This window comes from Callithrix jacchus, chromosome 3 (genome assembly GCF_049354715.1).
Source record: "Callithrix jacchus isolate 240 chromosome 3, calJac240_pri, whole genome shotgun sequence".
Lineage (NCBI taxonomy): Eukaryota > Metazoa > Chordata > Mammalia > Primates > Cebidae > Callithrix > Callithrix jacchus.
Genome location: NC_133504.1, coordinates 190,908,349 through 191,136,684, shown reverse-complemented (window position 1 = coordinate 191,136,684; position 228,336 = coordinate 190,908,349). Strand labels below are relative to the sequence as shown.

Sequence of the window (228,336 nt, the reverse complement as noted above, 5' to 3'; positions counted from 1 at the left end):
ATAGCACATAAAATTTAAGAGCATATTTCCTACATTATTTAAAAGTATCTGATTCAGCAAAGACAAGTCATAGACTAATGGGTGAAGTTGTGACATAAGTGGGGCTGCTGCTGAAAGAACTTTGTTTTTTTGTTTGTTTGTTTTGAGAGAGTCTCACTCTGTTGCCAGGCTGGAGTGCAGTGGCTCAATCTTAGCTCACGGCAACCTCTGCCTCCCGGGTTCAAGCAATTCTACTGCCTCAGCCTCCTGAGTAGCTGGGATTATAGGCACATGCCATCACGCCTGGCTAATTTTTTTGCAATTTTAGTAGAGACGGGGTTTCACCGTGTTGGCCAAGATGGTCTCGATCTCTTGACCTCGTGATCCGCCCGCCTCGGCCTCCCAAAGTGCTGGGATTACAGGCTTGAGCCACCGCACCCGGCCAGAAGTTTAATAATTGTAATTTGGCCAGGCGCAGTGGCTCAAGCCTGTAATCCCAGCACTTTGGGAGGCCGAGGCAGGTGGATCACTAGGTCAAGAGATCAAGACCATCCTGGTCAACATGGTGAAACCCCATCGCTACTAAAAATACAAAAATTAGCTGGGCGTGGTGGCGCATGCCTGTAATCCCAGCTACTCAGGAGGCTGAGGCAGGAGAATTGCCTGAACCCAGGAGGCGGCGGTTGCGGTGAGCCGAGATTGCGCCATTGCACTCCAGCCTGGGTAATGAGTGAAACTCCATCTCAGAAAAAAAAGTTGAACAGTGGATGATGTATCGAATTTAATATGAGAAGAGTGGAAGGTACTTCAAGTTATGAACTCATGATTGAACCCTAAACATTAGTTGGCTGAAATGAAAATGTTCGTTCACCCCAGAAACCTGTGTCTAAACTTATAGCAGCTTTATTCATAATAGCCCAAAACTTGAAACAACCCAAACGTTTCTGACCCGACCTGTCCGTAGCTTTCTGTCGGATTATGCGGCACTTTTCTGTATACAGTACTTGATGCATCTTGAGTCTTCAGTTTTATACAGGAAAACTCCAACTTAACATCGGGCTTAACCAAGATGACAAACCACTAGGAGGACTTACTTACAACATCAGAAAACAATGGATTCATATTCAGAAAGAAGAAAGGAATGCTTGTCAATTGATAAGAAAAAGACATGATAGACTAATGTGCAAAAGATTAGAATAGGCAACTCCCGGCCTGGCCGACATAGTAAAACCCCGTCTCTATTAAAAATACAAAAGTAGCTGGGCGTTGTGGCACATGCCTGTAGTCCCAGCTACTCAGGAGGCTGATGCAAGAGAATTGCTTGAACCCAGGAGGCCAAAATCACACCACTTCACTCCAGCCTGGGCAATTTTTAGAAGGAGGAATAGGCGGTTTTTAGGAGAAACCCCAAATATTAAGAGAAGTATGTGCAGAGATGCTTAAATTCATTAGTAACCTGAAAAATCCAAACTAAAGTAATAAGATGCCTCATTACAGCTATCAGATTCCAAAATTAGAAAGCCAAAGGTTTTTTTTCCTTTCTTTTTTTTGAGACGGAGTTTCTCTGTTGTTACCCAGGCTGGAGTGCAATGGTGCGATCTCGGCTCACTGCAATCTCTGCCTCCTGCGTTCAGGCAATTCTCCTGCCTCAGCCTCCTGAGTAGCTGGGATTACAGGCACGCGCCACCATGCCCAGCTAATTTTTTGTATTTTTAGTAGAGATGGGGTTTCACCATGTTGACCAGGATGGTCTCGATCTCTTGACCTCGTGATCCACCCGCCTCGGCCTCCCAAAGTGCTGGGATTACAGGTGTGAGCCACCGTGCCTGGCAGGTTTTTTCATTTTAAAATATGTTATCCAATTGTTCCTACATTATTTGTGGAAATTATTGTCCTTTCTAGACTTTTCTATCCTGACTTACCCATCTATCTTTATGCTAATACCAGACTGTCTTGGTTACTGTAGCTTTCTAAAATAGGTCTTGAAATCATGTAGTGTTAATTCTCTGACTTTGTTTTTTTGGAAAGTTATTTGGGCCAGGCGCGGTGGCTCACACCTGTAATCCCAGAGCTTTGGGAGGCCGAGGCAGGTGGATCATGAGATCAGGAGATCGAGATCATCCTGGCCATGGTGAAACCCTGTCTCTACTAAAATACAAAAAATTAGCTGGGTGTGGTGGCACGCACCTGTAGTCCCAGCTACTCAGGAGGCTGAGGCAGGAGAGTGGCTTGAATCTGGGAGACTGAGGTTACAGTGAGCCGAGATTGTGCCACTGCACTCCAGCCGGGTGACAGAGCAAGACTCTGTCTAAAAAAAAAAAAAAAAAATTATTAAGTTATTTGGGCTATTTTAGGTCCTTTGTATTTCCATAATTTTTTTTTTTGAGACAGGGTCTTGCTCTGTCATTCAGACTGGAGTGCAGTGGTACAATCTCAGCTCACTGCAACCTCCCGGGTTCAAGTGATTCTCCTGCCTCAGCCTCCCGAGTAGCTAGGATTACAGTCACGTGCCACCATGCCCAGCTAATTTTTTGTATTTTTAGTAGAGACAGGGTTTCACCTTGTTGACCAGGATGGTCTCGATCTCTTGACCTCGTGATCCACCCGCCTTGGCCTCCCAAAGTGCTGGGATTACAGGCGTGAGCCACCGCGCCCGGCCAGTTTTATCGTTTTTTCTAATTCATTTGCCTGACTCTGCAACATAAACAGTCCTTATTTAGGCTGGGCGTGGTGGCTCACGCCTGTAATCCCAGCACTTTGGGAGGCTGAGGTGGGCAGATCACGAGGTCAAGAGATCACCATCCTGGCCAACATGGTGAAAAAAAACAGTCATGGTGGCTCACGCCTGTAATCCCAGCACTTTGGGAGGCTGAGGTGGGTAGATCACGAGGTCAAGAGATCACCATCCTGGCCAACATGGTGAAAAAAAAAAGGCATGGTGGCTCACGCCGATAATCCCAACACTTTGTGAGGCTGAGGTGGGCAGATCACTTGAGGTCAGGAGTTTGAGACCAGCCTGGCCAACATGGTGAAAACCCATCTTTACTAGAAATACAAAAAATAAGCTGGGCATGGTGGCAGTCACGTTTAATCCCAGCTACCCAGGAGGCTGAGACAGGAGAATCGCTTGAACCCCGGAGGTGGAGGTTGCAGCAAGCAGAGATCGTGCCATTGCACTCCACCCTGGGAAACGGGCATTTCAGAATCGAGATCAGCCTGACCAACATGGTGAAACACTATCTCTACTGAAAAATACAACAATTAGCTGGGCATGGTGGTGGGTGCTTGGAATCCCAGCTACTTGGGAAACTGAGGCAGGGGAATCACTTGAACTGGGGAGGCAAAGGTTGGAGTGAGTTGAGATCGCTCCATTGCACTCCAGCCTAGGTGACCAAAAAGAAAAAAAGTCCTTATTTTTACGTTAAAGCAATAAATTTTACAACTTTACTGAATTTTTAAAAAAATTCCTAGGGGTATTTTGATTGGATTTCCATTGGGTTTGTAGATTAATTTAGAGAGAACTGTCATCTTTATATAGTACATGATATATAGACAGGCTTTCATTTGTTTTTCGTTATGATCTTTGGTGACTACTGTTTTTCTCCATACAGTTTATGTTTTGAGACAAGATCTCACTCTATCGTTTAGGCTGGAGTGCAGTGGCCCAATCTTGGCTCACTGCAGCCTCTGCCGCCCGGTTCAAGCAATTCTCATGCCTCAGCCTCTCAAGTAGCTGGGACTGCAGGCATATGCCACCATGCCTAGTTAATTTTTGTGTGTTTCTGTTTTTTTTTTGGGGGGGGTGGGGGGGACGGAGTCTCGCTCTGTCACCGAGGCAATGTTGGGTACCAGCCCCAACCCCGTATGTGGGTGCCCTTAGTCCCGGCAGTGACAAGGGATTGAGAAAAGGAAATAGAGACACAAAAGTAGAATTTACAGCATGGGTCCATGGGTGTGGAAGGGGAGGGCGGAGGGGTGGGCAAGATGGGGAGGGGAGAGCACTTGAGGTCCTAAGACATGCTAAACTAGTACTCTGATTGGGCGTGGAAGGGGAGGGTGGAGGGGTGGGCAAGATGGGGAGGGGAGAGCACTTGAGGTCCTAAGACATGCTAAACTAGTACTCTGATTGGGCATGGAAGGGGAGGGCGGAGGGGTGGGCAAGATGGGGAGGGGAGAGCACTTGAGGTCCTAAGACATGCTAAACTAGTACTCTGAGTTTATCACCGACGTTATCAGAGTGTGGCTGCATCAGAAGTATAGCAGATGAGGAGCCACCTGGTCTGCCTACACCCAGTGCATCAAGGGGCTTTTATCTCCAGAGCATTGAGGACACAGAGCAGTTAAAATCACTCCATATCGGAGAACCTAGGCACAGCCTGAGGTGTTCCTGATCTCTGCCCTGCAAAGCTTTTCTCCTCCTTGCCAGCTCCCAACTGCAAAGACCCTCCCGGATCTTGTGAGCAGAGGTTGCCTCCCTTCTCAGAGATCTTTGCATAAGCCCTCCTTACGAGGCCCGTAACAGTCTCCGTGTTGAGAAGCATTAGCAGTATCCCCTCTCTGCAACCACCCCGCAGTGTTCCCCAGTGTTACTGCGCTCTCGAGTGGTCTTTACCTTAAGCCTCCTGTTGCCACTTGATTTCTAATTAACTGCACCAATAATGTAGTTTAGTTTGGTGTTTAAACTTCAGTGTACTCTGAGCCAAGTAAGCTTATAATTATTTACTGAGAATTAACATAGGTCTCCCCGTGGCCATCTCTACCCACAAGGCTGGAGTGCTGTTGCGCACTCTCGGTTCACTGCAAACTCTGCCTGCCGGGCTCAAGCAGTTCTCTTGCCTCAGCCACCCTAATAGCTGGGATTACAGGCATCGCCACCACGCCTGGCTAATTTTTGTATTTTTAGTAGAGATGGGGTTTTACCATGTTGGTCAGGCTGGTCTTGAACTCCTGGCCTCAGATGATCCACCCACCTCGGCCTCCCAAAGTGCTGGGATTACAGGCATGAGCCACTGCGCTCGGCCTACTTTTTTTTTTTTTGAGACGGAGTTTCGCTGTTGTCACCCAGACTAAAGTACAATGGCACGATCTTGGCTCACCGCAACCTCTGCCTTCTGGGTTCAAGCAATTCTCCTGCCTCACCCTCCTGAGTAGCTGGGACTACAGGCGCGCACCACCATGCCCAGCTAATTTTTGTATTTTTAGAAGAGACGGGGTTTCACCTCGTTGACCAGGATGGTCTCGATCTCTTGACCTCGTGACCCACCCACCTCGGCCTCCCAAAGTGCTGGGATTATAGGCGTGAGCCACCGCGCCCGGCCCTTATTTTGTTTTTTCACTGTGTTGCCTAGGCTGGAGTGCAGTGGTGCAGTCATGGCTCACTGCAGCCTCACAGCTGAGACTGGGATGTGCCACCATGCCCAGCTAGCTTTTTAAATTTTTGTAGAGATGAAGTCTCAAACTCCTGGCCTCAAGCCATCCTCCCACCTTGGCCTGCCAAGGAGCTGGGCTAACAGGTGTGCACCACCACACCAGGCCTCATACAGTTCTTATTCATTTTCATTAGCTTAGCTCTCAGATGCCTTGTGTACTTCATGCTTTTATGAATGAGATCCTATATTCCATTATATTTTCTAGTTGGTTATTATGAGTACGAGGAACACTTTTTTAAGTTGGCCTTATATCTAGCAACTTTATGGACTCCTATATTTATTCTAATAGTGGGTTGATTTAGTTGGTTATTCTAAATATTTCATTTACAAACAATGGCAGTTCCGTGTCTTCCATGTATATTTATACTTTTTAAAAATACTATTTTTTGGTATTGGCGAAACATTCCAGTCCTGTTGAACATCAGCAGGGCAGTAAGAATCCTGCTATCTTGCTTCCAGTCGTAAAGGTATATGTCCAGTTTTATTTTATTTTATTTATTTATTTATTTTTTGAGACGGAGTTTCGCTGTTGTTACCCAGACTGGAGTGCAATGGTACGATCTCGGCTCACCGCAACCTCCGCCTCCTGGGTTCAAGCAATTTTCCTGCCTCAGCCTCCCAAGTAGCTGGGACTACAGGCGTGCGCCACCACGCCCAGCTAATTTTTTTTGTATTTTTAGTAGAGACGGGGTTTCACCATGTTGACCAGGATGGTCTCGATCTCTTGACCTCGTGATCCACCCGCCTCGGCCTCCCAAAGTGCTGGGATTATAGGCGTGAGCCATCGCGCCCAGCCCAGTTTCTTTTTATAAGACAGGGTCTTGCTATATTGCTCAGGCTCAAATTCTTGGGCTCAAGGATCCTCCCGCCTCTGCCTCCCAAAATGCTGAGCCACCCACCTGGCCCTTGTTTAAATTTTATCCGTGAAATAATATAGGTTGTTGGCGGATCACCTTTGTCCGCTTAAGGAATTTTCTTGTTTCCTTGATGTTCCAGAGTTTTCATCCTAACAGTGTTTCTCTTTAAGGAAAATGAGCTCTTTCATATCTGTTGAGAAAATCTCACACTGCCCTTCCTAGAGGCCATGAATGTGGTGCCCAAGGTCGCGATAGGATCTCTGATGTTCAACGGCCTGTGCCCCTCAGAGGAGCCTTACTTGTCAACACAAATTCTCTTTCAGGGCTGGGGCCAGAGCAAGGGGAGAGAGCTGAGGGAAGGTTAACGGGGTCAAAATGCTCAGCCATCGCAGGAAATTATATTTGAATGCAATATTTTAAAAACGCAAAATTAATGCCAAGAAAAATCAATGATAAAATACTGAAATTCTAGGCTGGACGCGGTGGCTCACGCCTATAATCCCAGCACTTTGGGAGGCCGAGGCGGGTGGATCACGAGGTCAAGAGATCGAGACCATCCTGGCCAACATGGTGAAACCCCGTCTCTACTAAAAATACAAAAAAATTAGCCGGGCATGGTGGCGCGTGCCTGTAATCCCAGCTACTTGGGAGGCTGAGACAGGAGAATCACTTGAACCCAGGGGGCAGAGGTTGCGGTGACACAAGATGCGCCATTGCACTCCAGCCTGGGCACAAGAGTGAAACTGTCTCAAAAAGAAGAAAAAAAATCATAGAAAGAAAATGACAGGACAATTCCCTCATAAAGAGGTGCATATTTTAAAGAAATTCTCAGTGAATTGAAAGAAACAGCTGTGACTGGGATGAAGGATGTGAGGCACTTGCTTTGGGCAAAAGAATTCAGGAGATTCCAAACAGTCAGTTATTAAGATAAATATATTTCAATGAAAGGGTAGCGCCTATAAATTTCAAAGTAAAATCATTTAAAAGAAAAAATACTTTAAAAGGTAAATATTTTAACACACTACCTCAAAGAGTCAAAACTCATGCAAAATAACTATGATATGCCTGCTTCCCTCTTCCGCAGAGAAGCTTCAGCAGCCTGTCAAGTCTCAGCGCAGCCTGGACAGCCAGCTGCCCAACCCTCCCTTCTTCGGCATCATCAGCCAGGGACTTCCTCTGGCTCTCTCCTTCCTACAAGTCCCTCCTTAATTTCTGGAAGTTGTGTTGGTCCAGACTCTGTTCTCTGGTTCCTAAGTCCAGAAAGACAGTGAGTTTTCTGTTAGGGTTTCATCTGCTTGCACCATGCCAGGACTCCCTAGCTGTCCTCAGACTTAAGCCTCGAAAATGACCTTAAAACTCACCAGACTCGACTGGGCCCTGTGGCTCACGCCTACAATCCCAGCACTTTGGGAAGCCAAGGTGGGTGGATCATCTGAGGTCAGGAGTTCGAAACCAGCCTGGCCAACATGGTGAAAACCTGTTTCTACTAAAAATACAAAAATTAGCTGGGCATGGTGGTGGACGCCTGTAATCCCAGCCACTTGGGAGGCTGAGGCAGGAGAATCGCTTCCCCAGGAGGGGGAGGTTGCTGAGATCGCACCATTGCACTCCAGCCTGGGCGACAGAGCAACACTGTCTCAAAAACAAACAAACTAAACAAAACTAAACATAACTCACAGGGCTGGGTCCTTTCCTCCAAGATCCACCTGCTTTTGCTTACTGTTTTTAAGCCTTTAATGAGTGGGAGCGTTGGGCCCTTAGCTGTTCGGCCACACTTCTGTGCCCATCAAGTGTTTGCTTATTCTATTTAAGGTGCCTTGGATCAAATTAAAGAAGTTCCCTTCCTTTCCTAATTTGTTACAGGTTTTTAAAAATCATGACCAAACATTTAACTTTATCAAATGCTCTTAAAATGTTTTGTTGTGGGGGGAGGAAAAAGTACGTTTTGTTGTGCATATATTGAGATGATTGTATAATTTTGCCACCTTCATTTTGTAAATGTGATGAATTATATTATCTTTCTTTCTTTTTTTTTTTTTTTTTTTGACAGTCTCACTCTGTCGCCCAGGCCAGAGTGCAGTGGCGTGATCTTGGCTCACTGCAACCTCCGCCTCCCAGGTTCAAGAGATTCTCCTGCCTCAGCCTCCGAGTAGCTGGGATTACAGGCGTGCACCATGCGCCAGGTTAATTTTTTGTATTTTTAGTAGAGACAGGGTTTCACCATGTTGTCTGGTCTGGTCTCGAACTCCCAACCTCGGGTGATCTACCCACCTCGGCCTCCGAAAGTGCTGAAATTACAGGCGTGAGTCACCACACCTGGCCTGATTGCCTTTCAAATGACATAAACCTTACTTTTCCGGAATAAGCCCAACCTGGACATAAGTAATTCTGGTTTCCATGTTGCTAGATTGCTCTTGTTAGTATTGCATCGACTTCTCACCGCTTTGTTCCTGAGTGAGAAGAGCCTCTACCGTGTCGGGTTAAGTTGATGCCGCCTCATGCAGTGAATGGGTCCTTCTTCTTCTTTGGGAGAAGCCCTTTAGGTCAGCAGCCCATCCTAATTGGCTGCCAGGACGGCTCCTTGAAGCTGGGGAAAAAATGATGACATACAAAATGAGGTGGCAGCTGGGCATGGTGACTCACACCTGTAATCCCAGCACTTTGGGAGGCCAAGGCGAGTGGATCACGAGGTCAAGAGATCAAGACCATCCTGGCCAACATGGTGAAACCCCGCCTCTACTAAAAAATGCAAACAATAGCTGGGCATGGTGACACGCACCTGTAGTCCCAGCTACTTGGCAGGCTGAGGCAGGAGCATTGCTTGAACCAGGGAGGTGGAGGTTGCCGTGAGCCGAGCTCACGCCACTGCACTCCAGCCTGGTGCCTGGTGACTGAGCAAGACTCGGTCTCAAAAAGGAAAAAAGAAAATGAGGTGGAAAAGACAGCAGGGGCCTTCACAGAATATTGAGGACGGGATAAGAATTGAGACCGCCTGTGTCTGCTTAACTCAACTCTTGGGATCAAGAGCTCAGATCACCTGCGTCAACCTGATTTAATGATTATTTCTAGAAAATTCTTCCCAGGAAGATGAGACTAAATCAGCCAATCACTGTTCGCTTCAGGAAAATCTTGTAGAACAATGTATTCTGGCAAATAGTTGACCAGTCCGGGAATCAGCTCACTCATCAGAACCTTCATCTTGCCGTTTCTCTGTCCTGTACTGTTGGGCCATGAGTTTGTCCTATCCCAGTGAGTCCTTGCATCGAAAGACAGACCATCAACCATCTGAGCCCAGATTCCAAAATCCTATGAGGCCAGGTGCACTTTGGGAGGCTGAGGTGGGAGGATTGCTTAAGCCCAGGAGTTCGAGACCAGCCTGGGCAACACGGCAAGACTCCATCTCTACAAAACACTAAGAAGTTAGCTGGATGTGGTGGAGCACAGCTGTAGTCTCAGCTACTTGGGAGGCTGACAGGGGAGGATTGCTTGAGCCCAGGAGGTGGAGGCTGCAGTGAGCTGTGACTGCAGTCTAGCCTGGGCAACAGAGCAAGACCATGTCTCTAAAAATAAACACGTTTTCTGGGAGGCGCTGTTGAGTTGTTGGCAGTGAATGGTCCTGAATGTTCCCATGGGATTCCGCTGAGACGGCCTCCCTGGGACGGCCTGAGACCTGCGGCTGAGCCAGCACTCTCCCCATGACACCCTGGCTTCCGTTTGTGAAATCACCTGGGTTCTGGGATTGAGAGAGCCTTCCTGTGTGTGCTTTGATGATCTGATGAGATGAAGATTTTGATCCTGTGGAAACTGCTTTGCTCCTAACAGTTCTGTTTGTCCGTCTGTCCTTGTCACCGTCTGTTGTGAGGAGCTCCTTGGGAAGAGGATGAGCAAACACAGCTCTGAACGTCTCTCTCTCAAGGGGCACCGAGGGCCAGTGAGTTCAGATCTTGTGAACATGCTGTTCTTACCCAACGAACTAAATCCTCACCAGCACTTTCTTCAGTTTTGCCTTGTTTTGAGAAAGATTCTCTGCTCAAGCCTGTCCTCTGGGGAGACCCTCAGGTCAGCACTGCCTTCAGTGGAGGGCTTGTGGCCCAAGGCGCAGGAGCTCTCACCAGGGCCGAGGCGGCTGAGGTCCTGCCCTGCGGGAGGGCATGCTCCAGCTGTGATCTGAGCTCCAGTGCTCGCCTTCCCTTCCGCAGTGAAGAGCACTTTGGGTCACAGTGGCCACTGTGAAGAACTTTTTTTTTTTTTTTGTAGAGACAGAGTTTCACCATGTTGGCCAGTCTGGTCTTGAACTCCTGACCTCGTGATCCACAGCCTCAGCTCCCAAAGTGCTGGGATTACAGGTGTGAGCCACCGCGCCCAACCTGTGAAGAACTTTTGTACATCATTCTCAAATTGTTGATTTGACAAGGGCTTAGAGTGAAAAAGAGGGAAATTCCCAAACACCAAGTAATCTGCATTTTGTCATTGGTAGGAGGAAGCTTCCAAAAGAAAGATTGAAACATTAATTTCTTTTTTTTTTTTTCTTTTGAGACGGAGTTTCGCTCTTGTTACCCAGGCTGGAGTGCAATGGCGAGATCTTGGCTCACTGCAACCTCCGCCTCCTGGGTTCAGGCAATTCTCCTGCCTCAGCCTCCTGAGTAGCTGGGATTACAGGCACGCACCGCCATGCCCAGCTAATTTTTTGCATTTTTAGTAGAGACAGGGCTTCACCAAATTGACCAGGATGGTCTTGATCTCTTGACCTCGTGATCCACCCGCCTCGGCCTCCCAAACTGCTGGGATTACAGGCTTGAGCCACCGCGCCTGGCCTATTTTAATTTTTTTTTATTTTTAAGGTGTGCACTTTATTCAGCTGGTCTCAAGTCATTGTACAGGTAAACCCTGGCTGCCTCCACCCACTCCTAGGGAGACCAAAAGCCTTCATACATCTCAAGTTGAGGGACAAAAAAACAGGTAGCCACAGAGGTTAAAATCTTTCAAAATAAAACAAAATTTAAAAAGTATTAAGGCGAAATTAAAAAAATTTTTCATTACATAATTTACAACAAAAGCAATGCTGTTACCTCCCCTGTGGACTCGGGAGAGGACTGGGCCATTCTCCTCAGAGAGAAGGGGGGTGGCTTTTAGGGGGGCAAGGGACTTCCTGTAACAATGCAGCTCACGATATTTGGAATAACAGTCAAGTCCTCGGCCACACTGTAGAACTTCGGGGGCTGCTCGCTCCAACCGACTGCTGTCACCTTCACCGCTCCAGTTTTTAAATCCTGACTCAAGCCAAAAAGCAAAACAAAGCCATGCCAATCTCATCTTGTTTTCTGCGCAGGTTACGTTTTGTCAAGAAGGGGTGTAATGCACTAAGTCGCAGTCCGCCTAGACGCGTTTGCGGTGGACGATGGCGGGGCTGGACCCGGCGTACTCCTGCTTGCTGATCCACATCTGCTGGAAGGCGGACAGCGAGGCCAGGATGGAGCCGCCGATCACACGGAGCACTTGCGCTCGGGGGGAGCAATGATCTTGATCTTCATCGTGCTGGGTGCCAGGGTGGCGATCTCCTGCATCCTGTCAGCGATGCCAGGGTCCATGGTGGTACCGCCAGACAGCACTGTGTTGGCCTACAGGTCTTTGCGGATGTCCACGTCACATTTCATGATGGAATTAAAGGTAGTTTCGTGGATGCCACAAGATTCCATGCCCAGGAAGGAAGGCTGGAAGAGTGCCTCAGGGCAGCGGAGCCGCTTGTTGCCGATGGTGATGGCCTGACCATCGGGCAGCTCATAGCTCTTCTCCAGGGAGGAGCTGGAGGCCGCCGTGGCCATCTCCTGCCCGAAGTCCAGGGCAGCGTAGCACAGCTTCTCCTTGATGTCATGCACGATTTCCCGCTCAGCTGTGGGGGTGAAGCTGCAGTTGCGCTCGGTGAGGATCTTCATGAGGTAGTCAGTTCCCAGCCAGCCAGGTCCAGACACAGGATGGCGTGGGAGACAGCATACCCCCTCATAGATGGGCACAGTGTGGGTGACCCCGTCACCGGAGTCCATCACGATGCCAACGGTACGGCCAGAGGCGTACAAGGACGGCATGACCTGGCCACGTACATAGCTGGGGTGTTGAAGGTCTCAAACATGATCTGAGTCACCTTCTCACGGTTGGCCTTGGGGTTCAGGGGGGCCTCAGTCAGCAGCACGGGGTGCTTCTCAGGAGCCACACGCAGCTCGTTGTAGAAAGTGTGGTGCCAGATCTTCTCCATGTTGTCCCGGTTGGTGACAATGCCATGCTCGATGGGGTACCTCAGGGTCAGGATGCCTCTCTTGCTCTGGGCCTCATCACCCACGTAGGAGTCCTTCTGACCCATGCCCACCATCATGCCCTGGTGCCTGGGGCGCCCCACGATGGAGGGGAAGACGGCCCGGGGGGCATCGTCGCCCGCGAAGCCGGCCTTGCACATGTTGGAGCCGTTGTCCGCAACAAGTGCAGCGATATCATCTGTGGTGAGCTGACGGCAGGCGTGGACGGGCGACGGAACGGCAAGGGCGAGGCTCTGTGCTCGCGGGAGATGCGGCCTCGGCCCTCTCTCTTTCTTTTCTTCCCTCCCTCCCTTCCTTCCTTCTTCTCTCTCCCTTTCATTCTCTCTCCCTTCCTTTCTCTTTTTCTTTCTTTCCTTTTTCTCTCTTTCTTTCTTATTTCTTTTTTTCTCTTTCTTGTCTTGCCCTTCCTTCTTTCTTTCCTTCCTTCCTTTTTTTTCCCTTTCTTTATTTTTCTTGAGATGGAGTTTGGCTCTGTTGCCCAGGCTGGAGTTCAGTGGCACAATCTCAGCTCACTGCAACCTCCTGCTCCCAGATTCAAATGATTCTCTGCCTCAGCCTCCCAAGTAGCCGGGATTACAGGCGAGCATCACTGCACCTGGCTAATTTTTGTGTTTTTAGTAGAGATGGGGTTTCACCATGTTGGCCAGGCTGGTCTTGCACTCGGGACTGAAGTGACCCACCTGCCTTGGCCTCCCAAAGTGCTGGCCTTACGGGCATGAGCCACCGTGACCAGCCTGGCTTGTTTGTTAAATAACAGCTTTATTGAGGAAAAATTCCTACATTAAAACTTTACCCCTTTGGAAGTCCAAGCCTGGCTATCAGGCAAGAGAGAAATAAAAGGCATGCAAATAGGAAAAAAGGCAAACTATCTCCCTTTGCTGATGCTATGATTCCATACCTAGAAGACCCGAAAACCCCACCAAAAGGCTCCTGAGCTGATACATGACTGCAGTGCAGTTTCAGGACACGAAACCAACATTCACAAGTCAGCGGCATTTCTATAAACTAGGAGTGTCCAAACTGAAAGCCAAGTCAAGAACAGCCACACACAAAAATGAAACGCCTGGGAATCCATCTAACCCAGGAGGTGGAAGGGATCTGCAAAGCAAGTCACAAACATAAAAGAAATCACAGATGACACAAACAAATGGAAAGAGATCTCATGTTCAGGGATGGGAAGAATGGGTATCGTCACAGTGGCTCACGCCTATAGTCCCAGCACTTTGGGAGGCCAAGGAAGGCCTGATGTTGTACAGAGTCCACAAAAATAAGCAATGGGGTAAGGGCTACCTATTCAATAAATTGTGCTGGGACAGCTGTGTAACTCTATGCAGAAGAATAAAACTGGACCCCCACATTTCACCTTATACAAAAACAACTAAAGATGGATTCAAGGTTTGAATGTGAGACCACAGACTATAAGAATCCTAGAAGAAAACCTAGGAAACACCATTCCGGACATCAGTTTTGGGAAAGAATTTATGACTAAGTCCTCAACAGCAATTGCAACAAAAACAAAAATTGACAAGAGGATCCTAGTTAAACTGAGGAATTTATGCACAGCAAAAAAAAAAAAAAAAAACTATCAACAGAGTAAACACACAGCTTACAGAGTGGGAGAAAATATTCTCAAATATTCTGATGAAGATCTAATATCCAGAATCTATAAGGAACTAAAGCAATTCAGTTAGCGAAAAACAGCCCCATTAAAAAGTGGGCAAAAACCATGAACAGACACTTCTCTCTTTTTTTTTTCCTATTAAAAATTTTTTTTTTTTTTTTTAATTTTTAAAGACAGGGTCTCACCATGTTGGTCAGGCTGGTGTTGATCTCCCGACCTCAGGTGATCCGCCCACCTTGGCCTCCAAAGTGCTTGGATTACAGGTGTGAGCCACCACACCCAGCCAAACAGACACTTCTCAAAAGAAGACACATAAGCAGCTGATAAACATGAAAACATGCTCAACGTCACTAATCTTCAGAGAAATGCAATTCAAAATCACAGTGAGACGCCATCTTGCACCAGTTAGGATGGCTGTGATTAAAAAGTCAAGCAACAACAAGTGCTGGTGAGGTTGTGGAGAAAGGGAAAGCTTACACACTGTTGGTGGGAATGTAGATTAGTTCAGCCACTCTGGAAGGCAATTCGGAGATTTCTCAAAGAGCTTAGAACTATCATTCGACCCAGCAATCCCACTGCTGGGTATATACCCAAAAGAAAATAAGTCTACGAAAAAGACACATGCAGGACTATTCACAATAGCTAAGACATGGAGTCAACCTGGATGCCCATCAATGGTAGACCAGGTAAAGAAGATGTAGTGTGTGTGTGTGTGTGTGTGTGTGTGTGTGTGTGTGTGTATATATACACCATAGAATACCATGCAGCCATAAAGAGGAACAAAATCATGTCCTTCACAGCAACATGGATACAGCTGGAGGCCACTATCCTAAGTGAATTCATGCAGGAACAGAAAACCAAATACCACATGTTCTTACTTATCAGTGGGAGCTAAACATTGGGTACTCATGGACATAAAGATGGGAACAGGCTAGGCACAGTGGCTCACACCTGTAATCCCAGCAGTTTGGGAGGCCAGGGCTGGCCGAACACTTATGGTCAGGAGTTCGAGACCAGCCGGGCCAGCATGGTGAAACCCCCACCTCTACTAAAAATACAAAAATTATCTGGGCATGATAGCACATGCCTGTAATCCCAGCTGCCCAAGAGGCTGAGGCAGGAGAATCACTTGAACCCGGGAGGCAGAGGCTGCAGTGAGCTGAGATCATGCCACTCAGTAAGCTGAGATCCAGCCTGCACCACAGAGCAAGACTCTCTTAAAAAAAAAAAGGATGGCAGGCGTGGTGCTCAAGCCTGTAATCCCAGCACTTTGGGAGGCCGAGGCGGGTGGATCATGAGGTCAAGATATCGAGACCATCCTGGTCAACATGGTGAAACCCTGTCTCTACTAAAGATACAAAAAATTAGCTGGGCACGGTGGCACGTGCCTGTAATCCCAGCTACTCGGGAGGCTGAGGCAGGAGAAGTGCCTGAACCCAGGAGGCCAAGGTTGCGGTGAGCCGAGATCGCGCCATTGCACTCCAGCCTGGGTAACGAGCGAAACTCCATCTCAAAAACAAACAAAAAAAAGGAACACTAGACAATGGGGACTAGCAGAGTGGGGAAGAAGGGAGGGCAGCAAGAGTTGAAAAGCTGACAGTTGGGTATTGTGCTTACTACCTGGGTGACGGGGTCATTTGTGCGCTAAACCGTGGCAGCATCATGCAATTATACCCATGTGACAAACCTGCACATATACCCCATGAATCTAAAATGAAAGTTGTAATTATTTTTTAAAATTTGCCCTATTGGGCCAGGCACGGCAGTTCATGCCTGCAGTCCCAGCACTTTGGTAGGCCAAGGGGGCCAGATCACGAGGTTAGGAGATGCTGGCTAACAAGGTGAAACCCTGTCTCTACTAAAAATACAAAACATTAGCCAGGCATGGTGGCGGGCAGCTGTAGTCCCAGCTACTCAGTAGTCTGAGGCAGGAGAATAAATGTTTTCCAGGAGAGGGTGGTATTCCCACCTTCCCAAATTAGACTGTTGTTTTTCCTTTGTATGTTTTGATCTGGACGAAGGCACCATAAAGGGTCCTGGGCTTTTTTTTTTGGCTGGTAGGCTATTTTATTAATTAATTAATTAATTTATTTATTTATATGGATTTTCACTCTTGTCACCCAGGCTGGAGTGCAGTGGCGTGATCTCTACTCACTGCAACCTCCACCTCCCGGGTTCAACTGATTCTCCTGCCTCAGCCTCCTAAGTAGCTGGGATTACAGGCACCCACCACCACGCCCAGCTAATTTTTGTGTTTTTAGTAGAGATGGAGCCCAACCACACTGGCCAGGCTGGTCTCAAAGTCCTGACCTCAGGTGATCTACCCACCTCAGCCTCCCAAAATGCTGGGATTACAAGTGTGAGCCACTGTCCCCGGCCAGAAGGCTGTGTATAACTGCCTTAATTTCAGAACTTGTTTTTGTTCTATTCAGGGATTCAACTTCCTGGTTCTGTCTTGGAAGGGTGCATGTGTTCAGGAATTTGTCCATTTCTTCTAGATTTTCTAGTTTACTTTGTCTATAGTATCCTCTGGTGGTGGTTTGTATTTCCGGGGGGTCAGTAGTGGTAGCTCCCACATTTCTGATTGTGTTTATTAGAATCTTCTTTCTTTTCTTCTTTATTAGTCTAGCTAGCAGTCTATTTGATTGATTAAAAACTGGATTCATGATTTGTTTAAGGGTTTTTCGTGTCTCTCTCTTTCCTTCAGTTTCATTCTGAGGCTGGTTACTTCCTGTCTTCTGCTAGCTCTGGGTTTTGTTTGCTCTTGGTTCTTTAGTTCTTCTAGTTGTGATCTTACAGTGTCGATTCAAAATCTTTCCAGCTTTTCGACGTGGTAATTTAGAGCTACCACTCTCCATCTTAACACTACTCAGCTGCGCCCCAGAGATCCTGCTAAGTTGTCTCTTTGTTCTCCTTAATTTCAAAGAGCTTCTTGATTTCTGCCTTAATTTCATTATTTTCCCAGAAGTCATTCAGGAGCAGGTTGTTCAATTTCCATGTAGTTGTGTGGTTCTGAGTGAATTTCTTTCCTTTTCTTTGAGATGGAGTTTTGCTCTTGTTACCCAGGCTGGAGTGCAATGGCACGATCTTGGCTCACCGCAACCTCCACCTCCTGGGTTCAAGCAATTCTCCTGCCTCAGCCTCCTGAGTAGCTGGGACTACAGGCACGCGCCACCATGCCCAGCTAATTTTTTTGTATTTTTAGTAGAGACAGGTTTTACCTGGTTGACCAGGATGGTCTCGATCTCTTGACCTCGTGATCCACCTGCCTCGGCCTCCCAAAGTGCTGGGATTATAGGCGTGAGCCACCACTCCCAGCTGTGATCAATTTTAGAGTAAGTTCCATGTGGCACTGAGAAAAATGCATATTCTGGTGGGTAGAGAAAGGAACAAAATGCATATTCCTTGAGTGAATTTCTTAATCTTGAGCTCTAATTTGATTGCACTGTGGTCTGAGAGACTGTTATGATTTCCGTTCTTTTGCATTTGCTGAGGGGTGTGTTTTACTTCCAATTATGTGAACAATTAAAAAAAATTTTTTTATAATAAAGATGGGGTTTCACCATGTTGGTCAGGCTAGTCTTGAACTCCCGACCTCAGGTGATCCGCCCACCTTGGCCTCCAAAGTGCTTGGATTATAGGCGTGAGCCACCACGCCCAGCTGTGATCAATTTTAGAGTAAGTTCCACGTGGCACTGAGAAAAATGCATATTCTGGTGGGTAGAGAAGGGAACAAAATGCATATTTTGTTTTCGTGGGGTGGAGCGTTCTGTAGATATCTACCAGGTCCACTTGATTCAGAGTTCAGTTCAAGTCCTGAACATCTTTGTTAAGTTTCTGTCTCAGTGATTTGTCTAATACTGACAATGGAGCATTAAAATACCCCAGTTATTCTGTGGGTGTCTGAGTCTCTTCGAAGGTCTTTATGAATGTGTTTTATGAATCTGGGGGCTCCTGTACTGGTGCATGTATATTCAGAATGGTTAGCTCTTCTTGGTGTATATTTAGAATGGTTAGCTCTTCTTGGTGTATATTTAGAATGGTTAGCTCTTCCTGGCGCATATTTAGAATGGTTAGCTCTTCTTGGCGCATATTTAGAATGGTTAGCTCTTCTTGGTGTATATTTAGAATGGTTAGCTCTTCTTGGTGTATATTTAGAATGGTTAGCTCTTCTTGGTGTATGTTTAGAATGGTTAGCTCTTCCTGGCGCATGTTTAGAATGGTTAGCTCTTCTTGGCATATTTAGAATGGTTAGCTCTTCTTGGCGCATGTTTAGAATGGTTAGCTCTTCTTGGTGTATATTTAGAATGGTTAGCTCTTCTTGGCGTATATTTAGAATGGTTAGCTCTTCTTGGCGCATATTTAGAATGGTTAGCTCTTCTTGGCGCATATTTAGAATGGTTAGCTCTTCTTGGCGCATATTTAGAATGGTTAGCTCTTCCTGGCGCATATTTAGAATGGTTAGCTCTTCTTGGTGTATATTTAGAATGGTTAGCTCTTCTTGGTGTATATTTAGAATGGTTAGCTCTTCTTGGCGCATATTTAGAATGGTTAGCTCTTCTTGGTGCATGTTTAGAATGGTTAGCTCTTCTTGGTGTATATTTAGAATGGTTAGCTCTTCCTGGCGCATATTTAGAATGGTTAGCTCTTCCTGGCGCATATTTAGAATGGTTAGCTCTTCTTGGTGTATATTTAGAATGGTTAGCTCTTCTTGGCGCATATTTAGAATGGTTAGCTCTTCCTGGCGCATGTTTAGAATGGTTAGCTCTTCTTGGCGTATATTTAGAATGGTTAGCTCTTCTTGGCGCATATTTAGAATGGTTAGCTCTTCTTGGTGTATATTTAGAATGGTTAGCTCTTCCTGGCGCATATTTAGAATGGTTAGCTCTTCTTGGCGCATATTTAGAATGGTTAGCTCTTCTTGGTGTATATTTAGAATGGTTAGCTCTTCTTGGTGTATATTTAGAATGGTTAGCTCTTCTTGGCGCATATTTAGAATGGTTAGCTCTTCTTGGTGTATATTTAGAATGGTTAGCTCTTCTTGGCGCATGTTTAGAATGGTTAGCTCTTCTTGGCGCATGTTTAGAATGATTAGCTCTTCTTGGTGTATATTCAGAATGGTTAGCTCTTCTTGGCGCATGTTTAGAATGGTTAGCTCTTCTTGGTGTATATTTAGAATGGTTAGCTCTTCTTGGTGTATATTTAGAATGGTTAGCTCTTCTTGGCGCATATTTAGAATGGTTAGCTCTTCTTGGTGCATATTTAGAATGGTTAGCTCTTCCTGGCGCATATTTAGAATGGTTAGCTCTTCTTGGTGTATATTTAGAATGGTTAGCTCTTCTTGGCGCATATTTAGAATGGTTAGCTCTTCTTGGTGTATATTTAGAATGGTTAGCTCTTCCTGGCGCATATTTAGAATGGTTAGCTCTTCTTGGTGTATATTTAGAATGGTTAGCTCTTCTTGGCGCATATTTAGAATGGTTAGCTCTTCTTGGTGTATATTTAGAATGGTTAGCTCTTCTTGGTGTATATTTAGAATGGTTAGCTCTTCTTGGCGCATGTTTAGAATGGTTAGCTCTTCTTGGCATGTTTAGAATGGTTAGCTCTTCTTGGCATATTTAGAATGGTTAGCTCTTCTTGGCGTATGTTTAGAATGGTTAGCTCTTCTTGGCGCATATTTAGAATGGTTAGCTCTTCTTGGTGTATATTTAGAATGGTTAGCTCTTCTTGGTGCATGTTTAGAATGGTTAGCTCTTCTTGGTGTATGTTTAGAATGGTTAGCTCTTCTTGGTGTATATTTAGAATGGTTAGCTCTTCTTGGTGTATATTTAGAATGGTTAGCTCTTCTTGGCGCATGTTTAGAATGGTTAGCTCTTCTTGGTGTATATTTAGAATGGTTAGCTCTTCCTGGCGCATATTTAGAATGGTTAGCTCTTCTTGGTGTATATTTAGAATGGTTAGCTCTTCTTGGCGCATATTTAGAATGGTTAGCTCTTCTTGGTGTATATTTAGAATGGTTAGCTCTTCTTGGCGCATGTTTAGAATGGTTAGCTCTTCTTGGCGCATGTTTAGAATGGTTAGCTCTTCTTGGCATATTTAGAATGGTTAGCTCTTCTTGGTGCATATTTAGAATGGTTAGCTCTTCTTGGTGTATATTTAGAATGGTTAGCTCTTCTTGGTGCATATTTAGAATGGTTAGCTCTTCTTGGTGTATATTTAGAATGGTTAGCTCTTCTTGGCGGATATTTAGAATGGTTAGCTCTTCTTGGTGTATGTTTAGAATGGTTAGCTCTTCCTGGCGCATATTTAGAATGGTTAGCTCTTCTTGGTGTATATTTAGAATGGTTAGCTCTTCTTGGCGCATGTTTAGAATGGTTAGCTCTTCTTGGCGCATATTTAGAATGGTTAGCTCTTCTTGGTGTATGTTTAGAATGGTTAGCTCTTCTTGGCATGTTTAGAATGGTAGCTCTTCTTGGCATGTTTAGAATGGTTAGCTCTTCTTGGTGTATATTTAGAATGGTTAGCTCTTCTTGGCATGTTTAGAATGGTTAGCTCTTCTTGGTGTATGTTTAGAATGGTTAGCTCTTCTTGGCATGTTTAGAATGGTTAGCTCTTCTTGGCATATTTAGAATGGTTAGCTCTTCTTGGTGTATGTTTAGAATGGTTAGCTCTTCCTGGCGCATATTTAGAATGGTTAGCTCTTCTTGGTGTATATTTAGAATGGTTAGCTCTTCTTGGCATATTTAGAATGGTTAGCTCTTGTTGGCATATTTAGAATGGTTAGCTCTTCTTGGTGTATGTTTAGAATGGTTAGCTCTTCTTGGCATGTTTAGAATGGTTAGCTCTTCTTGGCGTATGTTTAGAATGGTAGCTCTTCTTGGCGCATATTTAGAATGGTTAGCTCTTCTTGGTGTATATTTAGAATGGTTAGCTCTTCTTGGTGTATATTTAGAATGGTTAGCTCTTCTTGGCGCATATTTAGAATGGTTAGCTCTTCTTGGTGTATATTTAGAATGGTTAGCTCTTCTTGGCATATTTAGAATGGTTAGCTCTTCTTGGTGTATGTTTAGAATGGTTAGCTCTTCTTGGCATATTTAGAATGGTTAGCTCTTCTTGGCATGTTTAGAATGGTAGCTCTTCTTGGCATGTTTAGAATGGTTAGCTCTTCTTGGCGCATATTTAGAATGGTTAGCTCTTCCTGGCGCATATTTAGAATGGTTAGCTCTTCTTGGTGTATATTTAGAATGGTTAGCTCTTCTTGGCATATTTAGAATGGTTAGCTCTTCTTGGTGTATGTTTAGAATGGTTAGCTATTCTTGGCATATTTAGAATGGTTAGCTCTTCTTGGTGTATATTTAGAATGGTTAGCTCTTCTTGGCGCATATTTAGAATGGTTAGCTCTTCTTGGTGTATGTTTAGAATGGTTAGCTCTTCTTGGTGTATATTTAGAATGGTTAGCTCTTCTTGGCATATTTAGAATGGTTAGCTCTTCTTGGCATATTTAGAATGGTTAGCTCTTCTTGGCATATTTAGAATGGTTAGCTCTTCTTGGTGTATGTTTAGAATGGTTAGCTCTTCTTGGCGCATGTTTAGAATGGTTAGCTCTTCTTGGCATATTTAGAATGGTTAGCTCTTCTTGGTGTATGTTTAGAATGGTTAGCTCTTCTTGGCGCATGTTTAGAATGGTTAGCTCTTCTTGGCGCATGTTTAGAATGGTTAGCTCTTCTTGGTGCATGTTTAGAATGGTTAGCTCTTCTTGGCGCATGTTTAGAATGGTTAGCTCTTCTTGGTGCATGTTTAGAATGGTTAGCTCTTCTTGTTGAATTGAACCCTTTGCCCTTCTTTGTTCTTTTTGACCTCCGTTGGTTTAAAGCTTATTTTGTCCGAAACTAGGATTGCAACTCCTGCTTCTTTCTTATTTTTTCTTTTGAGACAGGGTGTCTCTCTTTTTGCCCCAGGTTGGAGTGCAGTGCATAATCTCGGCTCGCCGCAACCTTCGCCTCCTGGGGTCAAGCGATTCTCCTGCCTCAGCCTCCTGAGTGGCTGGGATTACAGGCACGCGCCACCATGCCTAGCTAATTTTGCATTTTTAGTAGAGATACAGTTTCTCCATATTGGTCAGGCTGGTTTAAACTCCTGACCTCAGGGGATCCGCCTGCCTTGGCCTCCCAAAGTGCTGGGATTACAGGCATGTGCCACCGCACCCGGCCTAACCCCTGCTTCTTTCTACTTTCCATTTGCTTGGTAAATATTCCTCCATCCCTTTATTTCAAGCCTATGTGTGTCTTTGCATATGAGTCTTGTCTCTTGAATACAGCACACTGATGGATCTTGTCTTTTTATCTAGTTTGCTATTCTGTGTCTTTTAATTAGGGCATTTAGCCATTTGCATTTAAGGCTAACGTTGTTATGTGTGAATTTGATCCTGTCCTCATGGGCTGGTTTATTTTGCAGACTTGTTGATGTACTTGCTTCGTAGCGTCATTGCTCTCTGTACTGCAGTGTGTTTTTGTGGTGCCCTGGAGTAGGTTTTCCTTTCCATGTTTAGTGCTTCCTTCAGGTGCTCTTGCAAGGCAGGCCTGGTGCTGATGAAATCCCTCAGCATTTGATTGTCTGAAGAGGATTTTATTTCTCTTTCACCTATGAAGCTTAGTTTGGCTGGATTTGAAATTCTGGGTTAGAAAGTCTTTTTTTTTTTTTTTAGATGGAGTCTTGCTCTGTAGCCCAGGCTGCAGTGCAGTGGCATGATCTTGTCTCATTGCAACCTTGGCCTCCCAGGTCCTGGTTCAAGCAATTCTCCTGCCTCAGCCTCCCAAGCAGCTGGGATTACAGGCACATGCCACCATGTCTGGCTAATTTTTGTATTTTTAATAGAGACGGAGTTTCACCATGTTGGCCAGGCTGGTCTTGAACTCCTGACCTTGTGATCCTCGGCCTCCAAAGTGCTGGGATTACAGGGGTGAGCCACTACACCTGGATGTTTTTAACAGTCAGGCCCCTCTTCTGCAGGTCTGCTGCAATTTGCCGGGGGCCCAGTCCAGACCCTGTTCACCTGGGTATCACCAGTGCAGGCTGCAGAACAGCAGAGATTGCTGCCTGCTCCTTCCCCTGGCAGCTTTGTCTCAGGGGGCACCGGCCTGATGCCAGCCAGAACGCTCCTGTAAGAGGTGTCTGGTGACCCCTGTTGGGAGGTCTCACCCAGTCAGGAGGCGGGGGATCAGGGACCTGCTTAAGGAAGCAGTCTGGCTGCCCCTTTGCAGTGTGGGCACACTGCGCTGGGGGTTCCCCCTCATCCAGATCACCGGGACTCTTCAGAGACAGCAGGCAGGAAAGATTAAGTCTGCGAAATCTGAGACTGCGGCCACCACTCCCCCAGGTGCTCTGACCCAGGGAGATGAAAGTCCCGTCTGTAAGTAACCCCTGGCTGGAGTTGCTGGAATTCCTGCAGGGAGGCACCGCCCGTGAGAAGCGATGGGTCTGGTTCCCTCCTAAAGTCTGGCCACGATCTGCCATGGCTGCTGTGCTGTGCTGTGGGGATTTCTGCCCGGTGCAAACCTCACAATCTCCCTAGCACTGGCTGGGGAAAACTGCCCACTACAGCCGCAATAATGGTGGTGGACCCTCCACCTCCCACCCAAACCCGGTCATCTTAGGCAGACTCCAGGCTGCTGTGCTGGCCGGCAGGGATTCCAAGCCAATGGGTCTTAGCTTGCAGGGTTCCGTGGGAGTGGGACCTGCTGAGTGAGGCTTGCTCCCTGGCTTCAGCCCCCTTCCCATGGGACTGGATGGGTCTCCGGCCTCACTGGAGTTCTGAGAGCTGCTGAAATACACAGAAACTCCTGCAGCTCAGTGCCTTACAGCTGCCGCGGGCCTGCCCAGCGTTGTGGTTGATTCCTAAGGCCCTGGTGGTGTGGGAACAGGAGGGGATCTCCTGATATGCCGATTACAAAAATCCCTGGGGAAAGCGTAGTTCTCTGGGCCGGTAGCACCATCTCTCCCTGCCTCCCTTGGTTGGGGGAGGGAGATCCTTTGCCCCATGCAGCTCCTGGGTGAATGGTCACCCTACCCTCCTTTTCCTTGCTCTCTGGGTCACATCAACTGCCTAGTCAGTTTCAATGAGAGAATCTGGGTACGTCAGCCGGAAATGCAGAATTCACGTTTGTCTTTGTGGAGCTGTTTCTACTCGGCCGTCTTGGCCCCTCCCCTGCTCGGCTTCTCTTTTGAATATGAGTTCCAGTTTCAGATAATCCCTTTGTTAATGCATATGAGCATACACTGCCAGAAGCAGCCAGGCTATGTCCTGAATGTTTTGCTGCTTAGAAATTTCTTCTGCCAGATACAGTCATCTCTCTCAAGTCCAAAGCTTCCCAGATGTCTGGAGCAAGGGCAGAATGCCACCAGTTTCCTTGCTCAAGAATAGTTCCCAGGAAGTTCCTGGTCTCCATCTGAGACATCCTTAGTCTGGACTTTACTGTCTGTATCACTATCAGCATTTTGGTTGCAACAAGTTAACAAGTCTCCGTGAAGTTCCAAACTTTCCCACACGTTCCTGTCTTCGGAGCCCTCCAAACTGTTCCAGCCTCTGCCCGTTACCCAGTTCCAAAGCTGCTTCCACATTTTCAGGGATCTTTATAGCAACACCCCACTTCTCTGGTTCCAATTTTCTGTATTATTCCATTCTCACACTGCTACAAAGAATTACCCGAGACTGGTAATTTATAAAGAAAAGAGGCTTAATTGGCTCATGGTTCTGTGGGATGTACAGGCTTCTGTTTCTGGGGAGGCCTCAGGAAACTCACCATCGTGGTGGAAGGGGAGGGGGAAGCAGGCAAATCTTCACATGGCCGGCAGGAGAGAGAGAGTGAAGCGGGAAGGGCTACACACTTCTTCAAACAGCCAGATCTTGCGAGAACTCTCACAATGAGAATGGGAAGGGGGATGTCTGCCCTCATGATTCAATCACTTCCCACCAGGCCCCTCCTCCAATAGTGGAGACCACAACTCAACATGAGATTTGGGTGGGGACACAGAACCAAACCATACCAACGGATGAGCACTCTATGCATCTCCTCATCAAATAGGTCTGAAGGGAAAGGGGCCTCCCCAAGGCTCGGTGTTAGGGTTCCCTGTAGGGCTATCCTCCTGTTACAAGAAGTATGGGTAGGAGAGAAACGCTGACCTCTGAGGTCTCCTGATGGAGTTTTGCTAATGTACTTTGAAAACATGATTGGCTTTTTCCACCTCACCTGAGGACTGAGGCTTCAGGAGGAGTGAATGCTGAGGACCCTGCTGGGCCTTAGCTGTGAAGGACAGTCCATTAGCACTCTGCAGACTTTGTGGTGATCCAAACTTTGGGATGATCCCTTTAAATAAGAATTTGGACACTTCTTTTTTTTTTTTTTTTGAGACAAAGTCTCGCTCTGTCACCCAGGCTGGAGTGCAGTGGTGCAATCTCAGCTCACTGCAACCTCCGCCTCCCAGGTTCAAACAATTCTTCTGCCTCAGCCTCTCAAGTAGCTGGGATTACAGGTGTGCACCACCATGCCTGGCTAATGTTTTTTTTCTATTTTTAGTAGAGATGGGGTTTTACATTAGCTAAGCTGGTCTGGAACTCCTGACCTCAGGTGATCTGCCTGCCTCAGCCTCCCAACGTGCTGGGATTACAAGCATGAGCCACTGTGCCCAGCCCTGTACGCCTTCCTGTTCTGCCCGTTTCCTTTCCTCGAGTCCACAGGGCGCTCCCGGTGCAGGTGCAGCCCCCGGCTGAGACCGTGGTCTGGGATACTGCTGCTCGTTTCCTGCGGCCGCGGCTGCTCTGTCCGCCAGGACGTTTCCTTTGGGATGTTGTATGGGGATTCCTTCGCTGTTAGCAGTCCCTCTTCTTTCCATGTGGCGTCCTGAGCCTGGAGCACCAGGCACCCGTATTTGGAATCGGTAAATATGTTGCCTCTGTAGTCTTTTCCCCGTCGGAGGGCTGATTAGACCCATTAATTCTATTTTTTGAGAAGACGCCCGCGGAGGTCAAGCTTGGGCCTCCATGACTTCTTGCTGGTTCACTGCTGCAAAACCCATGCTCCTTCCTCCTCATGACAGGACTACTTCCATCTCTAAGCTGCTCCCCGTCGCGGCTACGCAGGGCTCATCTTCGAGGTCAGGCCTGCTAGGGTAGGTCTGTTCTAGGGCGTCCACACAGAAGGGGATGAGTTGGGGATCTGTTTCCTGGGACATGAAGTCCAGCAACAAGGGAGCAGTGTTTAAAGCTCAACACACTTGAAGGGGAACATCTGCGGTAGCAAACAGAAGGGCCTGATCTTCAAGTAGCCAGCCCCCCGCTAGCCATCGGTGTCCCTTTGCCTCTAGGACCCCCTATACTTGGTGGCGGGGATCACGACATCTAATTGTTGTCCCAGGGTAAACTTACTGGCTTCCATCAGTAGAGCGGTGGTGGCTACACTTGCAAGTATCCTGGCCACGCAGCCTGGTCTATCTAGTTGTTTGGAAAAGCAAGCCACTGGCATAGGCTCACTCCTGAGACTCTGCTTAAGGCTGCCCAAGGCTACCCTTTGTTCTTCGACCAAGGTGAAAGGGTGGAGCTGGACCACATGTAAAGGGTGAAAAGTCCCAAAGCAGGAGCTGTTCCCAAGTTTTCTGAAATTAGGAATACCGGTTGGCAGGTTCCATCCCAACGTCATCACTCCCTTTCAGAGCTTCATAAAGTGGTTTTGCTATGAGCGCAAAGCTCGCAGACTCTGGCCATTCCCCAAAAGGCCCGTTTCTTAGTCCGAGGAGGCTGGAGTGCCAGGATGGTCTCTTTTCACTCCTGCGTCAAAGTCCCTGTCCCTGAATACTTAGACTTCTGCACAGAGACCTGGGCCTTGTGGGCGACACCTGATGCCCTTGTTTTTCCGGAAAATTGAGGGGCTGGATTGAGTTCCATCAGAGACTCCCCTAGAGGGGCCGTGAACTAATAAGTCATCACATATTGCAAAGGGGACCCATTAGTTAGCTGTAGTTCCTTTAACTCTTCTGCCAGTGCCTTGCCAAAGAGACGGGGACTGTCACTAAAACCTTGAGAAAGGACTGCTCAGCTAAGGGGCAGCACGAGTGCCTGCCTCAGTCCATTCAAGAGCAAAGCTATACGGGGAGTGCATGTGTAAAGGTATACGAAAGAAAACATCTGGGCTGGGCTCGGTGGCTTCTGCCTGTAATCCCAGCACTTTGGGAGGCTAAGAGGGGCGGATCACCTGAGGTCAGGAGTTCAGGACCAGCCTGGCCAACACGGCAAAACCCTGCCTCTACCAAAAATACAAACATTAGCCAGATGTAGTGGTGCACACCTGTAGTCCCAGCTACTTGGGACGCTGAGGCAGGAGAATTGCTTGAACCCAGGAGACAGGCTGCAGTGAGCCGAGGTCACGCCACCGCACTCCAGCCTGGGTGACAGGGCAAGACTCTGTCCCCCAAAAATTTTTTTTGGATTAAAAATTATGTGCTATTTACACGAAGCCCACTTTATATATGAACACACACAAGATAAAGGGGAAATGATGCAGGAGGCCAACAATAGTTAGGTGAGACCTGGAGACTTCAGAGTAAGACGTATCACGAGGGGTGGGGAACATCATTCTCTAGCGGTGAAGGAGCCATTCATTAGAGGAATAGAACAATTACAGGAATAACAGAACCTCGAAGTGCATGAAGCAAAATCTGGTAGCAGAGAAAGGAGAAATAGAGAGACATGCAATTATAGTTGGAGATTTCGACACCCTTCTTTAAGACTTGAACGGGAGCCGGGCACGGTGGTTCAAGCCTGTAATCCCAGCACTTTGGGAGGCCGAGGCGGGTGGATCACGAGGTCAAGAGATCGAGACCATCCTGGTCAACATGGTGAAACCCCGTCTCTACTAAAAATACAAAAAATTAGCCGGGCACGGTGGCGCGTGCCTGTAATCCCAGCTACTCAGGAGGCTGAGGCGGGAGAATTGCTTGAACCCAGGAGGCGGAGGTTGCGGTGAGCCGAGATCGCGCCATTGCACTCCAGCCTGGGTAATGAGCGAAACTCCATCTCAAAAAAAAAAAAAGACTTGAACAGGTAAACAGAAAATCAGTGAAGATACCATTACAAGACACTCCAGCAACACCAGTAGGGTACGTGTTGTTCTGAAGCACATTCTGTTTACCAAGATAGATTGTACTTTTTGTCAAAAGCAAGTGTAAGTAGGTCAGGTGCAGTGGCTCACACCTGTAGTCCTGGCACTTTGGGAGGCTGAGTGGGGAGGAGCATTTGAGCCCAGGAGTTGGAGACCAGTCTGGGCAACATGTGAGACTTGGCCTACACAAAAAAATCTTAAAACTAGCTGAACATGGTGGTGCATACCTGTGGTCCCAGCTACTTAGGAGGCTGAGGAGGGAGGATCATTGAACCCAGGAGGTCGAGGCTGTAGTGAGTCATGATGGCGCCACTGCACTCCAGCCTGGGCAACAGGGTGAGACTCTGCCTCAAGAAAAGTATAAATATAGGGAGAGACAGCATGGGGAGAAACGCCAGATATGGTGAGGAGGAGGAAGGCAGCAAATCACGCTGCCACGTGTGTACCTGTGTACCTGTGCAACAGTCTTGCGTGTTCTTCACATGTACCCCCAAACCTAAAATGCAATTTAAAAAAATCACTTCTATAAGGAAAATGACACACAAAGAAAGACATGCGCTTTCATTTCTTTTGGGTAAATACGTAGCAGTGGCATATGGGAGGCGTATTGTGTAGCCTTGAGAACTGCCAGACGGCTTTCCAAAGCAGTCGTACATTGTGAGAGCTCCAGGGCTTCCACATTTTCATTAGCACTTGATACGGTCACGGGTTTTAAGTTTAGACATTGTTTTGGTTGGAAGTGGCATCTTACTGTGGTTTTAATGTGTATTCCGCTGATAAATAATAACGATGAACATCTTTTCATGTGCTTTTTTTCGGTCTGTGTATATTCTTTGGAGAATTATCTGCCCAAATCTTTTGCCCACAGTTTCCCCAAATGGTTTGTTTTCTTCCTGCTGAGTTGAGAGTTCGTTATATGCTCTAGATACAAGTCTTTCATCAGTATGTGATTTGCATATATTTTCTCCCACCCTCTAGTTTGTCCTTTTGTCCTCCTAACAGTGCCAAGCTCAGAGGGGCATGTAAAGGTGAAGGGGGACTCCGTAGAGAAAGTGTGTAACAGTGACTGCTTGCCATGTACTGAGTGCTCACTAAATGTTAGTTTTGGTCCATTTTACTGAAGGAAAACATGGCTTAACTACTTCGGGCTAGTCATCGGCTTAAATCCTCATTTTCTTACCGTATGATGGGGAGCCTTGTGTGCAGGAACTGAGGATCGAGGCAGTTACTCGGTTTTCACGCGTGAGCATTCATAGCCGTGGGTGATTCTCTTTCACTGACTGATAAAATTCTGTTTGGTAGACAAAAGCAAATACGAAAGAATTTCAAAGCATTAAAACAAAGGAAAATTAAATTTAAAAGGACTCAAATAGTTAAAAATATGTCCTTTGATTACATGAAATTAAATCAGAAATCAAAAAGGAAAAATATCTGAAAAATATTTCACATTTTTGGCAACTAACCAACACTTTTTTTTTTTTAAGATGGAGTCTCGCTCGTGGCCTAGGCTGGAGTGCAGTGGCGCGACCTCAGCTCACCGCAACCTTCGCCTCTGGTTCAGGTGATTCTCCTGCCTCAGCCTCGCACATCACCACACCTGGCTAATTTTTTAAAAAAAAATATATATATTTTTTTGAGACGGAGTTTCGCTCTTGTTACCCAGGCTGGAGTGCAATGGCGCGATCTCGGCTCACCGCAACCTCCGCCTCCTGGGTTCAGGCAATTCTCCTGCCTCAGCCTCCTGAGTAGCTGGGATTACAGGCACGCGCCACCATGCCCAGCTAATTTTTTGTATTTTTAGTAGAGACGGGGTTTCGCCATGTTGGTCAGCTGGTCTTGAACTCCTGACCTCAGGTGATCCACCTGCCTTGGCCTCCCAAAGTGCTGGGATTACAGGCAGGAACCACTGTGCCCAGCCAATACACTTCTAAATAACTTTTCAATCAAGGAAGAATCACAATAAAATTAGAAAGCATTTTGAACTAAAGATGAGAACTCTTATCAATATTTGTGTGACGTACTGAAAACATTAAATACTTATATTAGAATATAAGAAAGGTATCTTCCGGAAGTTTGTTCATGTGAAAAAAATAAAAATATTAATCAGGAAACAACTCGATGACTTCTAACATCTCAGTTTTCATAACTCACGTGGGTGAAGTGTTAAAAATAAATTAGGTAAATGTAAACAGGACACACATTTTACAATTAATTTTTCATGTAGTTAAGTCTGAAAGTTATGTTATGATAAATTAAAAGATAGATGCTCATAAATGTCTGAGCCTTTTCCAAACAAGATAAAAAATGAAGCAAACTGATGAACATAAGTGTGTTTGTTCCTGGATTCCTAAATTTCACAAGACTACAGATACTTAGGTCTATTAATACACATAAGAATTATGCATTATTTTGATACATAAGTTTTCAGCATTTTTACATTTATATTACTCTATAAATTCTACTACATATGCTATTTTACCCTTATATTGCAAGGTTTATAGGGTGTTATTTTTGTTATTATTCTAATTATAAATATTTTATAATTTCCCTTGTGATTTATTTGATCTATGTGTTAATTTGTGCATTTAGCTGGGCGCGCTGGCTCACGCCTGTAATCCCAGCACTTTGGGAGGCTGAGGTGGGCGGATCACCTGAGGTTGGGAGTTCAAGACCAGCCTGGCCAACATGGTGAAACTCCGTCTCTACTAAAAATACAATAATTAGCATGGTGGCGCATGCCTGTAATTCCAGCTATGTTGTGAACTGAACGCGAGCCCGGAAATCTCGTCCGGCGAGAGGGTCCCAAACCTGGAAGAGAGCGTGCGCCGGAAAAAAAGGAGATAGAAAAGGCGAGGTCTGGAAGGCTACATGCACTATGCTCATGCAGCAGTTTTATTTCTGCAATGTGTTTCATTATATACTTTTCTGAAGTTAAAGTTGTTTATGCCACCATACTTAAGTTACAGTAAGCAAGTTACACCCAGTAAGTAGGTTACGCCCAGTAAGTAGGCTACGCCCAATAGGTCAAGGTAAGTAAGTTACAGTCACCCCCTGTAAGCCATGGTAAGTAAGTTACAGTCACCCCCTGTAAGCCATGGTAAGTAAGTTACAGTCACCCCCTGTAAGCCATGGTAAGTAAGTTATAGTCACCCCCTGTAAGCCATGGTAAGTAAGTTACAGTCACCCCCTGTAAGCCATGGTAAGTAAGTTACAGTCACGCCCTGTAAGCCATGGTAAGTAAGTTACAGTCACCCCCTGTAAGCCATGGTAAGTAAGTTACAGTCACCCCCTGTAAGCCATGGTAAGTAAGTTACAGTCACCCCCTGTAAGCCATGGTAAGTAAGTTACAGTCACCCCCTGTAAGCCATGGTAAGTAAGTTACAGTCACCCCCTGTAAGCCATGGTAAGTAAGTTACAGTCACCCCCTGTAAGCCATGGTAAGTAAGTTACAGTCACCCCCTGTAAGCCATGGTAAGTAAGTTACAGTCACCCCCTGTAAGCCATGGTAAGTAAGTTACAGTCACCCCCTGTAAGCCATGGTAAGTTACAGTCACCCCCTGTAAGCCATGGTAAGTAAGTTACAGTCACCCCCTGTAAGCCATGGTAAGTAAGTTACAGTCACCCCCTGTAAGCCATGGTAAGTAAGTTACAGTCACCCCCTGTAAGCCATGGTAAGTAAGTTACAGTCACCCCCTGTAAGCCATGGTAAGTAAGTTACAGTCACCCCCTGTAAGCCATGGTAAGTAAGTTACAGTCACCCCCTGTAAGCCATGGTAAGTAAGTTACAGTCACCCCCTGTAAGCCATGGTAAGTAAGTTACAGTCACCCCCTGTAAGCCATGGTAAGTAAGTTACAGTCACCCCCTGTAAGCCATGGTAAGTAAGTTACAGTCACCCCCTGTAAGCCATGGTAAGTAAGTTACAGTCACCCCCTGTAAGCCATGGTAAGTAAGTTACAGTCACGCCCTGTAAGCCATGGTAAGTAAGTTACAGTCACCCCCTGTAAGCCATGGTAAGTAAGTTACAGTCACCCCCTGTAAGCCATGGTAAGTAAGTTACAGTCACGCCCTGTAAGCCATGGTAAGTAAGTTACAGTCACCCCCTGTAAGCCATGGTAAGTAAGTTACAGTCACCCCCTGTAAGCCATGGTAAGTAAGTTACAGTCACCCCCTGTAAGCCATGGTAAGTAAGTTACAGTCACCCCCTGTAAGCCATGGTAAGTAAGTTACAGTCACCCCCTGTAAGCCATGGTAAGTAAGTTACAGTCACCCCCTGTAAGCCATGGTAAGTAAGTTACAGTCACCCCCTGTAAGCCATGGTAAGTAAGTTACAGTCACCCCCTGTAAGCCATGGTAAGTAAGTTACAGTCACCCCCTGTAAGCCATGGTAAGTAAGTTACAGTCACCCCCTGTAAGCCATGGTAAGTAAGTTACAGTCACCCCCTGTAAGCCATGGTAAGTAAGTTACAGTCACCCCCTGTAAGCCATGGTAAGTAAGTTACAGTCACCCCCTGTAAGCCATGGTAAGTAAGTTACAGTCACCCCCTGTAAGCCATGGTAAGTAAGTTACAGTCACCCCCTGTAAGCCATGGTAAGTAAGTTACAGTCACCCCCTGTAAGCCATGGTAAGTAAGTTACAGTCACCCCCTGTAAGCCATGGTAAGTAAGTTACAGTCACGCCCTGTAAGCCATGGTAAGTAAGTTACAGTCACCCCCTGTAAGCCATGGTAAGTAAGTTACAGTCACCCCCTGTAAGCCATGGTAAGTTACAGTCACCCCCTGTAAGCCATGGTAAGTTACAGTCACCCCCTGTAAGCCATGGTAAGTAAGTTACAGTCACCCCCTGTAAGCCATGGTAAGTAAGTTACAGTCACCCCCTGTAAGCCATGGTAAGTTACAGTCACCCCCTGTAAGCCATGGTAAGTAAGTTACAGTCACCCCCTGTAAGCCATGGTAAGTAAGTTACAGTCACCCCCTGTAAGCCATGGTAAGTAAGTTACAGTCACGCCCTGTAAGCCATGGTAAGTAAGTTACAGTCACCCCCTGTAAGCCATGGTAAGTAAGTTACAGTCACCCCCTGTAAGCCATGGTAAGTAAGTTACAGTCACGCCCTGTAAGCCATGGTAAGTAAGTTACAGTCACCCCCTGTAAGCCATGGTAAGTAAGTTACAGTCACGCCCTGTAAGCCATGGTAAGTAAGTTACAGTCACCCCCTGTAAGCCATGGTAAGTTACAGTCACCCCCTGTAAGCCATGGTAAGTAAGTTACAGTCACCCCCTGTAAGCCATGGTAAGTAAGTTACAGTCACCCCCTGTAAGCCATGGTAAGTAAGTTACAGTCACCCCCTGTAAGCCATGGTAAGTAAGTTACAGTCACCCCCTGTAAGCCATGGTAAGTAAGTTACAGTCACCCCCTGTAAGCCATGGTAAGTAAGTTACAGTCACCCCCTGTAAGCTATGGTAAGTAAGTTACAGTCACCCCCTGTAAGCCATGGTAAGTAAGTTACAGTCACCCCCTGTAAGCCATGGTAAGTAAGTTACAGTCACCCCCTGTAAGCCATGGTAAGTAAGTTACAGTCACGCCCTGTAAGCCATGGTAAGTAAGTTACAGTCACCCCCTGTAAGCCATGGTAAGTTACAGTCACCCCCTGTAAGCCATGGTAAGTAAGTTACAGTCACGCCCTGTAAGCCATGGTAAGTAAGTTACAGTCACCCCCTGTAAGCCATGGTAAGTAAGTTACAGTCATGCCCTGTAAGCCATGGTAAGTAAGTTACAGTCACCCCCTGTAAGCCATGGTAAGTAAGTTACAGTCACCCCCTGTAAGCCATGGTAAGTAAGTTACAGTCACCCCCTGTAAGCCATGGTAAGTAAGTTACAGTCACGCCCTGTAAGCCATGGTAAGTAAGTTACAGTCACCCCCTGTAAGCCATGGTAAGTAAGTTACAGTCACGCCCTGTAAGCCATGGTAAGTAAGTTACAGTCACCCCCTGTAAGCCATGGTAAGTAAGTTACAGTCACCCCCTGTAAGCCATGGTAAGTTACAGTCACCCCCTGTAAGCCATGGTAAGTAAGTTACAGTCACCCCCTGTAAGCCATGGTAAGTAAGTTACAGTCACCCCCTGTAAGCCATGGTAAGTAAGTTACAGTCACCCCCTGTAAGCCATGGTAAGTAAGTTACAGTCACCCCCTGTAAGCCATGGTAAGTAAGTTACAGTCACCCCCTGTAAGCCATGGTAAGTAAGTTACAGTTACCCCCTGTAAGCCATGGTAAGTAAGTTACAGTCACCCCCTGTAAGCCATGGTAAGTAAGTTACAGTCACGCCCTGTAAGCCATGGTAAGTAAGTTACAGTCACCCCCTGTAAGCCATGGTAAGTAAGTTACAGTCACGCCCTGTAAGCCATGGTAAGTAAGTTACAGTCACCCCCTGTAAGCCATGGTAAGTAAGTTACAGTCACCCCCTGTAAGCCATGGTAAGTAAGTTACAGTTACCCCCTGTAAGCCATGGTAAGTAAGTTACAGTTACCCCCTGTAAGCCATGGTAAGTTACAGTCACCCCCTGTAAGCCATGGTAAGTAAGTTACAGTCACCCCCTGTAAGCCATGGTAAGTAAGTTACAGTCACCCCCTGTAAGCCATGGTAAGTAAGTTACAGTCACCCCCTGTAAGCCATGGTAAGTAAGTTACAGTTACCCCCTGTAAGCCATGGTAAGTAAGTTACAATTACACCCAGTAAGTTACGGTAAGTAAGTTACAGTCACCCCCTGTAAGCCATGGTAAGTAAGTTACAGTTACCCCCTGTAAGCCATGGTAAGTAAGTTACAGTTACACCCAGTAAGTTACGGTAAGTAAGTTACCAAGTGTAAATACTTAAGTTAATATTTTACAATGAAGGTAACAAGGGTCCAAAATGAACACAATCAAGCAATAAACCATAAGGAGCCAAAAGTAGACACAATGCCTCCCAAGTCCTCATATCCATAAAGTAATGTCTGTTAATTATTTAGAATAACATAGTCCCTCTCTCGGTTCCTGCTTTCCCTCAGCTGGACTCCCCCAACCAGGGATCTGTGTCCGGGCTCAAGCTCACCGTATGGCGAGGCCCATTTCCCAGGGGCCTCACGCGGGAGCGATCCCCACAGATCCCTCACAGCTACTGGGGAGGCTGAGGCAGGAGAATTGCTTGAACTAGGGAGGTGGAGGTTGCAGTGAGCCAAGATCACACCACTGCACTCCAGCCTGGGTAACAAGAGTGAAACTCCATCTCAAAAACCAACCAACGAAAACTGGACCCCAGGTAGATGTATCTGGAGGGCCACTCCCTCCACACCTCCCTTGTCGCTCAAATGTGGGTAAAAGGGTTTGGACGCTGAGTCTGCTTGCCCTTCACTTCCTCCAGGTGGAACTAGAGCGGCCACGTGGAATCCACCCCGCACCCTGCGACAGTCAAAACCTACCTATCAATCAGTGATGACTGCAGAAAAATCAACATCAGGAGGGGGAAGTGTGAAAGTTGTCAGAATAAAAAGGGAGTCACTTCTGTTAAAACAAATACCAACCAAAGAAACCCTGGCAAATGGCAAATAGAGGCAGGAAAGGACAAGAAGGGAGGGTTCTCGGCCTGATGCCTAATAGAAGACTGTCACAAAAGACCGCACGAAGGCCACCCAGCCTCACACAAAAACACGTCTGTGAGGACGTCTGCCCAGCGACTGCCTGCCCACCTCGAACCGGTTCACCCTTGGTTATCGATCCCTGTCACCAAGGATAGTTGTCTCCAAACAATGATGTGATCCTCACTTTTTATTTAAAAATCTGCTTTTGCTTACCTCCCTGAATCTGCACGGAGCTTTCCGTGGCCGGGGTGTTCCCACCGAGATGCTCTCTTCCTGAATAAACACTGTTTGCTTCCAGAGCGCATGCACTGCTCTTGGGGGTGACAGTGCCCTCTCTGCCTCCTCCCTCCCTCATATCCCGGACGAAATCCATCAGCGACTCCTGCATGCTCCATCTCCCCAGATGAGTCCCCCATGCAGGGGAAGTGAATCCGGGGTGAGGGCTGGTGGGGGTCCCGACTGATAAGAGTCAGTAGTAGAGGGTCTGTGGGTACATCTGCTCCCGAAGGAGACGGTCCCTCAGACGTTGTCACAGATGGAACCCAAGGCAGGCATGAGGCAATGGATCTGGCCTCTCTGGGATCCCTGAGGGGAGCGTCCAGATGCCCCAACCCAAATGTTGCCCTACAGGGCCCAGAACCCGAGTGAGTGTGGAGGGCACGGGTTGTGCATGCTGGGTGATGGATTCATTTCCGGAGCCTCCTGCTATCACTACTGGTACCAGATTTACGCTGACCACTCCTGTACACCCAGCTAGACTTCGGCTCTGAGCTCCGAGTCCAGGACTGGAGGGCTGACATCTCAAACTTACAGTTACCAAGAGGGACCCACAGCTGGCGAGCCACTCTCCCTGCACCCCTTCACTTTCTCATGCCTGAAGGTGGCCCCTGTGGGCACCCAGCTCCTCCTTTCCAATTCTTTCTTGTTTTTTTTGAGAGGAAGTCTTCCTCTGTTGCCAGGATGGAGTGCAGTGGCATGATCTGGCTTACTGCAACCTCCGCCTGCCAGGTTCAAGCGATTTCCTGCCTCAGCCTCAATCTCTTGACCTTGTGATCCGCCCGCCTTGGCCTCCCAGGGTGCTGGGATTACAGGCATGAGCCACTGTGTTCCGCCTTCAGTTCCTCCTTTCCATGCAGCCCACCCCCAACGGCCAACCACCCCACCTCCCGCTGGCCGGCTGCAGAAGCCTTCCCGCAGTGTGCCCCCTTTGCTGCTTCTACCCAGTGCCTGGGCTACCTGAAGCCCCGGGGAAGCAGCTGTTCCCTGGGCCCCGGCTGTGTGGCTGCCCCTCTTGTCTGGCATTCCCCACCGGCTGTGGTTTCAGCTGCACTGGCCTCTCTCTTTGCCTGCCCCGCTGTGCGTCCTGTGCCCCTAGGCCCCTGGCAGTCATGTTTCCACACTTATGTGTGCTGTCGAGACATCTGGTGCCATCCTAGATGCTGAAGATTTGGCAGGGGGGGCAAGAGAGACACAGACTCCTGTCCCCAGGGCCTCACTCATCAGTAAGAAGACACAGTCCCGAGGCTCTCACCCACAGCACGCAACAACCGCATGGTCAGATGCTTCTCCGTGGACCTGTCCTGCATATGGCAGGAGTTTTAGCGGCACCCCTGGCCTCTACCCACTAGAGCAGACTGCCCCAACAGTCGGGACAACCCAAAATGTCTCCAGATACTGCCCGGTCTCCTCAAGGGCAAAACTGCCTCCCCTCCCCGCACTGCCCCCGAACACGACTGGACACAATAAACAAGCCACAACTTCAAGAAAGTGCATAGTTGAGAAGGTGAGAAAAATGAAGACAGGGTGGGTGCTGGTGTGGCTGAATGCCTGTGTCCCCCAACACTCCCACGTCGACGGCCTGGCCTGGAGCACGCTGTGTTTGAAGATGGGGCCTCTAAGGTAGTAACTCAGGTTAAATGAGTCACAAAGGTGGGGCCCTTATCCATGGGATGAGTGTCCTCCCAAGAGTGAAGGAGCTCGGGCTCTCTCTGAGCACATGCGCTTAGGAAGAGTAAGACGTGGCCCCCGCAGGCCCAGAACAAGGTTCTCACCCCAAGTGGGAGGGGTTGGCCCGTGGGTCTTGGACTTCTGGTCTCCGGAACTGAGAAAGTAAATTTCCGTTGTCTCAGCCCCCAGGTCTGCGGTGATTTGTTATGGCTACTCATGCAGACTCAGACAGGTGGGCTGGCATGGTGGCTTGGGACAGGGTGGGGGGAAGACACCAGCGAGCCTGGAGGTGGGAGAAGCCCTGGCCATCTGCAGGACCGGCGGGTCTCAGCTGAGGGAGGCTTGCAGTCCAGGCCCAGCAGGAGGCCCAGCAACTGGGCAGGGGAACGGGTGGGGCAGGTTGGGAGAGGACAGGGGACCTTGAGGGCCCTGAGCCGTGTCAGGGCTTACACTTCCATTGGCGGTGAGATGGGAGCTGTGGAGCCTCGTGCCCGGGGGGCAGCACTGGATGTGGTCCCAAAGGCCCCTCTGCACTCACAGCAGCCAGGGGGCTTTGAACGTACTCAACGCCGCTGAGCCGCACGCTCAAAACTGGTTAACATGGGAAGTTTTACGTACACTTTACCAACACTTTAAAATAAAGGTCTCCTGACTGCCTTGTGGAGACTGGACCGCAGGGGCCTGGAGGCAGTGAGACAGTGAGGTGGCGACTCTGCAAGCGCAGGTAAGGGGCTGGGACCAGGGCCAGAGAGGCGCGGGGCGGAGAGAAGGACTCCCGTGGCTGCGGGGTTGGCGCTGACAGGGTTTCTGGAAGGGTGGCTGTGGGCTCAGGGAAGGGGACGTGGAAAGGTGGGGGACAGGTACCGCCCAGCGACATGGGGCAGGAGCAGGGACAAATGGGAGGGAGGAGACCCTGACCCGACAGGAGCGGGCTGGACACGGAAACCGGCAGGCGCTGAACGGCTGGAGAGGTGCGGGCCACCGAGGGGCGCCAGGTGCGTTTTCCTCGGGTGCGGGGGAATGTCGGCCTGTTTGCTGGAGAGAACCCTGGGGTAGCGACTGTGCCTTGGGAGGACGCGGCTGGGCGGGAGCAAAGGTGCGCGTGCGGCCCGAGGGTGCAGCGAGGTGCCCAGGAGAGGAGCGGGGAGGGAGTGCGCGGCGGGCGGTGGCCAGACTGGATCGTGGGACGCAACAGGCCCGCAGGCCCCGGGTGCCGGGGACGGGGAGAAGGCGCGCGAGGCGTGTACGGGGCGGGGCAGTGAGGCCGAAGGCAGCCGGGTGCCATCCAGACCCTGGGGCAGCAGCGAACTCGAGACTCCTGGCGACCCCAGGGCACCGCTGTCCGCAACGCCGCCGCTCGAGGCCCAGTCCGCCCCGCTTCTGGGGAGGCGTTTCCCTTCCCCGCGTGGACGCGGCCGTCTGTGGGCGGTGAGGGCAGGGGGTGGCGGGAGCAGGTCACCAGCGGGCGCGGCGTGGGACGGATGGGGAGAAGGACACCTGCGGCCCGGCGCGTCCTCGGAGCGCACGTCTCACCCAAGGCTCCGCGGCCGGCGACCGCGCTGGACAAGCCGTCTGCGACCCTCGCCCCACCAGGGGACCGCGGCCGCCTGCTCCGGGCTCGGGGCTCGGGATGAAGAAGAGCGCGGAGATGCGCACTTGCCCAACGCTCGGCCCCGCCTGCGTGTCTGCGCGCTGGGGGTGGAACGCACCCCTGAGGCTGCACCAGGTCCCGAAGCCCGGCGTCAGCTCCACATGGAGCAGGCAGTGGCGGTCACGGGCACGCTCCCCCACCTCACCCCGCCGTCCCACCCCCGCTCAGGGTCGCGCAGGGGCGGCTGTGACAGCGCGAGAGGCAGGAGCTTCAGCGGCCCCAGCTTGTGCGGGGAAGACCACCCCCCAGAGGCTCGCGCGGACTGGACGCCAGAGGCTGGGGGTGCTGCGTGGCTAGCGGGGCGCCTCCCGGGAGGGGGCCTGGCGGGGGTGTGGCTCGTCCCGGAGCTCCCAGCCGCAGCGCAGGTGGGGGCGCCTTCTGCGGAGGCCACGGGCTCGGTCGGCGTGGGGCTGGGACCATCCGTCCCAGGGGGCCCGGGGCCCAGACAAGCACTTGCGGGCGCCCTCGGGGGCCACTGGCGGCACGTGGCTCTAAGGCGAACAGCCCTGAGTTCACGGGGCTGAAACCGGCACAGAAAGGCCGAGGACCTGTGCTCGGGGCTCCCGGCAAGCGGTTCTCCGGGCTCGGAGGACACCGGGAGGGGGCAACCGGGAGGGAAGGAGCAGGCTGGTGACCCCCTGACGCCCGAGGATCGCGGCGAGGCTGGGCCAAGGAAAGGCCGGCCGGGAGGGGGCAGATCCCTGGAGCGGATTCCCCGGGCCAGCTTCCTCCTCTGGGCGCTGCGAGGCCACCAGCCCGCGGTCGGAGGCCACGCGTTTCCGTGCACCGCTGCCGCCCCTCGCGAGCACCGATCGGCTCCCTCGGATCGTCCGCCACCCGCCGAGCTCCAGCCACAGATTTCCCACTTCCTCAGCTTTGTTCCCGCCGGTCTCGCTCCGGCGCCGCCTCCTCCAGGCAGCCCCTCTAGACTGCATTGGCCGTGGGCCCGGACGCTGCTCCCGGATGCGGCCCCGGGCCAGGGCTGGGCGCACCGGGGTCCCGGAGCATCCCAGGTGCCTTTAAACCGGCCGCTCGCGCAGTCTCGGGTTTCCATGACGACGACGTCGGAGGGGAACCCGGGCGGGGTTGGGTCGGAGCGCATGCGCGGTGCGCGCGGGACGCGGAACGTCTCCCCGAGTGGCCCGCGTTGCTGGTCCCGGGGAACCTGTACCGCGGTAAGGGCGGGGGTGCGGGCGTCCGAATGGGGGGTTTCGAGATCCGGGGCGCGGGCTGGAGGCTCGCTGGACCTGGGGACAGGCGTACTGGGGTCGGGGAGCCGGGGCTGGGGTGGGAGGGTCCAGGGCTCCGGGGCCTGGGGCGTGGACGAGGGTAGTGGGGCCCGCGGGAGGGACCGGGCTCACGGGCCTGGGGTGGGCGCCGCCGACCCCCGACTGGCTTCAGGGCGGCCCCGTTCCCTCCGCTGGCCATGGCCCCCCCGCCCGCGTGCCGGTCCCCGATGTCGCCGCCGCCGTTGCTGCTGCTGCTGCTGAGTCTGGCGCTGCTGGGCGCCCGGGTCGGTGCCGAGACCGCCGGGAGCGCCGTCCCCGCGCAGAGTAGGTGCGGGGTCCCGGGGTCCGGGGAGCGGGGCGGGGCTGTGCTAGGGGCGTGCGGGCCGGGGCTCCTCGGGGAGGACCGCGCCTCGCCTTTGTTCCCGGGAGCGGGTCCTCCCCTTCTCCGGAGATGGTGGCGTGGGGAGTGGGGACGTGCGCTCTGCGGCTCTGGGTGGACCGGCCTAGGGTGCGAGGGGGCCTTGCGGGTGACCCCCTCTGCACCCTCTCCACCCTGGCCCGCACCCCCCCAGGCCGCCCATGCGTGGACTGCCACGCCTTCGAGTTCATGCAGCGCGCCCTGCAGGACCTGCGGAAGACAGCCTGCAGCCTGGACGCCCGGGTGAGTGCCCGCGGCGCGACGGTCCTCGCGGGCTTCCCGGGGCTAGGGAGGGCAGGGAGGATGCGGAGGAGGCACCCTTGGGGAGTGGAGGGTCCCTCAGGCTTCACCCCTGATTTAAGACCCCGCACCTTCCCCTGGCTGGCCCCAGTCATCTTAGGGACATTCTAGACACCCGTCTCGCCTATGAGACCCCCCCATCTCCAGCATGCTCTATTTCTAGCCCCTCCCCCAGAAGGCCCTCACCGGGCGTTTTGTCCTGTGAGCGCCACTCCTGAGGGCTGTGACAGACCTGGACCCTGGGAAAGGACTATCAGTCCAATCCAGGATCTTCTTCTAGGTGGGGAGAGGCCCTGGGACAGAGGAGAAACTGAGGCCAGGAAAGAGGATGTGGCCAAAATCTCAGGAATGGGGGTCAGGCTGGGAAGGGCGGCCTGAATCTTGTGTGGGTGCACAGGTTGGCCAAGGCCCCCTCCAAGCCTGGATAAACAGGACCCTCAGGCCGTGGGTGCAGCTAAAGAGTTCTTGTCCGTGCCAGCGCTTGTGCTTTTTCCTGGAAAGGGAGAATTCCAGGAGAGAGAAAGCAGGGAAGACCCTGCCTGGTTCCACCCCCACCAGCCCTACTGACCTTCTTCGGAACATTCCAAGGGGCTCAGACTGAGACCTGGAGCCCTCTCCCCCTCATGGAGCCTGGAGCTGGGCTTTTGGGAGGAGCCCTTGGGCATGAGGGTGGGAGGGAGTGGGAGACAGCGGACCCCTGCGAGTGGTGTGGGAGCTGGAAGAAGGCAGGCGGGCACTTGGGTGTGGTGTGGGCACCTGCAGACCCCAGGCAGGCCCTGTCAGTGGGAGCCACCGCAGAGGGAAGGGAAGGCCAAGAGAAGGCTGGGAGGCTCTGGGTGTGGGGGTTAGAGCCAGGACCTCACCTTGTCTGTCTCAGGAGCAGGTGGAGATGGGGCTGCCTTGGCTGGGCGGGGGCCCGGGCAGTGCCCATGGGCAGCTGGGCTGCCCCTCACACCTCTTGTTGCTTTGCAGACGGAGGCCCTTGTGCTGCAAGCCGAGCGCCGTGCTCTGTGTGCCTGCTGGCCGGCCGGGCGCTGAGGACCGTGCCCTGTGTGCCTGCTGGCCAGCCAGGTGCTGAGGACCGTGCTCTGTGTGCCTGCTGGCCGGCCGGGCGCTGAGGACCATGCTGCTCCCTGTCAATAAACGCCCAGCAGCATGCATGTGTCCTTTCTACCTGCTCTGGCCACCATAGCCCCTGCGTCGTTGCCTCCAGCAGTCCTGGGTGGGGCCCCTCTCTGGGCATGGGTTTCCCCAGCTGTTCCACCTGGGCAAGCCCTCTTGGTTGTCCCACATCGGCGCCCATGCGGAGAGGTGGACACACGTGTCCGTCCATAGGGCCCTGTGCTTCCTCAGACCTGCTCCCCTGCCTGCCTGCCCTTGTTTTGAGGCTGGAGAAGTGTAGAAGTTGGCCTGAGCCCCCTGAGTCCCCAGAGCAGCTGCCCCAGGGCTGAGCCCCTCCAGGGTCCTGCACCGCTGAGCTGGTGGACCAGGCTGCCTGAGGCTCCTGGGGAGAGAGGACAGGGCCACCCCCCACAGCCTCAGCTCCCACCCACTGCCCTGAGCCTGGTTCCTGGTCACTGGGGAGCCCTGGATGGGAAGTTGATGTAGCCACACTCCCATCCACACACCTGTGTACACAGGGCCCAAGTGGCCTTCAGGTGAAGCAGACACCTCCCTCTTTCCATTCATTCTGTAAATGCTTTTTCAGTAAAAGTAGAGCCTTTTATTGAAGTCATGCAGGCACATGGTTAGAAACAAAATCATGGCAACAGCAGGCTGGAGGTGACTGCCATGTGCCCTCAAGATGAGGCCACTGGGGCTTTGGTTCCCTGGCCCTGGTGCTTCAGCCTGGCACTGGAGGAGCTGGATGTGCCTGGTATCTGCAGTGAACAGAGTCCCCCCTTGGAGCTGGCACACGTGGAGCGACTGAGTCAGGTGTCCAGCTAGGAGGATATCTCTCCCTCTGCTGCAGGCCAGGGAGAGCAGGGCTCTGGGGTCACTGCAGGCCCCAGGCAGGGTGGCGAGTAGGGCAGGAACCAGCACCTGCTCAGAGGTGGGGAGGCTGAGCCTTCACTTTAGGGGTGTGGCCTGGGCAGTGCTCACATCCCATTGGCCGGTCTTCCTCATGTGGCCTTACTATCTGCAAGGGAGGTCAGGAACGTAGCCTTATTTCTCGGCTTGGATTGCTCGATTTAGTCAAGTCCAGGAACACCCAAATTCTTGTCTGTCGCTGCAGTGTTAGGGATTCCTCCCACTACATATTGTTTATCCAAAATCCAAATATAACTGTGTCCTATGTTATGGGCAGCTGTGAGCCCTGGCATGAGGTGAGGTCTCCAGTACCAGAAAAGACGGTTTCTGGAGCACACGTGTCATGGAGCCCTGGGGAGGTACCCTCTGGGATACAGTGGGGGCATGAGCCAGGCTCGGGTATGGGGTGCTGGGTGAAGAGGCCTCCCCCTAGCCCTTGTGGGGCTGGGGTAAGGACAAGAGTTTGGAGACAGGAGCTTCTGGCTTCGGGTTTGGAAGGGACTTGGAGGCTTAGGAGGGAGTGATGACAGCTGCCAGACTGAGGAGGAGTGGCCGCACGGCAGCAGAGGCCACTGGATTCCAGGTGTGTTTGCAAGTAGAGCCTGTGGGATTTGGGTGGGGGGTGGGAGTGGTCACTGGGGTCCGGGAGGCCACTGGGCAGGTATACCTGGAAAAGGAGCTGGAGAGGGAAGGCTGGGATCCCCGTGGCCTGTTAGGGGCTAGAGGAGAGAAGGGGGCCCTGAGGGGCAGTGAGCAGCTGTGAGGCAGGAAGAGAACTGAGCTGTGTCCGGGCAGCCACAGGTGTGTCTCAATCCCCTGAGGCCCAGCAAGGCCCAAGAAGACCACAGGGTCCATGAGGGGCGGGAAAGGCCTGAGAGGAGGGAGCTTGGCCTTAAGTGTGGGCAGGGCCAGTGCCATTCACACTCAGTCCTGGAGCCACAACGCTGCTTTCCAGCCAGGGCTCAGCAGCTCAGGGATGAGTCAACCCTGGCATGGCCGAGCAGTGACCGGCACTGCAGTCTCTTTCTGGTACACCTTTTCTTTTCCTGCACCTGATGCTTGCCTGGTCTTCCCGCATTCCACCCTCTCCAGCGTCAGGGCGTCCCCTTGGTCCAGGGCCTCTCCCTGTGTTCCCTGCCAGGCCCTGCCCTCTTCCCAGCCAGCTGGGCAGGGGAGCCACCTTTCCCTACATCCTATGCCCTCTTCTTCCTGCTGCCGTGTGGAAAAGCATGTGGGAAGGATGCTGTGTCCACCTGTCTAGAAGGCAGCTGCTGCCACAGTCCATCTGCAGGTCCCCCTCCCACCACACGGCCTATCATGCGCCTCAGCACTGACGCATCCCTTGCCCCCTGACCAGACTCACTCTGCAGCCCTGTGTCCCTCTTTAATTGATTAATTTTTGAGAGAGGATCTTGCTCTGTTGCCCAGGCCGGAATGCAGTGGCCCAATCACAGCTTCCTGCAGCCTCAACCCCACGGGCTCAAGCAATCTTCACCCTGGCCTCCTGAGTAGTGGGGCCCACAGCACAGGTGCCCTGGCCCACAGGGTCCCCGGCGCCCGCCACTGCACCAGCCATGCCTTTTCTTCGAAGCATTTATTCCTAAGGGGTCCTAAGTGTTTGTTTCTTTCCTGTCAGCCCACCACCCCACACTGGCTTGTGCAGCCCAGGAGGGTGAGAGCTGCACTCCAGCCTGGGCTACAGAGCGAGACTCCATCTAAAAAAATGAAAAAAAAAAAAAAAAAAAAAGAGCAAAGAAAAAAATATATTGATATAAGAGTTCAAAATTATTTCCTAGGCTTTTCACGAAAACTGAGGCTACGGACTTAAATTTGTAGTTAATGCATTCTGGGAGGCTGAGGCAGGCAGATCACTTGAGTCCTGGAGTTTGAGACCAGCTTGGGCAATGTGACAAAACCCCGTCTCTAAAGAAAATACAAAAATTAGCCAGGCATGGTGGTGCGTGCCTGTAGTCCCATCTATTTGGGAGGTGGAGGCTGTAGTCAGCCAGGATCACATCATTGCACTCCAGCCTGAGCAACAAAAGACCCTGTCTCAAAAAAAAGTGTAGTAGTGGCCGGGCACCGTGGCTCAAGCCTGTAATCCCAGCACTTTGGGAGGCCGAGGCGGGTGGATCACGAGGTCAAGAGATCGAGACCATCCTGGTCAACATGGTGAAACCCGTCTCTACTAAAAATACAAAAAATTAGCTGGGCATGGTGGCGCGTGCCTGTAATCCCAGCTACTCAGGAGGCTGAGGCAGGAGAATTGCCTGAACCCAGGGGGCAGAGGTTGCGGTGAGCCGAGATCGCGCCATTGCACTCCAGCCTGGGTAACAAGAGTGAAACTTTGTCTCAAAAAAAAAAAAAAAAATTGTAGTTAATATATGCAAGTAAAACTACTATAAAGGCCTGTGCTGTGGCTCATGCCTGTAACCCCAGCACTTTGGGAGGCTGAGGCGGGTGGATCACAAACTCAGGAGTTGAAGACCAGCCTGGCCAACATGGCGAAACCCTGTCTCTACTAAAAATACAAAATATTAGCGAGGCATGATGGTGGGCACCTGTAATGCCAGCTACTCGGGAGGCTGAGGCAGAATTGCTTGAACCCAGGAAGGGGAGGTTGCAGTGAGTTGAGATGGCGCCACTGCACTCCAGCCTGGGCAACGGTGTGAGACTCCATCTCAAAACAAAGAAACTGAGGGAAAACAAGAACAACGACTAGATATGGAAGAATTTTGGACACAGGGCAGATAAGAAGAATAGGTTATGTTTTTGGCAAGGATGATAAAGAAGGCATGAGAATGTGATTTTCATTTTGGGAAGAATAAATTTGTCCAGAGGTTTTTAAAGATTAAGTTGAAGGGATAAAAAAGAATGACAGATAAAAGCGAATGGGTGTAGAAAGTCGTGGGAAGAGAGAATGGGGGAAAATCGTGAGAGGTCATAACAGATGTATTGGCTGGGCATGGTGCCTCATGCCTGTAATCCCAGGACTTCTGGAGGTCGAGGTGGAGGGTCACTTGAGACCAGGAGTTCCAGACCAGCCTGGACAACATGGAGAAACGCCGTGTCTCTCTGGAAAAGAAAGAAAAAAGAGCCTTTTCACAAGATGGCACCGAAGTGAAGAAAGGAGCTCCTAGAGCCAGAGCAAAGGCTTCAGAGGCAAAGAAGGCAGTGCTGAGATGTGTCCACGGCCACAAAAAAGAGAGGATGCACACATCACGTCACCCACCTTCCGGTGGCCCAAGACACTGCGACTCCGGAGGCAGCCCAAACATCCCCGGAAGAGCGCCCCGGGAGAAACAAGCTGGGCACTGTGCTGTCATCAAGTTTCTGCTGACCACCGAGCCCGCCATGAAGAAGACAGAAGACAACAGCACACTTATATTCACTGTGGACGTGGAAGCAACAAGCGCCACATCAAACAGGCCGTGAAGAAGCTCAGTGACACTGATGTGGCCCAGGTCAGCACCCTGATTCCGCCTGATGGAGAGGAGAAGGCGTGTGTTCCACTGGCTCCTGATGACGATGTTTTGGACGTTGCCAACAAAATTGGGATCATCTGAACTGAGTCCAGCTGGCTAATTCTAAATATATGTGTATCTTTTCACCAAAAAAAAAAAAAGAAAAAAAGAAAAGAAAGAGGAAGAGAGAGAGAGAGAGAGGAAGGAAGGCAGGGAGAAAGAGAAAGAGGCAGGAAGGAAGACTGATGGACATCTTACCTCACCTATGTAAAGCTGGTTGGGATGGAGGGATTGGTGTCCCCCTGTGCCTGCAGCCCTCCTCTGTCTTCTGGACTGTGGAACGCTCAGGTGGGATAAAAGAAAACCCATCTGCAAAGCTAACACTAACTTCGAACCCTCCCTGGCCGAAGGTGCTGCCGCTGTGGGATCTACCCTGTCTGGAAAATATCAGCTTTCCCTCTTTGAAAGAACAGCAGGAGGGCGCTGTGCCTAGAGGAAGGAGCCTCCAAAGCAGCTCCCCTTAAAGGTGACATTCTTCATTACTGCCAAGACCCCACAGAGCTTCTCCATGCACATTCTACATTCACGAAGGATTCTTTAACAGCAAACTCCCAGGAGGCGAGGCCATCAAAGATCAAGGTCTCCGACCTGGAGATTTTATGAGAAAAGCATCTAATATAGGACTTCCTCCAGCTGCAATAGATGGGGCCACACCGGGCAGCCTTTCGGGAGAGGATTCATCCCTGGAGGACCTCAACACCTCGTTCTTCAGGCCAGGACCAGAAGGAGACAAAACAGGTCTGGTCACCTTCAGAAATAGCACTCTTCAGTTCTGGACTTCAAATTGTTAAAAGTTGCCCTTATTTGTGCCACATTTTCATTCTTTTTTTCTTTTTTTGAGGCGGAGTCTTGCTCTGTTGCTCAGGCTGGAGTGCAGTGGCATGATCTCGGTTGACCACAACCTCTGCCACCCAGGTTCAAGCGATTATCTTGCTTCAGCCTCCCAAGTCGCTGGGAGTACGGTGCCCGCCGCCACGTGGGTCCGGCTACTTTTTGTATTTTTAGTAGAGGCGCAGTTTCACCATGTTGTCCAGGCTGATCTCAAACTCCTGACCTCAAGTGATCTGCCTGCCTCGGCCTCCCAAAGTGCTGGGATTACAGGCCTGAGGCACTGTGCCCACCGCAGGATGCTAGCTAGCTGCTCAGAAGCCGCCCAGCACGTGTGGCTGGCTCCTCGGGAGCAGATGGCCTGGCAGACCCCGTGCCAATCCACTTGGCCTTTAGGCCTCATGATGTCCAAAGCAGCCACCACACCTCTCCTCTTCCCCACCCTCGCGGGGTGAGATGGCCCGGGAATGAGCCTTCCCAGCAGAAAAACATACATCAGAAGAGAAAGATTTTTATCAAAGATGAGAAATGAGAAAAGAAAAACAGCCTAGAGCACCCGGAGCTACGTAGAGCACCCAACGATGGTCTGGTCCACAGAGACCCGAGTGTGGGACTCCAGTCCGCCTCCCCCCATGCCCGGGCAAGTGTTTGAAGGCATTTCCTTCTTCCCTGCAGTGTCCGCCTGGCCGCCTCAGTGTCATCTTCATGTTCCTGGAATTTGTGACACAATAACAATGAATGCCAATCAATATTGCTTATGTTATTTCAATGCAAATTCTCGGTGAACTTCGGAGCTGCGTCTTCATTTTTCCTTTAAAAACGCACTTCTAACTGCGGTGGGTGAGTGCGAGCGCATTCGGAGCAGCTGGAGTCTGTGCTTCCAGGCTGCAGTCCCCAGAGTTGGCCCCAACACTCCACTTCTATTAGTTTTGCCTGTTTTCCCCTTTAGATTGAAAAGCTGACAGCGGGCCCCAGACATGGAGGGGCCGCCTTCCTAGCTCGTCTTCCCTCCGCCCCCCCCACCCCACCAGGGCGCTGCGGCCCCACTCCCACGTCCACTGGCAGGCCCGGCCCCTCCTGGCCGCCAGGTGACCTCAGCCGCCCCACTGGCCCCAAGTCCACCGCACACCGCAGGCTGCGCGTCCCCAGGCCTGGACGCCTGGACCCCGGGCCCCGTCCCTCCCGCGCAGCTCCGACATCCTTCGGGGTGGTGCTGGGAGGCGGCGCAGAACTGCGGGGGGCTGGGTTCGCGAAGCGGCGAGGACCGGGTCGGCGGCCGCCATCCGCACCTGAGCTCCTCCGCCCCAGCCTGCGGCGTCTGCAGGTCCCTCTCGGCGCTGAGCCCCCGCTGCACCTGCACCAAGGCCACGGGGCGCATGCGCGGCCGCGGGGGGCTGGGGCCTGACCGGGAGGGGTCCTGCGGGCCCCGCATCCCCGCGCCCACTGCGGGACTCGCATTGGGGGGCGCCGCGCCAGGCTGCAGACCCCGCCCTTCCGCGTCCCCACCCCGGCGGCCCGTGCGGCTCCCGACAAGGCTTCCCGGCGGCTCTGGGCCGGGGCAGCCTCGGGGCCCCCTCTCCAGGTCCACTGCGGGCGCCGCGCTCAGACAAAGGCGGGAGACGGAGGGGGCGCCGCTGCCGTGACTGCTCCCGGCGGCCGCGGAGGAGGAGGACGACTTGGCGCTGCGGCCGGGCCAGGGTCGGGGAGCTCCCAGGCGCGCGGCGTGGGAGCAAGGGGCGGGGCGGGCGGCGCCCATCACGCGCTCCGCGGCCCAGTCCCGAGCCCCGCCGGGCGCCCCTCGGGCCGGGCGCCCCCGCCCCCGCCCTCCGCTCCCCTCGCGCTCCCCTCGCGCTGCCCGGCCGCCCTGTCGCGCCCGGCGAACCCCCCGGCGGGTGGGGCGGGGGCGGCGTCTGCCCCCACCCCCGCGATCACATGGTGACCCCCGGCAGCCAATGCAGTGGACGCTAGGACCCTGCGGGCCGCGGGCGCCGCGACTGCACCGGCGCCGCCGCATTATAAATACTTCTCCAAAATGCGGCGCAGCTCCCTGCGCGCGCCCCGGCCGCCCGCCGCCTCCGCCCCGCGCCCCTGAGCCGCCGCCACCGCCGCCGCCGCCGCCGCCGCCGCCGCCGCCGCCGCCGGTCCGAGGGCGCCGCGCCCTTGCCCTGGGCCCGGCCGTGCCCGCCTTCGCCCGGCCGCGTCCCCGCGCCGCTCCGCCCGGCCGGGTGCATGCATTGTGGGCCTCCCGACATGGTCTGCGAGACGAAGATCGTGGCCGCCGAGGACCATGAGGCGCTGCCGGGGGCCAAGAAGGACGCGCTGCTCGCCGCCGCCGGCGCCATGTGGCCCCCGCTGCCCGCCGCGCCCGGGCCGGCCGCCGCGCCCCCCGCGCCCCCACCCGCCCCGGCAGCTCAGCCTCGCGGCGGGGCGGGGGGCGCGGGGCCGCCCGGGGGGCGCGGCGTGTGCATCCGCGAGTTCCGCGCGGCCGAGCAGGAGGCGGCGCGCCGCATCTTCTACGACGGCATCATGGAGCGCATCCCCAACACGGCCTTCCGCGGCCTGCGGCAGCACCCGCGTGCGCAGCTGCTCTACGCCCTGCTGGCGGGTCAGTGCGCCGGGCCCCCGCCTGCCGCAGTCCCTCGGGCCGGCGCAGAGCCGCCTCGCCCCGGCGTCCTCCCGGGGACCGGCCTGGGGAAGCCCCCATGTTCTGCCGCGCCGGGCTCCGCTCAGGGGGCTGGCCAGGGGCTTGGGGACGGGCGCGGGGCCTCGAGCGGGCGGGAGCCGGGGAGGGTCCGGGGTCCCCACCTGTGTCCCCGCCGCGCAGCCCCCCTCCCCTGTCCCCTCCTGACATCCTGGGTGGGGGCGGGTGCCCTGGCAGGTAGCGCCCGCCGCGGCTGGGGCCCGGCGAGTGCCTAAATATAATCCGCGGGCGGGGGAGGCCGCCTCCCGCTCCGTGCTAATTTATGAGGGGAAGACAGCCGGCGCCTCGGGGGGTGCGCGCGCCTGGCACAGCCGGGGCGGTCGCGGGGGGCGGCTCCCGAAGAGTTTTTCGGTCCCTTCCCATTGAAGCTTCCCGTCGGGGTTGGGGGGGGTTTGCTCCCATTTTGCAGATGAGGAGCCTGAGGCCGCGTGGGGACGGTACGACTCCCCCAAGGTCACAGCAGCGAAATGCGGCTGGAAGCAGTGTGGGTCTCCCTGCTCTGTCCCTGCCCTCGCAGCGCCCGGAAGCTGCCTAGGAAGGGCTCTGGCTGGGGTCCTGGGACAAGGGGGCCCGGGAGCCCGGTGCTGGAACTGGGATCCCCTCCCGCCTGCCCCGCGCGGGGCCAGGATCTGCCCATCTTGGCTTCACCAGGGCAGAGTGGGCAGGGCCCCTCCCGGCACCCCGAGGGTGGAGGGCGCGCGCGCCGGGAGCGGGGCTTGGGGCCGCTTTCCCGCCGTTCCGGGCAGGCTGCCGGGGGCAGGAAGCTCAGAGACTCGCCGAGGCTGTTTCCAGGCGGTGGGGACGGGGACGGGGGCGGGGTTGATTTTACCACAGGAAGCTTGGAAATGGGGAGCAGTAGCCAGCACCCGGGATGACCCCCGCTCCTCCATCCAGAGCGTGGCCGGCCGCGGCATCCCCAGTGGGCTTCCCGAACAGCGTCTCCCGGGGCCTGGGGACCCCGCGCCGCGCCGCTGACCCGCGCCCTCTGCCCGCAGCGCTGTGCTTCGCCCTGAGCCGCTCGCTGCTGCTGACGTGCCTGGTGCCCGCCGCGCTGCTGGGCCTGCGGTACTACTACAGCCGCAAGGTGATCCGCGCCTACCTGGAGTGCGCGCTGCACACGGACATGGCGGACATCGAGCAGTACTACATGAAGCCGCCCGGTGAGTCCCCTGCTGCCCCTCCCCGCCCTCCGCCCCAGACCGCCCTCGGGGGCACCCACTCCAGCAACCTTAGGGCAGGCCAGCGCCAGCGTGGGTGGGCCTGGCCCGGGGCCCCTGTGGTCTGAGCCTTCTGGGTGACCGAGGCCTCCGGAGTCAGCAGGGCTGGGGGAGGCAGAGCCAGCTCCTCCCTGAGTGGCCTGAGCTGGCCCCGCGACGCAGTGGCTCCACCGTTCCCTGCTCTGGATGCGTCTCCCTGGCGCCGGCTGCGGTGGGGCAAGGGCCACTAGGCCCTGTGGGTCCCCTCTGGCGTGCCTTGTGGGGCTGGGGTTGTCCGCAGTGCCAGAGCCCTGGGGGGAGGGGTTCTGTGGCAGGGTCTGGGGACCCTCTTGGGGCACAAAGAATGGGGTGGGGGCAGGGGTCCTGACCTTGAGCTGTGGCCCTCACTTCTGGCCTGGTCTCAGGGTCACTTAGCTGGAGGTCTTGTCGCAGCTCCTGTGGCCTTCTGTAGCTGGAGGGGCTGGGGCCAGGCTCAGGGGAGCTGGGGATTGCTCTCCACCTCCTGGCTGGCCCCCAGCTGCCCGGTCCTGGGAAGCAGAGCCATGTGGTTTCCCCCGTGCTGGCAGCCCTAGGGGTGAGGCGTCTGCTCTGTGGGTAGGAGGCTTCCTCCTATGCTGGAGGGCCTGTGGGCCAATGAGAGGGTCAAAGTGGGCCTGGAGGATCGGGCAGGGGCTGGCAGGAGTCCCGCCAGTGTCGGGAGGAGTAGTGGCTCTGGCACCACCCTCTCCCACGGCCTTGGCACCTGCCGCTCTCCTTGACCCTTCCCAAACCCAAACAGCGCATCTGAGCAGCCCCTGAGCCCTGGCCTCCCTGGGGGAAATGGGCCATGAGGAAGCACAGGCCAAAGCAGCAAAGAGGGCTCTGGCGGGCACGTAGGGCATGGCCCTGCCCTCTGTGGGCTGTGGCCTACCTGGTGTGGGGGGTACAGGGGCAACTGGGGGGGCTGCAGAAACAACCCATGAGGGCAGAGGCCGGATGCTGACGGTCCATGCTGGATTCTTGGGAGCTGCTTGTGCACCTGGGGAAATAGGCCTGGGAGGAGCGAGGTGAGCCAGGGCTACACAGTGCTGGATTTGCCGCTCCCAGGATAGTCCTCATCTCTGGTCTTGCCTGGGTAGGGAGAGGCCAGAACCCCTGAGTTATGGGCAGGCCGGCTGGTGGGAGGGGGACTGGTCCAGGACCCCCTCCCTGGAGGTGGAGATGCTGTGTAGGTGGAGAGATGGGGGCTAGCTGTGGGAGACCCCAGAGGCTCCAGGACGGGTTGAGGACCCTGCAGCTGCACAGAGCTTGGAGAGCCAAGCTGCTTGAGGCTGTGGCGCTGGCAGCGGTGCCCGGTGACTCCCCCTGGCTGCTTCTCCTGAGGGGCCCTCAGCCCCTCCTTAGCCACCTTCCAGGCCTCAGTGTCCTGCACTGAAGCAGACAGAGGTCCCCCTCATGGAGTCAGTGGGCCGGTGGTTGCACAGAGGGGTGGCGGGGAGGGGTGGGAGTGCTTCCCGTGGCTCGGGGCCCGTGCAGAGCCTCCTCGAGGAGGAGGCAGGAGGGGCTGCAGGCAGGCTGTGTGGCCCTCGCTGGCCAGCCCCCCGGCCTTCAGAGAGGTCTCTGGGTGCCACCTCTGACTTTGGCTCTTGGAGGTGACCAGGCTTCCCCTGTGGCCGATACCTGTGGGTTTCCCCCACAACCGCCCTCACCTTGCCTGCACCCCTTCTCCTCTTCTGCTGGTTTCCCTCCCCGCAGACTCCACCTCCTGGCTTCACGCCTGACTTGAGGGGGGAATTGGGCTGTGCCGTGGATGGGGTGGTGGCCTAACTACGTGGCTCACTGCCGGGAGAGGCCAGGGCCAGAGGGGCCGTCCCCTGTCCCCCACTTGGATTTATAGGAAGCGCCTTCTGGGCTGCAGGGAACCTCCTGGCCCCACTTTCCTAGCCCCTGCCCCTCGCAGGCCTCTGCTGTGGGTGCTGGAGTTTGCTGTGATGGCCCGGTGACCCTGGGTGGCCAGGAGCCACAGCACTTTGGTTGGACCATGGCCTGGTCAGGGCTGCCTGGGCCAACTAGGCTTTCAGTCTGGGAGTAGCTGGGCAAGGCAGGGGCCTGACTGGCCAAAGCTTGCCTAGCCGTTGGTCTCAGAGGAGGGACTCGGGCCTTCAGCAGCCTCAGGCTGGAGTCCTGGCTGTTGGGCTGTAGGTAACAGGTGTTGGTCGGGCTTTCTCTGCTTAAGGGGCTCTGGAGTGTGGTGGGGGAGGGGCTCTACTGGCTTGTCCTGAATAGTGGCTGCCCCTTCCCTTAAGTCCAGCAGAGCTGGTAGCTAGGCCCCTGGGGCAGCCGGGATTGGGTGTCCCAGTGCCCTGGCTTGGTGTCTGGCTGGAGTGGGCAGCCCCAAGGGGACCCCTCCCACACCCTGGCCCTGTCTCGTGCCAGAGGTGCAGGGGCCTCCCCAGCCTTCCTCACCAGGTGTCCCCGGCCACCTGTCCTTTGCAGGCTCCTGCTTCTGGGTGGCTGTGCTGGATGGCAACGTGGTGGGCATTGTGGCCGCACGGGCCCACGAGGAGGACAACACACTGGAGCTGCTGCGGATGTCTGTGGACTCGCGCTTCCGTGGCAAGGGCATTGCCAAGGCGCTGGGCCGGAAGGTGCTGGAGTTCGCCGTGGTGCACAACTACTCGGCGGTGGTGCTGGGCACGACGGCTGTCAAGGTGGCTGCCCACAAGCTCTACGAGTCTCTGGGCTTCAGACACATGGGCGCCAGTGACCACTACGTGCTGCCCGGCATGACCCTCTCGCTGGCCGAGCGCCTCTTCTTCCAGGTCCGCTACCACCGCTACCGCCTGCAACTGCGCGAGGAGTGACCGCCGCCGCTCACCTGCCCGCCACCCCGGCCACCCTACCCGCCTGCCCGCCTGCCCGCCGCCCGCCGCCCGGCGCGGCTGCTTTCAGACGCTCACCTTGGCGTTTGTGTTGGGTTTTCCCTCTTCAACATCCTGCGGTTCTCTGGCTGGTTCTGAGGGGTGCGGGGCTGCTGCTCTTCCGCGATACTTCGGTGGGGGGGGTTTGTTCGTCGCCACCGCCCCTCGCCCTTCCCCGCCCACCCGGGCAACTTGCCACGCCTTGAAGAGTGGCATCTTGGACCATCGCGGCTGTCCTGGAAGCTGCCCTGCCCGCTGCCACTGGGGGAGGCCCAGCCTTGCTCACCAAGCACAGAACCTCTGCGACAGAGCCCCGGGCTAGGCTCCGGCCCTGCCAGCGGCCCGGCGCCACTGCCCGTGGAGGCCCGAGCTGGCCACGGCACTGCTTTGCTCCGCGCATGCCGAGGGTGTGGCCCGGACCAGCATGCCGCATGCACACAGCCCTGCCCTGCCGCCCTGCTCAGACTGGACCCGGAGACCCGGGCCGGTGAGCACCTCTGTCCCCAGCCCGGAGCTGGCCATGGGAGGGCCTGCCCCTGCCCCAACCCCGTGGAGGGCCTGGTCTGCCCCATGCTGCCCGGCTCTGTCCTCGTCTGCTTTGCTCTGACATCTCAATGCCTTCCTTTCCTCTGGCTCCGGCCCCTCCCTTGCCTGGGTTTGGCTGGCTGGCGTCATCACCCAGGTGGCTCCCATGGCATCCGTGGCACAGCCAGGGTGGGGGTCCAAGGGACCCGTCTCCCCACTGCCCACTGGATCGCGGTGGCCTCTCCCCGATGTCCCCAGGGACCTCGTGCCTCTGGCTGATGGTCCACCCTGTGAATCTTACCAGCCCAGGCCGCTGCCTACAGCGCCCAGCCCACAGCTTCTCCCAGCCTGAAACCAACCCGTTTTCTAATAAGTTATTTAGACAGAATAGCACTCTGCATGACTTTAATTCTTGGGACAAAACGGTAGTTTGTACCCTAAGACAGTTTCTGGCCCAGTGTGATGGGGGTGGGTGGCCGGGTGGGTGGAGTGTTTTGCAGTTGGAAATCTGGAGGGAGACCCTGATTTGGTGTCATTTTCCTCCACGGAGCATGCCTCCCAGCCCTGGCCTGCAGGGTGGGCAGGGCAGGGGGCTAGGGAGCCCACAGCCTCCAGGAGGAGGGGCAGGGTGCTGTCGGGCTGGGTGGGAAGAGGGGTGGCCGCCTCAGCTCCCACTGGTTGTGCTCCTGGTCTCTCCTTCCTGAGGTCACAGGCAGGGGCTTCCCTGGGCGGGGGACGGCCTGGAAAGGGAGACAGAGGCAGAGGGTGCTGCACATCCAGCCTAGAGGTGGCAGGAGGAGAATAAAGCCTTGCCCGGACCCTTCTGTGGGGAATTGGGGAGGGGTGCTGCAGGCAGGGTGGGCCACAGAGCTGGGTCCCAGGCACCAAGGCCACGTGCAGGGCCACGGAGGGACCGTCTTCACGAGGCGCTTCAGAAGTAAGCAAAGGGATGGAGAATCCCGTGTCCAAGGGCCTTTTGTCCTGTTCGCAGTTGAGGTGTGCAGAGCCCTGTACAGACCCTCCCCGTGCACTCCTCCCTGGAGGGCCTGGCTCCCGCTCGGGGTTGGGAGTTTTGTAGACTGTACAGAAATCGGCGCCCTATTTTCTTGCAGCTCAGATTTTGTTAATCTGGAATATACAGACAGACGTAAAGTGTTTTAGCAAAATGGAAACAAACAGTTGTGCCTTTTTCCTCTTTTGGTTTGGGTTTGGCCTTGGGCTGGTCCCGGTTGGTGCGGGGCATGCTGGGGGCAGGAAGGGCAGGGTGGACCAGGTGGAGTCAGGTCATAGGGGTGTCCTGTCGGGGTGCCGCCAGCTTCCCTGGGTCCTGTGCCTTTGGAGCCTCAGGCTCCTGGGATGCAGGGCACATGGGGGTGGCTGTCGGAGCCCACTGATGCCAGGGCAGGGCCTGGAGGCCCAGAGACTGCCAGTGTCCCCTTGACATTGACCTGAGCTGGGTTCACTGCAGATCTTCCTCCTGGGGGTTGGTTATGAGAGCCCTGGGCGGTGTGGCCCTCTCCCATACTGGTGGCACCTGTGACCTGGCTGCACTGCCCTGTGGGTGGTGGGATGCTTGGCCTTTCTTTGCTGCCAGGATTTGGTAGAGGTGCCAGGAAGGGTGTATGGGGTGCTCTGAGGTGAGCAGAGGCACCGGTGTGCCTGTCAGGCTGGGGTGGAGCTGCCTGGAGCCCTCACCAGGCCAGTGTGCAGCTCAGTGGGGCCCTTGAAGGCCAGTGGGGGGCACATCTGTCCTCCCCCAGGCTGGAGGCCAGGTGCCCTCATGGGTGGGCCTGCCCTGGCCCGCCTCATCCCTCCAGCCAGGGATTTCACTGCTCTGCACATGTGCACTGATGTGAATTTTATACGTTTGTAGAAATTCTGATGTAACTTCTTCTACCTCTGAAGTGCCCTCCTGGGCCTTGCTGTCACATGGTTAGTGCGGCTTCCCTGAGTGTCTGCCCCTGCCCACTTGGCGTGGGTGCCCACCACTCAGACTCTGTGTGGCAAAGCCCGGGGAAAGCCAGCCTGGGGCTGGGCACTGCTCCAGGGGCTCCTGGGGTTTCTGTGTGTTTGGAAGCCTGTTTTTGTTGTGGAGAGGATGGAAGGCAGGAGAGGCTGGCGGTGCCCAAGGCCAGAGCTGGGTCAAGAACATCCTCGATGGATGAGCAGCACAGGCCTAACGAAGCTCTGGGCAGCTGAGGGCCATGGCACCTGGGGATGCCCTGCACTGCCCAGTGCCAGGGGGTCTTGCTCAGCAGGGTGGGCTGGCCCTGGGCAGCTCACACCGCTCAGGTGCGAGTGGCTGCAGACCTGGCCCCTGAGAGTGGGAGGCCTGCATGTGCCAAAGCTGCCATGCGGTTTGGCCCCCAGAAGGGCTCCTGAGCATAGGGAGTTGAGCCCCACAGGCCTGGCGATGTCTCCCCCTCCTTCCTCTGCCGAGCCTTGCTTCCTGCTGGTGTCGCACTCTGGGGCTGGGCAGCAGCTGAGAAGCTGCCCCTAGAGGGAGGGGCCGAGGGCTGGGTCAGTCTGTCCCAACTGGTGGACAGTGGGGAAGGGTTGGCCTGGTAGGCCCTGTGGACAGCAGACCTGAGGACACTCCCTTCCTGCTCTGGGTGTCCTCTGAGAAGGTGGCAGAAGGCTGCAGGCACCAGAGGAGAGGGCATGGGGATGCCTTGAGCTCCCTGGCTGTATGGCAGGTGGAGGAAGCTCTCTGGGCCGTAAGAGTCTGGCCCACCTGCCCCGGGGCACTAGGGCTGTGCCTGTGGTGTGAGGACAGGAACTGGGGTTCCTGGGCTCTGCTGGTGCCTGGGCTTTGTGGGGGCCAAAGGTGGCTGCCCCACTGGGCAGGGGACTGTGTGGGCCCTTGTGGGGTCACCTTCCTGTCAGAGCCCGAGGGACGGTGGGACAGAGTTGCCCCCATGCTGAGGGAGCCCGCCGCCGTCCCCCGTGGGCTGGTGCTGCAGCTGTGCATCCTGTCTGTTGCCTGCTGACCTGCTTGTGTCTGTTTGGAAGCTGCTTCTGTTTGGCCACAGGCCTGTGTTCCTGGGCTGGTGGCCACAGAGCTGATACTGGGGTTTGAGTTCCAGACGGGGTGGACCCTGGAGTCCACTTAATCTTCGGTGCCACAGCCCCTGTGCTCCCAGAGGTGGCGCGATGCTGCCCGGGGCCACAGCTGGGTGAAGGAGGGCGAGCCGACATACCATTGTTGGATGTATTTTTTTAAACAGCAATAATTAGCCATTTTAAAGAAGGGGTATACCAGTGTGTGTGCACGTGTTTGAGCATGTGTGCATATGTGTGAGCATGTGTGCAAGTGTGTTCTTGCATGTGTGGTGTGAGCATGTGCATGTGCATGAGTGTGAGCGTGTATACATGTTTAAGCATGGACATGTGAGCATGCATGTGAATGCACGTGTATGGGCATACATGCTCATGTGTACACGTGTGAACATGCACGTGTGGATGTACGTGTGTGGGTGTGTATGCATGAGTATATGTGTGTTCTTGGGTATGAATGAGCATGTATGTGTGTGAATGCACATGTGTATGTGTGTACAAATTGTGTGTGAATGTTCATCTGTATGTGTACATGTGTATGAATGTACATGTGTATGGATGTACATGTGTACACATGAGCATGCACGTGTGTATGAATGTACATGTATATGTGTGTATGGACATATATGTGCACACATGTGTATAAATGTACATGTATGAAAGTACCTGTATGTACATGTGTATACATGAGCACGCACATGTGTACATGTATGAATGTACATCTATGAATGCACGTGTGTATGAATGTACTATGTGTATGAATGCACGTGTGTATGAATGTACACGTGTGAATGGATGTATGTACACATGAGCATGCACGTGTGTACATGTGTACGCATGAGCATGGATGCCTGTGTGATGCAGGTGTGTATTCTGAGGGGCACATGTGTGTGAATGTACGCATGCATAGGGTGTACGTGTGTGTACTCGTGTGTGGGCATGTATGTACTCGTGTATGTGTTCTGGTGTGTGGGTGAGCATGCACATGTGCATGGATGTAGGTGTGAGCTGTACAGAGTATGTGTGTTCCATGAGCATGTGGTGTGTATGAGTGTCTGTGTGTGTACTTCCATATATGTGGCTGTGCAGGTATCGGTGGTGGGGGGCTGGCAGTGCCTGGGGAAGCAGGTTCCTCCCCACCGCTTCCCTGCTGGGCCCCCAGCCCCAGGCCAAGCCTCCCTGGCCCCTCTTGCCCCTCAGTGGGGCAGGGCCTCAGTGGGGGGCCTGAGCAGCTCCAGGGAGGCCAGGCTGGGGGAGCACAGGGGTGGGGTTCACCTGCTGCTGTTTGTTCCCGAAACTGTACTGTGAGCCCACGGCGGGGGCAGACTGTCCTGAGGCCCCAGATGTGCCAAAACAGCCCCTAGGGTGGGGGCGAGCGAGTTCTGAGGAGAGGGGCTGTGGGGGCCTGGGGTGGGTGTGCACCCCTCCCCTGAATGGCTCCCAATGCTGCTGTTTTTCAATAAAACCAGAGTTGAAGGCACCTGGCTCCGTGCTCTCTTGGGGCGCTTACTGCCCACTTGTGGCAGGACTGGCTTTTGGGGAGGTGGGTCCCCACCCTTGGTTGCCCCATTTGGCCCCCACCACCTTTCCCTTCTTCCCTGGCCACCCACTTTGCTCACTTTGGCTCCCCTACACCTGGCCAGGCTGCCCTACAGCCAGCACTGCAGCCTGGAGGGAGTGTGATCTGGGAGGTGGGGTGGTGGTGGTGGTGACCCCATTGCTGAGGCTCCACCCTAGCAGGCATCCAGCAGGAACCCAGCTGGGTGGGCTCTGCCCATTCACTCTCACACCCAGGATCCCCTGAGCAGCTCACGGGCCCTGCTCACCCAGCTCTGTGCTGGGACCCTAGGCACCCTAACTCCTGGCAGACAGCTTGGCACTCAGCCCCCACCCCATTCTTGCCACCCTAGTGGGACCCCTGGCCAGGTCCACCAGGCCCTGCTGCTCTGTCCTCCTGGCCCTGGAGTCTGGGTGCCAATAGGGTGTCGGACCCCTCCTGCATCTGGGGTTCCCAGTTCCCGTGGTTATCTCCATCCTTGCCCTGGCAGCCCCAGCAGCTGCCTGCCAGCCTGGCCCCCTCCCTTGGAGGAACAGCGGTGCCAAGGGGGAGGGTGTGAGGTGATTGGACATCAGAGCCCACCAGGATGGGGGTGACTCCCAGTGTTTGTGAGGGAGGACGCCAGGTCTGGGGTCCAGGCTGAGTGCTGCAGTCCAGGGCCTTGGTGGGGAGCAGGGTGTGGGGGGTCTCACAGCCAGTGAGGCATGGGGTGGACACAGATCCCTGCCCTGGCAGGTGCCTGTCAGGATGCCAGTCTTGTTGGCAGAGGGAGTCTCCCAACTGTACTGCCCAGTCCCCTGGGCCACTTTCCTGGTAGGGTTTCTGTGGCCACCCTCCCACCTTCTCCACCCTCTGCACCCCCGCTGCCAGGCGGCAAGCTTCTTCCCAAGGGCAGGACTGCCCCTCAGCCTGGAGGGCTATGCAGCCTTGGCCTGGGCTCAGCAAAGCCCATCTGGGGCATCCCGCTGAAACTGCAGCAGGATGGAAGGCTTGCGTGCAGCGGCTGCATCAGGCCTGGTGGGGCTCAGAGTGCTGCCACAGAATGCAGGCAGGGGCAGCACCGCCCTAGCAGGAGGCCCCAGCAGAGGCTCTGAGCAGCCTGTTTGCAGCCACTGGTCACCAGCCTGCAGGAGGCTCATGGGAGAGACCTCATGGCCTGAGAACATGTGGCCCCAGGCCGCTTCCCTGGCAGAGGCCTGCAACGGGTGGGCAGGCCTTCTCACAGAGTGGCCCTCTGGTCCTCCTGAGGCATCAGTCAGGAACATGAGCCCCAGGAGCCCCAGTGCCTGCTGGCAGGCTGTGTTCTCTTGGTCTCAGTACAGGGCTGCACGCTGGGCCGGCCTGGGAGGACGGTGTGTGCCCTGGGCCGTGGCTTCCTGAAGCGAAGGGAACCAGTGGGGGCACACCACAGGCATCAGAGCTGGTTGCTCCTAGGGCACCTGCCAGGGGTGAGCAGCTGATGAGCTGTGAGGGAGCCCCTCCCCTGAAATCCATGGGAGAGGGAGCCGGGACTCCCTACCCTCTCTGGAGTGTCTGGCCAGACCCAGCCTTGGTCACTCCCAATTTGGGGCACTCAGCCCTGCCCTGACCAAGTGGCTGGGGGTTGTGGATGCGGCACTTCCCACTTACAGGAAGAATTCACTCAGACAGGGATGAGGAAGGCTTTGCACAGGCATTTACTCCAGGGGACAAAGGGCCACCCCAGCCCCAAAGGGTTAATGCATCCTGGAGTGTCCTGGCACGCAGAGCTGGTGACCTTGGGGGAGGCCACACAATGGGCTGCTGGAAACCAGTTCTTTCCTCCCCCGTTGCCTGGGGCTACAGACAAAATGAAGGCGAAAAATGCGGGGGCAGGGGTGGGTGTTGGTGGGGGAGGAGGGGACCCGGAGGTAGCCAGGCTGTTGCTGGGAGACTCAGTGCGACTTGGTCCTAGTGAGGGCCCCAGGCCTCCTGCAGTGGCACCAGGTGTCCCCACGAACGGCCGGCACTCAGGCTCACCTTGAGGGGTACCTGCGGGTGGCAGCCAGAGGTGAGCCCCAGGCCTGGGCCAGCCATCCCCAGCCAGCTCCCAGACCCCATGCAGGGGGAGCCCACCTGCAGCCCACAGGTGCACATGATCAGCCACATGCACGCTCGCCACACTTGCCAGTAACAGGCTTAGGCCACATCCACCTCCCAGTCATGACACCTTGATCTTGGTGGAGGTTCCCCACCTGCCAGGGCCTCTGTGCCAGTGGGCAGGCTTCGGCCGGCAGACAAGCTGCCCTTGGGCAGCTGGGTGTGTTCTGGGGCATCCCATGCTTGCCCCTCAGGGTCCTTCCCCGGGAGGATCGGTGGCTCCCAGAGGCCAAGACAGCCAGCCCTCCCCGGGGTCCCGGACCCTGAGCGGACCAAGCCTCCACCACTCCCTCTTGACAGAGCTGGAGGGGTCCAGCCTGGCTGCAGTCCCTGTTAGCTGAAGTGAGCAGAGGTGGGTGGGGCTTACTGGGTTTCAGGGATTGCCCAGCCCCCACTGCTGGGCCTGCTGCGGAGCAGCCATCTCACTGCTGTAGGGGCCATCTTGGGCTGGGGCTGCACCCTGCGGCCTGGCTCTTCTGCCCTGGGGGTACGGGCCTCCCTCACCTTGGGCTCTGCTAGACCCGGTAGGGCTGGGTGTCCCTCACCTGAAGCTGCAGCTCCAACACCTGCACCTGCTCCAAGGACTCCATGGTCCTCCTGACGAGAGCTAGAACATGGGAGAAAAAGGTGGCCCCACTGGTCTCTTGACCTTGGGGAACTTCCAGGCCTGAGTCCTGCCCCGGCCCCTGAGCACCCTTGTTTCCTGTGTCCACTCGGTCACCCGAACCAGCTGTGGGGTCTCGATGCCCACAGGTAGCCCCTGCGTGCCCCACCCCTGAGGCTGGGTCCAGCTTCCCCGGCCCCATCCACAGTCCAGGATGCCTCTCACAGACCCCCTGGCCTTCGCTGCAGCGCCCCCTCCTGGCCTGGCCTGCCACACTGCACTGGTCCTCATGCCTACCCCTTGGAGTCAGCTTGCCTCAGCTGGGGGTCATGGGGTGGGACAGGTGTCATGCCAGCTCTGTTTCAGAAGCTCTGGGGCTGGGAGGAGGGAGAGGCACAGGTAGCCCCCACCAGCCAGACACACCAGGACTGCAGGAAGCCCCATCCCCACTACTGGGTGAAGTTTGATGCAATTGTGACTTTGTGCCACGAGTGGGCTGGCCCCGTTGTGGGGACCTGGGTCATCGTGCAGCAGTGGGACTCAGAGCCCTGAGAAGGAAAGCCTGGGCAGGGGTGGGGGGCAGGACTCGCAAGCTCAGGCTTTCTCCGGGCTGACTTTGGATAAACATTCGTCTCATCCTTTTGGGCTTTGTGACACTGCAATGCAAAGGTGGTAGCAGGAGCCGAGAGTCGTGGTGGGTGCTGCCTTACTTTCCAGCCCTCCTGGCCCCAGCAGAGCCAGAGCTTCCCTGAGGACTTGTCCCTGGTGTGTCGTGAGCAGGGCGGGTGGCCGCCTGCGCTCTGTGACCCTTAGTGTCCTCTGTGAAGGAGCAGGTCACTGTCTGCAGGGAGCTGTCAGCCAGCAGGTGGGCACACGGTCTGTGTGCATGGTGGGGAGCCCTGCAGAGGGACCCCAGCCATCCTGGGGAGCTTCTTATGGGGGCAAGACTGGAGAGATGGCCTAGCCTAAGCTGGATGGTTGGCTCCCCATGCTGGCTGGAGCTACCCTGGGTGTGCAGAGAACAGGTCTCTCCTCTGTACCTGGTGGGGTGGTGCCAGTGACAGAGTGTGTGATCACCAGCAACTGCTCCTCAGAGAGGGGCAGCAAGTGTGGGGCTGGGCTGGCACTCAGCTGGGGTGCTCCCTGTGGGGCCCTTGGGAGGGCAGGCAGGGCAGAGACGCCAGGCACTAGACACCGCCTGGGAGGCAGGATCTAACCCCACCCTTCAGGGCTAGTGCAGGCCCCACCTGACCCCTGATTCCCCAGGCCCTGCAGTCCCTGGCCCCAAGTGCTCTTGACAGAGCAGGGCTCGGGCTGCTGCCTGCCTCAGGAGCTGCCAGGCCAGCTGGAGGAAGCTGCTCCCGGGAACAAGGCCTTTTGGGAATGTTTTCTTTCCTTTTTTAACCTACAGCTGAGCACACGTTATACTTGTTAAATGGTCACGTAAGATGGGTGTGTTTTCAAATGAGTTGCTGGACATAGTTTTCAAGTGGCAGAGCCCTGCTTTAGGATGGAGCAGGATGGGTGGGCACCAGGGATGGGAGCCTCACACCCCTAAGGGTAAGAACTGGTGGGTGTGGGGCTAGGAGGGCATGGTGACTGCCCCTTGGGAATTGGTGCCGGAAGCTTCCAGCCCTGATGCCCCCTGTACCTCTTCTCCCAACCCGTGAAGCTGCCCCAGCCGGTTACAGCTCTGGCCTGGAGAGTCGGGGGCCCAGCTCCACGTGGGCACCTGCTCTCCCATCTCACCCATGAGGCCACAATGGGATCCTCCATGGGACCAGTGGCTGGGTGTTGTGGGGAGGTCCTGGCCCTCCCTAGGGAGAGAGAGATCCTTGGCTTCAAAGAACCCCTTGGACTGATGGCTGGGGTGACTCTGCCTGAGCTCACTCACCTGTGGGCCATGTAGCTCAGCAGAGAGGGGTGGCCTGTGGGGCAGGATGGGACCCAGGCCTGAAGTCTGTGCTGAGCCTGAGGAGCCTCAGAGACTCCAACACCCCAACAAGAACAGCTGCTGCCAGCTCTGCAGCCTGGTCCCCAGTCAGCCTGGGTGGTACCAGTGCCTACTCCCCATCTTTCCAGACCCCCAAGACATGGAGGCCTTGGGCCTCAGACAAAGCGGCCTTGGGTGTCTGCAGCTGCTCTCCGGAGCTCCAGTCAGCTAGAGCACCCGGTGCTCTCTGGGAGGCTGGTGGCCCAGGCTGGACCCCACTTAAGCCTTTCAAGGGTCCCCACACCCAGGCTGGCCCCTCTGCCTGCCAGGACCCAGGTGACACAGCAGCATGAGGCGGAGCAGGTGCTGTGAAAGGGCCGACAGCCGGGAGGGCTTTCCTGGGCTGTGCCATGGGCCATCGAGCTTCCCCTCAGCCCTTTGTGAAGTCCAGGCAACCCTGTGCTACCTGCACACTCCGGGATCTGCGAGTCTTCCACTTCAAACAGCAGCTCGTCATGGATCTGGGCCACCAGCCTGGCAAGGAGGGAGGGAGTCACCCTGGGAGGCCAGGACTCTGGGGCGGGGGACCATCCCCACGGTTTCTGAAATGGGATTCTGGCACTGGGGCCCAAGAGAATGTGGCGCTGTGAGGCATAGCGGGGGGGACCCAGCCCAGGGGCACCACTGCCCGAGGCCACCCACTGTCACCAGGACAGCTCTGGGAAGCTGGGGGAAGGGGCGATAGGGAGACAGGCTGGTTGGAAGTGACTCTGGTCATTGTCGAGGAAGCAGGTGGCATGCCCAGCAGGAGAGGCTGAGCGCCCCATGTCCGCCACACCCAGGTAGGTCCCATGGGGGTGAGCAATTCATGTTCTGAACAGTCTGGGCAGGGATGGAGAAATAGCCCCTTGAGAACTGCTGTGGGGCCCTGACTCGGCGAGCCTCATGGACATCCTGGCTTCCTGCACCCTCAGGGCCTCTCGGAAAGGCTGGGCGCTCATTCCCGGCTCCTGCACTGGAGGCCTTGCTCTAGTGTACATCCCGCTGCCCCAGCCAGGCCCACCCTTCCCCAGCCTCCTTCCTGGAGCCCCTCAGGTGCCCCTCCCAGGGTGTCAGGGAGATAAGTGGGACCCGAGTGGGAGGAGATTCAGGTGAAATGCAGGGTGGGTCCCTGGGGTGGGACAGATTCAAACTCAAGTGCAAGTGCGTACAAGGCAGATGGATCATGGGCTCAGGGGCTGCGCTCTGCGGCTCCACACACTCCTTGCAAACCGGTGACACACACCTTGGGCAGATGATGCCTCAAATCTTGGTGATGTGCCAGACCCAGTATCAGCCCCTCCAGAGGGGTGGACTCAGGCAGTTCGCCTTGTGCCCTCAGGAGGGGATGTGCAGTGTGGGTGACTCACAGGATGAGCTGCTGGGAAGGATGGGGTGTCAAGGGGTCCCATGCTCTCTGTCCTCTGTGGGACCTTGGCTCTGTCGTCTGGATCGAGCCTTCAGGGGCAGGGTCACATCCTATCCTTGCCCTTGCTGCCCATCCTTGGCAGGCACAGATGGGGGCACAGCAGGCCCAGGGCCCTAAGGAGCTGGGCTACACGGGAGCCCTCGCCCAGCAGTGGTCACGGGCACGTGACGGAGATGAGCTGGGATTAGGGGCAGCCTTCAAGCCCCAGGGTAGAGGTTGGCCGTGCTTTCACTTTCCGCAGGAGACGTGGGCTTTGCAGCAGAGATTTCAGGTGACCTGCCCCAATCCGCCCTTCCTCTCTTCCTTCATGTTGGCCCCTTTGTTGCTGGGTGGGTGGGGTGGAGGTGGGGCTGTGTCCTCAGCTACAAAGGACATTTCCCAGGCTCTGTCTCAGGCAGGGTGGCCCAGGACTATTCCCTTCAACTTTCAAGGAGGCTATTATTATTATTTTTCCCTTAGCAGGGAGGGAGGAAAGGAGTGGGATGGAAAAGGAGACTCCAGCAAAGCTCTTGAAAGGAAGGCTCTTTAAAAGGCTGACTTCGAAGGGCTGCCAGGGACAGATGCTCTTCTGACCATTACCACTTTCTCCGTTTGCCTGGAAGGTGTGATGGCTGGAGCAGCAACCTCCATCATAGCACCAGGAGGGAACGGCAAGGAGCCAGAGGAACTTCGGGCCTGCTGCTCTGAGCCTCTGAAACAAAGTCAGCGACCACTGTTCTCTGGAGTTCTCATGGTGGGAGAAAAAGCTGCCTTCTGGAGTCTCAGCTGCTGTAGCTTGGGCCTGTGTCCCTGATCACCAAGTGCACGTCCTCGTGGTGTACATCCACAGGACACTAGTACGGTGGTGCTCACGCCCTCGTGCAGGCTGCCGCAGGGAGGGAAGGTGGGCGTGCGCTTTATGTGAAGCCTCTGGCCAGGGAACATGGGCACTGCCCTTCCAGAAGTCAGAGGGGCAAGAGAGCCCAGGCTGTCAGCACTAGCAAGCTTTTCTTACAGTAACTTCAAAGTCTGGGGCAGAAGTCTTGGGCTCCCAAGAGGACTTACTTTTCAAATGGGCAGAAGCCTCAGAAAAGGCACTTGTAACTTTTTCCAGATTTAGCAGAAGCGTTTTTCACACTTCTTGAAATTACATTGTGAAATTCCGAACTGCTGGTGTGGCAGGAACCTAAGAATAGGTGTAGTTGTCAGTCACACATCATTCTCGCAGCCACTGAGACATGACTGTGCTTCTAGCTGGGAAATGGGGCGCAGGAAGAAGAAGGAGGACACCCGTCGTCTCTGTGTGGGGCAGGTGAATGCAGGGCCTTGGATCTGCTGGGTTCCGGAAGGGTGCGGACCTCTGCTGCAACTTCTCATCCCTGCTCCTGAGGGTTGGCCCACAGAGCTGCCATGTCCTGCATCTGGACAGCCTGACTGAGATCACTGCACCAGTAGGAGAACGTTCCAGAAGAGCCTCACCATATTGCCCTGTCTGGGGCCTGCAGCTCCCTTGCGAGGGACGCCCCCAGCCCCGCTGAGCTGCTTTGAGGACTCATCCTGAGAGTACTGAGGCCTGATGTCTCCATGCCGACCCGCCTTGAGGAGGCCCAGGGGAGGGAGCACAGGAGCACCGACACTTTCTGAAACCCAGGAAGGCCTTTGCATAAAGGGCCTGCGTCAGAACAGACTGGAGACCAAGCTGCTGGTGCAGGCCTGTGAACACTGGCCGCCAGCCTCCTGTTCTGGGTCCCACCTCTCCAGTCCTTGCAGGATGTGGACTGAGAGGCGTGAACGAACGCCATTTCCCTGTCACAGGGACTGTGGGTGTGAATGGGGACTGTCCTGTGGCCCCAGCCCACCTGGGTAGACCCCTGGGGTGGCCAGATGAGGCTCTAGGGTCACCGTGTGCTTCCCAGTGATCGAGTTTCACGTCTGCCACTTCAGGCAGATGCCAGGCCACCCTGAGCCTTCACTGTCCCTTCCAGATACCATCCACAGTCTTTCACATTGGTCCTGGAAGAAGAAATCACATACACAAAATGTAGACAGTGGCGTGTCCAATATTCCATACAAGTCTGCTTTGCATTTTGCTATGAGAAGCGTTTCTTCAAGACAGCTGAGGGCTGACAGAAAGGTGACTAGTTCCTGAGTAAGAAGTTCTGTTCAGCTTTCAGAAGGACTCAGCCAGCAACAGAGAGACCCCAACTCCTCACATGCCAACTTCCTGTACCAATTCCACAAGGGCTGAAAGGGAACCGACTTGTTCTGTTTTTGAGGCAGGGTCTTGCTCTGTTGCCCAGGTTGGAGTGCAGTGGTGTGATTATGGCTCACTGCAGCCTCGACCTCCCAGGCTCAGGTGATCCTCTCACTTCAGCCTCCTGAATAGCTGGGACTACAGGTGTGCACCACTATGGCCAGCTTTTTTTTTTTTTTTTTTTTTTTTTTTTAAGAGTTGGGTTTCACTATGTTGCCCAGGCAACAAATATGTTGGTCACAAACTCCTGAGCTGAAGTGATCCACCTGCCTCGGCCTCCCAAAGTCCTGGGATTACAGGCTTGAGCCACCATGCCTAGCTGAGAGTGGATCTTCTCATGCCCCACTCCTGATCACTTCAGTTACTGCAGTGAGCAGCACTGACAGCCACAGTGAGGCTGTGAGCAGAGCCTGGGGCAGTGCTCAGAGCCTGTGGGGCCTCAGGTATTCTCCCTCCCTGGGATGACAGCCTGGGCTGCGGCCTCCTTCTGGGCTTCTTTTCCCTGGAGCTTTAGGGTGACTGTGGGCCAGAGGAAGTACCGAGAGAGGCTGCAAGGGGAGGAGCCATCTAGGCTTCAGTGGGCTTAGGGACCACCCCCTGCTCTCCGTTGCTGGGTATCACACCTCAGCCTGGGCAGGGCCAGTGATGGGGACACACTTCTGAACAAAGTCGCTGAAATCCCCGGAAGAGCACAGGCTTGAAAGCCAGTGACAGGAGGGAGTTCGTGAAGACATAGGAGGCTGCTTTTAAACAGAGATGAGAGATCTCTGATAAGGCAAAAAAATCATGCCTCGAGAATGTAAAATAGTATCAAAAGTCAAGAGAAAGTTGTAAGCTCAGATGGAAAAGAGCGGCCACAGGTAGGCAGGACCTGTAACCCAAAGGCAGGGTTGGGCACACCAGGGAGGCCTGGGCCACATCTTATACTCCAGAAGCCGCTGCCTCAGCCCTCCCTGGGCTCCCCTCCCGGATGCATCTGCAGTGGCAGGTGTACCTGGTCTGCAGAGGCTGTCCCCGAGGGACTGGCGCCAAGAGCTTGAGGGCCCTTAGGGTGGGGTAGGAAAACATCCATGGGTGGGACAGAGGGCAACAGGCCCTCTGGGAGCTGACATTGTGGGGGCTGAGGCAGGTTAGCTCCCGGGAGGGGCTTGGAGATTCCTGAAGCGATCCCCCCACAAGGAGAACGAGGAAAGGAGGTGTCTGGGTGGCTTTGGCTGGCGGGGAGGAGGTGGCTGGGCAAGGGCTGCTTGTTCCCTGGCTACCCAAGCTCCGGAGGTATGTGCCTGGGGGAATCACTGAGGCAGGGACAGAGGCCTGAGAGAGCTATGGCCTGGGGGACAGCCACGGTGGAGCCCCCACCACTGAGGCTCATCTGAATGTTGGCTTGGGGCTCGGGGCTTCAGCCAGAGCTGGATGTGGAGCACCACTGCCTGGCACTGGTAGCAGCAACAGGTAGGAGTGGGGGCAGTTTGGAGCCCCCAGGGTCCTGCCCAAGGGGTTGAGGTGTTTGCCTTCCTGTGGGGTGGGCACCATTTCTGTCTGGGGAGGGGAGGCCTCATCTGCGCCCCACGCTGGTGGGAGGTGGGCTGTTTCCTGCGTGCCTGCTGTGATTAGCCCCCAGGGCCTTCCATGGGCTGAGAGCCTTGGGAGGGGATGGGGCCCTTGGAGCAGAGATGGTGGGCTGTCGGAATCTCAAGCCCCCAGAGGGTTTTCCCACAGAACACCAACCTTCCCACCCAAGCCTGGAGAAGGGCTGAGGCCCAGGCAGGCTGACTGCTACCCACTGACCTGGCCGTCAAGGTGTGGGAAGCAGCCACTGCAGCGAAGACACGGATCATGGCCAGCTTGCAGAGGTCAGCGGCGGAGCCTGTGGGGCACGCGGGTGCTGTGTCAAAGTCCCATGGCACGTGGTGCGTGGTGCACTCAGCACTTGGCACTGTTGCCGCGGCTCTCAGGCACCTCCACACAGAGGTGCAGGCTCTGAGCCGTCTGAGTGCTGAGACCATAGGCAACCACAGGTAGCCGCTTCTTCCTCACTCCTCCTGCCCTCTTGCTGCTACAGGGCACCTGGGTTTTGGGTGCCTTATTCCTGGAAGCCTCACCCCTGCCAGGCATGCATGGGGAGAATGGAAGAGCCTAGGCCAAGCACCAAGGGACTGAGCTCCAGGTCTGCTAAACTCCTAAAGCCTCAGTTTCCCACCTGCAGTTATGGGGAACAGCACCACCTGGGCCTGGCTCTTGGGGGAGGCATCCTAGCTACAAAGGTGGCCGTGTCCCCTCACGCCCCTGACAGTAACTGCCAGGCAGGACCCAGGCAGCACAAGCTCCTGCAAGGAGGTTTGTGAGGAGCAGGAAATACCACAATGACCTGTGGGTGCCACCCAGCCCTGCGGCTGCAAAATCCAAGAAGCAAATGGACACAGAACTACAGGGACAGGGTAGGAGGTCCTGGTACCTTGCACCACGAAGTTCACTGCCTGTCGCTCTGCTTGTGCCTGGAGCTGCTGGTCACGAGCATGAATCCTCGGCAGGGGTCTCCTTCTGCCCATGATGGACACCATATAGCCTGGGTCACACAGAGCAAAAGCAGATGAGAGACAGAAACAGGTGCCACAGCAGGTGCACCTCCCTTGGGCCAGGTCCAGAGGCCCCAGAGGGACAGCTGAACTGCAGTGAAGACTCCAAGCCTCCCCCAGGCCCTTTGGGTCTATCTCTGGGGTGGGTGGGCTCTGCAGTGGGAAAGCGAGGGTCTGCTGCTGGGCGCTCTGTACTTTTTTTTTTTTTTTTTTTTTTTGAGACAGAGTGAGACTCTGTCACCCAGGCTGGAGTGCAGTGGCATAATCTCGGCTCAATGCAGCCTCCTCCTTCTGGGTTCAAGCAATTTTCCTGCCTCAGCCTCCTGAAGAGCTGGGATTACAGGTGCTTGCCACCATGCCCAGCTAATTTTTGGTATTTTTAGTAGAGACAGGGTTTCGCCAAGTTGGCCAGGCTAGTCTCGAACTCCTGACCTTAGGTGATCCACCTGCCTCAGCCTCCCAAAGCTCTGGGATTCCAGTGGGGAGCTACTTGCCCCTGGCTGCACTCTGCACTCTCAGTTCTGCATGCTCCTGACTTCTAGCTGCACCTGGATCTCACATAGGATGAGGGAGGGCACCTTTTGCAAAGCCATGTGGAGGCTTTAGACTGTGTGGAATGGGGGAGAAAGGGGTGAGCCCACATCCTCAAGGAGGAGGATGTCTGAGTCAGGTCTACACCCTGAATTGGGCAGATACAATCTTGTGCGGCCTGAATTGTATGCAATTTGGGGGCTCTTTTTAAAGAAAATAGTGTTAGCTGACTATATTCCTGACCAGTGAGGACTTCTGGTTTAACTAGGTATTGGTGGGAAATAAATCCTCCCCTTGTGACTAAGGGCAAGAAGAATTTCCCACATCTATAATAATCATGAAAGTGACAAGGGATTGAGTACCTGCTACATGCCAGGTAATAAACAAGATTCCTAGGAGGGACTGGCAGTGAGGACATGAGAGAGCCTCTGCTCTGACTTGTCCCTTTCAGCTCCTGCTGGTTTATCAGTCTAGCGATTTTTGACCGGATGCTGGGCATTGTGAATTTTATGTGTTGAATGCTAGGGTGTACTGTCTTCCTTTTGAGGGTGTTTTGGCAGACTTAAGTTACTTGCCAGCCATCTCAATCCTTTTGCAGTTTGCATCTAAGCTTTGTTAGAGTGGATTTAGAATAGCTGTAATCTAGGGCTAGTCTAGACCTGCCTCTAAAGCATGACCCTTCTGAGGTCTCTGCTGAATGCCCCAGGTGTCTAACAAGGACTCCCCACTCTGGATGGTCAGAACTCAAACATCTCCCAGTCCCATGTGAACTCCAGAATCATCCAGCTTACTGCTCCCCAGCAGCTTTTGTGCTTAGTCCATAGCATTGCACTTGATGTATGTGTATCTTAGTGTTCAAACACAGACACAAAGGGGAATTCCCTGATGATTTACGAAGCGCTCTCTCTCCCTCTCTGTTGCTCCTTCTTCTCTGACACTCTGGCTTGCAAAATCCAGCTGCATCTGCCTCTCCAGTCTGGATCCATGTCTCTTCCACTCATTGAGACCACTGCAGTCTCTGTGGTCCCCTCCACATGTAGGCTGTGCCTCCAGACACAGAGTGTTCATGGGACTCAGCTCATTTGGGTCTTTTCTCTCAAAGAACAGAGCAATACCCTAGCCCCTATCTAGTGCTGGAAACGGCTGCTCTAGCTGTTTTGCTGTTTTCTGGTTCTTCACGGTGGGTGCAGAGTCTGAAGCTGGTGACTCCCTTGTGGCCGAAGGCAGAAGTCTCCTGGTTCCATTCACATCAGACCTCATTTCTTCTTCGCCCAGCACCTCCAGTGCAAGTGCCTGTAGTTCCTGTTCATACTCGAGATGCCCTCTGGCCCTGGCCCTTTGTGGTGATACTGGCATGGCACCGATGCTCTCGGAAGCCACTCCTGTGCCAGGATGGCACTTGATGTATGTGTATCTTAGTGTTCAAACACAGACACAAAGGGGAATTCCCTGATGATTTATGAAGTGCTCTCTCTCCCTCTCTGTTGCTCCCTCTTCTCTGACACTCTGGCTTGCAAAATCCAGCTGCATCTGCCTCTCCAGTCTGGATCCATGTCTCTTCCACTCATTGAGACCACACCACATACAGAGAAAGAAGGGACCACAGGAACATCAGCAGGAAAAATCCACATTAAATGAGGTGCCAGCTCAACTGGCTGTGGCCCCACTGATGCCACCTGGCATAGAAAGGTGAGTGGTGGAGAAAGCTGGAGCGCTGGAGTCAGCAGTCCCAGCAAGATATAGTTAAAAACCCCTCGCTTTTGACACATTTACGAAATGCAGAGGGACGTGAGCACATTGCAGGCCTCTCCCAGGGCCTTGGAGAGGCCAGCATCATAGTCAGCATTAGCTGGGGCAGGCCAAGTGTCCTGTGGAGAGCACTGACCCCTGGGGGCTTGGCCCCTTCATGCTGGTGGCCAGAGAGGCATCTGAGATCCCTGCTGGCTCCTGAGCTGTTGATGCCTCCTAACATCTTACCCGCCATTCTCCCTCTGCCCCTCCTCAGTTACTATGTTAATGCCTGCATGCTTCTAGACTGTTCTCAGGGGTGGCTCTGACTGCATCTCAAATCTCTTTCCCACATTGTGACAGGAGTCATTTTTGAAGGACAAAGCTTAGGTTCTTTCTGCATGGAGTGTCATGCGTGGTCTGGGTTTACCTGGCCCTACCTGTTCTCTGGCCCACCTGCCCACGCTGGCACTCCTTCTGGCCCTTCCTGCCTCTGCTCAAGTGGCTGGCTCTGTGAGGCCGAGGCTGGCACACCTCCCTTGGGGCCACTGTTCCTTTCACAGCTGGACACCACCTTCCTGTCCTTGTCTAGATGCTTGTGGATTCACCGTGTCCCCCAAGGACTGTAAACTCCAGGGGAGCACGGAGCTTATGTCTCAGGTGCCATGGAGGCTCCCCTTCTGGGCTAGCCTAGGCTGTGGCACAGATGCTACCCACCTGCCCATCTGCTGTCAGACCAATGAGGAGCCTGTAGCTGGGCTGCCTGGAGCTCATGGGGCTTGGGTACAGGCCCCAGAATGAAAAGTCATCAGTGAGTCACTGGGAGAGGCTCATGGAGAGGGTCCCCGAGGCTGCACCCAGAGGACACAGGCCACGACATCTAGGATGCTGGTCCTGCTGAGGCCCGCTCTTGGCTGATTTCCTCACTTGTGAGTGCTGAGTGCTGTGAGCGCCTCTCCTCTGCCGGCTAGTCGTCTTCCTCTCTGTTGTTTATTAATTTCTGCTCTCCCACTGACTTCCTCCTTTTCTCGGCTGCTCTTTTCCAGATTTCTTGTGTAGAACACAACTCATTTACGCTCACAACTTTCTCTTTCTTTTAAAAATACACCTTTAAAAGATTCCTTTATGTCTGAGTGAGGTGTCAGCTTAGCCATACCCCAGTTCCTGACGAGATACGTTTACTGCAATTTGTTTCTAACATTTTTGTCATTTTCTTCGGATTTCTTTTTTTAATCCTAAATCATGAGGCGTATAACCAATTCCAAATAGGCAGACGGAAGGACGCTACACAGACGCAGACAGACATATATGCAACCGCCTTTCACTGCACCCTGGTCACAGAATACGTTCTACTTGGTATTCTTTGAAGTTCATTTTGGTTTCCTTTGTGACTTGATTGTGGTGATATTTGTAAACGCACCAGTGCTTTCCATAAGAATCCATGTTCTCCCTTTCCAGGTGCAGGCTTGTATCTGTTTTTACTTGCCTGCCCATCTACCACCTGGTCACTCGAGTTTGTTCACTGTGCTTCTTCAAGCCACCCAGACTCTGGTCCCTTCTCATGTGGAATCTTCAGCCCTATTTGTTCAACAAGAGCTGAGGATTCACCCAGGCCCCCAACCAACCTCAGGACCCAGGGCCCATCCACACACCACCTACCCAGCTGTCCCTCTATTCTCCCACAGAGGGTGAGCAGGGTGCAGGGAGCTCTGGCTGTGGCCAACTCACCTGTCTGGTGGCACTGAGCAATAGCTGCTTGGGCAAAGTCCTTGATTTTCTTGTACTTCTGCAAAAAACTCTCCAAAAACTGCGCAGCTTCCTGAACAGGAACTCCAAGGCAAGCAGCAAGCCGCTCCTTTCCTGTCAGTCAGAGAGATGCATGTCAAGGCCTCACTCAAACCAGCTATGACCACGGGCATGGGCTCAGTAAGTTGGGTCCAGTTGGCAGCACTGGTCTTTTCTGATGGGTTGGGATGAAGTTGGCGTTGGCTAGGTGCCAATCACTCTGGACTGGGGCCTGCGACACATGTATTTATTCAGTGATATTGACTCAGTGCCTGCCAGGTATTTCAGGTGACATGGTGGTGAAGTAGATACGGTCCCTCCTCCCAGTGTGGCTAGGGGGAGACCCAATTCCAGAACTATGAATGTTAGAGTGGGGCACAGACGAAAAGAGGAAGGGAAAGTTCCACGGCCAAAGCGCGAGAAAATGGTCCTCAGGGGTTCACTATTTTGTTCTAGAGGATGCAGGTGTTCCTGTGATGCTGCTGGTAGAAATGTCTCTGGTTGGGCCAGGCATGGTGGCTCACGCCTGTAATCCCAGCACTTTAGGAGGCAGAGGTGGGCAGATCACTTGAGATCAGGAGTTCAAGATCAGTCTGGGTAACAAAGTGAGGACTTGTTTCTATTTACTGAAAAGAAATAAAGGTCCTTGGCTGGGCAGCAGCTGAGTTCCAGCAAGCATGTGAGCAGGTTCAGTGACCACAGAAGCCTGGCTCTGGGCCCAGTCCCACCAGGAGGTTCTGTGTGGCCCTGGGGATGTTGCCTGGCCCACAGCAAAGGCTGTTCCTTCACTGTATATTAGGAACGAGAGCCCTTATCCCCAGCTGGGAGCCCCATGATCCAAGGCATGGGAAGCTCTAAGCAGTGCGTGGTTCCTACTTGGTACTCAATATACACTCATTCCCTCCCGTTTTCCTCCAGAAGAGAATAACGGTGTAAATAGAGAATGAGGAATCCATGAGGACATCATCCCTCACTTGACAGTGGGATCACAGGGAAAGCCGTGGCTCTGGGGAGTGGTGTATCATTAGAAGGAACCCCAGAGAGACAAGCAGCCTGAAGACCTGCCTTCCCGGGGGCAGCATGTCTGGGACCAGCAGTGGTTTTGCTGTCCTCTGTGCGAGGTTAACTCTGGGGTTGTCCTACATGGTGCTCCAGGGACCTCTGGACAGGATGGTGCAGAAAACGTGGCCCAGAGGGTGAAGGTGTTGGGTCTGTGAAGAGCAGGGAAGAACCCTCTGGAGGAATGGGATCGACTGGCCTCTCTTATCCAGCCCTCCTTTCAGCCAGGCTACTCCTGGCCCTGGCCAGCTGATGGCACAGCAGCTCTGGATAGAGAGAATATTCAAGTCTTGGGAAAGTGAAAGGGCAGGTATTTGCTTCTGCTGCTTTGCCAGCAAGCGTTGGAAGGTTGGGTACCCTGTCCTCCCAAAGTTTACCCCAGCAGAGAGGGATAAAGTTATGATCCTTCTTATGCCCAGATGGACTGATGAATTGGCACCATTTGGCTGGAAAAGAAAAATCTCCAATATCCCTTTTACGGCTTAAGACCTATTATTGTGATATCTTCACAAATAAGTTATGTGTTTTGCTATACTTTTACTGAAATAATTCATCTATGGCTCTTTCTTTCTGTCAAATTCCAATTACCACACTTACCTAGTGCCTCAGCTATGGCACTGCAATGAAAAATTCCATTGGCTCTCAGAAAGAAGTCAGATGGCAGCTAGACACACAAGGTCAGCCAGATGGGACTTGCCTTCAGTAGCTTCTTAGATAAATCTTTTCTTACCTCCAGTCTGCTGTTAAGCCCATATGGTGAATTTTTTTGAGATGGAGTCTCCTTCTGTCGCCCAGACTGGAGTGCAGTGGTGCGATCTCAGCTCACTGCAACCTCTGCCTACTGGGTTTAAGTGATTCTCCTGCCTCAGCCTCCTGAGTAGCTGGGATTACCATGCCTGGTTAATTTTTTTTTTTTTTTTAAAGAAGAGACAAGGTTTCACCATGTTGGTCAGGCTGGTCTTGAACTCCTGATCTTGTGATCCATCCACCTTGGCCTCCCAAAGTATTGGGATTACACACATGAGCCACCACACCTGGCCAAATTTTTTATTTGGGGTATGCAGTTTTCAGTTCTAGAATTTCCATTTTAGAATTTTATTTGTTGAAGTTTTCCTTTTTTCATTTATTGTGAGCATATTTTCTTTTACTTCCTCGAGCTTAGTTATTAATAGCAACTTTAAAATCCTTGTCTGTTAATTCTAACATCCGAGTCATCTCGGGATCTGCTTCCATGATTGCCTTTTCTTGAGTATGGTCAAGTTATTCTGTTTCTTCCTGTTTAGGAATTTGGGGTTGTGTGCTGGACATCGTGTAAGATATGTGTAGAGTTTTGGACCCTGTTATGTTCTTCTAAGGAGTGCTATGTTTTTTTTGAAACAGTGTCTTGTTCGTACCCAGGCTGGAGGGCAATGGTGTGATCATAGCTCGCTGCAGCCTTCAACTCCTGGGCTCATGCAATCCTCCTGCCTCAGCCTTCTGAGTGGCTGGTCCACAGATGTATGCCCACCATGCCTGGCCAAGGAGTCCTAGTTCTTTTTAAAGGGGCACTTAGTTCAGCTAAAATCGAACTTCAAACTCTGTCTCCTTGCAGTGGGAAAACACTGGAATCTCAGGTCAGTCCTTTTGCCTTGGCTTCTGGGTTGTTTGAAGTCTGCCCCATTCATGTATAGTTAGGGGTCAGCCAAGATCTGAGCAGAGTTCGTGCCTACAACTTGGCCTCATTTCCTGGCTCTCTTCTTTCTGGAATTTCTCCCTTCACTTTCCAGATTCTCTGGTTGCCCAGAACTCTGTCCTCCAGTTATTCAAGCTAGTAGGATTGCACGTTCCTAGCAGAGTTTCTATCCACACAGCATCAAGTGAGGTTGCCTTCAGGTGAGGAGCTAGAGAATGAGAGTTCACCATTCCTTTCTTCCAGGTGTCAGGTGACCTCCAGTTTCTGCTGCTCTGGTCGCTTCCCAGTGCCTCTGAGTAGTTGTCTTTCTATACATTTTCCAGTTTGTAGTTGATCCCTGTGGGATGGCTGCTCTACTGGGAGCGACTTGGCCATCATAAGTCATGCCTCTCTTTCTAAATTCTTATGGCCGAGGGAGAATCCCTTTCCTTTCTTCTGTGGAGCTGCCAGGATCTCCAAAGAGCAGTGGGTGGCCCCAGTCCCTATGCATGAAGAGTGCAGACGGCACAGTGGTTCCACAGCAGCAAGGATGAGAGACTAATATGGAGCTTGAGGGTCTGAGAGGCCTCCCAGGCCCTGGATCCTTGCTCCTCACTCCTTGGACACTCTTAGCAGTGGGACTGTCATGCTAAAAGGCTGCTGTCCCTTCCCCAAGCAGGTTTGCTTCTGGCTCTGTGGGGATTTCTCTGTCCCATGCTTCCTGTGGACTGCTCCTTCTTTTCATAGAACTTGCCCTCGTGCTGTCATTCCGTTGATCCCGTTTTACACACAGGCCCTGAGAGATCTGCATGCTGGGGGCACTGAGTACTCCCTCCTCTGACATCCTACATGAACACATAACTGGACTCTTCCCAGACAGCTAATCCTGTCTGGTGAGCACACATGAGTCTAGGTATGTGTGTGTGCTACAATTTTAACTTCAGCATGGAGTCTTCACTCCCTTTTCTCCATATGCCCTTCTGCCCCACACATGTTGCTGACAGGTTTTCACTTCTGCTTGTGTCTCTAGGGCCAAGCAGGTGCCTGCACACAGTGGGCCTTCGGGAACGTGGCTGGTCTAGCTGGAACAGATGTGACATTAAGTCCTATACTGCTTTCAAAACTCAGCTCAGGGGTTGCTGGTCTAGGCTGGCCCCTGAACTCTCCCGACTCTCCCCAGGCTGGGGCCCTCCCTTGGCTCCCTTGGCACCAGGGATTCCTGCAGATGCACTGATGGCATAGTCTGTGTGCCCAGGCCTTCTCCTGGGTCTCTGCTGGTGGCCGCAAGTCCTTGGGAGCAAGTCCTTGGGAGCAGGCCCCAGGCCAGATGACATGCACTTAGCACAGGCCTGTTGATTGCACAATGATTGGATGTGGAGGTTAACTTCGGAGTCATGGAGTCACCTGAGAAGACTCAAGGGCTCAACTCTAGGAGCAATAGGTGCTCAGAGCAAGACCCAGGGGTCAGGAGCTACTTCCAGGAGAAGGCAGATTCCTGCTGGGTCCAGCAGCAGCTGTGAGCAGGCCCGTAAGGCTGGGGAGGTGCCTGCAAAGCTAATGGGCATCTGAATTCAGTCGGCTGATGGAGGAGCAGTAAGCCTGTGAGCCAGCCTCTGGGGTCAAGGCTCCCAGACAGTGGCTGCTCTGTCACTCCGTGTGCTCCCTGCCAGCTCCTCCACAGTGACTGTGGGGGCAGAGCACACAGATCCAGCACCCGGGGCACTCCCCTGCCTCTCACACAGTCCTGCTGCCTCCTCTGCTGTTTTCATCGCAGTCTTCACAACGGTCATGTCACCCATTTCTCAAGAATGTGTAGGAGCCATGCCCTGCCCCATGCCCCCAGCATTTGTGGGCCCTTCAGAGGTATGTTACGTGAAAACATGGCACTGCAATCCACTGAAAACTAGCTCCTCTAGAGAATTTCCAAAGGGTGCCCAGCAGCCTGGAAGGCCTGGCAAGTTCACCTGGCTTCCTGAGTCCCAGCTCATGTGACAAAGTTTCCAACACAAGGAGAACAGAGACACAGTCTGAGCCCACAGCAGCAGATGCACAGTAATTCCAGCTGTCAAGCCAGACAGAAACAATGGGAGGCTCAGGGTGGGAACTCGTGTCACTGTCACAGCTAAGAGCAGCCAAATTACCCTTTTCAACATTAGGCTAATGACTCACTGCTTATTTACGAAATGTGGCTGTTTTCCTCTCCAGAAAAGAAAGAAAGAGAGTGAATACTACAGAAGGAGCCAAAGGGGTGGCAGAGAAGGCCACCTTTTTCTGGGTAGGTGGGGGCACAGCCTGCCTCACGGCAGGTGCTCGGCACGCTCAGCCTCCAATCCTTCCTCCTAGCTGGATATGGGGTGGCTGCCCCAGCCAGAGACAAGGCCAGGGCTGCCACAGGAGACCTACAGATCAGTCACTTGGAAGCATTAATTGACATGGCACAGAAGTGAAGTAGGACTCAGATGACAGAGATGACAGCTGATACCCCACCCACCGTACCACCCTATGAGAGCATTCCCCAGGAAGAGATGGCACAAGGAGGCAGAGAGCCTTGTACAAACCACGCAGTCAAGGAGGTGACAGGGTTGGGATCAAGCCCAGGTTGCCTGGCCCAGGACTGGGGAGGTGATGTCTTGCTGGCAGAGCAGAAGCAAATGTTATGTTTGCAACACAAGATGCCAGAGCAAGGATGCAAGGCAACAAACTCTCACAGAATTTGGCAGTGATGGTTTCCCCCAAGACAGGGACCCCAGGGAGGCTCAGGGGTCCAGCACAGAAGAAAGAGGCTGAGAGAAGGCAGTGGACCAAGCAGCTCTGAAGAGAATCAACCCAATGTCACACCACTGCCACTCACAGAATCTAGTTCTTCAAAACAAAGTTTCATAGGCTATTTTCCAAAAACCATGTACACAATCAAACTGTTTTTAAAAGTGGAGCTGAGACCACCAAGTCCACTAATTTGTTCCTGTGTCTTCTCTGTGCCAGGCAGTGAATTAAGCTGATGAGCTCCTATCTCTGAGGCGCCCATATTCGAGCTGGGGCACGAGACCATGAACAGGTGAGCGGGTGAAGAGCTGGCGTCTCTTGCTCCCTTGCTGGTTTGAAGAGCAGAGCTGCCAAGATGCAGGCTCTGCCCAAGGTGTAAGACCCACGTGGCAAGGAGCTGAGATCACCTCTGGCTGACAGCCAGCAAGAAACAGCAGCCGGCTGGGCATGGTGGCCCATGTCTGTAATCTCAGCACTTTGGGAGGCCAAGGTGGGCAGATCACTTGAGGACAGGAGTTCAAGACCAGCCTGGCCAACATGGTGACACCCTGTCTCTACCAAAAATATAAAAAATAAGCTGAGCATGGTGGCAGGCGCCTGTAATCCCGACTACTCAGGAGGCTGAGGCAGGAGAATTGCTTGAGCCTGGGAATTGGAGGTTGCAGTGAGCCGAGATTGCGCCATTGCAGTCCAGCCTGGACAACAGAGCGAGGCTCTGTCTCAAACAAACAACAAACAGACAACAAAGAAACAGAAGCCAAGACAATGGATCTCCCCCAGTTGAGCCACAGACGCAACTACAGCCCCAGCTAAGACCTTGACTGCAGCCCTGCAGGGGACCCGGCTATGGCATGCCCACACCCAGAGAACTGTGAGGTAGTGTGCATTATTTTAAGTCACTACGTTTGTGGCAATTTGTTACCCAGAAGTGGTAACCACTACTGTGGCTGAGGAAGCTTGCACAGGGGAGAGTTGAGCACAGGTCTGCAGAAGTGAGGGCGGGCTCTGGTGGTGACGGGGAACAGCAGTGCAAAGCCGAGGCTGGAGCTGGCCTGGCTGGTTGGTAGCGGTTCAAGACAGGCCATCCATCCACAGTCCCAAGGTGGGGCACTCTGGACGCTCATCCAGCAGCACCACAGTCTCAATGGAGACTGCAGGGCAGCTCTTAGGGACAATCTACGAAGTGCTTGCCCCGTTATTCTTCCATTGAAGCCTGGTTTTGCTGCCTTTCTGTGAATACACAAAGGGTTTCCATGGTAGGGTGGTGAATCTTCTTCTCAGGGTCTCTGCACAAGCCCTGCTGCTCATCATAGGGAAAGGAGGTCTGAAAGGCTTAAGAAGGAGCTGGCTGGCTGGGGAAATTAGGCCACACTGATTCAGCATCACTAAGGGCCAGAAAAGAATTAAAAAGTCTCGGACAGCCCATGTCAGGGAGTCAAAGGGAGAGTCAAAGAGAGGTAGACGGCCTGCTCTGACATGGGTGTTGGGGCTGGGAGCTAGGAGGAAGGAGGGAGAGGAGTAGAAGGGAAGAGAAAAGGGGAAGGGAGAGGGGTGCTTATAGAAGAGGCCCCAGCCAGCCCAAACCTCTGGTCCTCCAGCCCTTCCTGGCCTAGCCCCTGACGTTGGACCCCCACCGCCCTGCTCACAGCCCAAGGCCTGCCCTCTGTGGGGTGCTTTGGCTGCGTGGCCGAGCTGGGTGAGCTCTGCCCTAGGGAGCTGGGGTGCGTGCTGAGATGTGGCAGTGAGTCCAAGTGCTGCACACCTTGAGGCTAAGCTGTCTAACTTTATCATGCCTTGGCATGTGTGTGGACCAGGGTCTCCTCAAAGGTCTCCAAGCACAGCAGTGGTGCCTAGCACAGTGGTATGGTGTAGAGGTGGGGCCAACAGCGTGGTCACACTGGACCTGCCCACATCCATGGCCTCCCCTGAGAGGCTGAGCAGGTCAAGGTGTGGGGTGGTCTGGCCAGTGTCTGGTGGCCACAGGTGTCAACAGAGCATTAACAACACCCAGGAACTCACAGATGATCTCTGAGGCACAGCCACATTTAAACACAGGTACACGGCTGTCAGCTTACAGGTGACCCCCGAGACTCTTGCTCCTGGCCCGCAGCCTACCTGCTCCATAGACCACTGAGTACACCACCTTCTTGGTTTGCTCTCTGTCTGCATGTGTCACATGTTCCATGGGCACGTCCTTCCTGCATGGAGAGACCATGTGTGTTCAGGCACAGGAGGCACTGTCAGTGCAGGGCAGACAGTCTAACCACATGCCCTATCACTGCGCTTCCTCTGGAAATTCTTCACAGTTTCACGGCAGCTGGCACACTGGCAGGAAGATGTTCCACACCTGCAGTGCCAGCTTGGTAAGGGCCCCAGGCAGATACCTACGGTGAGGCTGCAGCAGCTGCTGCTGGCCAAGCACCATCCCACATTCCCGGGCTTCCACAAATCAAAACTCAAAACTGCTTTCACCAAAGGCATGCCCACCCAACTTCAGGAAAGCCCATCCCTCATGTTGAGGTGCCTGGGCCTGGGCCATGTCTGTGTCTGCTGCAGTGGTGGGGGCGCTGATTTCGAGGCCTATCTAGTACCACTGCTTGACTAGATGAGCAGCTCTGTCCTGGCTTCCCACAGACAGAGGCCATGGGGGTGAGTCCCACCCTGGAGCTACAGCATTCAGATAGAATAAGGATCAACTCAATATCTGACCGGCATCTGAACCACAGCAATCTCCAGAGATTAAAGCTGAGACATCTGAGTAGCACAGGAGCTCCAGGGCACTCTCAGCACCACCAAGAGGCCCTCCTCCTCCAAGAACACCCCCAAAGGACAGGCAGCCTACCATGTGCCCTGAGTGTTGCCTCCTGCCTGCTGCTTTTGTAAACATCCTTGTCATCTACACCAGTCCTTCCTGATGGAGTGGGTATCTCAGATTCAGAAGCTGAGGGGGGCAGAGGAAGGGAAGGAGAAAGGGGAATGGAGGGAGAAAGGGGGAAGGAAAGAGGGGGGAGAGAGAGAGAAGGAGAGGAGAGAGAGAGAGAGAGAGAGAGAGAGAGAGAGAGAGAGAGAGAGAGAGAGAGAGAGAGAGAGACAGAGAGAGAACAGAGAACAGAAAAAGTAACAGAAACTTCTCCCAGTCTGTTTTGTGGCTGGCTCTGTGCTAGCGCCTGCTTCATTACTTAGCCAGGCTGTTCACAGCTCTACCTTAGCCTTCACTTCCTGCCTGCACTGAGCATAGAGACCAGCCTCAGGTCTTCCTAGATCTCTGAGCATGCAAGCTCCCTGGGCATGCATGGGGCGTTCTACATTTCCTGGTATCTACAGGTACTTCTGAATGCTCTAATTTCCAAAAGTGTCTCTCTCCTCAGTTTTTTTTTGTCCAGAGCTTTCAGTGCTCCATTGTTTGCCTCAACTATAATTTTTAGCTCCAGGCAGCTGGAAGTTATTTGCCTTACAATGTTTTCAAGCAATGTCTGCCACTCTTCTGCAGCAAGTGGGTTCTGAGTTAGGTGAAACAATGACAAGCCCCTGCGTCAGCCCTTCAGGCAGCCACTGGACTAGTGAGAATAAACACCCACTTCTTTTTGAGTAAGGTGTGCTCTGCCTCCAGATGCAGGGACCAGGCCCCATGCTAGGAACATGCTGCTGCCTTCAAGATTGACGGGTGGGAGGAGGGCAAGCAGGGTCATCACAAGGCTCTACTTTTTTTTTTTTGAGATGAAGCCTGACTCTGTCACCCAGGCTGGTGGGCAGTGGTGTGATCTCGGCTCACTGCAACCTCCGCCTCCTGGGTTCAGGTGATTCTCGGGCCTCAGCCTCCTGAATAGCTGGGATTACAGGCATCTGCCACCATACCCAGCTAATTTTTACATTTTTAGTAGAGATGGGGTTGTACCATGTTGGCCAGGCTGGTCTCACACTCCTGGCCTAGTGATCTGTCTGCCTCGGCCTCCCAGAGTGCTGGGATTACAAGCGTGAGTCAGCACTCCCAGCCTGCCTTTTTCTTGATTCAGCATTTGCTTGCTTGCTGTAAACCTCTGACTGTTTTTCAAAGTTTTGATGTAGTTGGTTCTGAAGTTTTATTAGCTTTTTCAATGTTTCTTTGGGGGACAGGCCCATGGGGCTGTGTACCTGCCATTCTTGCTGACATCCCAGACTTCACTGATTTTTTGGCACCTAATTTCTAAGTACCAATGCATTTCCAGATTTTCCCCCTTTTCCTGCTGTGTTAAACTATTTTGCCCCCTTTGTTTAGCTCGCCCTTAATCTTGACATTGTTAACAGCTGTATTTAGATAAAAAAGCAAAAAGCCAAATGGGCTGGGTGCAGTGGCTCAAGCCTGTAATCTCAGCACCTTGCAGGGACAAGGTGGAAGGATCAGCAGAGGCCAGAAGTTCAAAACCAGTCTCTACATAAAAGAAAATTTAAAAATTAACTGGGCATGATGGTATGCACCTGTGGTCCCAGCTACTCAGGAGACTGAGGTGGGAGGACTGCTTGAGCTTGGGGGCGTGGAGGCTGCAGTGAGCCATGACTGTGCCACTGCCCTCCAGCCTGGGTGACGATGAATAAACAACTACATGACATTTTTGTAGAATATCTCATAAAATATTTTTAAATTTAATCAAATGAAAATGATCATAGAGGTCTTGGTAAATTTAGATAGATACCAGGTACATAAGCAAGGGAAGGAGCTAGAATGATCCATGGGTAATGTGTTAGTACTGCAGACATCAGTATGAACTCATGGTAAGCTCTATGTCGATGCACATGGTTACAGAGAGGAATATTTAAAGATATGTGTATATACACAGGTTGGCATGCATGCATAACTTCTTGTTCTGTCAGCTGAGAAAACCTAGAAGCAACCTGCTCAGTAGCAAAGAGCACTGAGCACCCAGACTTTGCCTTTTAATACCATTCTCCAGTGAAAGAATGGGGCTCCTTGGAGAAATGGCTGATTCCAGGACTGGGGCAGGAAACATACAAGAGGAGCCTGGAAGGTCTTTTAGTGCCAGTAAACAAGAAAGTGATAAATGTGTATGCGCGCACGTGCACACACACACCCGCACACACACACGTAAACGCACACACACGCGCACACACACGCGCACGCACACTCACTCACGCACACACACACGGAAACACGCACACACGCGCACGCACACTCACACGCACACACACGCACACTCACACACACATGCACACACGTGCACACACACACACATGCACACACGCACACGAGGTCAAGTCAAAGGGACACAGGAGCCAACTGCAAGAGGTCCCAATGGCCAAAGCTGTTACAATTTAGGTAAGAAAATAAAAAGCATTAGATTATAACTCAAAGTAAAAAATAAACATTCATGAATCCATGCTGATTTGGATTTAAATGATTAAATAAATAAATGGGGGCAAACACAAATCTCCCACACAGAAGAAATCCAAATAATTTATATAGATAACCTGTCCTTAGAAAGACGAAGCATATCTCCCCCTCCTTAATTACATACAGGCTGTGCTTAGTGACTTGCTCTTAAAGGGTAGGTGCCATGTGGAATCGGGGTAGAAAGGAGTATCTTTACGGTAGAGAAACCTGACAAACGCCTTCAGCCAGGTGACCAGGTCAGCATCAGAAGCGGTAAGTCCTGTGGACAGTGTGTGTCCCTGACTCAGTGTGATGGTGATGGCCCTGCACCTCTGTGCTCAAACCCCAAATCCCAGTATAGTCATGAGAAAAACATCAGACAAACACCAATGGAGGGACATTCTGCAAAATACCTGACCAGTCCTCCTTAAAACTGTCAGGGTCATTGAAAACAGGGCAAGTCTAAGAAAGTGTTGCCATCCAAAGGAGCCTAAGGAGACTGTGACTAAGTGGTGTCATGGAGGGGGTCCTGGAGCAGAAAGGGGACAGCAGGGAAAGACTGAGGAGATCCAAGTCAAGCGTGGACTTTAGTTTATGACAACATATCAGTACTGGGTTCATTCATTGTGACACATGTACCATATTAATGGAAAACATTAATAACAGAGAAGCAGGTGTGGGATGTATGAGAACTCTTCGTACTATCCTTGCCATTTTTTATATAAATTTAAAATGGTTCTAAAATAAAAAGTTTATTTAAAAAAGTGATCTAGTACAAGACCAGCCTGGGCAACATGATGAAACCTTGTCTCTATTAAAAATACCAAAAAATTAGCCAGGTGTGGTGATACATGCCTGTAGTCCCAGCTATGTGGGGGGCCTACACAGGAGGATCACTGCAGCCTGGGAGGTTGAGGCTGCAGTGAACTGAGATTGTGTCATTGCACTCCAGCCTGGGTGACAGAGTAAGACCCTGTCTCAAAAAAAAAAAAGAAAGAAAGAAAGAAAAAAAGAGGGAGAGAGAGCGAGCCAAAAATTATGCTAGGTTACAAATAATTTATATGTTATAACTTGATTTTAAGTTATATAATTGCAGATAAATATATGGGGGAAATCCCATAAGTAAGTCTGGTAGGCTTATGGAAATTTGGTTTTTGTTGTTTTGATAACTGGTATTTAAATTTTTTCCAACCAATGAAAACTATAAAGAAAAAAATGAGCCATAAAAAATTCCACAGTAGATGGGAGGGATCCAAGATGGCCAAATAGGAACAGCTCTGGAGTGCAGTTCCCAGTGAGAATGCAGAAGGTGAGTGATCACTGCATTTCCAAATGAGTTTTTACTGCCCACAGACCAGTAGATTCCTGGGTGGAAAAGCACCACAAGTTTCCAGCACAGCTGTTTCAGCCAGTGCAGCAGGTCTCTGCACAAAAACTCACACAAATCTGGGTGGCTGTTTCAACTGGCACCTGGAATGCCTGGGAGACAGAGTCACCCATTCAACTGACAAAAAGGGGGCTGAAACAGGGAGCCAGGTGATCTGGCTCAGTGGGTCCCACCCCCACAAAGACCAGCAATCTGAAACACTTTGGATTGAGAGTTTCACAGCAAGCACAGCTGGACTCAGGATGGTCCTGCTCTGTTGTGGGGAAGGGCATCCACCATTATCAAGGCATTCCACCACTACTGAGGCAGTCCATCATTACTGAGGCAGTCTGCCATTCCTGAGGCAGACCACCATTACCGAGGCAGTTCTAACTATACCTTTACAAACAAAACTGCAAGGAAGTTCACATAGCAGCTGGGCAGAGCCCACAGTAGCTCAGCAATGACTCTGCTGGCAGATTGTGACTAGGCTACCTCCTTGCTGGGCAGGGCATCTCTGAAAAAAGGCAGCAGCACATCAGGAACTTAGAAATAAAGCCCTACCTTCCCAGGACAGAGCACCTGGGAAAAAAGGGCAGTTATTTGAGTTCCACTGCAGCAGACTTAAATGCACCTTCGCAGCAGCTCTGAATGGAATAACGTAGCTCACAGCTCAGCACTTGAGCTCCTGTAAGGGACAGACTGTCTCCTCAAGAAGCTCCCCAACCCCCATATATCCAAAGAGACACCTCATAAAGGAGAGTTCAGGCTGACATCTGGAGAGTATCCTTCTGGGGCAAAGATAACAAGAAAAAACTGGCAGCAACCCTTACTGTTCTGCAGCTGATCCCCAGGCAAATAGGGTCTGGAGTGGACCTCCAGCAGTCCTATAGCAGAGGAGCCTGACTATTAGAAGGAAAACTAAAAAACTTCATCATCAACAAAAAGGATGTCCACTCAGAGAGCCCATCTAGAAGTCACTGACTACAAAGACCACAGGTAGATAAATCCACAAAGATGGGAAGAAACCAGTGCAAAAAGGATGAAGATACCCAAAACCAGAATGCCTCTCCTCCTCCAAAGGACCACAAGTCCTCACCAGCAAGGGAACAAGGCTGGATGGAGAATGAGTCTGATGAATTGACACAAACAACCTTCAGAAAGTGGGTGATAACAAACTTCTCTGAGTTAAAAGAGCATGTTCTAACCCAATGCAAAGAAACTAAGAACGTTGAAAAGAGGTTTGGTGAAATGCTAACGAGAATAAATAGCTTAGAGAAGAATAAAAATGAACTGATGGAGCTGAAAAACACAACACAAGAACTTTGTGAAGCATACACAAGTTTCAATGGCCGAATCAACCAAGCAGAAGAAAGGACAGCAGAGATTGAAGATCAACGCAATGAAATAAAATGAGAAGGTAAGATTAGAGAAAAAAGAGTAAAAAGAAATGAACAAAGCCTCCAAGAAATATGGGATTACATGAAAAGACCTAATCTATGTTTGATAGGTGTATCTGAATATGATGGAGAGAATGAATCCAAGCTGGAAAACACTCTTCAGGATATTATCCAGGAGAACTTCCCCAATCTAGCAACGCAGGCCAATATTCAAGTCCAGGAAATACAGAGAACACTACAAAGATATTTCTCAAGAAGAGGAATCCCAACACACATAATCATCAGATTCACCAGGGTTGAAATGAAGGAAAAAATGCTAAGCACAGCCAGAGAGAAAGGTCAGGTTACCCACAAAGGGAAGCCTGTTAAGACTCACAGCAGATCTCTTGGCAGAAACCCTATGGGCCAGAAGAGAGTGGGGGCCAATATTCAACATCCTTAAAGAAAAGAACTTTCAACCTATAATTTCATATCCAGCCAAACTAAGCTTCATAAGCAAAGGAGAAATAAAAACCTTTACAAACAAACAATTGCTCGGAGATTTCATAACCACCAGGCCTGCCTTATAAGAGCTCATGAAAGAAGCACTAAACACAGAAAGGAACAACCAGTACTGGCCACTCTAAAACGTACCAAATGGTAGAGAGCATCAACACAACGAAGAAACTGCATCAACTAATGGGAGAAACAGCCAGCAAGCATCAAAATGGCAGGATTGAATTCACACATAACAATATTAACCTTAAATGTAAATGGGCTAAATGCCCCAATCAAAAGACACAGACTGGCAAATTGGATAAAAAGTCAAAACCCATTGGTGTGTTGTATCCAGGAAACCCATCTCACATGAAAGGACACACATAGGCTCAAAATAAAGGGATGGAGGAAGATTTACTAAGCAAATGGAGAGCCAAAAAAAAAAAAACCAAAACAACAACAACAACAACTAAAAACAGGGGTTGCAATCTTAGTCTCTGATAAAATAGACTTTAAACCAACAAAGATCAAAAGAAACAAAGAAAGGCATTACATAATGGTAAAAGGATCAATGAAACAAGAAGAGCTAATAATCCTAAATATATATGCACCCAATACAGGAGCACCCAGATACATAAAGCAAGTTCTTAATGACCTACAAAGAGACTTAGACTCCCACACAATAATAGTGGGAGACTTTAACACTCCACTGTCAATTTTACACAGAACAACGAGACAGAAAATTTACAAGGATATCCAGTACTTGAACTCAGATCTGGACCAAGCAAACCTAATAGACATTTACAGAACTCTCCACCCCACATATACATTCTTCTCAGCACCACATCACACCTACTCTAAAATTGACCACATACTTGGAAGTAAATCACTCCTCAGCAAAAGTAAAGGAATGGAAATCATAACAAACAGTCTCTCAGACCATAGTGCAATCAAATTAGAACTCAGGGTTAAGAAACTAACTCAGAACCGCACAACTTCATGGAAACTGAACAACTGGCTCTTGAATGTTGACTGGATAAACAATGAAATGAAGGCAGAAATAAAGAAGTTCTTCGAAACCAACGAGAATGAAGACACAACGTACCAGAATCTCTGGGACACATTTAAAGCAGTCGCTAGAGGAAAACATATAGCAATAAGTGCCCACATGAGAAGAGTGGAGAGATCCAAAATTGACACCCTATCGTCAAAATTGAAAGAGCTAGGGGAGCAAGAGCAAAAAAACTCAAAACCTAGCAGAAGACAAGAAATAACTAAGATCAGAGCAGAACTGAAGGAGACAGAGACACAAAAAGCCCTTCAAAAAATCAACAAATCCAGGGGCTGTTTTTTTTTTTGAAAAGATCAACAAAATAGACCACTAGCCAGATTAACAAAAAAGAAAAGAGAATAACCAAATAGATGCAATAAAAAACGATAAAGGGGAAATCACCACAGATTCTACAGAAATACAAACCACCATCAGCGATTACTACAAACAACTCTATGCAAATAAACCAGTAAAGCTGGAAGAAATGGATCAATTCCTGGACACTTGCACTCTCCCAAGCCTAAACCAGGAAGAAGTCAAAACCCTGAATAGACCAACAACAAGGGCTGAAGTTGAGGCAGCAACTGATAGCCTACCAACCAAAAAGAAAGCCTAGATTCCAGATGGGTTCACAGCTGAATTCTACAAGACATACAAAGAGGAGCTGGCACCACTCCTGAAACTATTCTACACAATCCAAAAAGAGGGAATCCTTCCCAAATCATTTTATGAGACCAACGTCATCCTGATACCAAAACCCAGCAGACAGACTCAACAAGAAAAGAAAACTTTAGGCCAATATCCATGATGAACATAGATGCAAAAATATTCAATAAAATACTGGCAAACCAATTGCAACAACACATCAAAAAGCTTATCCATCACGATCAAGTAGGCTTCACCCCAGGGATGCAAGGCTGGTTTAACATATGCAAGTCTATAAACGTTATTCACCACATAAACAGAACCAAAGACAAAAACCACATGATTATCTCAATAGATGCAGAGAAGGCCTTTGGCAAAATTCAACAGCCCTTTATGGTAAAAACTCTCAATAAACTAGGTATTGATGGAACGTATCTCAAAATAACAAAAGCTATTTATGACAAACCCACAGCCACTATCATACTGAATGGGCAAAAACTGAAAGCATTCCCTTTGAAATCTGGCACTAGACAAGGATGCCTTCTCTCACCGCTCCTATTTAATATAGTACTGGAAGTTCTAGCCAGAATAATCAGGCAAGAGAAAGAAATAAAGGGTACTCAATTAGGAAAGGAGGAAGCCAAATTGTCTCTATTTGCAGATGATATGATAGTATATCTAGAAGACCCCATCATCTCAGCCCAGTATCTCCTGAAACTGATAAGCAACTTCAGCAAAGTCTCAGGATACAAAATCAACGTGCAAAAATCAAAAGCATTTCTATACACCAATAACAGACTTAAAGAGAGCCAAATCAAGAATGAACTGCCATTCACAATTGCTACAAAGAGAATAAAATACCTAGGAATACAACTAACAAAGGATGTAAAAGACCTCTTCAAGGAGAACTACAAACCACTGCTTGAGGAAATAAGAGAGGACACAAACAGATGGAAAAACATTCCATGCTCATAGTTAGGAAGAATCAATATTGTGAAAATGGCGGTACTGCCCAAAGTAATTATAGTTTCAATGCTATCCCCATCAAGCAACATATGACCCTCATCACAGAACTGGAAAAAAACCACCTTAAACTTCATATGGAACCAAAAGAGAGCCCACATAGCCAAGTCAATTCTAAGCAAAAAGAACAATGCTGGAGGCATCATGCTACCTTACTTCAAACTATACTACAAGGCTGCAGTAATCAAAACAGCATGGTACTGGTGCCAAAACAGATATATAGACCAATGGAACGGAACAGAGGCCTTGGAGGCAACACAACATATCTACAACCATCCGATCTTTGACAAACCTGACAAAAACAAACAACGAGGAGAGGATTTCCTGTTTAATAAATGGTGTTGGAAAAACTGGCTAGCCATGTGCAGAAAGCAGAAACTGGACCCTTCCTGACACCTTACACTAAAATTAACTCCAGCTGGATTAAAGACTTAAACATAAAGACCTGGCACCATAAAAACCCTAGAAGAAAACCTAGGCAAAACCATTCAGGACATAGGCATAGGCAAGGACTTCATGACTAAAACACCAATAGCACTGGCAACAAAAGCCAAAATAGACAAATGGGATCTAATTAAACTCCAGAGCTTCTGCACAGCAAAAGAAGCAATCATTAGAGTGAACTGGCAACCAACAGAATGGGAAAACATTTTTGCAATCTACCCATCTGAAAAAGGGCTAATATCCAGAATCTACGAAGAACTAAAACAGATTTACAAGAAAAAAACAAACAAACCCATTCAAAAGTAGGTGAAGGACATGAACAGACACTTTTCAAAAGAAGACATATATGAGGCCAACAAACATATGAAAAAATGCCCATCATCAGTGATCACTGGAGAACTGCAAATCAAAACCACATTGAGATACCATCTTGTGCCAGTTAGAATGGCGATCATTAAAAAATCTGGAGACAACAGATGCTGGAGAGGATGTGGAGAAATAGGAACACTTTTACACTGTTGGTGGGAGTGTAAATTAGTTCAACCATTGTGGAAGACAGTGTGGCAATTCCTTAAGGACCTAGAAATAGAAATTCCATTTGACCCAGCAATCCCATTACTTGGTATATATCCAAAGGATTATAAATCACTCTATTATAAAGACACATGCACACATATGTTCATTGCTGCAGCACTGTTTACAATAGCAAAGACCTGGAACCAACCCAAATGCCCATCAATGATAGACTGGACAGGGAACATGCGGCACATATACACCATGGAATACTATGCAGCCATAAAAAATGATGAGTTCATGCCCTTTGTAGGGACAAGGATGAATCTGGAAACCATCATTCTCAGCAAACTGACACAAGAACAGAAAATCAAACACCGCATATTCTCACTCATAGGCGGGTGTTGAACAATGAGAACACATGGACACAGGGAGGGGAGCATCACACACTGGGGTCTGTTGGGGGGTACTGGGGAGGGACAGCGAGGGGTAGGGAGTTGGGGAGGGATAACATGGGGAGAAATGCCAGATATAGGTGATGGGGGGATGGAGGCAGCAAACCACATTGCCATGTATGTACATATGCAAGAATCCTGCATGCTCTGCACATGTACCCCAGAACCTAAAGTGCAATTATATATATATATATATGAACAAACAAATAAATTGTATCGCATGTTAAAATCGTAGAAAAAAAATTCCACAGTAAATACAGGAGCATCAATAGCTTTCCTACCAGTAATAAACAGAAACTATAATAAAAGAAAAGGACCACACTCACAATAGCAATAAAAATCTCAAAATACCCAAAAATAAGTTTAAGAAGAAATACACCAGACTTCCATCAAGGAAGGGGCATTAAAGGACACAGCGGAAGATGTGCTGTGCTCCTGGACAGCAGAAGACAACACTGAAAAGGCATCAACTTTGCCATATCCAGTTTTACCTTAGCACAGTTTCAATTATGTGTCGGGGATTGGGGGTGAAAACTTAAGAAAGCAATTCTAAACTTCATCTGAAAAACAAATCAAAGAGAACAGTCAGGCCAAAGCGAAAAAGGGTGAGTAATGAGGAAGAAAAGGGAAATGTACACAGAGCTCAATACCGATGCAGGAGTCAAAACAGATAAATCAGGGGAAACAAAGAGAAAGCCCCTAACAGGCGATAGCATATTTTAAAACACAGTCAATGATTTGGGTTGGAATTGACTAATTATTTGGGAAACTATGAAGTTCAATGCCTATTTCCTATCACACGTAGAAATAAATCAGACGCTCGTTAATGTGGAAGCAGTCATGGAAGGATGATGGTGAGCTGCACACAGCGTAGAACAGAGCCCAGGGGCAATGCTGAGGCTCACGGGTCTTGGTGTGGTGCAGAGGGGAAACTCTGGACGTGGCCCCATGGGTTGACCTGGGACAACTGGGTCACCATGGTGGAAAAAATCAAATGAGATCTTTGTTGTCACACAAATCACAAAAGTGGGGTCCAGATGGAATAAATGCCTAAACATGAAAAGATCAAAACTTAAATAAGGCTAAAGAAAACAAAGGAGAATCCATAAGTCCCATAACTAGGAGAGCATTGAAAAGAAACACAAACAATACAAACCATACTAAGAAATGTCTTTTTTTTTAGACAGCTGACTAGATGCATTTCAAGCATGCTTCATCCACTTTGAAGAACCAAATGCTATGTAGACAATCATACTTTGAATACATTATCCAAGATGGAACACAGCAGTTCAACAGAAAAGCAAAAGAAAACTCCACAATCTAGGAAGAAGGAAAACAGGCAGCCTGGATGGCTGGGATGGGCTGGGAGCCAGAGTGACCTCCCAATACTGGAGGGGCTGACAGTCTTTCTATGGTCCACTTTCCCACTGGGAGATCGTACAATCCAGGCCATAGAAGAGCACCTTGACCCTCCCTAGCCCTGTTCCAAGGAGGGAATATGCCCTGGGCCCTGCATCCTTCCTGAGACCTAAGCAGCTACAGTAAGATGCCATTCTCGGTCCTAGCTCCTAATAGGCATTAGGTGTTAAGCCTAGGCATTAGGAGAACTTGGGCTGCTGCTTGTGCAACAAGGGTGTGAGCAGAGGGTAAGCTCCCACAACTAGAACTGGGAAGCAAGCACGGCATGGGCTGCAGCCACCAGCACTGGAAGTAGGTACCTCCCCTGGGAACTGAGCAGGACAAGAGTAGCAGTGGAGGCTTGGTCTTGAGCTGGGCAGGGGCTCTTACGGCCCAGGGCTGAGTTGTGGGTTAGGTGTCAGCTCCAGGTCTGACTGAACAGTGAGTTAACTATGACAGCTGGGGTGGGGGAGGATGCCCAGATTGGACTGGGGTATGGGAGGGACACAAGTTCCCTACTCTCCAGCCAAGGCTGTGATCACTGGGACAGGCCCTAGCTCCCATAACAGGACCTCCGCATAGTGGCTGTTGCCCTTCACCCAAACATTTCACCAGAGGCCTGAGGATTGCCAGGCCCTTTCTAGCCCCTTGCAAGGCAGGTGCATGTACTTACCACTGATGGGCCAGCACAAATTCACCAGGTCCAGCTGTGCCTGGCTTCATCCTTGACAGAGTGCAGGATCCAGGGTCCTGGGGGTTCCACAACGCAATTCACCACCCGGGACACTCAAGTTCTTTTCCAGTGGGACAGAGGTTAGGCGTAAACACCCTACCACTACCATCTCAGCTGACTCCTACCTGCAAGTGCTGCCTGCTGGCCTGCACAGCCCATTGCAATCACTGCCAACATAAATGCATAGCACTTGGGACCCAAAACAGCATCTCACAACCACTGCTACCACCATCACTCACACCATCCTGGCTGCAGGAGCTCGAGAGCCCACTCACCCACCCAGGACATCCTGAGTACAAACTGCACCTGAGAAAGCCAACAAGAGGCCCAAGAACTGCTCTGCCTGGAACCGCAATACAGGTGCCAGCATACGCTGGTCCAGGGCACGGGGACAGGCTTGCTTAGCTACTACCACTACCACTGAGACCCGAAGACAGGCCCATCCAGCACAACTTTACCACAGCCTCCAACAGTAACTACGCCCTACCACCCCAAAGAAACCACAGGTATCACTAATGCCATTTACAGCCAAAGAAATCACACAGAGCCCTCACTACTGCGTGCACTCAGAAACAAAGCCAAAGGGTCGGACCCAACGCCACTTTCTGGGGCCTCCTTTCCCTTTACCCTTCTTGGTTATGTGTAAGACAGCAGTGAAGAATTTGCTTTCCTTGGGGAATGAGAATATTTCCCAGACGGTTTCCTGCCTATAGAAGACCTGGAGCCCAAGAGTTGCTTTGAGTTTCAGGTAACCAGTCTCTTTGAGCCCAGATGGGTGACTCTTTGGGCAGTGCAACTCTTATAAATGTGACCAGCTTCTTACCTATTTGACTTTAGGCAGCTCTGTCTACGCACCGACAGACACACCCACAGTTCATTTGGAGAAATGTGTCCTTTGTCTAGACTTCACTGCAGGCACCTTGAGTTTACCAGGAGCATATGGGAGAGCCGCAAACTCTTACCCTCTTTTACCAGAGCCATGTTGCCCAACTGTACGGATTTTGGGGTGCCGCCTTAATTCTTTCTGCTGTGTTGGCAGCAGGAATTGAGGCCACACCTTTGATTTATGTTTTTGAATTGGCCTTTGTTGCTACCAGGCCTTTTCAGATTTTCTTTTATGGGTTGAGATGAGAATCACTGATACATTTAAATGTGCAAGACTCCAACTTTCAGGAATCTCATTCTTCACTTTCATTCCTACTTGTACATAGGCCAATTCTTTTCTGAGTTTGTCTCTTTCTTATAGTACCTTGTCACATGTAGACATAGCAATCAAAGTATGTTTCAGCATTCTGTTGGCCCATATCTGCCTAAAGCCAGAGGCTCCTTGGGGATATCATTTGCCTCGCAAGTTATCACAGGTGACAGTTTTACCAAACGTTATACCGTTTACCAACTACCATCCTTCGTCCTCCAGGCAACATCTCCTCACTGTCTGCCCTGGCCCTGAAGCCAGTGCCACACATTTCAGGATGTGTTAGTGTCTTACAGCACCGTTCCTGCAGGTGCCACGATAGGCCAGGTTATGCTACCACGAGAAGTCACTCCAAAATCTCACTGCCTTACAAGAAGGATAGTTTGTTTTTCACCTGTACCGCATCCCATCACAGGTTGGTCCACCATTTACAATGCAAGATGATGGAGCAACCTCTATCAAAAATGTTACCAGCAGTTGTCATAGAGGAAAAAAAAAATGAAGAGGAACCACATGCAGCCTCTTTTTTTTTTTTTGAGTCAGAGTCTTGCTCTGTTGCCCAGGCTGGAGTGCAGTGGCACAATCTCGGCTCACGGCAACTTCCACCTCCTGGGTTCAAGCAATTCTCCTGCCTCAGCCTTCTGAGTAGCTGGGACTATAGGTGCCTGCCACCACACCCAGCTAATTTTTGTATTTTTTAGTAGAGATGGGGTTTCATCATATTGGCCAGGCTGGTCTCGAACTCCTGACCTCGTGATCCACCCATCTTGGCCTCCCAAAGTGCTGGGATTACAGGCATGTGCTCAGCCGTGCAGGCTCTTAAAGTCTTGTCTAGGAGTGCCATGTCACTTTTACTCATGTTCCATTGGCAAGTCACATGGCCAAGTCTGACACCTACCAAGTAGGGAAGGAGCATCTTCCCTGGACAGGGAGCCACAGACAGCAATACTGTCTTCCACACTTGCCTGTACTTTTTCTGTACATTCCTTGGAATTTAAGTCTGACACCTACCGGGGAGGGAAGCAGCATCTTCCCTGGACACGGAGCCACAGACAGCAATACTGTCTTCCACACTTGCCTGTACTTTTTCTGTACATTCCTTGGAATTTAAGTCTGACACCTACCGGGGAGGGAAGCAGCATCTTCCCTGGACACGGAGCCACAGACAGCAATACTGTCTTCCACACTTGCCTGTACTTTTTCTGTACATTCCTTGGAATTTTCTACAATGACAATCATGTCATCTGCAAGTAGAGACAGCCTCAGAGAAACACTGCACAGAAATCTTAAGCAAAAGAAAAAAATAAACATGTTCTGCGGTTAAAAATTCTTCTAAGTTTCAGTCTGAAAATGCTGAGTTGAATGCACAGCTGATAAGAATTGCTGTTTATTTGCATTTTATAAAACTTAGGAAATCACCTAATGAGCCAAAGACACGATGGTTCCTTGAAGAAGACGCCTCAATGGCATGTCCTGGACCCTGCAGTGCATAATGGCTGTGTGTGTGTGTGTGTGTGTGTGTGTGTGTGTGTGTGTGTGAAGCTGCTGGAGCTGTCTGAGGCATGTCCTACCTGCTGTGCATTTCCTGGGCAAATCCGAGCTCTCTGAGTCTCAGGCACCCATCTCTCAAATTGTGACTTTATAGTTGATTTCTTCCAAAATCCATTTATGTAAGCTTAAAGGATTTTCAAGGAAATTGTTATTTTTTGAAAATGTTACTCAATATTTCAGAATATAACATCAAATTGCCTTTTTGCTTTTTGTGTTTCAAACAATAAGGCATTTACATGAAACAAACATTTTTAAGAGTGGATTTGATCTTGCTGCTTTTTTACCATGTGCTATTCTAGTCCTCTGTTTGGAACATAAAAATTATTTCCACTGCAACTAATTATAGTATAAGTCACAAATGCTGGATTACTATTGCTGATGGGGAATTAGAAGCAACTACCATGCAAATATCAAAAGCTTCTTATTTTTGAACTTCTCCCAAGAACTAATACTAGCTAATAAAACACAGGGAAGACATATGCAACATCCAATGTAGATATGAGCTTTTCAAGTTGGCTTTATGAGTGCTCGGCTTGACACAAATCTGAAGAGAATTATTTCCTGTCTAATACATTACACCTCTGTCAAAAACCAGTTAAGCATATTGTGTGGGTCTATTTCTGGCTTCTCTTTTCTGTTCTGTTGATCTGGTACCTATCCTTCTGTCAGCACCATATATAAAGTTTTAATATCAGGTGGAGTGATTCCTCCCATTTTATTCTTCTTCGAAACTGTTTTAGTTATTCTAAGCCCTGTGCCTTTTCATATACATTTTAGACTAAGCTCATCTATGTCGACAAAAACCTTATTTGGGTATAACAGGAACTGCACTATAAACCTGTGGATCAATTTGGGAGAGTTGACATTATTTGTATGTTGAGTCTTCTATACTATGAACAAGGTATTTCTCTTGAATTCTTTGATTCTTTTCATCAGTATTTTATATTTTTAGGCATACAGATCTTGTATATGTTTTGTTAACTGAAATTTAAGTACTTTATTGTCTTTGGAGTGATTTTTTTTTAGAAGCAGTTTTGCTTTTATTACCCAGGCTGGAGTACAGTGGCGCAATATTGGCTCACGGCAACCTCTGCCTCCCCTCCCAGGTTCAAGTGATTCTCCCGCCTCAGCCTCCCAAGTAGTTGGGATTACAGGCGCCCACCACTACAACTGGCTAATCTTTTGTATTTTTAGTAAAGATGGGGTTTCATCACATTGGCCAGACTGAGACTGAACTCCTGACCTCACATGATCCACCTGCCTTGGCCTCCCAAAGTGCTGGGATTACAGGTGTAAAACACTGTGCCTGGCCATCTTTGGAGTGATTATTAATGGCACTGTGTTTTTAATTGTCATTTCTGCATGTTCATTGTCAATGTATAGAAATGTGACCCATTTTTGTGTGCTGATTTTGGGACCTCACTTACTAGTTCTAAGAGTTAAAAACAATTCTTTTCGTCTATTCCTTGGGATTTTCCACATAGACCATCATGTCAACTGCGAAGAGAGGCAGTTTCATTCCTTCCTTTCTGATATATATGCCATTTCCCTCTCCTGTCTTGTACAGCTAGAACTTCAACATGCAACATCAATAAATTGTTCCTGATCTTATGGAGAGGGCATATGCTACTGGGGCCAGGTGCGATGGCTCACGCCTGTAGTCCCAGCACTTTGGAGGCCAAGGGAGGTAGATCACTTGAGGTCAGGAGCTCGAGACCAACCTGGCCAACATGGTGAAACCCCATCTCTACTAAAAATACAAAAATTATCCGGCTATGGTGGTGCGTGCCTGTAATCCCAGCTACTCGGGAGGCTGAGGCAGGAGAATCTGTTGAACCTGGGAGCGGAGGTTGCAGTGAGCCGAGACTGTGTCACTGCACTCCAGCCTGGGGGACAGAGTGAGACTTTGTCTGAAAAAAAAAAAAATTATCCAGTGAAGCCATCTGAGCCTGAGGATTTCCTTTTCAGGAACTTTTTTTTTTTTGAGACGGAATTTCGCTTGTTACCCATGCTGGAGTGCAATGGCGCAATCTCAGCTCACTGCAACCCCCGGCTCCCGGGTTCAAGCAGTTCTCCTGCCTCAGGACTACAGGCTGCACCACCACACCCTGCTAAGTTTTGTATTTTTAGTAGAGACGGGGTTTCACCATGTTGACCAGGATGGTCTCGATCTCTTGACCTCGTGATCCACCTGCCTCGGCCTCCCAAAGTGCTGGGATTATAGGCGTGAGCCACCACACCCGGCCCCTTTTCAGGAACTTTTAAGTGACAAACTCAATTTCTTTAATAGTTATAGGAATATTTAGGTTATCTATTTCATCTTATTTGGTAGTTTGTGGTTTTCAAGTAATTGGTCCATTTCTTCTAGATTGTTAAATTGTTATAGTATTCCATTTTTATCCTTTTGATGCCTGCAGAATCTACAGTGATATTCCCTGTTTCATTCCTGATATTGATGATTTACATCACCTATTTTAACTTTTTGTCAGCCTTGCTAGAGTTTATCAATTTTGCTGACTTTTCAAAGAACCAGCTTTTTTCATTGCTTTCCTATTGTCAATTTCATTGAGTTCTGCTCTATTATTTCGTCCCTTCTGCTTGCTTTGGGTTTATTTTGCTCTTCTTCAGGTTTCTAGAGACAGAAACTTACTGACTTGAGATCTTTCCTGATTTCTAAGGTAAGCATTTCATGCTATACATTTCCCTCTTGGCACGACTCTACCCGTTACGTTGACAAAAATGCTTTGCTGTGATACTTGGCTAGCAACGGCCAGCGCAGCGCTGGGCCCCTTGAACAAAGTAACGTGCTTGTGATCTAATCACAAACACTCGCCTGGAATTGCAGAGAGATCCTCTCATACGCTCTAAGGGAGGAAATCCAGGACACCTATTCCATCCAAGCACAAAGGTGGCAAGAAAACACAAAGGTTCACCGAGAAGCAAAACAGTCTTCCTGCCCGAACTAAAACCATCTTTTAAGACTTTTCATAACTCTGGGGAGAGGGCAGGGTGTTATTAAATTTATTACACATGTGAAAAAGTCTATATTGTCTTATAGCCTAACTGGAAGGAAAGCAAAAGTGAGAAAAAAGGACACTTTCTAGGATGAGGAACACAGAGAAAAGCAGAGAAGTAAAACACCCCAGGGTGTACCTGTGTTCAGAGTAGACGAGGGGCAGAGACAGAGAGTAAATGGCAAGCCCACAAAACATGCTCAACATCCATCCCCATCAAGGAAATAGGAAGCTCAATGAGATATCACTTCACACTCACCAGGATGGCTAGAATAAAAAAGACAGGTAACACAAAGTATTGGTCAGAATGCAGAGGAACTTGAACCCTATACACCTGTGGGAGTGTAAAATGGTAGAGCATTTTTTGAAAATTGTTTAGCAGGTCATCAAAAAGTTAAACATGGGTACCACTCAATTGTACATTCTAATTAATCAAGATGGTAAATTTTACATGATCGGTATTTTACCACAATGAAAAAAGTTAAACATCATTATTTTATGATCTAACATGTGTACTCCTAGGTATATACTCAGGAGAAATTTAAATGTATTTCTGCACAAGACTTGTACACAGATTGGGAGTAGCAGTCACACATGTAATCCCAGCACTTTGGGAGGCCGAGGTAGGAAGATCACTTGAGCCCAGGAGTTAGAGAACAGCCTAGGCAACACAGCAAGACGCTGTCTCTACTAAAAAGAAAAAAAAAAAAAAAAAAAAAACAAATCTAGCCAGGCATGTTGGCATGTGCCTGTGGTCTCAGTTACTCAGGAGGCCAAGGCAGGAGGATTGCTTGAGCTCAGCAGGAGGTGGAGGCTGCAGTGAGCTGTGAATGGGAGTGAGCCACTGCACTCCCATGAAGGGTGACAGATCGAGATCTTAGAAACAAAACAAAACAATAACAAAAAAACAAACCTCAGCCGGGTGTGGTGGCTCATGCTTGTAATTCCAGCACTTTGGGAGGCCGAGGCAGGTGGATCATTTGAGGCCAGGAGTTCAAGACCAGCCCAACCAACATGGTCAAACCCCGTCTCTACTACAAATACAAAAATTAGCTGGGTGGTAGTAGCGTGTGCCTGTAATCCCAGCTACTTGGGAAGTTGAGGCAGTAGAATCACTTGAGCCTGGGAGACGGAGGTTGCAGTCAGCCAAGATTGCGCCACTGCACTCCAGTCTGGGTAAGAGAGTGAGACCCTGTCTCCAAGAAAAAAAAAAACAACCAAAAATGTGGTCCCAGCTACTCGGGAAGCTGAGGCTAGAGAATCATTTGAACCCAGCAACCCAGGAGGCGGAGGTTGCAGTGAACCGAGATCGTACCTCTGCTCTCCAGCCTAGGCGACAGAGTGTGGTCCTGCCTCAAAAAAACCAAAACAAAACAAAATCAAAGCCAAAGCCAAAGCCAAACCTGTATATGAATGTACGTAACGCATTGTTTGTAACTGAAAAAAGTAGAAACAACCCAAATGTCCATCGCATGACATTTGATGAATAAACACGATTATTTGCTTATTTATATTGAAATATACAGAATATATTATTCCATATAATAGAATATTTTTGAGCCATATAAAGGAATGAAGTACTGTTACCTCCTACAGCATGGATAAACCTTGAAAATACTATGCTCAGTAGAAGAAGCCAGATATAAAGGGTTCCACGTTGTGTAATTTCATTAACGTGAAATGTCCAGAAGACGTAAATCTAGAAACAGAAAGTAGACGAGTGGTTTCCAGGGCTGGGAGGTGGGGTGAGTTGGGAGTGGGGGATAAGAGGCATGAGGTTTCTTTTTGGGGTAATGGAAATGTTCTGGAATTAGACAGTGGTGATTGTAACTTTATGTTTTGAGAGACAGGGTCTTGTCTGTCATTGAGGCTGGCATGTAGTGGTGCAATCAGAGCTCACTGGAGCCTCAGCCTGGGCTCAAGCAATCCTCTCTCCTTAGCCTCCCAAGCAGCCAGGACTACAGGACCGGTGTGTGCCACCTCATCCAGCTAATTTAAAAAAAGTTTTTTTGTAGAGATGGGAGCCTTGCAATGTTGCACAGGCTGGTCTCAAATTCCTGGCCTAAGTGATCCTCCTCTCTGGGCCTCCCAAAATGCTGGGATTATGGGCATGAGCCACTATGCCAGGCCAATTGTAACTTTAAAAGGTGAATTTTACTGTCTATGAATTATATCTTGATTTTGAAAGATGGCGAGAGCTCTGCCCCCAGGAGCGGGGGCAGAGATCAGGAGAAAGCATGGGGACAGGCAGGGGCCAGGGAAGCTGCACACCCTCAAAGACCCTGTAGAGCTTCTGACTTGTCCCTGGCTGGGGTGGGACCCTCGCTGCGGTTGCTGGCCCTGGACCTCGGGGCTAGGCACATCCTGAAGACAATCATTGTCTTAAATGTGAGGAGTTCTGGGCTTCAAATACAAAGAAAAGGGTATGTAGGTAAAAATGAAAGTTTGTTTTAAGAAGCAAGAAAGAGCTGGCAGTGAGAAAGTAGAGGCAGTGCGTGTAGATTTCTTTTGTAGCTAAGCAATAATGAGGTCTTCCACCAGGCTGAAGACAGGATTTCCTTCTATGGTTATATTTAGGGCAATCCTAAGCAGGTTTTTTGTCCTCCAGTAGACGGAAACGAGGAAATCAACAAGGATATCTGAACAACACTAGAGTAAAAATGGAAAATAAAAGGAATATGTAGGAAGGCTGCCATGTAAGGCTAGGCTGGCTGTGCACTGCACAGCTGTAAGAGGAACAGGTACACCAAGGTCTAGACACACAGCCTCTCCCGGAGATGTGCCCTGCACAGTCCTTATCCTGGCAATAGAGAAGCTCCCTCCTTTGAGACAGGAGCCATTGGAGAGGGGAGGAGGGTACATGGAGACACTGAGGCAGGGTGGAGGGAGTTCAGGAGCCCTGTCTTAGGCTTTCTTCTTTGTCATTTAAATAAGAGGGGAGGTTCTCGTTGGAGATTAAGAGAGAATAATAGTTATTTGTGGGAGATCAAAAAAGTCTGGAGCAACAAGACAGGAAGTCGAGAACATTAAGGACTTCTCTCAGACCAGATGACCTGATTTCTAGTGGACTCAGCAGCCACCACCCTGTAACTTCCTCCAGCACCTGAGCCAGGCTAAGAGATGAGCAAGTGGCTCATGGGGATCACTCAGTGCTGGAAACCAGAGAGCAGGAAGAAGTCAGAGGAGCACAGCTTCCTAAGCGGGCAGTCAATGGGGCTGAGTGGAGAGGAGAAGGGGTCTGTGTGTGTCCTCATTCACCTGGGGTCCATCCCCACTGAGCAGAGAGGAGAAGGGGTCTGTGTGTGCCATTCACCTGGGGTCCATCCCCACTGAGCAGAGAGGAGAAGGGATCTGTGTTTGCCATTCACTTGGGGTCCATCCGTGCTGAGCAGAGAGGAGAAGGGGTCTGGGTGTGCCCTTATTCACCTCGGGTCCATCCCCACCAAGCGGAGAGGAGAATGTGTCTATGTGTGACCTGGGCTCCATCCTCACCAAGTGGAGAGGAGAATGTGTCTGTGTGTGTCTTCATTCACCTGGGATCCATTCTCACTGAGAAGAGAGGAGAATGTGTCTGTGTGTGACCTGGGCTCCATCCTCACCAAGTGGAGAGGAGAATGTGTCTGTGTGTGTCTTCATTCACCTGGGATCCATTCTCACTGAGAAGAGAGGAGAATGTGTCTGTGTGTGACCTGGGCTCCATCCTCACCAAGTGGAGAGGAGAATGTGTCTGTGTGTGTCTTCATTCACCTGGGATCCATTCCCACTGAGAGGAGAGGACAATGTGTGTATGTGTGACCTGGGATCCATCTTGGGGCCTTTCCTGAATGCCTCCTCCAGGAGGAGCTGGAGCTGACTGTGTCTCAGCACTGTTGGAGCTCAGTGGGGTGCAGGCAAGACTGGCTAAGTGACAAACCTGGAAAGAGATGCCAGGAGGAGGGCCAGTGGCAGAGCTGGGAATGAGGCCAGCAAGGACCCGGTGCAGATCTGGGCATTCAGAAGTGGAGAGCTTGAGGTCCTAGGGTGGGTCCTGACTGGGGTGGAGGCCACTCATGTGAAAGGACAGGGTCACAGAGGGTTAGATGCAGGGTCTGAGGAGGAGGGCAGATGACAGGAGAGAACGACAAGAGGACACCCTGGATACGGGTGGGAGGCAGGACTCTGGTGCTCAAGAGCTGGCCTTGGCTCCTGGTGCCTGGACCCCACCGCTTGCTGTGCACGTCACGTCCACCCGGTACAGTGCCTCTTCCTGTGCTGGGCAAACCCTTCATTAGTCTTTGCTTTTGTCACTTTCCCTGCTGTCATCATAAACACAATTTCACAGCTACTCTAAAGTCCAGCTTAGTGTATAGTAACATTCTCAATCCTCTGCTCCCATTACATAAAACATTCCTTCCTGAATTTTGTCATTCAAGGAACAGTCTTGTGGTGGTAGCCTTTTTGGAGATATTTTTCTGATTCAAACGCAAATTTGAGTTCTATACTATTCATTCATTGATTTGACAAATCTCTGTGAGTCCCCACCCATTATGGAGCACAGTAGGGACCAGAGGGGGTGAGGTTTCACCCCTGGGCGCTGACGCTGCAGCAGGTTGAACAGTAGAGCAATACATGGAAATGTGCATCAGACCAGAGACGAGTGGTGCCGTGTGGAACTTCAGGATAGGGAGGTCAGGGGAGGTCCCTGAGGAGATGCCCACAGGGCCCACTTGGATGAGGTTGGGGAGGGAGACACACAGACATTTGGGGAAAGAGCTTCCTGAGCCCCAGCGCAGGAAAGGCCCGAGTGAGGTGGGTAACTGGTGTGCTCAGGCCCAGCCAGCGTGGCCGAAGAGGGAGTACCGGGAGAATGGGGTGGCAACCAGGCCAGACAGCAGCCAGAACTCTCGCAGGCACCCCCTCTTCAACAAAGACAGAAACAGAGACGGGCGCATGGGGAGGGGAGTGCAGGGGCTTGAGAACGCAGGGGGCTGGCCTAGTCAAGGGCTGAAGAACAGACCTGCCACCCACTCCCCTCTGACTTCTCCCCTCTGGCTTCCACCCTGAGGGATCCCCAGGATCCACTTGCTCCTCTCCCACCCCGCAGGTGCTGGGCAGGCTTTCTGTGTGATATCCTGAGGGTGAACAGGTGGCAGGATATAAGCTGGGAGGGGAAGCATAGAGAGGGGTGAGGGGGCCGCAGGGGGAACAGGAGAGGCCCAAGGTGATAGGGAGGTGGTGCCTGCAGCTGCTGAGGGGACAGTGACTCTGACGCAGGGACCTTCCAAAAGCGCACCCTGCCCCCTTCCCTTCCTCAAAGGGGCACTGATGCGGCCGGCCCGGTGAACACCTGTGATGCATAAGCTAAGCACGATCATCCTCTCCTCCTTTTTCCTGGAGTGTAATCTCTCCACCTCTCTTGCAGCTGGCACAGCTGCATGACCTGCTCTAGGAAGTGAGGTGTAGCTGTTGTCTGCATCGGGCTCCCCAAGAGCACATGGACCTTGCTGGGCAGAGGAGAGGGGTGAGAGGAGAGCCTTGCATCTGCCTCTCCCTCCTGCTTTGGAGACTGGAGCAGGTATTCCACCAGGAAGAGAAGCATCATTCTGAGAATAAAGATGCAGAAGGACAAGCCCTGGACGACACTGCCAAGCTGCCCGACAAAACCCGAGACTACCTGCCTCTGGAATTCTCTGTGTGCATAAGCCACGCAGGCAGGGTCTTTCACCCGCAGCTCAAGATGCCCTGGCCCACAGACAGGCTGGGGCTGAGTGCACAGCAAGCACTTTGGCTCTCCTCCGAGGGCAGCGGGTCACAGCCAGCACTGGCTCACTCTTTCCGTGGTGCTCGCCTGCAGGGCGTGGGACTCGCTGGTTATTTTATCTTTTCTATTACATTCTCTAGGAATTACTTCTTTTTTAGTGGAGAAGAACCACCACTTCTTTCATAATTAGGTAACTCATGGCATCCTACTTATCTACTCTTCTTCTCAAAACGATTAATTACTAGACACACAAAAAATATAATTTATGTCTTATGAAAGCAGCCTTGGAATAATTTCAGGCTTTTAAAATCATGTTGGCCTTGCTGCAGATCTGATAGTATTGTGAGCTCATATATCTTACCACTGTGAAGTCAGAGTAGAAAATACATCATCTCTTTCAGATTCCTGGAATAACTTCAGAAGTTCTGGATCCCCAGATAAATGTGCAAGAATGCGCAATTCAATCTGTGAAAAGTCTGTGAGGCAGAATTCTGCATTAAGTTAGAGTTTGCCAGCAGCGTTCCTTGTGAGTGCTGCCCAATTGGCCACCCTCAGACTCTCCTCATTCAGCAGCCTGAAGGTGCACATCCCCACCTCCCGTCTGCCAGGGTCCTCTGGCCTCAGTGTCAGGAGGTGAGAAATGCAATGGGGAGGATGGTGCAAGATGAGGAGGCTCGGGAGTGAGTGAGAGTGTGTGTATGGAGGGGAGCTGTTGTTATAAATAGGATGACCAATTACCCTATTTATAGGCTGCATCAACAAAGTGACATTGAGCAAAGGCACAGAGGAGGCAAAGGAGGGCACCAAGATGGTCTCTAGGGGAGAGGAATGGCCTGGGCAAGGGCCTGGAGTGGAGGTGACTCTGAGCTGGGAGGACCAGGACTTGGCAAGGCCATAGGGAGCCAGGCAGACAAAGCACAGGGGTGTAGGGCAAGGGTATCTGGGATTTAGATACGGTGACATGAGGGGACACTGGAAGCAAAACTTGCCACTACGTACTGTGCCTTAGAATTTATTTGAAAGTGACCAGGCACAGTGGCTCATGCCCGTGGCTTGTGCCAGCACTTTGGGAGGCCAAGGTGGGCGGATCACCTGAGGTCAGGAGTCCGAGACCAGCCTGGCCAACATGGTGAAACCCTGTCTCTACTAAAAATGTAAAAATTAGCTGGGTGTGGTGGTGTACACCTGGAATCCCAGCTACTCCGGAGGCTGAGGCAGGAGAATCACTTGAACCTGGGAGGCAGAGGTTGCAATGAGCAGAGGTCACGCCATTGCATTCCAGCCTGGGCAACAAGAGAAAGACTCTGTCTCAAAAAAAATAATTTATTTGAAAGAATGCATTCCATAAGGACCTTTGGATTAGTCAATTTCTAAACATTTGAACTCCATGAAAACGAATCAAGTAAGCTACAGCAACGTACCTGCTGCTAGAAAGGTGTGGCCTTTGGATGAAACAAACATGGCCCTCGGGCAGATGGTGAGAATCTCGTCTTCTTTACCTGAATTGTTTTTTCAAGAGCATTTAGTGAATTTGGTCATGAACTGACTGGTAGCTAGTCCTCAATACAATATTGTTTGAATATTATTCCAAAGTCAAGAGTTAAGATTTTAAATTTTCTGAATATTTTTATTAAGTTTTTTAGAGATGGGGGTCTCACTTTATTGCCCAGGCTGGAGTGCAGTGGCACAATCATAGCTCACTGCAGCCTTGCACTCCAGGGCTTAAGCAATACTCCTGCCTCAGCCTACCAAAGCATCTGGGACTACAGGTACACACCACCATGACCACCTAATTTTTAATTCTCTTGCGGGACAGGCTCCCACCATATTGCCCAGGCTGGTCTCCAACTCCTGGACTTAAGCAGTCCTTCCGCCTTGGCCTCCCAAAGTGCTGGGATTGCAGGTGTGAGCCAAGGCACCTGGCCTTAATGTAATTTTAAAAATAACATATTCCTACTGAAAGCTAACTAGGTTTTCTGATTTAAAATTTTTCTGTTCTTGGCCAGGCTGGTGGCTCACACCTGTAATCCCAGCACTTTGGAAGGCCAAGGACGGTGAATCACTTTATGTCGGAGTTCAAGACCAGTCTGACCAACATGGAGAAACCCTATCTCTACTAAAAAAAATAAAAAAAACAAAATTAGCCAGGCATGGTGGCACATGCCTGTAATGCCAGCTACTCAGGAGGCTGAGGCAGGAGAACTGCTTGAACCAGGGAGGCGGAGGTTGCAGTGAGCCGAGATCATGCCACTGCACTCCAGCCTGGGCAACAAGAACAACACTCTGTCTCAAAAACCATATATATATGGCCAGGCACAGTGGCTCATGCCTGTAATCCCAGCACTTTGGGAGGCCGAGGCAGGCGGATCACGAGGTCAGGGGTTCAAAACCAGCCTGGCCAACATGGTGAACGCTGTCTCTACCAAAAACACAAAAATTAGCTGGGCGTGGTGGTGCATGCCTGTAGTCTCACCTATTCTGGAAGCTGAGGCAGAAGAATGGCTTGAAACCGGGAGGCGGTGGTTGCAGTGAGCCAAGATTGTGCCACTCCAGCCTGGGCGACAGAGCCAGACTTCATCTCAAAAAAAAAAAAAAAAAAATTCTGTTCTGTGTAGAATTCTCAATGAAAAAAAGGAAAACCCAGACGTTGACAACTGAATGCATTCCAGTAAAAGCAGTCTTCAAACTCGGAGCCTTACTGATGGAAGGTCTATGTGGGAAGCACAGCTGTGACTTCCCCACTGAAGACATTTTAAAGGGGCAGCAGGGGAAGAAGTTGCCAGGAGCCCTCTGCACGGACACTGTTTCAGGACAGTCAAATGTATTTTAGAGAGGACTGCTCACTGGGACCGGACGCAGTGGCTCACACTTAGACTACCAGCACTTTGGGAGGCTGAGACGGGAGGATCACTTGAGCCCAGGAGTTTGAGACCAGCCTGAGAAACATGGTGAAACCCTGTCTTTACTAAGAATACAAAAAATTAACTGGGTGTGCTGGTGGGTGCCTATAATCCCAGCTACTCGAGAGGCTGAGGCAGGAGAATTGCCTGAACCCAGCAGGCAGAGGTTGCGGTGAGCTGAGATTGTGCCATTGCACTCCAGCCTGGGCAATACAGTGAGACTCCAACTCAAAAAAAAAAAAAGAAAAGAAAGGAAAAGAAAGGACTGCTCATTGGGTTTCCTTGTTTTGCTAGGACACAGCAGGGCCCCCAGCAGAGGGGCAGGAGTGCCACTGCCAAGGGTAGGAGTGCACGGGGCATGGGCGGAAAAGCTCTCATCTGCTCAGATTGGAACTTTTTCTTTTTTAGAAATGTACCCATCAGTGTCACAGCAGAATAGCCTAAAAGAAAGAGAGTGTTAGTATGCTTTTATAAACATTTCCAGTGATTTTCAGACTTTAATAAGCACCAGTGCTATTATATGTTTGTTTTTTTCTTTATTGGGAGGCTGGTGGGGGAAGAGATGGTAGGAGGAAAGCTACTTTCCTGATATAATTATCATCTATTTCTACTTGTAAACTGCTAACAGGGAGGTATCATATCACTTTAGCTGTTCATTATTTTTTCAATGTGTATTTAAATCCTGGTCATGCAAATACAGAGAACTTCAGGAAAGTGAAGCAGCTAGTTATATAGAAAAGCAATGACAAGTAACTTTTAAAAAAATGTTTAAAAGGGCACAGTGGCTCATATCTGTAATCCCAGCACTTTGGAAGTCCAAGGTGGGAGGTTCACTTGAACCCAGGAGTTTGAGACCAGCCTTAGCAACATGGCAAAACCCCATCTCTACAAAAAATACACAGACACACACAGACACGCAAATTAGCCAGGTATGGTGCTGCGTGCCTTTAGGCACAGCTACTCAGGAGGGTGAGGCGGGAGAATCACCTGAGCCCAGGAGGTCAAGGCTGCAGTGAGCCGTGATCACAATACTGTATTCCAGACTGGGTGACAGAGTGACACCCTGTCTCAAAAAAGAGTTACCCAAGACTTTAGCAAGGTAGAAAGAAATGAATTACCTTTAAAATTCTTAGGTTTAGTAATCTGAATTGGGTGCTTGGAGATACCTTGGATATTCTGTTAATAAGAAGAGAATAGCTTTAGTTAAAATATCTACTCTTAATCTGTACCACTTAGGGTATTTAACATACATCACATTTTATTAAACATTAAAACGAGTAAGTGAATGTATCATGCATAAGCACATTAAAACTTAATACAATTGTTTAATATCAAAATATAATTTTGGTGAATATACCACCAAATATGCTCAGCAGGTTTGAGAACAATTCCCTTTGACTCTAGCCTGTGTGACCCTTAACATAATTATGTACAGTCATTCTTTTTACAGAAGCACAAATTATAAACTCAGTTAACTTAAAAATCCCTACATTATATGCTAAAGGTAGGTTTCTGTGAAATTTGTGTATTGTACATCTATTTTAGAACATATTTTAAGATGAAAATTGTGGTCTCTTTGACGCTGGTCATTCCCCTTGCTCACTGCTCCTGGCTCTTGGTACCTGCCTCTGCCTTAGCCTGTCCTATACCTGGTGGCTTGGGTTGAGTCCCCTGCAGACTGTCGGGGTCATTTGTTAAGCACCTTCACATTTTTACAACTTGGGCAACGTGCAATAGTTCACATGTTTCTAGACTGTTTCAACTATTCAAATCATGAGAATTTCTGTTACAACGTCCTTTGGATTCTTGGCGGTGTATTGAACAATAATCCCCTGCTTTGTCTGGGAATAGAACTCATTGGGCATTATCAGTTGGTCTTGACTCCCTAGGTAAATCTGACAAATTGTGCCAAGCATCAAAGTCCTGCAGTCTTACAGCAATGCTCCTTAGATCCCCCTAGAAACACTGGGAAGTGGTAAGGCCACATTGTCATCCTCATTTTTTTTTAAGATGAGGATGTGAAGGCCTTGGGGTATTAACTCAGTGGCTCTCAAGTTTTCTGTACGTTAGAATCACATGATACTTTTAAAATACCCAATATTTACAGGATAAGCTCAATAACAGTGTAGAGAGGACAGAGAAAAGAGCTATTAAACTTGAAAAGAGGTCAACAGAAACTAATCTAAAGAAGGGAAGAACAATAAACAAAGCCTCAGGGCCTGTGAGAAAGTATAAAAATACAGTATCAAATTGTGTTCTCTTAGTTCCTGGAGAAAAGAAAGAGAATTGTGCAGAAAAATTTTTCTTTTTTTTGAGCAGAGTTTCGCTCTTGTTACCCAGGCTGGAGTGCAATGGCGCGATCTCGGCTCACCGCAACCTCCACCTCCTGGGTTCAGGCAATTCTCCTGCCTCAGCCTCCTGAGTGGCTGGGATTACAGGCGCACGCCACCACGCCCAGCTAATTTTTGCATTTTTAGTAGAGACGGGGTTTCACCATGTTGACCAGGATGGTCTCAATCTCTTGACCTCACAATCCACCCACCTCAGCCTCCCAAAGTGCTGGGATTATAGGCGTGCGCCACCGCGCCCAGCCTAGAAAGATTTCTCTTAAGTAATGGCCTAAAATTCTGAAATTTAGTGAAAGACATGCCTTTTCCAATTTCAAAAGCCAAACAACCGTAACTATGATAAATTAAAAAATAACCAGGCCCAGAAACTTCACAATCAAACTGCTGAAAAACTATGATTTAAAAAAAAAATGCTGAAAATAGCCAGAGCAAAATGATACTTTATATGCTGAGGAACAGCAATGTGAATGACTGCAGATTTCTCCTTAGAGACCATGTAGACCAGAAGTCAGTGGAACCACGACTTTCACATGCTGAAAGAAAAAAACTGCCAACTCAGAACTCTTTCTTCAGCAAACGCAACCTCCAGGAATGAAAGTGAGTTAAAGACATTCTCAGATGAATAAAAATTAAGGTATTCTGTCATCTGCAGTCCTTATCTAACAGAAATGCTACAGAAAATTCTTCAGGCTGAAGGGAAATGTTTCCAAAGAGAAACCTGGAACTTCAGGAATGAAAGATGAGCAACAGAAATGATCAGTATCTGGGTAAATATAATAAATCATCTTTTTTGAGTTCAATGGCTTTTGCAACCCTTATGCATCTTATTTGAAGTGATGAAATATAAAATCTAAAAATAGCCTCACACCTGTAATCTCAGCACTTTGGGAACCCAAAGGCAGGAGGATTGCTTGTGCCTAGGAGTTTGAGGCCAGCCTGAAGTACATTTACATGCCCATTATTTTTTTAAAAATGGCAAATGAAAACATGCTGGCAATAATGCAAAGAAAGGGGGAACTCTAGTACGCTGTTGGTAGGAAAGTAAATTAGTGCGGCCATGTGGAAAACAGCATGGAGTTTCCTCAAAAGAAAAATTAAAATACCATATAATCCAGCAATTCCACTGCAGTGTATGCATGGAAAAGAAAAGAAATCAGTATAAAAATAAGTATCTGCACTTCATGTTTACTACAGCCCTGTTCACAACAGTCAAAATACGGAATCAGCCTAAGTGTCTGTCAATAAGTGAATAGATGAAGAAAATGTGCTAAATAAACACAATGAAATACTATTCTGCTATAAAAAGAATGACCTCCTGTTGTTGGCAGCAACATGGATGAGCCTGGAGGCCATTATGTTAAGGGAAATAAATCAGTGAATTAAAACTGCATGTTTAATTCCAGTATATATACATAGTGGTAGCAGAACTGTTCACTGTACCCCTGCGGAAAGCAACTTTATTAATTAGAGTGCAGTAACTGTGTTCAGTTGCTTCTATCTTTTGCCTTTAAGACTATTCATTTCAGGTCTGCATCTTTTTTCCCCCCTGCACCCCCCCAACAACTTTCCCCAGTGAGGTTGTTTCACACAAATTTAGTATAATTAGATTGATATGTCACATTCTGTTTCCTATCTTGAGATCCCCTGACTTCATAAATGACTTTTGAAAATTTACATAATTATAGTTCACTATGCTAGTGTGCATTCTATTGGTTTTGACAAATGCATAGTGTCAGCTATCCACCACTGTAGTACCATACAAAATAGTGTTACCACCCTAAACAATCCCCTGAGATTTACTTATCCAAACTTATTCCCAAGTGCCAGCCCTGAACTTCTGGAAACCACTAATCTGTTTACTGTTTCTACAGTTTTGCCTTTTCTAAAATGTCACATGATTTGGAATCGTACAGTATGTAGGCTTTCCAGATTGATTTATTTCATTTGGCAATATGAATTTAAGATTCATTCATGCCTTTTTATGGTTTAATAGGTTATTCCTTTTTATCACTGAATACTATTTCTCAGTATGAATGTGTCACAGCTTATTTATCTATTCACCTCTAAAAAAGCATCTTGGTTGCTTCCAGTTTTTGGCAATTATGAATAAAGATGCCATAAGCATTTGGGTGCAGGTTCTTTTGTGGACATAAGTGTTCAAATTAATTTGGTAGATACCTATGTGTGTAATGGCTGGATCATATGACATTTAGTTTTGAAAGAAACTGCCAAACTCAAAAAGTGGCTGTACCATTTTTCATTCCCACCAGTCAGAGTGCCTGTTGCTCCACACCCTTACCAACAAACGGTAATGTTAGGGGTTTTTGGTTTTTGATCTTAGTTGTTCTAATAGGTATGTAGTGGGATCGCATCATTGTTTTAACCTCCCCATCTTTCTGATACCATGAATTCTTCTCATCCTTCAAGTCTGTACACAAGCAGACTTCTTCCTTTCCTTGAGGAAAAAACCTCCTCTAGCTCTGTAATCAAGCAGGGGTCTGTCACGATGCTCTGAAGAGGATCCTTGACATCTTTCAGTCCAAGTACTGATCACAATATTGAACAGCCGAGGACCTGGATCCCCCTTTCCAGGAGCACCTCATACATGGAAAGTATGTAATACATGTGTGATTACTGAATGAGTGAGACTGAGGGGCACTGAAAGCACATCAATAATGAAAATTGAATACATATAATATACAGATTGCCACCGTTGACTAAACTCCCTCCTGCTTCTGCCTTGTGCATACATCCCTCCAATACTGATGAAGTGCTGCTACACAGAATGCACCACGATATGCAGCCCAGGGTTGGGCAGCAACACAAAATGAACTCACACACAAATCTGGCCTTCTGGGAGTCATTACTGTCTGTCATGATGTGTGTATCACACACACAAGTCACATGATGCAGGGTTCAAATGAACAGAATAAAAGGGTATCACAGGAGAATCTCCATGGCACTCTGAGGGAAGGAGACAGTACTTCAGGCCCTGGAGGAATGAGGCTGGGCAAATCAGCCTCACTGATGGCAAATTTCCAGGAAATGAGGAGCTAGGAAGCTGCCACAGAACCACATGTGTTTCTTCTGTAACCAACCTTCATGGCCCTTCAGCAAGGCCTCTCTGGAGGAGGTACCAGCCCGTGCCAAGCTTTCCACGGCCAATGCTCCCCATTGGTTGTGGCACTGTGCGCCAGCCAGATCTGAGAATGTCCGTTCATGTACATGGGGTCACGTTCCCAAACACATGAAATGCCGCCGTGCTTCTCTATGGGCCTCTGTGATAAAAGCAGTCATCAGACAGACTGCTGTGCCTAAACCCCATGAGCAAACACAGGCTCCCATGTGTCTACGTGAGCAATGAGCATATGCAGCACGTGAGCTACCAAAGACCAAGGGCAACCGAAGTGGCTGTGGTGGGAAGTGACAACTGATGAGAGCCTGAACATCTGGGAGGAAGCTGGGTCCCACTGGTCTGAGTGTGGGTGAGGCTTGTGGGTGGCCCCCAGCACACTGGGGGTGTGGATGAAAGTGTGGCTGTCACACGCCCATGAGAGCATCGAAGTCAGACATCACTCTAGCAAGCAGATATCATCACAGACTAACACCAGGTGCTAGCACCCAGGGGAACTGTGCCTTTCGAGGAAGAAGAATAGAGGTACGATCACTACCTGCAGGCATCCTCTACTGGGAGGGGCTAGACTCCCCATTACTCTCCTCCGGCAAGGAGCTGGCCACCAAGGCCGACAGCAAATGGTGATATCTGAATGTTTCTGCAGGTGAAAGCCTCAGAACCACCACACTCCTAATTTGTTGGAGTCAATCATGTTATTTGCATTACTTTAGCTGGTCCCCTCGTGTTGATCACCCATGACCATTTCATCTCCCAGGTCCATCAGTGTCCAGGGGTGGAGACCATGCCCATGTCTCCTGCGCACTCTGGAGCTGAGCAGAGAGCACACAGTGATGCAGGACTATTGTAAGTTCTCCAAACCAGGGAAATGGAAGCAAATTGGAATAATTTTCTTACAATTCTAATCTCCTCTAGGGCATACAAGTTTCTGCTGCTACTGTGAACATCAAAATGTATGGAAGTCACTTCTCAGCTGCCTGTGTAAATAAGCCCAGCCAAACCCCGCAGAGGAAGGTGGCTGTGCTCAGCTCCCATGGCTTGCTCTGGGCAGCCTGAGTCTCCCGTGAGTGGATGCAGGGAAACGTGCCAGCTGTGGGGACGGGGCACACCCCAGCATCTGTTTTCATTGTGAACTTGGTGTGTTTAAGCAAATAAGAGAACCTATCTAAAAACATTCAATGTTAACAGCCTTTATTTAACATTCAGTGAAAGCAAGGTGCTGAGGTGACGTCTTAACTCTACAATGTGGCGTTTGCTAAAATGTCAGTAGTTGTAAGTGAAACGCTACACAGGGAACAGTTTCAGCTCTGGGTGAAGGGGTTGCACTCAGGAGTACATGGCCCTGTTGCTTTTCTCCTAGGTAAGGTGTGGCCTGGGTATCTTCATCTGTTTACCTGGCGGAAGATCCAGAGGGAAGGTGCCACACTGGGGAGGTAGTGGAAATAACACAAAGGTGATGGCAGCCCTGCTTTTAATTTGCTGACTATGTCCTTGCAGCCTCTGGGATGAAGTGGAAGGAAAGTGATAGTCACAGCATCTTGGCCAGCCTGAGGGCACGCAGGCTCTCCTGGTCCTGAGAAAGCTGTGGCAGTGACCGTGCATGCCTTTCTGGGTGCCAGGCTGTATGAGGTGCCTGAGAGGTGCTGTGCAGAACAACCACACGGCACTCTGCCCTCTGGACACAGCCTCACAGGGGCACAACCCACAGTATCCTCACTGTGTCCCCAGCACCTACTACACAGCCCAGCACACTGGAGCAATTCACAAACGATGGTTGAATAAGATGAAAAACAAGTAATTTTCACAATAACCCAGCAAAGAAGGTGCTACTTTTATCATTTCATGAATGAGAAAAGAGAGGTTTCCATAAGTTAATTAACTTGCTAGAGTAACACTGCTAATGATTGAGCTGAGATTTGAACTCAGGTCTGCCCCAAGCCAAAGTTCTGTTGCCTCCAGAGGTCTCCTGAAATAACTTTTCTTGATACCAAAAAAAAGTGAAAACCACAACAAAAACACAGAAGAAGGCAGCTGGCATAGAGCCGAGTGAGGGCCACGGCAGCACACCTGCTATGGCACCTGGGCCAGGCTGATGCCCCTGTACTCGACCTAAGCAGCTTGTAGAGCCTGACCTGCAACCTGAAGGGCAATGTGGCCCTGACCCTATGTGGGGGTCCCTAAAGCCCTTGAATAGCTTGGATGGGCAGCCCCCTCTACCTGCTCTGCCCTGAATACACCCCCGCGGCCCCCTCATCCCCTAAAGCTTCTGCTCAGCTGCCCCTCCCCAACCTCTTTGACACTGCCTTCCTGAGGCTGGCAATCTCCCCCCACTACATATGCTCCACACATTTCACTACCCTCTGTATCGTTTCTCATTTCACATGCTTATTGGCTGTCTCATGCCCTCCATCCCCAAGACTGCATAGCGCAGGGGGCTTTTTTTTTGGGGGGAGGGGCAACAGAGTCTTACTCTGTCGCTCAGGCTGGAGTGCAGTGGTGTGATCTTGGCTCACTGCAACCCCTTCCTCCCAGGTTCAAATGATTCTCCTGCCTCAATTACAGGTGCCCGCCACCATGTCTGGTTAATTTTTGTATTTGTAGTAGAGACGGGGTTTCACCATGTTGGCCAGGCTGGTCTCAAACTCCTGACCTCAGATGATCCACCCACCTCAGCCTCCCAAAGTGCTGGGATTATAGGCATGAGACACTGTGCCTGACCAGGGCAGAGGTTTTCACCCATACAGTGTAAGCACCCTGAACAGCCTGGCACACAGGTGTTCAACAAACATCTGTGGAATAAATGACTATGAATGGAGAGTGGCAGGAAATGGAGTTGGAGAAGCAGGTGGGGTCAGACCACCCAAAGCCCTAAGAGCTAGGTGAGGAGACCAGACATGACTTATCCCCAGAGCTCTGGGAGCTACTGGAGACTTTAGGGACTGGAGCCACGGAGTTGGGCTTGCATTTCTGAGGCACTCTCCTGGCTGGAGGGATGAGAACAGGAAGGTGGATGGGGAGCTGGAAGGCTGGCACCAAGATGTGCAGATGACAGGAGTGGGACAGCTACACCAGGAGGCCCAAAGGCCTTGGTGCCCAGCCAGGTCCCCTGGGTTCCAGCCTGTGTGACCAGTTGAGCTGAGGAACCATCACCCCCACAGGGTAGCTCAGAGAAGCCAAAAGTTCTGGCTTAAAAATGGTGAAATTGTCCAGGCGAGGTGGCTCACACCTGTAAATGCCAGTACTTTGGAAGGCTAAGGTGGGCAGATCATTTGAGGTCAGGAGTTTGAGACCAGCCTGGCCAACATAGCAAAATCCCGTCTCTACTAAAAATACAAAATTTAGATGGGTGTGGTGGTGCATGTCTGTAATCCCAGCTACTCGGGAGGCTGAGGCAGGAGAATCTCCTGAACCTGGGAGGGAGAGGTTACAGTGAGCCAAGAATATGCCACTGCACCCCAGCCTGGGTGACACAGTGAGACTGAAAAGAAAAAAAAAGTGAAATCACTGTACCTTTTTCTTAAGATTCCCGAAGGAAAGCTGAATGAAGAGTGTTGAGGCTCGTAAGCATCTGCGTGGCATGGAAGCTGCTGGGAAAGAAGGTGCTCATGCCGTGGGCACCAAGGAGCAAGGATGAGCATCCTCAACCACAGCAGACGGCTAGAGAGAGAGGAGCCCTCTCCTCTGGGAAGAGGACAAGCCCCATGGTCAGAGAGGAAGGGCAGAGTCACACTAGGTCACCAGCAGGGCAGAGTGGGGACAGGGAGGAGCCACAAATACAGGCCAGGCCTCCTGGGGAAAGCACGAGTCTCTGCCAAGCAGGGCTGGCAGGAGCCTGGGGCCTGCAGCTCCCCAGGGGTCAGCAAGGCTGTGGTCACTGTGCTGGGCAGCGTGACTCAAAGAGAGCCAGGCTCCTCCACCTGCTGGCCTTTGGCCCTGACGATCCATTTTAAACTGCGGGTCCCAATTCCTTAGTGGGTCACAAACAGCACTTCCAAAGGTGAACTGAATAGAGAGAAAATAGCAATGTGCACTGCACACAGCGAACCTGCTCTGTGTACGCCCCAGTCAAGAGGCAATGCAGAGAAACTATTAGAACTCTCCTCTTCCCACTGTGAGGTGATGGACGGAATGAGGGGATGGCTCAGTTTACTCTAGATGGAAATAGGAAAATAATAAATCATTCAAAATAATGAAGTATAAAGATTTTTAAAGTTCATTTGGGTTTCAAATAGTGGTGTAGGTTTAGCAGTAATTATGTGATTTATGAACACCTTGCTAATAAATTTTTTACAGATATTTAAATTACATGGAAGGAGTACTCATCACCAAAGCAGAAAAATAAGACAGAATAATGTAAAGGCCTTGAGTAGAATTACTTCAAAACAGTACTTACATCATTCATGCGGGTAATGAAAGCGGAACCTAAAGACTACATCGGGAAAGAAAGGCCTCTTCATGTGGGGTGCAGTCTGTGCCCTGAAGAAAATTTTATAAGAATATCCAGGAAATAACAACTTATGAATGGCTGGTGCTTTGGTAGACAGAATAAAATACAGAATAAAAGCACTGCCCAGAACTGAAAAGGTAAGCAATAAACAGCTCTTTCACTTTTTTTTTGGTACATTCAAAGGGATTTGTTAAATTAAACTGATGCATGGAACAGGTTTAAAATTTGTAACCCTTATTTCTGCTGACGGTAGGAATAGAATAATTTGCCACTAGGTCAGAGCACGGTGGCTCAGGCCTGTAATCCCAGCACTTTGGGAGACCACGGTGAGTGAATCACCTGAGGTGAGGAGTTCAAGACCAGCCTGGCCAACATGGGGAAACCCCATCTCTACTGAAAATACAAAAATTAGCCAGGTGTGGTGGTTGTATATCTAATCCCAGCTACTTGGGAGGCTGAGGCACGAGAACTGCTTGAACCAGGGAGGCGGAGGTTGCAGTGAGCCAAGATGGCACCACTGCTCTCCAGCCTGGGTAACAGAGTGAGATTCTGTCTCAGAAACAAAACAACCACAAAATTGCCACTTGTGGAGGACAAAGGCTGTTTGGGGCCATGCAACACTTTCTTTTCCATTTTGTTTAGAAAATGGCACTTGGATCTTCATGATGGTGCCCACCACCTGCCGCCTTTAAGCCAACCAGCGGACCTCATCATCAGGCCATAGAGACACAGGGAGACACTTGCCAAGGGACGTGCGAGACACGCTTTTTCATCCTTCGGTGAAGCTGCATCAGATGCTCCGCATCCCCACTGGATAGAAACCCAGCAAGCACTGCCCAGGCCTGGGACATGCGGGAAGGCTGTGCAAGAGAGAGGCCGAGGAAAGGGCAGAGAGAAGCTGGGTGCACCCATTTAAAGTAGGCTGCCAGATCAAACTCTCCCTGAAGCTAGCCCTTCTTCAGCCTTCTAGGTCAGGTAAGCTGAGACATACCCTAATTGTCTAGGTCAGCTGAGTTTGGTTTTGTGCAATCTGCAACTAAAAGTCTGCCTGAACACATAGATTGCGGTTTTTTAACCTCCAGTTTAGGGAAAGCATGTGGGGAAAGTGCTTGGTCAGTGTGGCATTCACAGCTGGCTGATTCAGAGCTCTGCTACTCTCCCCTCTCTGTCCTTCTCCCCCCACTCACATTTCTCCTTCCCAAGGTATCTGGTGTGGTGGATGATGATGCAGGGAGCCTACATACCCCCTGGCACCCGAAGGGAGGGTGTGTCCGCAGTTGTGGCCACCCTGCCCTTGTGGGTCTTGGCTTCCCATGTCCTTGCCCCGTCTGCTTTGTTGGTGAAATGTCCATGAAGGGCTGCAGTGCATTCTGTGCTCTCAGCATGGCCAGCATCTGACATATGTCCTCTGCCAACTGGTCTTTGGCACTGGCTCTGGCAACACTGCTACCTCCTGAAGCTCAGTGGCACCCTCCCTATGGACCTGGCTCTCCATGGACCAGTGAGAACCAGGAAAACATGGGCAGGGCCTTGGTTTCCACACCAGGGGAGTGCAAGACCCAGGGACCACAGTAGCTCCCAGCCCCCTCTCAGGCTCCTTGGAGAGCATTGCTTCCGCCCCCTTGGGCTTGGCGTTCTTAACGTCTGCGACCAAGCCTGTGGGGTGCTGCCTTCCCCTCCTCTGGCTTTCCACCCCCACTCTGAGTCTCTAACCCAGAGGGGCTGGAGGAAGTCAGAGCCTTTCGAAGACTCTTTTAGTGTGCTCAGCTCTGGATTCTGCTCTCATGCTCTCCCCCTCAGCACCTCTTCCAAGCCAAGGAGGTACCCTCTCCCTCCTGTGAAGTGGGTCTCTAGCATCCTCTCTACTCAATGGCTTCCTTTATAATGCTAAACTCTAAAAATACAAGGCTTTGAGTCTTGATATTTAAAAGGAAGCTTCTGAAATTCAAAAATTAACAAAACAAAACACTTTTTGATCTCTCATGCCGATACTTTCCTTGTTTCTGCTGTGCTCTTTCACAAGTTCTAGTTGAAAGCCAGAGTGGAACACTGATTCCTTTATTCTAAGCTGTAGCTCCCTCTCCCTCTGAAGGAACAGACGCCTCAGCCCCACTTGCAGGCAGTCTCTAAGTAGCAAGAGGTGCTGGGAATAAAATATGCAGTGGATGGTTTCTCAAAACTACCCCTGTGCTATCAAGTATTGTGTTCGATTAAAGCTGCCAATAAGGAGAATTCTGCTTCCAGGAAGCTTGTGTAAACACTTTCCTTATCCCTTTCCCAAGACACAATTAAAACCCTGGGCAAGTATAAGTGACTCAGAAAGCTGGAGAAAATAAAGCAGACTGGCCAGGGACCATGAAACTCAAAGCATTCCACAGAGGTGAGGCCAGGTTTCTTTTTGTCTAATGTATCCCAGACAAGCCAGTAGGCTGGAAATGCCAATAACCACAGACAAAAACAACAACAAAACACAACAAAAACCAAAACCTAACAAAAGCCTGCTCTCACTAGTCAAACGACCAGGAAAAGGACAGCCTTGCGAGAAAGAAAACCTTTAGACAATAACTATTCTACTCCAGCCAAACACCACACAAAAACCCGTGTTTTGTTTTGTTTTGTTTTTCAACCCCCCACCCCCACCCCCGCCATCCTTGATACCTAGCCAAGATGTTTTTGGAAATTTTCCATCTACGGAATCCTCACCCTCTCTGTCGGCTATAATTCTCCAGCTGCCCCTGCGGTATTTGGAGTTGAGTTTAATCTCTCTCCCCTATTGCTATAATCTTCAGTAAACTCTCCCTTGCATGTTTAACTCTGATGCAATATTTTTTTTGGACAAACTATAACATGTCAAAATATATGGGTTAAAGCTAGAGCAGTGCGGAGAGGAAAATTTATAGCACTAAAAATGCATACATGAGAAAAAAGAAAAAGTCTCAAAGCAATAATCTAAGCTTATACCTAAGGAGCCTAGAAAAAGAAACGCAAAATAAACCCAAATCAAGCAGAAAAAAGAAATAATATGGAAATCAACAAGCTGAAAATAGAAAAATAATAGAGAAAATCAATGAAAAGATCATTAAAACTGACAAAACTCTCAGTAGACAGACACAGAAAAAACAGAATATACAAATTATTAATATCAGAAATGAAACAGGGACTATCACTACAGACCCTACAGACATCAAAAGGATAAGGAAATGTTACAAACAACTATACACACGTAAATTTCACAACTTAGACAAAATGTACCAATTCTTCAAAAAACACAACTGAAATTCACCAAATATGAAAGAGATAATATGAGCAACTGTGTAACTACTAAGAAAATTGAACTCATAATTTTAAAACTCGCCAAAAATAAATATCTAGGTCTAGATGATTTCATTAGAGGATTCTATCAAATATTGACAGAAGAACTAACACCAGTTCCACATGATATCTCCCAGAAAGTACAAGAGGAAGGAACACTTCTCAATTCATTTAATGAAAGTAGGAGCACGCTGATACCAAAACCAGATAAAGACAGATTAACATCCCTCATAAATATACACATAAAATCCTTTAATAAACATTAGCATACAGAATTCAGCAATATATTTAAAAATATATGATCCAACAATTGACCTGTGCACACTTATCCCAGAAAAATGAAGACTTAAGTATACACAAAAACCTGTACATGAATGTCTACAGCAACCTTATTTTAATAGCCAAAAACTAGAAACAACCTAGATGTCCTTCAAAACTAAAGTAAAACTCATACCCAGGAACTCCAGGTGGTAACAAATTGCCCATAGGGAACTTAGTATCTGTCTTCAAAATATCATATATTTTAAATATATTATTTAAATATATTCTTTTGAACAACTAATAACTTGCTTTAAAATTGTGAAAAGGGTCTTCTATAAAATACACATTCACTGTTAAAAATATTCTTAAGAGGACTCTTATCTTTACTAGAAGAATTCATTCATTGTATTCATCAAAATCCTGCCATGTGCCAGCTATTATGAAAAATGCTAGTTCTTCACACACATAACCTACAAATAATATTTAAATAATATATAAACTATTGGAGGAAATTCCTTTACCTAGTGAATATAGGCTGTAAGAATGAATGCTGGCCGGGAGTGGTGGCTCACACCTGTAATCCTAGCACTTTAAGAGGCCGAGGTGGGTGGATCACGAGGTTAGGAGATCCAGATCATCCTGGCTAACATGGTGAAACCCTGTCTCTACTAAAAATTAAAAAAAAAAAAATTAGCTGGGTGTGGTGGCATGCGCCTGTAGTTCCATCTATTCTGGAGGCTGAGGCAGGAGAACAGCTTGAACCTGGGAGGCAGAGGTTGCAGTGAGCCGAGATCACACCACTGCACTCCAGTCTGGGTGACAGAGCAAGACTCTGTCTCAAAAAAAAAAAGAATGCTGTGTATTTTCCGTAAACTTGCCCCCCAATAATCCGTTAGTTATATTTAGCACTCGATAACTAAGATGTAAGTCCCTGGTTTTACTCTTTCTTTCAATAACATTTAGGGATTACCTATCAATTGGTAGACACCATGCTTGTTTCTTGTAATAAAATATTGAAAAAATTCAAGGAGCCTACAGTAGAGGGAAGGCAATCACTAGCAATGGAAAAATGACCACGTTAGGTAGTCAACGACCTGGGAATACACATCTATAATGAAACTACAGTAAGTTAAGACTGTGTAAGAATATGGAAATAGACCAAAGGCACAGAATTGAGAGCCCAGAAACAGACCTGTGCATTTGCTGGAATTTGCAAATGACAGAGGCACTACAAATCACTGTAGTTCCCCCTTTTTTTTTTTTTGAGACAGATTTTCACTCTTGTTACCCAGGCTGGAGTGCAATGGCGCGATCTCAGCTCATGGCAACCTCCGCCTCCTGGGTTCAGGCAATTCTCCTGCCTCAGCCTCCCGAGTAGCTGGGATTACAGGCGTGCGTCACCATGCCCAGCTAATTTTTCGTATTTTTAGTAGAGACAGGGTTTCACCATGTTGACCAGGATGGTCTCGATCTCTTGACCTGGTGATCCACCCGCCTCGGCCTCCCAAAGTACTGGGATTACAGGCGTGAGCCACCGCGCCCGGCCCTACTGTAGTTCTTATAATAACAATAGTTAAAACAAACAGTTACCCAAATGGAAAAATAATCAGATCTCTACGTCACACCTATATATAAATAAATTCCAAGGAAGTTAAAGACTCAATGTAAAAAGTAACTTTATTAAGAAAGAATTTGCTATCACAGAACACTATAGATGAAAAAAAAGAGAGAATTTGAGTATCTTTATGATCTCTAAGTAAGAAAGGGTTCCTTAAATGAGACACAAAAAAGGTAAAAACTTTAAAGAAAAAGACTACAGAGTTGGGCGAGGTGGCGCACACCTGTAATCCTAGCACTTTGGGAGGCTGAGGTGGGTGAATCACCTGAGGTCAGGAGTTCAAGACCAGCCTGGCTATCATGGTGAAACCCCATCTTAAAAAAAAAAAAAAAAAAAGACTACAAATTTGACAGTATTTTTAAAAAATCTGTAAATCAAGGACATAGAATCCAATCTGAGAAAAACAAAGCAACCATCAACTGGGAGAAGATATTTATGTAAGTGAACAAGACTAGTATTCATAACACCTAAAGAATTTTTACAAATTAATAAGAAAAAGACAAGCCACTAAACTTAAAATGGGCAAAAGAGAAAGCGAGTCACTGAAAAAACTCAAATGACAAATAAACATAAAAATACACTGACTCTCATGAGCAGTTAATGTGAATTAAGCCACAATAAGATATCAATTCACATCAAACTGGCAAAAACTTAAAAATTTGGTAACAACAAGTACGGTGGTCTATTGGGTAATGAGGTCTCTATCACACTGCAGGTGAGAATGTGAGTCGGTCCACTCACGTGGAGGATGTTTAGTGATGTGAGGAGTGTTGAATACCAGCATATCCTATGGTGAGGCAATACTGGCGAAGTGCTAGAGAAACCCTCGCACATGTTCAAGAATATTCATCTCAGCATTTATTTTTTTCCTTGCAGCATTGTTTTTTATAGTGAAATAATGGAAACAACCTAGTATATCTGCACAATGACATACTATGTAGCAGCCAAGATGAATAATTTAGAGCTGCATCTGTCAACATAGATAAATCTCAAAAACATACTGTTGAGTGAAAACAGTGAATTTCTAAGTACAATAGGCTATCATTTATATAAACTTTAAAATAGCAAAAAAAAATACCATCTATCATTTAAGGAAATATATGCATTTAAGAAAATATAAATAAATAAATAAAGGCAAGCATTAAAATGGGATGATAAAGACTAAATTTAGAATAGAAAAGGGAACTGAACTGGGAAGAACAGACTTGAGAAAGGATAAACAGGGACGTTAAATGTACTAGAGCAGGTGAGGTGCATGCCTCAAGCCTGTAATCCCAGCACTTTGTGAGGCTGAGGCGGGCAGATCATCTGAGGTCAGGAGTTTTAGACCAGTCTGGCTAACATGGTGAAACCCCGTTTCTACTAAAAATACAAAAAAGTAGTCAGGTGTGGTGGTGCGTGCCTGTAATCCCAGCTACTTGGGAGGCTGAGGCAGGGGAATCACTTGAACTCAGGAGGTGGAGGTTGCAGTGAGCCAAGATCCTGCCATTGCACTCCAGCTTGGTCAACAAGAACAAAACTCCATCTCAAAAAAAAAAATGTACTCAAGTAATTTTGAAGCTCTTAAGCTGAATGATGGATACACACATATTCATCGTATTGGGCTCCATGCCTTGTTACTAGGAAAAGGGGTATCTCACTGAGCTCTGGTGTGGGGAGGGGCAGGCAGCCAGAGGCAGAAGAGTTAAACAAGGCTTTTGAGGACACATCTCCTGCACTGAAACCAGAACTAACAGGCAGCAGCCAGGCCAAGAAAGCTGGGCTGAAAGATGTGCTCCGGGATCTAGGGGCAGAAAAAGTTTCTTGACAGAGGTAACCACAGCTATGGCTTGAAGGCAGGGGATAGGATGAGGAATCAAGTATCAGTGCTTTGATAATTATATGAAAGCATGATCATAACAGGACAAAGTGTTAATGTGACTGCAACCCAGCTACATACTAGAAGCACAAACACGCTGATGCAACAGTGAACATATATTTAGGGGAAAACTAAGGGGGAGAAAGACTCATCAACAAAGGAGCAAATGTCCAGCTAACTAATCTGTAGATTTCAACATTCCCAGTGAATACAGCTGTAACATTTTAAAAATTAAATACTATGCTGCAAGAAAAATGAGAACTAAAGAATTCATAAAAATACAAAGTCAAAGGTCACATATTTTGAATTACATAATGTTGATAAATTCTGAGCCAGCATCATGAGTGGCACTGTAGTGAAATAAGGACATGGACAAAACTGGGCCTGCTGATGTAGAAACATTAGGAGAGACATCAAAGCCATGTGTGATAAGGAGGTATTGGATTTAAAAATGTGGCTCCTGGCAGTGCAGTGAGAACAAAGGTCCTCAACACCTTCTCAGGAGGAGGCCTTCATAGAAAATGATAGTTCAAAACCAGGATTGACAAGATGATCCCCAAAGTATCCGAGTTGGGGAAAGAGGAGGATTTAAACAAACAAAAGACTCCATGACCAATTCATGCCCAGGGTGCAGAGGGTGACAGTCCAGCATGGGGAACAGGCTTGGCTCACATTGTCAACAGGCCATAACACTGATCATGACCCCAAACCAGATGACTTTGAGACACTGAAAGACAGTTCAAGAGTAGATCACACATCCAGTTTTTCATTCAGTACACACTTGGTGCCTACTACGTTCCAGTGCAGAGCCAGGCCTGGAGAAGTGTCAGTGAAGCCCTCAGAAAGGGCTAGAAAGGGCTCCCATTGTCATGGAATTTGCAGTCCGGTGAGATGAACAGAAGAACAGGATGCTGTACTATAGTGTAATAAGCACTATGATAGAGCACACACAGGGAATACCTCAGGGGACAACAGACTGGGCTTCTAATAAAGCAAACACTAAACTACAGCAATCAGTGAGCTAGACAATATAGTAATAGAAACGATTTAAACGTAAACAGAAAAAAAATCTAAAGAATAAAAGTGAGTTTCAGGGAGCTATGGACAAATTCAGTGAGCGATGGGACAAAATGATCTAATATATGTAATTCTGAGTGGAGTCCCTGGAGGAGAGGGGAGAAAAGGAGGACCATTAACAAGTGTGTAAATAAATAATCACCAATAAATTTTCAGATTTGATGAAAAGTATAAACCAAAAATCGAAGAAACTCAGTGAATCCCAAATACAATAAACATGATGGCATATCATAATCAGATTTTTCAAAAATAGTGATAAGAAAAAAAAAGCTAAAAAGCAGCAAAGAAAAAAGACACATTATGTAAGGATAGTGATGACAGACTTCTATCAAACAACGTGAGAAGGAAGTAACATCTTCAAAATACTAAGAAAGAAAAGCCTTTTGAGAATTTTTATACCATACAAAAATAACTTTTTTTTTGTTGTATTCTAAGGTGTTGTTTTTATAGTCTTCTCTTCTTTTTTTATTGCATTTTAGGTTTTGGGGTACATGTGAAGAACATGCAAGATTGTTGCATAGGTACACACATGGCAGCGTGATTTGCTGCCTTCCTCCCCTTTTGGCATTTCTCCCCATGCTATCTCTCCCCGACTCCCCACCCCCCGCTGTCCCTCCCCTATTTCCCCCCAATAGACCCCAGTGTGTGATGCTCCCTCTCTGTCAAAAATAACTTTCAAAAACCAAAGGTGAGGGGTGGGCATGGTGGCTCAGGTCTGTAATCCCAGAACTTTGGGAGGCTGAGGCAGGCAGATGACTTGAGCTCAGGAGTTCAAGACCAGTCTGGGAAACATGGTGAAACCCTATCTCTACAAAAATTAGCCGGGCACAGTGGTACACGCCTGTAGTCCCAGCTACTCAGGAGGCTGAGTCAGGAGAATCCCTTGCATCTGGGAGACAGAGGTTTCCATGAGCCAAGATCACACCACTGCACTCCAGCATGGGTGACAGGAGTGAAACCCTATCTCAAAACAAATACACCCAAAACAAAAAACAAAACCAAAGGTGAAATAAAGACATTTCCAGGCCTACAAAAGCCAGGGGGATTCATCAATGGCAGACCGACCACACAGGAAATGTTAAAGAATATCCTTTAGGCAGAAGGACAATGATGCTAACAAGAAATCTGGTTGTGAACAGGGAAAATGAGAGCACTGGAAACAGTAACTACATGGGTAGATAGATAGGATTTTTCTTATTAATTATTGAAATCTATGTTGTCCAGGCTGATCTTGAACTCCTGGCTAAAAGGATATAGGATAGCAAGACCTCATTTCTAAAAAAAATTAAGAAGTTTGGCAGGCACAGTGGCACACATCTGTGGTCCTAGCTACTGTGGAGGCAAAAGGATCACGTAAGCCCAGAAGTTGAAGGCTGCAGTTAGCTAATGATTACACCACTACACCCCGGCGTGGGTAACAGAGTGAGACCCCGTGTCTACAAAGAGAGAGAGAGACAGAGAGACACAGACACAAACACATACACACATGCACACACACACACAAATAGTTTAAAAGTAAAAGAACAGAAAATACTGGCTGGGTGTGGTGGCTCACGCCTATAATCCCAGTACTTTGGGAGGCTGGGGTGGGTGGATCATGATGTCAGGAGATGAAGACCATCCTGGCCAACATGGTGAAACCCCACCTCTACTAAAATACAAAAAGTTTGCCGGGCATGGTGGCGCATGCCTGTAGTCCCAGCTACTCAGGAGGCTGAGGCAGGGGAATCACTTGAGCCTGGGAGCTGAAGATTGCAGTGAACCAAGATCACACCACTACACTCCACCATGGCAACAGAGCGAGACACTGTCTCAAAAAAAAAGAGGCCAGGTGTGGTTACTTACACCTGTGATCCCAGCACTTTGGGAGGCCGAGGCAGGTGGATCACAAGTTCAGGAGTTCGAGATCAGCCTGGCCAACACAGTGAAACCCCATCTCTACTAAAAATATAAAAAATTAGCTGGGCATGGTGGCACGTGCCTGTAATCCCAGCTACTCAGGAGGCTGAGACAGGAGAATCATTTGAACCCAGGAGGCGGGGGTTGCAGTGAGCCGAGATTGTGCCATTGCACTCCAGCCTGAGCAACAGGGTGAGACTTTGTCTCAAAAAAAATAAAAAAAGAATAGAAAATACCATGCTAACATTATTCAAGGAAAACTGGAATGGTTAACATTAATATTAAATTATATTTTTATTAATTGCACTGTTTCCAAAATTATTATAACATTTTATTAGCTAATATTAAATTAATATTTTAATATTAGACAAAATGGATTTCAAAGTAAAGAACAATACCAGGGATAAAAAGGTTATTTTATCAAAATAAAGAGGTCAGTGCTCCCAAGACTGAGTCCTAGATTCAAGGTAATCCCAATGAAAATCTCAGATATTTTGTAGAAATTGACAAACTGCTGATTATAAAGTTCATATGAAAATGCAAAAGACCAAAGACCCAAAACAACCTTTTTTTTTTTTAAAGAAAAGAGCAACGTTGGAGGACTTACATGCCCCAATTTAAAACCTTACTCAAAAGCTACAATAATAAAGACAGTGCATTGCTGGTTTGATAGGTGTATAGATCAAGCAGATCAGATTCGGAGTATAGAAGTAAACCCTTCTACTGACAGTAAATTCATTTTAGACAAAGGTGCCAAGGTAATTAAATGGGGGAAAAGGTGGTCTTTTCAAGAAACGGTGGTGGGACAATTGGATCTCCACTTTAAGAAAGATGATGTTAAACACTAGCTTTACACCATATACAAAAGACAATTCAAAATGGCTCATAGCTCTAAATGTAAACCACAAAACTATATGTCTCGAAAAAAATGTAGAAAAAATATTTGTGATCTCAGTTTAGTCAAAGGTTTCTTAGATACAATATCAAAGCATGATACATGTACGAACTTGCTGATAAATCAGAATTCATTAACACTTAAAACTTCTGCTCTTCAAAAGATGGTGTCAAAAGAATGAGAAGACAAGCCAGATTGGAAGAAAATATCTGCCAAGAATATACCTGATAAAGAACTATCTAGAATATACACAGTACTCTCAAAACTGAATAAGAAAATAAGCAGTCCCCTTAAAATATGCAGATCTGACTAGATGCTTCACTGAAAAAGAAAAACGAATGGCAAATTAGCACATGTAAGGACTCTCACCAGCAGTCATTAGGGTAATACAATTAAAATTGGCCTAAAACTGCAATAAGAAACCACACAATACATCTATCGGAATGGCTCAAATTAGAAAGACTGGCCATATCAAATGCTGCTGGAAGTGTAGAAGAAGAATTCAGTGCCTGTAGGAATGTCAAATGGTAGAACCACTTTGGAAAAACAGTTTGGCAGTTGCTTAAAAGGTGAAACCCACACCTACAATATGACCTAGCTTCTTGACTTCTTGGTATTTACCCAAGGGAAAAAAAGTGTGTATCCATATAAGGATGTGCAGTTGTTGGGATTTGCTTGGGTTGGCTGGCAGAATATTAGGGAAATATTAGGGAAAGTTAGAAGATCATAGTCTCAAACCTTTTGGAAGGCTGAAAGGTTTTAATGGAATGGGCTGAAGGCAGCCAGTTCATTATGCTAAACTTTGTCATAGGGTAAAAGATTAGGATAATAAAAACTTCCCTGGTTAAGTCTGTTTACTCATGTAAACTCTGCACCGATGGTCCTCTTGGGGGGAGGTCGAAGGGGAATTACCTGTTAATGGTGTTTATTCCAGGCCCTGGAACCAAGACCCTTTGTCATTTGTAAAACCACTCTTTTAACCATGTTAATTATCAGCAAGTGTGCTGACTTAGAACTTCTGTTATTAAATCCATACTGAATAAATGTGAGGAGGAGCAGCAAGCGGTGGCTGGTTGGCTCGCAATCACCCTCTGAAAGCAGCCGACGACCATCCCTAGCCCACTCAGATTCACTGTATTCTGGTGTTTGTGAGTGCATTTTATTCACCTGTCGTTGAGTCAGGGTCTGCAGGACAGACCTTTGCAGGTGGTGATCAACATCTCAGGTGGTGACCGCAATGTGACACTTGTCACAGCTGGTGCCCGAATGGGGACCAACTGATGTGATACTCGTCATATGCACTGAATGTATGTAGTAATATCCCAAACTGAGTCATATCCCCAAACTGGAAACAACCCAAATACTGACCAACAGATGGATTTATAAACAATGTGGAGTACACAGATTCAATGGAATACTACCAAGCAATAAAAAGAAATGAGCTACTGACAGACAGACCAACATGGCTGAGGCTCACAATAACAACGGTGTGAAAGGAGCTCTGAAAGGAGTCCATGCTGTGTGGCTCCATTCACAGAGGTTTCCAGAAAGTGTGAACTAATCTATAGTGGCAAACAGAAAGCCAGTGGTTGCCAAGGACGTGGGTAAAGGTAGACAGGTAGGGAGGGAGATATTACAAAGAGACACAAGGATACTTTCACACAACTGGTAGCAATGACTCTTTTTTTCTTCTTTTTAAAATCTCCATATAAAGAACCAGAAGCAATAACTTTCTCTTGGGGATGGGGGTGTGCATGAGAAAATTAGCTTTCTGAAAATACTGAAAACCAGCTATAACTTATTATTTTTTTTTTTGAGATGGTGTCTCACTCTGTCACCAGGCTGGAGTGCAGTGGTGTGATCTTCTCTTAGACTCAAGCAATCCTCCCACTTCAGCTTCTTGAGTAGCTGGAACCATAGGTGTGCACTACCATGCCCAGCTAATTCTCTGTATTTTTGGTAGAGATGGGGTTTCACCATGTTGCCCAGGCTGGTTTTGAACTCCTGAGCTCAAGAGATCCACCTGCCTCGGCCTCCCAAAGTGCTGGGATTATAGGCATGAACCATTGTGTCTGGCCCGATTTTTTTTTTAAGAGACAAGGTTTTGCTCTGTCACCCAGGGTGAAGTGCTGTGGTGTGATTACAACTTGCTGCAGCCTGGAACTCCTGGGCTCAAGTGATCCTCCTGCCTCAGCCTCCCAAGTAGCTACCATGCTCAGCTAATTTAAAGCATTTTAAAATTTACATAGAGATAGGATCTTGCTATGCTGCCCAGGCTAATAATCTGATTTTTAAAAATATTAGTCAACTGTATTTTGTGCACTTTAAGCAAAAAAAAAAAAAAAAAAAAGAGAGAGAGAGAAAGTAATTGAAATTGTAGACATTTTATGGAATTATAATGTACCTTACATAGTATTTTATTAAATAATACTGGATTCAAGTTTTATGTGTAAGAAAGTAAAGGACAAATGTTCTACGAGAAAACAGAGGTGAGTATTTAAAAAATTTTGGAGCTAAGGGCAGCCTGTCTAAGATGACACTAAGACAGAAACAATAAGGGATGTTGGTACAGGGGAAAGTCAACATAGAGATTGGAAAAGCTCTGCCACACATTTCTCAGGGTAGAGACAGGAGCTGAGAGCATTTGGAAGGCAATCTAATAAAAGCTATTAAAAGTAAAAATGTAATATCCTCTGTACCCAGTACAGTAATTATTAATTCCATATCTGAAAATCTGTCCAATAAAAATACAAGTACCAATACAACAGGACATACATACATGGTGTTCATTGAAGCTTTACTCTTAGAGGGCAACAGCACAACACACCCACGTGTGGAACACACACAGCTAGAGTGGGACAGGGCTCTCTCGGGTGAGCTGCAGGGAGTCCCATAAGCTGTTGCTGAGAGCAAAAAGCAAGAGGCAGGAAAGGAAAATTCTAAATGTGTAAACTAAATAATGACAAAGTTAGTACGTCTCTGTGTGTATATGTACAGAGACATATGGGCCTGTATGAAATTATATAATAAGTCAGAAGGAAAATATGGATATACAAGCTCTAGGCTACTGTCATGGGCTACCAAGAGCACTGGGATTGAGGGTGGAGGGCTGACGTATGTGGGTGTGAGAGGAGTGTCTACAATAAAAACAGCATATATAATGTGATTCCATTTATGTAAATGTGTGTGTGAATAAAGAGCTACATCAGAGGATGGTCACAAAAATGTTAATGATGGCTACAGTGAGGATATGGAGTTTTGAGTGACTTTTTAATTTGTTATTTGCATTTTTATATATTGTTTGAATTCTTTAGAAATATCATGTTATTTGTATAATTTTAAAAAGTCATTTTAAGTATGGCAAACTAGAATATATATATCTTAAAAAGTAAAAGGCAAAAGAAAACTGGAGAAAAATAATTCAACATTTTATGAAGGGTTAATCTTTATTATATAAAGAGCTTTTCCATAACAATAGGAAAAAATAAACATCCTCCAAAGAAATGGGCAAATGACAGGAACAGGCAATTCAAAGAAGAATAATTGCTTTATATAGTCAACCTCACCAAATATTTAAAGAAATGGAAATTGAAAAAATGAGTCAGGAAAGTAACCAAAATGAACACTCCTTGTGTTGGCAAGGATTAGGAGACCAAGCATTTCACACACTATGTGGTGGGAATGCTATTTTTGGTGGGGAGGCTAATTTGGCAATGTAAAGCCTTAAAAATACATATATACTGTGACTTAGAAATTCTCTCTCTAGGAATTTATGCCACAGAAATCAACAGAAAAAAAGGACCAAAAATGTTTATGGTATTGGTATTGCTATTGAAGTTGGTATGGTACTGCTAAGGTAAAGTACAAGTGTGTTTATGGTATCTCTATAAAGTAATTAAAACTGCAAGCAATCTAAATGACCATCAATATGGGTAGCCATTACATGCAATACAATGCAGCTGTTAAAATGATGACACAGACTTCCAGGTCATGGCTGAACGCACATGCTTTGTTTATATCCCATCTCTCCAAACATTCAACTGAAATAACAGAAAAATGAACAGGTAAAGTTAGAGCATCACTGAGAACCTGGGAGGAGTGCTACTCGCAAACCAGACTTTAAGAAACCTCTGGAAGAGAATAAAAGACAGCAAGAGATTAACTGAAGATGTAATGGAAAAAGAAACTTATAACTCCGTCAAAGCAAAAGCAAGGACTTCTACCAAAAGTTTCTCAGCAGAATTCCTAAATAACTCCTAGATAAGAAGTATCAACTAAGAGAAAACGACAGCAGTTGTGGTTGGTTGAGAAATCAGCTGAAGGGCAGCGTGGCAGCAGCGCCTGCATTCAGAGGAGATGGCACTGGTATTCATACCAATATCGATGTTGGTGTTGGTATTTGCATTAGTATTGCTGCTACTGCTACTCTACACTAGATAAAGACCCCAGAAGAGCTCCCGAAAGTGTAAGGCAGACACGGCTGCAACCCAAGAGCTGACTGACCAAGCGTGGACGTCCTTGCACCCAAGAGCTGACTGACCAAGAGTGGATGTCCTTGCACCCAAGAGGCCACACGATCAGGGCAAACTCACCCCATCCCAGCCTCTCTTCCTCTTCCCCACACAGTCCCTCTGCCTGCACGCACTCGGTATACCATATATGCAAATGCCTGGATGAAGGCCTGACCATTAATGAAAGGAGCCCATGGATAGACACAGGTTATGGAGGGAAGGGAAAGATGACTAACATTTGCTTATTTCTGTGAGCCTCCACATACCTGTATTTATTTACCATGAATATATATTTATATATATTAGTGTGTACTTAAATCATTCATGTATTTAATTCATATATTTAAATCTAAATATAGATTCAAATCAATATTTGTTAATGTATAATGATATCAAGAGATGTTAAAATAAAAATAGCATGGCTTTATTTTTGTACAAAAAATTGTATTTTATAGATCTATGTGCTTAGCAAAAAGTGTGGAAAGGTAGACAGCACAATTCTGTATGGCGGATAACGAGTGACTTTTTATCAGTTTGTATTTCTTTTCTGTATCTAAGAAACTTTTCTGTAATGAGAAAATGAGCCTTTTTTAGTTCAAAATACAGACCCATTTAAAAAGTTAGTTGCTTTAAGCGTTATTAAAGCTGCACCAGAAGTCCGAAGGCATTTATGGCTTTTTTTGTTCATCAGAGATAGAGCTTCAACAAACACCAAAAACTGGTGCTGGTCATCATAGCACCAGACACTTTAACACATTTCTGGAGATCAGAAACCACTTGCCTGGCACAAATCTGAAGAGGAAGATAGGGGAGGGGTGCCCTTTCTGCCCTCACACTGGAGTGCATGGGTTTCTGGGTGTGAAGCCCCCCATGCTAACTCAGCACGTCATGAGAAGAGGACCCCACTATCTTGTTTTCCTGCTCTGTTCTCAGAATAAACCGAATAAAACACAACGTATCAGTATGAAGTCCCCTCTTGGCAACAGAAAGTGCACAGGCAAACACATATGGAGGCAAAACCTCAAAAGCAAGGTATGGAAAATGGCGTTTAACAAAGACAGTTGTTTAAACAACTTACAGGATGCTTGGCTGAAAGTCTTCCAGTCACAGTTCCAGTCTGATTCCATGTAGAGGAAATGGAGCCCTTTATTAGTTAAGAAAAATCAGTGTAAACTCTGGCAATGCTATATGAGGTCAAGAATGAGGCAGGGCCTCCACCCACAACACACGACACTCGCTGCTCCTCCAGAAGTCGACAAGCTGCTGGCCCTAAACTTCCAACCCGGACATGTCCTCGGGGTCACAAACCTCCTAATGTGTGATCAGGGAGGGTGAAGAAGGAAGCTCCCCCATCCCATGCAGGACTTGACACCACTGACAATCCTGTGCACGGGGAGAGGAAGGGCTGTTGGGCTGTGGGGAGCGTGGTGTGGGCTCGAGGTGGGACTGTGCATCACATGTTCTGTCCCTGGCTGTGTGAACTTGAACGAGTCAGAGAACACCCCTTGACTGCAGTCTCCTCAAGTCTGAACTAAAACAGTATCATCTTCCTCACACAAGTCCAGAACAGAGATGCAGTAGCGGATGTGAAAGCAGGCCAGCTAGAGCTTCCACATGAACAGAGGGTTCAAGGCATAACGTCAACCCATGCTGCAAGGAGACCTAAATAATATCAACAACATGGTTCACAGTTTCAAGAATATTATATTATTTCATCATTTGCTAAAATTACAAAGCTTCTGGCAGGGAGCAGTGGCTCACGCCTATAATCTCAGCACTTTGGGAGGCTGAGGTGGGCGGATCACGAGGTCAAGAGATCGAGACCATCCTGGCCAACATGGTGAAACCCCATCTTTCCTAAACACAAAAATTAGCTGGGTGTGGTGGTGTGTGCCTGTAATCCCAGCTACTCAGGAGGCTGAGGCAGGAGAATCGCTTGAACCTGGGAGGCGGAGGTTGCAGGGAGCTGAGATCGAGCCACTGCACTCCAGCCTGGACGATAGTGAGACTCGGTCTCAAAAAAAAAGAAAAAAAGAAAAAGATTACAAAGCTTCTGCATGTATCTGAACTCATATATAAACCACAGTCCTAATCACATTATCTTGCTATAAAGCTTGTTACCTTTTTCATGCAAGCTAGTAATCCATCTACAAAGGTTGACTTGATCTTGTGAACCTAAGGTACAAAGACAAGAATAATATATGCCCTAAGTGCATGCAGAAAAAAGGGGAAAAAAAGAACGAAAAGAAAGACAAGAATAATCATTTAAGTCTTTTTTTTTTTCTCATAAGGAGTCTCGCTCTGTCACCCAGGCTGGAGTACAGTGGCGCAATCTCAGTTCACTGCAACCTCCACCTCCTGGGTTCAAGCAATTCTCCTGCCTCAGACTCCCAAGTAGCTGGGATTACAAGCATGCGCCACCACACCCGGCTAATGTTTATATTTTTAGTAGAGATGGGGTTTTGCCATGTTGGCCAGGCTGGTCTCAAACCCGTGACTTCGGGCGATCTGCCCACCTCAGCCTTCCAAAGTCCTGGGATTACAGGCATGAGCCACTACATGTGGCCTGTTTCAGTCTTTAGACAGGAATGGTGTGAACGGTGTTTGAGAGTACCAGTCACCTGCTGCTACTGTCACCTTAGATGACTCCGGGAGGACCTGGAGTGGCCTTAGGGTTGAATGACACTGACCCGCAGAGAAAGAAGCCATTCCACTCTAAAAATACATCTAATTTGGGTGTGTCTTTATCAGAAAAAAATCTGTTAATTCTAGAGTCATTCTAGATTTACAGGAAATTTGCAAAGATAAACAGATAAATCCCCTGTCTCAGTGTCTCCTGTGGTGGCCCCTTCACATCACTGCAGGGAGAAAGGGCCAGGCTGGGGCCAATGTGCTCCCTCACAGCTGCCAGGCCCTCAGGATACAGCTGGCCATAGGCTCAGTGAATACTAGGATCTATGCTGTGGGCAGTGGCAAAAGCTAAAAACTTGGTTCACAACCAACAGAGAACTTCCGAAGGAAATGGCAGGTGTATGAACAGAGAAATGGGGAACAGCTAGGGGAGGGAAGGGGGCTGCTCATGAAATCCCTGGTAAATGTAAATGCAAGACAGCAAAACACTGCTATGGTATAGCCTTGCCAGACCTAGAAGCCAGGAAGGGGGTTGTGGGAGAATTCTGGACTAGGTGCTGCTGGGCGTCTCATGCACACCACTGTCACACAGCTGTGGCGTGCACCTGCTTCCTTCTGATTCTTCATTGTCTTCTTCCATTTATGACTCCTGAGGTTCACAAGTGGGGCTGATAGCAGACTTGTGCTGCTATCAGCACAAGTAAAATCACATTGGGGCAGAAGTAAACGGTGCGAGTACAAGGTTAACCTGACAAAACCCTTCCCCTGAGAACACTGGGAGGGCTGCTTCTGCCATTATGGATTTCCATTGAAAGACACAGGGCCATATGGTTCCCCTTCACCACCCTTCACTTACAAAAAAGTTAACTCACCTGCCTGTATTCCAAAATTATCTTGGGTAATGGATGAACGTCTCGCAGAGCATTTAACTAAAAATGAAAATAAACAACACCAATGTAATTCTTTCATTTTAACATCTTAATCACTTATTTTAATCTGGAGAAAGTCCTTGTAATAATAAATGGTCTAATTGAGCATATTTTAAAAACTAAAGATGCATAATAAACTCAAGTTTATCAAGTGTCTTAATCCTAACCCCTTATAAAACCATTCTGTTGTCTACATGGGCACTAAAGTCACCTCAGACAAGCTTGGAAGTAAGATTCCTTTTGAGACTTAAATGATGAAATCTAAATCTAGGGTAGGTAAAATCCTATGTCAGTGCCTACAGATGTGTAACTCAGTAACTGCATAATTTCACAAAGTAGTAATGGATTATGAGTTTAAAAATTCACTTTAAAAATCAAAATATAACATACCTACAAGAAAGTACAAAACAAAACAAAAAAAGAAAGTACAAGACACTAAGAAAAGTTTGTTAATTATCACAAGTGAGCACACTTGTTAACCAGCAGCCACAGCAAGCGATGAAACGTTCCAATTTCCCCAGTAGGTACTGGCTCCTTCCCCAGAGCTAACCACTACCTTGACTTCTACTACCACAGGCTACCTGTTTCCTGTCCTTTGTCCAGTATTACTTTTTTAGGGCTCATCAATATATGAAGCAGTGTTTCATTTATCTGCACTGCTGTGTAGTATTCAAGCGTATGAATGTAGAACATTGTCCATTCCACCTTTGATGAATATGTGTTTTTTCCACCTTAGGGCCATTCTGAATAATGCTGCTACAGAGATTTTAGTTAATGTGTGTCCACAGTTCTGTGGAATACGTACATTAAAGTGTGAAACTGCTGCATCAACTTTAGCAGAGGTACTGCTAGTTCTCCAAAGTGAACGGACCTGTTTGTTTTTTTTTTTGAGACGGAGTTTCGCTCTTGTTACCCAGGCTGGAGTGCAATGGCGCGATCTCGGCTCACCGCAACCTCCGCCCCCTGGGTTCAGGCAATTCTCCTGCCTCAGCCTCCCGAGTAGCTGGGATTACAGGCACGTGCCACCATGCCCAGCTAATTTTTTTTTGTATTTTTAGTAGAGACGGGGTTTCACCATGGTGATCAGGATGGTCTCGATGTCTTGACCTCGTGATCCACCCGCCTCGGCCTCCCAAAGTGCTGGGACCACAGGTTTGAGCCACCGTGCCCGGCCCACGTACCTGTTTATACCCACTTCAGCAAAGCATGAAGGCTCAAGCTCATCCACATTGTTGCCAATGCATGCCATCACTCGTGTTAATTTTACATGTTTTGTAAATGAGAGGAGAGCTCTCACTGCAGTTTTACTTTGTATTTCCCCAGTGACTAACGCTGTTGGACACTATTCATATATTTATCGACTAACTGTGTATCTTCTTTCATTAAGTCCCTGTTTGTGTCTTTTGCTCATTTAAAAAATTGGTTTGTGTGTATTTCTCTCCTTGAGTTGAAGGGATTTGCTATTCTAGACAGTTTTTTGGTCAGTTATATTTATTGGAAATGTCTTCTCTTCTTCTGTGGTTAGTTTTTTACTCATTTTTTTAACTTTTAATTATTTTACATAGGTCTTAATCCGTTGCCCAGGCTGGAGTGTAGTGGTGCAATCATAACTCACTACAACCTCAAACTCCTAGGTTCAAGTGCTCTTCCTACCTCAGCCTCCCGCGTAGCTGGACTACAGGTGCACACAACCACGCCTGGCAAAGTTTTTAACATTTTGGCAGAGATGAGGTCTCACCATGTTGCCTAGGCTGGTCTTAAACTTCTGGCCTCAAGTGATCCTCCTGCCTCAGCCTCCCAAAGTGTTGGTATTACAAGCGTGAGCCATAGCATCTGGCTTTTTCACTTATTTAATGGTGTCTTTTCATAATTAGAGATTTTTAAATTTTATTGTTGTGCAGTTTATCAAGTTTTCCCTTTATGGTTGATGTATTTGCTGTCTACCTACCTCAAGGCCTTAAAGATATCCTTTTATTATATCTTCTCCAATCTTTACTATTTTGCTTTTTATATTGAGATACACGACTCACTTGGCATTTCTGTTTGTATGTTGCATGAAACAGGTCAAGACGCACTGGCCCATATCATTCATGGAACAAGCCCTTCTTACTCAGTGCTTGGCAGTGACACTCTGTCAGGCACTCTCGCTATTTTTCTCTCTTTTTGAGGCAGGGTCTCACTGTGTCACCCCATGCTGGAGTGCAGTGGTGCCACTTTGGCTCACTGCAACCTCCACCTCTGGGGCTCAAGCTATCCTCTTGCCTCAGCCTCCTGAGTAGCTGGGACAACAGGTACGTGCCACCATGCCCAGCTAATTTTTGTGTTTTTTGTAGAAATGAGGTTTTGCCATGTTGCCCAGGCTGGTTTTGCACTCCTGGACTCAAGCAGTCCTCCCGCCTTGGCCTCCCAAAGTGCTGGAATTACAGGTGCGAGCCATGTTTTTTTTTTTACTTTTAAGCTCTGTTGGACTTGATGTTTGTGGATTTTCTATGTTGGTCCATTGGCCTATTTACTGACCCTTGAGTCAAAATCAAATGGTATTGCTTAATTTATTCCTAGTAATTCCTATTGCTTTCTAATTAGTCTTGATATCCAACAGACTATGTTCTTAAATAGTGCTTTTTCCCTCCAAGATTATTTTGGCTCTTCTTAATTTTTAGCATTTCCATATAAATCTGAGAATCAACTTTTCAATTCCTACCAAAAAAACTCCTGCCAGGGTTTTAATTAAAATTGTTTAGAATCTATAAATCAACTTGGGGGGAGCTGATGACGTGATTTTAATGTAGTCATGTAAACCGCTAACGCACAGCGCTCTCTGAATAAAGGCTGAGAACACAAGAGCTGCGGCCATAAAACATTAACAGTGGGAGGCATCTTGCCTCAGTATAATCCAGAATTGCAGTTTTCATGGGAAAGCTATCCCTAGGAGGATGAAAGTGCATGAAAATACTTAGCCAAGAAAACAGCTTAAGATCATCTAACTCCCCTTATCTTGATACCTTACTCACAAAATAACTTTCTGACCAATAGTCTCCCAGTATACCTTGACTTGAGCAGCCTGAGAACACTGAAAAGAAGTAGGTGTTTGATTGCACAAACCAGGTACAAAGCACTGAGTGCTGGCTGAGGGCCAGAGGTGGAGTGCTGTCAGCTGCCACGGCTCTGCAGGCTCACCTGTGCTCTGTGCTGGCTGCAGACACCACATTCTTCTGACCTCCCTTCTCACTCCAGTATCCCACTGGTGCCTCTTCTCTCTCTGACCTTTAAGTATCAGTTTCTCAGAGTTTAACTCTGTGGTTATCTATGCTGGCTGCGTATCGCAATCAACAGGGAGCTTCAGAAACAGGCCCGTGACTAGGCTCCCCCACCCAATTCTGACTTGCGGGGTCAGTTGTGGGCCTGGGCATCAGTGTTTTCCAAACCTCCAGACAGGGCAGAGGACCACTGTCCCAGGGCAACTTTAGTAAAAACCAGTTGGCAGCTTCCAAGTGTGTATTCCCAGCATGGGACTTGTCTTGAGCCCCATCCCACAGGCCCAACTGCTGTTTTGTGACATGGCACATCGATGTTTCACATGCATTCTGTCCTAACATATCCACTACTGAACACTTGACCCCCACCTCCATAAACGGTTCCTGTTTCAGTTTTCCCTGAGTAGTGGATTATCTATTTGCCCAGGTGCACAACTTAGAAAAGTCAGATCTACTCCACATGCTGACTTTAGTTCCCACTCGCATGAACTTATCGAAGGTCCTTTCTGTTCTAAAAATCCATCTGCTTTGCTCCATTTCACTGCCACGACTTGGACTGCAGTGGCAGCCGACTAATGAGTACCCTCCATTCTCCAGTCAGCTAAAAGAGTGATCTCGGCGGGCGCGGTGGCTCACGCCTGTAATCCCAGCATGTTGGGAGGCAGAGGCAGGTGGATCACCTGAGGTCAGGAGTTTGAGACCAGCCTGACCAATATGGAGAAACCCTATCTCTACTAAAAATACAGAATTAGCTGGGCGTGGTGGCGCATGCCTGTAATCCCAGCTACCAGGGGGGCTGAGGCAGGAGAATTACTTGAACCCAGGAGGCAGGAGGTTGCGGTGAGCCGAGATCGTGCTGTTGCACTCCAGCCTTTTGCAAAAAGAGCAAAACTCTGTCTCAAAATAAAAAGAGTAATCGTATAAAAACATATCCAACACCTATTAAGATGGTGAAAATCCAGAACACTGACACCACCAAGTGCTGGCAAGTATGTGGAGCAGCAGGAACTGCCATTCATTGTTGGTGAGAGTGCAAAATGGTGCAGCCACTCTGGAAGACAGTTTGGTGGTTTTTACAAAACTAAATGCACGCTTATCATTTCATCCAGCAATCCCAGATAAGCTGAAATTTTTTTTTTTTTTTTTGAGATGGAGTTTCACTCTTGTTACCCAGGCTGGAGTGCAATGGGGCGATCTCGGCTCACTGCAACCTCCGCCTCCTGGGTTCAGGCAATTCTCCTGCCTCAGCCTCCTGAGTAGCTGGGATTACAGGCACGCGCCACCATGCCCAGCTAATTTTTTGTATTTTTAGTGGAGACGGGGTTTCACCATGTTGACCAGGATGGTCTCGATCTCTTGACCTCGTGATCCACCTGCCTCGGCCTCCCAAAGTGCTGGGATTACAGGCGTGAGCCACCGCGCCCAGCCATAAGCTGAAAATTTATGTCCACATAAAAACCTACACACAGATATTTATTGTGGCTTTACTAATAATTGACAAAACTTGGAAACAACCAAGATGTTTTTCGTAGGTAAATGGATAAACTGCGCTGCATCCATACAATGGAATAGTATCCAGTGCTCGAAAGAAATGAGCTATCAGGCCATGAAAAGACATGGAAGAAACTTAAGTGCCTACCACTAAGTGAAAAAAGTCAATCAGAAGAGGCTACACACTGTGATTCCAATTGTATAACATTCTGGGAACGGCAAAACCATGGAAACAATAAAAAGCACAGTGGCTGCTGGGGACTGGAGGGAGGGAGGAAGAGGCAGAGCACAGGATGCTGTAATGGTGGATGTATGTCATCATACATTTATTTGTCCAAACCCACAGAATGTCTAACACCAAGAGTGAAGCCAAAACACAAGAACAGTCCAAGAGTATATTGCGTAACTGTGGACTCCGGGAGATAATGAAGTGCCAGTGTGGGCTTCCTGACTGTAACAATGGTAGCATTCTGTCGAGGATGTTGATAGAGGGGAGCCTGTGCATGTGTGAGGACAGGGAGTATGGAAACTCTGTACTTTTTGCGTAATTTTATTGTGAACCTAAAACTAAAAAAGTTTTTTTTTTTTTTTGAGACAGTGTCTCACTCTTGCACAGATTGGAAGGCCATGGCACAATCACTGCTCAGTGCAGCCTTGAACTACTGGGCTCTAGTGATCCTGCCACCTCAGCCTCACGAGTAGCTGGGACTACCAGCATGCAGCACCACACCCCGCTAGTAGTTGAATTTTTATAGAGACATGTCTCCCTATGTTGCCCAGGCTGGTGTTGAACTTCTGGCTTCAAGCAATCCTTCTGCCTTGGCCTCCCAAAGTGCTGGGATTACAGGCAGGAGCCACCATACCTGGCCATTAAAGTATATTTTTAAAAAACCTAATATCCTAGTTGCTCCCTTACTTAAACATTCCCAAGGCTACCCATTTTTTTCTAAAGATCCACCTTCCTCCCCATGATCTGCAAAGCATAGCAGAATTGGGTCCTTGTTCACTTCTCAACCCCATCCCTCCCACTCCTCTCAGTCACAAGGCTCCAGCCTCAACCCCCTGAGCAGCCTAAGCCTTTCCCATCGCAAGGCCTTGTTCTCACTCTTTGGATAGGCACTTCCTAATCTTCAAGCTCTGGCTTATGCACAATTCCTTAGGGTTTTCCTGGACCAATCAGTCTAGAGTGTGTCACTCTCCCTATTACTACCTTAATGGCGCTTATCCTGCTGGATGGTTCTTGTAATATCTAATTTTAGGTGTCAACTCGGCTGGGTTATAGGATAACCAGACAGCTGGTAAAGCATTATTTCTGGGTGTGCCTGTGAGCATGTCCAGAGGAGGCTGCCATGTGAGTTGGTGGACAGAGCAGGAAAGGTCTGCTTTGATGTGGGCAGGAACTAGTCAATCAGCTATGGGTCCAGTCAGAATAAAAAACTGGATTATGAGGAAAGGCGAATTCACTCTCTCTTCTGGAGCTGGGACACCCTTCTCCTCCTGCCTTTGGACATCAGAACTCCAGACTCTCCGGTGTTTGGAGTATACACACTCGCCACACTCCAGGCCTGCAGCCCTGGACTGAGAGTTACGCCGTCAGCTGCACCATCCTGAGGCTTTCAGGCTTGGACTCAGCCATGCTATCAGCTTCCCTGGGTCTCCAGCTTGCAGATGGCCTCTCCTGGGACTTCACAGCCCCCAAAACTATGTTAAGCAATATCCCTGACAATCCCTTCTCATATACCTATCATCTATATCTGTATATGTCGTGCTGGTTCTGTTTCTCCAGAGAAGCCTACTACAGTTCCTCACTGGAATAGACAGTCTATGATGATAAAGACCTTTTCCCTACCAAACCATAAACAGTGTCTAACACAGAGCCAGGGCCACAATAGTGTCTGCTGAATAAAACAGGAAGGGCATCTGTCCTGCTCATCGCTGCGTCCCACCTACTGGATGCCCAGCAGTGGGGTCAGTGCATGCACAAGACCTGGAGACCCCATCATTTCAGTTAGTCAAGGGGTCTCAGAAGCAACTCCCAGAGATGATGAGTGGCTGGTCCAGGAATCCTGACCCCATGGCTGGACCACTTTCCCAGAGTTTGAACTCCCTATGATGCTCTGAGAACATGTGACTTCACTGCAGAAAAAACACCAAAGCTTCCTTCAGTTCGTTAGGGAGGGACCCTTGTTTCCCACTCATCACGTGCCGACTGAGTTCCCACTATTCCCCGGCAGGAGTGGATCAGCTTGGCACCACAGGACTCTAAACAGTATCCTGCACATATCCTGCTTCAGCCCACGTGGAGCATCTGAGAACCCGGAGGTGAGTGTCAAAGAACCGACACTGCACAGATCGTGTTCTCTTCCCACACTTTATTTCATTTAGAAATCAAGGCCAGGCAAGGTGGCTCACACCTGTAATCCCAGCACTTTGGGAGGCTGAGGTGGGCGGATCACCTGAGGTCAGGAATTTGAGACCAGCCTGGACAACATGATGAAACCTCGTCTCTACTAAAAATACAAAAATTAGCTGGGTGTGGTGGCAGGCGCCCGTAATCCCAGCTACTTGGAAGGCTGAGGCAGTAGAATCACTTGAACCCAGGAGGAGGAGGTTGCAATGAGCTGAGATCGCGCCACTGCACTCCAGCCTGGGCAACAAGAGCAAAAACTCCGTTTAAAAAAAAAAAAAAATTAGAAATCAGTAACAAAAACTAGCTGGGAATCCCCCACACATTTGGAAATGTTAAGACACACTTCTAAAGAACTCAATCGTCAAATAATAACAGAAATGAGAAAATATGTGGAGTTAATGAGAAAAAAAATAGTACACCTCAAAACTTGAGGGGTTCATTGGTGATTTCGTGAGCTCCCACCATGCCCCCGGCATTGTACTAAGCACTGGGAATATCCCAGGCACAAAACAAGTTGTGCACTGTTAGGGCTTCATCCAGACGGGGAGCTGGGCAGCAGCAAATCCGTGTGTGACGCCCAGGAAACCATCAGCTGATTTCCCAAACGCGGATTCATGGAGGAAAAGGGCAGGGAGGGACAGGTGCTGGGATGGGAGGAGCCACAACACTCACCAAGGTCTCGGGGAAGGGGGCAGGAAGGATGAAGAGAAGTCATGAGAAAGAATCTGAATATTGAGTTTGGCCATGTACCTGTCACAAGCTGATCTTTTTATATGAACTAATAAACAACTTGACTTATTCAGTTAAATAAAAGAGTGAGGCTGGCCAGGCACAGTGGCTCACACCTGTAATTCCAGCATTTTGGGAGGCCGAGGCGGGCAGATCACGAGGTCAGGAGTTCAAGTCCAGCCTGACCAACATGGTGAAACCCTGTCTCTAGTAAAAATACAAAAATTCGTGGTGTGCACCTGTAGTCCCAGCTACTCAGGAGGCTGGGGCAGGAGAATCGCTTCAACCCGGGGGGTGGAGATTGCAGTGAGCCAAGATCGTGCCACTGCATTGCAGCCTGGGTGACAGAGCAAGACCCCATCTCAAAAAAAAAAAAAAAAAAAAGTGAGGCTAATACAATTTATGCTAATCATGTCTGCGTGGGAGAAGAATGAGCTCCTCATGTAAGCAGTTCTGCCTACAAGAGAGCACATTAGTACCAGACGAGAGTGATGCTTCCTTTCTTGAATTGCTGGTTGTCTGGAGAGGGAAGGGAGTTGCAAAGGGAAGGGCAACAGTGCCAGCTGGTGCCAGGGCAGAGGTGAACTCAGGTGCAGATGAGGGATGCGTGGCTTGCCCAGGCAGTGCCCCCTGCTGGAGCTCTGGGGCGTGCTGCCCATGTCTGCTGTGTGATGTTGAGACTCAAGCCTTAGTCTCTGCAGCAAGACAGATGTGGCTTCCAGGAGCCACCTGCTGGCCCAGCACTCCACGAACACACCACAGATGCTGAGTTCAGCACCAGGGGGTGGTTTTAGGCCGTTTTGGTTCTGGGAACCAAAGTCTTTGACTTGCACAACCTACATTCTAATGGAAAAAGCAAACACACACCTAAGATAAACTTTGGGTAGTGGTGAGCTGTGTGCAGAACATAACTCTAGGTGAAGAAACGGCTGTGACTGGGGGCCTTACTGTAGTCTGGGTGAACAAAGAAGGTCTCTTGAAAGCAATGTTTAAGCTGACACTCAGAAGCAAGCGGGAAAAATTTGTGGCACAAGTCTGGGAACACAGGGCAGAGCTGGTGCAGAGCAGCTCAGCAGGCTCTGGAGTTGGGAGAAAGAGGAGGTGCCGGGCCAGGAAGGCAGAGCCAGAGCATGGGCCTGGGGATATGCTCTGCAGCTCAGTCTGATGCTAAGTGCAACAGAAGCTACTGGAAATCGGAGGGCAGTAATGTGATTTCCCAATGCTATTAAAGGATCACTCTGCCTGGGTGTGAGGGTAGAGCAGCAGAAGCAAGAGTGGTTGAAGGGATCTAAGTGAGAAAGGTTTATGGTGAAGATAGGAGGACGGGGGAAAGGAGGCACGCTCAGGACCTGTTTTGTGGGTAGAGACTGTTACACTCGCTGTAGGTGGAGGTGGAAGGAAAGTCAAGGATGACTCACAGGATTTTTCTTGAAGTGGCCAACATGTATTTTTCTTTTGAGAGCTTTCATGTCAGGCGCAGTCCTAAGTGGTGTTTCTCTCTCTCTCTCTCTCACACACACACACACACACACACGCGCGCACGCACACACTGAATCCTAACAAGATTCCAGTAGGGAAAATGCTATTATCTTTCTTTTATAGACCAGAAAACCGAGGCACAGAGCAATCGAGTAATGTCTTAATGTTGCCCAAACCATGCTGGCAAGCAAACCATGCCAGCCAGTGGTGACCCCAACGCCCCTGCTCTTACTCACTAGTCTGCACTGGCTCCAGAGGACCTGGAAGGAGGATGGGCCCTTCACTGAGGTGGAGAAGACTTGAAGAAGAAGAGGATTTGGAAGAGGATAGTTCCAAGTCCCTCCAGTGGAGCATCCTCTGCAGGAGTCCATTATTCACCCAGTAATGCCCAGGGAACCAGCAAAGGCCAAGTGCGGGCACAGTCAGTGAGCTCAGACTCCATGAGGGCCTGTATTCTAAGACACCCTCACAGGGTGGAGACCGGAGGAAGGCAGTGCTGGAGAGGGAATGGGGCCAGAGGAGACATCTTACAAAGAAACCTTCCTCTGCTACAAAGTCAAAAGCTGGACAGAGCACAGAAAGCACAAATTGGAGCCTCAAAAGCTGGTTCTCACCACAATAACCAATATTCATAATAACATGAATTCCCTTATTTACTGACCTCCACTCTGTGTCTGTTCAGTAAAAGCACTCACTGGCTTCTAGATATCGATGTATACTCTCCCACTCCAATACAAGAGAATCTCACTACTCCTTGTCTTTAAAAAAATTGATTCCTCTTAAGAAAGGGGTAGGTAAAATTCTCTAAAATAAATCTGGAGAAGGGAGAAGACTGAGGACCCATTTCTAGTTCCTCTTGGGGACATGAAGTGAAGAGGTTGTGCCTGGATTGTCAAGAATTTAGTTTTAAGAGCAGAACTCCACCAAAGTGCACTTTTCAGGAAGTAAGTCAGTTAATCACTTCTGCAAGAGTGTACTGTCTGCCTCTCTCTCCTTGGTCCATAGCAAGAAAAGCAACCTTGGTGTGGGGAGCCCCGCTTCTGTGGAAACTGCTGCCAGCATGAGGGGATGGCCTGACAGACTCAGGGGGTCTGAAAGTCAGCACACATGTGGTGCAAACATGCTGTCACTCAGAAAAGAAAGAGGATGACTCTGAAAGCTTACCACTGCTTCTGATGTGGACGGGTATTTCTGCAGTCCCGTCCTGGGGAAACAGTTCCTTGGACTCAGCAGGTGCAGCTTTAACTTGCCAAAGAGGATCTTCAACAAAGCAATATACACATGGTGAGGGGGTCTCACATTGAGAGAAACAGCCAGAGAAGACACACCCAAACAGACGTTACGACGCGCTTCAATTCTCATTTAAGTACTTTTCTTAAATTCTCATTAAGTAGTACTTTTCTTTGATTTAAGGGCATTGAAGTAATAAATCTCAATGTGTTCATTACTTGTGAGAGAACATGAAAAACTTTTATACTTTTCAGATAGTTGACATAAAATTTTTATAATTTCAAAATAAATCTCCCTTAACTCCTGAATAGAAATACATTTATGAAAGAACCAGAATTCAGCTTTACCTCTCGAAGCTGATTATTGCTCATTATAAGAAACTGTTCTCCTGCAACAAAATGAGCTTCTTGTTCCAATTCCTTGAGACGAGCCTGAAAACATGATACACACAATTAATCTCATTCATAGCTTTCACAATTTAAAATTATTTAATTTGTTCATCAAACAATTCCCAACAGCAATATGGGCATGGTGGCTTATGACTGTCATACCAGCCCTTTGGGAGACTGAGGCAGGAGAATCACTTGAGGCCAGGAGTTTGAGACCAGCCTGGGCAACATAGTACGACCCCATCTCTTAAAAAAAAAAAAAAATTAGCCAGGCATTGTGGCGCACGCCGTCCTAGCTATTTGGGAGGCTGAGGTGGGAGGACTGTATGAGACTGAGAGCTCAAGGTTGCAGTGAGTTATAACTGTGCCATTGCACTCCAGCCTGTGTGACAGTGACACCCTGTCTCAACACACACACACACACACACACACACACACACTCTCTTCACAAAGAAGGCTCTTAATAGAGTAATAAATAACCTATCATTTATCAAAATAAGCATAAAAATACATATTTTGGCTGGGAGTGGTGGATCACACCTGTGATCCCAGCACTTTGGGAGGCCAAGGCAGGTGGGTCTCTTGAGCCTAGGGGTTGAGACCAGCTTGAGCAACATAGTAGGACCTCATCTCTACAAAAAAATAAAATGACAAATAAAAAATATATATTTTGCCTCATGGTGAAATACTTAGGCTCACAGAAGCCTCCTCCCCCAAAGGTAAGAAAACTGAAAGAAGTAAAAATAATGGGAGGGTAAGAATCAATTCTCCAGCAATATTAGGACTAGAAAAGTGATCCAGCATCACATAGAACAAGACAGAGGCAGAAGGTATAGGAAACAGGCTTGTATCCAGAATATATCAAGATATCCTATACATCAGTAAGAAAAAATATAAAAATGGGCAAAAGACTTGAGCAGATCCTTTACAAAAGAAATTCCTAATAGCTAATGATGCTAGGAAAAGCTAATCAACCCCATGAGTGTGAAATGTGACATAAAAAAATGACAGCACACTGGTCCAGAGCTCTGGAGTAGAGTCAGGAAGCCATTCTAAGGATTACCTGCATGACTTGAAACCCTGAAAAACAAAAAGGAAACAAACCAGGAACTTGCATTGAACCTGTGAACTGGGCCAAACTGCAATGACCACAGCATCCTGGAACCCAGCTGGATCCCGCCAGTGCCGCAACTCCTGAAGAGCAGCAACCAGTGAGCTCGACGGACTCATGTACTAAGCCAATCGCCTCCACCAATGACAATTCTTTCACAACACTTGTGTATTCACCCTTAGCTTCATTTTAAAAATCTCTGCTCCCCTTCCTCTCTTTGGAACACAATTTGGCCTTTAGCTAAATGTGCCCCACGAATTGCAATTCCTAAGACCCAGTAAGTGCCTTGTCTTACTGGTTTTCAGTCTGGCTCTTTGCCTCTTCTTGGTTGACATTAAATGGTGTCAGAAGTAGGACACGAAGCTGTGCATTCTGGCACTGCCATTGATTGGCACACTGCACTTTCAAGAACCTCTTGTGTCCTATCGCCTCCCTGAATCCTCTTATTTCCTGAACACCCCACCTCAGTTGAGGTTCAGACCTTTACTGAGTGTCTGTCCTTTGCTGCTGGCTGTTGACAGAGGAATTTTCCCGTTTTTAGTAAGGACGGATGGGGACTTCTGCTTCTGAGAGTATAGGTGCTGAGTCTCTCTCTTTTAGAATTTCTGTACAAAAATTATGATCTTTTATCTTTCTTGAGCCAATATCACCAAAAGTGATTTGGAATTACAGTGGCCAATCTGGGAGTCTCTCATCTCCCAAAACGTGTTTTCCACCACAGACAATTAGAAGGGCTAACAGGAAAGATTAAACAGCCTGAGTGGGACATCCGCTTCGCTTTGGTATCTTGAGGCATCTAAGAGAAGTCCAGAGACAATAATGCCAAATTAACTCAAAGGCTCTAAGCTAGAAACAAACAAACAGACAGAAACACCTCCTACTCCGACCCCTCCTGTCCTATGTCATGCTGTGTACTCTCTTGCTTATATGTTAAAAACTTATTCTAAACCTGGAAATTACCTCCTGGCCTTTCCATGAAGAGGCGGCTTATTGGATTGAGTTGCTACTGGAATAAGCATTCCGTTGGAAATTCTAATCGTCAGTAGTCGAACAGTGGATCTTCAAATTAGAAAAACGCCCATAAAATATTTTAGATATCTCCCATTCTAAACACTTGCTTTATTTGTACTTACGGGAGGATCACATTTTTTAAGAAAGACACATAATAGGCTGGGTATGGTGGGTCACACCTGTAATCCCAGCATTTTAGGAGGCTGAGGTGGGAGGATCACTTGGGCTCAGGTGTTCAAGACCAGCCTGGGCAACATACTTATCTTAAAAAATAAAAACATAAAAATAAATAAAATTAGCCAGGCATGGTGGCATGGTACCTGTAATCCCAGCTACCAGGGAAACTGAGGAAGGAGGATTGCTTGAGCCCAGGAGTCTGAGGCTGCAGTGAGCTGTAACAGCAGCACTGCATGCCAGCCTGGTTGACAGAGCAAGACCCTGTCTCTAAAAACAAAAATTAGGCCGGGTGTGGTGGCTCACGCTGTAATCCCAGCACTTTGGGAGGCCGAGGTGGGTGAATCACCTGAGGTCAGGAGTTAGAGACCAGTGTGGCCAACATGGTGAAACCCTGTCTCTACTAAAAATACAAAATTAGCCAGGCATGGTGGTGGGCACCTGTAATCCCAACTACTTGGGAGGCTGAGGCAGGAGAATCACTTTCAGCTCGGAGGCTGAGTTTGCAGTGAGCCAGGATCGTGCTACTGCACTTCAGCCTGGGCGACAGAGTAAGACTCTCTTAAACATTTTTTTAAAAGGCCAGACGCAGTGGCTCACGCCTATAATCTCAGCACTTTGGGAGGCCACAGTGGGTGGATCACGGCTAATACAAAATTAGCCAGGCATGGTCATGGGCGCCTGTAATCCCAGTTACTTGGGAGACTGAGGCAGGAGAATCACTTTCAACTGGGAGTCAGAGGTTGCAGTGAGCCAAGATCACACTGCACTCCACCCTGGGTGACAAGAGTGAAACTCCATCTCAAAAATAAAATAAAATAAATTCAAAATTTTAAAAAGACACATAATAGTGTCATGGCTAGACTTAGAAATTCTCTTGATGAAATTAAACAACAAATATCTGGCCTAAAATCCTTTGCATCTTCAAACTGCCTGCTTTGGATTCCCTGTGGAATTTACCAAAAAAAAAAAAGAAAGAAACTTTACTCTGTGGTCCAGTGGAGACGTAAGCCCTTTAATTCAGGAGAAGAAATACTAATTTAAAAACTGGTTTAAGATGTGTTAATATGTGTTTGACTCTTGACTTGGGGGGGCCTTCTGTTTTTCTCAAGGTTCCCCAAGAGTCATGAGCAGGTTCAAGTCTAATGTGTAGACACCTCAAGTGACTGTCCTCCGCACTCCAGGAGACCCTTCTTAAAGAATGTTCCCAACATTAACCTTTTCTTCCATTCGAGAGCCTGTCCTCAATGCCGTCTCCTGAAATAAGGCACAACTGTTTGATTGAACTGATTCTCAGAAATGGGAGACTGGTTTAACAGGATCTTTTGCCCCCAGCTAAATCAATTTTTCTCTCCACATCCATCAACACAGCTGTTACTCTGTGAAACCTCTCTGGGAGTTTCAGACACGGGAATGTTGAGGGGGCAGGTGATCCCCCAAACATGGTGATTTGGCTCCAGAAATAAGCCTCAGAATCAAGGTCCTTCTAACCTTGTCTTATTCTTTCTACTCCAAGAGCAAGGAGGGACACTCTCTCTCTGTAATTTTCTTATCTGGCTAAGAAAGCTTCTTACAAAAGAAACACAATTGCATTCTATGTGGTCTCTGAAATCTCATTATCTATTTCAGAAAAGAAGACTGAGGAATGACATTTAGACACGTTACTAAAATGTATGCCTCTTCAGATATACAGCTAATCACCATATAATAATGCAGGCCTCCTTATTAAAATGGCTCTCTTATTACTCAAAGTTCACTAATCTCTGAATCCATATTGCACAGTGACTTTCAACAACCCCCTCTGTGAGATAAGACACTAGAAACAGGCAGTTCTAGCTCTGGGGAAAAGAGATAACAAATTTGTGACTGACCATCGAACAACTGATCAGCAATGCTTCCTCCTGTCAGATTTTGAGTAAAAGGGGGGAATGTGACATGTGACATGCAAAATGGTATCATTCTGGTCCAGGCTCTAAAATGGAGTCAGGAGGTCATTCTAAGGACTACCTGCACAACCTGCAACACTGAAAACAAAAATAAAAAAACAAGGACTTGCCTTGAACCTCTGAACTGGGCCAAACTACAATGACCACAACATCCTGGAAAACAGCTGGATTTTGCCAGTGCTGCAACTCCTGAAGAGCTACAACCCATGAGCTCAATGGACTCACGTGCTAAGTCAACCGCCTCCACCAATGACACTTTCACAACAACTTGTGTAATCGCTTCAGCTTCCTTTGAAAAATCTCTGCTTCCCCTCCTCTCTTCGGAACACATATTGGTCTCTCCTGAGTTGCAGTTCCTAAGACCCCAATAAATGCCCTGTCCAGCTGCTTTGCAGTCTGGTCTTTCACCTCTTCTTGGTTGACATTAGTAATCAGGAAAGTAAAACAAAACTCATCATCATGAGATATCATTATAGTCTCACCAAAATGGCTACAATTTAAAAGTGTGATGCGGCCAGGGGAAGTGGGGATGTGCAAGAACAGGATCCTGTGTGCATTCTCATGCGTGAAACCCTGGAGAGCCACTGGGCATCACTGAATAAAACTCAGCGACGTCTTCCCTGTGACCCAGCAGCATTAGTCACCTCATAACCCACGGGCATAGGGGACACATTCAGAGGTACAGCATTGGTTTGTAATCACTGCCACGTGGAAACAACCAGATGCTTATTGGCAGTGGGACAGAGACACCAAGGGCAGCACAGTCCACAACAGAAAACTCCACAGCACAAGTGACACACAGAAATACAGATGGAACTGAGATGCAGAAGGCTGAGTGAAAGACCACATGTAAACCACTGATTTACTTACAGTTCAAAAGCAAAGCTAAACTATGTTGTTTAGGCTTTGAAGTGGGAAAGCTAGAAAGAAAAGCAACAATGAAAAGGCTACAGAACTCAGGGTTGCAGTTAGTTTTGGCAGCGGGAAAGGGGTTCTGATAGGAAAAGCACCTAGGGCTCTGGAACCCTATGCTTTGAGCTAGGGGATGGTTATATTGGGGTTTCCTTTATTTTAAAGATGATTCTGCCATGTGGTTTAGTCTTTTTAAAAAATTCGTGCTGATGTATGAGGTACATGAGAAAATGTATGACGTGTATATAATGTGCAGTGGTCCAGTGAGGATACCCAGAGTGTCCATCATTTGATACAATACCTTTTTGTTAAGTATGGTCATCCTACTCTGCTACCAAATACCGAATTCCTTCCTTTTATTTTACTGTATGTTTGTCCCCTTTAACCTGTTTCTCTTCCTCTTCCCCTCCCCATCGCTCACCCTTCCCAGTCTCTGTCCATTTTTCCGCTCTCTACCTACATGTGTTTTCTTCATGAAAATTGAAGTAGAGCATTGTTATGTATTCTTTCATCCATCTTTACACATCTCTCTGTATTTTTATTTTTCAAGAAACCCAAGATTTTTTTCACCAAACTACAGGGAGCAATGTCCCTGTAGGAAAAACTTAACTTTTGAGAAGGATTATGAGGATATATTAAAGAACTCCCCGACACACATGCACTAGATGCAATGTTGTTTAAGTCTTTTCAATGCCTTGTTCTCCCCTGCAGGAGTCAGAAAGAGGAAGAAACACTGTCAACTTCAAACAAGAAAGAGAAGAAAAGTAGAATCTACTCTCAACCTGCCACTAGGAACAAGTCTCCCATGTAGGGAAGAGATGACAAGTACAAGCCGTCTGAAATAATAACTTACCCCAAGAAGTGAGGATGTCTTCTCCATCTCTTCTTTGTTCACCTGAATGGTGTGGCTTTCCATCACTGTGATTCAAAACCCAAACCAGATCATACTTGCATTAATGAATCCTTTTTCTAAACACCAAAATGCTTCGCTCCCTGATGAGGATGATAATGACTGCAACTGCCATTTACTCAGCACCTGCTGCATGCCAACCTCTCAACAGGATCTGTCAGGACCCCTGTGTCATACAGGCAAATGGGCGCATTGACAGAGCTGGACTTTGAAGTGGGAGTGGGCATGGGGGCCACACTGGCCAGCCTGGCCCTTCCCATACTGTGAATGCTCCCTGGCTGACATGGTGCCCATCAGGACCTGCATCAAAGGCAAAGGCAGAAGACAGCCCTGCAGCAGTTCTTGCAGGCAGGTTCTCAAGGCGTAAGGATAGCAAACCAGAAGGAGAGGCAACCATTAGCATATAAAACATCTAAAGAAGTCTGTTCCTCTTGGGTGAGACAGCACAGCAGGGATCCCTATTACCAAAATGTCAGAGCCTCTAGTCTTTCCACACCAAAAGGGAATGCAGTCCAACCTCTCATTATAGGAAGGGAAAATAATAGGCTTGCTACCTCTCCGGGCCCATGAGACACACTATCTACTCCTAAGTAAGTTACAGAGAAATATCACAAAGTGAAGAATCCTGTGGAAAAATGACTGTACTTCATCTTTATGGTAACTTACCTGCCAAAATTGGTATCAGAGGAAGCTCCAAAGTACAAAATAGTTGCCATAAACCATAATCCTGTTTAATAGGAAGAAGTAACATCAATGTCAATTTAAATATTATTGTATCTGCATTTTGTTGAAAGCCTTTTTTTTTTTTTTTTTTGGAGACAGAGTCTTGCTCTATAGGCCAGGCTGGAGTGCAGTGGTGTGATCTCGGCTCACTGCAACCTCCACCTCCCCAGTTCAAGCAATTTTCTTGCCTCAGCCTCCTGAGTAGCTGGGAGTATAGGCACCCCTGCACAATGCCAGGCTAATTTTTTTTTTTTTTTGGTAGAGACGGAGTCTCACCATGTTGGCCAGGCTGGTCTTGAACTCCTGACCTCAAGTGATCTGCCCACCTCGGCCTCCCAAAGTGCTGGGATTGCAAGCGTGAGCCACTGCGCCCGACCGAAAAGCCTGCTTAATTCTGTTAAGCTAGAATTAAGGCAACTCCTATGATGGGCATGTTTGGTCTCCTACAACCTCTACTCCTCTTGCTTGCTCTTCCTAATACACTCTTATTTCCTTTAAGGAAATATCTGGTAGGCCAAGCCCATCCTCAATTTTCTTTACTTTTTTTCATTTTTAAGATTGATTTAGGCATTTGTGGACTTTTAGTCTTCCATTTTAATTTCAGAAGAGGCTTATTGAATTCCCCAAATTTGCCAATAATTCTCATTGGTTTTTCACTGCCACTATGTGAATGTTAATTTGGGGAACATTAAAATCTTTATTCCAGGCCACCTCCTGAGAGCATGGAATGTCTATTTATCTGAGTCCTCCTGTGCTCTTCATGAGTCTCATCATTTTTATTTTTCCTGCTGCCATGAGAGAGTCCCAGGCTCCATTCTCCAACTCTTGCCCTCATGTTCCCTCCTGCCCCTGTAGACTCATTCTCTCCCCTGCCCCTCCGGGCCACATCACCTGGGCCACTCATCTGCTCTCAGATTGGGCGCCAGCAGGGCAATGAGGGCAGGAGGGAGGGAAACAGGCTGAGTTACTGCCTGTTCCTAGAGTATTCTCCTTCTGGCTGCTGCCCTTCACCCTCCCTCACCTCCAGACACCCCTCCATTCAGCTCTTCTTGGTTGTTCACTGAAGTGGCTGTCTGCTTCCCAGGAAGACTCTGGTTGAGTGAAGCTATGTCCATCCCACAATTAATCAAAATTAATGCTCAGCTTTTACATTAACTATGGCATTGGAAACATCCCACTTAAAGAGAAGGCTTTAAAAAATATTTCAATTGTTTTCAACCTACAGAAAGCATTTTTAAAACTTCAGGTCTTATCATTCTAGACTACCCTTTTCTGAGTGATGCACAGGTTAATTTGTTCTTAGAACTCAAGGTTTCGTTTCCTTCACATTCAAACGTAGTGCATGCAGCATTGCTCCCTGGGAGGACAGGTGTGAATGAAAAGACATCTCCTGCGAGCCTCTGTCAGCCAGAAATTATAATAAAATGCCTTGCCTTCAGTTTAGAGCAAAGGTCCATCGTAAGTCTGTAGAGTATCTTCAGGTTCTCACGTACATTCTGATTCTTTAAAAGAGCAAAAGTGTTTTTAAACATCAGATAAACTTGGTGGCAGTGCTCATCACAGCCTGGAACTGGCATGACTTGAACAATTTTTCCTAGGAAAGTCCCATGAGGCTTTCAGTGGCAGATGTCATGTATGTGGTGGTGTGTCACCCAATACCTTGACTGGACAAATCCCCATCTACATAGACAGTGCTTCTACTGTGCAAGCGCAGGCTATCCATAGGCGGACACTTCCTCCCAACCTAGGATGTTTCCTTATTTTACAAGTTGAGAAACAGAACCACAAAGAAACCTAGTGCCTCAGGTGCAAGGATTAAATGGCAGTCGGGAGAGGAGAATGCAGACCTGGCCTGTCTCAGGTCCGCAGCTCCATTCTATCAGCCTTACCACCCTGCACCTACATATAGCTGCTGCCACGTTCCACTTACCCCTCCATTCTCAGCCCAGGAGATGCACACAGAGGCCCTGGGAGATGACAAACACAGGTCTGTGTTTGACTGACAAAGGGGGAGATGGGATGAGATGAGACCCTCAATACAGAGTCTCATTCTCCTTCCCCTAACATGGAGCCCCAGGACCTCTTCTTCAACACCCCATCCTGCCAAACAAACCCCCCAACTCCAGCCCAACTCAGACTTGGTTTTCTGCTAAAAGCTTGAGATTAGAGTGAACATCCCAGTGGACCAGTGGCTAGCCCCACACACCCTGGCACTGGTTTCCAGTCAATCTGGTTGTGGCTCTCCTGTGACTGTCCGGAGAACATCCTGTAGAAGAGCCCCTCCACGTCAAGTACTTGGTGGCCACCTGGCAGAATTCTCCACCTCTTTGGAGAGCAGGGTGTAGATCAACCTGTGATCATGTAGATTAATGGCTGGACTTCCATTTCCCATCCTCATCCATGCACTGCATGGCTCAACTACACATATCTGGCCAATGAGACATAAACAGAACTGCATCTGAGGCTGCCTCTTTTCTTCCTGCAGTGTGGATGAGTTGAACCCTGGCCTTAATTGGACCCTGAGCAAGGAAATGTACCTTTCTACACCTCAGTTTTCTCATCTATAAACTGGGACTGATAATTCTGAGATGGACAACTACTTCTTGCTACTCTCTCAGCTTCTGTTTGGAGAAGTATCCCTGCCTGACAGCATGGATTCTGGGCAGGAATACTAATCAAGATGCCCTGCCTCCCTGGTGGGGTGTAGACAATACAAGAGAGGGAAAGAAAATTCTGTCCAAGGGCTGAAAGTATGACTTTTGGACAGAGAAAAGGTCACGGCTCAATGCTGCCAACATGCCTACTGGTTCCAGCTCCCTGGGTCCCAGGGCTGCCTGGCTCCTGTTCTTCCCAAGGCCTGGTACTGCTTTTTCCTCTGATTCTGTGATTTACCCCATATTCTTCTGATAAGTCTCTTTTTATATTAAGGGAGAGTGCATTTTCAAACCCCCTACTGGTACAAATCTTCACATCATAGATGATCTGTAAGGATGAAGTGCATGAAGGAAACATCCCCACTCAGTGCCCAGTGCCTGGCGTGGGTTCACATCACCTCTTACTCCTAGCACGATGCCTGGCACTCAGCACGGTCTCACGTCACCTCTTACCCCCAGCTCAGTGCCTGGCACATGGCAGGGGCTCACATCACCTCCTACCCCCAGCTAAGTGCCCGGCACATGGCACGGGCTCACGGCATCTCTTACCCCCAGCTAAGTGCCCGGCACTCAGCACAGGTTCACATCACCTCTTACCCCCAACTCAGTGCCTGGCACTCAGCACAGGTTCACATCACCTCTTACCCCCAGCTCAGTGCCCAGTACATGGCACGGGCTCACATCACCTCTTACCCCCAGCTAAGTGCCCGGCACATGGCACGGGCTCACGGCACCTCTTACCCCCAGCTAAGTGCCCGGCACTCAGCACAGGTTCACATCACCTCTTACCCCCAGCTCAGTGCCCGGTACATGGCACGGGCTCACATCACCTCTTACCCCTAGCTCAGTGCCTGGCACATGGCACAGGCTCACATCACCTCCTATCCCCAGCTCAGTGCCTGGCACATGGCACGGGCTCACATCACCTCTTACCCCTAGCTCAGTGCCTGGCACATGGCACGGGCTCACATCACCTCTTACCCCCAGCTCAGTGCCCGGTACATGGCACGGGCTCACATCACCTCTTACCCCTAGCTCAGTGCCTGGCACATGGCACAGGCTCACATCACCTCCTATCCCCAGCTCAGTGCCTGGCACATGGCACGGGCTCACATCACCTCTTACCCCCAGCTCAGCGCCTGGCACATGGCACAGGCTCACATCATCTCTTACCCCCAGCTCAGCGCCTGGCACATGGCACGGGCTCACATCATCTTACCCCCAGCTCAGTGCCCAGTGCTCAGCATGGTCTCACAGCACCTCTTACCCCCAGCTCAGTGCCTGGCACATGGCAGGGGCTCACATCACCTCCTACCCCCAGCTCAGTGCCTGGCACATGGCACGGGCTCACATCACCTCTTACCCCCAGCTAAGTGCCCGGCACCTGGCACGGGCTCACGGCACCTCTTACCCCCAGCTAAGTGCCCGGCACTCAGCACAGGTTCACATCACCTCTTACCCCCAGCTAAGTGCCTGGCACTCAGCACAGGTTCACATCACCTCTTACCTCCAGCTCAGTGCCTGGCACATGGCACGGGCTCACATCACCTCTTACCTCCAGCTCAGCGCCTGGCACATGGCAAGGGCTCACATCACCTCTTACCCCAGGCTCAGTGCCTGGCACATGGCACGGGCTCACATCATCTCTTACCCCCAGCTCAGCGCCTGGCACATGGCACGGGCTCACATCATCTCTTACCCCCAGCTCAGTGCCTGGTGCTCAGCACGGGCTCACGGCACCTCTTACCCCCAGCTCAGTGCCCGGTGCTCAGCATGGGCTCACAGCACCTCTTACCACCAGCTCAGTGCCCGGCACATGGCACAGGCTCAGCACGGGCTCACATCACCTCTTAGCCCCAGCTCAGCGCCCGGCGCTCAGCACGGGCTCACATCACCTCTTACCCCTAGCTCAGTGCCTGGCACATGGCACGGGCTCACATCACCTCTTACCTCCAGCTCAGTGCCTGGCACATGGCAAGGGCTCACATCATCTCTTACCCCCAGCTCAGTGCCTGGCACATGGCACGGGCTCACATCATCTCTTACCCCCAGCTCAGCGCCTGGCACATGGCACGGGCTCACATCATCTCTTACCCCCAGCTCAGTGCCTGGTGCTCAGCACGGGCTCACGGCACCTCTTACCCCCAGCTCAGTGCCCGGTGCTCAGCATGGGCTCACAGCACCTCTTACCACCAGCTCAGTGCCCGGCACATGGCACAGGCTCAGCACGGGCTCACATCACCTCTTAGCCCCAGCTCAGCGCCTGGCGCTCAGCACGGGCTCACATCACCTCTTAGCCCCAGCTCAGCGCCCGGTGCTCAGCACGGGCTCACATCATCTCTTAGCCCCAGCTCAGCACCCGGCGCTCAGCACGGGCTCACATTACCTCTTACCCCCAGCTCAGTGCCTGGCGCTCAGCAGGGGCTCACATCACCTCTTAGCCCCAGCTCCGAGCCTTGCACAGGCACAGGCTCACATCACCTCTGGCTTTGCTCTGATTGCTCAAGCTAGCTCAGGAGCCTGTGTGTTCTTTCAGCAGTGATTTTACCATGTAACTGTTCACAGACAGCTAACGTGAAAGCCTCAACAGAGTGGCCCCAACTGTGGCCACACTGCCACCACTAGACACCTCTCCTCTGGGGCCTGCTGAGAGGTCTCTCTCTGGGTTCCAGGCACAATTCTAGAAGCTGTGAGTGCCGCTGTTTCTCCGGATGGTGCTTCCTGATAACCAGGGACATCTCTAGGCAGGAAGGGCCTGGAGAGAGACTCAAGACAGCTCTACTTTTTTTTTTTTTTGGAGACAAAGTCTTACTCTGTTACTCAGGCTGGAGTGCAGTGGCATGATCTTGGCTCACTGCAACCTTCACCTCCGGATTCAAGCAATTCTCCTGCCTCAGCCTCAGAGTAGATAGGACTAAAGGCATGCACCACCATGCTTGGTGCGCTCATTTTTGTATTTTTAGGAGAGATGGGGTTTTGCCAGGTTGGCTAGGTTGGGTCTTGAACTGGCCTCAAGTGATCCATCCACCTTGGCCTCCCAAAGTGATGGGATTACAGGTGTGAGCCACTGTGCCCAGCCTCAGACCCAGGGCAGTTCTGACCATTGTCTCCACACAGACTGAAGAGGGGCCATCCCAGGACTCCGGCACTGTGGCCATATCACAAGCACTAAGAATTTACTGATGAGTGGCTTTCTGCTCATGGAACAGGCGACACTGACACCAGAGACTTGTCTGGAAGAGTTGCACTATGGACAGATTTCTGGAACAGGTTCCATGGAAGAACAGCCATCACCCATTCTTACTCAACATCCTCCACCAGAAACACCAAGGTCACAACTATTTGTGTTGAATAGCTCAATAAGTGAAAACGAATGTTGACAATGTTCTTTCTACTATTAGGCTATGAATAAAATCAAAAAAGCTTCCAGAAATAACAATATGAATTATGAATTCAGACTGATAAAACTGTAAACGACTCACCACAATGTTTCTTGAGGAATTTCCATATGTGCTGCTCACTTTAACCGTAATGGATTTGTCACAGTATTTTTCCACTAAATCTTCAAAAGAGGGTGCGGCATCACTAGGATCTATAAGCCAGGCAGCAATTCTGGGATCTAGCCCTACAAAATCAGCAACTGAAGAGAAAAAGGTCATTCGATCATCCCAAGAAAAACCAATAGTTGTTTCTCCTGCTTTGACAAGGTACTAAAGTTCAAATGAGTAATAGTAGTATAATCATCCTCTCAAATGATAGAGCTAAGGACCAAAGTGACTCCATCATTCTCCAGAACTTAGAACCTTTGATAAGGCAGCCTTAACGAACCCAAGTCCTCCATGGCCCGTCTTTGTGGGTGTCATATGAAAGAAGCAGATTTCAAATAGCCATAAATAAGGGACTGTAAGATCCAAATTGCAATTTGGATCTCTCAAAAACATGTTGAAAGCTGTCAGAGTGCTGGGCCATGCTTCCTGTCTCCCCTCGTCCTCGCTCCTCTTTCCCTCAGGCATCCTTTCTGCCAAGTCCTCCCCTCCTCCAGCCTCACTGGGCAGTCTTGCACCATTGAGTCTGGAATCCAAGCCTCTGGAGTAAAACGAAGAACGGCAGGAGTTGCCTGAGTACATGACACCCCAAGGCAAAGATGCTTTGGCATTCTCCCTGAAGAGTGGAAAATCCACAAGATAACTAATGTGTGAAACCTTGGTACTGCAGAAGGAGCACTGGGCCTGGATTCTGAATCACCCGATGAGCCTAGGAGGCCACCTCGCCCCTTCAGTGTTAGTTTCTTCATTCAGAAACTGGGGGAAAAGATTACTATAATTATCCGTGATATACATGAGAAAATGCTTTCTAAAAAGTAAACACAGTATTTGCTAAACAGATAAGTTTTTATAACAGAACACTTTAGACATGGAGGGAGATTCATAAAAGGATGGGGGAGGGCTTCTAAATCAATAGACAAACTAAACCCTAAAGTGACTGCTTTCTAAGTTACTTTAAAATTCTGAATTGTGCTACACAAAAATAAGGAGTCTGCCCTTAAATGAAACTACAGTCTCAGATCATATAATATTAAATGTATGTTCCAACATATTTAAATTATACCAGTCTAAGAGATTGAGATTCACCAAAGCAGCCAATATTCTAGCTTTCTCGTGTGAGGTCCAGGAAGACTCTTACAGTGGCACATTTGGAGCTCTGGATAAGAGGAGTCAGTGGTCCCCTGGCTACCTACCACCTCTGTCAGCAACCCATGATTTTCTAAACACTGTCTGGTGATAAGGACTGACCCAATAGGACTGTTTCATTCCACTTGCCTTTTCAATGATCTAATATTCCAAAAGTAACAGTTCTTATCAATATATATTTTTTAAAAAATCCTTGGGGAAGCCCTGACAGTACAGGAATGCTCTGGGAAATGTCTTGTCCCTATAATCTCTTGCAACTGACAAACTTAAGTCTGCCAGGACAAATCCCATACTAGGGAGAAAATGCCAGTTGTTGAAAAAGAAATGGTAACAAAATAAGATTTAAAACAAGCTCAAAAAAATAAATAGCAAAAGCTATGAAAAAATAAGTAAATCAGAATTATATACTTAGAAATTAGGTAACTTTCAAAAAGAAAAATTATACAAAGAAATGAGACAATCCAGGGAGAAAAATTTTTGAAAGAGACATTTCAGAAATAAAAACTAAACTGGAAAGACACAAAGGCAAATAAATATAATAGCTAACTCCTTACAGTAAAAAAAAAAAAAAGATGAAAAAGAAGGAATTTTTTGTTTGTTTGGTTTGTTTGTTTTTTTGAGACAGAGTCTTGCTCTGTTGCCCAGACTGGAGTGCAATGACACAATCTCGACTCACTGCAACCTCTGCCTCCTGGGTTCAAGTGATTCTCCTGTCTCAGCCTCCCGAGTAGCTAAGATTATAGGCGTCTGCCACCATGCCCAGCTAATTTTTGTAATTTTAGTAGAGACGAGGTTTCACCATGTTGGTCAGGCTGGTCTTGAACTCCTGACCTCAGTTGATCTGCCCACCTTGGCCTCCCAAAGTGCTGGGATTACAGGGGTGAGCCACCACACCCAGCCACTTCTTTTTCTTTTTTGAGACAGGGTCTCACTCTGTCGTCCAGGCTGGAGTGCAGTAGTGTGATCAGCCTCTGCCTCCTGGGAATCAAGTTTAACAGAACTTAAAAATAAAATAAAATAAAATAAAATAAAATTTAAAAAATTAAAAAGAAAGAGACTGAAAATGGATTCTGGATAAAAATGATAAATATGACAAAAAGATAAATATGAAAGACAGGCAAGAAGATTCAACACATGAAATAGGAATTCAAAGAAAAAAGCAAACGAACACAGCACTAAACACTGCAATTCAAAATGACTTTCAACTACACACTTAAAGACATGCATAATCAGCACAGTATAGTATTGACACAGAAGAGACCTACAGATCAGTGGGACAGAAGTAAGAGTCTAGAGATAAACCCACACATCAATGGTTGATTGATTTTCAACAAAGGTACTAAGAATGGTGCTGGATACCAACAGTGGGTTGAATTGTGGTCCTCAAAAGATATCTCCACCCAGAACCTCAGAATGGGAACTTATTTGAATAAGGGACTTTGCAGATATAATTATGGTAGGAATCTTGAGATGAGATCATATTAAGTTAGGGTAGGCCCTAAATCCAATGATGGGTATCCTTGTGAGAGACAGAAAAGAGGGTGACATATAGAGACACACAGAGGGAAAAGCCCACTTGAGGGTGGAAGCAGAGACTGGGAGGATGTGTCTACAAGTCAAGGAGTGCCAAGGACTGCCAGTTACCACCAGAAGCTGTGGGAGAGTCACAGAATGGATTTTCCCTCAGAGACTCCAGAAGGAACTGGCCCTGCCAACACCTTTATTTGGACTTCTGGCCTCCAGAACCGTAGGAAAATAAATTTTTGTTGTTTTGAGCACTTAGTTTATGGTAATGTTACAGCAGCCCTAGGACACTAATACAGACCCCTACCTCACACCATATGCAAAAATTAACTAAAAATGGATCATAAGCCTAACCTCAGAGAGAAAATGATTAAACTCTTAGGAAAAAAAAAATGAGTAAATCTTTCTGACCTTGAATTAAACAATGGTCTCTTAAATTTAACATCAAAAATATAAATGACAAAGAAAACACAAATAAATTGAATTTCCTTTTAAAAAAAAAGTGTGCTTCAAAGGACATCAAGAAACTATAAAAACATAAATCACAGATTGAGAGAAAGTATTTGCAAATTGTATTAGAATATATAAATCTTTTTTTTTTTTTTTGACAGAGTCTCTCTCTGTTACCAGGCTAGAGTGCAATGGGGCGATTTCAGCTCACTGCAACCTCAGCCTTCCAGGTTCAAGCTATTCTCCTGCCTCAGTCTCCTGAGTAGCTGGGACTACAGGCGCGTGCCACCATGCCCAGCTAATTTTTGCATTTTTAGTAGAGACGGGGTTGCACCATGTTGACCAGGATGGTCTCAAACTCCTGACCTTGTGAACTGCCTGCCTTAGCCTCCCAAAGTACTGGCATTACAGGCATGAGCTGCTGCACCTGGCCATTCTTACAAATAAACAATAAAAAGACAGAAGTCAGACATCACTCTAGCAAGCACATGTCGTCACAGATACTCTGCTCTGTAGCATGGACAGAGGAGACACCAAAACAAAGAGGCTGGTCAGCCGTACCTGTTGGAGGAGGTACATCCCACACGTCCCCTGGGCATGAACTCCCAGCTAGCCTTCCCATACTGTCGAGGTATATACCCTTACAGACTTTCCTCAGCAGGGATGCGCAGTGCTCTGAAGTTTGCTAGAGCCGAGGCACACCTGGGCTTAAGGTGCCATCTAGTGACAAAAAGGAAGAAAGAACCGAGCAAAAAAGAAAAGATATACCAACAGGTATACATAAAAAAAATCTCTGAGCAAACATATCCAATAAAACAACAAAACAAGCCAGCAAGAGAAGATTGGAACAAAAACCTAATCCTTCCATGCAAAGAAACAGACGCACATTCAAAAGAAATAACAGCAAGCGGGGAACGAAGACCTCCTCAAACCAGACAAAGCAAGAAGCCAGTGACTGACCTTAACAGGATGGTGATAGGGAAGCATTTTGATCAAGAATTCAAAACTGCAGTTTTAAGGAAACTCAGTGATCTCTAAAATATCACAGAAAAACCCAGAAATTGATCAGAAAAATTTAACAGAGATTGAAATAATTTTGAAAATCAAACAGAAATACTGGAACTGAGAAATATATTTGCTGAGCTGAAAAATTCATTAGAGGCTCTCAACAGCAGAATGGATCAAGCAGAGAAAAGAATCAGTGAGTCTCAAGATAGGCTATTGGAAAAGACACAAAGGAGAGAAAAGAAATGAAGAATACCTATAATGTACAGAAAATTGCCTCAAAAGAGCAAATCTAAGAATTATTGGTGTTCAAGATAAAGCAGAGCAAGAAGAGCAAGAAGAGGAAAGCTTATTCAAAAAACAACATAAAACTTCCCAGATGTTTTTTTGGTTGTTTTTTGTTTTTTAGACAGAGTCTTGTTCTGTTGCTCAGGCTGGAGTGCAATGGCTTGATTTTAGCTCATTGCAACCTCTGCCTCCTGGATTAAAGCAATTCTCCTATCTCAGCCTCCCGAGTAGCTGGGATTATAGGTATGTGCTACCATGCCTAGCTCACTTTTGAATTTTAGTAGATAAAGGGTTTCACCATGTTGGCCAGGCTGGTCTTGAACTTCTGACCTCAAGTGAATCACGTGCCTCAGTCTCCCAAAATGCTGTGATTATAGGCATGAGCCACTGCATCTGGCCCAAATCTTGAGAAAGACATAAACAGATTATATCCAAATAAAACGATTGCAATACATATATTAAGCAAGCCCCCAAAGGTCAAGGACAAAGAAAGGACCCCAAAAGCAGCAAGAGAAAAGAACTAATAATGTATAAAGGAGCTCCAATTCATCTGGCAACAGATTTCTCAGTGGAAACCCTAGAGGCCAGGAGAATGTGGGATAACATATTCAAAGTGTCAAAAGAAAATAAAACTGCCAGGCTCAGGGGCTCACACCTGTAATCCCAGCATCTTGGGAGTCCAAGGCAGGAGGATCACTTCAGGCTATGAGTTCAACAGCAGCCAGGACAACATAGTGAGACCCCTGTCTCTAAAAAATAAAAATAAAAAAATTAGCTGGGTATGGTAGAACACATCTGTAGTACCATCTACTTGGGAGGCTGATGAAGAAGGATCACTGGAGCCCAGGAATTTGAGGTTACAGTGAGCTATGATCACACCACTGCATTCCAGCCTGAGTGATAGAGAGAGACCCCATCTTCTCAAAAAAAAAAAAAAAAAGACAACTGCCAACCATGAATTCTGTGCCCAGCAAAGCTATGCTTCAAACATGAAAAATAAAGCCCCAGACAAAGAAAAACTGAGGAAATTCATCACCACCAGACCCATCTTCCAAGATATGCTAAAAGGAGTTCTTCAATCTGGAAGAAAAATACAGGAACATGAAAAAAGAAAACATTTGAAAGATTAAAACCTACTGGTAAAAGTAAATACGTAAACTCAGCATACTCTAACACTGTAATTGTGGTATGCAATCCACTCATAATTCCAGTATGAAGATGGAAAGATAAATCTATATAAAACTGTAACAGCTATAGCAACCTGTTAAGAGGTGGGCAATATAAAAACACATAAATCGAGGCACAAAAAGTCAAAATGTGTGTAGGGGGTGGAATTTAAGTGTAGACATTTTTTAGTTTTTCCTTTATTTGTTTCTATTCTCTTCTTTGTAAATAAAGATACATTGTTGTCTGTTTAAAATAACTTGTTATAAGATGTTTTTTGTAAGGCTCCTTTTTATTTTTATTTATTTTATTTTTTAGTGTATTTGTTATTGTATTTTGTAACCACAAAGCAAAAACCTACAATAAATACACTAAAAACAAAAAGCAACAAATTAAAACATACTACCAGAGAAAAATCACTTAACCACAAGTAATAAAATGGCAGTAATAAGTCCTCACCTACTGATAACATTGAATGTAAATGGACTAAATTTTTCAATTAAAAGACATAGAATGGCTGAATGGATAAGGAAACAAGACCCAACTATTTCTTGCTTACTAGAAACCCGTTTCACTTATAAAGACTTACATAGAATAAAAGTGAGGGAATGCAAAAATTAATATTGTTAAAATACCAATGTTACCTAAAGCAATTAAAGAGTAAATGCAATCTCTATCAAAATACCAATGACATTCTTCACAGAAATAGGACAAAAAGCCTAAAATCTGTATGGAACCAAACACCCTGAATAACCAAAGCAATCATGAGCAAAAAGAACAAAGCTGGAGGAATCAAACTGCCTGACTTCAAATTATATTACAAAGCTATAGTAACCAAGACAGCATGGTACTGACATAAAAACAGACACATAGACCAATGGAACAGAATAGAGATCCCAGAAATAAATCCACACATTTACAGCCAATTCATTTTTGACATGTGCCAAGAAGATACATTGGGGAAAGGTTATGGAAAAATCACATGCAGACGAATGAAATTAGACTCCTAGTTTAGTTTAAGGACTTAAATCTAAGACCTCAAACTATGAAACTTCTGGAAGAAAACACTGGGAAAATGCTCCAGGGCATTTGTCTGGGCATTTTTTTTTTTTTTTTACTAAAACCTCGAAAGCATAGGCAACAAAAGCAAAACTAGACAAATAAAATTACATCAAGCAAAAGCTGTACAGCAAAGGAAACAACAGAGTAAGGAGACAACCCATAGAATGGAAGAAAATATTTGCAAACTATCCATCTCATAGGGGATTAATAACCAGGATATAAAAGGAACTCAAACAGCTCAATAGGGGGAAACATGATTTAAAAATGGGCAAAAGATTTGAATAGACATTTCTGAAAAGAAGATATACAAAAGGCCAACAAGAATATTTTTTAAATGCTCAACATCACTAATTATAAGAAAAATGCAAGAAGGCTGGGAGTGGTGGCTCACACCTGTAATCCCAGCACTTTGGGAGGCCGAGGTGGGCGGATCATGAGGTCAGGAGATTGAGACCATCCTGGCCAATATAGTGAAATCCCATCTCTATTTATAAAATAAATAAAGAAAGAAAGAAGGAAAAATACAAAGAAGAGCACAATGAGATATCATCTCACCCCAATTTAAAATGACTTTTATCAAAAAGATAAGGAATAACAGATACTTGTGAGGATGTGGAGAAAGGGGAACCTATACACTATTGGTAGGAAAGTAAATTAGTATAGCCACTATGAAAAACAGTATTTTTTAAACTGATATATAGTCTATATATGTATTTTGAGACAGAGCAAGACTCTGTCTCAAAAAAAAAAAGAAAGACTGGCTGAAAATTGATAATTGTTAAAACTGGGTGATGGCTACTTTTGTATGTGTTAGAAATTTTTGACAATAAAAAGGGTTTTTTCCAGCCTTTTATTATGAACATTTTCAAACATACAGATAATCTGAAAAGAATTATACAGTGAACACATATGTCCACCACCTAGATTCTACAATGAATATTTTTGCTATTTGTTTTTACTGCTTATATATTTGTTTTACCACCCATCTGTCCTCTGCCTCCAGGGTTCAAGCAATTCTCCTGCCTCAGCTTCCTGAGTAGCTAGGATTACAGGCATGCATCACCACGCCTGGCTAATTTTTGTATTTTTAGTAGAGAGAGGGTTTCACCACGTTGGCCAGCCTAGTCTTGAACTCCTGACCTCGTGATCTGCCTGCCTCAGCCTCCCAAAAGTGCTGGGATTACAGGTGTGAGCCACTGCGCCCAGCTATGTCCATCTAGTTTTTAAAAAGTTTACTATTGGCCGGGCGCGGTGGCTCAAGCCTGTAATCCCAGCACTTTGGGAAACTGAGGCGGGTGGATCACGAGGTCAAGAGATCGAGACCATCCTGGTCAACATGGTGAAACCCCGTCTCTACTAAAAACACAAAAAATTAGCTGGGCATGGTGGCGCATGCCTGTAATCCCAGCTACTCAGGAGGCTGAGGCAAGAGAATTGCCTGAACCCAGGAGGCGGAGGTTGCCGTGAGCCGAGATCGCGCCATTGCACTCCAGCCTGGGTAACAAGAGCAAATCTCCGTCTCAAAAAAATAAATAAAATAAAATAATAAAAAGTTTACTATTTTAGGCCAAGTGCAGTGGCTCACGCCTGTAATCCCAGCACTTGGGGAGGAGCTGAGGCAGGAGGATGGCTTGAGGCCAGCGGTTTGAGTCCAGCCTAGGCAACAAAGCTGGGCCCCAACTCTACAAAAATTCAAAAAATTTAAAAAGATATATATATATACACGTGTGTGTGTGTGTGTGTGTGTGTGTGTGTTTAAAATCTTTATTATTTTAAATAAAAGGTAAGTCCTATATTGTTTTGGCGTTAATTACTCTTGACTGTACTTTAATTTTTAGAAAGTTTATAAGCTATTTGTGGTAATAACAAATCTCACTGACCATGCTACATAAGTTAATTCTTTCCTATTTTAAATTATGAAAGTAATATATACTTGTAAAAATTCAAATAACCTAGAAACAGAGGAAAACTGCCTCCCCGTGTTTAGGGTCCATGAGGAGGCATAGCAGTCTGTGAGCCCAGGTCCCCCAGGGGTTGTGTGCCATGGCTGCCCTCACCATTCTCTTGTTCATAGGAGGAGTCACAGTTGAAGAGTTAAATTATAGAGAGAATAAAAAACAGAACTTACCATGTTTCCAGCTGCCGTTATTACCAAAAAACTGCAGCACTATTCTCACAAAATCCTTAGCATTAAAGCAAATAACAGGACATTTACATTTCAGTGTTTGAAACAGCACATTCCTAGAAGACGAAAAGAAATTCACAGATTTAAACATTAATTTAGAACCTCCAACCTTGAAAAAATATTATTACTACTTGACTAATAGCTCTCATTTAGAGAGTACATACTTACATTAACTAAAGAATCCTAAGAGGTTGGTATTATTTATTATCTGTGCTTTACAGATGATGAAACTGAAACACAGAGAGACTAAGTAAGGTATTCAGGGTCACACAGCTGCCAAGTGCTTATCCCTGTGTACCACCCCACTACCTGCAGAATAAGACCTACGTTTCTGAGCAGGATACACCTATTCTGAGCTCTTTAGAGCCAGGCCCCAAGACGACTCTCTAGCCTGTTCTCCCAGAACTCCTCTCAAACATTCTACCCTCTTGTCCCACTGGATTCTCTTTCCTCTACCACCAGGCTGTGCCATGTCCTGTTCTGCTCCTGGGCCATGGCACATACTGCATTCTTGCCTACAGTTCTCTTCTCACGACTTTTACAAACTGTTCAAGGGCCATCTTCAGGAGGGTATGCCCTAATTCCCCAGGCAGGGGCTGCTCCCTCTTCTGTGTACCTTCTATACTCCTGTCCACGCGTGTACTTCAGCAGGAACACACTTGCTGTATTATCATGTACCTTGAAAGTTCATTCTCTCCATTATAACACAAGCACTTTGAATGTGGGATTCACAATTGTTAAAACTGACTGAATACTTACTATGTGCCAGATACCACAATGAACACTTCGCAGCATTGTGTGTGAAGTGATTGTTGCATTGAAACCTCGTCACAATCCCACCTGATATGGACTAGAACCATTTTACAGATGAGGAAGCTTAGTCTTGAAGAGGCTAAGCAATTTGGCCAGGGGTAAATGACTAATAAATGGCAATGCTGGGATCTGAGGTCATATCCTGCTGCTGCCAGGGCCCAAACTCTAAGCTACCAAAGCCATCAATCCCTCTTTATAGTAAAAGCCCATTAATATATTGAGGTTCTTTGGTTAGAGCTGAGAAAGGAAGAAATCGAGAGCCTACTGAGCTTTGCACACTTAGCCAAATTGTAGTTAGATTTTGCTTGGACTTGTTCCATGGAAAGACATTTGGTGGCTTTTTCCATTTTATGTGATTTCACCTTGGTTTTCCTTGAAAAGGGCAGCCAGGATGGTAGGGAGGGCAAAGGGTCAATAACACAACTTTAGATCTTGGCTTGGGTGGAGTGGGGAGGAGGTTGTCCAAGAGGAGAGAAGGGAAAGAGAGAGTGAAGAACGTATGAAGGAGAAGAACTGGGGCCACGCAGCTCACTTCCCTTTGCTGCTCCTTCATCCTCAAAACTCAGAGGTCCATGATGAGGTAATCTGCCAACTAGTCTATCTTCCGCTAATAAGAAACGAATTGATTTTTATCTTGATAAAACAAAGAAAAAGAATGGCTTGTAAGATAGATGGAAACTGGCCAGGCATGGTGGTGCATGCCTATAGTCCTAAAGTCCTAGCTACTGGGGTGAGGCTGCTAAGGAGGGAGAATCTCTTGAGCTGGGAGGCTGAGGCTGCAATAAGCCGTGAAATAAAACATATCTATCTATATGTATGTACATGCACACACACATATATATTTATATATATACAAGCTAGACTTGAGGGTTTCTCATCTGTAGAATGGAGTGAATAGGCATAACACACAGAGAGAATGTGAAGGTGAAGGAAGAGGGCGTATGTGAAAAGCCCTTGCACAGGTTACTTAATAAATGTTATTCAACATGTTTTGTGTAAAAAAGTATGTGTATTAATTTAAATGTTATTTATTTAAATTTGTTAGAATCTCAAAGACATAATCATACGATTGGGATTTTTATTTCCAATTTATGGTGCTTGAGGCAATGCATTAATTTAACTGTCCTAGAACTTATAAAAATTAAGCCTTGGGCGGGAGTCCTGGCTCACACCTGTAATCCTGGCACTTTGAGAGGCTGAGGTGGGCAGAACGCAAGGTCAAGAAATTGAGACCATCCTGGCAAACATGGTGAAACCCCATTTCTGCTAAAAATACAAAATTAGCTGGGCATGGTGGCACATGCCTGTAGTCCCAGCTACTCAGAAGGCTGAGGCAGGAGAACTGCTTGAACCCAGCAGGTGGAGGTTGCAGTGAGCTGAGATCACACCACTGCACTGCAGCCTGGTGATGGAGTTAGACTTTGTCTCAAAAAAAAAAAAAAAAAATTAACCCTCAACATTCATTCATTCATAATAATATTGAATACCGATTAAGCAATTGCTTTGTAGCATTGCTTTTAGATATTGGGGATACATTAGCAAACACACTGCTGAATGGAAAAGAAAGTTATGTATGTGGGGTTGGCAGTGGGGTACCATCTCATACAGTGTGGTCAAGGAAGGTCTGATAAGGTCATTCTTTTTTTCTTATAGACAGAGCCTCACTCTGTCATCCAGGCTGGAGTGCAGTAGCACAATCACAGCTCACGGCAGCCTCAAACTCCTGGGGTCAAGTGATCCTCCGACATCAGCCTCTGGAGTAGCTGGGACTGTAGGCACATGCCACTGTACCTGGGTAATCTTTAAACTTTTTGTATAGATGGGGTCTCACTGTGTTGCCCAAGCTAGTCTCGAACTCCAGCTTCAAGCCATCCTCCCATCTCAGCTGAGCCACTGTGCCCAGCCAAGGTAACTCTTGAGGAAAGATATGAAGGATTATGTAAACAAAAGCCTAGTTGTGAAGAAAAAGTTCTTTACAGAAAATTTTAGCCACTCTATGTGAAAGAAATGATAGAGTTAGAAAAATCACCATCTTACTAGCCATCATAAAATAAGTGATTCAGATGATCCTCATCAATGGGCAAAACCAATAAGGGAAAGTTTGGGGGAGAAGCTTATAAGTAAGGGGTCGTGCGGACACCACCTGAACACGCTCTCCCTCTCGGCAGCATGAAAACTGGGACAACCCAATTGCATCACTAAGGGAAGTTGGGAGGACACCAGTTAAGTTTGAATTTCAGAAAAATCATGAATAATTATTACCTGAAAAAAATTAAATATTTTTTAGAGATGTATTCTTCTAGTATAACCATGTCCCATGCGACACTGGTATTTGTATACATAGGTATACTAAGAAATTAGTTATTTATCTGAAATTCAGATTTGGTATCCTATATTTTAATTTCTCAGTCTGGCCATCCAATTCCATCACGGTGGTATGTGAAGCCTATGGCACCACCTAGCAAGTGCTGTGCACAACAAGTTGGACCCACATAATCGAGCCTTTAGCACTAACTCCAGTTTATAGAAAATATGGCAAAGAGGAAAGGGAACGAGTTAAAGAACTTCACGATAAGGCAAACCAATGAATCCAGGACATGGGACCTCCTCCAAGATGGGGAGAGGGGCTGTGGGCACTCCAGATTAGAAAGAAAAGAGACATGGCCACCCAATGATACGTCCTGATCCCAATAAGTCAACTGTAGAAGGACATTTTTGAGACAACCAGGTAACTTTAAATTTGGATTGGGTATAAAATTCGTTAAATTTTAAAATGGCATTGTGGCTCTGTTAAAACAACAACAACAAAAAAAAAACAAGCCTGTAGTTTTTATAGTTACCCTCAGACATGAGAGGGCAAAACAGTAGGTTGGGGTTTTCTTTTTAAAATGTATTTATTTTACTTTAGGTGCATACTATATCTGGCAGGGGAGTTTCTTTAATCCCAGCCCTCTCCCCTCCCCCAGGAAAGGGACAGATGACAGAAGTAAGGAAAAACCTTTGATAATGCTGGTCTGGGTGGATGTGTATACCACTCTGTACTTTTGTGTTTTCGTAGTTTACTTTCTGTTTGTTCAGAGAAAAACATAAAGGAATGAGGCAGAAAACCATGCAGTTATTTGGGAGAATGCTGCAGGGAGGGCATGGTGGTACCAGGCCCTTGGGTAGAGGCACACGCCACGTGGTCCGGAACAGCAAGGAGGTGGGAGTGCACTGAGAGGCCAGGAGAGAGGAGGGGGTGAGGTTGAAGACAGTGGAGGGGCTGGAGCAAGCAGACCTCAAGGGCGAGGGCCTTCATAGGTCCTGTGGCTTTTCTACACTTGATGTTAGCCAGAAGGCTGAGAAGCAGTGGTTTTAGCTTTTCCTCAGAGTGAAGCAGGAACTGTCTGAAGGTTTTGGGCAGGGGAGTGATATGATCTGATTTATGCTGTAACAGGCCAGCTCTGGGTGCGGCACAGAAAACAGACTGAAGGGGAACGTGGAAGCAGAAGTCCAGAATGGAAGTTCCTGTGATCCAGTGGGAGGAACGGCTTGTGCCGAGTAGCAGCAACACAGTGGATAAGCAGAGGGCAGATTCTAGCTACACTTGAAGGCAGAGCCAAAAGGACTTGCTGAGAGCTTGATACGGTTTGTGGAAAGTAGAGAGAAGTTAGGGATAACCCCAAAACTTTTTGCCTAAGCTCATGGAGTGCAGATACTAAGACAGCCAGGCCACGGGAGGCAGGGTCCAGGGCAAGACAGGAGCTCCGTTTGGACATGTTGGCCTAAAATGACCACTATACATCAATTAAATTCAGAAATATCATCCAGATATTAGTGCTGTGTCCTCACAAAAGCTCTCCATGTACTAGACCTGACCAGTTATTCTCTAAAGAGGAAATTACCTAAAAAGAAAATTAAGGGTTCTGTTGGGAGCTGAATGCTATGTTTGTCAGACATTGTCCCCTTCTCCCCAAAAGTTACCTAAGATCACCCAGAGCCCAGTGAGCCTATATGAAGCATGGAAGGGCTACTAACGGGGCCCAGCTTCCTCCGGAGCTGCCTTGATCGCCTCTTCAGGGTGGTGGCTCCATGGAACTGCCCCGGGGGTGGCTAACTGGCCTTAAATCAGAGGGCTGGGAAGGCAGCAGATACCTCCATCTGAGGCAGAAGCCCAAGTCAGGTGGATAACCCGAACAAAGAAACAGTGAGAAAGGGTACAAGAGCCATCCCAGAAAGGGCCTTTCAGAATCCAGAAGGGGCAGCAGGAGCAACCCTGCCTAGTCTAAAATTCTGTGATTCTATGAGGGCCAGTCCAAAGAGGTGAGACAGGTCTTGCCTCTTTCCACAGACATGGAGCTTTCAAACTAGTACCATCCTTGGTGGTGATTAAGGACAATTTATTGTTTGCAGGCAGTGATAATTTTATTTTCTAATGCTGTGAATGAATCAACACAAGTATGATAAGGAAACCCATCTGCCAGTGACAGAGGATTTTCAGGGTCTGGGGGTGATGCTTTTCTCCCCAACTTCTCATTGTGAAGTTGCTTCAAGTCCTGGAGCAGACTGCTCCCACAGGAGAATGGGAACTGCATTTCAGATACTGTCTGGGAGAGAGAGGGCCAGTATTTGCAGAGGTTTCTATCACTCAGATCCATTTTATTTTCATTTGCCCATATAAAACTTGTAAAAGTTTAAATAATTAAAACTGGACCTTGAGAAACTTTACATTAATATACAGCAGGCATGTCAACAGGGTGTGAGTTCATACGTGAAGATTTCTTACCGGGCAAATTGATGATGTGCCTCCTGTTTTTGGTCCCAGAGAGCAGAGCGCTCTATTTGAATGTAGATACATAGATCACCCGACACAAAGCCCTCCAGAACAGGACCACAGGCCGGGGTGTCTGGACAACCACGGCCACCCTCTGCTTGGCTTTTTAGTAACACCACAATTCCTCTCACAGAGGAAATGGGAGTCTGTGGAAACACAACAAAACAAATACAAAACCTAGACTGTTTACAGCCACCTGTTGTAGAGAGATACACATTTTAAACTTAAGCAGAGATAAAAAGGCCTAGAATTAAACTTGTAAACGAATGGCTCTTTTAATGATAATCAAGGCCAAAGGCCAAACCCATGACCTTACCCCAAATCTGGTCTCTACCCTGTCCAACATAATAGACGTCTCATCCAGGGCAATATGATAGGAGAAAGGAATAAAAGATACACATATCAGAAAGGAAGCATCACACTACCCCTGTGAACAAATGGCATGAACGTCTGTGTAGAAAATCTAAAGGAATGTATAGAAAATGAATCCCGGAACTAACATGTGACTTTAGCAAGGTTGCAGGACGCAAGATCAAAGCACAAAAATCTAATATATTTTCATATTCCAGCAATAAACATGTGAAAATAAAATCTTTTAAAACTGCCATTTATAAAACTCTCAAAAATGAAATACTTAGGTAAAAACTAACAAAATACATACAGGATATGTATGCTGAAAACTACAAAATGCTGATGAAAGAAATCGGAGAAGTCCTAAATAATGAAGACATGTAATACTCGAGGATTTAAAAACTCAAAATAAGAAGAAGATTGTCCTTTCTCCCCAAGTTAATCATTAGAACCAAGAAGATCACTAAACCTCAGGAACAAGGAACATGAAGAAAACTACACCAGGAAAAGTGCATCACAATCATTTGCTTAAAACCAGTGACAAAAGAAGTGGGGGTGGCGGGTGAGAGAACACATTACATAGATAGGAACAAAGATAAGGGTGACAGCAGATTTCTCGTGGAAAATAAAGCAAGTCAGAAGACAGTTGAGTAACATGAAACTACTGTAAGAAAATAAACTATCAACTTATATTCTTTAGCCAGCAAAATGTCTTAAAATAAATGAAAGGTAGGCCAGGCAAGGTGGCTCACGCCTGTAATCCCAGCACTTTGGGAGGCCGAAGTGGGTGGATCACCTGAGGTCAGGAGTTTGAGACCAGCCTGGGCAACATGATGAAACCCTGTCTCTACTAAAAATTAGCCAGGCATGATGGCAGGCGCCTGTACTCCTACCTACTTGGGAGCTGAGGCAGGAGAATCACTTGAACCCGGCAGGCAGAGGCTATGGTGAGCCGAGGTTGTGTCATTGCACTGCAGCCTGGGGGAAGAGCGAGACTTCGTCTCAAAAAACAAAAGGTAAAGCATGACTTCCCTGCTACACTGAAAAGCATAAAACATCCCTAACAGGAATTAAAGTTTGACATAAATGGAGGCACCCCACGTTCACGGGTCAGAAAACTCAATAAATTATATTAAGATGGCAAGACTCCCAAAATTAATCTATAGATTTAACACAATTTATATCAAAATTCCAGCTGGATTTCTGCATAAATTGACAAACGGACCATAAAACTGACAAGCAAAGGAAGCACAATACCCAAAAGAATCTTGAAAAAAACGATGTTGGAGGACTCACTCTTCTTGACTTCAAAACCTACTACAAAGCTCCAACAATCAGAGAGAATTGGGAGATCGTGGCAGACAGGAGGCAGGACTAGATCAGCTCCCACTGGGACAGACAGAGCAGAGCGCAGAGGCTCGCGTCGTGAACTTTTGTTCCAGAACGACTGCAGGAATCAATGAGGAAAGCAGAGAAAACCACAGCCGCTCTGAAGGAAGCAGACTGCAGGACCCGGGAGACACCTCACATACTGTGTTGGTATCCACCGCTGAGAGACCCACAGACGGTTCCATCACAGGACTCTGCAGACAACCCCCGGTACCAGCCTGGAGCCTGGTAGACTTGCTGGGTGGCTCGATCCAGAAGACAGATAACAATCATGACAGCTCAGCTCTCAGGAAGCCATATCCCTAGGAAAATTGGGAGAGTACTACTAAGTGAACACCCCATAGTACAAAAGAATCTGAAGAGCAGCCTTGAGTCCTAGACCTTCCTGCTGACAGGGCCTACCTAAATGAGAAGGAACCAGAAAGCCAACTGGGAATATGACAAAGCAAGGTCTTTAGCATCCCCAAAATCATCACACTAGCTCACCAGCAATGGATCCAAACCAAGAACTCCCTGATTTACCTGAAAAAGAATTCAGAATGTTAGTTATTACGCTGATCAGGGAGGCACCAGAGAACAGCAAAGCCCAGTTTAAGGAAGTCAAAAAATGATACAAGAAATGAGGGGAGGCCAGGTACCATGGCTCACACCTGTAATCCCAGCACTTTGGGAGGCTGAGGCAGACGTATCACGAGGTCAGGAGATCGAGACCACCCTGGCTAACATGGTGAAACCCCGTCTCCACTAAAAATACAAAAAATGAGACAGTATGGTGGCATGTGCCTGTAGTCTCAGCTACTCAGGAGGCTATGGCAGGAGAATCACTTGAACCTGGAAGGTGGAGGTTGCAGAGTGAGCCAAAATTGCACCACTGCACTCCAGCTTGGGGCGAGAGAGCAAGACTCCATCTCAAAAAAACAAAGGAAAGAAATGAGGGGAGACATCTTTGGTGAAATAGATAGCATAAATAAAAAACAATCAAAACTTCAGGAAACAATGGATACACTTATAGAAACGCAAAATGCTCTGGAAAGTCTCAGCAATAGAATCAAACAAGCAGAAGAAAGAACTTCAGAGCTCGAAAACAAGGTTTTTGAATTAACCCAATCCAACAAAGACAAAGAAAAAAGAATAAGAAAATATGAACAAAGCCTCCGAGAAGTCTGGGATTACATTTAACAAGCAAACCTAAGAATAATTGGCGTTTCTGAGGAAGAAGAGAAATCCAAAAGTTTGGAAAACATATTTGGGGGAATAATAAAGGAAAACTTCCTTAACTTGCTAGAGACCTCTTCATCCAAATACAAGAAGCTCAAAGAACACCTGGGAAATTCACTGCAAGAAGATCATGGCATAGGCACACAGTCATCAGGTTATGTAACGTTAAGACAAAGGAAAGAATCGTAAGGCCTATGAGGCAAAAACACCAGGTAACCTATAAAGGAAAACCTATCAGATTAACAGCAGATTTCTCAGCAGAAACCCTCCAAGCCAAAAGGGACTGGGGCCCTATCTTCAGCCTCCTTCAACAAAACAATCGTTTCCAGCAAAACTAAGCTTCATAAATGAAGGAAGAGTACAGTCCTTTTCAGACAAACAAATGCTGAAAGAATTCAGCACTACGACGACTGTTAAATTGAGTTCTGAATCTTGAAACAAATCCTGGAAACACATTAAAGCAGAACCTCTTTAAAGTACACATCTCACAGGATCTATAAAGCAAAAATAAATTCAAAAAATAAAAACCAAAACCAAGGTATACAGGCAACAAATAGTATGATGAACGGAATGGTACCTTACATCTCAACACTAATGTTGCATGTAAATGGCCTAAATGCTCTACTTAAAAGATACAGAATTGCAGAATGGGTAAGAATTCACCAACAAACTATCCGCTGCCTTCAAGAAACTCACCTAACACATAAGGACTCATACACTTAAGGTGAAGGGGTAGAGAAAGATATTCCATGCAAAGGGACACCAAAAGCAAGCAGGAGTAGCCATTATGATATCAGACAAACAAACTTTAAAGCAACAGCAGTTAAAAAAGACAAAGAGAGGGCCAGATGCCTGAAATCCCAGCACTTTGAGAGGTTGACGTGGGCAGATCATTTGAGGTCAGGAGTTCGAGACCAACCTGGCCAACATGATGAAACCCCATCTCTACTAAAAATACAAAAATTAGCCAGCCATGGTGTCTCATGCCTATAGTCCCAGCTACTCAGAAGGCTGAAACAGGAGAGTCGCTTGAACCTGGGAGGCAGAGGTTGCAGTGAGCCAAGATTGTGTCACTGCACTCCAGCCTAGATGACATGACACAGCAAGACTGTCTCAAAAAAAAAAGGAAAGACAAAGAGGGACATTATATAATGACAAAAGGCTTTGTTCAACAGAAAAATACCACAATCCCAAATATATATGCACCTAACACTGGAGTACCCAAATTTATAAAACAATTAATAGACCTAAGAAATGAGATAGACAGCAACACACAGTAATAGCAGGGGACTTCAATACTCCACTGACAGCACCAGACAGGTCAAAAAGATAGAAAATCAACAAAGAAACAATAGATTTAAACTATACCCTGGGACAAATGGACTTAATAGATACTTACAGAGCATTCTACTCAACAACCACAGAATATATATTCTATCCATCAATGTATGGAACGTTCTCCAAGATAGGCCATGTGACAGGCCACAAAATGAGCCTCAATAAATTTAAGAAAATTGAACTTATATCAAACACTTTCAGAGCACAGTGGAATAAAACTGGAAATCAATTCCAAAAGGAACCTTCAAAACCATAAAAATACATGGAAATTAAATAACCTGCTCTTGGATTATCACTGGGTCAAAATGAAATCAAGTTGGAAATTTAAAAATTCTTCAAAACTGAACAACAATAGTGACACAACCTATCAAAACCTCTGGGCTGCAGCAAGGGCAGTGCTAAAAGGAAAGTTCATAGCCCTAAACACCTATATCAAAAAGTCTGAAAGAAGACAAACAGACAAGCTAAGGCCACACCCCAAGGAACTAGGGAAACAAGAACAAACCAAACCCAAACCCAGCAGAAGAAAGGAAATGACCAAAGTCAGAGCAGAACTCAACAATTTTGAAACAAAAAAAATACAAAAGATAAATGAAACAAAGTCCGGGCACACTGGCTCACGCCTGTAATCCCAGCACTTTGGGAGGCAGAGGAGGGTGGATCACCTGAGGTCAGGAGTTCGAGACCACCCTGACCAACATGGTGAAACCCTGTCTCTACTAAAAAAAAAAAAAAAAAAAATAGGCAGGCGTAGTGGTGCATGCCTATAATCCTACCTACTTGGGTTTCTGAGGCAGGAGAATCACTTGAACCCGGGAGGCAGAGGTTGCAGTGAGCCAAGATTGTGCCATTTCACTCCAGCCTGGGCAACAAGACGAAACCCCATCTTAAAAAAAAGAGTAAATAAAACAAAAAGCTGGTTCTTTTTGAAAAGATAAATAAAATTGATAGACGATTAGTAAGATTAACCAAAAAAAGAAGAGAGAAAATCCAAATAAGCTCAATTAGATACAAAACAGGAGATATTACAACTGATACCACAAAAATGTAAAAGATCATTCAAGGCCACTATGAACACCTTTACACACATAAACTAGAAAACCTAGAGGAGACGGAAAGATACACCCCTTCTAGTTTAAATCAGGAAGAATTAGATGTCCTGAACAAACCAATAACAAGCAGTGAGATTGAAATGGTAATAAAAAAAATTAGCAACAAAAAAGGTCCACGATCAGACAGATTCACAGCAGAATTCTACCAGACATTCAAAGAAGAATCAGTACCAATCCTACTGACACTATTCTACTAGATAGAGAGAGAGAGAATCCTCTCTAACTCAGTCTATTAAGTCAGTATCACACTAATACAAAAAACAGGAAAGGACATCACCAAAAAGAAAACCACAGACCAATCTCTCTGATGAACATATATGCAAAATCCTTAATAAAATACTAGCTAACAAAACCCAATAACACATCAAAAAGATAATTCACCATGATCAAAAGGGTTTCATACCAGGGATGCAGGGATGGTCTTAACATACGCAAGTCAATAAATGTGATACACCACATAAACAGAATTAAAAACAAAAACCACATGATCATCTCAATAGACGCAGAAAAAGCATTCAACAAAATCCAGCATCCTTTATGATTAAAAATCTCAGCAAAATTGGCATGCAAGGGACATACCTCAATGTAATAAAAGCCATCTATTACTAACCCACAGCCAACATAATACTGAATGGAGAAAGTTGAAAGCATCCCCCCGAGAACTGGAACAAGACAAGAATGCCCACTGTCACCACTTCTCTTCAACATAGTACATGAAGTCCTAGCCAGAGCAGTCAGACAAGAGAAAGAAATAAAGGGCATCCGAATCGATAAACAGGAAGTCCGACTGTCACTATTTGCTGTTGATGACTGTTTACCTAGAAAATCCTAAAGACTCCTCCAGAAAGCTCCTAGCACTGATGGAAGAATTCAGCAAAGTTTCTGGATACAGAATTAAAGTACACAAATCAATCAGTAGGTCTTCTATACACCAACAGTGGCCAAGCTGAGAATCAACTCAAGAACTCAACCCCTTTACAATAGCTGCAAAAAATTCAAATACTCAGGAACATACCTAATCAAGGATGTGAAAGACCGCTACATGGAAAGCTACAAAACATTGCTGAAAGAAATCACAGATGATACAAACAAATGGAAGCACATCCCATGTCCACAGATGGGTAGAATCAGTGTTGTGAAGATGACCATACTGCCCAGGCACCGTGGCTCACGCCTATAATCCAAGCACTCTGGGAGTCCAAGGCGGGTGGATCACAAGGTCGGGGAATCAAGACCATCCTGGCCAACATAGTGAAACCCTATCTCTACAAAACATACAATAAAAATTAGCTGGGCATGGTGGCGTGTGCGTGCAGTCTGCTACTCAGGAGGCTGAGGCAAGAGAATCACTTGAACCAGGGAGTCGAAGGTTGCAGTGAGCTGAGAGCGCACCACTGCACTCCAGGCTGATGACAGAGAGACTCTGTCTTAAAATATATATATAAAATAAAAAGGAAGAAAGAAAATGACCATACTGCCAAAAGCAATCTACAAATTCAATGCAATTCCCATCAAAATACCACCATCATTCTTCACGGAACTATAACAAACAAACCCAAAATTCATATTTAAAAAAAAAAAAAAAGCCCACATAGCCAAAGCAAGACTAAGCAAAAATAACAAATCTGGAGGCATCACAGTACTGATTTCAAACTATACTATGAGGCCATTGTCACCAAAACAGCACGGTACTGGTATAACGATTGGCACACAGACCAATTAAAATGAATAGAGAACTGAGAAATAAACCCATATACTTATAGCCAACTGATCTTTGACAAAGCAAACAAAAACATAAGTGGAAAAAAGACACCCTATTCAACAAACGGTGCTGAATAATTTGTTGAGATTTGTGACAGGTACAATCAGCTCAAGATGGATCAAGGCCTTAATCCTTACATCTAAGACTATAAAATTTCTAGAAGATAACTTTGGAAAAACCCTTCTAGACACTGGCTTCATGCAAGAATTTCATAACCAAGAACCCAAAAGCAAATGCAATAAAAACAAAGATAAATAGCTGGGACTTAATTAAACTAAAGAGCTTTTGCATGGCAAAAGGAACAGTCAGCGGAGTAAACAGACAACTCACAGAGTGGGAGAAAATTTTCAAAATCCATATATCTGACAAAGGACTAATATCCAGAATCTACAACGAACTGAAACAAATTAGCACGAAAAAAACAAACAATCCCATCGAAGAGTGGGCTAAGGACGTGAATAGACAATTCTCAAAGGAAGATGCACAAATGGCCAACAAACATATAAAACAATGCTCAACATGACTAATGATCAGGGAAATGCAAATCAAAACCACAATGCGATACCACCTCACTCCTGCAAGAATGGCCATAATCAAAGTCAAAAAATGATAGATATTTGCATGGATGCAGCAAACAGGGAACATTTCTATACTACTGATGGGAACGTAAACTAGTACAACCACTATGATAAACAGTGTGGAGATTCCTTAAAGAACTAAAATAGAACTACCATTTAATCCGGCAGTCTCACTACTGGGTATCTGCCCAGAGGGAAACAAGCCATTATACAAAAAAGTTACTTGCACCCTCATGGTTATAGTGGCACGATTCACAATGGCAAAAACGTGGAACCAATCCATATGCCCATCAATCAAGGAGTAGATAAAGAAACTGGTATGTACATATGATGGAATACTACTCAGCCATAAAAGGGAATGAATGAATGGCATTTGCTGTGACCTGGATGAGACTGGAGACTATCTTTTTTTTTTTTGAGACGGAATTTTGCTCTTGTTACCCAGGCTGGAGTGCAATGTTGTGATCTCGGCTCATCGCAACCTCCGCCTCCTGGGTTCAGGCAATTCTCCTGCCTCAGCCTCCTGAGTAGCTGGGACTACAGGCATGCGCCACCGTGCCCAGCTAATGTTTTGTATTTTTAGTAGAGACAGGGTTTCACCATATTGACCAGGATGGTCTCGATCTCTTGACCTCATGATCCACTCGCCTCGGCCTCCCAAAGTGCTGGGATTACAGGCGTGAGCCACCGTGAAGTAACTCAGGAATGGAAAACCAAACAATGTGTGTTCTCACTCATGAATGCGAGCAAAGCTATGAGGGTGCAAAGGTGTAAGAATGACACAATGGACTTTGGGGACTTAGGAGGAAAGGGTGGGAACGGGGTGAGGGATAAAAGACTACAAATTGTGTGCAGTGTATACTGCTTGGGTGGGTGCACCAAGTGGTCACAAATCACCACTCAAGAACTTACTCACGTAACCAAGCACTACCTGTTCCCCAACAACCTATGGAAATAAGAAATTTTTAAAAATAATTTTAAAAAGCTCTAATAAGCAAGATAGGGTGGTAGTGGCATAAGGTTAGACACAAAGACTAATGAAAAAAATGTCCAGAAACAAACCCTTAGATTTATAGTCAATTGATTTTCAATGAAAGTGTCAAGAAAATTCAATGGAGAAAGAGTCTTTTCAACAAAAGGTACTGGGAAAACTGAAGAGCCAGATGCAAAGGTTGAATTTGTGCCTTATCTCATCCCATACACAAAAAAACTCTAAATGGATCACAGATCTAAATGTAAGAACTAAAACTCTTAGAATAGGCCAGGCAGCGGTGGCTCATGCCTGCAATCCCAGCACTGTGGGAGGCCGAGGAGGGTGGGTTACCTGAGATCAGGAGTTTGAGACCAGCCTGGCCAACATGGTAAAATCCTGACTCTACTAAAAATACAAAAAATCAGTCAGGAGTGTTGGTGGGTGCCTGTAATTCCAGCTACTCAGGAGGCTGAGGCAGGAGAATTGCTTGAACCCGGGAGGTGAAGGTTGCAGTGAGCCAAGATCATGCCATTGCATTCCAGCTTGGGCAATAAGAGTAAAACTCCATCTCAAAAAAAAACCCCAAAAACCAAAATACCAAAACGAAAAACAAAAAACTCTTAGAATAAAAATTTTCATAACCTGGGACAAGCAAAGCATTCTTCTTATACACGAATAAGGCTGGGCACAGTGGCTCACACCTGTAATCCCAGCACTTTGGGAGGCCAAGGCAGGCAGATTGCTGGAGCTCATGAGTTCGAGATCAGCCTGGGCAAACCCCATCTCTACAAAAGTACAAAAATTAGCTAAGCATCATGGCAAGCACCTTTAGTTCCAGCTATTCTGGGGGCTGAGGTGAGAGGATGGCTTGAGCCTGGGAGGTGGAGGTTGCAGTAAGCTGAAATCATGCCATTGTACTGAGCGACAGAGCCAGACCTTATCTGGAAAGAAACAAAAGAAAGGGAAGAAAGGAAAGAAAAGAAGGTGAAAGGAAGTGAGGGGAAGAAAAAGAAAGAAAAGGAAGGATGAAAGGAGAGAAAAGAAGAACAAATTTTAAAAAATCAATAGAGATCATCAAATTAAAAAACTTTTGTGCTTTGAAAGATACCCTCAAGAAATTTTTTTTTTTTTGAGATGGAGTTTTGTTTTTGTTGCTCAGTCTGGAGTGCAACGGCACGATCTCGGCTCACTGTAAGCTCCGCCTTCTGGGTTCAAGCGATTCTCTTGCCTCCGGAGTAGCTGGGATTACAGGCATGTGCTACCACACCTGGCTAATTTTTTGCATGTTTTTAGTAAGACGGGGTTTCTCCATGTGAGTCAGGCTGGTCTTGAACTCCTGACATCAGGTGATCTGCCTGCCTTAGCCTCCCAAAGTGCTGGGATTACAGGTGTAAGCCACCACCATAAAGAAATTTTTAAGAAAATAAGACACAGATTGGGAGAAGTATAAACGATACATATTGTAAGAGACTTGTATCAGAATATATAAAGAATGCTTACAGATCCAGAATAAAACACAAATAACCCAACTTTAAAATAGGCAAAAAATTTGAACAGACATTTCATTGAAGAAGATATATGAATGGCCAATAAGCACATGAAAAGGTGCTCAGTGTCACTAGATAATAGGGAAATGCAATTTAAAACCACCATGAAATACCACATCCGAATCACCAGAATGACTAAAACCAGAGAACAGACAGAAGGGTTGAGAAGGAGGTGAAGAATTTGAAACCCTACCACACTGCTGGCGGAAGGTAAATGGTACACCCACTCTGGAAAACAGTTTTGCAGTTTCCTAAAAAACCGATGGGAGTATACATTGTCAGTCACTTACACTGGAGGGGAGGGAAAGCCTTAAAATACGGTTTTTAGCTCTCCGATCAAAATCAGACACTAAGAAAATGGGCTTCTTTTATGGTGTCAAGACAATAAACAAAAGCCATCACCGTTTACTAACCTGGTCGCCTCTTAACTGGGTGGAACCATCAGTATACATTAGGGTTACCACCAGGGCTGCTGCCTGTTTGAGCATTTCAATCAGCTGGCTTTTTGCCCGATCACCCAAATACCTAATATCACAAAAATGTTTTTTTAATGCTCCTGAGTTCCCAGAATTCAGGTAGGCTTCAGTCTCATCAGTATCTTCTTCCAATGCCATTTGTTTACTTATTTTCTCTGATGAATTATTAGATGCAATATGTTTTCTTTTAAAATTAATGCTTCCTTTATTTTCATTATTTATATTCTCTGTTAAGAAATACATTATTTTATGTTCCTTTTTCTGTAGAACTGAAGTCTCTCGATTATACTGTGGAATTAAACAACTGGAAAGAGTCAATGAGCTGATGCTCTTCTGTTTTTGGTCGATTGACAGCTGATCTGTGAGCCTGACACTGAAGGCCTGAGGAGAGAGCTTGGTGGAACCTCTTGATGTCTGACTTGTTAAAGATTTAAGATTCTACAGAAAAATGGAAAATATTTCATTAGAATATGGATTTATAGGACAGAGCTATAAACCAAACTAATTTTTGGTAAAACTCATCTAGGGTAATATGGATACAAGATCTTCATATTATCTATGATCAAACCTTCTAAGGAAACCATATAATGTCTTCTAGAGCAGTGATTTTTCTCAACAAAGGTAGGCATGCATATCTGAATCAAGAGCTCAAAAGCTGGCCAGGCATGGTGGCTCATGCCGGTAATCCCAGTACTTTGGGAGGCTGAGGTGGGTGAATCACCTGAGGTCAGGAGTTTGAGACAAGCCTGGCCAACATAGTGAAACCTGTCTCTTCTAAAAATACAAAAATTAGCCAGGTGTGGTGACAGGCATCTGTAATCCCAGCTACTCAGGAGGCTGAAGCAAGAAAATCACTTGAATCTGGGAGGCGGAGGCTGCAGTAAGCCGACATCACACCATTGCATTCCAGCCTGGGCTACAAGAGCGAAACTCCATCTCAAAAAAGAAAAAAAAAGCTCAAAAGCCTCCAATCAGCCCCTGTTCTGGGAATCATGCATGTAATGAGAGATGTCATGGGTAGGAGTATGTTACATATGTGTGTAAAGGACAAGATTAATAATTTACAACTCCCAAATAAAGACCATTTATAGAGAAAATGAAATCACCAAAACTATTCAATAATATGTTAATCTATTTACTAAAAATTTTTTTGGGGTCAGGGTGCAATAGCTCACACCTGTAATCCCAGCACTTTGGGAGGCCGAGGCTGGCGGATTATGAGGTCAAGAATTCAAGATCAGCCTAGCCAACATGGTGAAACACCATCTCTACTAAATATGCAAAAATTAGCCAGGTGTGGTGGCATGCGCCTCCAGTCATAGCTGCTGGGGAGGCTGAGGCAGGAGAATCACTGGAACCTGGGAGGCGGAGATTGCAGTGAGCCAAGATCATGCCACTACGCTCCAGCCTGGGTGATAGAGTGAGACTCTGTGTCAAAAATATACAATAATAATAATAAAAGCGATGATGGTGGATATCAAGTTGTCAAAGTGCAGTAACTTCCATGAATATATTTTAAATGGTAATGTAACAGTAAAAATGTCAATATTAACAATATAGCATAAATCATGTACTTTGCAGTTTTTTTTTTGAGACAGAGTCTCGCTTTGTCCCCAGGCACCAGGCTGGAGTGCAGCAGCACGATCTCAGCTCACTGTAACCTCCGCCTCCTGGGTTCAGGCAATTCTCCTGCCTCAGCCTCATCAACCTGGGATTACAGGCACGTGCCATCATGCCCAGCTAATTTTTGTATTATTTAGTAGAGACGGAGTTTCACCGTGTTGGCCAGGATGGTCTCGATCTCTTGACTTCGTGATCCACCTGCCTCGGCCTCCCAAAGTGCTGGGATTACAGGTGTGAGCCACCACTCCCACCACTTTGCAATTTTTAACACTTGTGACAAATATTTTAAATTTCAACTTTAAAATATGTCAGGCAATATATATATAGTTCAAGAAGGCCAGGTATGGGGGCTCATGCCTATAATCTCAGCACTTTGGGAGGCCAACGTGGGAGGATCGCTTGATCCCAGGAGTTTGAGACCAGCCCGGACAACAGGGTGAAACCCTGGTCTCTACCAAAAATACAAAAATTAGCTGGGCATGATCCTGTATGCCTGTAGTCTCAGCTACTCAGGAGGCTGAGGTGGGAGAATCACTTGAGTCCAGGAGGTAAAGATTGCAGAGAGCTGTGATCACACCACTGCACTCCAGCCTGGGTGACAGAGTGAGGGCCTCTCTCAAACATACAATAGAACAACAATAACAAAAAAGACCCACAAAATTCTTTTGAGAGAAAGGGAGCAAAAAGTTTGCAGACCCCTGCCTTCAGGATCCAAGGAGCACAGTTTGTTCACTGCTGAGAGAGACAGTTTCCATTCACTTACATAGAGAAGAAGAGAAGAGTCCCTTCTCTGTGGAAGATGCCTCTTCCCTCTACTCCAAGGGCAGATAATCATCCTACGAACCCAGGGGCAAATAATCGTCCCATCAACCCAAGAGACAGGTCCTAGTATCTCACTTTAGTATAGGGAGTCTAGGTTTAAATTTAGTCAGGCTGGGACTTGAACACAGTTTACTCCAAAGTTCATTTTCTTAACCACTATGTTGCCTCCACCACTTACATACACAAGGCCTTTGGTGATATGACCTCTTCTATCTCCTCTCTAGCCCATACCACATAACGCACCCATTGTGAATGTTATATCCCTGCCTTTCAGAACTTCTATCATTTCTACTACCCCAAAGTTCTAAGCTTTCTTCCCCTAATCTGAAAATTTTCTCAGTGCCCTACCCCTGCTCCCTTGAAGGTGGGAATCTATTTTTTAGAGACATAGTCTTGCTCTGTTGCTCAGGCCGGAGTGCTGTGGTGCAACCACAGCTCACTGCAGCCTGAAACTCCTTGGCTGAAGTGATCCTCCAGCCTTAGCCTCTTGAGTAGCTGGAACTACAGGAGCATGCCAACATGCCCAGTTACTTTTTTCTGGGGGGAGGTATTATTTATAGAGACAGGATCTCCTTATGTTGCCCAAGCTGGTCTCAAATTCCTGGCCTCAAGTGATCTACCCACCTCAGTCTCCCAACGTGCTGGGACACATCCAGCCTAGGTTGACCAACTCCTAATCATCCAATAGATCTCAACTCAGGTATCATTTTCATACATCAGAAAGACATCCCTGATTCTCCTCCTCAACACCCAGAAGAGTAAAATAAAATAGCACAAAAACTAGTTCGATGTCCCTCCAATTGTCCCCAGAGCACTCTGAACTTACTTCTCTAATGGCACTTACTTTGTATGGTAGACGTCTATCCTATTTCACTGTCTTGCCCTTCCCTGCATCCAAACCAAACTATACGCTCCCGGAGAGCAAGAACTCCTCTTCTTTAACTGTTGTATCTACAGTGCCTAGTAACTGTAGGACACTTAACAAGTGTCTGTTGAACAAACAAAGGTTATCTGTTTAAAACTACTCATATTTGCAATGATTTACCTCTTTTTCTGATTGATTCTTCCCATCTTCAAGTTGTACTGAATACTTAACACTGGACTTGTTTATCACTTCCATAGCTTTTAGAAACAACAAAAAACAAACATGGGGCATTAAAGAAACGTTAAATCCAGGTCATACAGTTAACGAAACACTGAAATATCCTCTATAATCATGCTTATTTACTCGTTATTAACTTACTTAAGACAATGTAATAAAATTCACAACTAAAATGCTTAGTATCATTGCAATAAATACTTACGTAAAGTACCTTCAAGTTAACTGCAGATCTATATAATCATAAAATGTTTACGGAAAATCATCATTTGGCATTTGCATTTGAATACATAACTCTAAAAACCTAAGGTCAACATTTATAGAAACCTTAAAAGTATTGAAGGTTTAGGGAGATTCTTAGGCTGAGTACTGCAGTGGAACAATTAAAGGTTCAGCAAAACATCATTAATATAAACCTCGGGCTTAGATTTTGTTTTATTTTAATAAGCCTGGGCTGAACAGTAAGTGATAGAACCAGGATTCAACCTCAGGCAGTATGATTTGGGAGTCTGTACTCTTAACCACTGTGACATACATTTGCCCTGCAGGAACAATAACAACCTAGAAATGGAAATAGGGGGAAATATTTCATATACAATATAGAAACATTACACTTAGGATAAATATAATAGAAAAGATACAAGGCCCTTAAAGATGAAAACATAAAATTTTATTAAATGGCATAAAACAAGATCTGTAAAATGCGAAGACATAGCATTAGGATATATATCACAAAATGCTTAATTCTTCCAAATTTAAGACAATTTTCAATTGGAGAACCTACAGGGATATTTTAATTTAATAAAACAATTTCAAAGTAAAAAGAGACAAGAAATGTAAGTTTAAAAAAAAAGAGAGAAAAGACCTCTAGAACAGAACAGACAATCCAGAGACTGATCCCAAGACTTCACATACAACAAAGATAGTATTTCAATTCACTAGAAAAGGATATATTAATTAATAGGGCTGGTACAACTAGCACCACATCTAAAAGAAAAGAAATGCATTGGGAAAACTATTTCGAACCAAAGTGACAAAGGGTTAATTGCTAGATTACGCAACAAGTTCTTATACATTTACAAGGTAGGACAAACAACTCAACAGAAAAATAAGCAAAGGATAGGAAGAGGCAATACACACAATAGAAAACCCAAACAGGAAACAAATACAATATTCAGGAAATGCAAATTAACTATAACTGGAAACAGAGGGGAAGAGGTAGTCTCATGCATTGCCAGTAAAAATGTACATAGTTAGATTCTTTCTAGAAGACAAACTGTCAAGACTTATTAAAATTAACAATACATACAACACTCTTGGGAGTTGGGAGGAGAAAGTGACTCACAGGGAGCTCAAGATAGGCCTCTGGGAATGCTAGTGATGTTTCCTGAACTGGGTGTAGGTTTGTGAAATTTTGACCTAAACATTTAACTTAGGATATGTGTGCTGTTATACATTTATATATGTATCTCAGTCATATATATATATGAGAGAGTGCTCTCGCCTCAACAAAAACAGATCGAAAATAATATCATCTTAACCAAATAACCTCTAACCAATCTCACTCTTAGCTGTTGCGCAGAAATATATCCAACAGTAAACATGTTTAAATCGAAACCTTTACGGCAGGATTGCCCATTATGACAAAGGGCTGAAAATAGATACCAATCAGAAGAAAACTGAGAAATAAATTACACATTATCCACTAAAAAGAATGACCTTGTTAAAACATAGATTGCTGGGGAGAAAAGTGACTCCAATTATAGGCTGGCTGAAGACAATGACCTCATTTTAAGGAATAATGACCAAATCTCCCCATTTATGCACATGAAGATGTTAGGCACATACACTGGCACAGGTTGGGTCCCCTGGGAGACCACTTCTGTGATGAAGGCTTGCATTTGAAAAGGTGACTGGAGAGTGAAGGAGGCAGAACCCAACCAATGACAATGGCTAGGATGTAGTCACTCAAAGGCCTGCCCTGGGCAGAGCATGGTCCTGCAGAGGTGTCTCCCAGTGGGGCAAGGGAGTTGGGCTTTTATACTCCAGCACAAACTAATCACTGGACCGGTCATTCCTGGGGAAGTGGTGGGCCCCTGGGCAAAGAAGTTCTTTGCAACCAAGCAATCAAGGGGAGGGGCTGTCCCAGGAGCAGGGACAGTGCTTCAGTAGTAAAGGGGGAGGAATATGGGTGCCACAGTGCTTACTACAGTCCACACTGCGCTGCTCATTGCCACTTGCTTCAGAGACATTCTGGGAGCAGTCTGGCAGGATTCTGGTGGGCCTTTTCCTGGGGAAATTTATAAAAGGAAGGTACTGGGATAAACTACATCTTGCTGCAGCTGGCCTCAAGGTTGCAAATTACATTCATCTCCCTCCTCTACTGCCCATGCTAGGGTCTCCTCACCCTTGCCTATCTCCTCTACTGCTCTAGGTAGCTTAGCTTACCTGATCAGATAACCCAAACTCTCATCCCTGAGAGGTAAACCCCTGGCCACCATGCCTTTCTCTGGCCCATAACTCCTGCATTTGCCATCAAATGTGGGCAGGGGACTATGAGGTGGCCAATCACATTACCTGGGTGTTTCCCCTGCCCCTAGTTATGTAGTAACAGCTCTACCTCCTCCTGGTGCCCACGGTCAGTCACCCTAGAAGATGGAAGTTACATTTCTTGCCAGCCAGTTTCTTGGCACAAGGAGCTCAAAATAACCAGGCAGCAGCCACAGCTGGAAATTAAGTGGCATTCTTCCTGTGCCCCTGCTGGAAAGGTTTTCCCTTTGAGAGTCAAGACCTTTAAACCTTAAGAACCCAGAGGTGTGTGGGGTAGAAATACAGATTTCTAAGTGGGTCATTGGGAGTGATGACTTTCACATTTTTGTTTCCAGACCCATTTATTACACAAACCGAGGACAGGGCACCACGTAGTGGTCAGTGATCTGCAGTGCAGACTGCACCCTGGAGGTGACTGCTTCATCGCAGGTGTCACCTCCAGGCTGCACGAGGTGAGCTGGGTCTTCCACAGACCATCCTGCTGTTCCATCAGGTTGGCAGCTTCTTGGTGTGCAGCTGTGAGGCAGCCAGTGGCTCCCCCTCCCATGTGTCCACTGGTGCAGTTCCTTGGCCATGTGCAGGATCCTGTGGATCAAACACTCTGTGAAACTTGGATGACAGAGCTGACTGAATCCATGAGAATGGGAAAGGCACACCCATGCCTGTAACACGTGTTGGTTCCAGCCAAGATGAATCACTGTAACTTCTAGGGCACAAGGGGTTCAGTTTTGTCAAATGACTGTTTCCCTCCAAGGAACGTGCAACTGGGGACTCAGTGTTTGGTCTCTGTTGTTGGAAGACTGGATGTTCGGCAGAGAAATAGCTAGGTGAGCTCTGGTAAGGGGGAGCACTATGCTATGGGCCATGCACAGCCTCTACCCACCCCATGGTTACTCCATGAGAGAGTCCAGTGTGCCAGGACAGGCACAGAAGATGGCAGAGGCTAGTAGATGTCAATTGGCGAAGTCATCCCATTAATGTGGTTTGGCGTGTCCTCATGGTGAAAGTTCTTGGGTGGGAGGTACTTCATGTTCCCACAGATCTCTCCACATGCCTTACTCCAGGAAGTCCCTCATCTTCCCATCTTTCTTATTCCAGGTACCTGAGCAACCTGTCAAGCCACTAACCATTGCCCAAGAGTTCCAAATGTGTTAACATTGGGGCCACTACTCCTTCCACATAAGTTGGTAGTCAAGGGTACCACCCAGTTCTACCTACTGGGTCTCCCCGCGCACTGTCTTTCAGGGCTGCTTAAATCAGGCTGTTCAGAGCCCGCTCACCAAGAACCATGCTCGAACTTTCCTGCCTCCATCAGCTGGGCTTCAGGCTGCCCCTTTAGAAGTATCAGTGCCAGCACTGATGATGTCATGGGGTGTGGGCCACACAAGAAGCTTGGTTGTTTGTGCCTGCTTGTAGGTAATACTAAATGAGCCACTTCCAACTTGCAATGAACAGCTGCACACTCACCTCTTGGTGGGTCTGACAGAACCAGCTCATGCTGGCAGTTCTGGCTCATGGTCACTTGATGTCACCATGGCCTCATGCTCCATCTCTACAGGGGCCAGTAGCATGCCAGTTTTGTTTATTTGTAATTCTTTTCTGCAGATGGGATTGCATGGTCCAGAGTTCTAGGAGTTTGCATTGAGCATCACATTGCATCTTTTCCCACTACAGATGCCTCTAACATCACAAGGTCTGTTGGGCTGGAAGTCTAAGTAGCTGGCCACTTGCTTCACAGCCTAGGCCTCTTACAGGATGCTTTCCTATGCAGTCAGTATTCCCAAATGTGGAATATGCTGCCTCCACTCCCCAAACCCAGAGATGCCTATCAGGTGTCATGCTTCATTCTTAATGGTTAATGTGATTAACCACGTTGCAGGATGACTTGGCCAGTTGGCATCTTCATTCTTAATGCTTCATTCTTTTTTTTAAATTATATATATATATATATATATTTTTTTTTTTTTTTTTTTTTTAAAGAAAGAAAGAGAAAGAGAAAAGGGGGGAAGAGAGAACAGGAGTCTTGCTCTATTGCCCAGGCTGGAATGCAATCTAGAAATAAGTACTAAAAACCTCTTTTATGCTGATAATTGTGCTTAACAGCAGAGACAGAAAGGAGTAAGGAAAGAACATAACAAACAGCCAACCAATACTTTGTTTAAATTTGTGAAATGCTGTGCAAATGCTGAAGAGTGATTTGCTTCCATTTATGTGGTCACTTTCAAAATAGGTGTAATGGGATACTAAAAAAAAATGTATGTTCTGTGGACCTGGGGTGTAGAATTGTATAAATATTCACTGAGTTTACTTGTTCCAGGTATGAGTTCAAATCATAAATGTCTCGTTAATTTTCTATCTCATTGATCCATCGAATATTAACAATGTGGTGTCAAAGTCTCCCACTATTAGTGTGGGAGTACAAGTCTCTTTATAAGTCATTGAAAACTTGTCTTATATATCTGGGTGCCCCTATATTGGGTGCATATATATTTATGATCATTGACTCCTATTGTTGCATTGATCCTTTTATCATTATGTAACGTCCTTCTTTGTTTCTTTTAGTCTTGGTTACTACTGTAGTCTATTTTGTCAGAGACAATAGTTATGACTCCTGTTTTTTTTTTGTTGTTTTTCTTTCCTCTCCATTTGATTGGTGGGTCTTCCTCCAACCTTTTGTTTTGAGTCTTTGTGTGTCCTTGCTTATGAGATGGATCTGGATACAGAGTGCTGATGTGTTTTGACTTTTTATTCAGTTTGTGTGTCTGTGTTTTGGATTGGGGCATTTAATCCATTTAAATTCAGGATTAATATTGATATTTGTGAGTTTAATATTGTCATTTAATGCTGGCTGGCTATTTTGCCCATTAGTTGATATAAATACTTCATTATGGAGATACTCTTTATCTTTTGGTAAGTTTTTGGGATGACTGATACTGGTTGTTCCTTTCTATGTGTAATGCTTCTTTCAGAAGCTCTTGTAAAGCAGGTCTGGTGGTGATGAAATCTCTGAGTGCTTGCTTGTTTGTGAAAAATTTTATTTTTCCTTCATTTATGAAGCTTGGTTTGGCTGGATATGAGATTCTGGGTTGAAAATTCTTTTCTTTGAGGGTATTGAATATTAACCCCCACTCTCTTCTAGCTTGTAGGGTTTCTGCTGAGAGATCTGCTGTAAGTCTGATAGGCTTCCCTTTATGGGTAACCTGACCTTTCTCTCTAGCTGCCCTTAGAATTTTCTCTTTTATTTCAACCCTGGTGAATCTAACAATTATGTGTCGTGGGTTGCTCTACTTGAAGAATATCTTTGTGGCGTTCTCTGTATTACCTGGAGATGAGTATTGTCCCACCTTACTAGGTTAGGGAAGTTTTCCTAAATAATATCCTGAAAAATACTTTCCAGCTTGGATTCATTCTCTTCATGATATTCGGGTACACCTATCAAACGTAAATTAGGTCTTTTCACATAGTCCCATATTTCTTGGAGACTTTGCTCATTCCTTTTTACTTCTTCTTCTCTAATCTTGTCTTCTCATTTCATTTCATTAAGTTGGTCTTCGACCTCTGATATCCTTTCTTCTGCTTGATCAATTCAAGTGTTAAAACCTGTGCATACTTCTCAGAGTTCTCGTATAGTATTCTTCAGTTCAATTAATTCACTTATATTCCTCTCTAAACTGTCTATTCTTGTTAGAATTTCATCAAATCTTTTTTCAAAGTTCTTAGTTTCTTTATATTGGGCTAGAACATGTTCTTTTAACTCACAGAAGTTTCTTATTATCCACCTTCTGAAGCCTAATTCTGTTATTGGAATGCACTCGTTCTCCATCAGGCCTTATTCCTCTGTGGATGAGGAACTATGATCCTCTGTAGAGGGAGAGGCATTCTGATTTTGAGTATGCTCAGCCTTTTTACTCTGGTTTCTTCCCATCATTGTAAATTTATCCACCTGTTGTCTTTGTAATTACCCACTTTCAAATTAGGTCTCTGAGTGGATGTCCAACTTGTTAATTCCCAGGGCTGAAATGTGAGCAACCCACTGAGCCGGTTAAAACAGCGGCATCAAGATTCTTGGTGCTTTTCTGTCCGGGAGTCTCCCATCTGGCTTCCCTCCCGAATCCCTTCTTCAATCAACTCCAAACGTCGGCCAAAAGGGGAACCAGTCCCTTTTACTCTGCACCAAGAACTGCCACACCAGGACACCGGCAAAACCGCAGAGCCGTCTGCAAGAGTCGCGCTGCCGACCCATGGGGCTCCTCCACTGGGAATCTTCTGGTCCTTGTGCAAGAAAGATTTGTCTGAAAGTGTGGCGTCCTCTCGTTCTCTGCGCTTTCACCGGGAGCTACAAGCCTGAGCTGCTAGTGGTCAGCCATCTTGGATCTCTCTTCCCAATGCTTAATTCCTAAAAATGCAGTAATTTAGCCAGGTGTGCACTTGTAGCTTCAGCTACTCAGGAGACTGAAGCAGATCACTTTGCCCCCAAGAGCTTGAGGCTAGCCTGGACAACATAGTGAGATAGTCTCTTTAAAAAAAAAAGGCACTAATTTGTCCTTTCCTTGCAAGTGGACATCCTACGTACCCCCAGACCACCGAACTTCCAAAAACTTCATGGTTGTGGTGGGTCCCAGAATATCTGTGAGTTTATCTCCCATGTGTTGGACAGCAAGACTTCTAACAAACTTGCCATTTCTTGATTACGCTGATTGGCATGATGTCATCAAAACAGTGGGTGGCTGGATAACGTAGCCCTGGAGCAAGGTGCAAATTTATATTGTCCATTTAGAGTGAATATTTCTGCAGGATGGCAAAGAATATGTTCACCAAATCAGTAAGTGCATTTGATATACCTGAGACCTTGTTAATTGCGTATGCCATATCCAGCCCAGCAGCTGTCATTAGGGCTCTAACTTGGTCATAACTATTTGTGGTGTCAATTGTTATTCTGTAGGATCTGACTTCTGTAAGCACCTAAGTGAATATATGACAGGGACCACCCTGTGCCCTGAATCCTGTGTTTAAAGATGGCACTAACTTCTGCCATTTCTCCTAGGCTGCTATACTGCTATATTAATTCACTATCTTTGCAGGGAAGACAGTTTCAGCGTTATCCACTTTAGCTTACTTACTATGGGAGCTCTTATCCTCAGGCCAAGGAACCAGTATCTGAGGGTTCTTCTAATAGTCTGTTCATTCCAAATAACATTCAGGGACTTGGAAAATGGCTTTGCAGTGAGCCCTCCCATTATGGTGTAATCTGGGTCAAGGTTCCATTTATTGCTTGAGTCCTCATGCCTCCAACAGAGGAACCATGATGATACTTTAGGTCTCCAGTTATCAATATTATATGAATGTTTCAGTATTTCCCCTGCCCCCATGTATAAGTTCCCAGAGTAAATGGCCACAGCTTCCCCTGGGGGAAAGACAGGAGGAAAAACTGCCATATACACTTGTCATGGTGTTGCATAGTCCTTCTTCCTGAGGACCTGGGCTCTCCTTCGGTCAGTCAGTTCCAGGTCTGAAGTCACTTTATGAGAACTGTGCCTACCCTGCTTCTGACAGGCACCACCACCTGGCTTCTATATCAGGATCCTATCTCCCTCCCTGTTATCAGGAGGCAGCTCCTATCATCAGCCCTGGTCCACGGAGGACAGCACTGAGATTGTCAGTGAAGCTGACACTGCCTGCTCCCTCATCAGCACTCTCGGGACAGCACCCAGAGGGCCCTTCTGCAGAACACTGTTACCTGCTGAGTTTCCCAGCCCTCCACAATATGGCCATTCTAGCATGGTCACCTCTCCTGGATTTCTATGCCTTCTTTTACCATCTGCCCTGGCAGTTCTAACATTTCTACTTCACTTAGTGTGAACCCTCTCCTACAAGGAACTAAGAGCCATCCTGGTGGTATGTTAGCACCATCTCTTGGAATCTTCATTGGATGGTCAAATCTAGTGTCTCTGGAGTGATCTCACATCAATAAACTCTCCCTTATCCTTAAGCTTAAGGTTTCACCTGCCTTGATCCAGCACCCTCAGACCCAGCCCACCCGTAGGTACTCTCCCAGGCCTGCTTGTATATGGCCTGTTAGATCCCATAGTTCCTTTGGAGTAGAATCTCTTTCGTCCCTTTGCCAGTTATCAACATACTGCCTCTCAGCTACAAATTCACCCCTCGTCGCACAGCATGCACTACTGAAAATTCACCTCCTTTGCCACCTGGCACAATGTTTAGCTCTGTCAGCAGAGGGTGCTAGAGGGATGCTGCCAGAGAAGGAGCCTCTGGTTGCTGTGCTTCCCTTTCTTCTCACTCCTGCAGCTCTTAGCTAGTGTACTAGACACCCAGGAGCAGCCCCTCTGGCCACTCCCCAGCTACTCACGCAGACATTCTAGCCAGCTCTTCAGCAAGTTTCAGTCAACCCCTGTGGGCAGCTTCCTACTGAGTTTCATGGGCACCCCTGCCAACTTCTCAGTGAGTTCAGTGATATCCATAGGTGGGTGCCCACCTGCCAGACTGATGTGGCACTTCAGTCAACTTCTTGGCCACCCAGTGGGCTACATCCACACCCCCTGACAATCTGAATCTCAGTCTTGAGGGGAGTAATTCTGCTAAACTTGTCCCTTCCTTCAGCACCCCACTTCAGCCCTAGGGGAGGAAGCTGCTCCCTGTGTCTGCTATTGCTTTATTCCTTGGTACCTAATCCTGCTAGTTATTAATGCCTGAAACATTCCCTGTTCAAATTATCTATGGTTTCTGTCCCCTGACTGGACTATCTCATGCACTTCTGTAACAGGCCCAATACTTTTCAGCTGGGTTATTTCGTGACTTAATGACCAGGAGAGGAGGTGACAGCAAAAAAGAAAAAGCCTGAACAATACATTTATGAATCTTTTCACAATTTCATATAAAATGACATATGTATGTGTATGTATAACTATACAAAAAGATTTGGGGAATTATGAAGTTTGTTTTTTTTGTTCCTCCCTCCCCACCCTAAAAACTTTTCCTAAAGTATTACAAAATAGTGAGGGAGCATGTCTGGTTTCTCAAGACAGAAGCTCTGCATTGTTTTCAAGCAAAGCTTGGGGGGAAGCGCTCATAGTGGGGCCATTTCTGCAGGTCTCAGAGGTATCCGATACTCAAGATTTATTTTTTAAATAAAATGTATTATATTTTTTTGAAACAGGGTCTCACTCGTTACCCAGGCTGGAGTGCAATGGCATAATCTCAGCTCCTTGCAACCTCCACCTCACAAACTCATATGACAATCACCCTTCCTCAGGCATCCAAATAGCTAGGATTACAGCCACCCAAACAGTCCATCATGCCCCACTAATTTATTTGTAGAGATGGCTGTGAAAGGAAAATAAATCTTGGGAACTCCAGGTCACTAAGGTAAAGGGAAAAGTGAAGGTGGAAACTGCTTAGGGCAAACCTGCCTCCCATTCTATTCAAAGTCAAATTCTATCCCCCTGAGGTTCACCTGAGACAGATGCGTATCTGACCTTCTCTCCCCTGTTGTTTCTGTAAAAATAGATTCACTAAATTGTGTATTCAGTGGAAGGCTGATCAAGAACTCAAAAGAATGCAACCTTTTGTTTTTGAAAGAGTCTCTTTTGAAACAGTCTCTTCAAAAGTAGTAAAAAAAAAAAAAGAAAGAAAGAAAGAAAAAGAAACAGAGCCTCATTGTACCCCCCAGGCTGGAGTGCAGTGGTGTGATCTCGGCTCACTGCAACCTCTGCCTCCCAGTTCAAGCCCTTCTCCTGCCTCAGCCTCCTGAGTAGCTGGGATTACAGGTGCCTGCCACCGTGCCCGGCTAATTTTTTATTTTTAGCAGAGGCAGGGTTTCACCATGTTGGCCAGGCTGGTCTTGAACTCCTGACCTCAGGGGATCCACTCGGTTTGGCCTCCCAAAATGCTGGGATTACAGGTGTGAGTCATCCTGCCTGGCCCCTCTTTATCTACTTCTAATCTGGAAGTCCCCACTTCGAGTTGTCCTGCCTTACCAGACCAAATCAGTTACAGCTTACAGATATTGATATCTCATGTCTTCCAAAAATGTAAAAAAGCCAACTACCCCCAGCCACCTTGGGCACATGTCTCAGGGCATTGTAAGGCTGTGTCATAGGTGTGTCCTTAACCTGGGCAAAATAAACTTTCTAAATGGACTGAGAGCTGTCTGATATTTTACATTCACAGGTTTTCGCCATGTTGACCAAGCTGATCTGATTGATCCTGGAGGTCTTTTTTTTTCTCCCTATGGTGTCTCAATCAAGTTTAAAATATACCAATCCAAAGGTTCCCATCCTGTATCTCAGGGTCTGGTCCTTCTTTTCTCAGATCAAGACCTTAATCTTGGCCAGGCAGGGATGGCTCATGCCTGTAGTCTCAACACTTTGGTGGGCCAAGACAAGCTTCTTGAGCCCTGGGATTCGAGACCAGACTGGGCAACATGGCGAAACTTCATCTCTACTAAATATTGAAAACAAAACAAAACACTAGCCTGGTGTGGTGTGTGTGTCTGTAGTCTCAGCTACTCTGGAGAATCACCTGAGCCCCAGAGGCAGAGGTTAAAGTGAGCCACTGCACTCCAGCCTAGGTGTCTTTAAAAACAAAACAAAACAACAGCACACCACCAGGGCTGAAAATTCAGGTTTCTCTGGAGTAATCAGGACTAAGCAGGACTCAGTCTTGGGTCTATGGCTACAGGCTGTCTCTTTACAGGCTGCCCAGGAAGCCCTCTGGCTTTCAAGTTTAGCCTTAATTGCTTATTGCCCCCAGCCTTTTTTTTTTGGTATTTTTCCAAAGAATCTATTCCCAGCCACGCCCAATTTAGTTCCATTGTCTTCAACTGCCTTGTACTTCTCAGATGTGCAGTATTGTCCCAGCTGGTGCAGTTGCTCCCATTGGTAAGCCAAACCCACCTTGAGCCAGATTCGTATTCTACCCATAACTTGTGATGAGGTCATCAGTGCCAGCTTACCTGAGGGAAACCAAACTCCAACTCCAAACTCACGTCTACTTTCTCAGACCACTCCTGCCACCAACGGCAGCAGATCAGGTTCCCTGAGACTGAGATTTGTCAGCAGTTTACTGATGAGTGGCCTTGGAAATCAGAAGAACTGAACCTGGGGAAGCTGAAATGTGACACGTTGCAAAAAATGCCTCGGCCAATGCCACCTGACAAAGGGGGTCAGGTTGGCACAGATATATACAAGCTATAATTACAGTCATGCAGGGGTATGTTCTGAAAAATGCATCATTAGGCGATTTCATTGTTATGCAAACCTCACAGACCCCTGAGCTGAGGACTAGTATCTGTCTGTAGTCTCCTAGGAACCAGGCAACATAGCAGGACGTGAGCAGCAGGTGAGTAAGCATTACCACCTGAGCTCTACCTTCTGTCAGATCTGCAGCAGCATTTGATTATCAAAGGAGCATGAATCCTACAAGGAATAGGTTGCAGGCTCCTTATGAGAATCTAATGCCTGATGATCTGAGATGGAACAGTTTCATCCCAAAACCATCCCCCCGTCCCCATCCCATAGAAAAATGGTCTTCCATGAAACCAATCCCTGGTGCCAAAAAGGTTGGGGACTGCTGTCATATACTGAACTTACATGAACCTAAATGGCATAGCCTACTATACTCCTAGGCTGTATGGTCTATAGCCTATAGCTCCTAGGCTACAAACCTGTACAGCATGCTACTGCACCGAACACTGCAGGCAACTGTAACACAATGCTAAGTATTTGAGTATCTAAATATAGGTAAAAATACAGTATAAAAGATTTTAAAAAATATGGAACGCTTCACGAACTTGCACGTCATCCTTGCGCAGGGGCCATGCTAATCTTCTCTGTATCCAATTTTGGTATCTGTGCTGCTGAAGTGAGCACAGTATACAAGACTTTTTAAATGGTACTGATATAGGGCACTTACCATAAACGGAACTTGCAGGAGTGGAAGTTGCTCTGGGTGAGTCAGTGAGTGGAGAGTGAATGTGAAGCCCTAGTGCGTTACCATACACTATGTAGACTTCATAAACACTATACACTTAGGACACACTGCATTTATTTTTAAAGATTTTCTTTCTTCAGTAATAAATTAACCTCGGTGTACTTTAACATTTTTTACTTTATACACTTTCAAATTTTTTAAACTTTTGAACTCTTTTATAACATTTAGCTTAAGATAAAAACACACTGTATAGCTGAACAAGAATATTTTTTCTTTTTATCTTGATTCCATAACCTTTTCTCTATTATTAAGATACCTAACTTTTAAAAAAACGTTTTAAACTTTGTTTAAAACTAAGACAAACACACCCATTAGCCTAGGCCTACACAGGGTAGAGAGCATCAGTATTACTGTCTTTCACTTCCGTATCTTGTCCCTCCAGAAGGTCTTCAGAGGCAATAACACATACGGAGCTGTCACTTCCTATGGTAACAGTACCTTCTTCTGGATACCTCCTGGAGGACCTGCCTGGGTTGTTTTACAATTAACTATTTTTTCATAAGTAGGAGTACACTCTAAAATAATGAAAAAAAGCATATATAGTATTGTAAATATATAAACCAGTAACAGTCATTTGTTATCAAGTACTATGTATTGCACATAATTGTATATACATAGTACTGTACTTTTACACACCTGGCACTATGTATATACATAGTATAGTACACCCTAAAATAATGACAAAAAGCATATATAGTGTTGTAAATATATAAACCAGTAACAGTCATTTGTTGTCAAGTACTATGTATTGCACATAATTGTATATACATAGGACTGTACTTTTACACACCTGGCACTATGTATATACATAGTATAGTACAGTGTAGTAGGCTATACCATCTAGGTTTGTGCAAGTGGACTGTATGACATAGCTGTACACTATATACAGAGTGCTATACTTTTATACACCTGGCAGTGCAGCAGGTTCATGCCAACATCACAATAAAAACGTAATGTGCCTGGGCATGGTGGCTCATGCCTGCAATCTCAGTACTTTGGGAGGCTGAGGCAGGTGGATCACCTGAGGTCAGGAGTTCAAGACCAGCCTGGCCAACATGGTGAATCCCTGTCTCTACTAAAAAGACAAAAATGAGCCGGGCATGGTGGTGGGTACCTATAATCCCGGCAACTCCGAAGGCTGAGGCAGGAGAATCCCTTGAACCTAGGAGCAGGAGGTTGCAGTGAGCTGGGATCGGGCCACTGCACTCCAGCCTGGGTGACAAGAGTGAAACTGTCTTGGGGGAAAAAGTAAAGCGTTGTGTTATAACAGGATAGCTACGACTATCACTAGGAGACAGGAATTTTTCAGATCCATTACAATCTTATGGGACCACCAACATATATTCAGTCTGTCATTGACCAAAACATCATTCATTATGCAGCACATGACTGTCCAGTCACATAAATTATAATCACAGAAAAAAAATTAACAAAAATATAAAAGGTACATACTAAGTTGTTAACATAGGTTAACAATGAGAGGGTCCGACAAGCAAAAAAGAACTTGAATCTTCTCACAATTTGATATTAAAATGTTGTATGTATAATCTATATAAGTATATACATTTTTAAAAATGTATTTGGGAGGCCGAGGCAGGTGGATCACTTGAGGTCAGGAGTTTGAGACCAGCCTAACCAACATGGTGAAACCCTGCCTCTACTAAAAAGACGAAAATTAGCCAGGCATGGTGGCAGGCACCTGTAATCCAGGCTACTCAGGAGGCTGAGGCAAGAGAATACCTTGAACCCAGGAGGGAAAGGTTGCAGAGAGCTGAGATTGCACCACTGCACTCCAGGTTAGGTGAAAGAGCAAGACTCCCTCACTCCATCTCAAAAAAAAAAAAGGAAACAAAGAAAGAAAAGAAAATTGTGTGGAATTACTGACTTTAGTTTTTGTTTAAACACAAAAACACTTCCTAATGTACTACAAAGAGACTCCCCAAAAATGTTGAGGAAAAAATCTGAAACACTAAAAAACAGTAGGCCAGGTACCGTGGCTCATGCCTGTAATACCAGTACTTTGAGAGGCAGGAGAATCGTGTAAGCCCAGGAGTTGGAGACCAGCCTGGGCAACATAGCAACACCTTGTCTCCACAAAACAAACGAAAAACCAGCCAGACACGGTGGCAATTGCCTGAAGTCCCAGCTGCTCAGGAGGCTGAGGTGAGAAGATTGCTTGAACCTGGGAGGTTTAGACTGCAATGACCTATGAATTTCAGCCTGGGCAACAGAGCAAGACCCTGTCTCCAAAAAAAGAAAAAGAAAAGAAAAAGTTTATTTCTCTCTCATGTTCTGAGGTCAATGGTCTCAATAGGTGGTATAGCTATTTTTCAAGTCACTCAGGGCCCAGCATCCTTCTAGCATGTTGTTCCACAATCTCTAGGACACTCTTATTTGCAGGGCTGGAGAAGAATCATTTTGGCTCCAACTGGTGGGAAGCAAAGAGGCCAGAGAAGCAGGCAAGCTATCTTGGAGCCTCACCTGGAAATGGCACCCATTTGAGTTCACAACTCACTGACAGGCACCTGGCCAATTGGTCAAACCTGACTGAAACAAGACTGAGCCATGTAGTGTAACTGTATGCCTCAGAAAAGAAGGATGGATTCCATGAGGTAAGCAATGAGTAATCGCTGCCAAAAAGGCATCTGGAACAATATAAAATGCCCATGACTATGAAGTAGTTGCCATAAAAGGCAGGATCATGGTTACATTTGAGCAGGGAGAGATTTTAATTCAGAAGTAAATTTTGAGGTGTTGGCAATGTAAGTGGTAGTTACATGGATGTTCTCTGACATTAATTTAAGTTTTGTATTTTTAGTGTTTTTCATGACAAACTGTTTTTTTTTTGAGACGGAGTTTCGCTCTTGTTACCCAGGCTGGAGTGCAATGGTGCGATCTCGGCTCACGGCAACCTCCACCTCCTGGGTTCACGCAATTCTCCTGCCTCAGCCTCCCAAGTAGCTGGGATTACAGGCACGCGCCACCATGCCCAGATAATTTTTTGTATTTTTAGTAAAGACGGGGTTTCACCATGTTGACCAGGATGGTCTCAATCTCTTGACCTTGTGATCCACCCGCCTTGGCCTCCCAAAGTGCTGGGATTACAGGCTTGAGCCACCACGCCCGGCCCGACAAAGCGTTTTTAAATATCTATACCTGGTTCAAGAAGATATAACAATCCAATCTTTACTGAATGTGTATCTCGAGTCACCTGTCAGTCAGTCTAGCAGATAAAAAAATTAGACCCCAAAATGACTAGTATCACAGGTTTAAATACAGTTTGGTGTGACTTAGTGTTTTTAAAAGCAAGTATTTGTAGTTTATTTCCATTAATTTCTGAGTTTAATTTCGATATTTATTTGGTATGAAATAGGCTCATGGAAATGAAAGGCTAGTTTACAATATTTTTCTTAGAAGTAAGAATTTGACATAGTAACAGCTCAGTATTTGACAAGAATCCAGGAGTCAATTAAAACTTTAGGTCCAGCATTACTCATCAATAATCCACCAGTAATCCAACTTTAATTTGGATTCATATGATAAAGGAATGAAACTGGTGAGCATCTGTGGTGGAAAGACACCAAGGTGGCCCTATGATCCCTGCCTCTTGGTATCAGGTCCTTGGGTAACCCTCTGTCCCTTTGAGTGTGAATGGGACTACTGATGAGCTTCTAACCAACAGAACACAGAAAAGGCAGCAGCATGTATGTGATCACATTACATAAAACTGTAATGTCAGTCTTGCTAAGGAGACTTTTGCTGGCTTAGAAAAAATGAGCTGCAGGCCAGGAGCAGTGGCTCACACCTGTAATCTCAGCACTTTGGGAGGCCGAGGCAGGTGGATCACGAGGTCAGGAGTTCAAGACTAGCCTGACCAACATGGTGAAACCCCGTCTCTACTAAAAATACAAAAATTAGCTGGGCATGGTGGCGTGTGCCTGTAATCTGAGCTACTCAGGAGGCTGAGGCAGGAGAATCACTTGAACCTGGGAGGTGGAGGTTGCAGTGAGCCAAGATCATGCTACTGCACTCCAGTCCAGGCAAAAGAGCATAACTCTGTCTCAAAAAAAAAAAAAAAAGAAAAAGAAAAAGGTGAGCTGCCTTGCCATACTGTAGGCTGCCCACAGAGAGGATCACATGACAGAAACTGGGGATGCCTTCCAGGCACCAGCGAGAAACTGAGACCCTCGGTTTGAAAGTCTACAAGAAACTGAATTCTGTTAACAACCATGTGAACTTAGAAGAGAATGCTTCCCTGCTGCAGCCTCGAGAGACACACCAGCCCTGGCTGACACCTGGAGTGCACCCTTGCAGAGGACCCGGTGGAGTCAGGTACAGGCTCCTGACGCACAGAAACTGTACAACAATAATTGTGTTGTTTTAAGCCAGTAAGCTTGTAGTAATAACGTTACACAGCAATAGAAAATACAATCCTTATGAAAATTTCACTATTTTTCCCAATCTAAGAATTGAGAGAAAAGTGGTATATTTTTTTCTATTATCTTCTCAATAACCTTAACAAAAACCAGGATTTTAACATTTTAATGGGGTATTTTATTTTTAGAGATAGGATCTTGCTATGTTGCCTAGGCTGGACTTGAACTCCTGGACTCAAGTGATTGTCACAGGCATTAACAGGGTATTTTAGAACAACGACAAGAGTTGACAGGAGATGGACTATCATAAATTTTTCATCAGAGCCTCATATTATAGCTGCCAGAGGCATTTCATTATTCTTACCAGTTTTTGAAGGGAAATATATTTCCACCTCTGTCAAGTATATACCCACTCTATTACTCAAAAAATATATGGAATAATAAATGTGATTATGATAGTGTTTTACACTATCAATTGCTAGGCATGTAATTCACACTCAAAAATTCTTTATTAGTGTGACTTCTACTGCAGTAAGGTATATAAGCAACATGCCTGAATAGATAGTGTCACTGTATCTTAAGAAGTTGTGTTTATGAGAGCTTTTGCGCTAATATTTGCCAACACTCTCAATTATTTCATTTCAATTTCATTACTCAATTATATCTCACTCACTTATGCCTTATTTTGTAGAAAGAGCAACCAACCACAAATTATTGACCCAGACTTACAAATTTAAAATAAAAACTACTTTTCTAGTTAGCAAAAAAAAAAAACCCAAAAACAAAATAAAACACCAAAAACCCTGATGTTATAAACATTTCAGTGACATCTGTGAGCATATCACTGCTTTTACTATTATGCCGCATGTCATAAACACATATATACTGATCCAATAATCCTTGCCACCTAAGAGTTTACATTTCCATGTCAGTATAATACACATATTGTCAAAAACATATCTCTTGCTCACCACACACAACAGCAAATACTATGTATGGGTTCCACGACCTGAGAACCAAGATTAAAACATCTCTTTTGAAGATAGTAAAAAACCTAATCCATTCTAAGGAAATATTTGACAGAAACACCTGGAACAAGGAAGAAAGTGTTACATTTTTAAAGCAATAAAAGTTAAGGGAACATGAAAGTTAGTGAGCAGAAGCTCAGTCTACATTAAATGAGTGTAAAAGGAGTGGGAACTGGGCATCTGTCTACATGCATTCCATTTTCAATTCTTATCCTTTAGAATAATTAACATTCAAAGTATCAAGAGAGAGAAAGGTTCATAAAAATTACTTACTCTCTGTACTCTTTCCCCAAGTCTTAGAATCCACTAAATCACCTGAATGAATAGCAGACATAATCTTCTGAGCAACACTGGAGAGCGGTGTCTTACAGAGATCAAAGCCTACCAATGCCTCATAATTTTCCATTTTCACAAAATCCTAAATGTAAGATTAACATAAGGTAAATACCCATATATTAATTCTAATACTTTAAAACAGGAAATACAATGAAGTTATTTTGAAAAATTTATACACCAACTTTAAAATGTCTATATTTATAACCATAGAAAATGGGCATCAATCATCCAATAATATAGATAGGATATTAAGAAAAAAGCAAAATAGAGACTCAATCCAGATATCACAGTAAATAGATAAAGAACTTATTTTCTAGGTAACCAATTTAGAAGCAAGCAATTTACTCAAATACTTCTTGAGATTTGAAAAATGGTATTAAATCTTCAAATAAATCTAGTAACATGACTATAACTGACTTGGGTAATTATGGAGACACACAGCTACCAGCTACCATCCCCACCTTGATCAGCCCTGTTGGACCCCTGGGCTGAGCAAGTGAAGTTTTGGATGCGGACAGTATAAATCAAGCATTTAAACTGGGCAGGCCATGGCGGCTTATGCCTATAATGTCAGCACTCTGGAAGGCCAAGGTGGGTAGATCACTTGCAGTCAGGAGTTTGAGACTAGCCTGACCAACAGGGTGATACCCCATCTCTACTGAAAATACAAAAACTAGCCAGGTGTGGTGGTGTACGCCTATAATCCTATCTACTCAGGAGGCTGAGGCAGGAGAATCAATTGAGCCGAGATCATTCCACTGAACTCCAGCCTGAGAGACAGATTCTGTCTCAAAAAATTAGTTAATTAAATAAATCAAGCATCTGGCCCCCCATCTAAATAGCTGACACGAATTTAAACAGAATTTGCCACCATAAACCAAGTGACATATTTTCCACATTATCGGAGAAAAGAAAAATTTTAAGTAAATTCTCTATCCCAAGAGAGAATAGAAAAAAATATATACAACAACAAAAAAATGTTGCTCAAGTGATAGGGAGCTGATAGCAAAATCTTAAACAAAATTAACTGCTACAAAGTTAAGGTTTACATAAGAAATACAAAATTTTAAATAACGTAAAATAATTGGCAAAATATTTTTGTTCAATGGGTTGCAAAAATCAAGAGGGTTAATCAAAGTATGCCTGTTTTCTGATGGTTATAGCTAAAAAATTCCACAAAGACCACCCCAACTACATAGTTTTTAGATGGGCATTCTGTATTACAAGCAGGTAAGGAATATTCTTGAAGGTATTTCTACAAGACTCACATGGTATTTATCACAGGCCGTGTATAAATGGGGCACTCAAGAAGCATCTGATATAATAGCAGATGAGCTACTTCAAATTATTTTAGACCAACTCTTAAAATATTTTCTGGTTGCCCAAATACCATTATTAAATACAATTAAACATTTTTGCTCTTAAACTGATTAAAATAGTACCATACATCTTTTGAGCAACCACTTTTACAGAATTTTGAAATTAAAATTTCAAATTTCATTTGAAAATCATTTATGATGTATAAGTCACATTTAATGTCAAAGCACTGCTGAGCTATCTTGTAGAAACTTTTTTTTTTTTTTGAGACGGAGTTTTCGCTCGTTACCCAGGCTGGAGCGCAATGGCGCGATCTCGGCTCACCGCAACCTCTGCCTCCTGGGTTCAGGCAATTCTCCTGCCTCAGCCTCCTGAGTAGCTGGGATTACAGGCACGCGCCACCATGCCCAGCTAATTTTTTGTATTTTTAGTAGAGACGGGGTTTCACCATGTTGACCAGGATGGTCTCGATCTCTTGACCTTGTGATCCACACGCCTAGGCCTCCCAAAGTGCTGGGATTACAGGCTCGAGCCACCGCGCCTGGCCCTTGTAGAAACGTTTGAGTCCCCAGAATTCAGACTCTAAAATGAATGATGGCCAATAAAGTCCCAATATTCTGTGGTACAAGTAGAGATATACAAACAGTCTAAAAGTCTATAGCAGGGAATTACGAAGGAATACAATTTGAGCAGCCCAATTTTATTTTACAGTCAGATATGAGGGGACTTGGCCATTTTACATACTAAGGTCTACAGATTTAAAATGCTGACTAGAAGTTCAATACATTTAAAAATATTTAACAGTAGCTGGGTGCGGTGGCTCAGGCCTGTAATTCCAGCACTTTGAGAGGCTGAGATGGGTGGATCACGAGGTCAGGAGATTGAGACCATCCTGGTCAACATGGTGAAACCCCATCTCTACTAAAAATACAAAAAATTAGCTGGGTGTGGTGGCGCATGCTTGTAGTCCCAGCTACTCGGGAGGCTGAGGCAAGAGAATCGCTTGAACTCGGGAGGCGAAGTTGCAGTGAGTCAAGATTGCACCATCATTGCACTCCAGCCTGGTGACAGAGTGAGACTCCATTTCATAAAAAAAAAAAAATTTAGCAGCAGAAAATTTCTATTTTTAAAAAGAAAGGAGATAAGTGTATTAAAAATATTTGCATTATGTCATAATGCTTTTTCCTTGTAAGTAAAAAATCACCAGGACTAAGTACCACTAAATAAATGCTTGTCATCAAGCACTGGTACTCTGAATGTACTACATGAGAAAAAAGTCAAACTAATAATACTTGAATTCATCAAATAAACTGTTCCATTGTCCTCAAATTTAAAAAATTTGGTAGTGTTTATTATACATAGTCTCCTCCTAATAAAAGAGCATGAGTAATAAAGATTCAGTTTTCAGTAATTTTCAATCTTCAAGACTAACAGCCTTAATTTTTGACTGGGTTTCTAAATTCTCCACAATATCTTTCAGATAATCTTCATCTTTTAAAAAATATACATATAATTCTCTTTCCACTTGATGTAATTTATTATTTGCCAAAGTTTTTCTTTTTGTCTTCACATCAGCAAGAATATCAGTGAGGAGATGATTTAGTTTATTCATTTGAGATTCAACTTGATGAAACTGCTCTGTTAACTCCTAAAAAAGGAAAATAAAAATAAAAATTCAAACACTTTATTCCTAATACCAATTATAAAATTAAAATATAATTTACATGGAAAGACTTTAAACGATTTAATAACTTCCCACAATTTTAGCAATAAATCTCAATTTCAAATCCATAACGGGTTAATTGCAACAACTTCTGATAATTTTAAGCAAACCCTTCCTGAAGAGCACTTGATATGTAAGTTGTTCTGTGCATTCATATAGTCAACAAATATTACTGTGCCAAGTACTGTTTTAGAGATTACATAAGAATGAACAAAATCTCCCTCATGGAGCTTATATTCTGCTTAATTAATCAAATATTGTTTTAGCCTATTCTGTTTATTCTAGAAAGAAGGTACAGAATATAAGACCAATAAAAAATAATTATCTAAACACAAATCTCCATTTTTCATATTTTCTTACCAGATAGAATTATACATGATATTCCACAAAAATCAGCTTGACTAATCATGTAATTTTCCTGCTCAAGAATCTAGCCATGCCAGACCCTTCACATTATAATAAATTTAAATTCCTCAGTTTCTAGCATTTAAACCAGATTATTAGCAAGTGTCCATAGCCTTCTAATGAAGGATTTTACTTAAAATTTTAGCCAGTTTTCAGAAAATCTGCTGCTCTAACTACCCTCAATTTTGCACAGCTTCTCAGCATGGTCCACGAGCATCCTAATTATCTGAGGTACTTGTTATGAATACAGATTCCTGTACCCCACACTAGACTAAATTACTTAATCTCTGTACAGGGCTAGGAACCTGCATTTTGATATGCTCCCTGATGATTCTAATGTACAAGTTCAAGAATGACTACTTAAGACCTGCCATAAATGCCAATTCACAGGGCAGTACGTCTTAAAATACATATTTTTGAAAATCAAGTAATTTTGACATTATATCTACATTTAGTGATCTCCTCTAAGACAAACTTGGTAAACTTGAATATACCAAGAAACAATAATCTCATCTTTACCTTCAATTAAATACTAAAGATCACATAATTGCTAAAAGAGTATTGCTACAGATACTAAAGTTCAGCTTCATTAATAACAGAAACACAAAACTGATACGGCATTTTACATCACATTGAGCTAGGGAAAAACACTAATGATACCCAGTGATAAGACTGGAGTGAAATTACCATATTTTAGTGATTACTGGATACATGTTTTTCATATTTGAATATATTTGAAATGAAGATGCATCTTATTCAAGAATCTCATTATGATTGTTTCTGGCCAGGTACTCTTAAGAAATACTTTTTCACCAACATTCTTGATATACAATGTGGAAAATTACACACGACTTTGAGTCAAAAAATAACTTAGAATTGGACACTGAAATGTGAAGCTTTAGAACTACCCTAACCATTTAAATTATTTTTTCCCTTTTAACATATGTCCAAGAAATCTATGTCTACCTATACCTAAAAATATATTTTCTGGGAAGTATGAAAAACAAAAATTCTTAACAAGAAAACATTATGTCAGTTTAAGAGTTTTTTGTTTTAGCAATTCATAAAATGATGGTGTACCTTATGATCAATGGTGTCTAGTACACACTTAAATAGTGCTGGTAACATTATAAACGCCTTTAAAAAGCAGTACAAAGGCGAAAAAAAAGTGTATATATCACCCTAGCATAAAAAACCCAATGACCCTGTTTCCAAGAATTTAACCAGATGGAAGTACCCAACAATAAGCTACACACACAGAGATGCACAAAGATAGTGATGTTCAAGAGCAAGCGAAAGAACAAAATGAAGACTACCAAAACGCCCAGGAACAACAATCATGATGCACAGTAATTACATCAATAGATAGTTAACATTAAAAGAAAACTATTTGGAGAGTAAAAATGTTTATTTCATCATGCTAAGTAAAAACAAAACTACGGTCTTTGCTGAGGGTCTTTAGAAGTTAGCACCATGGCAGAAGAAATGAAGATCAAAATTAAGAACTACAGAACTGTCCCTTTTGACAACCACTTCACCAACCAGAACCAGAACACGAACTGCGGGAACAACTACCTAGACTTCTACCACTCCACGAAGGCAATGACTGCTAAAGAGGATGATGTATCTGTGTGCAAATGGTACTGGCATGTGTACAAGTCCCTCTGCCCCATATCCTCAGTCTTGGCCCGGGACAAAGGCATGTTTCCTGGGAAGATCTGAACTGGTTCCACCCCACCTTTCCTCTGTTTTCCATCCTTCTCCCAGGGTGGTAAAGGGGGCCCTGGGTACATGACGATCCCTATCCTGGGTCCATGAATCAGGACTTAACTAATAGTAAAAACTTACTGGTCAAGTATAAAGAAAACTATATGCCTTACAGTAACTAAGCAAAAGAAAAATGGCACAGGAATATTAACATGAGACAAGAGTATCAAGACAAAAAGCATCACAGGAATAGTCATTATGCAATGCTAAATGCTTTGATTCACTGCAATTTAAAACCACCAGGATAATTATTCACTGCAATTTTAAACTTGGATATCACTAAAAAAAATAGACTCAAAATACATAAAGAAAAAATGATATAAAACTACATGGAGAAATTATCAAATCCACCATCAGAGCAGAAATTTTTACACGATTATCAATAGAACAAGAAGGCAAAAATCAGTAATGGGAGACCTTCCAAAAAAAACCATCACAGATACCACTTCACACCCATTGGGATGGCTATTTTAAAAACCACAGGAAATAACAAGTGTTGGCAAAGATGTGGAGAAACTGGAACTGTGCAGCTATGAGACATATAAGACCATCATAGCAGTATGACCTACAGTAACAAAAACTGGAAATAACCTAAATGTCTGTCAATCTAACATTTGGAATATCATATAATGGAATACTAACTATACAATATACAGTATACAGTATAACAATACTAACTATACAAAAGAGAAAACTGAATGAGCTATAGCTTTACATGTATCAACGTGAATAAATCTCAAAAACATGTTAAGCCACTGAAAAAGCAAGCAAGTCACTGAAGGACACATACCATCAATATACATACCATCAGTATAATAACAGCATATAAAGTTCAAAAACATACAAAATTAGGCTGAGCGCATTGGCTCATGCCTGTAATCCCAGCACTGTGAGAGGCCAAGGCAGGCAGATCACAAAGTCAAGAGATCAAGACCATCCTAGCCAAACCCTGTCTCTACTAAAAATACAAAAATTAGCTGAGTGTGGCAGCATGTGCCTGTAGTACCAGCTACTCAGGAGGCTGAGGCAGAATAATCACTTGAACTGGGAGACGGAGGTTGCAGTGAGCTGAGATCACGCCATTGCACTCCAGACTCGTGACAGAGCGAGACTCAGTCTCAAAAAAAAAAAAACATATACAACTAACTACACAGTCTAGGAATATATATATGTGTGTGTGTGTGTGTGTGTGTATGTGTGTGTAATAAACTATACATAAAAGCAAGAAAATGATGGACAAAATTAAGCATGGTAGTTACTCTTTGAAGAAGAGAGGGGAATTATATTTGGAGGGCATATACCAGTACATAGAGGATTTTAAAGATATAAAGGCAATCCTATATTTGCTAAGATGAGTAAAAACAATAGAGGTGGTTTTTCTTAAACACTAATATACACATTACATATCCTTTGGTGTCTGAACAATTGTATACATTTTTAAATTTCTGTGTATACTCATCAAAAACTATCTGAAAAATGTATTTATATGTGAACAAAAATTAGGAGATATAAAAACATATTTTATATTAAGGCAATGGAATTGGAATAATAATTTCCTAATGTTAACATTTTCTTTAATATCTTTTACAACAAACTTTTTTTTAAAAGCATTTTTAACTACTATGGCAAATACCCACCTGATCACTAAGCAGAAGCTGATTTCCTCCTTGATACAAAGCATCGCAAAGCATGTCCACATCATTATTTAGTTTGGATAGAAAGAAAGAATGTTCTTGAGCAGATACTGCCAACTGATCTTGTACTAAAGAAACATTCTGTTTCAATTTCTCAGCCACTTCCTCAAGGTTTCCATGAGTTAGAAACAATTCTTTTTTCTTATTCTCTCCCTCTAAAAGTTGGTAAAGCCTATAAAATGTAAAAGTTAAAATTTTTAAGTCAGAATTTTCAAGTCAGAATCATTTTCAAAATTACAATCCACTGTACTGGGGCATTTGTGGGGATAGCTAAGTAACAACTTATAAAAATATTGGGCCAGGAGGGGTGACTCACACCTGTAATCCCAGCACTTTGGGAGGCCGAGGTAGGCAGATCATGAGGTTAGGAGATTGAGACCGTCCTGGCCAACATGGTGAAACCCCGTGTCCACTAAAATACAAAAAATTAGCCAGGCGCGGTGGCCTGCACCTGTAGTCCCAGCTACTCGGGAGGCTGAGGCAGGGGAACCACTTGAACTCAGGTGGCAGTGGTGGCACTAAACCAAGATCACACCACTGCACTCCAGCCTGGGCGACAGTGTCTTAAAAAAAAAAAAAAAAAGTGTGTGTCTGCTAAAATCAAGCAACTAAAACCATTCTAACTGTAGCACTATTTCAGTACTACTATATTAGCTAACATTCTATTACTGAATTCCCAGCTTTCCCACCAACCAAGTTTTACATAGAAAATTCTTTTAACTTTAACTGCCACTAACATACTTCAAAGTGCACTTCAGAGATACCTCCAAAGAAAACACTTGTTTCCCAGAATATAACTATGATGTAGTACAAACAGGCTTTGGCTCATGTTTGTAATCTCAGCACTGCGGGAGGACTGCTTGAGACCAGGAGTTTAAGATCAGACTGGGCAACATAATGAAGCCCCATCTCTACAAAAAAAAAATTTTTTTAAATAGCCAGGCATAGTGGCCCGTGCCTGTAGTCCTAACTCCTCCGGAAGTTGATGCAGGAGGATCACTTGAGCCCAGGAGTTGGAGGCTGCAGTGAGCTATGATCACATCACTGTATTCCCACCTGGGCAAGAGAGACAGCTCTTGTCTTAAAAGGAAAGAAAAGAAAAGGAAGGAAGAGAGAAAGGAAGGGAAAGCAAGGAGATAAAGGAGGGAAGGAAGGAAAAAACAAGCCAGCCAGTCAGCCAGCCAGCCTGCAAGGAATAAATTTGAAACAGAAGACCTAGGTCTAGGTCTGAGTTTTCTGGGATGTGAAACCCAGGGCAAATCGAACATTCAGACTTATTTCCACATCTTAACTATGCCACATCTTAACCTACCTATATAACAGGATTGTGGTGGGATTAAAAGAGAAAAACAGAAAATATAAACAATGTAAAATATAAAGATGTAAAATTAAAACAATTAAAATGTAAACAATAAAGAGCTACATAAATGGCTATAGTAAACTTTTGCTACTCCAGTCTTGTCTGTATTTGGTTGGCAAATTAAAATCTTGATGAGCCATGAGCCCACTTTAATATGTCAAACCTTAACTGCAGAAAATTATTCTATAGGACAAATGGAAAAATCTGGGACAGCACCTTTCACATACCTTTAACAAAAAAGGTCTCCTCTTTTTCTCAGAATTGTTTTAAAAGTTATTTTATCAAGTTGTAACAGACTTCCTAAAACTAGTTCAATCCCAAAGCTGCCAATTACAGTCTTACAGATGTAACTACACAATTCCAAGGGGCATCATTCACATAAATCATGATGTCAATGGTAACCCCTGAAATTGTGCAATGAGGCAACCCTATCCAGGCCCCCTCATTTTATTAATATGAAAACAAAAAGATTAGATGCTTTTACCCTACCTGGAGAAAAATGAGGAGTAGGAGCCAGATTTTTGAGGTCTTAAGACTACTTTAGCCCTCCAATTGTCAGCATCCCTGTGCCATCAATTGCTCAGACATCCAGATGAAGCTTGGGACCTAGCATTCATTCTCAGTGATTCTCCTGACTAAACACAGAAATGAAGTCTTCTCCCCTCTCCACTGCTACCTTCTCCAAATGCAGTCAATCCCCTGCCCAGCAATACCTACTATGCTAAGCTGTATTCAAACTTCCTGCCCCAAATCTAAAATGAGATATATAAATAATGATGCCGAAAGGAGAATGAAACCCACTCATTCCTCCAACCCATCCACTTCAGCTACAAAGTAGCTACTTTTAGATCTAACATAAATGGAAAAGGGGGCAAAAAAAAATTACAAATGAAAAAAAGGCATATAAAAATGGGAAAAAAATACAAAGGCCAAAAGTGAAATGGAAAGAATTGTTAAAAGTTCCAAAATTTTAGCTCAAACTTTCTCCAGTATTTTGCAAAAACAAAAGGAAATATTTACTAAAGAAACAAGGAAGCATACGTACCTATGAGTAGAGTGATCCTTAGTATCAATGGTATTCCTTGGATTTATCTGCTGAGAGACTGATGGATCTGTTAACATTTCTAATTGCTTGTAGAGCATCAAGTTACTTTGACCAAGTTCCTGAACCAAGTTTTCAAGTTGATGATATATATCCCAATGCTTTCTTAATTCAATTTCATATGATAACTGTAGAAGTTCAAATGATGCCTTTTGTTTTATTAATTGATTTAAAACTAACTCTTGTCTTGCTGTATAATAATCTTGTTTAGCAATCTGCAGATCAAAATCTCCCTTTACCATTGGCATATTTAATAACTGGGCATTCTCTCTTACCACAGCAGGTAAACTTTTGTCTTTTATTTGAGTGATCTGTTCTTCAAATTTCTTAATCTCACTGGTCAAGCTAGAAATTTTAGCATCCAAATTTTCTTTGTCCACAGCCTACACAAAGAAAAGCAATCACATTTGAAACTGGATGCCTAAATTTGAAATCATCTTAAGATTATTTTCACTTTCCACTTTAGGTGACAAGATAACAAGCTCAATGAATGAACACGAATTTAATATTCCTATAAACCAAAATTACAGTTTAAAAATGAAAAGTGTAGACTAAGTCAAGGGTATGAATTACTAAATTTTAATGCTATTACTACCATACATATAGTAATGGCTACCAAAATAGAGATCTTATCATGCCTGTTTGTTTTACTCAATCAAAACCATTGTTATTAATAGCATACTACTCACTGAATCCAAGTATATGTTCAGTTTTTCTTAAAAGTTAAAATTACAATAGGTCCTAGTCAGCCAGTCGATTTTAGCTGACTTTTACATAATTATTGGACTTCCTATATTATTCCAAAGTTTTTGTCAGCTATAGAAACTAACTTGGTGCTGATATTCAAATTCAGAAAACTTACATTTTTACTCAACTATCTAGCAGTTATATTACCAAGAAAGCAAGCTCTCCAAGAGTGCTGACAGACTTCTGTAATACATTTATCCATATATTCTCAAAAAGGAATTGGTTTGTCTACTGAACTTGGACCTCTGACTTTATTAGCACTATGCTCTGGTTGGAGCAAAAGAGGCAGAATACCCATAATAAAGCAATTAGTTTCTAGCCACATCTTAAAAAGGAAATCTCAGTCCAGTCTGTATCTGCGTTACACAAATTTAAAATTCATAATGCAAATTAAAGCACTTGTGTTTAAAATAAGCTAGATAATGTGGTTGAGATTATAATTACTATTGCTGCCCCGCATTAACATATGGGTCTATTTTGGCGCGTGCCTGTAGTCCCAGCTACTCGGGAGGCTGAGGCAGGAGAATTGCCTGAACCCAGGGGGCGGAGGTTGCGGTGAGCCGAGATTGCGCCATTGCACTCCAGCGTGGGTAACAAGAGCGAAACTCCGTCTCAAAAAAAAAAAATAAAAAAAAAAGAAACATCGACACATAGCACAAATAAGCACCTTGAAAAAGGAGAAAATAAAATACGATCTCTTATGAGATCCCCCATTCTAAAGTACTCTAATAGTAATATTATATCCTCTATTCCCTAACAATAATGACAATATGAATCTAGTCTCATTTCTTTTGCTTACCTTGCTGGATAGGCTATGAAGATTCTCCTCTGCCCATTTTATACTTGCCTTCATGCTCAAATTACTTGCTTTCAAGTGAATTAACTGATGTTGAGCACAAATGTAGGCGAGCTGCAGCCTAGCCATCTCTAGCCGTCTCTCCTCAAGGATTTCCTGATTATCACAAATAGATGGTGTCTGTATATCTAAAAGCTGAAAATTGTCTTCATTTGAACTTTCAACTACTTCATGTATACCCTGAAGGAACTGTTTTTTGGTATACAAAGTTAATGCTGCTGTGCTTTGCTCTTCCTGACTTAGATATTTTTCCAAGGAAAACTGAGATAAAAATACCAGTTGATTTGTCTCTTGACCTAAATTAGAATGTCTGAAGAACCTCATCAATTCTGTAACTTCATCAGTAAGGGCCTGAAGTTCATTCCTGATCTTAGTGTTCACTGCATTTAGAATTCCTTGACTCTGCTTCAGCTTTCTAATGGCTGCTTCTTCTTTAGCATTTAACCTCAGAGATTTGTGGCTAGTTACCGAGGCCATCAACTGGCATTTATTACGTCGCTGAATTTTTAGGTTCTTTAATTTCAGTAGAGTTTGAACCTCATCCTCTAATCTATCCAGCTCTTTGTCATCCAGTCTAGGTGTCTTCAAATCAGAAGTTTTACACGTCTTAAGAGCTTCATCCAATGCCGTCCCTTCTAAGATGGGCTTGCCTGATTTCTGAAGAATGCTAAAAGCTTCCAATTCTCTCTCAGACAACACGTTCTGTTCATTCACAGTCCCACAAAACCACTTCAGAAACGATTCATCTTCAGCACCCTCAAACAACCAGTCAAAATCTTCTCCATTAAGATTATCAGCTTTGGGATAACCAATTTTTTTTAATGTTTCCACAAACTCATTTCCACAACTCATGGTTTAACTACCCCAGTTTTCTTGTATCTGATACGGGTTTACGGTGTTGATTTTTAGAAAATAAAGCCAAATAGAAAAAAGCTACGTTTTATACCAAGTCCACAGGGAAGGGAACATCTATTTTTTCAAATCTATAATGACTCCTCCTGGGGGGGGGAGAAAACAAGTATTAGACCAGAAATAAGACGACAGTGTTTTTAAAAAGTCACAGACAAATACCACGTGGTATCGGGGGCGGGATAACTGGAAAGTAGTTGTACTTGCAATGTTTGATGGTGATAAAGAAAAACGACTAGGCTAGTGCTCAGAAAACCGCAACAGTAATGAAAAGTAACAAGTGAAACTATCTTAGGCCGGGCGCGGTGGCTCACGCCTGTAATCCCAGCACTTTGGGGGCCGAGGCGGGTGGATCACGAAGTCAAGAGATCGAGACCATCCTGGTCAACATGGTGAAACCCCGTCTCTACTAAAAATACAAAAAATTAGCTGGGCATGGTGGCGCGTGCCTGTAATCCCAGCTACTCGGGAGGCTGAGGCGGGAGAATTGCTTGAACCCAGGAGGCGGAGGTTGCAGTGAGCTGAGATCGCGCCATTGCACTCCAGCCTGGGAAACAAGAGCGAAACTCTGTCTCACAAAAAAAAAAAAAAAAAAAAAAGAAACTATCTGCATCCATTTTATCTTTTTTCTAAAGATAAAACGGGGGGCCGGGTGCGGTGGCTCACGCCTGTAATCCCAGCACTTTAGGAGGCCGAGGCGGGTGGATCACGAGGTCAAGAGATCGAGACCATCCTGGCCAACAAGGTGAAACCCCGTCTCTACTAAATATACAAAAATTAGCTGGGCATGGTGGTGCGTGCCTGTAATCCCAGCTACTCAGGAGGCTGAGGCGGGAGAATTGCCTGAACCCAGGAGGCGGAGGTTGCAGTGAGCTGAGATCGCGCCATTGCACTCCAGCCTGGGTAACAAGAGCGAAACTCCGCCTCAAAAAAAAAAAAAAAAAAAAAGATAAAACGGTTTAAAATGCATTACACTTCATAGAGCAACATTTGTTTTAAATTGAAAACAAACGGATCCAAGCCGACCCCGGCCAGCAGGTGGCTGAGCCGTCTCCTGCCCTGGGTCCGTAGGAGACGGAAGTAAGTGCAGCGCATCTCCCGAAGAACCAACTGAACACTCACCTGAACCACTCCACGCGCGAGGCTGCGCCCCGACAGCCCGCCACTGCGGCGCGGAAACCGGGGGCCCCGGGGAAGCGCGCGGCCGCAGTTAGGAGCGCCCCGGGCCGCCGTCCAGCCAGCGCCGAGGGAGCCCGGACGCCCGGGCCGCAGAGGCGAAGGCAGCCCCAGGGACCCGCGGCCCCGAGACCTCCGGCGCCGTGACACCTCCGCACGCCAACAAAACAAACGCACAAGCCCCCGAACCGGTGTCGACAGCGGGCTGCAGACGCCGGGGAGGACCGGCCCCGCGCAACCGCCGCCCCAGCTCCCAGCACTGCGGAGCGGGCCGCGCTCCCCGAGCAGCTGCCGGAACACCCGGAAAGAGACCCCAGGAGCGCAGGAAAGGAAGGGGCAGCGGGAGGCGGACGGGGATCACGGCCACTCCTCCAGCCCACACCCGGCGCCCAGAACCGAGGCCCGCGTCAGTCACCTCAGGAAGCTCCTCTGGCTTCTCACGAGCGCGCGCCGCCACCGCCTCCGAGCCCCGCGCGCCTCGCGCTGCCTGACGGGAGCGCCTGGACGCGCGCACGCGTACGAAGGCCGGGGCGGGGATCGCGGGCTGACTGACTGCGCAGACGCGGTGTCAAAAGAGGCGGAGTCAGCGAGGCTGGACTATGGGGTGGAGCTGAGCAGGCGGCGCTCCGCCCCCGGCCACTGCTGGCTTCCAGCCTCCTAGGGCGGGCGCGGGCAGGGAGAGGCGGGGCCTGGGCCGGGCAGAGCGGGGGGCGGGGGCGGGGCCAGGGCGGGGGGCGGGGCCAGGGCAGGGGCGGGGCCTGGGCAAGGAGTAGGGTTCTGAGGTCGGTGGGGTACGGTGGGGCGCCCTCCGGGGAGCCGCAGCCGCCGGCCTGCTCTCTATGCAGCCATCAGTTGTGGTTCAGGCCTGCCCTGCCCCATACCTCAATCCGGACCCTCCGAAGGCGCTTTTGAGGTGCAGAGAAGAGCAGCACAGGTTGGTGGTTGGGAGACAGGCTGGAGCCCGGCGGTCTGGTCCAGTGGGCCGGGATGACAGCGCTCGCTCCCGAGAGGGACGAGTCTCCGCGTCCACAGCGGGGCCCGAGCAGTGCCTGGTACATCTGAAGGGTTGTTTGCTTAGACTCTTCTACAATGAACTTTATTTTGCAAAAGCACTTAATTTCCAATCCCTCACCTGACCACTGTGTAAAAGCTGGCTTCCTCCACAATCTTACTTTCCAAACGTTATAAATAAACTCACATAGCCGGGCAGGGTGGCTCACGCCTGTAATCCCAGCACTTTGGGAGGCCGAGGCAGGTGGATCACGAGGTCAAGAGATCGAGACCATCCTTGCCAACATGGTGAAACCCCGTCTCTACTAAAAATACAAAAAATTAGCTGGGCATGGTGGCACGTGCCTGTAATCCCAGCTACTCGGGAGGCTGAGGCAGGAGAATTGCCTGAACCCAGGAGGCGGAGGTTGCGGTGAGCTGAGATTGCGCCATTGCACTCCAGCCTGGGTAACAAGAGCGAAACTCTGTCTCAAAAAAAAAAAAAAAAAGAAATAAAGAAATAAACTCACAGAAGCGGAGTGGCGTGAGTTAAATACAACGATGCATTTAACTCAGGGAGGATGGTGCACTGTTTCCAAAGAGGATGGCCGTCAGTGAAGGACCACTGGACGGGACCGCCGAATTGCACGTGCACCTGGCTGATGCCCAGTGAGACCGGACCTCTCTATTGGATGGAATTGGTTTGGATCTTACCCAACAAAAACGCTTTGCCACTCCTCAGTCTTCCACAGGTTCTCCGGGGCTTTGGTCATGGGTAAATATAATAGCACTCCCTCCCTTCAGCGTCAAATGACCCTAAAGACGGCTTGTTAGGCAATGTTCTAGTCCGGGGTGACTAGGCGGAAGTCGTTTGGATAGTTTTTCTCGGTGTTTTGAAGGACAGAAGTAAGAATGTTCTAAGGCCAGTATTGTCATCTGATCGAGTCAAACATTTGTCCTATTCATTCTTCACTTGTTTTACTTTTTTATCCTCCTCTTTTAAAAGTCAGTGAGGCATAAGATGATCTGAAAACCAAACAGGACAAGGGAAAGAATTCAGAGTGGTGCCCAGTCTGCAGGCAGGGAGACCCAGGGCGCTGGAGCGGGGTGGGGGGGCCTGGTGGGAGGACCCATGCAGCCCAAGCTGGAGGTCGGGTGTGCATCAGGGGACCGAGCTGAGCCAGTTTGGACAGGAGGAAGTGGGAGCTGTGCAGGCAACGCCTTCCAGAAATGTTGCTGATGAGGCAAAGTCTGAGTGGGAGGAGCGAGACAGAGAGAGGAGAGAAAGAGACAGAGACACAGAGACACAGAGACAGTGGGTGACAGAGACAGAGGAATAGAGACAGAGACAGACAGAGTGACAGAGACAGTGATAGAGACAGAGACAGAGACAGAGAGACAGAAACAGACACAGAGAGAGTGAGTGAAAGACAGAGATAGAGACAGAGACACAGAGACAGAGGGATAGAGACAGAGAGACACACAGAGACAGAGACAGACACAGAGACAGAGACACAGAGAGTGAAAGAGACAGAGATAGAGACACTGAGACAGGGATAGAGACAGAGAGACACACAGAGACAGAGACAGAGACACAGAGACAGAGAGTGAAAGAGACAGAGAGATAGAGACAGAGACAGAGTGACAGAGACAGAGGGATAGAGACAGAGAGACACACAGAGATAGACACAGACAGAGACAGAGAGTGAGTGAAAGAGATAGAGACAGAGACAGAGTGACAGAGGGATAGAGACAGAGGGATAGAGACAGACAGAGAGACACACAGACAGAGACAGAGAGAGACAGACACAGAGACAGTGACAGAGACAGAGGGATAGACAGAGACACACAGAGACAGGCACAGAGACAGAGAGACAGAGAGAGAGACAGAGTGAGTGAAAGAGATAGAGACAGAGAGTGACAGAGGGATAGACAGACAGAGAGACACAGAGACAGAGAGAGAGCATGCAAAATGACACAAGCTGAGGGGTGGGAATGCAGGGCTGAGGGGAGGATTTTTTATCTTGTTTTGTTTTAAAATGGGAGGAACTGGAGGATATTTATAGATGGCAAGGAGGAACTCTGAAGAGACAGCATGAAAGATGCCAGAAAGACTAGGGGCTCCTCTACAGAACAAGATCCCCGGAGGGCAGGAGGGGTGCACTGCAGAGCCCTGGAGGCTGCTCTAGAAACCCACTTTCCCAGTGACTCCTGGGTGGTTTCTTGGGCAACAAATTAATCCTCCATCTGATTTTGAATTGCCGACCACAGCTATTTGTTGGGAAGGTGTTTATGAGACCATAAAAGGCATAAAAATTACAACAGTATCGGCCCCCAGAGTACCAATGACAAGCACAATAGGTTTAAGCATACAGACATGGAAAGTTCTCTTCAGCTCACCTTGGGACCTTAGAAAGCGAGTATGTTACACTGATTTCCAGGATCAGCTTTCTTTTCAGCAGTCAAAATCATGTGGGGTTTCAGCAGGGTCAAATATAACTGGGGCCCAGGAATGAATCCTCGCTGAGGAAGTGTATGAGGATATCATGGACTAAACAGACCTCAAGACAGAGCTGTGAGGATCAAGTGTTTTGCTGTTCGCTTTTTCTCCTTCCTGTGAAGCAGTTTTCTCCTGGTAATATTAAAATATATTTTAGGTTTTGGACAATATTATTTCGGTCTATTTTTCAACTTTAGAAGTAACAGATATTAAAGATGATTTGTTTTAGACATGTTTTCCATGAATTTTGTGGGACTCTATTTTGCAAGCCCTGGAGCATGGGGGCCGTTTTCAAGCAGGAGAGTGAATTCTCAGATGTGTGTTAGAAGCATAATTCTGCAAAACCAAACATTACAAAAGGTGGCAAGAGATAAGATACAAGACCGCTCTTGCAGCGTGGCGGAGAGGAGGAGAGAGCTGGGCACAGAAAGCTGCGGAGCCGGCAGCACGGCAGCACGTGGGGCCTGATGACTAGCAAGGGCAGGGGGACTCCAGGGTTTCCAGCTGAGCAGAGGCACTGCCTCCTGTTCCTCCCTCTAATCCTTCCTAGTCAGTAGGAGACGGTAGGGTTTCGAAAGAGTTTGTTTTCCATCCTCTTGACATAGATGTGACAAAGGTGAGAACTCAGTCACCTAACTCAGGAGCAGGTTTGGGTCAGCACAAGCCCAAAGGAGGTGACAGAGTTCATTCACCAAGGTGGCCACGTGGAGAGGGCCTTCGGAGTGGGGAGGAACGGGGGCCACAAGGGCTGGCAGCGGAGCCTGGGACTGGTGGTGTGTCGGAAAGGGCCTCAGGACAAGAGGAGGGGTTGTGAGCCCCTGAAGTTCGGCAGGCCAGTGACTTAACTGTTGACATTCTGGAAAGATCCCCATGAGGCTAGTGTGCGCGGGGCTGACCTGGCCAGGGACTAGGAAAGGAGGAAGGAGCAATGTGAGAAGGCCCTGCGGCGATTAGCCCAGATGATTCCAGCACCTCATTTGGGTGGCCATAATCCCAGCAAAAATGCGGTGGGAAGGGATACAAGGGGCTCGGGGCCCGCTTCGCAGAGGAGGCTGTGCTTGAGCTGGTGAATGCTGGGGGTGGGTGGGAGTGGGGGGCTGAAGCCAGTGCAGGGGCAGTCGGGACTGAGCTGAAGGACAAAAAGCGGTGTTTGGGTTTAATCTGGAGGCCATGGGGACCAAGAGGAGGACTTTAGGGAGCGGGGCAAGGAGAAATTTGAGGCCATTCTGGCTGCCAGGAAGTGGGTGGGCAGGAGGCTGCAGGCAGGTGTCCTATTTGGAGGGGGACTCACTGTAACCCAGCAAGCACGAAGATGGAAAACTGAGATGGAATCTGCTGGGAGAATCAAGGGCTTCCCAAAGGGCAGGGGTCCTGTCCCAGGTATCCCACCCTCCAGCCTGGTGAGCAGGAGGAGGGGTGCTTCTCCACACCTCAGTGTGCCACCTGTGAGAAGGGCCCAGCATTAGGATACCAGCCACCAGTCATACAAGGAACTGGGCACAGACCCTGGCACCCACATGCCCTCGATGGAATACAGTGGTGGTGGTAATCCCGAATCATAACATTTGGGATTCAAATGTCCACATTTACATTAATGTCTAAATCATGGTGGCTCTGAGGCCCTAGCCATATTCCCAAGAGGAACTGATTCCTTTCCTGTGGTGTCCCCACTACTGGCCTCCAGGGTCCCCGGGGTCCACACAGGCTCAAGGATCCAGACTGCTGCTGGGGCCTGTGAAAGCTCAGATTCCTTCCTGAGGCCTGGGCAGGTACCCTGCATGGGAATCCCACAACCAGCTGGCGGGCACCACTGGGCCATCTCCAGTGCATAGCTGCCATGTGCACAGCATAGCATGGCAGACCCCCTCTCTCAGGAGCCCCCGTAGGACCTCCCAGCTCCAACAACTCTCCAGAACTGAAGGCGGGTATTTCCTCTCTCAGCTGTCTGTTGCTGGGGCCCCCAGGACTCCTCCCTCTGCATCAGGGTACCTGGGCCTATACCCCCACCCCAGCCTTTGAAGATTAGAGGGCTCTGCTTCCAGCGGGTTCCAATAGGCCTCAGGGTCGAAGACCGGGCAGCTAGCCCGACTTGCTTGCGTGAAAGCAAAGCCTCTCTTCCACCACTGCACAAGGCTCATCACCTCACAAGAGCCCCCACAATGGGCACAACAGGAACCTGTGCCTCCATGGTCACTATCGGCACAAGGCAACAGCTGGCCATGCCATCTCGCTGCACCTCAGCACGTCAGGTCCCCACGGCAGGAGGCAGAAGCCATGGCCAGGTAGTTCCGGGAACAGGTGCAGGAG

The 228,336-nt window shown here is 47.2% G+C and overlaps 5 protein-coding genes, 1 non-coding gene and 1 pseudogene across 10 annotated transcripts; 2 read left to right on the top strand and 5 right to left on the bottom strand.

Annotated features, from left to right (window-relative positions):
- Positions 1-11,393: 11,393 nt before the first annotated feature.
- Positions 11,394-12,822, bottom strand: LOC100407524 (actin, cytoplasmic 2 pseudogene; annotated as a pseudogene).
- A 27,683-nt stretch (positions 12,823-40,505) lies between these two features.
- On the top strand, positions 40,506-42,671 carry NICOL1 (NELL2 interacting cell ontogeny regulator 1). The gene is given in 5 exon segments (XM_054253565.2): positions 40,506-40,686; positions 40,688-40,728; positions 40,955-41,106; positions 41,355-41,443; positions 42,473-42,671. Coding segments are annotated over 5 exon segments (429 nt in total). The 5' UTR covers positions 40,506-40,605; the 3' UTR covers positions 42,539-42,671.
- A 3,613-nt stretch (positions 42,672-46,284) lies between these two features.
- LOC118152039 (uncharacterized) lies at positions 46,285-50,023 on the bottom strand. The gene is made up of 2 exons (XM_035292417.3): positions 47,254-50,023; positions 46,285-46,606 (listed from the first exon to the last, which is right to left on the bottom strand). Exon 1 carries the CDS (start codon positions 49,895-49,897, stop codon positions 48,878-48,880), a length of 1,020 nt encoding a protein of 339 aa, XP_035148308.3. The 5' UTR covers positions 49,898-50,023; the 3' UTR covers positions 46,285-46,606; positions 47,254-48,877.
- NAT8L (N-acetyltransferase 8 like) lies at positions 49,928-59,763 on the top strand. The gene is made up of 3 exons (XM_035294618.3): positions 49,928-50,488; positions 51,580-51,744; positions 54,277-59,763. The coding sequence occupies exons 1-3, from the start codon at positions 50,113-50,115 to the stop codon at positions 54,642-54,644; spliced, it is 909 nt and encodes a 302-aa protein (XP_035150509.1). The 5' UTR covers positions 49,928-50,112; the 3' UTR covers positions 54,645-59,763.
- Positions 59,764-61,494: 1,731 nt separating this feature from the next.
- POLN (DNA polymerase nu) lies at positions 61,495-223,031 on the bottom strand. 4 transcript variants are annotated; one of them, XM_008993707.6, is made up of 25 exons: positions 222,955-223,031; positions 209,421-209,565; positions 191,132-191,208; positions 187,579-188,079; positions 176,850-177,043; positions 171,215-171,327; positions 162,385-162,542; positions 157,682-157,750; positions 156,192-156,252; positions 155,469-155,533; positions 149,420-149,503; positions 149,007-149,102; positions 138,423-138,479; positions 137,041-137,094; positions 135,998-136,063; positions 110,679-110,736; positions 108,082-108,159; positions 107,022-107,136; positions 82,406-82,488; positions 74,761-74,892; positions 70,653-70,763; positions 69,986-70,064; positions 64,963-65,030; positions 62,505-62,566; positions 61,495-61,851 (listed from the first exon to the last, which is right to left on the bottom strand). In XM_008993707.6, exons 2-25 carry the CDS (start codon positions 209,551-209,553, stop codon positions 61,771-61,773), a joined length of 2,595 nt encoding a protein of 864 aa, XP_008991955.5. In that variant the 5' UTR covers positions 209,554-209,565; positions 222,955-223,031; the 3' UTR covers positions 61,495-61,770. The 4 variants fall into 4 exon arrangements, 3 of the variants coding, with proteins under 3 accessions (XP_008991955.5, XP_035150500.3, XP_035150501.3); XR_013533228.1 differs by lacking the exons at positions 61,495-61,851; positions 222,955-223,031 and adding an exon at positions 67,803-67,956 and having other exon boundaries at positions 62,548-62,566; positions 209,421-209,576; XM_035294609.3 differs by lacking the exons at positions 61,495-61,851; positions 62,505-62,566; positions 222,955-223,031 and having other exon boundaries at positions 64,571-65,030; positions 209,421-209,576.
- Positions 203,520-203,622, bottom strand: LOC118152508 (U6 spliceosomal RNA). The gene has a single exon (XR_004741268.1). It is a non-coding gene; the product is annotated as a U6 spliceosomal RNA (small nuclear RNA).
- Positions 212,130-223,031, bottom strand: HAUS3 (HAUS augmin like complex subunit 3). 2 transcript variants are annotated; one of them, XM_008993706.5, is made up of 5 exons: positions 222,486-223,031; positions 220,398-221,452; positions 218,795-219,234; positions 216,333-216,561; positions 212,130-212,448 (listed from the first exon to the last, which is right to left on the bottom strand). In XM_008993706.5, exons 2-5 carry the CDS (start codon positions 221,304-221,306, stop codon positions 212,215-212,217), a joined length of 1,812 nt encoding a protein of 603 aa, XP_008991954.2. In that variant the 5' UTR covers positions 221,307-221,452; positions 222,486-223,031; the 3' UTR covers positions 212,130-212,214. The 2 variants fall into 2 exon arrangements, with proteins under 2 accessions (XP_008991954.2, XP_008991953.2); XM_008993705.5 differs by having other exon boundaries at positions 222,955-223,031.
- Positions 223,032-228,336: the final 5,305 nt, after the last annotated feature.

What these genes read in the sequence shown, in the direction of transcription:
- LOC118152039 (XM_035292417.3), bottom strand. Translation starts at nt 49,897, where the DNA reads ATGCGGCGGCGCCGGTGCAGTCGCGGCGCCCGCGGCCCGCAGGGTCCT.
- HAUS3 (XM_008993706.5), bottom strand. Translation starts at nt 221,306, where the DNA reads ATGAGTTGTGGAAATGAGTTTGTGGAAACATTAAAAAAAATTGGTTAT. An exon ending in TTCATAGCCTATCCAGCAAG is followed by an intron (nt 219,235 to 220,397) that starts GTAAGCAAAAGA and finishes TTCTTTGTGTAG; the next exon opens with GCTGTGGACAAAGAAAATTT. An exon ending in AAGGATCACTCTACTCATAG is followed by an intron (nt 216,562 to 218,794) that starts GTACGTATGCTT and finishes TACATTTTATAG; the next exon opens with GCTTTACCAACTTTTAGAGG.
- POLN (XM_035294609.3), bottom strand. Translation starts at nt 209,553, where the DNA reads ATGGAAAATTATGAGGCATTGGTAGGCTTTGATCTCTGTAAGACACCG. An exon ending in GACTTTCAGCCAAGCATCCT is followed by an intron (nt 110,737 to 135,997) that starts GTAAGTTGTTTA and finishes TCTTATTAACAG; the next exon opens with AATATCCAAGGTATCTCCAA. An exon ending in TAAACCTAAGAATTTTAAAG is followed by an intron (nt 108,160 to 110,678) that starts GTAATTCATTTC and finishes AAAACAATTCAG; the next exon opens with GTAAAGAAGACGAGATTCTC.
- NAT8L (XM_035294618.3), top strand. Translation starts at nt 50,113, where the DNA reads ATGCATTGTGGGCCTCCCGACATGGTCTGCGAGACGAAGATCGTGGCC. An exon ending in GCTCTACGCCCTGCTGGCGG is followed by an intron (nt 50,489 to 51,579) that starts GTCAGTGCGCCG and finishes CTCTGCCCGCAG; the next exon opens with CGCTGTGCTTCGCCCTGAGC. An exon ending in GTACTACATGAAGCCGCCCG is followed by an intron (nt 51,745 to 54,276) that starts GTGAGTCCCCTG and finishes TGTCCTTTGCAG; the next exon opens with GCTCCTGCTTCTGGGTGGCT.